The following is a 288,358-nucleotide window of genomic DNA, read 5'->3' on the forward strand; positions in this document are numbered from 1 at the left end:
TTCAGCTTACGAAACATTGCGATCATTTGTACAGCCTCGATACATGCCTTTTTTGTACCCGTTGAAATGGGGCATGTGTGGTGAACTTACTAAGAGGGAGAAACTATTGTCTAAGTTAGTCATCTTTTCCATACACTTGTACAGTGTTAAAAAAAAAATGGATCTCCAAGCGTAGATAAATATGGCACAATAATTAACAGAAGTCCAGATTGTGACATAAAATATTTTATACTTTGAGGTCGAAGCTAGTAGAAAGTCCAGTCCCGTGTGATGTTAAATCAGGCACATCAAGCTCTAGGTTTCTTCGACACAGTTAATCGATACAACTTATCCAATCGCAACATCTGTAAAATAAAATCAACTGAATTATTTTCCTTTATCTGTACAAGGCAGAAAAATATCCCTCTGACAGCGTAAAAAAAGTCCTTATACACAAGTTCCTAGTTTTTTACTGAAGTCCGTTGACTACATTAATCACTTTCCATGTTTCTGTTTCCTATCTTTATTCTTTTTGAACTTCTTCTGTTGCTTGGATCCGTCTTTTTCAAATTTTTCAAATTTTCTCTTTTTGTCGCTGAAAAGAGCAAGAGGTGTGCCATTAAAGAGGAGTATAATAAACAAGTGAAACAACCTTCCACAAACTGCTTTTTCAGGCAAATAGTAAATACCACGCAATACAAAAGATATAGTCCATTTTCTTTTCTTGTTATCAACAGCATCATTCTGAGAGATTATGAGCCATAGATTAAGGGCAACAAAGACCACACACCTGCAACTAGAAACGCTCAATGGTAATGTCCACCGATTCAAGACAAAGACCATGGCACCTATAAACATACTAAAACATTTGACACCTTCGCTGAGACACTATTTTTTGGTGAAATTTATTTCTGTAAAACAGTGGTCTATTTAGCAGATGAATTTGGTACTAAATAGAGGAACCTGTTAGGGATATACCCATGGATATGGACATGTATGATATACACAATTTAAATAAAACACAAGAGTCATTTCTTTAAGCTTTACTAGTAGGCAGTGAACTCGTTTCAAGTGTAGTAACGTTATAGACCTCTGAAGGATGAATGTCTGAGTGGGCCTTACTTGGATCTGAATCTGCAAACTACAAGTAGATATCTGAAAAAGGCACTGAGGCTCTGTGCTACAGTATGACATTCAAGCTTGAGAGCCCAAACCGGTTTTTTTTGTTTTGGTCTTTTTCGCGCACATGGCTGTTGCAAGGCATACTGTGACTTACCAAAAACAGAGGAACTGAAGGCCGCCCATTGTTTACCACTGGCTGCTTTCCTTATCACTAGTATTTATCTGCTTCTCATTTATGTCTTAGCCTGTCAATCATGCGTTTGTGCCTCCCATGGAGCATTGCGTCTTTACAATCTCAATGATCGGCTAGCATCATTGCTTGCTTTTCAAGTACTACATTTTTCCTATTGTGTGAAGCACTCCATTAGAGTGTGTCTGTTTTTGAGCCGTCTCCCTTGTATACATCTCTCACCCTGTTGCGCTCTGTTGCCCGAATGCTTCTCCCTGCTCTCCTCCATCTTGCACTCATCCATGCACTTCTGCCCACTGCTTCCTCCACCCATGCCCACTGTGTTGCTTTACCCCAAGCCCCTTGTTGCTTTCAAGTCCCCGCAAGCACACCATCTTCTGTTGCTTTGTGGTCTATTCACTCTCATAACAGATGCTGGGTAGCATGGCTAAAAAATGTTGACGACGTCAATAAGTCACAAAGGCAAGGCTTATTGGTTTTGCCAATGGTTGTTCTTTTTTTTACCTTTTTACGCTGATAATAGATGTATTCTGACCGGCTTTCTTCAGCACATCATTCCACTCCTCATCCTCGCCTCGGATCATATACCTAAAAACAGAAAGATAAATACTGAGTGGGAGAGCAGGGAGTTTGCCTCTACACTCCAAGAGAGCAACTTGCGGCACTCGCACTCGAGCAATCGCCACCTTCAAACAGCAACGTTCCTTATAGACGAGACGGCCAATGCCAGTGCCACAGCTGAACAAGCAAAGCTGGCACTGCTGGTGGCTGTGCGGGGCGAGGGAAGCATGCAGCTTGTGCTGCCAAAACCAACCTGGTTGCATGGGAGGGAAGGTAAAACTATACACCCTGTGATGTATGTGTGACAAGTGCCTACCTTCCACGTGCAGGGGGTGGTGGCGGTCAGTGGTTTGGGGCTAGCACACCGCTACTACATGCACTGTACCTATGGTGTGTGTGAGGAGGTCTACACTGTTCTTGCAGATGGTAACGTAGTACTTTATGTGGGGGAAGTCTGATCTCCAGATGTACACACTGCATGGGGTGTAAATGTGTAGTGTTTATACTGCTTATGTGTGAAGGATGCTTGCACTGTCACTAACCAATGTATTGGTAGTGAGTCGGCTGTAAATAACTTATAGCTGCTTTGTGTATACGGAAAGTGTGCCCTGCTACTACACATGGCTCAGTGAAAGGTCATATTGCCATCGCTTACACTATACACGTTGTCTTTGTGTTATGGAGGCGTGCAGCCAACCCATACATGTTGTGACGTGGGTGATGTATTTGCGCATACACAACAATGTTACTAACTGACTTCCACTGCTGTTCCCTGTTTCACCTCCTCATTTTGTGAGGGAAGCTGCATTGTTGCTGCTCATGCTCCACTTGCTGTGTGTGTAACAGTTACACAAAAACTACACACTACTGGTGTGTAAGTGCATCCAAGTGTTATATTAATCACTGGTAAAAAAAAAAGTAGCTTTCAATATGTACTGTAATCCTGCACAATCAAGATATAAAGTGAAAAACAATGTGCTGATAACCGGGAAAATATAACAAACCTACCTAAAATTAACACTATCCATTCTCAAGGGGGTACTAAGGTTATAGGTATTCAAACTATGCTCCTAATAGAATGATATTTGATGTAATTCCCACACATTTAGAACTCTGAAAAGCTGTTTCTTTCCTTCGATACCTTCTTCCTAAACTTTAAAAAAAGATTTGACCTAAAAAGCAACTCTTTGTATTGTTTCTTTATTCTTTGGCAGTTAATAAATGTGCTCCTTATCATAACATTTTCTATCCAAGATACGATTAACCCGTTACTTGCAAATCACTGAATAAAAGAAAGAAAAAAATACACAAAGAGTATTAGTTTCATCAAAGGGTAATCACTGAACTCTGCTCCGGCTGCTGAGCAATGCCAGAGTGGTTTCTTCGCATAAACAAAGTAAGCCTCAAATACGAACCTTTGTTACTTAAGTGGATGGTTACATGCGAGTATTAACAGGTACATCGGATCATTATGCGGCCTACCTGAATCTCTAAATTTCGCCTCTACTACTAACCTAGATATTTCTTTCAATGTCAGTTTTTTTTTTTTTTTTTTTGCACGACCTGCCTGTACCTCTACCTTTCGCTTATAATACCAACTTAGATATCTCTTGCGAAAGAGTCTGTTTCAATATTTAGCAGAATGGACCAACACCAACATATGTATTTTTTCAATATAATGAGGGCCAATTACTGCTGCAGTCATTGTGAGAATACCTAATTGTACCCTGAAGAGCTAATGAAAAATAAATAATTGTGTGTCTTATTCTTTTTTTTACCAAGAGAGAACAACACCTTGTTGCCTTTCTGAACTGAGCGGAATCCCAAATCACAGATTAAAGAAATGCGGTCCCAATGTCTTACAGCGGACAATAACAAATACATGTAGGTTGTCACTGGGTCTATGTCTGCATAGGCACTTATGTAACACTAGTGCAAAACTGTAAAAATTACGACCGAATCAGGGGTCGAGGTTCACAAGACAACCCTAGAGAAACCATGGATCAACTTACTTTCTGCAATGTTGCTTAGTACAGAGGTCTTATGAGAACTCCTTCCCATTGATACACTATATTCATACTTTTTTTTCACTAGTGCCACATGATGCTGCACAACTAAGGGCATCTTAGGGCTTCACTGGATATAAAGTATCAGATAAGGGAAATAAGGTATTCATAGAAGAAGCCACATGCTCTGGTGTAATATGACAGATTTTCACGCAGCCACGGACGCTTAGGACGCAGAGGGAAGGAAATGAACATACATATCAAAGGGAAAAAAACAACACACTTCCTTAAGGGCAGAGGTGAGCGGGCGGTAAGAAATCTGACAATGTGGCCCAAGTCTATTACTCTGAGACAAAGCAGTAGTGCTTGGTGAACTGTACTGATTGTCAAGTCGGTGCACTACAAATGACTTTATAAGTGCTGGGGTCTATCCCTTTCAGCTATTGGCCTTCTTTGCCCCGCCTCTCTCAGTCATTGGCTTGAGACTTTGTGTAACAGTCTTGGCTCACACTTGTGGAGTATTCATCAATGGTATTGACTGAGTGTATCCTTTCCCCTCCTCTCGAGTGTTAGCACTGAAGTATAACAGGGACTACTTTACAACTATCTCCCTCTCTCTGCTCTTGCTAGCTCCCTCCTACGTGTTTCACTCTAATCTGCAAACATTGCATGTGTTCACCCATTACAGCCAGACCTATAGGCTCAGCCAATGCTCAGTACTGGTTAGCAGTGTATCAGTTAACCTACACCTACAGCGCTCGTGAACAATTCCAAAGAACTGATGAGCAAAGATCATCCCTACCTCTCACCATGTAAGAACTCGCCTGCAAACAGGCAGCTTAACCAGTGACTACTTGCTCTCATTTATGCAAAACACCTAGTATTGTAGGATAATGATTGCCTCTCGACTAGTTGTAATGTGATTTGTGTAGGACACTTTTCTTGAGGTGTTTCAAATATCGAAGGCACAATATACAACTATTTTCTGTGTCATTCTTACCCAGGCACATTGGTATGAACCAGAAAGAGCTACCTCTCCGTAGAAAAGTGTATTGCAGAAGTTAATCTGATATTGTACTGGAAGAGGCCGGCCTTTATATTTGTAAGAAAAGAGTTGGCACCAGTAGATTGTACATTCATACATGCTGGAGTGTGAGGGCAGCAACCAGCACCCTATTTTGTCACCTGTGGCACTTAAAAAACTTTACACTTTTGTTTCTTAAGATAATATTTGTAAAAGAGCATCGTAGCTTTGTTGTATCTGATCTCTTCTCTAACAAATTTTCAGGAAATATGCCGGGCTTGGCTGCCCATATTTTGCTCCACCAGATTCTTGCTCTTTTCTTTACACTATAAGAGGCAGAAATGCATATACTTGCAAGGTTTACTGGGATTTACCAGTCTTAGGCGATCCTTATCTATGTCTCTTATATTTTTTGTTCCATACTTTCTTCTGTCTGTGGCCTGGGCACTACTAGTGTATTTCGTAGCCTTTGAATCTTTTTTAATAAAGTGTTCAATTCAACAACTGGAGCCACCATGCTGGTTATCTTTTCTTGGAAGGATGAAATTCTGCCCGTTAGGTGCAAACCACATCTGCCACCTGTTTATTTTCATAACATTCTATTAAAGTTAGAACTGGTTGATTATTTCAACAGCACATCAGTGTTTCTACATATCAGATAAACATTAAGTGACAAAACAAATTTAAAAAGTCGGTAGTAGAAGGAGCAGTCATATACCTACTGCATTTAAATTGCATGATCAGAAATATCATACAGCGAGTCGGTCGTATTCCACACTTTTCCATACGTTTTTCAATAAAGGGAGTAACCCTCAATGGATACCATGTTGCTTTAAAACATATCTCAATAGTTTTTTTGGTAAGACCAATGTTAACGTATCTAATCTAAAAATTCACAATTAACAATTCAAAAGGGGTCAAGTGCTTAAATGTGATCTTACTGAGTGAGGTCCATGCCCTTCAGTTTTGCAGTTTCTTGGTTGTGTTTATCCTGGAATTCCCTGGCAGCTTCCTCCTGGATAAGGGAGAGAATAATAAAAAGAAATCAGGACAACAAGGAAAGGATCCTTGACAGGGGATGGTATGAAGAGGAGATGGATAGACAGGACTAAGGATAGAAAGCACAATTTTACTTCTCTGTAACCATCAGTTTTCAGCTAATATTCAGCTCACATGTTTTGCACTCTATTTGTCTTGTGTTAAGTCGAGCATATTGCACATTGCTTTTTTCACCAGTCTTTTGTTTTGGCTTCAGGAAAGACTACCGATTGCTGTACTAATACTGAAATGCAGTCAACTTACCGCACATAAGACAAGTTTATATCAATACAAGAGCTGTATAAGAGAAAATAAGGTAAAAGCGATGGACACCGAGATAGGTTTGACTGCTGCAGTGAAACAGCCTGAAGGTGCAGAGAAGGTAGTATAGGGGGGTTGTATGATGGGGACGAAAGGGCACGATTGGACATTGTGTACTAATGGGTTGAATCTAACCAGAAGGACAAGTGGATCACCCAGCGAGTTCTTTTGTAGGGGCCTCGTAGCAAACAGTGGTCACTGAGGAGCATTCTGTGTGAAAATGTAATTTTCCATGGGAGTCATAGAGCCAGCAACACGCGTGCATTTCAATTGGGTAACAAAGTTTATTGCTGGTACGTCATTTTTCAGACACAGGAAAGTTGAGCAGGGAGGCCTTTTCAAGGAGTCTACAGGGTTTAAACTCAGACACAAAATGACACAGTAGATATGTAAATGGAAAACCAAGAGGTTCTAGTCTATTATGGAGCAGTGAAACAACTCTCAACATTTTTTTAGCTTTTACATCTCGTTATGCACTACAGAGGTGCTAGACAATAGAATACACTATAGCAAGTTTCAATGGGATCGCTCTTTTGGGGACAACCGGACAACTCAGTGTGTTTGATACCTTGTGGCTGAGTTTTCATAAAATGCTTACAATTCATTCAGCCACAAACAAGAGCCACACTGTAATAAAAATGACTAGTGAATGTTAAGGTGCCAAAACTTACATTTTCATTCCAGGGCACTACAAGGAAAGTGCTAGCCTTTGCTCAGTTATAGCACAGTTCAATTGGGAGCAGATAAAGGTCTCTCAGTTTTTTAAAGGAGGCCGATGCAACAATGGGTCGGCACCCAGAGTTACACCCCCTGCGGCTGCACAGTTTTAGGTAACCATGTCTCAAAAAGGGCCAGCTAGTCACTGCCAATGATTTTCAATGGAGGGGGCACCCGCAGAGCTGGAAGAACTCATCAGCTTCACTAGTGCCAACCTACAACTAGACTTTAAGGTTAGAGCCCAACTACCAGTTAAAACTCTGGAACCCTACCAGTCAGATTAGTTAGAGTTCAAACACTGCAACACTACTAGTCCGATAGAAACAGTGGGACCCTACTAGTCAGATACATACGAGTACCACTTCTGCAACATTTCCAGTGAGACAGATAATTACAACTCTTCTGTACCTGCAAAAATAGCAGCAGCCAAAAGGATATAAGGCAAACTGCAGGGCTGAAAGGTAAAATTACCTGAATGCCTTTGGCCTGATATGACAGATACAGATACTATGACAGTATGGGTCGGTTAGGGACAATGACGATAAACACAAATGCAGGCCAGCATAAGTGTCTCCAACCAGACATTAGCCCAAGGAGCATCTGTGACTCTAGCCAGTTGTGCTACAAGAATCTCTAAGTGACTTTGCAATTCTCTCTTTGACATCCATGGGATCTGTGGTCTACTGAGCCTAATGCAGGTTTTCTGCCTCCAGGGGTCCTATCTCCATCCTGAGCTGCCCAGCTCCTTCTCGCCTGCTCTCTCTCAGCAGAAATTATTCTCTAGGTTTAAAGGCTTATTCCCTCATCATTAAAAGGAGACAGTTAAAGTGAAAAGATAGTCCATATCAAATGTCTGCACTATACTCGAGAGCAGTTTTGTATTAGTTGGGACAGGAACATGCATTGCTGACTGGAGGCAGCCAGTATTTTTTCCACCTTGGAAATACCAGAGGGAAGACTAGCAAGCATGGGTGTGCTCCCTTTAAAATAAAAATCTTCCTCCAATTAGGAGGAGCTGTAACTTTTCCATTTGGCCTGATTTCTATGGGTGCTAGGACAGACAAGTCCAAAATGGGTTGAGGATTAGAACAAGTCACGGGCAATATGTTTATCTGGTCTGTATTCCTTCTCAGCAATGTTGTGATCCCCTTGCAGCTGGAGGTAGTTGTTTCAGAACAATAAGCATTGCACAGCAATCGAGTGTTGCACTTGCGACGAGTCTAGATCTGGTAAAGGGATACTTTTTCCAAGTCATTAATGGCTCTGTATCTGAGAAGTGTCCTAAGTAGCTCAAACTATTTCTCAGCATAACACATACAACTAATGGTGTATAAAGTGTTGTGGCATCTCACATGTGGCAAATAGGGGTCATCAGACAAGGAAGGACAAGTATGATACAGCCCACCCATGACATGGCGGTTAATTGCATTTAGGCTATACTGGTATTCACTTTGCTGTTTGTGGGGAACCAAACACGGTCATGGTCTTGAGCAGCAGAGACAATGGTATCTACCAACATTACCTTCCATCATTATCACCAAAGACACCTGGCTCTTTAGGGCACAAGTTTATTATTTTTTTTTAAAATCTTTTAATTGAAATATAAACATATAAACAAGCAAGGCAAAGAGATATGTTACACGAAGTACCAATTCAAGTGGGGAAGGAAAGACAATACAACAAATTCAGCAATCAGTATATGGAAGGGGAGGGGGGGGGGGGGGGGAAAGACAGGGCCAAATCAATATACATACAAGAAAATAATCAGAATGCAGGGTCAGGGGGGAGGTGGGACATCAGTGTTTTCTATTATGGGTGGTGCGCAGATCTCGCCACGATAACTATTCCAAGGTCCCCACACTCTGCAAGGACACAAGTTTTAAAGTACAAGGCATTATATTGCCTAGAATTAAAGTTACGGGGTATAGTGCCGCAAGACGATATCAATGGCAGAAGGAGTAGTATATAAATGCATCTAATATAACAAATAAAGATCTTGAATCAAGCAATGCTGGATTCTACACTGGCAGTATTGTATACTGATGGAGAGAAAGTGCAAGGATGCGCTATATCCAATCTCCTCTACATTTCCAAACAATAATTGTCAGTTATTAGCAGCTATACAAGTCCTCAACAACAAGACAAAACTGAACTCTAACTCACTCAAAAACTATTCAAATAAATATAGGCTTCCAAAGATTTATAAAACTTTTTTTAAACAAACAATGATGTAGCTTACAAAAGTATGTGACAAGTGGGGTGACATTCAATCGAATTTGACCAGGTCTGTGAGAAATGTTAATTGTGCTGGAGTAGTTTCCTCTCCTGGATCCCACTTTTATATTCAGAACACCTAGCCCGGGTATTGAGGAATACCCGGGATAGGGGGTACTTCTGCACAATTTCATCTCCAACGTGGTACACGGCAGGCTTCTCCTTTAATCTTCACTGTGGTCTATAGCCCCTTGCGGTCTGTCTCAGAGGAGACCCACTCAGGGCACGGAGATGGATCCCTAACTGGGTAGATATAGTTTCACTCTATGCGAATAGCATATTGTTCAATATAGCCAGTCCTGTTCCCAACTTACATAGGATTATGCATATATTCACAATATTTCTCCGCTACTCCGGATATTCTATCAATTATGATAAGTCACTGATTTACATCCTACATGGGAAGGCTCCTACTTTACCCAAAGACTGTGGAGTTAGGAAGACTGTGGAGTTAGGGTGGTTACAGAGGTATAGCGCTACTTCTGGATTTTTGTCACCTGGGATCCGCCAGCCTTTCGCACTCACAATATGGAGACCCTGCTTGCTCGGCTGCGGGCGGATAGCCAATCCTAGAGGACCTTGCCCCTATCCCTCCTAGGAATAACAGCCCTTTTTAGGTCGAGGACCTAAAGGCTGCGCTTGCGCAGTCTGGGGTCGGAGATTTAATGTCTCTTAGTGTGCTGTTTAACCCGCCTCCCTGCCCCGTCTCTCCTCCATTGGCTGGCTTCCTAAACTGAGGCCAGCCATTGGAGGAGAGATGGGGGCGTAAGTTTTGCTGTTCTTTCGCCAGTGACGTCATTCGTCACTCAAAACAACAAATACACGCCCCCGAATCCGAAAATGGTCAGAAGCTTGCGGCCGCCATTTTGGTTCCCTGTTGAGGAGTCCGCATCTCTGCTTTCCTTCCCTCCCCAGTCAGTCCGGGCTCCGGTGCAGTTCAGGGTCATATTTCCGCGCCCCTGTCTCACGTCGGTCCCCCGCGATCGCCCTTCCAAGTTCCCTTCTGCCTTTACCTCTGCGGCTCGAGTGTGCCCTCCCTCCCGAGAGCATGCACGCGAGAAGCACTAGCACTGCTGCGCCGCCATTTCAGCGTGGGTGAGGAACAATTACAAGGTGAGTACTTGTCATGGTTGGCTCTGCTGTTTGAGTGGGGATCTCGGGGGCTGCTGAAGATGAACAGCGCTGCTGCATGCACTTTGCTATCCGTGTATCTCCGAAGACACACGTGTGGTAGGAACGTGACCCCGAATCCTGACTGGCCGATGTTAGGGAGACTATGGGGCGAGCAGCCGATGGAGCAAAGTGCAGCTGCACGCACCTTGTGTGCCCCGGGGTGTACAATCACCTCGTGGTTTGGATCGCAGTGGGATTGGGCAGTGGCAGAAGGCAATGAGTACAGCGGCACCACTGTGCTCTGAGGCGCGGAGATATCACTGTCTTCCCGTGTCCTACTCCAGACACGAGTATGTCTCAGTGGCAGCGGTGTCGGCAGCAGCCATTTTTGTGCAGACTCCCTGTTAATGATAGCAAAAGTCCTTCCTGTAAGTGCTTGTAGTAAATGTTATCCTACAGCAACTCACTGAAGGCTCAAAGTACTTCTATCAATCAGTGCACCTGCCCTGCTCACCGACACTTATTTTATCAACCCCAGACAATGAGAGGCTGAGCGGGAACCTGTCATCAGCAGGACCACAACTAGCTATGCCTCCGTACCCTATATTGTATGATGTGATAGATATGGGTTGAAACACTATAATATGATCTGATCTGAAAAAAGCTTCCTGCCAATGAAGAAAGCGTTGGATTACAAAATAGCGCTTTCTTATGACACCCACATAAAAGTCTGATCCCACCTGTGCTCCCCTTCATTTTAAAATGGCTTTCTTTTTCACAGTGTTAGGTATCAACCATTGGCTTACAAAATGCGTCATTTAGTGGAAATATATATTTACACATTTTATACATGTATGCGCAGGGTTGGAAGGCTGTGCCTGTGCGTTGCAATACTTTGCACACACCACAAGTCACGTAACCTTTTCAAAGGTGCTTGTTTTCCTTACCTCGAGGTGTAGGGGCTGAAAGGATGAGTGGGTTCTGTCAGGGCTCAAAGTGCAGACAGACCAGGCCCACCGGGGACTTGCTGCTTACACAAAACCCTCTTCAGCAAGCGCATTTACCCACTCAGCAGTCTTGCCGCCTACAACCACTTTATGGTTTCACTTTTAAGCAGACGGGATGCTCCGGTGGTTGGCCTCGGATGTGCGTTGCAGAGTCAGCCGGCTCACGACTAACCTGAGCCAAAAGCAACCCTGCTGTCATTAGCATGATATCAGTGTCATGATTCGTCGTGCTTGCTGCCCCCTGTTCCGTTGTGCTTGCTGCTGCCCCCTGTTCCGTTGTGCTTGATGCCCCCTGTTCCGTTGTGCCTTGATGCCTCCTGTTCCGTTGTGCCTTGATGCCCCCTGTTCCGTTGTGCCTTGATGCCCCCTGTTCCGTTGTGCCTTGATGCCCCCTTTTCCGTTGTGCTTGCTGCCCCCTGTTCCGTCGTGCTTGCTGCCCCCTGTTCCGTCGTGCTTGCTGCCCCCTGTTCCGTCGTGCATGCTGCCCCCTGTTCCGTCGTGCATGCTGCCCCCTGTTCGGTCGTGCTTGATGCCCCCTGTTTGGTCGTGCTTGCTGCCCTGCCCCCTGGCTGTGCTTGCTGCCCTGCCCCCTGGCTGTGCTTGCTGCCCTGCCCCCTGGCTGTGCTTGCTGCCCTGCCCCCTGGCTGTGCTTGCTGCCCTGGCCCCTGGCTGTGCTTGCTGCCCTGGCCCCTGGCTGTGCTTGCTGCCCTGGCCCCTGGCTGTGCTTGCTGCCCTGGCCCCTGGCTGTGCTTGCTGCCCTGGCCCCTGGCTGTGCTTGCTGCCCTGCCCCCTGGCTGTGCTTGCTCCCCTGCCCCCTGGCTGTGCTTGCTCCCCTGCATCCTGGCTGTGCTTGCTTCCCTGCCCCCTGCCTGTGCTTGCTTCCCTGCCCCTTGCCTGTGCTTGCTTCCCTGCCCCCTGCCTGTGCTTGCTTCCCTGCCCCCTGCCTGTGCTTGCTTCCCTGCCCCCTGCCTGTGCTTGCTTCCATGCCCCCTGCCTGTGCTTGCTTCCATGCCCCCTGCCTGTGCTTGCTTCCCTGCCCCCTGCCTGTGCTTGCTTCCCTGCCCCCTGCCTGTGCTTGCTTCCCTGCCCCCTGCCTGTGCTTGCTTCCCTGCCCCCTGCCTGTGCTTGCTTCCCTGCCCCCTGGCTGTGCTTGCTTCCCTGCCCCCTGGCTGTGCTTGCTTCCCTGCCCCCTGGCTGTGCTTGCTTCCCTGCCCCCTGGCTGTGCTTGCTTCCCTGCCCCCCTGTTCCGTCGTGTTTGCTGCCCCCTGTTCCGTCGTGCTTGATGCCCCCTGTACCGTCGTGCTTGCTGCCCCCTGTTCCATCGTGCATGCTGCCCCCTGTTCCGTCGTGCATGCTGCCCCCTGTTCCGTCGTGCTTGATGCCCCCTGTTTGATCGTGCTTGCTGCCCTGCCCCCTGGCTGTGCTTGCTCCCCTGCCCCCTGGCTGTGCTTGCTCCCCTGCCCCCTGGCTGTGCTTGCTTCCCTGCCCCCTGGCTGTGCTTGCTTCCCTGCCCCCCGCCTGTGCTTGCTTCCCTGCCCCCTGGCTGTGCTTGCTTCCCTGCCCCCCGCCTGTGCTTGCTTCCCTGCCCCCCGGCTGTGCTTGCTTCCCTGCCCCCCGGCTGTGCTTGCTTCCCTGCCCCCGGCTGTGCTTGCGTCCCTGCCCCCTGGCTGTGCTTGCTCTCCTGTGTGTGTATGTGGCTCTGGGTGTGTGTGTGTGTGGCTCTGGGTGTGTGTGTGTGTGTGGCTCTGGGTGTGTGTGTGTGTGTGGCTCTGGGTGTGTGTGGCTCTGGGTGTGTGTGTGTGGCTCTGGGTGTATGTGGCTCTGGGTGTGTGTGTGTATTAAAGGTAGAGCTATTGGCATTGCTCATGACTTTTTATTTTTATTTTTTAAATCATAAATAAATGGGATTGTCATTTACATTGCCAATAGCTTAATTGTTAAATAAATGGCATTGTCATTTACAATGCCAATAGCTTAATCGCTCGCAAATGCAGGACCTATTGGCAATGTAAATGACAATGCCATTTATTTATGATTTAAAAAAAAATAAAAAATTCAAGAGCAATGCCAATAGCTCTACCTTTAATAATGCTGAGACCATTGCATTGTAAATGCTTGTTATAATGATGGCTTTGTCCAATTTCTCTACTTACTGTCAATTACGCTCTATCCGATCCGCCACTCCTACAGTCCAGGCCGTGGACGCAGAGAACCGGACATTGCTATGGGATGTTTCATAGTTGTTATTACTCATGCACAACGATGGTTAAAATGGGTAGGGTGAATTGTAGACTATGCTCTAAAAACTGTGGTCAGAAAGAGTTATTTTTTTTTACTTTCTCTGAGACTGTCCATCTCTGCAAAGCTATTGGTAAGCAGTGGTTACATGTCTTTACTCAGTTTGTGGTAGTGCTATGACGCCATCGGCTAAGTGGTATCTTCTTAAAATCTGGCCTGAAACAGATCTTACCCAAATGATCCGCAATAGGCTGAAATTGTGCTTGATGGTTGCAAAACAAAATATTGTGAGACTGTGGAGTGCCAAGCAGTCACCCCTTTTGTGAGACCGGAAATAGGACATGGAGTGGTGTATGCAAGCGGAGCAGGTGATCTATGAGGGCAGGGGGCGCCCACAAATGGACTAATATTAGGGTACAGTGGAATGCTTATCGTAGGAATCTATGTGCTCCTATAGTGGGCTCTGGCCGTGGGGTTTTGAACCAGGTGGCTCTGGGTACTGTGTTAACCTTGTGATGTAGGCGGAGTGGACTGCTAGACCACTTTAATGCTTTTGTAAACAATCTTTTGAATCTCTGTGGTTTAACAATATGGTTGTTATTTCTCAGTCACCAAAGTGCTATTTGCTGAATACTTAATAAAAAGAACTTTAAAAAAAATTATGCTGGAGTAATTGGCACAATTTTGATAAATGTGTGAAAAAACGTAGGTGAAACGACTGAGATTAAACCATTATGCCATTGTGCAATTTCGGGGGGAAACGAAAATTTTACTGCTTTGGTAATTTTTTTTTATGCGAGTAGCATTTCATGTCAATTTCTCAATCAAGCTGACAAGTAATTTTTTAGTATAAAACTACAAATCCGAGCTCAAGCAGCAGTGATTTAAATGCGAGTAACCAGAAATAAACTAAACATTAAATTTTCACTGGTAATTTTCTTGTTTGGGTAATTTAAGTACAAGATGCATTTCTCATAATTACGTGTAATTTAGCGCAATTATGCTACAGCAAACCACACGGGTTTCACATATACCTCTAGAATTGACCTGCAAAACCCACAAACTAACTGAACAGTTTACTGGGAAAATATAATCTTCAATACATCTCGTGTGCAAATGAAAACATTTTCACAATCGATAGGGCAAACATTTTTTTTTTTAAAAAGCACGTCTCACCAGATCCTCATTTAAGGATCGCAAGGTTGGCTCCATGACAATCTCCTTAGTTGCCACCATCTGCGCCTCCACTGATTTTTCTAGGATTCGGTTAAACAGCTATGTACAAATGAGATAACAAGTTCATTATTAGGTTTAAACATATCCAGAAAGACATGGCAACAATGGGATAGCAACCCCGAATATCAAATTTTTTAATCTACTGATGATGGCTTAGAATAAGAAATAAACTGAGCAAGATTCAATTAGACCATGTTGTTGCTTGAACAAGTTTTTTTAATATCCCCTCTTTGAGGTTGCCTGGTCAGTGGAGAGAGATCTTTTTGACTCTTTCAGCAAAACATATAGGAGATACATATATACACTTTTTTTTTCTTTTCATTCCTTGCTTCGGCAAGCTGCCAAATCGCCGGTAGTGCTCATATTGTAGCGCTCCGCCACAACTGAGAAATGATCAAAAAAACTCCTGTTTCTTGTATAAGATAAAGAAACCACAGCACTTCAGTGAAGTTTATTCCATTTTCTTTATTATTATTTCGGAAGAAACATCTACGCGTTGTGATGCCCCTGCACATTGGTCACGATGTAGATCTACAGTGCTGTGGTTTCTTTATCGTATATGAAAATATATATATATTCTACAACTATTCACAAAAGTTGCATATACTAGTAACACCTGTGAAGAGATTGCATTAAGTGCACGAGAGAGACCTACATTAATACCGACTTCACCATTAGTTTATTTCCCAAGTAAAATTCTGTATATTGTCTTCCAAATGTTTGTGGACCAGATGACGAATTACAACCAATTTTGTATGTATGGGCAGAAGAATACTTTGACCTCACCCTACCACATACATCCCTCTATGGCGTCAGACTAATTTCCACAACTTTACAGTAAGTAGGGTGTGTGTGAGTGTATATATATATTTTTTTCCAACAGTTTTTATAGTATTTCACAACTTTAAACATTTCCTTCAGCTCTGCTATCCTCTAAATGAGAACTCCACAAGTCTTACAGTGCAGATGCCCATACGATATACAGCAAATTAACCACAAAACCATGTACACAGTAGTGATCCTCAGCCAGTGGGTGGCGGGTTTTCAGGCCCTTGGGCCCTCCAGGAGAGCAGAACATACATTCTCTCATACAGTAGCTGGACCAGCAGTATTTGGAAGGACCCCCACAGAGAGGGGTGGGGATACGTATGGATACTCCCACTTGTCCGTTGATGCCAAAATAACAAATCTGAGTGTTTATTGCTCTTACAGCCCTATACATTTTCTTAGGCAACCACTGGCATATTTTTTTTAACAGTGTTGAAAAAATGACTTTATTTTCATAAAATTGAAAACGCACTCCTAGAAACGAGGTTCTGTGGGCATGCCAACGTTAATGTTACTCATTACAGCGTTTATTTCTATTTCTAATGCCAAAATTCCCAATGGGAGCAAAAATGGAGGAATCCAGTTTTGGGCTGCAGTAATAATTTTACTGACTCTTGACAAATATGCACACAAATGTTTATGATGCAACAATAGTGACTTTTTGGGATAAAGTTTTGAGTACTTTTACAGATTTTTGTGATCTCAGTTACTAATCGCTCCTTATTGGGAATTTAAATTGAAAGCCAACTTTTCAGGCCCCTCCTTTCAGTATAACTAAGTCATCACCACCTGTCCAATATGTAATTAACATTTCGAAATTGGAGGTAAGCACAGCAATTTTTTTCTCGAAATGTCTTGTGAAATCCAACAAAAACACTTTTTGAGCTCAAAGTGGGATCTAACCATAACTACAGTGGTTTCACCACCTTAGTAATAAATAACAATAAAGAGTCTGCCAGGCAGATGTAATTCCATAGCAGATAGCTGTATACCTGAAAAGCTTCTCTTGCTTTCTTTCATGTAGCTACTTTTACTATTATAAGGTTAGAGTGCCGTCAAAATTGGTCCCATTTGGGTACCATTTTTCTCTAAAGTAATTGATTTATTCACATTAAATAATGAAAAATAAAATAAGCATTGAAATAGACCTTTAATGCGGAGCAATTTTCATAGGTGGCGGAGATGAGCATTCCCCAAAAGGCTTTATACCGGTTGTACATCAACATGACTATGTGAGAGTCTATTGAGGCCTTTTAATGTTTTGCTCTTCGTTTAAACCATGAAAGTATGCTTATTCTTGGTACAACAGGATAGGAGGGTTAATGATTTCCTATAAACAGAGTATCCCATGACTTCAACGTTACACAGCTATCATTCTGGAAAGACTACTCATCCATTTCTATGGCTCATAAAAAATAAACCGCTATTCTTAAAGAGCGCGAAAATCATTATGGCAAATAGCGAACACTTGCATCCCGAATCTGAAAAAATGTGCCCAAATGAAACTAAATCCACATAGCATTCTCTGGAAGGCATTATCAAATAGAATATCAGTAACTGTGAGGCCTGAGATGAAACAACCCACAGTTCAATATTTCGGAGCGGTACTGTACCTGGACAAATTTACGTATAATCCTGTTGAACAGCCCCATTAACTGGCTAACCGGAAGCTCGATCTCCTTTTCAAGTTGGTCCATAGTTTTATGCTGCAGTCCAACACCTACAAGAAGAGCCTGGCAAAAAAAAGAAAATGACATTTCTAATGGCATCTAAGCATGTGAAGTTCTAAATACCAACCAACAGCAAATCAAGTATACAAGATACCCCAGCAGCTTTTGAATGCATACTTGCGGCTAAAAAGGTCCCTTTTTAGTTATTTCCTATTGTGCAGAAGTAACTAAGAAGAAGCAGAGCAGGCCATGCTGAATACTTAACAATATCATCATAAGCAAGACATACAGTATGGTCTGGTTGGGAACAGCTTACAGCAAGGAAAAAGGGACTGGATAGGGTGACATCTAACTGACTGTCTTGGAGTATTTTTTATATGACAATGCACATTCTTAGAAAATTAGCCACAGCTGGATAGTATGCTCATTTGACCCCAGTCACCAGGTACACAGGTCTCTTAGAGACTCTATCACACCCTCAGAGGAATGGTACTCCCAAAAAAGAATGACCCCTGACATGATCACATACAGACTGTGCTGGTGATAAGTTCATGTCGCCGAGCTGCTGCAGAAAAAACATCTTTGACAGCACAGGAATGAGGTCCATTATCAGATGATAATCCACCATGTTTCTGGAGTACATCTCTAGACGCTTCAGGTCGTACGGAATGAAGACAGCCTCTAGTTCTGATCGACTAATAACTGAGAAGGGGAAAGGTAAGTGTCTCAATTTAAGTTATACATCTTTTGGCATTCGGATTCCCAAGCAATGACATACACAACTGTACTCAAGTGTTCATGTATAGGGCTCTAGAAAAATACACTGTGAATTTTTTCCACTTGAGTTTCACAAACGTTGAGGAAATATTCGAGATATACTTATAAACAACAGATAGAATACCTCACAAGTATACAACAGTGCAGGTACACTTTCAAGGTGGGAACCACCTTACTAACAGCTACACTCCATTACTTTCAAACTCCATATCTTAGGATGTACCCATCCCAAACAGCTCAGATACTCCACTTTTCAATAAGCTCACAGCAACTGTGCAAACCTGTGTAAACTTGTGCAAACTTCACTGTGCTGCACTGAGAAGTGCAGAGGCAGGTGGGTGTGATGGCTACATGGAAGTAGTCATGCATACAACAGTTCATTCCACAACATAATTAGACTGCCCAACAAAACATGATACAACAGTGAGCACACAGCACAGATTTCATAGAGCTGGGTAACACAATGCTCACAGCAGTATCAAATAAAACAATAAACAATCGGAATTCCAACAGAACACATTAGTCAGAATAAAAAGTGCCCAACTAAGGTCAGGGGCATTATGCATATCTAGACCTGATCAGACACTCTCCAATAAACAATATATTTCTTTGACACCAACCAAACACTGTATAGCTTGACTAATATAAGGAGACACGGTGGACACTATGAAGACACTGCAGACTCAGTTACTGCATACATTTACCGCTAGCCGGACATTGCCTATACCAATCACTCTCACACACACACACTCATTTCTAGAAATCTTTGCATAAACACACCAAAAAACAAAAACTATTGCAATACACTCACAAATACCTACATGAAATAATAAATATATTTAGACTTTAGTTGAAAGTACCCAGTCTACACAATGCTGCAAGGCCATACTAGTGGCGATACAGAACTAATAAAACTATACAAATCTTTAACACAACTATCACCATTGAGGCACAAAATCCACAATTTTTTCCTTTCCCCAGAGATAAACTCACAAGCCTCTTCACATGGAGATGAACGGAATCATTAGATAATTTAAATGTTTAACCTTTTATTGTCAGTTCATTTGTACCACATACGGCTAAAGGAGGTCATAAAAATGTACAAATAACATCTTTATTCAACATCTCGGTAATAAACTTTAAGAAGAGTCTACTGCTAATTCCAAGAATAAGCGGTAGATATGGGCACTCACCGGAAGAAGACGATTTCTTGACATTCTTGTTCTGCAGAATGTTCAGCGCTAGGGCAGGAGAGAAACTACTGAACTGATACGAAAGCAGAGACAGGAACCGCCTCCTGAAGTCTACAAGTAAAACACAGACATGAGATATTTGAGGGTACTTATGAATCACTCAATGAATGAGGCAACCCCAGATTTCTCATGCAGCTATTTAATACAATTCTCTTTTCATTTTGTTCAGATCATGCCCCTGCAATATGTTAACAGTCTCAGAGCAAAGAAGCATTCTTTTCTTCCTTAACAGAAGACAACTTTGTTTGGCAAGTAATTCTCTTAACAAATGTACCACAGAGAAAAGACAACACAGAGGAAAGTTGTATACCCATATGAATAAACAATAGCATTCAGAATTCTGTGCTGGTAAATACTGCAAACCTTTAAAAGTCAAAAGACCGCAATTTGATATATGATTTCTTTTGCAAGATGAAACTCCAACATGGAATTTAGGAAATGCACAGTGCTAATTCTTAACCTGCGGAATCATAAAAGGAATACATATTGTGCACGGCCTTTCAGAGGAGGATGTCCTAGTGGTAGTGGATGAAAAGCCAAGGTGTCTGACAATCACTTTAAAGAGGACAGCAGAATTTCTACTTGCATTTAATGTGGGTCACCGTTCAAAGAACAATTACAGCTAAGTCTCCACGTAAACAGAAACAATGGGTCAGCGTTGCAGGTTGAGCAGGTCAACAACAGTGTTCTCCTCTGAACATGGGTAAATCTTGCCCTTTATTTCAGAATATTGTGTACCAATAGAATTAACGAAAACCACCGAATTACACTTATTACACTAACAACAAGCTTTTTTTAAATAAAAAGTTAAGACAAAGAATAATTTGTGCAAAGTTGGGAAAAAAGTGAAACATTTTGCACTTCATTAATCAAAATTAAATTTCTACGCATGTGTCAGAAACAGGAACAGACATTACAAGTTGATAAAGTATTTTGCAACGGACAGAAGATTCAATTATATGAGGCAGTTGGGACTAGATCTGTGATTTTGCGTTCCACATTCACCAACTCTGCCACTAGCTCACATCCCAATACTTCGCATTTCTTCAAATGCATTGGTAATGTCTTAACTGGTCTGAGGCTTCATAACGGTCAGCCAATTGGAAGTGTGTGGTAAGAATTAATCTGCAGGGGGAGGCAACCTGTGCTTGCCACGTAAACTGGAGCCTAATTTGAAAATAAAGATTTTTGGAAGGCTAATGTTTTTTTTTACTATGTCCCATGAACTTATTAATATTTACTTGCTAGCAAACTCTACATTGCGACATTTTGAGCACACAGAACCACATACCACTCAATGATATTTGACAATCTCTCATGCTGCACAACGGTTATTAGCAGAGTAAGCTAGAACAATAAAATATTAAAATATCATACTGGAATTAAACAAGTGCTCATTTCGGAAGAGCCTTCAAATTCCAAGGGTTGAGCAAAGAATTGCAGAGCCAACCAATGCTAACACTCCGTGTCCAAACATATACATACATGCCTGCACTGATTACCTTTCCAGAAAGCGGTGAGCCAAGGTTCCCGTTCGGTATCCTCGTCCTCGCTCAGCGTCTTCAGCATTATGCACGAGTGCTCACCAGTAAGGTCATTCTGTCGGACACAAGTTACATTTAGACTCTTCATAAGTGTCGAGGACACCTTACATTGATCAAATATATTTGCCAAGTGTACATCATTTGTATTGCAAAAGCATTAGCTCTGGGTAAAAGCAGTCGCTGACCGCTGCCCATGCTCTGGTTGGTTATTTATTGGTCTCAATGGCTGCTGATAATGGAGTTCAACATGCTCCTTTTGGAAATGACCTGGGGGGTTGGCTGAAATGCACGTGTGAAGAACAATTGACTTACGTTCGGTAACGCCTTATCTGCTAGAGATATGATTTAGCAGCAGATTCCTTGCCTTTGAATTTTCCAAGTGTCAGACTAGATCCGGAAGATTGGTCACCGAGCAATACCCCTGTACACCAGTAAATGGCGATGGTCAGATCCATGTGGTGTCGTCCTTGCCGAAAGTGACATCTGTATCACCTATATAGGCGCCATCTCGGTGTACTGAGTTCAGTGACTATCACAACTTTCCACCCCATCCCAGTAGTGATGCATCTGCCACAACTGTGTGGTCCGGTTGGGGGAAGGGAGATTCACCAAATGCTGCCCCCACTGATACTGTAGACCCCACTGCAGAGCCTGCATTTGCCATCTGGCATGTGTCACTAGCAGGATGCAGGAGCCCATGAGACCCAGCAGCCTCAGTCATTATCACCAAAATCCAGGATAGAGGCTGAAACATCGGTATCATAGCCTGAATATCCTAGATTCGCTGTTCGGGAGGATAGGCCTGAAACTGCATTATGTCCAGAATAGCTCCAATGAAAGGGTCCATCTGAGAGGGAGTTGGGTGTGAATTCGGCACATTGATAGTGAACCCCAGCAAATGCAGGAGGTGCTCCGTAGTCTGGAGGTGTGAGATGACAGCCTGGCGCAAGTTCTCCTTAAATAGCCAGTGCTATCCCTACACCTTGTGAGATATGAAATGCTTTGAATGTGGTATAGCGCTTAGAGCTACAACACACATCGGGTGTTTGTTTGGTGTGTCCTTATGCTTGGAGTAGTTTGGCTTTTTGTAAACAGACCAATTAGACCAATTAGATATTATGTGTGGGGTATGCTTTGGCTGGTTTCTAATGAGTCTTCTTGACATCTGTTCTGTAAAATACACAATATGGACTCTTTTTTTCAACAAAATAAAGACATAGTAAGTTTTCTTGAAATGTGTGCTGTAAAATGCAAGTTTAAAACACGTTTTGAAATGTTGTTATCACAAGGTGAGACCCCCTCTACCACATTTTAATTCAGGATCACTCTCTGCACGCACTCGTGCAATGTACGCTTGTCCAAACTTTCTTTCCATCCCATTTAAAACGCATCAGCCACCCCTGATTTAAAATACTTTGCAGCACATTTAGTAAAAAAATCAGGAATCCTCCTATTAGATTATTTTAGTAATACAGTATGAAAATGTAAAAAACTAATAGCACTATTAGTAATATTCTAAAATAATTTGTCCATGGCTCTAAACATATTTTACAGTGGACATAATGGACTTACTGGAGTCTGTCTGAGATAAACTGGAACAAACCCTCCACGCTTCCAAAACCTGAAAGAATAAATCAAACACGTTTACGAATTATATTTAAAATTAAGATTAGAATTAAAAATATTTTTTTACAATAGCCTTCCCATAAACCTAAACAAAGTGTTTAAACCAAAGTTAAGTTGGAAATGAAAGACATTGCTAGGAAAAGTATATATTTAAATGTATGTGCTGGCTAGTGAATAGTGTATTTTCTTATGGGGATGTGTGGCTGAGAAAAGGTCTAAAGAGGTGTGAAAGACAAGTCTAAGGTATACTGTCTAGAATGCAGATGGGGACAAAGTTCGAGCCTTTCTTGTGTGGCGTGCTTCTCCGATAGGTGACAGTGATAGAGGACAGAACATAGCCAATGACCATTCACCTGTCCTTGGAGATCTCAGTTATCTCCATAGGAGAGATGAATGGTCAGTAGGCCAGTAGCAGCCTTTGCTATAGGAATAGGTAGTCCGATCCCAAGTATTAACACTTTGGCATTTATCTTTCCCTAAATTAAAGGAACCTTTAATCAAGGGGAAGAAAGTGGATGAACCACATGCTTCCTAGGCATAAGTAATATAGGGAGTGTTAGATTTAAAGTTTGGCTGCCAGTTCTCACAGCTCTGCCTCACCCAGCTTATAATTAAAATTTTATATTTAGTGATTGTTAACAAAGTTTGCAGTTTCTGTAAATAACAGGTGTAACTGTTACTCTATGAAAATGTACTCCAATGTAAAAAAAAGAAAAAACGTACTTCAGAAGTTGTGATGTCAAACCGTATGACACTCCAAGGTAGTCCAGGCTCTCCGCTTGCCTTTCACTTAGTTTGAGAAGTAATGGAGGCAAGTCCTTTCGCGGTGTCACAGCCTCTTCTATCAAACTAACAGCCTGGGGGAAAAAATAGATCAGAATATTGAAGGCCCCTTTCACATAGGATTCAGAGGTTCAAAATACCCTCAACATATAAAGATTCCCTCTCGGCAAACAAAATGTCTATGAGAAAGAGCCACTCCACACCCCCCCCCCCCCAAACAAAAGATTCCAAACAAAAGATTCCATTATTTTTTCTTTAAATTGTTGCTTTTTACAAAAAGAACAAAAAAAGTATAACACCTTGTAGGAAGCTGGCTCTGTATATGATATCTCCACTAGGTTGTGATACCGTGCATAGAGTACAAGGGTTCCCTAAAAGTACACCGGACTCAATGCAAAACCCAACGCTCTCTATCTGTGGTAGGGTGGGCAAGCAGCCTTAGGCCTAACACAGAGAGGGGTGTAAGACACTTATTGCACACACATGATCAATAAAGGACATACCACTCAAGAAGGAAATGCAGAGCAATTTTATAAAATTATACTTTGTACTTTTTTTTAAGACCCAGGGCTTCGTAATAAGGTAAGTGTGTTTATAATTTAAAATACTTTGCACTTACAAAAATCAACCCTTAGAATATTGTCCAAACTGTCGAATGTTATCCTATGAGGAAAAACAATATTGCGGTTTAACAGGTAATTGACCTTAGAAATTCAGTCTTCAAAGCCGAAAGTCAGCAAGGGCCAGGGGTCAGTAAGTACCAAAATCTGCACCACCAGCAGCCCAGGGGTAGTCAGGTGCAGAGATTAAATCGGAGTTCAGCCCAAAGCTTTCCCATGAAGACAGGGGTTGGCTGGAGCCACACTGCTCGCAAGTAAGTAGATCGGTTGCAGGGGCCAAGATTTGGAGGATAGATGAAGCACAGAAGGGACCACAAAGCAGCAACAAACCTACACCACCAGTGGCATAGGAGCAGCCAGTTGCAGGTTGCAAATTTGACGTTGGGCAACCAATGCTTTCCAATGAGGATCTTCTTGACAGAAAATAGGCTGCAGGCGTGGCACCAGAGGTTGCAGGAGGAGGATCAGCAACACCAGAGGTAAGTTGGGATGTAGGGGGTCGTAGCGGTACCCTTGATTTAGCTTTCCTAGGGTGGATCCGCGGATCCGCCTGGAGTCGGTTTCTTCTGTATAGGTACGCTGTCCTCGGGAGATTTAAGTCTTTATTGAAGACAACAGTCCTCCCAGGGGTTTTGGAGGTCGTTGTTGCAAGACTGGTTGCAAGGTTGTAGAAGATGGAGATGGGCGGGTAGGGCTGGGGCTGCAACAGTGGTCTTCTTTCTGCTTAGGTCATCGCAGATCTGAGGGTCAGGTATGGTGGATCCACCTAAATACTTTACTTAGGACGCGTTTTAGGGGGAAGTAACAGGTAGGGCCAATGGGCACCTTACCTCGGGGTGACTACACCCTCCGTTATGCCACCCACATATGGGAGGTGGCATAGACACTAGGCATGATTGGAGGGGTGCCCCCATCTTCAAAAAGGTGTGACTGAAAGTTGTGCTTCACATCACTTCCCCTTCACCTTAAGGGTGGGGTTTGCGGATGTGGGCACACAGCCTATCTTTTCAAATTTTCTTCCTCTGTTTTCCCCTCCCACAGTGGGGGTGTAAATCAGGGGCTGCCACATACAATATGAGCAAATGGTGCCCAATATTGTAGGGGTACATCTGCTCATGTAGATTTGCCCTCACCTGGAGTATAGTGCCACCTGCCTCAGATCTGTGAGGCCTGCTAGAGGGGTAACTTACCTATACTGTCAGGGAGTGCTAGCTGGCAAGGCACCCAGCAGGGTGCCAACCTTTAATCTAGAATCGTGAATTCCTCTTGCCAGCCAAAGCATCAACTGTCAAGCATAGAATCCCCCTCAGGCAAACAAAAAGATAATCAACAGAACAGACAATCAAGAGTACTAAAACATATCTTAAAGGCATAACCCATTACAACAGTCGACTGTATCCAGCCCGGACTGGATATGCCGGGAGGCATTGTATTCATCCAGTATCACTACCTTGGAGTGTGTTCCCATATCTTGTGGTGCAAGGGGCACCATCTTCTGGGCCATGTCCCACAGAGCATGGTTGTAGCAAGCTAGGATGTAAATTGCATTCAGTGATTTAAGTGCCATGCTCCTTGTGAGAAAGTTTCCTTCGCTCAGGCCTCTAGGCATTTCAATTCCCTGTCCAAGGGGACTAACCGGAAGGGACTCACCGACTGTCCGGAAGAACATGATGCCTGGATGACTAAGCTTTCAGGTGAAGTGGATTACTTGGACCAGTCGGTAACGACTAGCCACCAGTCTATTGACCACAGGAGCCCATACTCCCAGGACTGGGCCCAAGATGGGATCAATGAAGGGCAGCATTGGTTCAGCCTAAGGAGTTGTCGGCAGAAGTACCTCAGTGAGTTAGTTGGTTTTTGTCTCTACTATGGGGAGTTGAAGGTCCAACACTTCTATTGCTTTCTTGAATTTTGTATAAATAAAAATCTCCTCTGGAGTATGGGGAAACAGCAGAAAAGTCCATCACTAACTCAGGCGAAGTATCAATCCACTTGTGGAAGATAGCTTTTGAAGGTCACGGCATTGATCAGTCCCATCCCCGCCTCTGTATAAAGGTCTAAGGGGTCCAAATGAGTTCCAAACTGGTCACACATCCTGTTTCTATACTCCTTCTCCTGAAGGATCTTAGCACCTACCTTTCTGCTACGTTCGGTTCCATCTGACTTGGATCGAGGCAAGCACCTCTGATGGTGTTTCAGGGACTGGCTCTAGCAGCGCATGGAGATGGTGGTAGTGCTGATGGAGGAAGTCGCAGCCATGGCATAGGCACCAGTCTGAAGTTCAGAGGTGCTTGCCTCGATCCAAGTCAGATGGAACCGAACGGGGCAGAGGCATAAACATTGCATAACAATATGGCGCGATGGCCCTCAATGGTGTACCAGATGGCTCTGATGCTCTGGAAAATATGGAATATATGACAATCAGGAATGCTATTGGCCAGAAATTCTAGAAGAGATAGTGCCGGGTTTTCTGCTCAGGGGCCCAAAAAGGAAATTGGTGGAGCCAGTGGAGACTGAGACAGTTCCAGGACCTGGTACAGGAGAGTAACTGGTGTGGGCCACTCAGTGAAAGTTTTGGTGGCTCTACAAGGATCAACTCTTGCTCAGAGGAAGAAGATCATGTGGGAGTCACAGGGCATCTGGGTGATTAACTTTATTGCTTCTTGCGTTTTTTGTGCTTCTTGCAATTTGCACTTGAAGACTGTGGAGTAGGGGACCCAGAAAGTGGTCTCGAACTTCAACAACTTCACCTATTGTCTTTGGCACAAGCCATTAAGAGCTTGGATTCATGTTCTTTGATGGCATTAGGGTACATGCTGTGACAGGATGCATAATATCATGCAAGTCATTATCTGTCATTATCTGACCCAAGGCACCAGAGAAAAATGGAGAGGGGGTCCGTAATTGAAAATTGTCCCTCACAATCCCTGCAGATAGCTTGGATGGAGACATCGTACTGCACTATAGAGAATTTTCTGTGAGGAAAATGAATATGCTACTTACCAGTATGCATCTGTTCTTGGTATGTAGGGCTGCTAACATTCATATCTATTGCATAGATCGCCGCCTAGTGTTGGGTCCGGATGATTGCACATTGTTGTCCTGGAAGAGTCTTCGAAGTATCACGAGATAGGTGGCTCCTCCCCTGGACTACAGTGCGCATGGGCATCGACTCCATCCCCAGATTGTTTTTAGCCATTGTGGCAGAGATGGAGTGAAATAGTGTAAAGGATGTCCATGCTAATGATGAATGCAAGAGAGTATCTGCAGCCGCTACGGGCACCGGGGAGGAGGGCGGGCGATATGAATGTTAGCAGCCCTACATGCCAAGAACAGATGCATACTGGTAAGTAGCATATTCAGTTCGAGGCATGTGGGCTGCTAAATTCATATCTATTGCATAGAATACACAGCAGTCCCTCCCCTAAGGGCGGTTGCCCGTGCCAGCTGCAGAAGCTTGAAAAAGTGTTTTGAGAACAGCCTGTCCCACAGCTGCTTGCTGTTTGGAATGCACATCAACACAGTAATGTTTGGTAAATGTGTGTGGTGTAGCCCATGTGGCTGCTCTACAAATGTCTTCTAAAGGAATGTTCCCTAGGAAAGCCATGGAGGCCCCCAACTTGCGTGTGGAGTGCGCCCTTGGGGGTATTGTTAAAGTGCGTTTAGCTTTTTGATAACAGATTTGAATGCACTTAACGATCCATCTGGCTATTCCTGCTTTGGAAATAGGGTTTCCTTTGTGGGCACCCTCCTCTACAGACCACCAGGTCCACGCGCAAAATTCAGTGAATACATCACGGACTTCATCACCCCACACGCGCTCCCCTCCAAAGACTACATCCTTCTGGGAGACCTCAACTTTCACCTTGAAAAGATCAACGACCGCAACACCGCCACCCTCTTAGACAACCTCGACAACCTCGGACTTAAACAACTGGTCACTTCCCCCACCCACATCGCAGGTCACACTCTCGACCCCATCTTCACCTCCAGCAACCATGTCTCCTTCAGCCACACTACGGACCTCCTCTGGACTGACCACAGCTGCGTTCACTTCACCTACAACAAGCCGAAACCCATCATCCACCTCCAACCAACTCTACAAAGAAACTGGAACAAAATCACCACAGAACAGATCTCCACATCGCTCCTTCAAACCTCCCCAGCCCTCTTTTCTAACGCCAACGAAGCCGCCTCCAACCTCACCCTTTGGTTATCCAACACCGCCGACACCTTAGCACCACTGAAAAAACGTCAACACAAACTTGGCATCAAGAAGGCCGCATGGTTCAACGACGACCTCAAGAAGTCCAAGAAACTATGCCGCTCCCTTGAAAAGGCCTGGAAAAAAGACCCATCCACCAGCAACAAGGACACCTTCAAAAGCGCCATCCGTACTCACCACCAACTGATCCGAAAAGCCAAGAAAACAGCATTCAAAGATCGACTTGACAACAACGCCCACAACAGCAAGGAACTTTTCAACATCGTCAAGGAATTTTCCAACCCCTCGGCCAACTCCAACGACATCACCCCCTCTCAAACCCTCTGCGATTCCCTAGCCTCTTTTTTCCACAACAAGATTGCTGACATCCACAACAGCTTTGACAACCAACCCGGAAGCCAACCCACCCTACCATCAGCTGACCATCTTCCCCCCGTTAACACCCTTAACGCCTGGAAGCCAATCTCCACTGAGGACACCATCCGCCTGATGAACTCCATCCACTCTGGATCCCCCACAGACCCATGCCCTCACCACATCTTCAACAAAGCAGACTCCGTCATAGCTCCGCACCTCCGAGACGTCATCAACTGCTCCTTCAACTCCGCTACCTTCCCAGAAGACTGGAAACACGCTGAACTCACCGCCCTTCTGAAAAAACCAACAGCAGACCCCACCGAACTCAAAAACTACCGCCCCATCTCGCTCCTTCCATTCCCGGCCAAAGTCATCGAGAAAGCCGTCAACAACCAACTCGCCGCCTTCCTCGAAGCCAACAAATCCCTCGACCCCTCACAATCTGGCTTCCGAGCCAAACACAGCACTGAGACCGCCCTCATCGCAGCAACAGACGACATTCGAACTCTGCTGGACAATGGAGACACAGTCGCCCTCATCCTCCTCGACCTCTCTGCAGCCTTCGACACAGTCTGCCACAGCACCCTTTTACAACGCCTCAGAAACATCGGAATCCAAGGAAAGGCACTGGAATGGATCACTTCGTTCCTCACCGGAAGAACCCAGAGAGTCCGCCTCCCACCTTTCAAGTCCGAGGCCACCGAAGTCATCTGTGGCGTACCACAAGGATCCTCACTCAGTCCCACCCTCTTCAACGTATACATGAGCCCCCTCGCGGCCATCGCCCGCCAACACAACCTCAACATCATCTCTTACGCGGATGACACTCAACTGATCCTATCTCTCACCAAGGACCCCAGCACCGCCAAAACTAACCTACACGAAGGAATGAAAGAAGTCGCCGAATGGATGAAACAAAGCCGCCTGAAACTGAACTCAGACAAAACAGAAGTCCTCATCTTAGGTAAATCCCCCTCTGCATGGGACGACTCCTGGTGGCCGGAAGCCCTCGGAAATGCACCCATCCCGACAGACCACGCACGGAACCTTGGCGTCATCCTGGATTCTTCAATCTCAATGAACAAACAAGTCAGCGCCGTATCCTCTTCCTGCTTTAACATTCTTCGCATGCTCAGAAAAACATTTCGCTGGATCCCCTCCGAAACAAGGAAAACAGTCACCCACGCTCTAGTCACGAGCCGACTGGACTACGGAAACACCCTCTACGCAGGTACCACCGCTAAACTCCAGAAAAAACTACAACGAATCCAAAACGCCTCAGCCAGGCTCATATTAGACATCCCACGCAACGAACACATCTCTGGTCACCTTAAAGACCTCCACTGGCTACCCGTCAATAAGAGGATTACTTTCCGACTGCTTACCCACGCACACAAATCACTCTACGACATCGGACCAGATTGCCTCAACTCTCGACTGTCCTTTTACACCCCCTCCCGACAACTTCGCTCTTCCAGCCAAGCCTTCGCCACTGTACCTCGCATCAACAAGACCACCATGGGAGGCAGATCCTTCTCATACCTGGCTGCCAAAACATGGAACTCACTCCCCGCTTACCTCCGCCTCACCCAGAATCACCTAGCGTTCAGAAAGCAGCTTAAAACGTGGATATTTGACAAATAATCCTCCTCCCCTTCCTAAGCGCCTTGAAACCCTCTGGGTATGTAGTGCGCTATATAAATGTTATGACTTGACTGACTTGACTTTGTGCTGCGCTGAGAAGGCAACAAAAAGTTGTTGTGTTTTCCTAAAGTGTTGCGTTCTGTCAATGTAGTACATCAACGCCCTCCTAACGTCTAATGTATGAAGCATTCTTTCCGCTACTGTTTGTGGGTTTTGGAAGAATGCGGGTAGGTCAATAGTTTGGTTGATATGAAACTGTGACACCACTTTAGGAAGGAATTTGGGGTTAGTGCGGAGCACCACCCTGTTTGAATGTATTTGGATGAATGGCTCTTGGATTGTGAGCGCTTGCAGCTCACTAACACGTCTGAGCGATGTAATAGCAATGAGAAAAGCCACTTTCCATGTTAGAAATTGAATTTCGCAGGAGTGCAGTGGCTCGAAAGGTGGACCCATCAGCCTAGTGAGGACCACATTGAGGTTCCACACTGGAGCTGGTGGTGTTTTTGGAGGAATGACTCGTTTCAGTCCCTCTAGGAAGGCTTTAATGGCAGGCACCCTGAAAACAGAGAGATGCTGCCTATTCTGGAGATAAGCCGCTATGGCGGATAAGTGTATCCGAATGGAAGCGTACGCCAGATTGCATTTGTAGAGATGTAACAAATAGCAGATGATGTTAGGAATGGATGCATCTAGCGGGTTGATATTGTGGTTTGTGCAGTAAATGACAAACCGCTTCCATTTTGCTGCATAGCAAGCTCTGATAGTGGGCTTCCTTGCCTCCCGTATGATATCCATGCATTCAGGAGGCAGGTTGAGGTAGCCAAACTCTAGGACCTCAGGAGCCAGATCGCCAGGTTGAGCTGTTGCGGATCTGGATGCTGAATGTCTCCATGGTTCTGCGTTAAGAGCCTGGGTGTGAGGCGCAACCTTTGATGCGGTACCACGGAAAGTTCTAGAAACGTGGTGTACCATGGTTGGCGTGCCCATGTTGGAGCAACCAGGATGAGAGTCATCGAGTGTTGCTTTAGCTTTCTTGCCACCAGCGGAATGAGAGGCGCTGGGGGAAAAGCGTACGCAAATTTGCCTGACCATTTCATCCATATCGCATTCCCCTGCGATTCCGGGTGAGGGAACCTGGCGGCAAAGCTTTGGCATTTTGCGTTTTCCCTTGTGGCAAACAGGTCTATCTCTGGATGACCCCACTGTTGGAAGTACGGGTGGAGTACTGATGGATGTATCTCCCACTCGTGCATTTGATGGCTGTATCTGCTGAGCAGATCCGCCATCTGATTGTCCTTGCCTGGGAGGTGTTCTGCCATGAGGAAAATGTTCCTCTGAATGGCCCACTTCCACATGCTCTGAGCCAGATGAGACAGCTGTGGCGAGTGAGTGCCTCCTTGCTTTTGGATGTAGTACATGGCTGTCATGTTGTCTGTCCGGATCAACACGACCTTGTTGCACAGATGTACTTTGAAGGACTTTAGCGCCATGAAGATTGCCATCAATTCCAGGTAGTTGATGTGCAACTTCTGTTGCTGGGCGGACCACAGTCCCTGCACAGTGTAGTGGAGCACATGGGCTCCCCACCCTTGGAGAGATGCGTCCGTCGTTAGGATAATTTGTGGCACCGGCTCTTGGAACGGTCGTCCCTTGCAAAGGTTGTGTGGATTCCACCAATGCAGAGAGTTGTTTGCCCGACCGGTCACCAACACTAGGTCTGTCAGTTGCCCTTGAGCCTGTGTCCACTGATTTGCCAAGCATTCTTGGAGCGGACGCATGTGCAACCTCGCGTGCGGGACTATGAAGATGCAGGAGGCCATCATGCCTATCAACTGCATGAACACTCTCGCTGGTAGGGAGTGTTGCGGTCTGAACCTCTGGATCAGTGATTGAATTGAATTTATCCTGACTGGGCTTGGCTGAGCTATAGCAGTCAGGGTGTTTATCGTCGCGCCCAAGTACTGCCGCACATGAGCCGGTTGAAGGTGCGACTTTGGGTAGTTTAGTGAGAACCCCAGACTGTGAAGGAGGTGAATAGTGTGGGACATGTCCGTGGCGCACTGTTGTTCCGGCTTTGCTTGAACAAGCCAGTCGTCTAGGTACGGGTAGACATGTATGTTCTGCCGTCTGAGGTGCGCCGCAACTGTCGCCAGACACTTCGTAAACACTCTGGGGGCAGTAGTCACCCCGAAGGGTTGGACTTTGAACTGATAGTGCATGTTGTGAATGGTGAACCTGAGGTACTTTCTGTGGGATGGGTGGAGTGGGATGTGGAAATAAGCATCCTTGAGGTCCAAGGTTGCTAGGAAGTCCCCTTGGTTTAGCAGTGGAAGAATTTGCTGCAGTGTTAGCATGTGAAAGTGTTCCGACAGTATATACATGTTGAGAGGGCGTAGATCCAGAATGGGTCTGAGGGATCCGTCCTTTTTTGGGATGAGGAAGTACAGGGAATAGACTCCTGTTCCTTCCTCCTCCACTGGTACGAGCTCGATTGCGCCTTTTTGCAGCATCACCACAACTTCCTGCTGCAATAAGTGCAAGTGCTCTGCTGACATAGGACGGTGTCTTGGGGGAATGTTGGGAGGAGTGGATGTTAACTCCAAACAATAACCGTACTGGATAAGTTTTCTCACCCACCTGTCTGTGGTGATGGACGACCAGACTGGCAGGAACTGCTGGAGTCTCCCCCCGACAGGTGTTGGATGGTCGGGGGGCAGTGACAGAGAGTCACTGTTTGTTTGCGGCAGAGGAACGGGAGTTGTTGTTCCCCCTGCCCCTGCCTTTTGCACTGTTACCTCGGTAACCCCCTCTACCCTGCTTGGGGTAAGAGGATTGTGCACCACTTTTCGCGAATTGTGTTTGTTGACCCAACTGTCCTCTGGTAACACCACGTGCTCCTGAGCGACGAAAAGTGCTTCCCCGGAATTGTTGAGACTGAAGCGCCCCCATGGACTTAGCAGTCTCATTGTCTTTTTTAATTTTCTCTAGGGTGGTGTCAACATCTGGACCAAACAGTCTGTCGGGATTGACGGGCTGGTTGAGTATTGTAGTTTGGATATCGGGTTTAAATCCAGATATGCGAAGCCAAGCTTGTCGCCTTAACATGACGCTAGTGTTAATCCCCCTAGCCGCTGTATCAGCCACATCAAGTGCACACTTTATTGCTGCGTTGGAGATGAGCTTTCCTTCTTGTATGAGCATCTCGGCCCCTTCCTTAAACTGATCAGGGAGGTGTTGAAGGAGCTGTTCTAGGGTGTCGTAATGCGCCCTATCATATCGTGCCAATAGCGCCTGTGTGTTTGCAATACGCCAGATATTGGCAGCCTGCGCAGCCACCCTTTTGCCGGATGCCTCAAGCACTTTCGACTCCTTGTCTGGGGGAGGAGCTTCACCCGTTGTTTGGGAGTTCGCCCTCTTGCGGGCATTGGCGACCACCAACGAATCCAGAGGCAACTGTCCCCGAATATATGCAGGGTCTCCAGGTGCTGGTCTGTACTTCTTTTCGATACGTGGTAGGTTCCTTAAAGATCTCTGGGGCATGTTTCAGGACACCTTTGAGCATAGGAGCATAGGAAGGATTTTAACTGTCCTGTCTGAGACAGAGAAAGTGTCAAACAAAAAATCCTCCTCTACCGGGTCAGCATGCATGTCCACATCATGATTTGCTGCTGCCCGTTCTAACAAAGCATTAAACGCTGCTGAATCCTCTGTTGGTGATGTACGTGCCCCAAACCCCTGTGGATCTTGTACCACTTGATGTCCACTTTGATCCCCAGTATCGCCATACGAGTCCAGTTGAACATCAGGGTCATTGTCAACTGGGAAATTATACTGGTCATCTTGGTCATCATCCTCTCCACCTGATTGGTCGGGGGAAGGTGATGGACTCCTTCTTGGTGGTGGCAAAACTGGTTCAACAAGGGCTGGAATGTCCTGTGCCGGCCTTTTCTTTTTCAGTGGAATGACATATGATTCCAGTGGATGGGAAGTGATTTTCCTTTTATAGGAGTGTCAATTTCCCCGTATGGGCATCGATATAATGCTCTGAGTGGTCTTCAGAGGCGTGACATCGATCCAAGGCTTCGTGCGTGGAAGTGTCCAACGTTACAGAGATCCTCGGCACCGATCTGGGTGCAAACGCCTTCGGTGCCACCTTAGGTGGCAGAGAGTAGAGAAGCTTGCCCGAGGTCTTCTGCGGTGTGTCCACCGATTTCGGAGCCGACGGCGTGGGAGCCGATGGCAAAGCCTTGTCCCGAATACGTTTGAGTGAGTCGGTGACCTGCTTAGTGAAGGAAGCAGAGGGCGTCGAAGGTGACGTCCGATGTTCGGTAGAGTCGGAGTCTCTTGGTGCCAACGAGTTGTCCGTTGACGAATCATCGATACTAACGGCTCGCGGGCAAGGTGCAGTCTTTGGCGCCGACGCCGTTGCTGCCGATCCGGTATCTTTGTGCCGATGCGTACTGGCCCCTGCCTTCGGGTCATGGCTTTTAGTCGATTTTGACTCGACTGTGCGCTTACTGGTAGGCGCCGCAGTGGCGGCTGAAGGCGTTTCAGCAGACTTCGAGGTCCGCGCCGGAGCAACTGTGCTAGCCACTTGATGGACATCCTTCTTAGAGGATGAGTCCTTGAGCACCTTTTGCGGCGCTGTTGATTCGACAGCCTTCTTCGACTTTTGTGGGCCGGAGGTCGACGGAGTCGAGGAAGGAGCAGGCTTCGCTATTTTCTGTTGGACGACGGCCATTTTAGATTTTGTCGATTCCGATGGTTTCGGTTTCGATTTTGACGGGACGTCGGCCATCTTTGGTGCAGTCGAATCCGAAGGTTTCGGTTTCGATACGTGTAATGGCGGCTACGCGTGAGTGTCCGTGGCCGGGCCAGAAGGCGGGGCCGAGGATAGCGGTGCTGGGTCGTGGGTAAGGCCGAGTGGCGATCCCGTGACCTGAGCCTGAGTCATGTAGACTTCGGGGCATAGCTCATCCTCCGAGCTATCTTCCGCGGCCCCATAAACTTCGTCGTCATCCCCTACCTCCTCGACGTATTCAAGGTCCAGGGCCTGTCCTTCGACTTGTTCTTCGGGCTCTGCCTCAACCTCCGTCGATGGTGGAGAAATCTGAAGATGGTGGCTACCGCTTTCTTCAGCGGGGTCGTCGAATATGTCGTCGGGTGCCGGGGCCGCTCGCTGGGCCTCGAGGCGTGCCGCGCGCCGATGCTTGAGCGTCTTCTTTGACCTGAATTTCGAACAGGCCATACAGTTTTCCTCGTTGTGGTCCGGCGAGAGGCATTTATTACAGACCGGATGCACGTCGATATGTGGATATTTGGATCCACAGACGGGGCAGAACTTGAACGGGCTCCGCTCCATGTTAAGTCCGTCGGGGTCTTGCTGCGACGAGAGGGCCTCGATGTCCGAAGAGCTACTCGACTCCGCAGAATTCCGGCTCAGAGAGTCGGAGGATGCTCGAGACCGTACGCAAACAATACCGACGCAGGTAACGAAGGCCTTTTGGCCTTAAGAACAAAGTTTTCGGTTCCGACAGAGAGACGTCGAAACCACATCCGAACCCAATGGCGGAAAAAAACAATCTGGGGATGGAGTCGATGCCCATGCGCACTGTAGTCCAGGGGAGGAGCCACCTATCTCGTGATACTTCGAAGACTCTTCCAGGACAACAATGTGCAATCATCCGGACCCAACACTAGGCGGCGATCTATGCAATAGATATGAATTTAGCAGCCCACATGCCTCGAACCTGACAACTCTACTCTGAAGAGCAAGCACTGATTCTCTGCTGAGGAACAGAAATTGTTGTGCCAGGGTGGGCACTATATGGCTTTGGTGGCGCCATCTCACGCAACTTCCGGTGTCAACACTAAGGCAGTGCCTCCTACCGACGAAGTGAGAACTTTGAAGCTTCCAGATCCAGTTGATTGCCTGGGACTATTCTACAGGTATGGAATATGTAGGTAAAACTATCCAACAGCTTCCTACAAATATCCATGTGCAGTAATGTGTGAGTACCATATCAAAAGTCCCAACTCTGCCACCAGAATATTGTTTCGCCCATGCTCAAGCGTAAACATAAAACAACATAATACTGCAGAATATGGCTCACCTCGCTGCTTATGGTTGATATCTCCTGTGACTTCTGTATAATCTTTTCTTCAAGGCAAGGAAACTTTCCCTCATAGTACATCTGTAACAAATGGAGGGCTCTGCTGCCATAACCCATCTGGAAAACACAAAGAAAGTCTCAGAAAAAGTGGAAAACATAAAATAAGAGATGCATGTAAAATGTTGGGGTACGTGCAGCATTACATATCTTGCTTACAGAGAGTAAGGTCTTTTTACCTAAAATGTACTGGATTCCAGTCCAACAAACGTTGGAAGAATATTGAAAGGAGAACAGGCAAATGAGTCAATAAGACAACAGAAGGGTAACCAAGATGCAGAAACATGGGATGAGACAAAAGACCATCAGCCTCAGGAAGGAGTTGGGGGGTAATGAGAGGTCAGGAACATAGGATTGACCCAATTCAATTCAATTCAAAATTCCTTTATTCGACTGTATGCAGTACAGTCATAAAAGTACAATAAAAGAGCATATATATACATAACAGTAGTAAAAAGACAGTTCATCAAGGGCAAGAAATCACAGAAGAGCATAAAATATCTAAAACAGATATAAGTATACTATTAATCAAAGACATATTTACAGGGGGAGAATAATTCAAATAGCGATTAACCTTCCATACTTTTTCTAAATTTCAGGGCTGTTTTTAAAAAATTACATAAAAACAAGGTACTTTCACAGTGCAGCATTTGGAGATAAAGTAATGCAGGCCTTGTTTGCACAAAATTCAATTGTTTAAAAAGGGGTTTTAAAAACATTTTTCGTGGTATCATATAATAGGAGCATACAAATAAAAAGTGTGCCAGATCTTGCGGAGACTTATTGTCGCAGCCGCAAGCTGGCAACACTTGTCCCCTGTGGGCCCCACTAGGCACAGCTAGCATCAGATGAAATAGGTCGAAGCGGAATCTGGACAACAGGAAGCGCTCATGTCTAGAGATGGGCCAGGATAGGTATGGTTCAATTTGCAGGCATGATTTTGTTAAAACATGCCTCCTCACACTGCCCTTTTTCAGCTCTAGCTCTTCCCTAGCAAGCTGTCGATTCAGCCGAAAAGTGTCCTTCACATAGGTTACGTCATGTTTGGATACCTGCTGTGGTGCTAGGAAAAGATCCAGCCGGCCCAGATCATAAAGACAGTTTCTGATATATTTTAACCAGGGTATCTTAAATTTCCCTTCCCAGTTAAGTGCTTCACGAAGGATATTTTGGGTAAATGGTATTTCATCGTTCAGCCAGCAGTTTAACCAACACAACAAGGGGTTTACAGCAATCTTGTCCCCTAGGTAAGGCACACCCAGTTCCTCGTGAGTAGAAAAATTGGCTGTGCCTTTGGGTAGACATAAAACTTGTTTTAGGAAATTGTTTTCAGTTGTTATAAGGTCGCCCACTGGGACAAAGCCCCAAAGATCACTCCCATAACAAGCCACAGCAGTGCTTTTAGCTTGGTATAATTTCATCATAGCAACCACCGGTGTATTTCCCATTTTACGCGCAAAATCAATCATTGCAGCATTGGTCCTTGCTATTTCACCTTTCTTCTTTTTTACTGCAGGACCCCATGTGAGTTTGTGGTCAAACAATACACCAAGGTATGAAAAAGTCTTAGTTGTTGGAATTTTTTCCCCATTAACAATGAATGGGTAAGACTTTTTAGAATCAGATCCTAACTTCATAACAAATGATTTAGTATTGTTGATGCACAGGCCCCGTGATTTCATAAATAGGAAGAAAGAGTCAAGTAGTATTTGAAGGCCTAGAGCGGTTCTGGAAATAAGGACGGCGTCATCTGCGTAAAGCAGAACAGGTACGCCCTTTCTCCCTATATATGGATAATCAGTTTTTGTTTTTAAAAGATGCTCCTCAAGACCATTGATATATAAATTAAAAAGAAATGGCGCTAAAATACAGCCCTGCCTAACCCCCTGGTTTATCTTGAAATCTCTGGTGACTTTCAGGTCTTTGGTATAACGAACATTTGCTCGCGTATCACTATGGAGGTCGGCTAAAAAGTTAATCAAATTCTTCTCAACCCCCATTTTTAATAGGACAACCCAGAGTCTATTTCTATCAACACAATCAAAGGCCGATGAAAGGTCCATAAAGGCCATATTTAGAGTTCCATTTCTAGCCAAGGTGTACTTGCCACTGATTAAGTATAAATTCAGGCATTGAGTTATTGTTGAGTGCCCTGGTCTAAACCCGTATTGAACGGGCGACATTACATTGTTGTTTTTGGCCCATGTGGTCAGCCTATTTAAAATTATCCCTCCCACTACTTTGGCAACTGAGTTTATCAGGGAGATTGGCCTGTAACAAGTCGCATTGCTTCTGTCACCCTTCTTAAAAACGGGTACTATAGTTGAGGCCCCCCAGGACTTTGGGGTCCCAACTACAACTCCAGCATTGACAACCGCGGTGAGGATTGGGGCCCAAAGTGAGATGTTTGATTTAAATAAATCAGGGGGAAGGCCATCTGGGCCCGGGGCCTTGTTGCTGGTCAAACTACGGATCCCCTTTTCGACTTCATTGACTGTGAATTGCAGGGGTGCTTCTTCTGGAAATTTAGTTACTTGACTCAACTGAGTGTCATCGCTCTTGAAGATTAAACTAAAATGGGAGACCCACTCAGTCTCAGGTATATTAGTTCCAAGGCAAACGGCATTGGAATCATCAAACATCGGCTTGTTAATTATGCTCCAGAACTTGGAGCTATTACCCAGAGTTGATGGGTCAAGCAAAGACTCCCAGATATTTGCTTTTATGTCCTTTTTGCGAGAAGTCAAGGTTGATTTATATTCAGATCGCAAAATTTTAATATGTGCGGAATCCCTTGGCTTTTTCTTGAGAGCCATTTTCAAATTTCGACCAGCTGCTGAACAAGCGTGGTCAAACCATCTTGGCTGATAATCAGTTGGACCTTTTATTGGAACAGATAGCAGTTGGTCGATCCTTTGAGTTACCACAGCAAAAGCAGATATGATAGATTCAGGTGGTGTGGTCTCAGAGACACAAAGATTGAGTTCTTGTTTGCAGCTGGTTTTGACGGACTTATACAGAGTATCACTGTTTACCATGGACCATTTCAACCGGCGATTTCTGCTGACCAATTTTAAAGCGCCCGTGTCCTTTTGATTTTTCCGTATTTCAAAAAGACCCTCTCCTAGTTCCACTGAGATTGGATTGTGGTCACTAAAGATGCTTTCATGTATTTTGAAATTTGAGGCTAAATTTGCCAGATCCACTGAAAGAAGTATATGGTCTATGAAAGAGCCACGCTCAGAGCCTTTATAGGTTGGTACTGCAAAAATAAAGGAGTCATCTTTCAAGGTCATTGCGACACTCAGGTTCAGGTCGTCTATTAAATTATTCACGTTGGTACCTCGCGGACAGTGCGCAAAATGAAGACCTGACCTATTTCCACATCCCAAGGAGTCCAAGGTTGTCTCGGTCGGATTTCCACAGATGTGTGCGTCAAAATCACCAGTGATTATTTTATTCCGTGGCGATTTTACCAAATTGTCTCGCAGGTAGTTGTGGAGCTTGATGATATTGCACTCTCCTAGTGATGTTACTGAGTTATAAAAGTTAATCAAGGTTAGTGCTTTTTTACCCTTCCTAATCTCCAGGATCTGAATGTTCCTGTTATCCAACTGTTTGGTTTTAATCTGAGAGATGAGGGAGAGGCTGATGAATGTTGCCAGGCCCCCTTTTGATCTGCCACTAGACGATGGAGTTGCTGGAACAAAGAAACTCTGCAACCCCTCAATGAAGACATTGTTATCTGTAAGCCACGTTTCCTGGAAACACAGTATAGTAAATTTCCTAACAAATTCCGTCCACGACTGATCGTTTACTTTTGCGGCCAGTCCTGCAATATTCCACGACAGGATTTTTATGATATTAAGTTCATCATGATCATTCGGTAGCTCTTGAGTCGAGTTAGGTAGCGGGTACAGGTTTTGGTTTGAACGACTTATTATGGCTGTTGGTTGATTTCTAGTACTATATAGCAAGTTATGGGCTATGGTAGAAAAAGAGCTGCCCACTTCCAGAGTGGGAGAAGTAGATGCAATTTGTGAGGGGAAATTCTCAAGAGAAGGTGTTACGGACTCTATTGTATTGGTAACTGGTACCACTCTTGGGAGGGCTAAGGTACTTGTTGGTTTATCAGTACTTATTGTATTAGTTTGATCCTTGCAGTTTGACAGGTCAGATAAATTACTAGGGGGCAGGACAGATGTCAGTCAATCCACCTCATCTAAGTAGTCATAGGAGTACAGGGCATCATATCTATTTGATGTTGGAATCTCAAATTGGTTTTGAAACAGGTAGGGATATACATGTTCTCGTTTATATGTATGTTGTACAGGTTCCAGTCTCTCATACATTTCTTGAGGAGGGTGGTTATATAATCTACCTTCCCATGAATGTGCATGTCTTTGCTGTTCTAAGTCTAAGGTCGTCCCCTGATTAGAAACTAGAGGGGGTGCCCATGGTTGTAGGTGGACTTGAGGCTCCAGAGACCCCTCATAACCATGATACGGTTTTATATTTTTACTTTGCCCGTTTGTATTATAGGGGTAGAAATAGCTTAAACCCATCGTGCGGATCAGGCTATTTGTCGAGGGACTCCTCCAGTTGACGATGAATTTCGCCACTGGTCTGTATTTAAAGTTGACTACTATGCAGTCTCCCTCTGTTGATTTAAATCTTGAGCCCACCCAATCTACTCTCTTCACATGAGAAATGGTCCCAATTATGTGAGAGGGAAGTGGCCTGTGTGTGGTTAGCCATTGCATGACCTTATTTTTTAGTTCCACATAGGACTCCCCCCTATTATCAGCCAGTTTGGGGACCCCAATCATGACTATTGTGTATGCATTAGATTCAGGTGGAAGATTTATATGGATAGATCTTTTTGCCGTCATCGGTTTAGGTTGATTTACCCCTGCTGTCTTAGAAGGAATATTCGCAGTTAATAAGGTAGGATTCCTCAATGACTCAGCATTTGCTATAACTGCTTCTAGAGAGTGACCCTCCGCAGCCCATTCACTGTCATCTGTTTCATCACATACCTGTATGATATGTGTGTTATTTGCGGGTGTAGCTACTACCTGCGGTGGGTTGGACACTACCTGTTTGGTTATTACTGGGTAGGTTATGCCTGGAGGTCCCTGTTGCTGAGATGATATCTGTTTAACAGTTTTGTTTGTTGTGGCACTAATATTGTTTACAATTTTAGTGTTATTATCTTTGAGGTTTGTACTTGCTGGAACAAAGGTAGAAGTTATATTGGGCATTTTTAGCAATTTAAGAATGCTAGAGGACACTTCATTTTGTGCTCTCTCGAATTTTCCTAGAGCCTTCTCTATGTTGACAATTCGTTTACTGATGGGCTGTAAGAGAGATTTAACCATAGTTTCTATTTCACTCAGAGAGGGTATTTTCATTATAGATATCGGGTCTGTTTGCCTTGTCTGATCTTTAACCGAAATACTCTCGACGTTGTTATCCTTTTCAATTCGGGATGTATCCGGGTCTTGGGTAGATGTCGGCAAAGACCCAGTTGTGGTTGATGCAGAAGATTACCTCCTGTCTAAGTTTCTGCCACATATCTTTAATTGAATGTTTCGATTTGCCTAATGGACAGTAGGTTTTTTTCGGTAAGTGTTTTATCTTTCGTTTTTTCTTATGGTACTGAATCTTACTTGTTGATTTATGAATTATCGTCGGTGTCAGTTCAGTAGCAGGTATGTGGCTCTCCACTAGTTGAACCTCTAGGTCTAAAGGCAATGTATGCAGGCAGCTTGGATTGCTATCTTGACTAGTCGACACCAGAGGGCTACTCTCCAGGGAGTACCCTGCAAGGCATTTAAGCAGGGGTTTCGATGTATTGTCCTTAATATGCGACCCTGGCAGATCTGTAAACGACTGCATTAATAATGATTCCTGAGAATTAATTGTGTCGTCCAAAATATGTATATTATCAGTGGTGTGCACAGACCGATTTGGAAAACACATATCTGGGGTCAAGGAAAGACGTCTCTCTGTGTCCTGGATAGCGTCCGCCACTACATTGATCGTTTTTTGTAGCATAAGATCTATGACAGTTATAGTGGGTAGTGGTGTGCTCACAGATTTTAATCTCGATGTGGATCTTGTTGCCATCGGAGTTTTCGGAACTTTAGTCATCCTTAAGAAGTAAACGTGTGACTATGCCCCGTGCATCAGGTACATGGGTTACCTTATTACAGGGTATCTTATCAAAAGATGTTGAGGGGGTGGCCCGTCCTGTCCCCTTCAGGCCCCTGAGGGCCACAGAGGGCCCACCCTTAGCCCGGGCTTCGCCCGGCGTCCCGCGAGCCGGTGATGGCGTCGTTTAAATGCGCCTCCTGGCGCTCAGAGATGATGATGCCGCCGACGCGGACCCCAGTAGGGCTGCTGGGATTTGTAATCCCGCCCCTCGCCTGTCTCCTCTCGGCGGCTCCCGCTCCAGTTGGAATACGAGCGGGAGAGCAGCGGGAGACTGGCGGGCGGGTCCGCAGGACGTGCTGTTACTTCGGCAGGGTTAGTGGCAATGTCAATTCACAAGTTCGTCACCCTCAGCATACACACGGGCATTGAAAGGAGATCCCCTATTGAGAAGGTAGAAGGTAGATGGTACGCATTGTCTGTTTTTGGATGACAAAGTCAAGTTTCTAAGTGGGACCCTGCATGCTACCTGCTTAAACATCAGTCTTAATCATAGGCTATAATCAATAATTGTATTCATAATTTTCCTCACACTAAAGTACATAAGAGTTAATCAGAGAAAAATCCCCAGAAATAGTCCCAATGCTAAATGGTACCAGTAAAAATGGGCAGGGAGTTTGGGGGGCAATGAGGCGGAAGGGATTACAGTCACAGTGTGTTTGATAGGATGGTCGTTAAAAGCTACATGCTCTGAGTCCAACTAGTCGTATCTTTGTAATGTAATGCTCAGCCTACTTATGTGTCTGTTAGAATGTTATGAATTAGAATGTTAATGAGCTTAGAGTCAGTTGATCTAAGGGCTGAGCGAGATACAGACTGCTCCTGGTGGGGTTCCTTACTTATATACTTAAGTTTCTTATTTATGTATATTTAAATTCCTGTGACCCTATCTTTAATATATTCACATGAAGATAATCAACAACGAATGGACAATTATTCATAACTTTACATCTGGCGACGTTTTTAAACGGACCTCCGTGTCAATTACAAGAGACTTTAAAAAGGAAAACGAAACGGAACGGAAAGAAGCTATGATTAAAATAATAAAAGACAAGGATCTTTGAAACAAAGAAAACCTTCTAAGCAGCTAAAACGATTGGCACCGAGAACCCCACTAGTGACATCCCACCGGTCGCCCTTCACATCAGATGTGCCAGTCTCTGCTCGGTTTTCCTTCTACTTATCCTGCCACCTTGTGAGTCCCTGCTTAAACAAACGTTTCATTACTTGACCGAAGTATGAAGACGAGTTCCGGTTGCAGAGCAGATTACAAAGAACCCAGATCAGAGAAAGAAATTTTGAACGAGTGACCGGAGGACAAGAGTTTGTATTCCGCTTTCTCCACGACTGATCTACACATCCATGTACTCTCAGTGACATGCTCTGTCTCGTGAAGAAGGGAGATTTACAGTTACCTCAGCTTCAGTGTATCAGGCGTTTACTATGAGCATTTTCTTAATTTTAAAACTTACATTTTACTCTTTCCTGACAACCTACAGTCCACAAGTCTTGTTTCGGACTTGAAGATGGAGTACAGTTCCTGTATGTACCGCACCGCAGGTGAGCCCATCGTGTTTGCAACGTTTATTTGAGTGCTCCCTTTTGTTTGTTTTCGCACCCGTACTGGCGCGACACATTGCAGTGACATTTTGCTTTAATTTTGGTCATTTTCAGCAACCTTTCAATGTGGCCTACCACTTGACTGTTTAACCGCCTTGCCACATTCAAATCCCGCTCGAGCTTATTACTGAGCGCACGCACTCAACGCATGCCACCTCACCTGCTTCCAGTGTCACCGTCATCCTCCTCTATGACGTGAGTCTGCTGTTTGTGTCATTGGAGAGCACGCTATTGACGGGAGCCTCCCGGTATCTCCCACGTTGACAACGACGTGCCGCCATTATGATTAACTCATCGTCTCATGTGCAGTCTACAGTCCATCTACCAAACTGAAATTTCAGTTTTCTTTACAGCGATGGGCACGCTTTGTTATTAATTTACCTATTGCCTGTCAGCATTCTCTACAGCGATAGGCATACTTTGTTTTAGTCTTTTCCAATGCAGTTAAGCATTTTCATCACAGCAATAGGCACGCTGTCACTGTTGCTCCAGACTTCCATTCCACACATTCTCGGCATGTGTTCGCAAAAAAAAAAAATTTGGAGCGCAGATCTTCCACAGATACTGAAATCATTTTCTCGAGAAACTCGTCACGTCGATCTACTGTTTATGAAAGTACAGTACTTTTATTTGTCACAACACTGCCTCCTAATGGTTATTTTCCATCATTACACTTCAATGATGAATTTATATACTTATGTGAATTAGAGATTGATAGTGCAGACGTCAAAAGTTCCATAGTGTTACCTTTACCAAGGAGTTTTATAGTATGCAGATGATATCACTTTTCTCTGCTATAATATTTCTAATATTATTTATTTACAGTTACATTAATAATACGTTTAATGATTTAACTTTTACGGCGTTTAAAAAGTTAAAATACAACGATGTTGTACCACTATTTTACTGTTAAAAAAAAAAAAAAAAAGGAAAAATGCAAAGGCATTCTCTTCTGTGATTTTAACCATACCAATGCAAATGCATTCGTCTGTGCACTGTTCTTAAAATTTATGGTTTATTAGTTGTGGTTTCTAGAAATGCAAATGCATTCTCCTTCGCACTAATGCAAATGCATTCATCTGTGCACTGTTCTTAAAACTCATAGGTTATTACTGAGGGCCCGATGTAGGTAGCCCTTTACCGATCGGAATCGGCCGAAAATACCGATTTTCGGCCGTTTCCGATCGGTAAAGGGCTATGGAGATGTAGGGGCACATTTTCGGTAATTTTACCGAATCGTTATCATTACCGAATCGGTAATATGTACCGATTCGGTAATGATAACGATTCGGTAAAATTACCGAAAATGCAATGTAGGTAGCCTATGTTCCATCAGCACATGGCTTACAGAATCGGTATTTTACCATGGAATACAAATCCATGGTAAAAAACCGATTCCTGTGTACATGCACATCTGTGCATGTACACATGTGCCATGTGACAGACAGACGTGCCCTTAGGGCATGTCTGTGTGCCACATTGCACACATGCCCGTTTTGGGGGTGCTAGAGGGTGTCAAAGTGACACCCCCTGCACCCTTGTGAATTCTTTAATTACCGATTCGGTAAATACCGATTCGGTAATGCCTAATCATTCCTATGGGCTTCAAAGCCCATAGGAATGAATGGGCATTACCGATTCGGTATTTACCGAATCGGTAATTAAAGAATTGTTAAGGATTCGGTAACGAATCCAGATGTTGGGACCTACATCCCATTTACCGATTTTGAAATACCGAATCGGTAAAATTCGGTATTTCAAAATCGGTAAATGGGATTTACCTACATCGGGGCCTGAGTCCCTTAAAAATGCAAATGCATTTAACTGTGCACTGTTCTTTAAATTGATGGTATTTATTAAGTGTGCACTGTTCTTTAAATTGATGGTATTTATTACGCGTGGTCCTTTAGAAATACAAATACATTCGTCTGTATACTGTTAACCACACCAAGCTTTTAAGCTCCACTGGTACAAGCTTTTAAACTCCTCAGGTTCTCTGAAATGCAAATGCATTCAACTGCACACTGTTCTTTAAATTAATAGTATTTATTACATGGGGTTCTTTAGAAATGCAAATGCATTCGTATGTGTACTATTAACCTCACCAAGCTTTTAAGCTCCACAGGTACAAGCTTTTAAGCTCCTCAGGTTGTTTGAAATACAAATGTATTTGACTGTACACTTTTCTTTAAGTTGATGGTATTTATTAGGTGTGGTCATTAAGAAATGCAAATGCATTTGTCTTTATACTCTTAACCACACCAAGCTTTTAAGCTCCACTGGTATAAGCTTTTAAGCTCCTCAGGTACATTTCATGTATTGCAATTTATGCACATGTTGTACTGTTTTTATGCTACTTATGTGTGATGTGTCCCCATCTATTTAATATGTTTAACATACATTCATACTGTTACACACATTTCTTTGTGTGTTATATTGTTTTTATGGTGTGTTCCCCACATCATGGTGTGTCCCCACATCTACTTATGTGGTGTGTCCTCATCTGAGTGGTGTGTCCCCACCATAATTTTTCATACTGTTTTATGGTGTCACATCTACATATGTGGTGTGTCCTCATCTATTTAATGCTTTTAACATTTTGTGTGTATATTGTTTCATAGTGTGTCCCCACTTCTACTTATGTGGTGTTTATACGGTGTCATGTTTTCTTTTCAGATTGTACTCTTGTATTATTTCATGTTAGCCCGGCCAGCTTTCATGATCTTTGTACCTGAGTCGCTTCCTGTTCGTATTGTGGGAGTACTTTGGTTGTTTGTTTTTGGAAAAAGAGAGATGAGTGATTGAGTTGTCTTTAGTGCCTTCAGTCCCTCTTAATTAATTTTCCAGTCTTCTTCATTGTTTCCTCCATTCACTATTTTATCTTTTCATCTCAGTTTCTCCTTTTATCATTATAAAAATATTCACTACCTTATCTTCTCATTGAGTTGTCTTTAGTGCCTTCAGTACCTCTTAAATAATTTTCCAGTCTTCTTCATTGTTCCCTCCATTCACTATTTTATCTTCTCATCTCAGTTTCTCCTTTTATCATTATAAAAGGAGAGATAATGTAATGTAATGCTCAGCCTACTTATGTGTCTGTTAGAATGTTATGAATTAGAATGTTAATGAGCTTAGAGTCAGTTGATCTAAGGGCTGAGCGAGATACAGACTGCTCCTGGTGGGGTTCCTTACTTATATACTTAAGTTTCTTATTTATGTATATTTAAATTCCTGTGACCCTATCTTTAATAAATTCACATGAAGATAATCAACAACGAATGGACAATTATTCATAACTTTACAATCTTGCATACACCTGAACACCCACCAAGTGAACAGTGTATGTAGTGAACAGTGTATGTAGTGGACAGTCTTTCTGTGTAGAATTCTGAGAGCACAATTTTAGTAAGACAGGGAAAGGCTGTTACCTGGTGAGACAGGTGAACAATGAAAAACGCACTCACGCAAAAATAAACAGACAAGCAAAGTTGTTAGTCCCCTTCATACAGCAGAACAATCTACAACTTTGCAACAGACAGGAGAGCTATGCCTTGCTCTGCAGATTTAGAACTGGCAATATGCATATGTGTTTATCTATCTACCTCCTCATTCTGTTTGCTATGCTACATCTGTCTGAGGAAACCCAGGAATAGAGAATTTAAAGTAGACAGACTCAAGTAAAGCACAGGGAGCCAAGGAAAAAAATATTTTGTGAAGAAGGACCGAAAACAATAGTTAGTTAGTGGTCACTTACGAATTAAAGACCTTTAAGCATGGGAATCTAAGCAGGTGACACCACTGCAACAGGCGTAATAACTGGCGTGCAGGAGCACCTCAGAGTATCAAGAGATCACTGAGGGTTTTAAAAAAAAAACACCGAAAGCTTCCTCTGAGAAAGACGCTCTCGCCCAATGTTCCAGGAAACCTAGCCGCCATGGCACAAGGATAATAAACCAAAGAACACCAGACACAGGGCAAGTAGAGGGCAGATTTGGGTCAACCACAAGTACACAAGGAACCAAGAATCCTTAGATACTTCGGATCCCAAACCCAATGGACATGGGTGATGTGGACAAGTGTATGACATGAATGCCCCACTGGGATGACCCATAACATAATTATAACACACCGAGGTAGGCTGGAAGGCTCACTTACACTATATCTGATCACTCACATTTACTTAGATGAGTGAAAGGTTGACCCCCACACCGCTACAGAGTAAACCTATAACTGAAGACCATCTGCTTATGAGAACTTAAAGCATTCAGAGGCCGTAGTAACTAGGGAATATTGTGCTAAAAAAAATAAGCAGCATAACACACCGCCTCGTAAATACATCTGTGCTTTTCCTGCCACTCCCACTCCACATTTGACTGACTATTTACCAGCCTGTGAATGAGATTGCTAAAATAAGTACTAAGCACCATTTGGTCGTGGGTTTTCATAAAACTATACCTCAAAAAAATTAATACATACCCCCTGATAGTCCGGGTGAACTGCAATGCGAACAACTCTAGCACCAGAGAGACTGCCAAAATCTGGATCTTGGAACTACACAAAGCAACAGAGCAAATTATTCACAAATAAACGGGCGATCCATATATAATTAATAAAACAAATATATACACGCACATTAATTTACCTGCTCCGATACTGTCCAGGGGATGAGGTCTCCTGAAGCTTTCATTCCCCGTGACAGACTGCTCAGGATAGAGTGACGAGAGATCTCACCCTCTAGACACACCTGTCGGTTATGGGATAATGAAGATGGAAAGCTCATGCATGACGATGGAACAACAAAAGATTGGTTAAAGCATTATACCCTTCTAGACTGCATACTAGGAGCACCCCGCTGGATGGACGCTACTGCTCTGGACCTTGCTGTGTGGCATGATCACTCAGACTGGTATGGGAATTTTGAAAGATGCTTCCTAATCAAGAGTGATGACGAAGGGACAGTGCATTAAAGAGTTTAGATAATAAATAGTGCTGTTCCAATAATGTATTGCATAGAGCCCCAAATGAACCTTAGCAAAGTGCATGCATTTTGTACCTTGGAAAGGAAATGGAATATGGCATATCCATTTATTGCAGAACCCAAGTATCATGTAAAATGCACTACTTCATTGGAGTCCCGCTTTTCCATACGGGCGGCGGGATTCTCCCTGTCCATACATACATACAAGAGACCTTCAAACTTATTTTGCGCCAATCAAAAATGGATACCACTAAATAGCATAGCGTTTTTGTTTTTTTTCCTATTAAACCGCATCTTTCTTATGGTTGAAATAATGCACCAGGAAGTGCAACTATTTCAGCGGTGTAATCAAATTAGTGATTGTTCCCCACAATGGACTTTCCATGCATAGTGTACATTTTTCAGAAGGCAGTTATTGTCTGCACTCTGTAATAAACCAAAGGCACCTACTCTATGAAAAATTAATTGTGCTGACTGTATCAATCTGCATGTATATCACATGCAAGTCACTAGTACCTGAACAACAGCAAGCACTTCAGGAAGGGAATTCTGGGTGGGTGGGACAGGTGGCAACAGGCAAAACAGGTGATGTGCAGGAGCATCTGACAGCAGCTGAAGATCATTAGGAGAATTCTATAGGGACCAAAAAAAAACACTGACGTAAACATCTTGCCCTCTGCTGTTTAAAGTTTAAATTGTGTGAGTACAGACTTTGTTTTATGAATACAACAACTCGGCACTACAGGACTGTATAAAATGTCCTGGATCATTCTAAACAATGAATAACTACAAATGTGCACTCCATTGAAGAGTTTTAGCTTGTCATCGCCTTTACAGACCAGAATCAGCCATATGCAAATAAGTCTATGTTCTATCCCAAAAGGAACAGTCCAGCCAAAACGCCAGGCCCCATGCCCTCCAAACAGCAACATATGGAATCAAAGATGTTTTGAACCTGTTGCGCCTCATCAGTGAAGTACAGCTTCTCGTGAGCCATCCCTCACATTCAAGGTTGCAATCTGATGACCAAAATTATTAGGAATCTACATTTATCTTGATAACAAGGACACCAGGAAACACATTAGGGAAACTAATCACAAAAACACTATCCAAGAGGATTATCCTTGCCAATTATTTACAATTCATTATTAGGAAAAGTAACATCAAGCCAACTGACAAGTACAAACACATTTGACAATATCTACGAGACAACTTTCTTTCATCAGGGACACTGAGCAAATCTGGGTTACTCTGCCTTGCCACTACCCACACTATGGCAGACCTGATCCGTTTATCAAGTACAACTCCATACTCCAATAGTCCAAGTGTCCAGAAACGTTACACTTTTGCACAATGTGCTATTAAAAGTATCACCTTGTGGTCCTTTATTTGTATTACTTACAATTTTGATGTAACCTTGGTCCCAGGTGGAGCACATACAGGCCTACCTTATAGTGAGAAGCCACATAGAGAGCCATGAGTCGTTGAAGAAAAGCTTCTGATGCCTTGTGGTAGCAGAACAGCGTGTCCCGATTTACATAATACCTGAAGGTGACTTGTATTAAGGGCAAACAATGCAGACAAATGGGCACAGGAAAGGTACATTCAAAGACATGTCTCTTATGGAGCACACTCTACCAGGCAGTGAGATGTGCATCTCGAAAACATCAGTCAGTATCCAAGACACAAAATAATAACATTCATTAACTAATCTATGTAAATTACACATATTTGCATGCATTGCATATTCACTTGTTATCTCTTTAGTAATTTCTTAGTCAGTTAGACAGTTAAGAGGTCCTGTCAATTACCTACATTACAATGAAAATCAGGGTAAAAAAAATAATTGGAGGTAATAACCAGCCGATCAAGCCAGGAGCACATCGGGGCAATAATCTACCAGATTTGTTTCTAAAAGAGCATGGTACTGGCTGGAGCAGTTATTATAGCAATGATCAACAAAGGCTGATCAACTAATTCAGCACTGATCATTATAATGGCATCACAATGTAAACTATGATGCAGAACAGCCATGTAGAACTTCATACATACGCATCACAGATCAAAGAGGGGACACATGCCTCTGTAAACTAGCATAAGAAAACAGACTCTAAGAATAAGATTATAGGCTGCTGATAACTGAACAATAATTTGATGTATTCAGTAACAGAAAGATAGGAGTTATAAGACATTTAGACGACAAGAATATAAGAGCCATACTCATAGTAACTCCATCTACTTTTACTTGTTAACTTTATGCTGGCTTTGACCATGTACAGCGCCCCACTGTCTTTTGTAGGTATGAGGTCAAAACATACCATATACAAAGTTAAGAAATGCTGCATCACCTTATTGAAGGAGTCAATTCTAACTACTAAGAATGCACATCAAAGTATTGTAGGTGCTAAAACATGTGTCACAGAAGCTCCACCCGAGCTACAATTGCTGGAAGGATACAAGTCACAGGTCTCCGGCAAGGGGCAGCCAGAGATGATTCTGGTAATGTTCAGGCAATCCAGGCACAACAGCTCATTCAGCCACTTCTCCACCGCGTCGCCTGGAGCATATCGGATCGACTCATGGAGGGAGACCTCGTGCAAAGTTCGAGCTGGTAAAGAATAATATTCAGATTATTTCCCACCGTACAATTTCTGATCCTTCTAAGGCATTCTTAGCTTCAACAACGGAGATGCATTATCAATGGTTCAGTCACAGTACAACCCCAGCAGGCAGCTTATCAAAAAATAAAGTTACTTGACAAATCACTCTGGAGCTGGTTACTCAATACATTGATGCCTTCACGTCAACTTTTTGTACCATCAATCGATACAGTTTAAGTTTAGCAAATTGAAGGTCCCACAACTGAATTGCTTTCCCCATTACTCACATACAGGTACCCAGTAAAAGCCCTGAAGAAAAACCTGATAAATGAGAAAACGGGTTTGGAAACTCGTCGACTGTTTCACGAACTTTTCAACCCCAAAGGGTCACGAACATAACTGTGCACACTCTATTGGTGTATGCACTTAATAAAGTTATACACATAAGAAATATGCCCTTGTGGGAGCAATCCTTGAATATGGATAAATGAACCAGAGCAGGACTGCTAGTAATCAATTACTAGGATACTAGTACAATTGTTTAATTTTGTTTTGTAGACATTGTTTTGTAATTCATCTAATGTGCAATTGTGTTGTGTAAAAAGAGTGTATATATTTGTATGTAAAGAATCATCTTTTATATGTATGGCAATGTATAAACCTCGGACAAATGTTCTAATATACATAAAGTGATGTAACTTACCATGATAAAATAACTTATCAATACCCAAGAATTAAAATTATGGGTATATAATCTGCTGTGAATAAAAGAGCAGCAGAACTCAATCGTGACCGGATGTCTTTGATTATAAATTGACGTCAAGGGAGGTGGGGCTTGGGTAATATTGAAAGTTTATTCAGTACTATCCAATAATACTGCAACAAAGAATGGGGGACATGACAGTAACTAGGAAACGTAAAGGAAGCAACACAGATGGAAGTACCTCAACTACAAGTATTAACGGACTGGGTGTTAAAAAGGAGGAGATACACATGAAGGGCAGGAGTGCAAGAGAAAGTGGAGAAGGAAAGAGGAAAGCAGAGAAAGAATCAGAAAGCATAGAAGAGGCAGCTAATGAAAGGAGGGAGTTGGGGGCCCATAAATTACCTGATGACAGTTTTGTAGTAGTTGTCGACTTGTTTTCGGCTGTCATGCTGACCTGGCTTTGAGCGCTCTGTTGTCTTAGCTGCTGTATCAGCTTTAGTGACAAGGACCGGCCTGTACCCTCGTACCTACGAACAAACAAGAGGCAGTCGGAATTGTGCATATATATCACCGCACAACAACATTTCGATATGGAATTGATTTATTCACAGATCTGTAGGATGAAGCCACACAGCCTCTCTCTGTACAGGAAATCTGGATCAGCAATACAATGTATCTCTTACTACAGTTTCCTTCACCCTATCCATGCTGATGATGGAACCGCTCCATCATCAGCTGCGGTGGCGCTGTACTGATGACGGAGCGGTTCCGTCATGGCCCGGCCGCCGCGCCTGCGCTGGACGTTCCATTGAGCGGGCGGGGCCATGACGGAACCGCTCCGTCATGAGCACAGCTCAACCGCGGCTGGTGACGGAGAGGTTCCGTCACCAGCATGCGTCCGCTGCGTGGCCCCCCCGCCCCCTTAGCGCTGCGGCGAAATAGCCGCCGCAGCGATGTGGTTAACAACATGCTGGTTGTGCAGATTGCTGGTGAGACGCCAGAAGTGCACTGTACAGGACACCCAACACCTTTTAGAATGCACTGTCCAAACATACACTCACAGGTGGAATAGTCAGTACCAGTTTAAAAGATTAGAGTGAACATACACTTTTGAAGGACATACTGCATCTCTGCTTGTATATTCACCTTGCATCTGTTAGTAAGATTAGGGAGTTTAACTCTCGCTGTTAAGGCCTATGTCTAGTGGCAGGCCAAAATTCAAGCAGGGCTGAAAGAACTTTACATCCTTTAAAAGTCTATAAATTGATTACTATTGATTAGTATATCAAGAACACTGGATAATATTGTTATTATTAAAAGTGCTATGGAGTGGCAACAGCTTTGGCAAACACGGCCATTTACAGTTAACAAAATTACCTTTTTTCTTGTCCTATATCTATAGTTTTACATTCAGTGAAAAAAATATCTATAGCAGATCGCAGGAAGTACCTACTAAACTTTTTAAAATATTATTAACTGCCAGAGCTATATAGAGCTCAATATTTATGAGTCTTTAGAAGCTTTCTAAATTTTGTGAAACAATTGCTATCATCCAGCACAAACAAACACCTTTTATGAACCTTCAAGGGAAGATCTGCTCCTAGGAATAGTACTTTAACCTGAGACCTGGGGATTGCATACAGAGGCCTGGGCAATTTATTCACCTACTGGGCTAGTACACAAGATAACTGTTCTTTGGGACAGTCTAGTTCAGAGTTGCAAGTAATAGTTTTCTGATAAACCACTTAAATCATGCTGAAATGCTGTAGAAAATATAGTGTGCCACATTAGCACAGAGATATGTTGTATCGAAAGGTGCCCCAACCTCAGCACAAAGCACCGAAATGTGGAAGCTGTTTAAGTGGAATTCCTGCACACAGTGATGGTAGAGCTCCCAATTATGGTTTATTTTAACAACTTTTCTAGTGTTCATCTTTTCCCTGGCCAACGACGCTTGAACAACAACTTGCTTTTTGTCTATTTATTTCATTTGTGTATTGCTCGCATTGCAATATAAGCAGGGTTACTGGAAATACGCAGCAGGAGAGGCCAAAATTATGGGCAGGATTGACTAAATTATGCAGCAAGAAAAGGTAAATTATGTGGTGTAATGCATAATATTCTGTGATAGTACTACTTCATTATTTTGTCATTTTTACACAGGTTAACGTTATTTTGGCAGAGACTTCAGCTCATCCGAACCAGGTTAACAAAAAAATCTCGCAAGAAGCAATAGAAAGGTGACCAACCTTTGTGAATTGACTTCCACTACATGTCAGCATTTGTCTGTGCATTCTTAGTAACCTTTGATCTGCTTGAGCTATAAACAACTTTTCGTTTAAAATCTGCAGATTGTGCAGCAGTTGATGGACAGTGTGGCAAATCCATAATTATGTGTAAAAGTCCACACCCTAAAAATCGTGTAATTCAGGTGATCGTGCTTATGACTTTTTGCCCATGTGTTTTGAAGGGAAGGCTGAATATGAGACCTATCAGTAGACTCTCAAGCTGACCATGTTAGTGGAAAATAAGAATTTCAAGCCTTTTCTACATTTCCTGATTCTCTTCTCAATGTCAAAGTCGAAGGGAGGGAATTCTAAAGGACTGCAAGTACATGGATTATGGGTGATATACCGGAGGCAAGGGTCGGGCAAATTTGGAAATTTATCATTCCAGACTAGGCACAGATGATTTCACTTCTCTAGCACATTTTGTATTATGACCAAAGAATGCCTGAAGCAGAAGAGTTAAGTCCAAGATTTGCTAAACCAAATAACCCTGCTGGTGCTTTTTGTACTTGAAAGAGTACACTCTCACCAAGTCTGTTACAGAGCAAAGTCCTTCCGACAACTAACCAAAATATTCTTGCGGACAGTCAATACAGACAAAAATAAATAAATAATTCAGTGTGTGAATAGATACAGGTTCAAGTTACTAACTTGGTCCAGTTATTATTGCGTATACAAACAGAGGACAAAGCAGGAGAGCGACAAATGAAATAACAGTATGAAGCTACACCCAGCTCCTGATCTGTTAAAAATGCTTGATGAGTCGCTGCCTCAAAAACTGGGAAAAGTAAGAGCATCCAGCTAGAGGAAATATTTCACTGTTAAATGTCACAAAAACACATAGCAGGATTAAAGAGAACAGTACACCTACATGAGCAAGAAGTATAAGGTGAATCGCATTCCCAGCCTTCCAATCAGAGGTGCTCCGGGTCTATGAGGACGTGCTGCTGCCTACAACCTTCCTTTTTCTTTCCTGCTCGGCACCACAGATAAGTACCGTTTTACTCTGCTCTTCGGGGCGGGTATGGTTTGGTAGATAAATGGTTTTATTTTCACCGAGTAGCTGTTGACTACGCATTTATGCTTTATTGGGGACATGCGCACTTTAACAGCCGAGTGCTTGAGTGCAGTGCCTCTACATTTATTTGCGTATTTTTTCTGTCCATTTTTATGCGCTTTGTCTAATTGTATATTCCTTGCCAGTAATCTTTAACTCCTCACAGGCGGGCCGCGGGAGGCTTCGCGGCTCCACTTGCGGCCCCTCAGAAGGTGCGGTGTGGCGCGGAGGTGTCGGGGCGCGCGTCCGCGTCTCATTGATCCAGGGCCCGCTAGGCGCGACGAGATCAAAGAGCGCAGATCGTTTCCTAAGCCTACATTGCCTTCCTTAGCGCTGGAAGCCTTTACGCCTGCTTAGGCAGGCCAGTATTTAAATAACAAAGTCTCTCCCAGGGCAGGACAGGGAACCAAAACCGGCCCTGGCAAAGTGCTCGGCCGGCCCCCCCTCCCCCGGGGGTTTGGAGGTGCCGCCGAGCTCTTGGCCGTGGCCGGTTTTCGGCCGATTTTGTTACAGAGCCGATTTTGCAGCTATGCTGCAAAACCGCCCTGTAATAAAACCGCCAGCCTCCCACCCGTGTGGCGCACCGGGGGATTACCCGGTGCCCGCAAGGGCCAGTCCGGCCCTGGTCTCTCCTATGCCAGCATCGCGGGTCGGTATGACGGATAGTAAGACCTGGGACAGCCTGAGTGCTGGTGTTAGCGCTAGAAGAGAGACAGCAGTTGATTCGGGTGCCTTTGACCGTCTAAAAAGGTGTTTTTGGCTAGATCTGGTGATGCCTTCCCCCCCCCCCCACCACCTCCAGTAGCCCCGGACCATTCCCCTTTGCCTGTCGAAGATGAGGATTCCTTGGAGGAATCAGCGGACGTAGCCGGCCCTTCCAGGCCTTGGCGTCCCGCAGAATCCTTAGCCACAGACACGCAAGAGAGCGAAGAACAATCTGATATGCTAGTCCTCAAAGCCCTTGTCCACCCCCATTCATCGGAATGGACCCCCTCTTCTAAAGTATCAACCTTCGTGGCGGGACGCTTACGGAAACCTCTTGAAAAGGAGGTGCAAGCTTGTCTTAAAGCGGAGTGTCCACGGCCAGCCCTCCCAGGCAAGGTAGCGTTGACCCCGGAGGTTGACCCTTCCTGCAGAAGTATATCCGCGATCCCAAAAAAGGGATCTGCCGCTCCTGGCGGGCGTGTCAGGACAAACTGCTAGATATCGCAGGCCCCATAACTAAGGTACTGGAGCTTGCAGAGGAAGCCAAAGCCCCAGGTACCCCTCACTCAGCAGACAGAATCTTTAACTGGGCTCAGCGCGCTATAGTCTTCCTGGATGATGCAAATTGTGCCCTCTCTACAGAGAGGAGATGCTAGTTCCTTATCAAAGTAGACCCGAAGTTGGGTGACCTCGCAGCTTCGGAGGCGGAGCAATATCACAGGGCGGTCTGTTCGGAGAGCCCTTTATAAAGGAGTTGACCAAGTTTGTGACCACCTTTACTACGCCTGAAAATGCACAGTCGTTAATAAAGCAAGTGTTTCACCCTAAGGTTTTCGTGGGGGCCGGCCTTGGCAGAGGGCGCTCGACCAGCCGCTTCTACACACAAAGCCCTCAATGAGGTAACAGCAGGAAACAGCAGGAAGCAGCAGGATGCAGGAAGAAAAGAATTTGTACAATCGCTACGTGGCTCCAGAGGCTGCGGTGGAAGAGGAACAGGCAGAAGCAACATGCCTAACTCAGGTGAGACTTCCTACTCTTTCCCCTTATATGGTGGGCAGAAGGTTGGCATACTTCGTAGACAACTGGTAGGCTATTACTGCAGACGCCTGGGTATTACAAACCATCCAGGGGTTTCTTATAGAATTTTACGGTTCCCCGGTTCAAGATGTCGGTCCTCGTCTACTGGTTTTTGAAGAGGATCAGGTCCCCCTCATAGACCAGGTAACCGATTTGTTGCAAAAAGGAGCAGTGCTCCTGACACACCTTCATCCCAGAGAGTTCGTGAGCAACATTTTTATAGTCGACAAAACAGATGGGGACAATGTCCGGTGATCAACCTGAAGGAGTACAACCAGTGGTTGATATACCGATATTTCAAGATGGAGAGCATCCATCTGCTCCAAGATCTCCCCCAACCAGACGATTGGTTGGTTCGCCTAGACTTAAAAGACGCATACTTGGTGGTACCCATTTTTCCCCCTCACCGTCGGTTTCTGCAGTTCATGTAGAAAGACAGAGTGTTCGAATTCCCTTCCCTTCCCTTCGGTCTGTCATCAGCCCCATGTGCCTTACCAAGGTGCTGAAGCCAGTGCTAGAAACACTACGGGCCAGAAGATTTCGCCTCATTATTTACTTGGACGATCTCCTTCTTCTAGAGCAATGTCCAATCAAACTCTCGCAACATTTGCAGGTAACAATAGACCTTCTCCAAAACTTGGGGTTTATCATCAACACCAAGAATTCGAGCCTGACCCCGTCCCAGCAGTTGACTTTTCTGGGGTTTGTGGTGAACTCGATATCGTGTACTCTGAGCTTCCAGCTCGCAAGATATCCAAGATCCGCAGAGAGCTCAGTTGAATGCCTGCACGCCAGTCCACCTTGCTTCACCAGGTGGCGAGTCTGGTGGGACTGTTGAGTTCCTTAATCTAAGCGAACATCTCGGGCCCGCTCCATTACAGAGCGTTGCAACGCCTGAAAGCTTCACATCTGCACAAAGGCCTCCAATATTCGCATCAAGTTCCATTGACCAACGAAGTTTGCATAGAGATGACATGGTGGCTCAACCATATGGAGGCCTAGAATGGGAAGGCCATTTTCAGCTCCGAACCGGACTTGGTAATAGGGAAAATCGGGATGGGGGCCTGCTGCAGGGACTCCTTTACCGGAAGAAAGTGGTCGGAGACGAAGAGCAGCTCCACATCAATTGCTTAGAATTGATGGTGGGGTCCTTTGCAATACAGTGCTGGACAAAGGACAGAGCAGCTTGCAGTGTGCTCTTGAAAATGGACAATGTATCCGCCGTCCGATATATCAATCACTTAGGGGGTACGAAGTCCAAGGCGTTGGCAGACCTAGCCAAGGATTTTTGGACCTTCTGTCTGTCCTACAACATCTCCGTGACGGCGGAATATCTCCCTGGGGAGTCCAATGTAATAACGGATTGGTGCTCCAGGTGTTGGTCAGACATGAGCCTCTGGTAGTTACATCCTCCCACCTTTCAGCGTCTCCACGAAGTCTGGGGTCCATTCTCAGTGGACCTCTTTTGCATCCTGGTTGTACCATCAACTCCCGCACTTCTTCAGCTAGATGCCAGATGCAAGATCACAGGCACAAATATGGTGACAATCACATAGAGATGCTGCAACAAGTGTGGTTTCCAGTTCTTCTGGAACTTTCTTGGGATTCTCCAATCCTTCTACCCCCGAACCTTTTCTCTTGAAAGATCCTCAGGGCAATCCCCCCCTCTAATCCTACAAGGCCGGATGCCCTGGATGGCATGGCGGATTTCGGGCATCGTTGGCGAATTTCTGGCCTGTCGGCAGTGGCTCAAACATTGCTGGAAGCAGCCTGACCAGACAGTACTAGCAAACGCTACAATTTGGCTTGGTCCGTTTGTGTGTTAGAGGCAACCACAATCCCTTGGGGTGCGAAGTGGTGACCGTTATGAATTTCTTAGCCTCGCTGGCCACGCAGGGCTTGGCATACCACTGTTAATTCTTACAGATTGGCGATTTCAGCTGGGCATCTTCTAATGGGGAAACATCTTCTCATTTGCGATCTATTGCGCGGCAGCTGCCTTTCACTTCCCCCGGAACCCAAATACTCCGCTTTGTGGGATGTTAATACGTTTTTGCGATTGTTTCAGTCCGGGTAGCCTAATAAATATCTCTCCCGTAAAGAGCATTCTGCCAAGTTGGCCATGCACCTCTCTTTGGTGTCCTGTTGTCGTGTGTCCGACGTTAGAGCACTGGACATTACTGACCGTGTATTTACTCCAGAGGTAGTTACCTTTCATGTAACACGCGGGACTAAGTCAGATTCCAGGGTAATATCTTATCCTGCTTTTGACAAAGCACCTAAATTGTGAGTTGTGAGATGCCTTAAAGAATACGAGATCATGACAGGAGAGAATCGCCCTGTGGGCGAATGCCAGCTTCTCATTTCCTTAAGGATGCCTTTCAAAGCGGTTTCCCTACCTACAATCGCTTGTAGGGTCAGATGGGTGATGCAAGAAGCGGGCATTAATGTCTTGCAGTATGGAGCACACATTACGAGGAGCGATGGCTTCTAAAGTATTTACGTTAGGCGCCAGATTAGAAGACATTCTTAACACTGCAGACTGGTCTTCAAACTCTATGTTTAAAAGGTCTTATTTTAAACCAGTTATAAATATGGCGTCCTTGGTGGTGGATAAGCTTTGAACGAGCATAATCCTCGCCTCCGGTCCAGACATAAAATGAAAAATGTCCTAATAATCATGACGGAAAGTTTCAATTCTTTTAAGGACGAGGAGGCGAGGATTATGCTGTACTTCAGGTTGTAGGCAGCAGCACATCCTCAGACCAGGAGCACCTCTGATTGGAAGGCAGGGAACGCCTTATGAACTACAAAGATACTGGGACTTGTAGTTTTTTTTTTATAAAGTTCAGGTGTTGAGTTATGGAAATAAAAGAAAGTACAGCATAATCCTCACCTCCGCGACCTTAATGGAATTGAAACTTTCCGTCATGATTATTAGAAAAATTTTCATTAAATGTGGTGGACACCTACCACAGGCATTGGACATAACCAGTTGTCAAGCTGTCGCTCTTTCTAAATAAATTTCTGCAGCTGACTTAGAAACACACTGGCTATTATTTTGGCGGAGTAACGGAGCTCTGCAAATAGGACAAAATGTGTTTCATAATGGCAAAGTCCTTGCTGGACTCTAACAAATGGGCTACGGTTGTACTGCTTTTATGATTTTTCAAACAAAATCTGTGTTCAGGTATATTCACACAAACCTTACAACAAGGAAGCTATGTTAGGTTAGCTGAGTGTAATCAGTAGAGCAAGATGGGAGTAGCAGGACAAGAAAGAAAAGCTACCAAAGCTACCTGTAACACCAGTTCCCCTTCATTATATTTAACAAATATTTTTGAATATATGTATGTAATGTAACAGAAAGTAGCCTCTTGCAGCGGTTGCGAGGCACTGGGATCTCACTATGGTCTTGTTTGCAGATGATACACAGCTGTGGTGGCCCTGGCAGATGGTTCACAACAGATGCCTCAAGGTTTAGTAGTGGCCTGGCTGCCGTTGCAGAATGGATGACAATAAATTGCCTCCAGCTGAACGCTAGCTAAACAGAGGTTCTGTTAGTGGGGGATGAACTCGAGCTTGTGAGTGAGCAATGGTGGCCGAACATTCTTGGTAGTACACCCACCCCTAAGTCAGTGGTTAAGAACCTGGTGGTATGGATGGACTCCTCCCTTAGATTTCAAGACCATACTAAAAAAGTTGCCATCACCTGGTTTGGCCTCCTACGGGGTCTTAAGCCCCTTCTGAAGTTCTTTGATCCACCCACGCGCCAGCTGTTTGTTCAGTCTGCTATTCTATCCAGACTGGACTATGCTAGTCCTCTCTTGCTGGTGGCCAACCAGGCTGAAGTTCTGCGGTTGCAGCGTGTTCAGAACATTTCCGCCAGAGCCTTGCTCGTACTTCCGCAGACCTGGGCACCTCAATTTTACAGCATGGGGACAAACCATGGTTAATTTTGCTTTGAACAAAGTAGACCACAGCAACGCAATAAAGGGTGTATAACCTTCCTGTACAGATGGACTTGCCTTAATAATGTATTTTGTTTACATAAACATTTCCAACTCATTTTAAGTGCAGCAATACAAGCATTTTCAGGTGGCAAACGACACAATATCTGGATACATCTATACAAACAATACTCTGATGAGTAAAGACCACAACTTTCGTCTTGTACAGTCCTGTAGTGCATGACCATTCATATGGTTTCAACTGAAACGCTGAAAAATTGCTTAGAGAATAAAGGTGATCCATGTCTGATCTCTTACCCATTGATTGTAGAAGCCATGAAAATCAGGTAGGGGCCAAGCAGGTTTTTCACCAAGGGGAGTGGAATCGCAGCAGCTTCATCTATCACCACAAGCTCGGCCTGGCCCAGTTTAACTGCATCAGCAGGATGTATGTACTAGGGTGAAACAGAAAGGAATTCATATTTATAAAGGGGCATGGGTCCACTTTCTGTCAATAGTCTCCAACATTCTTTGTGCCTATGTGGTCATTGTACATACACAGGAGCATACAAAGTGGATTACACATTTTTTATGTAGATTTTCCAAATGTTGAATGTACAGTAGGTATTGTGATAATTCATGGCATTTAGCAAAAGCTTAACAGATTTTACTCAATTTGTACGATACACATTGAAAAGTCAGACACAACGACAAGAAAACAGGTACAAATGTTTACTCAGTCGAATATGTGCAGGTACAGCCAACTTGCCACAGGGAGATCAATACGCACAATTTTGCACCTCACATTCGCAATAAAAAAATCTTCATTCCCTTCCAAACTGGCCATAAAAAACAGAAAGCAGGAAAAGAGGACTTAATGAGTGACAATGATAATCTAGACAAATCTTCAAACATTTTCTGAGTTTTAACTATTCTCGATGATAGCCTTAACAAACTGTTCCCCCAATCCGCTACATAGCCATTCTGAACGATGGTCTTGGTCATGCAAAATCTCCACAGCTTCACTGCAACCATAACCCTAAAAAACTACCAATTCTATAGCGGTGGCATACACTGCCCACAACGAATTCTAGAAAATCTGTTTCCAGGACGTCATCAGCCAAAGACAAAATAATTGCTTAACCAAGCCATTACTACTGAGGCGGTACAGCAATGTTTTGAAATGTTTTATATCAGCATTCCAAAGTTTTGCATTTCTTCGAACACTAAGAGGACACCAGTACCTCTTCCTTCGTCAGCAGTTAACGTCGAAACACATCACTCAAACTCAACCATCTTGCTAGTAGCATTTGCTACAAAACATCATTCTGACCATTTAGAGTAATAATGTAAAATGACCAATGAAAATCTCGATTTCCCTTTCAAATGTTCACAGGTCCATCTATGTCCATCGCCAATTTGATCCACACTCATCCAGGACTGTACTGGTTTTATGAGACTTGTCACAGATCACACATTGAACATAAGCCATAACGAAATTGTTACTTACCAGTAGGAGTAGTTTTGCAGCTTGAAGAGTATTCTGGATTCACATACTGTGTATTATTCCATCTAATGGTTGGGTCGGGACCATGTGTCTTCTTTCTCTCTTTTTTAGGTTTTGCCCTGGCCATAGCACCTGCTTCGCAGGTGCTCCGCCCAGGGCGAAATCTTATGATCCTACAATAGAGGGCTTAGTCCCGCCCCTGTCTTCCATTGGCTAGCTCCATAAATGGAGGCTAGCCATTGGAAGAGATTGGCTGTCAATCACTCTTTCCCCATCGGAACGCGATTCAGGGGCGTTTCCGTGTCTTTTTTTAAGTCCCGCCCCTTTTAGGACGTCAGTGCGGCGGTGGGCGGGGTTTATTTTTTTGGTCGTCGAGGTTTCATTTGCTCATTCCGCGGCCGACCGCCACCGGAAGAAGTCCTGGTGAGTGCTCCCCCCCTCCCGCTGTCCGTGTGCCCGCCCCCCCTCCCGCTGTCCGTGTGCCCGTTAACCCGCCCCCCCCACTCCCGCTGTCCGTGAGACCGTTCACCCGCCCCCCCCTCCCGCTGTCCGTGAGACCGTTCACCCGCCCCCCTCCCGCTGTCCGTGTGCCTGCCCGCCCCCCTCCCGCCGATACGTACAGAGCAGCCACCCTGCATACTGCCCCAGTGCTCGTACTACAGCTTCCCCGCACCCTGCCGTGTGCTCCCACCGAACGCACACGGTGCTGGAGGGTATGTCTTCAAACGCACTGCTGTCTACAGTGGAGCATGTGTTGCCGTCACAGCGCTCCCCCACAGAGCAGCCCACGTTCTTCCCCCGCCGCACACCACCAGTTTCCTCCATTCTATGCCCACCTCACACAGATCCAGAGAGGACGCCCGGCACCCCACCTCTCACACAGCACCTCCGGAGAGCAGCATGTATTGCATTCCCACTCCACACACAGCACACCCACAAACCGCCTGCACGGCACCCGAGCTCACTGAGTACTTTGTTTTCCTTCTCAGACGTGGATTTCACTCATTCCTTTAGCACACGGTTTACTGTTGGTCTGTACGGCTTCTGTGAAAGACGGACAGGAGGAGAGGGGCGCATTGAGAATTCAGAGGAAGATCCTGAACAGGCTATTATTATGCACTCAATGGTAATTTCCAAATCCGCCTCTCCGCAGCGCCAGACCCCCGCCAGGAAGTGCTGTGCTCGTGAACTTGTTGGATTTAAAGGAAATGCGTTCATATTTATTTGTTGCTGTCAGGGTTGAAGCAGATGGCTCGCTGGTTGCTTCTGTAGGGGGAGGGGGCTGGGTGATATGCACCCCCAACTCGGTTCACAGTACAGTACTTCCCACTCACTGCTTGTGGTGCCCCCGGGTTCTTCAGGGTGGAGGCACTGGTGTGCCAGGCAAAAGTGTTTTCTTACCACTTGTTGGCCGGGCACAGTTTGTCCGCTGGCAGCAGGCTGAGGATGAAGTGTGCCCGCCTGGTGATCTAAATAATGCCAAATAGACTGGCACTTTCTATAAGGCTGCTGGAGTGAATGAAGCGCTCGGGGGTACACTGACTCCCCCGATACCAATCAGATTGAGGGTGTTAAGATTGCAGCTCAGGGAGCCGGGTCCACAGGGAGCAAGTCGAGGGCTAGAGGACACCCCACCGCCCCAGTCTTAGAGCACACCGCCCAATATCTCCTTAAATAAACACCGCCTCTCCCACCTTTTCGCATTTAGTGCACATACCCCCCCTCCTTTTATTGGCCGCACGTGCTTCTGTGGATCACATTCGCGTGACCACACCCTCCTCCACAAATCATATCACCCCACACATCCTTCCAAATGCCATGTCACCCTCCATATCTCTCCACATGGGACATACCTCCCGTAGGCAACATGTCCAGCACACCTACTCCCACTGTTCCATCCTAAGCCAAATCTCCTCTCGAATCACATCCTCGCCACAATTGACATCACAACGCACCCCCAGTCCCCCGCCACATCCCTGCTCACAGGCCCCAACCGTTTAACGTGCAAAGCGTGAAAACGCTGGCGGTGACGCGCACTAGTAATATGAAGGACACTGTGACGAGACAGGTATCCAATACAAGCAAATGAGTGAAGTTAGCGCGGTGAACTTTGGACAGACAGCCAAGTGCTTTTATTAACTCTTTGTGTCCCGCAGAGCAGACACTGCTGCTACTCACAGCATGTTCTGAGCACATCATAGGCTGGCCTTAAAACACTGCGAACGCTCTAAGCAGGATCCCAATCTTTCACACCGGGTGGGGTGGGGGGTTTGGAGCGCAGGCAGCACAGGGGTTCTTGGTCTCCCACAGTAACTTGACTTGTGTTGCTAATCATTATTTTAAGCATGACTGCCACCCTTCCCTGACTCCCCCCCGCCCCCTCCATCCCCACCCACCGTACGCCACATGCCTCTGAATGATTAGTAGAGGTGGGGCGAACCCAGTCACATATTGGCAAAGAGGTCTCCAGTGAAGTGTGACCCACACAGTCCGTTCTTGGTCAGGGGGGAGAGTGGACCTTCCAATTCCGGCACGGTGTGTTCTGGCGCTGGTTGTTTGTGTATCCATCTGTCTCTTTCCCTGTACTTTTCTGTTGCCCGTGCCTGCCTGCTAGTGAGAATCTGTGTGGTGTGCCTTTTCTGTGTTTGCTTTTCTGTCTGCGTCCGTCTGCGAGTGTGTGGTTCTGTATGTGTGGGTGCATGTGGCTCTGTGTGTTGCTCTGTGTGGGTGCAAATGCAATAGGTCTCGCATTTGCAAGAGATGAAGCTATTGGCATTGTAAATGACAATGCCGTTTATTTATCTATTTTCAAAACCAACACATAAATACAAATTTTGTCATTTACATTCTAATAGCTCAAACTTTTCCAAAGGCGAAAACATTGCATTGTAAATGCTTGTTTGGGGTGCCAGCAACCATCATTTAGTAGCAAGTATATCCTCTGTAATGTTAGATGTATGTTAGATGGCCCTGTGTATGGTTGCCATCTACAAATGCTTTTTGACTATGTGTGACTTTAGTCATTAGTACGGTTTATTATATCGGCGTGTTTCTGGCTTTGCCTGCTTGACTCTTGTCATTTCTGGGGAGGCGGGTGGGGCGCATGTAAATCCAGAAAACTCTAAAAGCTGCAAAATTACTACTACCAGTAAACAACCATTTTGTTTTGAAGCATGAATCCTCTTACGAATTCACATGATATGCCTTGATTTTTTTTAGCTGTGTGAGTCTCCTGTAGGAGGTCGGCTTGTGATGTGCTCGAGTTTGCAAACAGGTGTTGTAGCAGTCTCTGTCCCACCTGTGCTTCCTGTTTACCTAGATGTCCACACAGTAATGATACTTGAACGTGTCAGTGGATGACAATATGCCACCATGCAAATGTCACTGATTGGAAGTTTGCTAGGAAAGCTAGAGTTGCCCATTTCTTCTTTGTAGAGAGTACCCTAGGCCTTGAAGGCAAATATCTTCCACACTCTGGACACTTAACAGGTCCGAATACTATGTCTGTCTGGCCCACTGGTGAGCGTTAGTAAGAGAGATATGTTTGATTATCTGAACTTATGCAGCACCATTGGGATCAGGGGAATCAGTGGAAAGGTGTATGCTAGTGCACTGAACAAGTTTATTGATGGGGCATTTCCCTTGGACAGGTGATATGGATACTTGGAGGTGAAGTCTTGGCATTTTGCGTTTTCTGGTGTTGTGAACAAGGTTATGCTTGTTGTGCCCCATTGCCAGAAAATGTCGCCCAGCTCCTCTTGTTTCAGCTCCCATTCGCGGGAGAAGTCTGCATGTCTGCTTTACCTGTTGGATTCAATGTTCTGTTTGCCTGGGAGTGATATTGCCACCATAGTTATGTTCTGTTGAATAGCCCATTTCCATATCTCCTGTGCTAGCTTAGAGAGTAGGAATTACTTTACCCACCCACCCCGGTTTGTTGAGGTAGTACAGTGCTGTTGTGTTGTCTGTCTGGATCATATCGTCTGTCCTTTCATGTGTGCTTGGAAGGTCTACAATGCCAGGAAGAACATCTTGAGTTCTAGCATGTTTATATGGGTTACTGCTTCGGAGGGCTTCAGAGGCCCCAGACTATAGAGTGTCCATATGTGCTCCCCACCCCATACAGTCACTGTGGGAGTTGCTCATTTGAAAGGCCTTCCTATAGTTACATTGTTGCATTCCACCAGTTTACTTCCTTCTTAATCTTTGCAGTGACAGACACTAGATCCTCCCAACTCCTCGTGGCTTGTCACAGTTTGTAGCAGAGCCATTCCTGTATGGATCCTATAGGGTTGCACGTGTAGTCTTGCATGCAGTATGAGTGGGATGCAAGATGCTATTATGAATCATGCCCATTACTTTCTTTACAGTCCTCACGGTCAGAGACTGACCCTTCTGGTTAGGTCTAAAGAGACAAAAATGATATACCAAATGCTCACTTTTGTGATAGTGTGGGCAAGCAGAGGATAGTGCTAGGCATTTGTTGCCACAAAAGGAGGCAATAAACGAGACACACTCAAGAATAAATTTGAGACCAATTTTGAAAAATAAGTCGCATTTTATATGTAAATTTTGATATCACGAACTTCGCGATCAATTTCTTTTAAATATGAAATTTTACACGTAACTAAATAGTTTGCTTTAATGCGTCTTTACGCAGCAATACTTCCCTACGCGAAAAAAAGGCATGTAGAAAAATAGCCCTTTTTGACATAGTCACCCCCACTATTTGCCCTGTAACTGATGACTGGAAGTGCATTGGATTCATGCTAACAAGGTCTCCAGTGCTAGAGTTCTATCCCAACACTGTACAACTGTTTCCCCAATTGGCTAAACCTTTTGCACTCTCTGTAAGTCACTAGTAATGGAACCCCTGGTACCTAGGGCCTGAGGTACTAAAGAGAGCCCATAAAGGAAGCAGCACAAATTGTGCCACTGTAAGGGACCCCTCACAAAACACATGCAAGGCTGCCATTCCAGGCTGCATGTCTTGGTACAGACAAAAAGGAAAATACGAGATGTCACATATCCCTGTGTTCCATGTCTCCTACAACTGCATGTGATACTTGTAAATCACGCCTACAGCAGGCCTGACCGCCCTATGGCAGGGTGCTTAGTACTACATGTCAGGATATCATATTTTTACAGGCAAAAAGTGTGGGTGACCATGTCAAAAAAGGTCACTTTCCTACACCTAGGACACCTCTGCTCCCATCGCTCTGGGGCAGGAGAGAAGAGTACCAAATGTGTCCCTACAACCCGGTGCATCCCAAGGCCTGAGACCCCCAGTTGGTTAAGCCCGACTTGCCTCCTAGTCAGGGCCCGCAGCCTCTATTCACAGAGACTGATTCCATAGAATAACATTGGGCACTCAACGCTGTCTTGCACCCTACACCCAGCCACCCTTGTGCCGTTGATGGTGTACGGTTGGTGCTGCCTTGGACCTTGCCCACCTCTCACTTTAACCCCTACCATGCTCATGACAAGGTCAGCTCGTCATGAGGCACACTGGAGCTGTGCTTATGACGAGCTGACCTTGTCATGAACAATGTAAAATCAGACTAGTTAGCACCCAGCGGGAATTGCCTTAGCACCAATGTGGTTAACTCCTGTAGATTGGTCCCATAAGTCGCTGTACTACATAGCCGTTTGCAGAACTTGTTCTACCTCCAATAAGATAACAATGCAGAACTCATGGTCTGTTCACTTATTGAACTGAAAATTATTAATATTTAAAAACGTACTAACCTAAACGATTTCTCTCAGATGCCTAAACATACATAAAAATACTTTCTATTTTTATAAATTAGTGTGGATCTACTTGAGTCGTGTCATTTATTGATCATTGCGTGTATTTGCATTTGTCTTGCACGCCTCTTGGTAAAGCCTAAAGCTGCTCGACCCACTACCCCTAATAGAGCATCTAGGGATTGCTAGAGCAAGCCCCGGTTCACCTATACTATGCAAAGAGTCCAAGGGTTGCCTTATATCAGATTACCAATATATCACATAAAGAGACAGCTTCCTACAAGGCATATGTTGCTTATCGTAGTTGGCGATCAGTTTCTGGGGGTCTCCTTAGGGTCGTAGAGTGCCAAGGCCCAAAGTAGCACCAGCAATGACTCGTTCCCTGCCCTAGGGCATTTGGGTGCAGAGGTGCTGGCGGGGTTGGCTGCTATGCCTACTACACCAGCAGAGAGAGGGGGGGGGGCACCTAAGAAAAGGCTGCAGAAGGGGACTTGGGGACAAGTCTAGGAGCTACCAATGGGTCACAAGGGTCCTGGAAACAAAGGAGAACAACTGGTTTGTCCGTACCTGGGCTGGGACGCTCAGGTGCAGAGTGGAAAGTTGGACTGGGCTCTGTGCATCCTAGGGCCTTGCAGTTCTCTCTCTCTCTTGTTGAGGGCTTAATATCAGGACAGCTGGGCTACTCTGGAGGTGGGTCTCTGTGGTGCCGACGTCCCTTAACGGCTACTTGGCCCCAGTTGAGTCCCGATTGAACTCTCACGGTCTTTGTTTATTTCAAGTGGCAATTGGGCCTGTGCAGCTCTGGTTGGTCCTGATGTCCTTTCACTTGGTGGGGGTTGACGGGGGGAAGATATAGCATTCAGGAGTACAGGTACCTCTTCCTGAGGGACTGCTGCATCTGGCTGGCCGGTGAGCGACAACTCAGTGAACCGGACTTTTTTCTACGATGCTTGCGGACTGCAGGGGAGTAGCTCCTCTACTCCAAGGAAGATTGCGGGGAATTTGCGAATGGCTTATATTCTCCTGAGATTCTTGGAAGCCTCTCAGTTGCAGGATGAGTAGCTGAACACAATTGTTGAGACACTGTGCAGGCAGGCTTGATCCATCGAATCAGAGTTCCTGATGTCAGGGCTGCCACCTAAATACTAAATTTAGGGACGTAGAAGGGAGTGACAAGTAGAAGCCAATGGGCCACTTCCCTTCAGGGTGTCTACACCCTTTATAAGACCACTTCCTGTGGGAAGTGGGAGTGGGCCTGATCCAGAGAGTTTAATTCGTCCAAAACTAAGATGGTGGAATTCTAAAAGTTCCACATCAGGTTGCCCACCTTAGGGGTGGAACTAGCCTGACAGGGAACACACCTCCTTACTAGCTAGTTTTCTCCCTCTCCTAGTACCAATTGGGTCCAGGGAAGGGAGGCGGGAGCAATTACCCAGTCTAGGGAGGAGTTGGGTCGCAAAACAAAGGCTTTAAAGTCTCCTGTCATGATATCCAGAATACTTACCAATCCTGCTCGGAGGAGGTGACTACACCTCTAGCCAAAGCAGGCATTGTTTCTGCCCTAGCAGAACGCAGGCTCTCTCCTGCAGGGGGTCAGAAACCTATCTGTGGTGGTAGGCTGGTCTACACCAGTCAGCCAGAGCACTAGTAGTTGGTAGGTTTTCAGGGGGCACCTCTAAGGTGCCATCTGGGTGCTTGTATTAATTAATCCTTCACTGGAATTAGTGTGGGTTTATTAATACGAAATGTTTGATACTAAACATCTTTAGTTTCAGTGAAGCCATCATGTAGTGGGTAAACTCGTTTTCACCGGTGTACCGCACATGTACTTAAACGGCTCCACTGTTCACTTGCAAATAGGGGCACTTTCCTACAGGGAGCTTGCTATGTTATTGTCTACACTCTTTTGACAATCGAGTAGTTATGTGCCGTCTTTGAGCTGAATAGGTCGAAGGAACACGTTTACCTGTTCGGGTTGCTGGGATTATTTTTCGTGGTGTATGGTGGATCCCAACTAATATAGCGAAGAGATGAATGTGTGTTTGTTCTGTTGACACTTCTGTTTCACACTTGCATTCTGTAGCCAGGCGTCCCGGTATGGGTAGTCCTGGTCTCCTCAGGTGTGCAGCCACTGCCGCCAGTTATTTGTGAACATCCTTGGAGCCAACTGGAACTGGTAGTAGACCTTGTCTATAATGAATCTGAGGTACTGCCTGTGTCTTGGTTTCATTAGTATGGGCAGCTATGCATCCTTTTGGTATATGGTTGCCATGTAGTTCTCTTGTGAAGGGCATGTTGATGACTGATACGTGAACCTTAGCTTTAAAGCTCTCAGCCAAGCGTGTATGGGTTTGCCTTTTGTGATGGCATCAGTGTTTTTCTTGGAGGAAACAGGAGCCCTCACTTTCCTACTTGAGTTGTATTCCATAGGTGACTGCCGCCCTCTAGATGAGGCAGTAATACATGGCAAGGTTATACGGTGGTGAAAGTCTTGAGGGAACCAGTTGAAGCTTTCCTCAGAGATCTGGCATTGTGTTGTTCCTGACCTTTAATTAGAGTGAAATCTTTGTCTAAGAACTCTTGATCCTCTCTATGTGGCTACGGCGTCTAGGGCGGCACGATATTCAGTTGTTGTCTCTCCCTCAGTCTGTTTCGATGGGATGAGAAATCCCTTCAAGAAGTCAAACTTCTTCTTTCTCTGGAGAGTGCCGCTATTTGGACTACAAGCGAACGTTTGTTATGTTCGGCCTTGAGCATTCGTTGCTCGGCAGCCGTCGACATTGCCTATACGAGGTTGGTGGCTTCTTGGCCTTTGGTACTTTATCCTGCATTCCTTCTCGTGAACCTGTCAGTATCAAAGTATGGGCAGAAAGATTGACCTCAATCCATATCCTTTAGTCGGACACGTGCAGCCCTTTTTACTTGAGTCGTTCTATGACAGTCGACAGTTTTGACATCGAGGTCTATGAGGACCACCCTTTTTTTTACCTTCTGGTGCCTATTCTCGGTATCCTTTAACACTTATTTGCAAACTTCAGCTACTTGACGTCGATGATGCTTGCTTTGTCATTCGACTGTCCTACCCTATGCCAGTTACACTTTTAAGACGTTCTCTTCCTACTTCTCTTTGCTGGATAGGTCAAGGTCCTATAAAGACTTGTGCTTTGTTTGGTGGGTCTGCCATGACATGGTGTGCCAAACACTGTCTCAGCCTCATCTTCAGTGTATTCGATGCAAAATTTTCACAGGCCTCGCACTTTTCAGCACTTCCATCGTTCGCGAGGCACACCACCCAGTCCACACCGCGGGGGGTATTTCTGGAAGAACTTGTGAAAGCAATCAGTGCAAATTTTAAAAGGGGTGTTTTCCATTTCCCCTCACTGCCTCACCACTGTGCATTCTCTGCCCACATGGTATTTGATCCCATTGGAGCCCGAGAAGGCTTCCCTCTGCAGTACGACCTTCTGTACACCTGAATCTTACAAGGGCAACCCTACCTGGGAGAACAATATTTGCAACAAAAAAACTGTTCTAATTGGCATCATTAAGCATCACAATGTTAATTGTGTTAGCAATGATAGCTGTAAACAATTAATGTTAGCAAAAGAAAGAAAGTTAATCAGCGCAAATATCATAGTACTCTAAATAAAATAAAAATATAGAAATGCACACGTAGACAACAAACAAGTGCATCGCGTCCAAGTGAAGGCGAACCCCTTCTAGCAGTAATGAACAAACAATTCCAGGTATTAGAAAACAGAAAGTGTTTTCTGAAGAAAGGAAAACAAAAACACAACCAACCAACCATGAGTTGGTGAGTCCTAAGATATAAAAATCCTGAGCCTGTAACTGAGTTTAGGTATGTTAGGTTTCAGCCTGTTACTCAGTTTAGGCTTGCTAGTACTTATGGTGCCAATGGCGTTTCGACCTCGTGTTAAAAGTAGGGTCTCGACAGGACAAGGAGATAGGAGGCAACCTAAAGTTGTAGTAGTGGCTACAATTGTGCAACCATTACACAATGGGAAAATGCCCGTGAGCGACACCGAATGTGGTAGCATATTCATAGTGGTTTTTTTACTCAGGGAACCCCTGTAAGTACTGGTAAGGAGCAGCAATAGCCTCCACCGTGACCACGAAATAAATATTTGTGTGGGGAAAACCAATTGCATCCACATAGCGGTACTCTTGATAGAGAGTTTGTTAGTCGAAGGCCAGCGTTGTTTAGATTCCCACCACAGTTTAAAGGTTTATATTTGATTCTATTAAATCAGGATGCTCTCTTCCTATTTAGAAATGAAGTAAAGTACTAACTCTTCCAACAGTGACAGCTACCCTATGACTGACGCTACCTACCAGAGTCATTTTACAGTGTGCACCTGAGCCTTCCTGTCCATGATGCAATCACTATATGCTAGGAAATGCACTGGTGTGGGCCTACCGGTAACCATATCAAGACTGCTCCAAAACATCATGCTTGTGCATCCAAAGTGTAATCTCCGGGTCGTCCATGAATGGCTCATTTGTTTGAACAAGCTCCTTGTGGCCAACCAGGACTATTGTGCACTATACAAAATTAGCTTTAACAAGAGAAGTAAAAATATAGAAAGAAAGTAATTAACTCTGTACCTGTATGGTCTGCCGGTGCTCCTTGAAGACATTCACTCGGACAACAGCCTTCTCAAACTCGGGATTTAAAGACTGAATAATCTCATAATCCAAATGTTCCTGCAAGGCAAAGAAACATATAAAAAGAGATTTTTAAATATTCCTAAAGTTAGAATGCAGCAATCTGAAATGTAAGATAAGTATAGGAAACCGGATTATTAAACTATGAGGGAGAGATACTGCAGTCTTGTGGTGAGGTGCATTTAGCTCCCACATTGTTTTTCTTCAATTAAAAAAAAAAAAAGTGTATTATCTTTCTACAAAAACAAAGATAAATAAATAATAGGTGCTCATCTGCAAAGGCTGTTTGTGGGTTGGATACAGTTACACAATACACAATAAAGTAATAAAGATCAGTTCACATATCAGGAGAAGGATAGGGCACAGCTATGTTAAATGGCAGCGGCTAAAGGTTTTTCTGGTTCCATAAATACCTACCAATTAGTTCAATATTCTAGTGCCGACTGAAGTGCTGGTATGGGAGGTTACCCTCTTCCCTTTAGTGCTTCTACTGGAAGTCAACGGCTTTGGTGGCGCGAGGACCGCTCAGTCCGTCTTTGGAACAGCCCCTTATGGTCGCCACGTGTGATATTGGCACTTTTTGTAAGACCCCTACTCCTCCCACCCTTTGCAACGGCGCCAAAGGGTGGACTGGTGTTCGTTACAAGAAAAATTGGTCTACGAGGCCAATGGCTGCCCCTTTAAGCATGGTCGAGTTGGAGGGAAATGGTTGGGCCAATTAGCCTATGGTCCCAACTAGAGACAGGAGTGCTGCTTTTGTTTTATGCTATTGTATTGCATCATAGGAGTTCCCAATGCCTTCAGCTAACTCTTTATACCTTTCTCCGACAAGCTACTTGCGTGTCTTATCGTTTTTTTCTGTGCAAAAATCAATAAAATGTGTATGTGAAAAAATATGCTAGTGCCTAGAAGCAAAAGCAGGTTTCTTTGAGAAAGCCTAGGGTTATCCTCAGTATCCAGACAGAAACAGTCAGATGTATCCCAGAGAAAAATGAATGTAAAACGAAAAACACCATTAAATAATAAAGGAAAATAATATAAGGAGTTAAAAGACACAAAAATTAAGAAAATCTAGTTTAGGGATCAGGAGGTAGTGAAAAATACATAAGGTTGCCTTTTTTGGTGTATTTATTTAAGCACACCAGTGTTCTAGAAGTATATCCGTAAACTACTATGGGTGGCAGTGTTATTTGTTTTTGGCAATAAAGAAGCAGCACCTTTGTTCCGATACGCCAGTGAATAGCCATATGGGCTTAATTAAGTAAACACTTTATGCCACAAATGTTCATGTTTCAAAAGAGGCAGCTGAATGCAAACATCGCGAATTTCAGAGGTTGAAACAAAAGTACTCCCTGTTGTCCGGATGCTTCAAATGTCCCCAACTTACTGAGACTGATCCTCTGACAAAACAGTTGTAACTGGGCCTCCTTTCCAATTCCAGGACCTGGTGGATTTCTCCTAGATATTTCAGATGACTCGGTTTCTTTAGACTCTTGCTTCTTTGCAGTCATGAGACATATTTCTCTACAGTACAGTAGAACGCCGCCACTGGATGAATCCAAAACTCATTTCTTCTTGTGAGGTTAAGATCCTTGAAGTACCACATATTGTAGAGTTTGCCAAAGTCGGACCATCCGCAAACCCTCCATAGGAACACTGCCAAACAAGCTGTCTTCTAGTCTTCTCTATTCGAGCAGCAAACACCGCTTGTGATTGGTGAACCCCACACAAACTCCTCACATCTTCCTCAGCAATCCTTAGTATTGTTAGCTGAATTATTCCCGAACAGCATCATGTTCTAGTTTTCAGAGGTGGATATAGATAATCTTAGTTTTGTCAGTAAGAAAAATATTTATTTATAATAGGTGGTCCTTAAATACATTAAAACAACCATACATAGTTAGAATTCACCCTTCCTGTCTTTCAGCTTCACTCTAGGGTCTCTTCCAGATGCCACAAGAACAAAGTGAAAGATACCTGGTTGAGACCTCACCAAAGATCAAGTACTAGAATATATAACTTCCTGGATTCAAACAAATCTACTGGTGGTTTCACTCTTTGGCATGTAGGTGGGCAGGCTTCAAAGTGGGCAAGTATGACTGAGAATCACCCAATTTGCACAGAGTGCGGCCTTGGTTTCACTGCTCTGGACAATCAGTGCTATAATTGGACTGCTACTAAGTTCTCACAAGGATCACAAAATTATTGACAGGACTGGTGGAATAGCAAGCTGCTAAAGTATGGGTGCCTTCCTCTTTTAGCACGCACAAACATAGTTCTATGTTATGTTATGTTAAAAAGTATTTATTGAGCGTGCTGCCACCGATTGGTTTCCTGGCGCTAAGATAGACAGAGAAAGGAACCTGGGGACGTGAGAAGAAGGGGGAATCAGTGATACGCTTGTCTAAAGAGCCATGTTTTTAAAGCTTTCCTAAATGACATGAGATCCGAGCAAGATCTGATCTCGAAGGGGAAGGAGTTCCATAGGCGAGATGCAAGAACAGCAAATCTGCAGCCACCAGAACGTTTGCGTTTGAAGGCAGGTGTCTGGAGGAGGGCTTGGTGAGCAGAACGCAGATTGAGGGAGGGGGTGTGCCTGATGATGAGATTATCTATGAATCTGGGGCTTTTGCAATGGAGAGATTTAAGGATCATGCAGCCAGTTTTGAAGGAACAACGTTGGGCCAAAGGGAGCCAATGAAGGTCCCTGAGCAGAGGGGATGCTGAATGCCATCTAGGTTGCGCTGTGATCAGTCTGGCTGCATGGTTCTGGACCATCTGGAGGCGCTTCAATAGATATAAGGGTAAGCCTATATATGTAGAGTTTGCATAATCCAGGTGGGACAGTACGGTGGTAATCACCACCTGGATCATGGCTTCAGGAGTAAAAAAACGTCGCACCTTTCGGATTTTTCTGAGCTGGACAAAACACTTGGAGACCACTTGACCCACTTGTGTTTTTAAAGAGAGGTCACTGTTCAGGGTCACTCCGAGTGTCTTTGCAGCAGGAGTAGGAGTAGGGGCTTTGCCCATATCAGATGGCCAGTAGTGAGAGCCCCAAAATTTAGCACTATCCCCTGTGAGCACCAACTCGGTTTTTCCAGGGTTTAATTTTAAGTGGTTTTGATTCATCCAGGTTCGGATGAACCGCATGGTAGACTGGAAATGAGAGATGGAGCGCGTGGAGTTTCAACAGTGAAGAGCAGTTGCAGGTCGTCCGCGTAGTTAAACACTGACACCTGCATGTCTCTTAAGGTCTGGAGTAGAGGGAGAATGTAGATGTTAAACAGGTGGGGTGACAGTGATGAGCCCTGAGGGACTCCACAGGTAATGGACCGTTTAGGGCCAACCAGGGTGCCAAGGCGGACCGACTGGGAACGATTCTCCAAAAAGGACTTCAACCAGCAGGCTGCTAGGCCCCTAATGCCAGCCTGGTTGACACGGTCGATCAGTATGTCATGGTCAACCGTGTCAAAAGAGGCCGACAAATCTAGGAGCACCAGGGCCTGAGGAGAATGTCTGTCAGCGCAGTCACGGAGAGAGTCTAGGACCGCAACTACCACTGCCTCTGTTGAGTGGGCAGGGCGAAAGCCTGGCTGATGGGGATCTAGACAGTTTGAGCCCTCCAAAAAATTGGACAGGTGTTTCGCAACATGGGCTTCCAAAACTTTAGCCAAGAAAGGTAGCAAAGAGATTGGCCGATAGTTTGCCATGCAGGAGGGATCAGGCCCGGTTTCTTCAGGAGTGGGATGACTGTTGCCTCCTTAAATGCAAGGGGTACTAAGCCGGATGTGAGAGAAGCGTTCAATAGAGTATAGGCCGGCGTCGGGACAGAGGACAGACACTCTTTGAGGATGTAAGGGGGACATTTATCAGAGGGTGCCCCAGACTTGACTCTTGCCAGTAACTCTAAGAATTGCTCAGGGGTCATAGTAGGAAACCTATTTAATGTGACCTTATTGGTGGAGGTGTAATAAACAGATGGAGCAACACCAGGGGAGCTAGGAATGCTCTCTTTGATGTCCACGATTTTATCAATAAAGTATGTGTTGAGGGCATCACAAAAGGTCATTTAAGATTAAGAAGGTGTCCTTAGGTCTGTCTGCTGAGTTTAGAATACGGGAGGAAAAATACGCAGATTTAGTGGCAAGAATGGCCTTCATGTACTCCTGGCCATGATGAAGTCAGATTTTAAGTCAGGGGAATAACAGCGGCGCCACTTACGCTCAAGTTGGTGCAAGGATAGCTTCTTAGCTTTTAGGTCTTGGGAGAACCAACGTTGAGCGTCAGCTCGCCGGGCCAGTTCAATATCTTTTTAAGGTGCGTGGATATCGCTTGCATTTTGAAGCCAGCCAGCCCGGTTGGATTCGGCAGAATTAATATCAGAATGTGGGAAAGGAACCGTATTATTTAGTGTTTTTATAAATTCTGGTTTGTCAAGTGTTTTCCATTTCCTTGCTCTGCAGCAAGTCAGAGCAGTGGGTAATTTAGTGGAAGACCAGGTGAGTTTAAACTTAAGGAGAAGATGGTCTGACCAAAGGCAAGGAATGGTAACTGGGGTTGTGGTAAGCGGGAAGTTGGACCAAATGTGGTCGAGGATATGGACTTTACAGTGGGTAGGCGAGAGAACTTGTCGGGAAAGGTTCAAGTTTGTGAGGAGCTCAGTGAGCTCACAGGATTGAGGGCCTTCCGAAGGGTCATTGAACCAGTAGTTAAAATCACCTGCCAAAAGGATCTTAGTGTGTTCCATGGCTAGGTTGGTGATTTGTTCACTAAACATAAAAGGGAAGGATGGCATAGAGTTAGGAGGTCTATACAGGAGAACACACAACATAGTAGTGTTGGTGGTTTCAAACGTTAAGGTTAATACAGGTGAGAGTGGTTGTTTTTAAAGAGTAATGGATAATTGCTGCAACCCCTCCGCCAGACCTGCTATCCGCACGATCTGCATGGTTGATGTAGTAGTTTGGGGGAAGTGCAGCTATTATATCGAGCAGGTAATCTGGAGTCAGCCAGGTCTCAGTTAATAATAGGACGTCAGGGTGCTCTGTGATCAGAAAAAGGAAGATATCCTGCTGGTGTTTAACAAGAGAGCGGGTATTTAAGTAGAAGAAGGTCAGGGAGCGAGGTTGGGGAGTAGACTTGGCCCGACTAAAACGGTCAGTGCACGGTGTAAAAGGCATTTCTCCAGGACATGTGCAGTCCACCAAAATCCCTAAGTTCCTAGCTTTATTATGAGTGTCTCTTGATATGTAGCCATGGCCATTATTATATGATAGGAGGTCAGAGCGAGAATAAGGGCAGATCCGGGCAGCATGCCTCGCCCCGGGATCCGGTTGTGCGCGGACGGGCGCAGACGGGGTCGCCTTAGGCGCGCCGCCGGCACGCCCGCTGCGCACGTCCGCTGCGCTTCCTGGGTGGAGGGACCATTTTATGGCTGTGAGGGCGGGAGGGGCCGAGCACTAGACCGCTCGCCTGCTCCTCGCCTAAGATGGCGCCTAAGTTAAATACACCCCGAGCAGCACCTAATCGGCTGCGATGGGGGACAGCAACTAATTATTTTGGCGGGTAAGTTAGCACAGGGAGCGCGATAGCCTCAATAGCCCCAAGTTATTAAAATCAACAGGTGGTGCTGAGTGCAATCGCTAGTGCAAGTGAATTAAAAATACAATAGGAAGTATCCACAAACAGACACACGCTCACATAAAAGTCCCGGCTTCCGCCTCAGGACATCGCGTTCAGCTAGTTCTAGGCTGCATAGTTTCTCTGCCACATATATATCTCAAAAGAGACATTAGCATTGTTAAACAGCATCTTGGAACAGATCTGGGAAAAAGAGTCCACCAGGTTTGCAGGACCATACATCACGATTTACAACTCTCAGTGTGGGCCTAGAAAGGTCTGTTGAGTCTCCTCTCTGACAGCAAGCATCAGACCAACAGAAATGACAAAAAGCAATAGAGGACAGAGCCAGTGTAATTGTGCAGGTTTGTTAATCTCTATCGCCTTTTGTCTGTGAAAATGTCATCAATGAGCCTGCAGTACTCACCTGATACTGCATAGCATCAAATCCTTTAAACACAAACTCAAACAAGGTGTGGAGGTTATCAGGACTCGGGGATGTGACGAAGATGTTGGAGTAACTGTGGCAAAAGGATAACAATAGTCAGTATTGTACCTTATTAAAGTTACCATTCACCTTATCAAGATTGCAGATCATTTAACCACTTATAACATTACTGTCAACAAGAAATGTCTCACTAATAATAAAGTTCCTCTTACTACTGCATATACCCAAAAACAAGGGAAAATACATAAAATTAATAACAAAGTTGTTCGCTAACAATTAGGCCACTGCAAGTATTTTTATGGTTGGTCAATAGTAGTAAGGAAATTCACCTATTGACTCAGAGCTGCTGAATTTAAACATAACTAAAATGGAGAGGAAGGTTGGTATCAGAAAGTAAAACATATTTCAGACAGTGAATAAACAACAAAAAACCCACGACATACTCTTAACATGCCATTCTATAACTGATCAATACCCCATACGTATAGCCTACCTTCCACAGTTAGACAGGAATGCATCACAAAATCTGATGAAATTGTGAGCAGTGATGAAATTATGAAAATTAGATAGAGCGAGAAATTGAGGTTTAAACAAGCAAGGGTATAACATATACTTAAGCTGTTGTCAGCTTGCATATTAATTAGGATGGCCAAGTAACGTCTGTGTTAAACTAATTATGTGGTGGCAGGTAAGCTTCAATAACAAGGGATTTTGAAATTTATATTTTAGGGTATCAAAGGGTAGGGAGTTTCTGAAAGGAAATATTACAGAGTACTACAATGCCACTGTGTACTACACGTCGGCTACTACCCTTTGCGGCAATGTAAAATTATGTGAAAAATTATAATACATTTTCACGTCCAAAAGTCAGGAATAGATTTAGACCATATAAATTTGCCTCTGGCTAAGATAAGAGAGAGACTCAAATTCTATTTTGAAATTTGGTGAATATGCTTGATATTACTTTTGAGGACTAAAGAGTAATATACGGACTCAACATTTGTATGAGGAATTATGGCCTGCTTTCAATGACTGTTTCAAGTGGAAGGAAAGCTTCATCCCTAATTCATACTAATTATATTACAGTATGTGCTTTATCAGAACTGAAGTGTGAACAGTTCTAGTTTTACCTGGTCATTTAAATTTTTTATTTTTTATTATTTTTAAGGAGTGGCTATACAGTATTTCCTCTTAAGTAAGAGTTTTTTTAAAAGCACTGATGTGTTATTTGTCATCAGCTCACGTAATGTTTTCATTTGTATTCAAATGTTCTGTGATAAATGACTTAAGAAAAATCAAATGAAAAGCAACATACCCAAAGGCCACTGCTCCAGCGATTGCCAGTCCCAAAGCAGCTGATTTACCACGGCCTCTGGCAGCAGTCAAGGCCACAGTACTTCTCAGCGTCTTTTCTGAAATAGCTTCAATGAATTTCAGCACTGCCTTGGCCTGGATTTATACAAAAACAGAGAAACAGAAGTTGGGAATAATGTGGAAGGCTTTCCCTTCAACAAGAAAAATATAGCAGCAGAGCTTTACAATCAAGCTGACCTATAAATGCTATGAAAGAAATGCATCTCTCTAGAGCGTCTAAAGAACTTATTATGCATAGATCTGTCCAGACTGGAAGTAAGTTTACCTCCCCATTCCTTTTCCTTGCTCCCAATACTTGCATTTTAGTTTGTAGGAGAGCAGCGGAACTGGAAATATTACTTTTATTCTTTCTCATTTATTTTACATAAATGATCAAAAGTTAGCACATTTTTACATAGGACTTTATGCTGATATCAGTCCACAATTAAGTGCTCCTGATTTCACAGATAAATAAAATAAGAGAGAAGGAACTAAGGCATGGTGCTCTCTATTTGACTGAAGAGGCATTTCTAAAGCTCGGGTTACCCGGGGGCAGCCCAGCGCTGAATGAATGAAGACCAACATGGTTCTTTCACACAGCCTATCTAACTGCCATTAAAAGTTAATGACGTTTAGTTGTCACTGACCTAAACCCTTTACGGAACTGGAGAGCCAGAGATTACTCAGGCCTCTTAATTATGTATGCGCCCACCAGGTCATCCATGTCTCTTTTACTCGCAGAAATGTTACACAAAAGCAGTGAGTAATAATTACTTTGAATAACAAAACATCACCACAATATATTATAGTTTCCTAATATAGTGAAGGTGATATTGAGATCACAAAAGGTCTAGCAGAATTCAATTCAAGTGGTTCAGTAAAAGTGCCCTGAGTTGGTCCTCTTTCAGCATCAGTCTTTTGAAAAATGTTTTGGATCCTTCAACCATCACCACATGCCACTGCCCAATCTTCACCCTTGAGATGGGTGACTGCCCTTCTGTAGACCTGCTTGGTCACAGGTTTCAATCCTGGCTTTGTGGACTCAATTATGCGTTTAATGGGACACTGGTAAAAGGAGTACTACTACTGACATGGATAATAATAAACACCTATCGCCGAGCGCCTACATGCAATTTTTGTGGTGTGAATGAAAAATGGATTAGATCAATGTCTGCTTGATATATGCATTGTATTTCTCTGCTCCAATTACGGATTTGTCACATGCCACTAAGATTTCTGTAATTCTGAGTTGCGTAAATTATTAACCTATTGCTATTATCAGTTAGAATTGGGCAGAGGAGGGAATGGTGGTCATTTTAATTGATTTATCACAGTCTTTCTTTTTGCATAAGCCTACACATGCAAGAATAAAATAAAAAGGTAAAAACCAGGTACGCAAAAATATTTCCATTAAAATAAACCAATAGAGAAAAAAAAGTGGCAAACATCGGGTGCCAGGATCTTTAACAGTATTCATGGGCCGAGAGATACGTTTTTGTAAATCTAGGATTTAAACAGCCACCCAGACTGCCTGTTCCATTGATCAATAACCAGTAAAATACCTTCTAAAACTGGTGAAGCACTAAAATCATAGTGTAAGTGTTGTTTAGAGCATTATTTGCACACCTAGAAGACCTACATTATACAGCTACTGAAAAATATCCTTTGTAATTATTGATTTGAAGCAACTGCCACATAATCCAGACCAGTGACTTGCAGGTTTAGAAAAATCTACCTCAAACAAAAGTAACTAAAAATCCTGAACATGTAGTGCATTGCATATTATGAAACTTTGTACACGTTAACTGGTCATGTATAAATAACCAGTTATCTTTTGAAAAGTGTTATGAACCATTTTTAATGTATATTGCTGCCTTTAGCAGAAAAGATGTGTGAAAATGTGATGTAAAGGTGTTAATATCCTGAAGTGATGGACAGAAAAATAACTCAAACTCGTTCAGGCATCATTGGGACAAAAGGACAACCCATTGAACTACATACTAAGATATATTATTCATTATTTTATCAGTTAATTAATCTTGTGTTGTACTGATTAAAATCATACTCTGGTAAGGCAGTCTAAAAAGAATAACACAAATTAACAGAATATAGATATTACAGATGTCAGAGAAGAGCTTCTTGTTTGCAGAAAACGACCACTTCAACCTGCACATTCACAAAGACAAACACTTTGGTTCACCAAGATTTCTGTGATGTATATCCTTACTAATACAACATGCATAAGGGGAGCATACACTTCTTTTACCCCCTACAATTAGGCCCAATTGTGTCAACAAAATTAATTAGAAATGTCAAAGATCAGCAGAGAGGTGGAACTAGGTTAGGTCTGAAAGTGAATTTCAGGTTAATGACACACCTCTTCCATTCTTTAAACTATTGGCTTCAAAGATAACCTGCATTAAGTCAAATATCTCATTCTTAAAATGTAATTATTTTTTACTCAACTAAAACTATTATTCCCAATTTCTCAAATACCTTCAGGAACCCTGGGTCGGCAATGCCTCTCAATGTCATATTAACAAAAATAAGCCTATTGTGTAGATACCAACCTGGTCCATGGTCTTGCAGCTGTCCACAAGCACGCCAACGGGCTGGGTGTCCTGCAGGCTCTCCTTCAGCTCTTTCAGCTCGATTACGTGGGGTTCAAGCCCATCCTCCTATAAGAAAAAGGTGTAATGAGATTAAATATTTAGGGTTTCAAATAATTCAACAATTTGATAAATTGATACAGACAAGAACTATGCAAAGAAATTACAACGTTATGCACAATATACTGTGCCAGAATGTTCTAGAATAGCAGGCTACGTTTGAGGAAGCAAAAGACATACCATTTATACTTTCCTGCCATTCAATAGAAGCACAAAGTGATTAAGAGAAGTTTCATAACCAATTTTGTCTGTATCCCTTAATGATGGTAAAAAATACAAACACCAGATTTTCTATGGAACTTAACTCATTATGCATGAGTTTGCGAATGTCATTCAATTACTTCACTTTTACTCTGGATAATAATTCTATGGCAATTATTTGAGCACATGCCATTCTTTCTGCCAACATCTCAATTCTATGACCCTGAAACAGCTTGTAAGGTTACCCTTTGGCATCAAATGAATTAGGCATATCTACCATAGACCAAGCAAGAAAAAACACAACAGTTTTTCAGGAAAACCAGAAAAAGAAATATGCTACTTACCTTGTCCCCATCTGTTCGTGTCATGCAGTGCTATAGATTCACAAGTTGTGCATACTCCTCCTAACAAGTGTTGGGCTCGGACGTGTACAATTTGTATTTGTTCGAAGAAGGCTTGTGAATAACAAGGTATAGAGAATTCTCCCTTAGGGAGTATTGCTCATGTACATAGAATCCATAGTTAGTTTATTATCCCGCTTAGCGGGACTACAGATGTAAAGTGAAGCATAAAGATGTTCATGCAGTGCTCTGACAGGCTTCAGGAACGGACTCAAGAGCTGGCTCTTCGACTCTACGCCTGCTGCACAGCAGGCGGTGATAAGCCAAACCTTACAAAACTGATTGATTGATAAGAAAGAGAAAAAGTAAATAAAAATACGGGATCTGCAACAACCAAGAACTTCCGGGGAGAGGGCGGTGCATGTGAATCTATTACATGACATGCCACAAACAGATGTGTACAGAGTAAGTAGCATATTCTGGTCGTGGCATGTGAAGCGGTAGATACACATGCTGTGCATAGACTAGACAGCAATTTCCCCTATAAGGTTGTGGCTCGCCGGAAGATGTTGGGGAACATTGGAAAAGTGTAGGCAAGATAGCTTGTCCCACCTGGGTCTGCTGTTTAACTCGAACATCCACGTAATAGTGTTTAGTAAAAGTGTTTGGTGGGAGACAAATAGCAGCTTTACAAATGTCAGCAACTGAAACCACTTTTATGTGAATAGAATGTGGCCTGGGAGTCTTGAGGAGCAGTCTTTAGGCTTTGGTATAACAGATCTGAATACACTTGAGTAGCCAGCGAGTCATTTCTTTCTTTGAATTAGGAGCCCCTCTACTTGGTTTGGAAAAAGGCACAAATAATTGTAAAATGTTCTGAAATGGCTGTGCCCTATCAATATAGTACATATTAATATTCAGTCCATGAGCACCCACTCTGTTCTGTCATTGGATGTGGAAAGAAAACCAGAAATTCTTTGGTTTGATTAAGGTAAAAAGAAGATACCACCTTGGGTAGGAATTTTGGATTAGTCCTAAGGGCTACTTCTGTCAGATTGTACCTTGAAAAAAGGTACTCCTAAAGTAAACACTTGAATCTCACATGTCTAAGGGAGGTAATTGCGACTAAAAATCACCTTCCAGGAAGGAAATTGAAAAGGACAAGAATGTAGGGGCTCAATAGGGGGCCCCATTTCTTTAGTGAGGATTACATTAAGATTCCAGGATGGGATTTGAGGGATGTAGTTTAGGGAGTGATGACTCGCTACTGCAGCCACATGCAAGTGAATAGATGTGTATACCAGTCCTGAGCGTTACAAGTTAAAAAGGTTTCAGACAATATCCTGTACTTTTGGTTTTAAAGGATTGTTGTTCTTGGGTAGGCAGTAGCGGATACATTTTTCCTACTTTGCAGGATAACAGGCCTTAGTGGTAGGCCAGCAAGCCTCCCTGATATCCTAGCACTCAGGGGGTACATGTAGGTACTAAAACTCTAGGATATCAAGACCCAAATCTTACGGTTGAGATGTGTGGGATTGGGATGTGTTAGATTTCCCTGGTGCTGCATGAGAAGGTCCACCCTGTTGGGGAGCGTCTGGTAGTGAACCACGGTTGTCTGGCCCATGTGGTAGCAACTAGAATATATGTGAGAGAATATATGTGTGCAGTTTCCTGACCACTTGTGGGAGAGGTGGAAATACGTAGGCCAATATTCCTGACCAGTTCATTCATAGTGCATTTCCCTTGGACTGTGAGAACCTGGAGGCGAAGCTTGGGCATTTCACGTCTTTCAGTAGTTACAAACAGGTCTTTGTAGGGCAACCCCCCCTACCCCAAACGTTCGTAGCACAGCAGTAATACTTGGGGGTGGAGTTCCCACTCAGGCTTGTTGCATCCTGCTTAGCAGGTTTGCAAAGTTGTTGTCCACTACTGGTAGACACTCTGCTAGTAGGTTAACCTAGTGGTGTATCGTTCACTGCCAAATGCTTTGGGCTAATGTGGACAGCTGGGATGAGTGTGTGCCCCCTGTTTTTATAAGGTTATACATGGAAGTTATGTAGTCTGTTTTGTTGAGGACTGTCTAGTGACAAATGTGGCAGAAGAATGTTCAGAGTGCCAACTGGAGCAATAACGACTCTAGGAAGTTTGTGTGATATGTTTGGTGGAGGGAGTCCACTTTGAACACTGATGTTCTGGAGTTGTGCTCCCCAATCTGCGAAGGTAGAGTCTCCAGTAATGGTTATTAGCGGACCAGGGTCTAGAAAAAGCCAGCTTGTTGCACATTTGTGCTATTCTACCACTACAGAGAGTGATGTGCTCTGGCCTTTAAAAGCACTAGATCCTCCTACAGACCCTTTGCTTGTGACCACTGCTCTACTAAGCATTCCTGAAGCAGACACGTGTGAAGTCTGGCTTGTGGTACCACAGTGACACTAGAGGCCATCATACCTAACGTATGCAAAAAAAACAATTGATGGACGGAATACTGGACTATGCAAACATTCACCCTCAGTCACAAGTATCTGAATTTAATCCATCTTTCTTTTGCTCACCACACCACCCCACCCCGTACTACGCTAGCTTGAATCTAGTGGTGTAGTGAGCACGGGACCCACGTCTAGGTATACCCTTCCCACTTAGGGTGACATATATAAAAGAAACATCCATGTTATTACCATGTTACTTACCATGTTATTACCATGTTATTACCATGTTACCATGTTACCTACCTGATCATATATGGATTGGTTTTATGTTTGTTTTTATCATCCATGTTATTACCTTGTCACTGATTATTATACTGTTCCCATTATCTCTGTTTACTCTGTTGCCCCTTCCCTGTCTTTGTGAAGCGCTCTGATATCTGTAAGGATCTTGTTCGCGCTATATAAAACTTTGAATAAATAAATAAATAAATAAACAACTGATGGACGGAATGCTGGACAATGCAAACATTCACCCCCAGGCACAAGGATCTGGGTTTAATCCATCATTCTTTTGCTCACCGCACCACCCCAGTCTGGTTTCCGGTCCAGGGAGGACAAAAGGCTGGGTCTAAACTGGGGTGGCATGGTGAGCAAAAGAACAATGGATTTAACCCAGATCTTGACTGGGGAGAATGTTAGCATTGTCAGCATTCCGTCCATCATTTCGCCCTAAGTGGGATGGGTATGCCCAGACGTGGGTCCCTTGCTCACTGTGCCACTGGATTCAAGCTAGCCTGACCGAAGAAGGGTGGCATAACCTGAAACTGGTCCCAGGATGCTTGTTTCCGGTCCAGGGAGGACCTGGCTTGGCAGTTCGGTTTGGACTGTTCCCATGAGGCACAGGGTCCAGACTGATTTGCATATGGCTGGGTTTAAACTGGGGTGGCATGGTGAGCAAAAGAACGATGGATTTAACCCAGATCTTTTGACTAGGGGAGAATGTTTGCATGGTCAGCATTTCGTCATTCATTTGTTTGCTGTAACACCATACCCAACAAGCGCATGACCCAGAGGAGTGCACGCAGACTATTTGGCTAAAAAAGAGGAAGCAGAGACTAAAAACCATTGATTCGAGTGGCACTGGGTTTAGCTTTTGCGATTACTGTGTTTGGGATTTCCCCTAGAAAGGTTTGAATTTGTAATGGCATTAGATAGGATTTGTTTGAGTTTATAGAAGAGCCCAGATTGTGGAGTAAATACAATTTTTGCTGTGTGTTAGCAAGACAATGTTGTTTGCTAAAGCTCTTTATCTACCAGTTGTCTAGGTAAGGAAAGAAGTTGTTGCAGCACCTTAGTAAGTGAGCTACAACCACTGCCAAAACGTTTATTAAAACCCTTGGTGAGGTGGTGACCTCAAAGTGGAGAACTCTGAACTGACAATGCTGGTCACTTACCACAAATCTTAGGTAATGGAAAAGTGCTGGGTGGATTTGGGATGTGAAAATAGGCGTCCCTCCAATTCAGGGAGGTCATGAATTTACCTTGCTTGACGAGCAGTACGACATCTTGGGGAGCAACCTTGTGGAAAGGCTGCGAGTTGATGTATTGTTGAGAGGCCAAAGGTCTAGGATGGGCCTGAGAGCCATCCTTTTTAAGAATCCGTAAATACAGCGAGAATACCCCCATATTTTTGGGGTTGTGGCACTTGCTCTAGAATTCCCTTTTCTAATAGGGCTTTTACTTCCTCATGCAGAAGATGCAGATGAAGGAAGAGGGAGTGTGGTCATGGGGGTATGGTTGGTGGTGTTGCAGTGAGTACAGGCAATAGTGTGTTACACAATAACTAGGACTTGCTGAGCTGCAGTGACATTGCGCCATTGTGGTAAGAGCACCTGTAGTCTTCCCCAGATAGGTGTTGTATGGTCAGGGTGCAGGACAAGGGGGTCACTGTTTGAGTAATATTTCCTCTGTGTGATCCTACTAATGTACCCCGTGGTAGTTTGGGTATCTTTTTTTGTCTTTGATAAGGAGGTGTGAGCCTCTGGGGAGGATGTCTTAGAACGTCCGCAAAACTGTGGGTGACTAAGCTTAGTCCGCAAGCTCCCTTGGCTATGGCAGTGTCTGTTTCCTTTTTAATTTTTTCCAGTATCTGTTCAACTTGAGGGCAGAATAGATGCCTTCCACCAAAAGGTTAGTTGATCAGATGCTGCTGAACATTTGGTTTGAAACTAGAGATTCTAAGCCACGCATGACTCTCAATAAGGATACTTGAATAGAATCCTCTAGCAGCACTGTATACCGCATCAAAAGCACACCTAATAGATGTATTAGAAAGTACCTGCTCTTGTAATATCATTTCTTGCGCGCTTTCTTTGTACTATTCTGGTAAGTGCTGTATAAGCTCTCCGATCTCATCCCACTGGGCACGATCATAACATGCTAAGAGCCCTACTAAACTAATAATATGCCATTGTTTTGCCGATTGTCCTGCAACTCTTTCCTGATGCATCATTTTTTTACTTTTTTTATCTGGGGATGAGGCATCCCCAGTGCCCGGAGTATTTTTTCGTTTATGTGCAGCATGGACCACCGAGTCTGGCAGGAGGTTACCAGTCAGGTATGGGAGAATCGGTAGGGAAAGGCTTGCATTTTTTTGCCCATGCTTGGGAGTATTAGTTACACCTTTCACTTGGTCTTTGAAAATGTTCCTGTGTCAGTGTGAGCATGCCTTTAAGCATTGGCAAGAATTGGGTGGCCCACGGTGTGTGTGTGAGAGGGTTTCTACCAAGACATCCTCTTCTTCCTGCACTGAATGAAGATTAACTTGAATAAAGTTAGCTGTCCTGTTAGCTGAGATGGTGTCACATGGGGGAGAATGCTTTGCCAGGTATAAGTTTGGATTGTTGGGTCCTGGAGGCACCACCTCATAATCCTCACATGGATCATCTTGTGGATCCTGGGTGTATGGAACGTCACACAAATGTGAAGGGGAAGGACGAGTCTCCCCCTTTCCCAGTTGCATTATAATAAGGGCAGGTTCTGTTCTCCTTTTGAGTTAGTCTGTTAGATTCTGATGAACACGGTTCGCAGTACACGTACTGGCCTGCTTGCGAAATTCTTAAGGCCCGCTTTTGGATGCAACTTGATTGGGATTAATGAATACGCAACACAATAATACAATGGCACAGGTGATGTACTAATCACCAGTACCTTCTTACGTATGTGGGAATTAGCTCAAAGATAGGCACTCTTAAAATTCCACGTTCTTATTTGAGACAGACATGCACGTGCCCCATTTGACATTATGCTTAAATAGTTTCTCGTGATATGACCATTTGAATTATACGTTTTCAGCATGTTTTCAGACTGTCATTTTGAGGAGCATCACCAGTGTACAAAGTTGATGGAGGGCATGTTTATACTACGACCTTGACGGCAAGCATTTCGTGTTGCTTGTGATGGTCAGAAGGGGATTTCAACTTTTTGGTTGCAGTCTTCTTAGTTTGTACAAGTAGTTTTTATGAATCCGTATTTCCACGGGATAATCCTTTGATTTATGGTAGAAGACCTGTCTCTGCTCTAAGGAGGTGGTTTCCAAATATTTGTACATTAATGGAACATTTTTTTGAGGCATTTGCTAGTTTACCTGCGGTATGGGAGCCATAAATGCAGGACGCAAAAATGCAGTGACCCACTAAAGGATTTCTTACCTCCTGAGGCGGAAGCCGGGAGAATTGTTTGCTGCTAATTTTTTTTAAATTGTATTGTGTACTCGTAATTTTAAAACTACTTACTTGCACTTTACCCCCTGGCACCACCACGCTGTAGAACCTAACGCTACCGTGGGTCATTGGTTTGGGTTGCCGCCACCCTCGGCACGCTGAGGCCACGCCCACCAACACTTAGGCCACGCCCCCTATTTTACTACTCACACCCTACTTAACATGTGCCTTTTCCGGAAGCGCAGCGGACGAGCGCAGCGGGCGCGCCGTTTGCGCGCCGAAGGTGTGCTTAAGGCAAGCTCGTCTGCGCTCGTCCGCGCCGAGGTAGCGCCATGGGCCTCCCACGCTGCTGGACTCGATCCCACATTTCAGGAGCGTCTCCCTACCGGGCAACCCTATTCTAGAGAGCAACTCATTCAATTGGGACAGCTACACGCAGACAAAGGTATTATTTCTCTAGCTCCCACGTCTTATCCCCGAGCTGATGTAATATGTGACGGCTTTCTGAACTGCGGTCTACTAAACGTTAGGTCCCTGCCTAAACATTGCACGCTTTTAGTGGAATCTCATGAACTAGACATTCTGTTCATGACAGAAACTTGGACCCGGCCAGATTGCTTGGTCGATCCTGGCTTTGCCTGCCCTGACGGGTTTAAATTTCTCCACTCTCCTAGGCTTATTGGCAAGGGGGGGGGGGGTGTGGGAGTGATCTTCAGATCCTCCTGCAACATTAAGGTCCTTAACTTAGACCCAACCCTGGGTACCGAGATGTTGGGGCTTTCTATTTCGACTCGCCCTGGGTCAACTGTCACTGGCTTAGTCTGTTATCGTCCTCCTGGTTCATTTAACCTGTTACAGCAACAAGCGTTAACTACCACCCTGACCAATATCGCCATATCCCATCAAAAGTTACTTATTATTGGGGATTTTAATCTTTGGCGTAATGGTACACTTGACTCAGCTCTTGAAAACCTTCTTCAAACCTGTGTCAGCTGTGGTCTCTCCCAACTGGTGTTTACAGCCACCCACAAAGCTGGCCACCTTTTGGATATGGTCTTTGCGGGACCAGATTCGGTGGTCATGGGAGACACCCTGCCAATGAACTGGACAGACCACTCCTTAGTCAAATTCTTCCTATACAAGAAACTGGATTCACATAAGGTACCGGCCCCAACTAGAGAAATCAAATGCAGAGATTGGAAAGCGCTATCACGACTACACTCTTCTGGCGAACTGTTACATCTCGAGCCGCTTTTTGATGTAAACAAAGGTGCGGACGAAAACTATAATTCCTTTTACACCAGTATTTCATCGGTCGTTGACTCTAGTGCTCCTCTAAAAAATCGCATCTTTAGAGGTAGAGACTCTGCTCCTTGGTTCAACAACGATCTCAAAACAGCTAAACTGAACTGTAAACAAACAGAGAGGAAATGGAGACGCGATTATAATGAATCCTCAAAAGAAATATGGAAAACTAAGATCCGTGTCTATAAAAATCTTATTAAAAAATCCAAAGCTGACTACTACTCCTCTTTGATATGTAATACTACCAATAATGCCAGGAGTATCTTTAACATTTTAAACAACGTTACCAATCCGGACGCCTGCAAGAATGTGATTGTCCCCTCCCAAGATCTGTGTGACAATCTTGCCATATTCTTTAAAGAAAAAAATCGATTTGATTCTTAAAGATTTGGACATTCCCCTTGACAGTGATTCCTCCCAGGAATCCGGTCCCGTTCCACCGGTTAACCTGGCACCTAATTCGGCTTTGGAAAGATCTTTGCTCAAGTTCTTGCCGCTCACTTTTGAAAAATTCTCTAATATAGCGAGAGGGATTGTCTCCGGCTCGCCTCTGGACCCGGTCCCCCCAAAAATCTGGAAGGAATCTGCAATCAATCCCTGGTGACTGGCACCGTCCCTGCTCACTGGAAACGGGCGTTAGTTTCCCCCCTGCTAAAAAACCCCTCTTTGGATCCTGAGTGTTCAAAAAACTACCGGCCCATTTCACTGCTGCCGTTTCCCGCCAAGATTGTCAGGGGGGGGTTAGCAATACTCTTTCCACCCACCTGGAACAACTTCTCCTACTTGACGAGGATCAATTCGGCTTTTGGCCGGCCCATGGGACCGAGACTGCTCTCATCACCGCCATGGATGAACTTCAAAGGCGTGCAGACAGAAATCAGGCTTCTTTCTTGATCCTGCTCGATATGTCTGCCGCCTTTGACACAGTTAATCATAAGATCTTGCTGAGGCGGCTGTTTGAGGCAGGGGTGAGAGACTCGGCTCTGAGCTGGTTCCACTCTTTTCAGCAGGACAGGCAGCAGGCGGTTTCAATGCCTCCTTTTCAAGGTTTCAATGCCTCCTTTTCAATCACCTTTCTCCCCGGTCCAGCATGGTGTGCCTCAGGGCTCTGCCATCAGCCCTATTCTTTTTAATGTTTACCTGAGGCCACTAATCTCGCTTATTAAGGGATTCGGCATTCGAATTGTTAACTATGCCGATGACACGCAGATGATCCTCTCCTTTGAAGGAGAGGAGTCCATCTCTGCGGAGGTCCTACATAACTGCCTAAGGACTACGGCAAGCTGGTTAAAGGCAAACTCGCTTCAGTTTAATGCCGGGAAAACTGAAGTGCTCTTTAGTGCTGGAACAAGGATCCCTCGACCGTTTCCCAACAATTTCTGGCCCCCGGAATCCGGCTCCACCGTACGGCCTGCGGACTCTGTCCGCAACCTAGGAGTCATGCTGAACCATGGGCTCAGTATGGACACCCATGTACAGAAAACATCGGCCAGCTGTTTTGCCATCCTTCGCTCACTCAGGAAGGTTCTGCCCCTCTTACCCCCTCATGCCCGTGCACAAGTGGTTAGATGTACCATCTTGAGCAGGTTGGACTACTGTAACGCCCTCCTGCTCGGGTCCCCCGAGTATCTACTGGACAGACTCCAAAGGGTCCAATCTGCGGCGGCTAAATTGGCGTTGGGGCTGCCTAGGAGATCTCATGGACCTTTCGCCCTGGCAAAATTACATTGGCTTCCTCTTAGACAGAGGATCCAATTTAAAGCCCTCTGTATAGTGTTCAGGGCTCTCCACGGATGCGGTCCAGCCCCTTTAAGGTCCAAGTTTGTCTGGTACACTCCCTCCAGACACCTTCGTTCATCGGATGCTAAACTGGTTGTCGTTCCTAGATTTAGGAAGGTCAGAGCTGGTGGCAGATCCTTTCAGGTGACTACCGCCAGACTCTGGAACACTCTCCCCATCGAGATTAGGGCCACCAATGAACTTCTGCAGTTTAGAAAAAAGTTAAAAACCTGGCTTTTCCCTGGCTAGCCTCGTTCCACTGGTTTACTCTGCTGCTTCTGTCTCTATCTGGGTTTGGATTCTATTAGCTCCAGGATGCCTGTAATGGTGACAGTCGCGCTTTACAAGTTCTTAAAATAAACTTAAAATATATGAGTGATGAGGCCCCTGTGGTGATGGTGATGATGGATGAAGAGGACGAGGAAAGTACGTAGCTGTCGAGGTAGAGGGCTTGTGCTCCTATTATGTCTCTTTGTGCTTAGGAGGCAGTGGTGGTTCTATGGTTATTTGTTTTTAAAGGTAAGTTGCCTCTTTCTAGGAAGAGTCTGCAGGACCGGAGGTGGTGGCTCGGTGATGATTATGCTTGGGTGAGGAGGAGCACACAGGCGTCGTTGCAGAAAGTCCAGTAGTTCCTGAAGCCGTTGAAGGATAGGGTGTTGCACCTCGGAGTCCGCTGTTGAGGGGTGACTAAATTGAGTCTAGTGTTTAGGCTTCGTAGTTGGTTTCTAGCCCAATAAACATTTGGGCTCCGAACCTGCTTTCCCCATTAGTAGCTGGGGACTCCAATGGATGCTTCAGCGTCGAGTTCACCCTAAAGCCAGAAGGGGTTTTTGACGTTGATGGCTGCTTCAACTCCGAAGTGCCTTTCGGCCTGCCAAAGTAGAAGAGGTTGTCAACGTCGATGTAGGTTTGCTTTTGGAGTGCCGAGTATGTTCCAGAGCAGGCCACAATGTTGACTCTGAAGCTTTGGATCTGCACCAGCCATGGCTGAAAAGCAGGGTCAGTCCAGTCGACTGGGAGATGGGGCTCAAAACCTGACCTCCACCCGGCACCCCCCACCCGGCACCCCCCCACCCACCACCTCCCCCTCCACCACCTGCAGAGAAACCAGACGCCTGGTACTACCACTGCACCTGTCGCCAACGGCCGAGTTTGAGTAGCCCAGCAAGGTCCCCCAGCACTCCAGAGTCCGAGTACACTGTGAGTGGACCCCTCCAGGACTCCCCAATGTCGCCTACAGCCTCTGCACAGGGATCCCCCTCCCCCCCCCAACCGAGTGGCCCAGTAAGGTGAAATCAGACCTCAAAAGACACCCCTGCATACAGCCGCCCTGCGCACTGGAGAAAAGAACATGAGGCGCACCTATGTCCCCGAGCCCTCCAACTTACCTGCCCAGCTGTTGGTTATCCCGGAAGTCTTCCTGGACCGAGCCTGCAGCTGAAAACCAAAACCGAAAATCCACATTGAAAACAACAGGGCACCCAACGCCAAAACAGCACTTTACACCTACCTGGCCACCCCAGCACCGCTGAGGGTGTACCTTTTTTGCTGGCTTGTTTCCCCATTTGCCCTGAGCTAAAGTCCAGGAACTTTGCTCCCACAGCCAAGTGGCCTGCTAGTCAGCAGCCACCAACCGGAGGCACCCTATCCACGTTTGGATAATATTAGGCCTCAGCACTCTGCACCCGGCTGCCCTAGTGTCACTGAGGGTGTAACAAGAGTGCATCCTTGACCTTAGGGGACCCCTGAGTCTACCCACAGAACCTCAATTCCCACTACCAAATACTTACCTCAAAACCGATAACCATATTTTCCTCCATAGGACAACATTAAATGTTTTTCTGTGAAAAGTTTTTAAGTGTGGAGTTTGAAAACCTAAAGAAATTGTTTAAAATTGTACCGATTAACATAAACGATTTTACTTACCTGTTTGCAGGAGATGTCCCAGTGTGTATCCAGGACTCCGAATCCAGGGGCACTCCCAAAATGTACCACCTTCTCAGCGAGAGTGGCTACTGCTCGCTTGACACAGGTTATATTGCCCGGAAGGAAGGAATTAATTGATCTAATAACATCCTCAATTTGGGCAATAAAGGTTCCATGCCCATTCACTCTTGATCCGAATCCAAAAAGAAGGTTAATGGTGCCTTCTAGATCAATGAGGCTGCTGCACTAAGGCGCTTGTAGTGCAATCCTGGATACTTCAAGAGCGCCTAGCTGGTAATGCAGAAAGGAATCCGTTTCCTTGGGGTAAGGTGTGGTTGAGCCAAGATCAGAAAAGCAAGATTAACCCTTCTTGCTGATACAGTTGCACATAACACAGTTCTCCTTGGTGTCCAGTGGTATACAATAGCTGTCTCAAAGCCAGCTACTCAGAAACACTTTCCCAACAACTAGCTTTACAAGAATTAACAATTGCGAATCAGATTTAGATGGAGGAGATGATGAGAGGTATTTATAGGATTTCTTTTACAGGATACTTAGCAGAAACAAAAGCTATGTGTAAGACATCCACGGTTTACTGAAAGGAAGCTAAACTATATTTCCTTAATGACCTTTCATTTATCAGGTACAGCAGGTCTTATGTTACTTTACATGGGCCTTCTTTCCCTTCACAGTTCTGCATTGTTCATTGAAAGAGTGCCGGTAATCATCAACACTGGGTTGTACAGAAAAGCACTGGTAATTCATAGCTCCATGACAATTGGTTTGAAAAGAGGCCCCAGGAGCTTAAAAAATAAAACAGCTCAAATAAAAAATGGGGAGCTAAAGCGTAATTAAAGGGATGAAGAAAGGCTCCATGGAAGACTCTGTTTTTCTGGAATCATCCCATGATATGTGGAAAATAGAACCGAATATTTGGTTGGTGCACAACATTCTGGGTTTTAGTAGGCAAGCAACCACAAAGTAGGAGGGGTGGGAGGGATTCTTAATTTACCGATCAGATTACATGCTTATATGTTCATCTTCATAATAATACGTGTAGCATATAAAAAGGCAGAGAAAAAACACAAAATAGTAATAGAGTTTTACTATTTAAAAAAAAATAGTTTAAAAACTGTCCATCAAGACCTGCTCCAACAGATGGAACATTATAATGATAATGAATAATGATGTCTCATGATCTGACATGTTTTGCAACATGGCTACGGTTGTTTACCTGTGACTTTGGAGGAACTGGTTTTATGTTAGCTACACTGCTGGAGATGGGCAAAATGTCCAGCTGGTCATCGATCACAATGCAGTTTTTACACGAGGCCAAAGAAAGAATGAACCTGCATCAATGAAGAAACAGAGTCAAAGATTTAGGTTGCAAAGATGTGATAGAACTAGCTGGTTATCTGCAACTCTTGAACAGCATATCAACAACGAAATGCCTTACCTTTCATTGAATCTGCCAACTACGTCTTGATGAGCCTCAGTTCTGTAGCGTGAATGCACATCCTAAAATAAACCATATAAAAACAACAGACAGAAGAAAAATATTCCTTAAAATTAAAAAGGAAGACTATGTACAACGTTATGTTTGCATTACATTATCTACAAAAGGATTGTTGAAACAAGTGGTTACGACAAATACTTCTTACTTTTAATAACCAGAACATAACTAAATAACAGACAAACTAAATATAAATTGTTAAGGGATTGCAGAACTCGCGTCAGGAAAATAACATGCATTTCAGACGCTGCCAGCGTGATACTGAGAAGGCACATGATTTAAACTGCAATTAATGAGTAAATCTTTGACTCAGAGGAATAACAAATTTATATTACAACTACAGCTGAGAAAAAAAAGAAGTCAACAGAACTGGGATTGATGGATATTCCATAAGACATTGTGAACATGGGAAAGGCTTTAGCAAACATGCCAACTATAAAGCAAGAACGACAGAACTGTAAGATGTGAAGGAGGAAACATTCAGATAAACAGTTGCAAAAAAATAAAAACTTCCAGGAAGTAAGTGTGCTGTTCTCCTAGTAATTGCTGAACAATTCACATCTACATCAGTAATAAGAAATCTTGAGGCACAGAAAAGGCTTTGTGAATCAGTTCCCTTGTAAAATAAGTTCAAACCCCTAGTGAAGTGCTTCTGTGCCAGATAAGACATGTATTTAAAAAAAAAATGTTAGAAATGTTTAAAGTTTTATTTACATTCAATTTTAAAGAGAAAAACAAAGTAGATGGAGACACCATTGTCACGCTGAAGGTAAAACCAAGATTAGAGCATATTGTAAAGAATCCAGAACCTAAAGAAATGGCGTTCAGAAGTGTAAACCGCTACAGTGCCATACAATGCTAGCAATGTGCAATACAGATGTTTATAAAATAACATTTTAGAGAGCAAGGATAAAATAGATAATTACAGTCAGCTGTAGGATAAAATAAACCATGAGCACATATTATAGTCTACAAAGCATTAATATAGACCTACTACAAACAGAACAGAAGAAGGGCAAATAGGCAGAAGAAGAGAATGCTTAGAAAGTAGGTGCCAAACCAAATCACTTCAAATGCAGGGAGAGAAGCAGATCTGCAGCATAGGATGTGGTAGCAGAATTGTGACAAACATGAGCCTAAGGCGGAGACAGGTTTTAATCCCCACGCAGAGTATAAAAAGCAGCAAGAATCATGTCAAGACATTCCAGCTTTCCAGGACAAACAAGCAGGAACACAAACAAACACAAGCAGTAACACAAAACAACTGCACTACCTACCATGGTCATGGTGTAGAGCTGCTTCAGTGAGCTCATAGTGCGTAGGAGTATCACAATCATGCCACCCCCTTCCACAGTTTCAATAGTCCTGGCCAAGAGGTTTGGAGTGAGTGCTTCAAAATCCTGTAAAATTAGAACAGGCTGATTAATGTATCAGCAAACTAATGTTGTTAAAATTCCCTAAATTATAGAGCAATTTGGACAGGATTGACAAACATATTGTACAGAAGGCTGGCACCAACCTCTCAAGATGATCAGATTTCAGAAAGTATGATAATCATTTGACTGATTCTTTAGAGTACAATTGACCAACAGCAGTTTTTGCACACTGGCAATGTACAACAGTATTTATGCCATGCATCTGAGCCAATTAATTGCCTTTTGGGTCATTTGCTTGAGTGTCTTATCACAGACTAGGGGTCTCCAATCTTTTCTGTAATAAGAGCTACTGATGTTCAACGAAATAAATCTTTAACTACTATTATTAATAATGTAATAGTGACCACATCAGATAAGATTATATTAGTAGCGACTGTATGCAAGCTACCAGTAGTAATCAAGTCAATGCATCAGGCAGGATTGACAGGGTAATGTAAAAAAAGGCTGCCAATTTGGGGTGCATTGCATGGGTAGGCTAAATAGCCTAGCTTCAATGCCGCTGGCGCTAGGGTGATAATGTTAGTAATAAGTCTACTCATGCCACATGCTTTATAACTCAAACATCAGCTTTAAATATATTTTGAAAATTCAACTATTTTTTTTGCCAAACATCAGTATAGGGGTTCGGGAAATGTATACATTTTATCGCATAAAATGCTTTTCAATTTTGGTACACTATATTAATTTAGCCAAGCAAAATCTTTTAAAGGAGAGCTACTTACAGGTAGCAGGATAGCTACCAGTAACACACAAGCTACTCATTGGAAAAGCATATCACAGACATACCAGGCAGTATGTGATCCTGGCAGGAGCTTTAGTAACATCAGCTATTTTACATAAAAGTGGACATGCCACTCTAAAAGCAAACCAAGCAGAACACACACTGCCCAGTCAACTTGCTACAGTGTATATTATCAACCGATGTGGTTTGTCTCTGAGCCTCAGGCACTTTAAATGTTGTAAGCCACAGAAAAAAAGAAAATTAAAGTCTGAGAATCCAAATCGAAACAAAGCAGCAATCTTCATATGAAAGAAAATCTCCAACTTATCTTCCCACACCACATCTGAAAATGTAGATCACAAGGAAGTAATCTATAATCCAATTAACATGACCAGTCATACACAAGCTGCAGTACCTCAATGTGAAAAATCATAATCAGAGGGAACATTCCTGTGAGGGCTCTGCTTCTCCTTCTGCTTCTCATTGGAGTACAAAAGAAGAGTAAGGCGTGTTCCCTCTCAAATACCACCTTGGAAAAGCACTGACTGCAGCCTGTGCCCTGAATCAAGCGCGGTGTGTTTTGAAGTTGGAAAACCAACTACAAGAGGACTGTGATTACTCACACTCACAAGCGTAGTTGTTCACCTACTTTTACAGCAAGCCTGTTATTATTATTTATTATTATTATTATTTATTTAACTTATAAGGCGCGCAGCTACCTGTAACGGGTTTCCCGGCGCCAATGGACAAATTAAAGAGGGAGAGGAGAGCAGCCGTAGATCATTGCCAAAAGAGCCAGGTCTTAAGTCATTTGCGGAAACGGGAGAGGTTAGTTTCAGTTTTTAAAGCAACAGGCAGGACATTCCATGGCTTAGGACCAAGGTGGGAAAATGATCGGCCGCCCATCTACACCAACCTAAATCTCGGGGTCACAAAATCACCTTTACCTGAAGATCTAAGGGAACGAGTAGGATGATAGGCTAGAATGAGTTCTTGTAGATATTTAGGGGCTGTGACTTGTTTACTCTTAAATACATAGCAGAGAGCCTTAAACTTGATTCGGCTGGCAATCCTAAGCCAGTGGAGATCATAAAGTGATTGAGAAATGGAGGTTCTCCGCGGAACATGACATAAAAGTCATGCAGCCGCATTCTGCACAACCTGAAGTTTTTTTAAGGTTCCTAGATCAGCTCACAAATAAAGAACATTGCCATAGTCCAGGTGAGAAACAACTAACGCCTGGACCACGGTCTTTTGAGTAGTAGCAGGGAGCATCCAGAGAATTTTGTGGAGCCATCTTAAAATGATAAAGCAGACAAAAGCCACCCTCACCACCTGCTGCCGCATAGAGAGATTCTCATCAATGAGAAATCCGAGGTTGCGCACCTGGGCAACAGGTTTGGGGATAGAACCCATTTCTTTAGGCCAATGTTGCGGGCCCCATGGGTTTCTCTCTTTGCCCAAGATGACAACCTCGTTCTTGTCTCCATTAAGTTTTAGAAAGCTACTTCGCATCCACTCAGAAACCTTAATTGCCTTAAACCCGTTATAGCCTATATTTGCATATTGTGCGTATACTTACTAACAAACTATAGTTCCTATATAATTGAAGGAAAGCTGTGGCAATGGGCAGTAATTCCCACAACTGGTTAATTAACTATTCAGTTCAACAGTTTGAGTTGAAAAAGGGTGATAGACGCTTGCTTTCACAAACTTCAGCTGCCATGCACCAAGAAAAGATTACAAAAATGTAAATGCCACTGAACAGCGAGAACACTGGAGAGCAAGGGGTGGGGCAACATAGGAACTGGGAGAGAGGATGTGATAAAATAACAAATTAAAGAAAAATAAATTCATACAATGTAAAGGATGGTAAAGAAGCTATGCTCCAGAGAGGGTTTGAAGGGACATGAAAATCGATTTAATAAGCGAGCGAGACGGACAAGAGAGCCAACCACTGTAAGTATTGGTACTGTCCACAAGAGGCTACACATGTCTGTAGTAGAGATCTAAAAAGGAGTGCTTTACCAATTAGTTGTTGTTAGACCAGGCATCTTTGGTGTGGTTTCCCCTGTCTTTTTGGCCACTACCTCCTGTATTTTTGATGCTGTGCTGGATTTCGTTTTTGCTGGTTTAGATGCTTTGGACACTCTGCCACTGCTGATCAGTGTCAGAGTGTAAGTGCTCCCTGTGTAAATGGTAATGATGATTGGATATACATGATTAGCATATTTGTATAACCAAGAAGTCCCTAGTAAAGTGCACTGAGTGTGCCAGGGCTGGTGATGACACATGCTACTAGTGGGCCTGCAGCACTGATTGTGCCACCCACATGAGTAGCCCCAAAATGGTGTCTCAGGCCTGCCACCACAGTGCTTGTGTGCAGTCTGTGAACTGCCATGTCCTCCTGGTCAGTGTCCCCACTGACCAGGCCTAACCCTTCCCTTTTTGTGCAAATTGGTCAACCCTATGGAAGGTCCAAGGTACCCCCCTGGACAGGGTGCAGTGTATGTGAAAAGTAGAGCATGTACTGGTGCAGGTGACATGCTCTGGTAGTGAATTACAGCCATTTTCGTTTTTCACTATTGTAAGGTTATCTTGCGCCATAGGCTAACATGGGGGAGGCTGGCTACAGTGGCTACCAGCAGATCTTCCCATAGGAACAAGATAGGACATAAAAGTCTGGTATCCCTGAACTCAGAATTTAATAACACATCTTTTAGGAAAGGTTGTTTTTAAATCCTGTGTTTGAGAACTGCACTTTTAGAAAGTTGCTGTTTTCTTGTCTGACCTTTCTGTGTGCCTTGGCCTGTTTGGGATTTGACTGTCTGGTTTGAGAGTGACAGGGGCTGGGAATTCCGCATGAGGCTGGCTGAGTCAGCCCTAGGCTGAATGACAGCATTTGCAACTTGAGTGGTGGGAGGAGCTGGCACCTGGGCCTGAATAGGGCTGTGCCTGCCTTTCACAATGCTGGCTCCACCTCCTGCTGGGCGGCTGACGACTCTGCCCCTCACTCGGAAAGGAGAAGCCAGGAAAACAAAGTGCTCAAAAAACACCCAGAACTGGTTCAGACCAGGCTCAGGGTCCACTTGCATAAAGAGAACAAAGACTTTTAGGGGTATAAGTACATGACCCCTGACAACAGAAAATTAGATCATCCTGGAATTAAGAAGGAACCTCTACCAAGGAGAAAGCTGAAACTGAAGAAGGAAGATTGTCCAGCTGTTGCTCTGCTGGATTGCCCTGCTGTTGCTTTGCTGCCGAGGGGAAGTACTTTGCTTTGTGCTGTGTCCCCTTGCTTGTAGGAATCTCCAAGGGCCTGAGAAGAGATGGCTCCCTGTTTTGAAGTCCAAGGAACAAAAGGACTTCACCCCCAGCTTCCCCTGAGCTATACTGAGAGAGTTCTGTCCTTCCTGGAGTGTGAGGCCCATGTGTGGTGCCTCTGGAAGTTGTACATGTGCTGGGAAGCTGGAAACTAAGCTTTAAAGACTTTGCTACATAAAAGTTGTCACATCGCTCGCTGCGGAGCGCAACCCCGACAGAGCGAGGAAATTCCCGCCGCTAGGAAGGCTGAGATCGTCGCAGCGCCTGTTGCCGCTGTCAGAGCAGTCACATTCTTTGTTAGCGGGACGCACCCGATCGGTGCGGGAAGTCTAACATCGCTGCGAGTGTCGTCGCAGAGCCTGTCGTCGCCGGGTGAGATCGCCGCCCCGCCTGCTTGCAGACCGCAACACGTCGCTGCGAGTGTCATCGCCTAAGCCATGGCATTGAGGAGCTGCGAGAGAGAAGATCACCGCTGCTCCACGTATCGTCGCCCCGGAGATCGTCGCCCCGGAGATCGTCGCAACTCCAAAGATCATCGCATCGTGCTTTTGCGAGAACAAACTTCCTATGGAACCTACGCACCGGAATCCATACAAGTAGCCTTCCTCCATATACAGATCAGATTCGTCGCAACACGCCCACTGCTGCAGCCGGGCTGTCGCAAACGCCTCCCTGGGGTCTCAGGAGCAACGCATCACTTGTTTTCCACCGCACCAGCTTCTGCTTTTGGAACTTTGTCTCCTTTAAAGGTACTGTTGGATCAGTTTAGAATAAATACCTTTATTTTTATAAACTGTTGTGGAGTCAGTTTGTGGTGTTTTCACTGTGTTACTGTGAGTGTTGGTACAAATACTTTACACATTGCCTTCTGATTGGCCTTGACTGCTCGTGCCAAGTTACCTAGAGGGTGAGCAGGGCCTTGACTGCTCGTGCCAAGCTACCTAGAGGGTGAGCAGGGATTATCTCAGTGGGTTTCCTCCTTACCCTGACTAGAAGCAAGGGTCCCTATTTGGACAGTGGTACCTACCGCTGCCAACTAGACTCCCCCAGTTCTAACAGTTGTGATGATGGAGGATTACTGAAGGCCTCTTCTAGATCTGGGATACTTCTCATCCAAGAAATTGCCTGTGGGCAACCTAGTTCACCTAAACATATACACTTATCCACATAATCATACACGTAATCATATCACCAGAACATAACACCAACACCATCAAAGGCCAAGTGCTGAAAAAATACAGAATTTTTTAAAAATAAAACATAAAAAAAGGTTAAAAAGCATTCTTCAGCAAATATATGCAAATAAAATTTAAAAACAAATACTGGGAAAACCTGCAATAAAAATTGTTTCTAATCGACTAAACAGGCAGATACATTTGAACAGATTCATTTTTCTGACATTTGATTTTTGTATAATAAATGTATTCCTGTTCTTGGGATGTCAAACTGTTTTGTCGTTCCCTCAAAAGATGAACTCTTCGTTCATCTTTTAAAGGGCCACCGCCTCCTTAGCCAGGATTCTTCCTGAGTACAGAGGCGGCGTCACCCTGTACGTGATTTCTAAGCATGTACAAGACTGCTAGAATGAGAGTACATCTTTTGAGGGAACGACAAAACAGTTTGACATCCCAAGAACAGGAATACAGAAAGGGGCGTATGATAGAGTTGGTTTATTGACCTTATAGATATATATATATGTGTGTGTGTAGATAGATAGATGGATAGATAGATAGATCGCTCCAATCACCAACTATTATCTGTCGAACAAAAGCAGCAGTTATCGGAGAAAATTCCACCACTATAATAAGGGTTTTTGATTGAGAGTGAGGTTCATCAACCCCTCCATATGTGACTGCAAGGGGATACCCGTAGTTCATTCTGTACAGATACCTTTGTATCAGAACAAATTCTGATTGTGGTTTAGGAGAAATTGTCCTTTGTCCTGAAGAAGGTAGTGTTTAAGCAGTTATACCACCGAAACGCGTTGACACCCATTGTTAATAGGCATACTGTAGACTTCGAGAGACATTTGTTATTATTTGTTACATTTATTATACAAAATGCAAATGTCCGAAAAATGAATTTGGTCTAATGTATCTGCCTGTTTAGCCGATTAGAAACTAATTTTCTTGTAGGTTCTCCCAGTATTGTATTTATTTGTTTTGGTTGTTAAAAAAACTATTCGCATATATTTACTGAACAATGCTTTTTAACCTTTTTTAATGTTTTATTAATAAATAATTCTGTATTTTTTTCAGCACTTTGCCTTTGATGGTGTTGCTGTTATGTTCTGGTGATATGATTACGTGTATGATTATGTGGATAGTATATATGTCTAGGTGAACTAGGTTGCCCAAAGGGGATTTCTTTTTGACTAAGGTCTATCTGGTGTCCTACTTCTTTGGCGATAAAGGGGGCCCCACTCATTCTGTGTGAGATGTAATTCAATATAAAATCTGCTACTGAATAAAGTTGTCCCTCAAACTCGACATAGTGCAGAACTTTGTGCATGCAGAACTTTGTGCTCAGCCCTGAGTTTGTATTGACAATAGTCAGTTCAGCCTCACTCTCTTTAGACTATATAACACCAAGTTCACATGATTAGGTTGGTATTGAATCTGGCACTTGTGTTCGCTGACTGAATCAGTCACCTGCTAGTTGAGTTGTTCACAAATTTCAAACACTTGAATCAATTAACCTTCAACTCCAATATACACGTAATGAAAAAACAAAGTAAAAACGATTCTCTAGAATGAATCCTATAGCAACCTGTTTTGCAACTACCCTAAGTCAAGCACACTTTTACTTTAGCCACACGGACAAGCACAACATATTTACCTGTAGTACACACATGCCATACGTATTTCCAAGTATTTTGTGGGTCTCATTGTAATAGCAGTAGCGGATATTTGTTGCAGCGACAAAGAGTTCAAATGGATCATCATCCTTTATATTGAAACTTCCAGTTTTAATTTTTTTTTGCAGTTTCCGCATTCTTTTCTTGCGGTGGCTGTGGAAAAATAAATTTGATAAATGGTAAACATTGTGCCCAAAAAGAATTAGCTACTTCAATAGAAATTTAATTATTACACATTGTTTTTCCACATTCTTAATATGCATTGTGCAGTGCGCACCCATAACTTGTAAACATCATAACTAATGGGTGAATACTTGTCGAGAGCACGTCACGGTCTTGGAGTGGCTTAAAAATCCGTGAGGAGCTATGCATATATCAATGTTAAGTTACCTAAATTACCTTTAATCCAAGGAGAGCGGTCATGACACTTTCAGAAGTAGCAATGTGTCAAGCTTTCTTAGCACTGCGTCTCTAGAGCAAAGGTTCTTAACCTTACACGCCCACTGAATCACTACTTGAAATCGGAGACCCTTACATAAGTAATTTGTAAGATTTCCACCTTAAAACAATACACAAAAAAGAGATATACGTGTACATCAAACAAATAAACAAATTACGAAATAGTAACTCAATTCCCAGATGAAAACAAACTTAGTCAGAAAGTTTAAGTGTTTGAAAATGTTAGTTGCATTTCTAAAAGACAAAGCAATATGCTGTTCACTGGTGTATCATTTGGTTTTCTTTTTGTTCCAATGCATGCTCTATTTTTGTGTGTGCATAAAAATCCTTCAACTGCAGCAATTTTTTGTTCTTTTACTGTACTCTACTAATCCAGCAAATCAAGACAAGAATACCAATTCATTTTTGGCACCCAATTTCAATTTCCTATAAAAAAAAATTACAGATCTGTTGCTGTTTTATGTATGTAAACTTTATTAATCTGCTATTGTTTAATTTTCTAAACAGCCGTAGACCCCTAAGTAGGGGTCTGCTGACCACAGGGTAAGGAACACTGCTCTAGATCAACACTGGCAGCTCCTAGCTCAAAGCAGTGATCTCCCATACAGCCTTGTGGCACTTGCAAGGACAGTACTTTGATAACGTCACTGACCCCACTCCTTAAGAGTGATCCCCTCTCACTTGCCCCAAATGATTATTATAACAAAAACGAAAATCATTAAATATCTGGAAATATCAGAGCATATAGTGCAAAAGATGCAAAGATTTTAGTGTTATATATGTGAGCTGCATTCTAGACTTTTTTTGTGGTCTACGATGCCCATATGTTAGAGGTACAAATGAGAGAAAATTATAAACTCAACAGGCCAAAATGATTGATCACATCCCATCTGCTGTCACATCTGATTCTCTAAGCAATCATAGCTCCCACCCTAAATTGTCTTCCTGTGCCCCATGGACTACTCTTCTTTTAATCAACTTCTTTAAATACTAAATCTGGATCCCCAAGAGACTCGTTACCTCAACAGGCTTTTGGGTGCCGGGTTCCATCCATTTTAGCAATGATAATGGATCTTTTAAATGCGTCTTTAAAGGACGGGATAATTCCACACAGATGGAAGCATGTGATGGTCCTCCCCCTCCTTAAGAAATCCAATTCTGTTCTCTCTATCTTGGCTAACTTCCAACCCCTATCACTGCTCCCCATTTTTGCGAATATTTTGGAGAAACATGTAAATGGCCAGCTGACCTTTTTTGTGAAACCCAGAAATTTCTTCACACCTCCCATTCAGGTTTTAGAGCTGGTTTCTCAATAGTAACCACTCTGCTGGGGGTGATTGAAATGCTAAGGCATCGTTTTAACGTAGGCGAAACGGCAGCACTTATTTTGTTAGAACTCAGTGCCGCTTTCGATACTATATCCCATCCCATCTTGGAGAAAGCCTAACAGCCGTTAGGCTTGGAGGGAATGGCGTTAGAATGGTTTAGCTCATTTCTAAGGGCACGGACCTTCCAAGTCTCTACAGCCATGCCCTGTTCGAATTCCTATTCTGCCGCTTATGGTGTTCCTCAGGGCTCAGTGCTGAGTTTGCTGCCACTTAATATATACATCCCCCCCACTGGCAGAGGTGGTTGAAAAAGCAGGACTGTCTGTTTTCCTGTGTTGACGACACACAGATGTTCTTCTCGCTCTCTTCTTCTCAAGGACACACACCCTCAGATCTTAACCTAGGACTGTGTAAAGTGGAGTGGTGGATGCAAAATAAACTGCTCAATTAAATAGAGAAAAGACAGAAGCTTTGATCCTGGGCAAAAGACATGACTTTTGGGGCCCTCATCATTGGCCCCTTGAATTAGGTCCTCTTCCCTGGTCATTGAACAGTGTTTGGAACTTGGGCTTCATAATTGATAAACATCTGTCAATGAAACAGCAAGCGACTAAGATTTCTTGTACCTGCTTTGCAGTTTTGTGCTGGCTAACGAAGATTTTACGTATGATTTCTCTCCCAGTCCAGAGAACTGTGGTCCTGGTTCACGTTATTTCAAGACTGGACTATGGTAATGCCCTCTACCTGGGAGCAGAAAAGTCAACCATCCAGAGACTACAATGAGTACAGAATGCAGCTGCAAGACTATTGTTCCGACTGCCTACGTTTTCTTCTGTGTTACGGTGTCTTCATGAATTACACTGGTTAACGGTGTCAAAGCGGTTAAAATTTAAAGCGCTGTGTTATACGTTTAAAATTAAATCAGGTTTGACCCCAAAATACCTACAAGATTTGATATATGATATGATATGATAGGCATTTGTATAGCGCGCTACCACTCCAAGGAGCATCTTGGTGCTTAGATTCATATGCTAAAAGATGGTAGTAGTTGTTGTACTCAGTCATCAGGTAAAGATTTTAAACAAGTGTTTTACAGACTGAGTCCGCCAGGCTATAAATCCATGTTTTAAGGGATTTCCTAAACTCCTGTTCAGAAGTGGTTGCACGAAGTTGATGGGGTAGTTTGTTCCACGCCCTAGCCCCCATTACTGCCAAGGATTTTCCTCCTTTTGTTGCTAATCTGAATTTTGGGACAATCATCAGATTGGCTGTTGCGGATCTAAGTGCTCGAGTGGGAAGGTATCGGTTAAAATTTTTATACAGGTAGCGTGGGCCATGCTTGTGGAAGGCGTTAGGACCTTAAACAAGATGCGTTTCTGAATAGGAAGCCAATGGAGCGTATCCAACGCAGCAGAGGCCGAAGATTTTCTTGGCCATCTCAGTACCAGTCTTGCTGCCGCGTGCTGGACCATCTGCAGTCTATGCAGGGCAGATTTATTTGCCCCTGCATATAGGCTATTGCAATAATCCAGTCTGGATGTGATCAGTGCCACTGCGACAGTGCGTCTGGCTGATAAGGGCAGGAGATCAAAACATTTCCTAAGGCCCTTAATGATGTTAAAGCATGAGTCAGCAACTTCCCTTGCCTGCTCTTTAGAGGGTCTCATCAAATTTTATTCCTAGATTTCGCGCTGCCACGATGGTATTAGGCGGGGCTTCTGCCTCTTTTGGCCAACACGTACGAGGGTAAAAGAGATTGTTTTGACCAAATGGCAAGATTTCCGTTTTGGCAGTATTACATTTAAGAAGATTTTGATGAAGCAGCATTGCCTGCTCTGTCCCTCGTGCTCTACTCAGCAAACTCCCTTTGTTGTTCCCAAAATCAGACAGGCCCACATGAGAGACGGTCACTAGCCTATTTGGGACTGACATTATGGACCGCCTTACCAGCTATTTTGTGAGCTGACACCTTTCTACGCCTTTCACAAGGGCCTGAAAACCTGGCTGGACTTAAATTAGTCTTATTTATAATCTTAATCGCTGGCCTACCTTACTCGGCGCCGGGAAACCCTTCGGGATAGCTGTGGACCCTATAAATTCGAAATAAATAAATATAATAAATAACTATATGCAACAAGAAGCAACGCCTGACTTATTTCTCCTCTTCTAGCTTAGTTGGTGCGATGGACTACAGTTCACAAGCCGAGTACATAGGTCAAGCTCTGGAAGGATACGCCTTACCATTTAGAGTTACAATTCAAACTAATAATTTGTGATGAGAATATATGTAAACTATCTGATCAGTGTCTGCTGCGCTTCCGCGCCATCGGCCCGTTTTCACTGGGGCTAGAGGCAAGTTTTTCGTAGCTAGACCATCTCCTCACCCAAAATGGCGGCGGAGCACGGCACACAGGAAGTGAGTATCTGCAGTCACGCCTCCCTCAACTCAAACAACCCGCTAATGGCTGGGATGGACCGGGGAGGGACTGTCGAAATCTGGCCCCCATAAATGATCTATGAACCGTAAATCTAAGACTAGACCATGGTATAGAGACGAGCTGGCCGATATACGCAAGGTCTGCAAAAGGCTGGAGCAATCATGGAGGAGGGACTTCAACCCCGTCTCAATGGATATCTATTGCAATTCTCGATACTCTCTAGCCTTAAATCTCAGCAGGCCGCTGCAGGGCCGACCATCAAGATCAACGAGCAGTGTGAGGACCGTGCCACCTTCTTTGTTAGGAAGGTGGACAACAACTATAGGTCCTTTCCGGCTGCATCTATCAACCCGCAAGTAGCACGGTGCTGTCAAAGGGATAATACCTTGGATGCCTTTCCTCCAATCCCTGCAGACCAACTCAAGTTCTGCGCTGGAAAATTCAATCAGGTTCCCCTGCAGACCCTCTTAAACCAGACCAACTTAGGAAAATGCTTCCTGCAGACATATCTTCCCTGGGGCAGGTGATAAACATGTCCCTTGCCACGGCAACAGTGCCCAGGGCATGGAAACCGGCCAAGGTGATACCCCTGCTCAAAAAACCATCTCTGGACACGGCCAAACCAGAAAACTACCGCACCTATTTCCCTACTTCCTTGGGCGGCAAAGATCACGGAGCACCGCGATTCACTCGCCCTACTTGCTGTTTGACCAGCGATTCAGTCCTGCCACTGAGTCGATCACTTCTGGATCGGTTCCTTGACCCGCCGGCATCATCCCTATTGGCTTGGTCCTCGGATCTTACGAGACCGGGATCTTCAGACCTACATAGATATTCATTGCTGACGTAAAAATGACTTTACGCCTAAGCTGAAACCCTTGACCACAACAACGAGGCACCCTCGGGGTTCCGGGCAGAACACAGGAGCTCGACTATTACTGCTGATCATTCACCTATCCGGCACTGCACTTTACCCATCTAGTCCTGAAGATGATCCTAAACTGCGCGGATCGAAACGCCGTCGACTTTTCAGCCAGATTTTAGGCGCTTCCTGCATTGCGGTTTTCTGTGAAAATGACAAACAAAATCAATTGTTGAAAGTGTTTAGAAACCTCTATGTTCGAAGTCACTGTAAATATTTTTGCACAGAACACTTTGCGCCGTCCACGCTGATCCCTCTGTCACTTGCGTCGCCGTAGTGCCACTCACCTCCCACTCGTGCACCTTGTACAAACTTGGGTTGTAAAAGAATTTCTGTATCTACAATTGCAGTGCTGATATTAACTGTAATTTTATCTGTCCAATCTTTAAAATGTTGAGTAAACTGATCCTTACGCAGTAGGGCAGCTCGCCTTTGGTACTCACTCACTGTTCATATCCAGGGCCTCAACAACTACCTAGAATTCAGGAAGGCCATTAAAACACACCCAGTTACCTACTCGCGTATCGATCACATCTTTACCTCTCTTGACCTGACCCGGGACACGCTGAAGGTTGCCATCTCGGATATCTCGCTCTCGGACCATGCACATGTGGAACTAATGCTACAGGATCCGTTAGCGCACACCCCCCGGGAGCGACGATGGACCCTCCCACCGAGCGTCCTTCGGGACCCGGAGGATGTTAACAGCATCCGGGAAGCCATAGACTCGTACTTCGCCATTCACGACAACTCGGAAACGTCGTTCCCGGTAGTGTGGGATGCCTTTAAGGCCACCATACGGGGTCACATTACCTCCCTGGCGATAGCGAGGAGACGGGCGGCCTATAAGCTGGAGACTGACCTAGCGGGTGAGATCAAACAGGCGGAGGCGCAGGACAGAGACCGGCCTTCCCTGGCATCCAGGAGAACGTTAGCTAACCTTAGGGGACAGCTTCGACTCCTGCGCACCAACAAGGCGGAACACTCTCTACTAGCATTAAAACAAAAATACTATGAGGGAGGAGATAAGGTGGGGCGCCTGCTGGCAGGAAGGCTGAGGGCGAGAGCAGCCAGAGCTCCTATTGCTAATATACAACGTCAGGACGGCTCTAGAGCCGTCACGGAAAGAGCCAAACAGGACGCCTTTGTGGCCTACTATACCTCCCTGTACGCGGGGGAAGCTACATCAGTGGAAGCACGAGCGGCCGTCCTCGCTGACTATGAGGGCAGTCCGTTACCGCCGGCATGTGCGACAGAGCTGGAAGAGCCCATACTGGAAGATGAGGTCTCTGCAGCTATTAAAGATCTCCCCACGGGGAAAACTCCTGGGCCAGATGGCTTGCCACTGACCTTTTACCGAATCTTTCAGACTCAACTTCGTCCCTACCTACTGAGGCTGTACCACTCTTTTTCGGACGCATCTGGCCCGTCCCCTGATATGGGAATGGCGGAGATTGCATGGATACCGAAACCAGGGAAGAATCCTGCGCTATGTGCCTCCTACCGCCCTATCGCCCTCCTGAACACCGACCTAAAGATCTATACCAAGATACTGGCTAAACGACTCGACCCATACATGCCAGGGTTGGTGAACCCGGACCAGGTGGGGTTCATCCGGGACCGGCAGGGGGCTGACAATGTACTCAGACTGGCGCATCTAGTAGGCAAGGTGAGGCATTGGGACATCCCGGCTTGTCTTCTCTCGCTTGACGCAGAGAAGGCCTTTGATCGGGTAGACTGGGCCTTCCTGAAAGAGGTACTCCAGAAGCTCGGTCTAGGTCCCAAAATGATAGCGAGTATCATGGCCCCCATACCTAGGGCCACAAGCCAGAATCAGAGTAAATGGCCAACTAACGCCGCCGCTAACGATACACAGAGGTACGAGACAGGGGTGCCCACTCTCGCCGCTCTTTTTCACCCTAGCAGTGGAACCACTTGCAGCAATGATAAGGCGCGATCCTAGAATACATGGCATAGCCCATGGGGGGAGAGACAATAAGGTGGCCCTATTCGCTGATGACCTGATCCTCACCCTCACGCGCCCTCGTGAATCCTTACCAGCGGTCCACGAGGTGCTCCGTCTATATGAACAGGCGTCGGGTCTTAAAATAAATCACACTGAATCTTGGGCGCTCAACCTCACTATACCTGCGGAGGAAATCCCAACCCTGAAGAAGGCTGTGCCCTACCAATGGGCAGAGAGTCACATCAAGTACTTGGGCCTTACCCTGACATCCCACTTAGACTCCTGGTCCTCGGTAAACTGGACGGAGTGCCGCAAAGCAGTGCTAGAGGACCTTCGGAAGTGGAAGCCTCTGATGATCTCATGGCTGGGGCGCCTTAACGCGGCTAAAATGTCGATCCTCCCTAGAATTCTATACGTATTCCAATGTCTGCCCACCCCTATTCCGCTCCACTGCATTTGAAGCCTTCAGCGCGAAATCACGTCCTTCATCTGGGGCGGGAAGCGCCCCCGGTTCTCGCAGAAGGTTCTTATGGAGCCACGGGATAGAGAAGGCCTGGCATGCCCAATTTGGTGCACTACTACTGGGCAGCGCACCTCCGCTTCGTGGTGGAGTGGGGCGCACGCGAAAGCGACAAACATTGGTTTATATGGATCGGACGGTCACAGGACGTACCATATGGGACCTACCCTGGCTCCTGCGGACGGCACGCTCCAGAAGTGCGTACATGGCAGTCCCCACAAAAACGGTCTTGGATATCTGGGATAGTGTAGCTGTGTCTAGGGGCTTCCCATCCCCCCACTCCCCGATAGCGGGGAACCCACAGTTCCCCCCGGCTTACCGGTCTCGGGCGTTCGAAAACTGGACGCAAGGGGACTGCAGAGTTATTGGAAACCTTTTCCTCGGGGGCTCGCCCAAAACTTGGAAGGACTGCAGGGAGGAATTTAGGGTACCGCTGACGGCTGGCTTACAGCACGCTCAGCTACGCCACTGGACTACGGGTGACGACATGTACCAAGCGGCCACTCGGGCCTACACGCCCTTTGAGAAGTTAGCGTGTTCCCTTTGGGGGCTGAAGAGGCTAATCTCGCAAATATACTACATACTGCAGCACCCTGCATCGACGCCTGCACACCCCTACCAGAGGCAATGGCAATTAGCGGCAGCCACAGACATTGACCTCTCCCAATGGAACAGACTATGGCGAGATATACCCAAGATATACCGCAGTGTCCCGCAGAGGGAAAACACCTATAAACTGCTCACTCAATGGTACTACACCCCACTGCGCCTTAGCAAGATGTTCCCCAATGCCTCGCCGATGTGCTGGAGATGTGGCTCTGCGACTGGTGACTTTGTGCATATATGGTGGACGTGTCCGACCCTGGCTGTTTTCTGGAAGGAGGTGCTTAGCCACATCAAAGGGGTACTGGGTTTTCCCCTGCCTGAGGCCGTGAGCACGGTTCTACTCTGCATTCGACCTACCACACTCAAGGCACTCACCCGCAGCGACTGGATCCTTGCGCTCCAAATGCTGGGTACAGCTAAAGAACTCATCGCCCTATACTGGAAGCGAACTGAGGCGCCGCCCATAGCTTCCTGGTTTGTGCGCCTTTGGCAGGTCCTAGCAATGGAACTACTCACGGCACGGTTGCAGGCGCGTGACACATGCTTCAAAGCGGTTTGGGAGCCCTTAGTGCGGCACCTCTGCTCCACAGAATATGCGCGCCATATGCCCCCTAGACTCCGCGCTCTACACCTCTTTGAGGACGCAATCGTCCCTGCGGACCCTGCCAGGCTAGACCCTTGAATGCCATACACACTACAGATGCTGCTGCTATCACACGCGCCCCCCTATGCCCTACACCCTGGCATGCCGCGCGTACCCACCACCCTCTCTCCCTTTCTTTGCCTACTTTCAGGCTCCCTTGTCTCACCTACTTCCTTTTTTCCTACTTGCCACTCTGGCCTTCGTCTCTCTGAGACAGTTGTGCCCTGTTGGGCTGTTTGAGACAGTTGGGCTAGTTGCCCGCCATATACCCTCATTGCAAAGCGGATATACGCTCGCTTGCGACAAGCCCCCGCGAAACTCATCCCTAAGCCACGCGGCCGGCCCTCCCTGGAGGGTTGTAGGCAAGGCGCTGTGTTAAAGATCCTCTACAGCCCAAGCTGGCGCAGAACCACAAGAGCTATCACATACGAGGCCGGACTCGACACGAGGTTGTAGGCTTAACGCTGTGTTTAAAATAAAAATAGATTTGAACTAAAACACACCCAGTTTCCTGCAGTGTAGCCCTGGCATCTGCTCCATCCAGACTAGTCAGTTGCTCTGCTGTGAACGCCGGGAAGCCCCTTTCCTGAGGCAGCTGTTGCGCTTTACAAGTTGTGGTAACATTAACATAATTTCTTGCACCAGTTTTGCCATTAAGAAAGAGGATCACGGGGGCGTGGTCAGCAGCCGAAGGGAATGGCCGCACACTAGAGTGGCTCCTAAGCCCTAGTCCAATATACGTTACTAATACGATAACATATGTCGCCCCAGAACCCACGAAACGTATTACCACAGCCCCGGGATAAATGGTAACTAAATCCGCCCACAATCTATTCGGATCGTGCTGTGGAGCTGTGCTGAAGGCCCGCGAGAAGCAAGATGGAGACGACATTACAGAGTAGTATTACGGAGGAACAGCAATTTGGCTGAAGCATGGGTCTGCCAGACTGAGCGGTACAGAGGCCCACGCCGGCTGACGACACCCATTGATTGACGAGTCATTGAAACTGCACCTGGGAGCTCGAGGCATAGGGGCAGTCCAAAGAGGTGGTGTAGCTGGATCCGTGAGCAGTGGATAAACGCTTCTGCACCCGGCCTGGGATTCATTGCCGAGGGAAATAGCCGGGATAAGCAGCGGAAGAGGGGAACGGCGTACGTGCCCAGTGTCGCTGGAGGAACGCAGCGAGGCCTGATGTGTGATAGACAGAGGAGGTGGGAGTGCTCCACTCCTCGGATCACATGGACTACATGCCCCAAGACGATAGTCAACTTCGGAGGACCCGGAGGGGGGCCACATTCAACTCATCATTGACTAAACGTGCGGTGGGGTAAATCAGCTCCCACATGCGCAGTGTCGCCCAGTGGTAGCGGAGTCACCGTGTTGTGGGGCAGAATACAAAGAGGGCCAACAACACCCCACGGGTTGCGATCTCCAACGGCCTGACCTGCACCTCAGTGGGAGGTAGATAGTAGAGTAGGGCTGGCCCCGGAGCCTGGATTCTAGGGACAGAGGAGGCAGTGGCTTGTCGCGGCCGGAACCCATCGAAGGGCAACAGTTGAGGCACCAATGTCAGCGCGATTTACACATAAGTGACTGAGTAGACGGGGAAAATAGCCCACGACTATAACGGCACACCAAGCCAAAGGTGCCCCCGCAGGTGAAAGCGCTGGGCCCCAGAAGCGGTGACCATTCGTCAGACCCCGGATACACAATCCTGGAGACAGGCATAGGTACTGGCTCACCGCGAACGGGGGTGGGGGGTGGGTGGGTGGGTGTTACTCTCCACCACCCTGGCGACTCTGTCGGGGTGTTGCTCGCCCCATGGTTGCCTAAGAAGAAATAAAGAGCAATAGAGTAGCACGAATCCCCGACAGCCTCGTCGTTTTGGGCAAAGAGTTGTCGGCGCTATAACCCACCAAATAGTGGCCAAGGCTGGTATTATATAACCCGACAGGCCGCTGTAGACAGGCAGCCCCAAAGCAGGCGACGAAGTACTGCGCTATATCACCCAAGTATAAACACCACCGAAATAACACAGATTCACTCGCAATTGCAGGCGGCAGGTGTGGCAAGTCGACACTACAAACAAAGCTGGACAAATATGCCTGGACCAAAAATGTAGAGGAACAAGATACACAAAGTAAGCGGACAGGAGTAGCCACAACCCCGCACTAGCCAGGCTGAGTTGACACGCCAAGACATTATGGCCGCCTTCAACAGCGTGTGATCCTACTTGACTTCAGACTCAACACAGTAAATATTGAAATCTCTCATGTGCGAGCAGACCTCAGAAAAATGGACACTAGAGTCAAAGAGGTCGAGGACGTCACCAAAACGATCTCCACCGACACCTAACTCAAGCAACAAGTGCAACAGCTAACTAAAAAAGATACATTTGAGGAGCAACTGGACGGCTATGAAGGTCATGTGCACTGCAATAACGTGCGCATCCTGGGGGTGCCAGAGGTGCAGAGGACCCAGCAACTGACTTTTTAGTCGAGGAGCTAGTCACTAAACACCTAAACCCAAAGGGCCTCTCGCAATATTTTTTAATTGAGCAAGCTCACCGTGTTCCTGGAGGGTGGCTAAACCAGGGGCCCCCTCCTTGACCAATAGTCGCTAGAGTTTTTAATTTCCGAGACCGGGATGCGATGCGCTGCGATCCACCAGTCAAACTTGAAAATAGTGTGGTCTCCTTTTTTCCCCAGACTTCACGATAAAAGTCCCAAAAAAAGACGCAGCTTCCTGGAAGTTAAAAAGTACTCGGGGACCGATACATTACGTATGCCATGATATTCCCTGCGAAACTGCACATTGAAGCAAACGGTAAAAACTGGTTCTTCTCAACGCCAGTAAAGGCATGGGACTGGCTGGAGGGGTGGACACAAGTGTGAAACTCCCGTAAAGAAAGAATCGAACCGGACCATCCCATGAAGCAGCAGACGTCACGGGTCGCGAAGCCGCTGATACGGGACCCGGGTGCTAGACAAAGATGTTCACCTGGCGTTCGTGGAGGTCTACTGTGGAAGATACATTACCTGACTCTTACTCATGCTCCCTCATAAACTAACAGCACGGAGTGAGTAAATATATGCCACTGTATAAAGAATGTGTCTTGCACTTTGGGGCTGTGGTCCGAATCGCACCACTAATAGCCCTGAATTGTTTGGGGAAGGGCAGGGGAGGGCTATGCTGAACCACGGGCACCATTCATTGTTAAAAGGGGGTGGGGCAACAGGCACTCTGTCTTGTTGGGGAAGTGGATAGTACGAAGTCCACTGACAGGGCTGCAGGGAGGGCGGGGGTTAGTTAAGGGTGGTAAGTTAAGGGTGGGGAGGGTTTGTTTTATTCACAACAGGTCATTACACAATCCTTCCAGGATTCACTAAAATCTTGCAGGGACTGCACAGTACACGTGCCTACATCACTACCAAGGGTCAGACAATGGACATACCAAACAACTGCATATGGGATCGCCGGCAGAGCCTTCCTCTGCAGCAGGACGCCGTAAATCATTTTTCACGTCTTACACACACCATACACAAGGACTTTAAAACATTTTGAAACATCTTTAAAAATCATCACATGGAATGTAAATGAACTTGGCGGCCAACTGAAAAGGGGATTGTGCTACAATATCTTAATAGACAGGCCCCTGTGATAGTCTTACTACAAGAGACATACTTGGAGGGCGATAATTGTAAAGCATTGAATAGAATGGGATATAAGCTAGCAGTGCACGCCGGATTCACTTCTGGCTCAAGAGGCACGGGCATCCTAATTCGTAAGAATCAGGCAATAAATATACAACGAACATGGGCTGACCCCCTGGTACATTTTGCGGTTCTAGAGGCCAGCTGGGAGGGACGAGCGGTCAACGTCATGTCGGTCTATGCCCCACTTCCGCTCTGCAGATAAGTCCAAGCGGACTAGGGGAAGATCAATATTGAATTGCCAGTCGGAACATTAATCCTAGGGGGAGATCTTAATATGACACTAGATGACAGTATGCATCGACTGCCGGCACAATAATTAATTAGAGCCACTTCACCCCACCAGAATTTCTCAACGCCATGGGTATGACGGATATATGGCTACATTTTAATCCATGCACGCCTCGATTCACATATTTCTTGTACGCTCACAATAGCCTCTCATGAATGGACTATCTTTTAATGCACTCTGCAAACATAGGCCATTTTAGGGAACCACGTAGTCTCCCGCATGGCATATCGGACTATTATCCAGTCTGGGCTATAGTCACTCTTAATCACTATCACCACAGAACTACAATAACACTGAACCTCAGGGTTCTTAAAATCCTGGACATAAAAGAGAACCTAATACAACAATCGTAAAACTATTTTTAGGAAAACGCGGGCTCAATAGACTCCGCGCAAATATTATGGGATGCCACTAAAAAAGTATTGAAGGCCTTGGCATTAGCACTAAAGATCGGACATGTCAGGAACCAGGAGATAAATTAGAACATCTTGAGATGGTGCTTCATAATAGCGAAGCATGGTATACACAGGCCCCAAACGCAGTAAATAAACATAAATTAAATATTAACCAACTTGAATATAAGGCCTTGGCACAAGAAATGGCCATGGCAAAACACATGGCCACCCAACACAAAATATATGAGCTGGAGGATAGGGTAGGCAGACTACTTGCCTGGCTTGAAAAAAAGGAGCAAGACGAGCGCGGGGTCCCCCGGTAATGCATAAATTACACCCACTTTCTCTCAGACCCGCAAGAGATTGTAGATGCTTTTGCCGGCCGTTATGAGCAGAACTACACCTCGAAAGTCACCGCTATAGCAGAAGACTTGTGTCAATCACTGACAGGTATATCTCTGCTAACCTGTCCCCCAGCGATAGACTCACTGGAAGGAGACATCACCAATGAGGAAAGTTGCTCAGCAATTAGTAACATACAATGAGGGAAGGCTATGGAACCCAACTGTCTCACACTATACAATTGGTATGATAACATGGTCTACAACAGTAACTGAGTACATAAATATAGGTGCTTTGTTGGATTAATTCTTTTAAAAATAAAGAATTACATTTTGTTGCAGAGGATGGACACTCATGTAATCGTTTCTCCTGACACTGTCCATGACCAATTAGTAAATTAAATTAGTAGCAACTCAGGCTGCACCATACATACGAGAAATTTAGCTTGAGAGTAACGGAGGACCGGAGAATGGCCTTGAATGTAGACATACACGAGTAGGGCAGGCCTGCTTATCGGTGCAGGTCCTACCGATTGATCTCTTCAATAAATGCGGATGCTAAAATCCTAGCAAAAATACTAGCCTCCCGAACGGCCCCTATCATCCCCTTGTTAGTGCACGCCGACCAATCTGGCTTTATGCCTGGCCGAAACACGTCTTTAAACACCCGCCGACTCCAGAACGTATTTTGGCAGAAACATATAATTGCAGAGGATGCCGTAATACTTTTCTTAGACGCCAAAATGGCGTCGGATACAATTGAATGGCCATATCTTTTCGAGGTGCTGCTGCAATTGGGTGTCGGCCTGAAATTCATTGGATGGGTTAAACTTCTATACACAGACCTAAGAGGCCAAAGCAAGGTAAATAACCGCACATCAAGAATATTCCCACTGAGGAAGGGTACTAGACAGGGGTGCACCCTGAAGCTATTGATTTTCTTGGTGATGCTTGAACCTCTGGCGACATGGATCAGGGGAGACCAACTGCTTAGAGGACTGAAATGGGCAGAGGAACAGTATATCCCTCTATGCTGATGATATCTTGCTTTATCTCGCATCACCCGCAAAATCGATACAAAGAAGTCTCAACAACTTTACAAACTTTGGCAAATATTCTGGATACGCTAATAAATGATCCAAATCAGTGGTCTATATAATCCATGGGTTGTACCCAAAACTCCTCCAGGGTTGTGAGGTTAAGGTCATAACCCGGGCCCAAATCTCTTCTATATTAAAAATGTTAAGGCTCCCCTGAACAGATTGCGAAATGACATGAATAAAAACCCTAGACATTGCCCCTTTCTCTACTGGGCCGAGCAGCCCTCTACAAAATACTGGCTCTCCCCCGCTTTTTAGGTCTCGCCTGGAAATCGCATCCGAAGGATGCGTCCAGGCTGGAGACTTATAGCGAGCTGACACGGGGGAATGACGGACAAAAAACTGTCACGCGCTTCTCCCCGGCTGGATTCAGCTGCTTGCACGCGCACCAACATTCACGCATGCGCACATCACAGGCATACGCATACACAGCACTCACGCATGCGCACATACACAGGCACACCCCCCGTCGCCGCCGCCGCACCTACACGCATACACAGAGACCCCTCCACACACACCAGCCCCTCTCCTCCCGGCTCCACTCACCGGTGTCTGGCGGGCGCTCCCCGGGTCTCCAGGCTCCTTCCCTTCCTCCGCAGCTGCAGGCTCTCCCCACATCACGGGGGCCCGCTGCTAGACAGAAGGCTTCTCTGTGGCCGGGCGGTGGTAGCGCTCGGCGGGGCTCTCTCTCCACATGGGAGCCCCGCCTCCTCAGTGCGCCCGCTTCGCCCCGCGGGTCTTCACCCGGTCCCCCATCTCGGGACCAGGACTTAAAGGGAAACAGTATCCAGGGCTCCTTCCTGGTCACGGGAGCCCCGGGGCCGCAATGCTCACGCCACTTCCTGCTGCCGGCTCCTCTTCCTGCACGTCAGGTCCGGGCCAGCAGCCAATCAGAGCGCGGCCCGGGAATGACGTCACAGAGGTGTATCGCAGTACCGCCCCCGGCCTGCCTGACTTCTCAATTACTTTATTCAGGTTATTTTTTTATTTTAACTAACTTTGGCCAAAGCTCTTGTCAGTGTAGGCGCCCACGCCTGCTGACTTTCACCTTCTGAATAGTTAAGGTTCCGCCCGACCACTGGCGAAGCTAGGGGGGGGGCGGGTGGGGCGGTCCGCCCCAGGCGGCAGAATTTTGGGGGCGGTGGCATTTACAAGGTGCTCGGGGGCGCGGCGGCCTTTATAATTTAGTTCAGGACACGCAAATTCTATAATAAAATGAATTATAAAGGCCGCCGTCAGTGCCGCGCGGCCCCCGTGTGAAGAGCAAGTGCTGCGTGCGGCGATTACAATTAAAGGCTGGCGCCGCGAGGTGGCGTCACATCCTGCTGCCAACCGCGGGGAGTTTGTTTTGGAAGGAAGCAGCATGGGACTGTTTATCGCCGGAGCCAGCGCTGTAATTATGGCGCTGAGCGCTTCTGCTTGTCCGGCTGGGGCCGTCAAAAATTGCTCCATGGAATTGTTATTATAGGCTGAGTGTGCCTCTAACTCTGATACAGTGAGCCGGCTCCGTGTACCGTCAGGGTTCAGCAACTCATCTGCTGAGTGCGGACTCAGAACCCTGCAGCTGGGATCCTCATGGAGGAGTCCGGCCTCTGCTAGCTCTCTTCTCTGTGAAAGAACTACGGGAGAATCAGCCGAGTCATCCCTGCCTATAGGAAGTGCAAGGTACGGGGCAGGAGAGACGCAGGGAGAAGAGAGCGCAGCCATGGAGGGCACAGCAGCTGACCCTTGAAGTACGTCCTGCCAGATCAAGACTGCGGTAAGAGATCAGTGTGTGTGTCCTTGTCTGTGGGCCACTGACTTCTAAAGTTACTGCAACTGTTCTCTAGTGGCAGGCCGCAGGCACCGGGGACGGCACCTCTGCCAGTCCGACATATCAGCGACACAACGACGAGCACCCATGCAAGTCTATAAAATATAAAAACCCTAGACCTGCCGCTCCTGTAAAGAGCTCCCCTACCTTTATAATGTGGATACAACTTTAGCTTTTCATGAAAATGCATTGTTTTGCATGAATGGATGTCAGCAGGAAACTGATATTTTTACCCACGTCAGATAAATGTTGCATATTAAATGCATAGCATCTGTAAGTTTCTTTTGGTTTCATCTTGTCCTCCGTTAATTATGGCAGCAAATGAGTGCGTCTTGCCTTCTAGGAAAAACTAGGCCGGTTAAGTGAGTGATGTTTAGTTGGCATGATGGGGCTCTGCAAGAGTGACCGCTCGCCCAGCACCGTGTGAACCCCCGCCCCAAACCCCCCTTCACATGAACCATCTGAACGGCTGTATACAACCCCTATTCCATAAAAGTGACTTTATGTTGCTGTAAAAAAAATGCGTCAGAGCTCTCGTCAGGAGACAACAGCATCTTGCACTACACGTTCCCCAGCCATACTGCCAATGAGTAGCAACGCAACTACTGACCATCACACTCAAAGTGTGACAATTCTGGGGCTGAATTCTTTGTGTGTCCAAGAGTTGTCATGCACCAATGAAAATGACAAAATCACTCTTGTGAATAATGGAGTTCTGACTGGAGCAAGAATAACGTTTTGTTTAGTGAGTTTTCACGAAAGAACATGAACCACGCATATTATCAAAACTGTATTTAATGTGGATTAGCTGTCAATTACTGCTTTTTACTAAGTTAGTGCCAATTCATTTCTGGTGCTTTGAGCAGTTTTAGGATTTAGAGTTTTTCGTTGCTCAAATGGTTGCGATAGTTGATATTTATGTTTCCCTTCTCTTCATTTCTTGATTTTGCTCGCGAGAAAATGTCACTCATAGTCATTGAATGTCACTCATAATTACGATGAAATTATGAAAATGACACACATAAGCAATCTGAAACCTTGGCAGCCCAACAATTGATTTACGCCGATGAGGCGAGCAATCTTCGGTACTTTTCCCAGTAGACGTATCGACCACCATGGGTCAGAGTTTGCCGCTTTATCTCGGTGCTTAACAGAATCTGTTCTTCCACTCCCTGGTGAAGAAAGAATGAAGACCTGAACACCTGGCTCTCAGTACTGGTCGTGTCTCACCCCAGACGGAGCGTGGCTTCCACCAGCCTGCGTGGTAGTTACAAGCGTGGGTGTTTTACTGCATTCGGCGACACGTGAGTTTGTGATTCATAATAAAAAATATACAAGGCAAACTTAAAAGTTTACTCAGAATGAGTACATCCAATGAATAAACACAAACGTAAAAGCGCAGACGGTACCAGGGCAAACTTTTAGCCTAATGTGCACGTAAATACAAATGTTGCATTACAAATGCTATAGGTGTCACATTTGCGAAAGTTATAACTATTGGCATTGTAAATGACAAAGCTATTAATTTAGCTATTTTCAAAACCAACACATAAATGAACATTTGGTGAATTACCATTAAAATATTTGACTTTTTTACTAAGATATTATTGTACTCTTTTATGCAAACAAAATTTAGATACTGCATAAATAACTTTAATAAAACATATTTTATATGTAGCTTTTTATGTAAAAAAAAACTATAGCACAAAGCAAAAAACAATTGCCATTTACAATGCTAATAGCTCAAATTTAAATAATGCGAGACCTATTGCATTGCAAATGCTTGTTATATATCCTCCAGAACAGCCCCTTTAAAGTCCCCAAGTCCTACTACCAAAACATAGACAGTGAAATCAGGACATTTCTATGGGATGGGAAGACACCCTGTATAGCTATGCATAAATTAACCAGAAGCTGGTACGACGGGGGGGAATTCCATTCCCCGATATGCGCCTCTACTACTGGGCATCACAACTAGAGGTTGTCAACCACTAGGGGTACCAACACCAGACAGAACCCGCTAACCAACTTGACAGACACCAGATGGGGAGGAAGGGGTATAACGGGGCTCTGTACTCACAAGCAAAGCAAAGCTGTTATTTCGGCCCCACTGCCCTAACCATTGAAGTCTGGTGCCAGGCCAAATAAAAACGTGGCTGGCAAGATATGCCGGCTCTTGCCACGTCATTACGGTTCACCCAGAGCCTCGGGATGCTAGGCAATCACCCGGGATTTGACAGATGTGACACCATCGGTATCTCTAGTATAGGTGACCTATGGGAAAAGGGGAACATTTTAAAATTCCCTGAACTTCAAAAAGAATACAAACTGGACCAGAGGGAGGTGTTTTAATACCTACAAATCCGTCATGTTCTGACTGCTGTAATTCCCACACCATGGGAGATACAGTAGACGTCACCTTTGGAAGATAAGAGTGCGATCACGACCCCTTGGGAAAAATGCCATATCGTTCACTTATAGGAAGCTGATTAACAATTTACCTAACCCACTCCAAGGTCTCAGAGAAAAATGTCAGGCTGAATTTGGGCCCCTTGATGACGAGGAATGGCAAACTGCAATAATGTGGGGTAGATAAAGCAAACACCTTTACGGTTTACTATGCACAACTGTACTCACCCACACGGATGTCTACGGCTGAATCCTTGAAATTGTTGTTGGATATTAATCTCCCCACCCTTTATCATTCAAACAAAACGCTACTAGACCAAGAAATTACAGAAGATGAAATAGTGGAGGCAATTCAAGACTTGTCTTCTGGTAAGGCGCCGCGGCCAGGGCGACCGACTCCGGAATCTGGGGATCACGGTTCGATCCCCGGCACCGGCGGCAGATTAGCCCAGCACCATGTGACTCTGGGCAATAGCTTGCTTAATCTTCCCGACGGACCCCAGCACCTAGAGACCCTTACGGGTGATTGTGCGCTTTACAAATGTGGATTTAAGGGTGTGGGTTCTAATGGACTTCCTATCAAGCTTTATAAGATCACAGGATCCATGATTGCCCCTAATCTCCTTAAAATGTATATTGATAGCTGTGAAAAGGGTTGTTTGTCCAGAGACTGGCCAGTATCATTGGCATTCCCAAGAAGGGCAAACTTCCAGAAGCCTGTGCCTCCTAAATGCACAGGCCTTATCAATGCAGAGGTAAAGATCCTAGCGAAGCTGTTGGCCTCTCAACTGGTATGAGTGGCCATATAATAGATCCATTCGGATCACTCCAGCTTCATGCCATGGCGCAGTACTGCCCTAAATTTGAGGAGCCTTCATGGTGTTGAGTCAGCAGCAAAGATTTGCGAAAACGCCATTGTGCTCTCGCTTGATGCACGCATGGCCTTCAATACTGATGAGTGGCCAGTCATGTTAGAGGTCCTCTGGCGGTTCGGTTTTTGACTGCATTTTCTATCCTGGGTGCATCTCCTTTATGCCGATCCTCTGGCTCAGGTGACCATCAATAGTGGTACGTCCTCGTTATTCCAGCTACTGTGGGGCACAAGCCAGGGATGCTCACTCTCAGCCCCTGATTTTAGCACTGGTCTTGTAGCCCCTTGCGGAGTGAATACGTTGTGACTCCCTAATTGGAGGGCTCAGGTGGACAGAGCAGTGGGAGGAGAGGAACTCATCTATGCGGATGACAACTTGCTTTATGTTGGTGATCCTACCCACAACCTTGACAGAATAATCCATGTGTTTACTCTATTCCATCAATACTCAGGATATACTATCAAGTCCCTGATTTACCTCCTCCACGGGGGTGCCCGTCAGGTCTGCCACCCGTATCACTGTGGAGGGGTTCCATTATTTGGGAATATATATCACTACAGAACCAAGTGTATTCCACACTAATAATCTATAGACCCCAGGAGTAGGTCTTTGGAGGGATGTTGAGCACTGGAGGTGTCTACTCTTATCGCTTTTGGGAAGGGCCGCCTAATTCAAAATTATGGAATTGCCCTGTTTCCTATAAGCACTCCATAATACGCCGTACCCGAATCTAGCTTCCAATTTTCAAGCTATCGACCAAGAATTTCTCACATTCTTCTGGGATTGGAACCCACATGTATAGCTACCAAGAAACGAACGAGGGGCTGGTACAATGGATGCATAGCTCTGCCGGATATATGGATTTATTACCAAACGGCACAGCTCACAACCATCAACAATTGGGTTCATCCTTCTGACTCGAAGCCGGCCTACCGTTTGGATCGGTATGCCATGGAACCGGAAGGCTATGTATTGCCATATGTTTAACACTGTGTGGAGGGACTGTCCCACATCGTTCCCCGCCCCCACAGCAGTTACTCTAGCATTTTGGAATGACACACTACAATCCTTGGGCTTGCGGGGTAGGATTACTCAGGCCATTCCCATATGGGACACTGTGAAACTGGGTACTCAACCAGGATTCCATAAGTGGAATCTAATTGGAATCGTAAGGGTGGGTGAACTGTGGATGTGGGACGGGGCTGTCCCATTCGCAGTTTGCAGGCAGATTATAAGCTTTCACCAACTAAGGCTTATCGATACCCTAAAAACTGTCATGCCCTATGTAAGGCACTGCCAAATGGAGCAGAACTCCCGTAATCATCTCCACTGAGGATAGATTACTAACTGACTATATGTCCAAGAAAGCAGTTTTCCTCACATATTGCAAGCTCCTTAACCACTCACCTGACACTGTTGAGCCAAAAGGAACATAGGGAGCATGACCTTGGTGGATGACGAGTGGCCAGAGGCCCCGTCATCCCCACTGGAAGTAGCCATATGCTCAAGATACTGTCTACTGCAATTGAAATTTCTACATAGCTGTTATTATGCATGGACTACCCTTATGAAGCTGGGCAGAACGACTAGATTTTTTTAAAAGAAATTATGTCACTGCTTCAGCTATGAAGTCTAATTATAATTCAGGCTCACAGTTTTCTATTTTATTGATTTTTACAGATAAATACAGAGAGAAAACAATGTGTTTCTTATCTGTATTTATTTTTAAAGGTGGAAAAATACTGACAATTGTGCTTTCTTCTAAAATGCGGGCAAATAGGTACGTTTTAGCAAAAATGATATGGAGATGCCGAGATATAGAGCGATACTGGGGTTTAGTGGCGACTTTTTTAAATAATTTTTGTGGCAGCAATGTTGAACATCCCCCAAAATGGTGTTTGTTAAACATATGGCAATACATATACCTCACCCACATGGACCAGACCTGGATGACCCTCAGGTTATTGGTGGCTAAATGTAATAATGCTCATGCTGTGAAAGCTGAAAAGACGCCGGAACGGTTTGATTGGTAGCTGGATATAGACTGGTGAGTGTTAGCGAAAGGCTGGGAAATGAGAGTAGAGGCTGTCCAGCTAAGTTTACTCAAATCTGGGCGAAATTAGCGACCACCGAAGGGGGGTGGCGGGGGGGGCGACAAGGGCCTGGGGGGGCTAATGTGTGTTCCTCCTGGACTTATGGGAGCAGATGTAAACGGCCAGATACAAGCAGACGCTACTAATTGTTTGCGATTTGGGCGGATGTAAGTGGGGTCATGAACCTACTGGGAGGAGTGATATTGATTAATTGTGTCTTAATGCTGCACACTTTGATGTTGCAATGTTCTGTTTTTTTATTATTTTTACTCACAATAATAAGATTTTTTTTAAAGAAATTATGTCACTGCTTCAGCTATGAAGTCTAATTATAATTCAGGCTCACAGTTTTCTATTTTATTGATTTTTACAGATAAATACAGAGAGAAAACAATGTGTTTCTTATCTGTATTTATTTTTAAAGGTGGAAAAATACTGACAATTGTGCTTATTGTGAGGGACTTTCCATGCTGTCCTTTGTGAATTCCAGTCAAACAGCTGAGCAGGTAGGTAGCATTGGGAGGTAAAAAGCAGGATGAGATAAGTGCATGTTTATTAATTAAATAGTTGTGGAAATATACTATTTTACAACTCAATTGTTCCTCAAAACACAGAATAAATATGGATATATATACACCAATAAGACAGCTAAAAAGTAAATATGGATAAATACAGATGGAAATGTTGAAAAAAAAATACCATAAAACTGGCAGCCCTAAATCTAATGCAAGTATTTAACCAATCTTGCTTTATAGTTGTTGCATACCTCGAAACTAACATTATGAAATCACCCTAATAATTGAAGTTCTTTGACATATGTAAATGCAGGGAAATAGAAAACAAGTTATACCTGCTGAAGCCCAACTCTTTCTTGTAACACCATAAAACAGTGGGTCTGGCCTTTACTGATGCTTTAGATAACATGTGATGGAGGATGACGACCTGTCAAAGTTGAAAAGTGAAGCAAAAAGTAGACAAAGCAAATATATCATGAATTCATTTAAGGTGAGTGCCAAGGCATAAGGCAATGTGCATAATCATGACGACTTAGCAGCCCCACTTTCTAATCTTGATTTATCATTGGTGATGTTAATGTACCTGCACCTATACAATTCTCTGAATGGTCTTTAAGTGCTAGAAAAACTGAGTTTTAAATAAGTACATGCAAACTTCTTCCTTAACTGCCTATGTATTTCCTATTTTGTCTCCAACGCCATCAGTGCATGTGCAAGTAGAGAGACCCACTTCATGCACTGATATAAGGAGGGGTAATCTAGATATTATCCCATCTATACAGACAGCGAGAATTTGGGAAGTTTACTGGACTCCTATGCCCCAAACGCCTAAAACGTAGCTGTCAGTCCCCAACTGGACTGCCTATTAGCTTCTATAAATCAAAGTTTATTACTCTAGGGGCACAACGCGACAGTAAAACCAATAGTTTTCTCTAGCCACATCGATTACAACTGCCTATACAAGACTTTGTATGACCTACATTGTCCTTCAGGCTGTACATAACTATTTGACAAGACTCACAAAATCTTTGAGATATCACTTTGTTTGAAATATGGTTTTCAGCACATTGTTACCACTAAAATCATCACATTTTACAAAATGGTCTAAACATTGCCCACAAAGCACTGTACACAAAATGGATGTTGATCTGACTGTCATGCTATTCCTCTCAGACACCCAAGAAGCCAGAGCCATGCTACTAGTCTGCCGTAGAAACAGAAATGCGTGTCTGGTGGTAAACCCTTAAAAGCAGGCAGTGCAGCAGTAACTAATGGGTCTGGAGCAATGGCAGACTGTCAGCATAACCAATCACATTGTACAGATTCCCATTCAGATGAAATATATGTAAATATACCGTAGGTAGCTGCTGTGAAAACTGGCATGATTTGAGTAGCTCTGGAGCAACCTTGGTTGGCTCCTCATTAAAATATATGTCCTGTCCTCAGATGACAGATCTCACCTCCTACATTCACTGAGGCAGTAAATACTTGTTGGCCCTTTGGAAATTACTTATAAAACCCACCTTTTTATTCAAACATATGGTTCCACCACCATGAAAGCAATGTGTTAGACGACCGCTAATATTCCACCTATCTTGCCCTACACTGTCTCGTCTGATGCAACGTCTGTGGCTACTAATCCTCCACTATGACCATGCACAAGAAACTATCCGATGTTACTCAACTAGGTCATTGCAATGTGGTAAGAAAGTAAGATAGTAAGAAGTAATTTAGTTAGGTTTTCCTCCAGTAGGGCAACAGTTTAATAGTGATTTTTTAATATTTAAAAAACCTTGCTGTAGCAATTGCCAATCTTGTTCATAAAAATGAAGGCAAAATATTCCTTTCGACAGCACATAGAAGGATCAGCACAATTTTTTATTAACTTCTACTAATCGTTACTGACAAAAATGTGGTACTAATAAAACTATTAAGAACTCAACTAGGCTAGATTTAACTTTAACTGGACTTTGGGGCATCAAATGCATCATATGTACATAGCTTCTTGTATTATAACAGTGCCCATTGTTTAACACAACCATCTTTGGGTGCACCATAAATATTCCTATGCTTCATCAGGTTTGACACAATATCTTACTCTCACAAATCCCCATATCAATAATGAGTAATCGCAAACTCCAACAAATTTAAACCATCGAAAATATCGGAGCCTCGTATCATAACCCAGCTTTTCCGGCCCTTTAATCCGGCTAGCATTTGTTTTTCTCAGACATTTTTCAAAATTTTAAATAGGCTTTCAAATTAAGTGCCGGCACCTGATCTTTCCCACGGTCCCCCACGATGACAAACATTGTCCTCTGTCGCTCAGCCACTCCATTCTCGATCAGCACCCGGATCCGATTGTCGATCTTCTTGCGTTGCATGGTGGTTCAACAGAATATATCTGAATTAAAAAAAATCTAAGTATTGTTATTAAAGAAAGAATTTACGGCATCAGATGTAGCTCATCTTAACATTATCCATACCAGTATTAAAATTCATTATTGTAACTTGAGAGCATATAGCATTATAGAGGGCTAGCTTTCAACAGCTGGGACATTTTCTGCTGAGGGGGCCCAAGTGACATCAAGTAAATAACGAGAGTAAAGCCTGAATATTCTGTCACTTGGAAACGCCCACATGATAACATCTTAGTTATTAAAAACTATCTATCTACAGTTTATGTTAGGTATGTGTACCCCGTATCATCGAAAGATATACAGGGAAGTTGTGCACAAAATTACCTCACTTTATTCAGACACCTTCCCCTAACTTTATATGAAAATAGCATATTCCTCTGGTCATGCCACCCACTTCCATTGCCCTCATTAGTGCCCTCCCCTCTTCATGGGCTCGTACTACCATACCACACAAGCCACTGCAGCATTCCTCATCTTCCTCCTCCTCACCCAAGGCTACCTGCTCTGCTTCTTATAAGAGCAAAGCACCTCAACTGCACTAGCAGGCTTAATGAGAGCTGTGCCTGTGCAGCTTTACATTCCCTGTTCGTGTGGCAAAGGCAATCGGCATAAGTAGAAAGTCATCAAATAATAGAAAACTCCCATTCGGAATACGGATTCCACGAAACAGAGGTTTCTATCGAAGAACCTACTTCCTTCCATCAATACATCTTTTTAAAGCAGAATTATCTAGAAATTCTTACTAACAGAACAAAATAGTTGTGTAACGGAAGATAAACTAATAAAGGAGAGTACGCAGTGGAAGACAGTATAACACGTCGAGTATGATGAGGAGCTTTAAAATAGGTAGCTAGACACACTGGTGATAAAAATATTTTGAACGATAAGACTAAAGACAAATATTGAGAAATTCAACACTATAAGAAAATATACAGTAAATATACTATCGAATTTCAAGTTAATAAAAAAAAAATCTTACATGCCCAAAGAGAAGACAAAATGCACTGATGCCACATACAGAATGAACAAAGAAGTTTAGAAACAGCAGAAACTCTACATGAGTACATGATGTAAAGAACATAAACTGGAAAAGCCGATATTATACTTCTCTTTTACACATACACACACAAACGTACACACACGCACACAAAAAGCTGACTTTACAACCAGTAGCCATTAAACACCTTGGTAAAGTTCTCAAATGCCACCACCTAAAAGAACATTGTATTTTCCCATCTTATCAAACCCTTCTCCACATATTACATTTATCTTATCCCCAACATAATACATCACTAGACACTGGAACCTACCTTTGCTGTGCTATTAAAAAAAAAAAATTATCGGTACCACTTGTGTAGAAACTCAACATGGATCCAATGAATTGGTCAACTCTCACCCAGTCGGTCAAGTATTTTCTTCATGAGATAATACCTGAAAGAGCAATCTGGCTCAAATTGACCACATAATTCCCACAAAGGCTACCCATCTAAAAACATTCAATTGTAGTCCTATCGTGTAATGATAATGGATACCAACACTTACTAATCCTCCTAATAGACTATCCCTGCCTTCAGATCCCACAGCTCAACCACATGTTCGGGAATTATGTACCTCATACCAGTCACAGGAACATACAGGGAATCAAAGATATTCCTCACCTGTATGCACAACATTCATTTGCTGAATCCCACAAGGTCCATTCAATCTCCTACTATCTTTAATCTATTCATGGAGATTTGCTATGAATACCGCAACACACAGCTTTACCTGGAGACTTAATGAGCTGTAGATATCTAACACTCAATATACCTCGTCTAGATCCAATTTAGACTTGGGTGACCACAATCTATCTTGCGGCCAATTCCACTAACACTGAATCAGTCCTAATAACAGAGGCACACAGACCATCAGTCTGTGAGCCTGTGTAGCTCTCTGACCTATGCTTTTTTAACTGAAGCACTGTACATTCTCTATGTTTTATTATTGACTCAAAGTTGTCACTCATACCAAAGAAGCACATACCAACATCTCAACTACATCTGCTTAAATGAAATTCAAACTCTTACTCCCACTGCTCAACTTCAAGCTAAATAGAAACAGCAATGCCCTCTCAGCAGACCTCCAAAACACCAACCACTCGTCTAAGGTTAGTATTCCATTACTTTATTCTCGAAGTACCAAAAGTGTTAAAAGATTTCATCCCATTACTGTCATGCTGAGCAACCTACATGGGCCCTGCCTTACCAAGAAACATTTCATTCAAAACATATTGATTAAGTTACAAGGTAGTCACTGCCAATAAACTATTTAGAATAAAAAACACTTACTTCCCAAACTCCACACTATTATCCACTACTTTGCTACAACCTGAGTAGTGGCTCTTTTTTGTAAATGATCTAAGAGTCATCAACTGACCCTTCATCAATAAAATTATATTAAATTAAGACACTTAAAACTGGATTCAAAGTCTTTTATTTTGCCATTTTGCCTGTAAAGTGCCTCAACAACATGCCGTTTCTCTGAAAAAACAATTATCTCTCACTGGAACCATAGCTGCGCTATAAATATGAATACCCACATAAAGTAAAAAATATTTCCTTTACACCTATACCAAGTAACATACATATCTCCAATATCTACATCAGTCAACAGTAATAAGACTAACATCTATATTAGAAGCTTCCAAAACTGTAAAAGCCTACAACAATTATGTCATTAATAACTAAAGAAGAAACAATGAGGACCACAATACCTGTACCTGGTTACGTTATGGTCAATATCTCCACTGAAAAACCCCACTAATTAATGTTTTATCAATATTGGAAATATTGAAACCAGGAAGAATTAGAAATTACATATGTAAATATAATAAACATTTACAAAAAATATCACAGATGACAAGCATGTACACCAGTTTGCACCAAATAACATAATCTACACCAAGTACAACAGTGGTTTTAGCAGCCTGACAACTATGTAGTTTTGTGTTAGTTCACAAGAAAGGTGTGGACATGCAGCTGCCAACAAACTACGAATCACCAAACTGCAGTATTCCGGACAAAAGGGAAAAACTAGATATTAGTCTGGCCCTAGTACAATGCCATCCACAGCATAGTAAGGTTGTACCTGGGTGAAGAGATACTGCACATTAAGTTATTGCCGAAAAAACCTGTGCATTAGGCTAGTGAGGCAGAAGGATGCAGTGATAAAGTGCCTCTTTTTGCAAGTTTTGCCCACACTTTTTGTCTGGTTTTGAGGTGGTTTCAATTGTAGTGCACAGAGTCCATGCCAACCAGGTCCCCTGTGCCAGAGCTTCTTCCCCAAAACATATCCACAATTAGTCCTTCGGACCTTTATAAGTGCCTAGTGAAATGGTGCCCTGGGTAATTAGGGCCTGGGAGCTGAAGAGGATGCCCTGTGCCCCCCTCACTGAGACCATGCCACTGCCCTTGCTGCTTGCATGGAACTCTGAGGAAGTAAACAACAAAGTTGACATGGCACCCTGCCTGGGTGCCATTCCAGCCAGCACTGCCTGTAGGTATAGGCGAGTCATCCGTCTAACAGACCTCACAGTACTAAGGCAGAGTGCACTATACCACAGGTGAGGGCAAATCTGCCCCTACAATATTAGGGTCCATGCCTTAAAAGTGTAAGTGCCAGTGAAGCTATAAAAAGTATATGGGCTGAAAAATTGACACCGTGACTTCCACAGCACCATGATGGCTACACTGAACAAGGGAGTGTTTGGTACCAAACTGCTCTCAATAAATCGACACTGATGTCCGTGTGAGATTTGTTGTTATAAATACTCAAAGAGGGAACCTCAGAGGTGCTCCACCCTGAAAACCTACCAACCCTGGTGTGGTGTCTGACCGGCTGTAGTCAGCCAGCACCATCAGATATATTTATGGACCCCTGGGTAGAGCTCTCTGGGACGAGAGAAACAATACACATTCTGAGCAGAGGGGTCATACCTCCTTCCCCAGGATGGGCCAGTGTTAGAAGGGAAAGCTTTAAACCCTCAGCCTTTGCTGCTAGAAACAGATGGCAGCCCCCGGTTTCACCCCCACTGTGGGATAGAAAAGTTAGAAAGGCTGAGGTGTGCCCACCTTTTCCAACTCCACCCCTATGGGGGAGGAGGCGAAGTTGAGCACATTTTTCAGTCACCTTCATCTTGAAGTTGAGGGGACCCCTCCGATCAGGGCTAGGTCTTTGACGCCCCCCCCTCCTCCCACAGGTAGGCTCATTGGCTAGACCAGGAAACTAGATCTGCAATGACCCAAGAAGACATCCCTGCAGAGAAGACTGAAGACTGATTGCCATGGCCCAATATTAGCTATTTCTGTTACAGATAAGCATAGTAAGACCCTTCCCTTGCAACAATACCACATACAGGAAACAGGCCCAGCTAGAGTGCCCTAGGAACAATGCTGTATTACACATGAGCTCTAGACTCCCAGCTTACCACAAGTGCAAGACACCTTTCAGGGCCTAGTGTAAGGGGACTAATCATGTTGGCCGATTTCTACCTGATTAGGCTGCTCTCCCCCACCGGGGCTCCCAGGGACCTTTCACCGAGGCCGGGCTTGGCTCCGCCCCTCCCGTACACTGGACGACCGGCCGGGCTTGGCTCCGCCGGTCTAGCTACAGACTACATCCCCCAGCATCCTTAGGGGCGTGACGACGACGACGTGAGCAGGAGCGCGCCTGGAGGCGCATAAAGACTGGACAGGGGCCGAGTCCCCTGGTGTCCTGCTGGCCGATTTCTACCTGATTGGGCTGCTCTCCCCCACCGGGGCTCCCAGGGACCTTTCACCGAGGCCGGGCTTGGCTCCGCCCCTCCCGTACACTGGACGACCGGCCGGGCTTGGCTCCGCCGGTCTAGCTACAAACTACATCCCCCAGCATCCTTAGGGGCGTGACGACGACTACGTGAGCAGGAGCGCGCCTGGAGGCGCATAAAGACTGGAAAGGTCCCTCGCCCCGCGAGGACGCGAGCGGGACGCGCCGGGCGAAGACCGGGCAAAGGCCGGGCCCTCTGTGGCCCGAGAGGGACGGGACGGGCCACCCCCCCTGGGTCCTACTGAACACGGTACAGTGAAACTTTGACCCACATCTCTGCATATACTGCAGAGACACCAGGATTTCCATAGACTTTTTATTTCGCGGGACTCTGTCTGCTGCACCGTTGCCATGTTTTTAAGGGGGCTTCCAAACTATGTACTCTCCCAGGTGACTCTAGTAGGGGGAGGTTAGACTGTTATATAAACAGGGCTTTATCACCCGTGATTCATGATTTGGAAGATCTAGAAACCCGTTTGCCCCCACATACGGGGACTGCAAACATCCCGAGGCGCAGCTAGTCGATATAGCATCAAGTCTGTCCTGGTTGGAGGATTTGAACGCCCTATGTCACATTCGATATGTACCAGTTGCACCAGTTGAAACCATACCAGTCACACCCCAAGTCCTATCCAGCCCAACACTTCCCGCACTTTCGCTGCCGGACTCTCTATTGATCGCAAATGATAACATTCTGGCTGCCCCACTCCTTTCCCCGTTAGTGAAAGTAACACTAAACAACTAGGGAACCCTAAAACCCCTATGGTCACAAGAAAGCGCCCCGGGGACAACAGTATGGGGAGGGAAGCTAATCTGCTTAAGCCTTGCATAAGTTCCATATCGTCCGTCAGCGCCCCACCCACAGCTTTCCAGGCCCGCGATAATCTTGAATCCTTTGTACCCCCCTACCAGGCCGCTCTTCTGGACCAGATTGAACGCTTGGTTACTTCTCTAATATCCCCTTTGACTGCAAAAATCAACTCCTTAGTGGATAGGTTACGGGATATAGAGACCTCATTCAGGGCATCGACTCAACTTGACAAGAGCCTGGCAGGATTGAGCCAACCACAGCCCTTACCCGCTACCGTGGTTTCTAAGTTAGCTCCTCAAAGAAGTAGCAACCCCCTTAACAGACCCACGGTCCCACAGAACCTCCCATGCATCTCCTCGTCATCCGATACCGAGCCCATTACCACCAAGAGTATCTTTACTGATGTAGGGGTGCCAAATGTCTTTCCTCCTTATGAGGAGAAAACTATTAATCTAGATTATACCAAACACATACATCTGCCCCCAATTGCCGCCCCCTTCGTCTGTGTCCTCACTGGTGTCTCACCAATCACAAAGGGAAAAACCGAGAGACCAGATGATTTAAAACACAAGGTCATCTATTGGCTGTCTAGGAATAGACCCTTGCCAGCGAACATTGATGGTGCCATTCGAAGTGTTAGAAGGGTGGGATGGCTCGGCCCCCTTCCAAAAGATCTCCCAGGTGACCTGGTGTTAGTTAGATTCTGGAGCGATCGGGTGGTGCCTTATCTACAAACTTGGTCTTCACAATCAGGGGATGGCCCGATCTCTGTCTGGGGGCTCCATGATTTCTACCCTAGGTCCCGCTACCCTCGGCCCTTAAAAATAAGACCAGAGAGAAAACACTATTTTACTAATTACCGGCCGGACCGGAGTGTGTATCTACAGAATGGCTTCATCAACCCCATCCCAAATTACTTTTCATGTATTGCTTTTTTGGTAGTGGTATATTGTATTGAAAAGGTTCCTAATGAGGTGTATATAATGAGTGTTATTTTTATGATTTTTATGGGTATTGTAAATATTGTTTTATAGGATGAATTCGTCAGTTAGTATGCTAAATTTAATAACATTTTAACCATTGTACATGCTTAGTTATGTGTAGTTCTTTATTTACAATTGTGTGATGTTTAATGATTAAATGTTTTTGTGCTTTTATGACATAACTGTCGAATAAAGCTTATTTGATGATGACTAATCATGAGGAATACTCCCTGTTTATTATAACCTTAGCTGGGATTGCTTACACTAAGTGATATTAAATCACGCCAAGAGCACCAGTTCAAGGCATCTGATCAAGAAACAATAATTGCCAAGGTAAAGAGTCCTGCAGTCATCTATTCTTCCCAGGGAATCCAACACCATAAACTTCCTTGTTCTGCCCAATGTTTTCCAAATATCTGTGTTGCTGTGAGTGTGACATCAGTGCATTCTAAGTTTTAATTTGAGGCATGTGATTTTAGTCTGATTAACATGAAATTCAACTGCATATTTAAATTACATTTTCTTCCTTATAGAGTTGCATTTTTTAATATTTCTTTTTAGTGCGATTCTTAAAAATATTATTGTGTTTATAGCAAGTTCTTACTAAACTCGGATCACACTTGATGTAGGTTTCACATTTCTTCTAACAAACACCTCTCTCTATGATCTGACAAAAGAAAAAATAAGACTGAAATGTTTTTAAAGAGGCTATAACATAGGCACAGTAACAAGAAACAGAGGCACGCATAGTGCAAACAGATAGATCTGGGTTTGTCAGAGGAAATAACTCCTCATAAAAGTTTGGCAATGGGCATTACATATTACAGACAAAGCCAAAAAAGGTATGAAGTTTATCAATATACATAATGTATACAGTCATAAGTAAGGTTCAACAGTGATGTCATGAGATCTTGAGGGTCAGACTCAAGTTGAGCGGTGTTACTAATAAGGCACTCGCTTGGTTCACATCATTCTTAAACAAGCATTTACAATGCAATGGTTTTGCCTTTGTTAAAGTTAGAGCTATTGGCATTGCTCTTGACATTTTTTTTATTTATGTTTTTTTAACATAAATAAATGGCATTGTCATTTACAATAGCAGGGCAGGGCACAGGGAAGGGGGGCGAGGAGAGACGAAGGAGAGCTGCGGGCTCAGGGAAGGGGGGGCGAGGAGAGACGAAGGAGAGCTGCGGGCTCTTGTTGTAATGCTTGCATGGATGAGTTGATGGATGCATGCATGGGTGCATGCATGGATGGGTGTATGGATAGATGCATGGACTGGTGGATGGGTGGATGGATAGATGCATATATACAGCCAATCCCTCAATTTATGCAATCCACCAACCCATCCAACCAACAACCCATCCATGCATCCACCCATACATCATGCATACATCCATCCACCCACTGTGTCCCACTCCGACCCCTCTAAATATAACTCATTTTTTCTGTATATAGAGATGACTGTATTCACTAGTATATGCAGTAGACCTTTCTACTCTAACATTCCTATGTGACTCTTGCAGTACATCTATTCATATCCCTTCCATATGTATATAGAACTATAACGAGAATCAACAGTCTCTTCTTTGTGTGACTACATCTAGTACATTTCAATTGTTTTCCTGTTTGTATCTTTTACTTAACGCATGTAAATCAAAGTCCTTAGGTTTGGCAACTGGTTCTTATGTAAACCGCTCTGACACCTTCGGGTAAAGTTTGCGCTACATAAAATCACATTGAATAAAACTTTACCCCACAAATGCAACCATTTATTTATTTATTTACAAATTTGTACCGCGCTAGGAATCGACTCCCGAAGGAGTATCTCCGCGCCTTTTAGCACCTTCAGCGAACAAAAGAGACACTAGCTGTGTATTGTCCTAACCTCGGAGTGGAATTTTATTTCTGAAAGAGAAAGGTTTTCAATTTTTTCCTAAAAGGAAGGCGTTCCCTGCACTGTCTGATAGATAAGGGAAGGCCATTCCACAATGTTGGACCTGCCACAGATAAAGCTCTAGACCCCTGTCTTGCCTTCCTAGCCATAGGTACGCATAACAGAGCCTGTTCGCTAGACCTGAGAGATCGTGTGGGAACATACGGGATGAATTTGTTGGCCAAATAGGCCGGGCCTTTCCCAGTGAGACATTTGTGCCTAGGCTTACATTTTACGGCCTCGAAGCACACAGAGAAGGGACAGTTTACTAAGTCGAGGCTTTGTAGGGTGCATGGCAGGGGACAGTTTTAGGCGCCAAGGGAGGGTAGGGAGCAGAGTCAGAGTACTTCACGGAGGTAGGGGGCAGTTTTGTATTGTTCAGGGCAGGGGGCTGCGGTACTTTTTGGAGCATGGCCTTATTTTAAAGGGCTCAGTTCAGGTGGAGGAACGGCACAAAACACGAGGCAGACAGAGGGCAGAAGGACACAAAAACGAGGGGAAACAATTATAACTGAGGGCAGATTGGCCCAAAAAAAACAGGCAGAGGGAAGAAGGACACAAAAACGAGGGGGGGGATGATTGTAAAGGAGGCCAGAATGGCACAAATCACGAGGCAGACAGGGCAGAAGGACTCAGCAAGAGTTCTAAACACACAAAGCTATTGAGGCTTTCATCAAGTTACAGGAACCCCCATCCATACACCACTGCCAAGCACAGAAAAGCAGCTAATAGAAGGTAGAACTGGTGGCAGAAGGCTAGATGTCATTCTTGCTGATAAGTACTCGAGCACGAGCTCTGCTGTGTGCAGGGTGAACCCCCGAAGTTACTGGGGGCAACAGCACCTCTAAGGGAGCCCCTCTGAAGTCCTCCATTAAACGGGTAGAGCTGCTTTGATGCATCGGGATACTGCTCCCCAAACTGCCAGCCTTGACTACCTTGTTATTCTAATAATTCGACATTTAAATGTTATCATTTAAATGATGTCAATTCCTCGCCATTGAGGTTAAAGGTTGTGTGACATCACTCCTTGTCTTGTAAAATGTTAATTCATTCTAACTTCTAAGAACTTTCTAAAATGAAGAACAAAGGGGTGCCTGACAGAGAATATGAAGAGGGGGGGCTGAAACGCAGCAGGTCTGTACTGAGAAAGAGAAGGGAGGGGATGCAGACAGGAAAGAGGACGGGAAACCAATAGAGGAGGAGCGGGAGTCGCTGATTCAAGGCTGGGTTTAGAGGACTCCAGGGCACGAACCTACTAGATGCCATAAACCATGGGCCAGGGCGGGTTTTGGGGCTATGGGAGGGGGCCCTTTTGAGGAGGTGTCAGAGCTGGGAGTCCTTCATAGGTAATGCAGCAGAAGCTCCGGCGAATGCATGATACGCACATAAACCAATGTATTCTTCTGAACACACTCTTCAATAGAAAAGAATTCTGGGAGGAGCCGCAGTGGGTGCTATGAAGCCGACCTAACGCACACTGATGTACATGATTTATTGTTTGGGTTGAGTCCGATAGCAGCACGACATGTTGATACACTTGGATCTACGGGAGTTCGTATGCAGATTCAGTAGACGGACTATATGTAAAATATGAATCTAATGCAGGCTGAAAATGATTTGAGCTCATATTTTTGAGGAATGAGAAGGAACCATAATGGACTGTAGGGATAAAAATTAGTCAAAACAAATTGATATGACAAAGCATTCGATTTGTATTTAAAAAACACACACAAACAAATTAGGCCTCATTATGGGTGCAAACGTGCAGTGGCATTAAGACACAGTAAAGCATTCAGTGACTAGGTGGTGGGGGAGGTCTCAGCGCATCTGGTCCTGGGTCGAAAGGTGCAAACAGTAAGTGGGGTAAGTAGCCTTACCCAGCACCGTGTGAAATGCACGAGGGATGGAGGTCACAGGGGTAGTGGAGGGGACAGCAGCGCTGTTCACCCCGGTGGGGCTGAGACTGAAACCAAACGCCACCATTTTAGGACTTTGTGCACTGAATGTTGAACGGATCGGAGGCTGTGTCCGGCTGGTTACACATAGCTCTGCCGCGAGCACTTAAGACAACGCAAGTCTTGGGTGGGAATTCACAGGCTGGGCTGCTGCGTCCCAAGGTCATTTGGCGCCTAAAGCATTGGAGCCCACCTCTCAGAGCTACTTTCACAGTCTCTGCCCTGGATGGGCATGCCCTCGGATGCCGACTGTTCTCTGTCTGAGTCTTTCTACTTTAGCTACGCGACCGCTCTGTCTCCTGGGGCAGTGCTGCCCCCTTCCCCCCAGCACTGGTAAATTGCACTAATGACAGCCCTACTGACTACATTCAGCCATTCACGCTGCAGCTTCTGCCCATGCTCAGCACTGGGCGCCTAAACCACTGGGTGCTAAAGTAAAGCACCTCTCTTTGACCATCTGTCCCCCTATTCACAACAGGGCAGCGCTGCATTTCTTAAAAGGCGAATGCTGTGTTCACCTATGTAACCCCTGGAAAGTACCCCCCATCTCCCACCCCCAGGGAGGCTTTAAGTAGCCGCAGGAATGCCAGGGTCACGGAAGGTACACATGAGGCCATGTTTGCAGTAATTGCTTCCACTACCCCTGCACACAGCACATGGACCAGCTTTGCCTTTCACAAAGCCTGGTGGGAAGATGCCTGTGTACAGGTGTACCGAGTCAGCAGAATTCGACCTTAAGACGCGGCTGAGACTCAGCAGCTCACCTTCGCAGTACCTAGGAAAAGAGAGAAATAGTGAGAAATGGAGAGAAATGGAGAGAGAGGGGAGCCGAGAATAAAAAGAGAGGAAGGGGAGAAGGACGGAGAGCGAAAGGGGAGAGAGAAAAAGAGAGGGAATGAGAATAATAAACAGAGAGAGACGAGGATAGAGGAGAGAGAATGCGGGGGACAAAGAGTGGGAGGGAGAATGAGAAAAAAAGCGAGATAGCACGGGATTGGGAGGGGGTTTGGGGTAGAGTCAGGAGTTCAAAATGCTTGGCGCCTTTTCTAGAGGTGAGGGGGCAGGACTCATTCCAAGCAGATGACGCCAGGAGCTGGCTTCACACCAACTCTAAAGGCACACTCAAGATGAAGCCACTGACAAATGTCTGGTGATGCCGAGCGAACAAAAGCAACAGAAAGCCAACATCTGGGCACTGGAGCTACTCACCAGACTGGCAATGCCTGCTACAACCCCACAACAGTGCTGGCACGTTCCCTCTGCCATCAGCTCTTGGATAAAACAGCATTGATAGACAAAAAACATGAAGCAAGCGCCACCCCTTCATCTGGGGAAGACACGACCTGGTCTGTTTCTGTATGTGTACGATTTTAAGATGTAGTTTACCATCATTCTGTGCATCCGTCAGACGGCAATGGCGCCCCGTTCGCACAATACGACACAAAACAGCAAGAATTGTACACAAAGCAACACACGCACAGCAGGGTATGTGAGAGGAAAGGTGCCGTGTTATGTACAGTGGGATACCGCAGCGAGTACAATGCTGCAGTCAGCTGTTCCTCACAAAAGCAGCCGCCATAATCTGTTTGGGTTTCAAGGACCCCGTTCTGCATGTAAATGGGATAATAATCTGGGGTGAATCCAGGGATTGTGCGCAGTGAGAAAGCGTGCTTCACTGGCCTTGGTGCCCGCCATGAGTGATTGATCGGATTCACAGCACAGAACACGACACGAAGGGAGCCATCACGGGCCAGTCCCTGGCAGGGGAGAACCGCAGATGAGAGAGGAGAAGCGCCTAAGATCTGAAACTGCGTCTGCAGGGGAGCGTGTAAAACAAGCATCTCAATATATTGCCAAACAAGGCACTCACCGGGTCGCTTAATTTTTCATCTGGATTTAAATGCATCGAAAGCTATATGTTGGCAGCGAACAAAACCTTAGTACAAAATATTTACGAAAGTTAGTTTACCACCTTTACTCCTCAAACACACAAATCAGGTGCTTAACACAAACATAGCACATTGAACTCCATGGGGTTCTGCCTAATACAGTAATAACTACAAATGATGTCCAGATATTTAGGGTTCACGAAATGCAAATTAGAAAAATAAGGTGAACACCTTTGGCCAAGTATTTGCCTGTCAAATGGTTACCCTGTTACCCGCTTGTTTCACTTCACTTCCTTCCACTTCCCTACCCCCACATTAATACGTCCTCCCCTAAATTCCCCTCACTTTCCTTCACTACCACACCCTTTGCTTACATCCCTGTTTCTGCATCACCCCGTTTTCTTCTTCTCTGCCTTGTATCCCTTCCCTCCATGAAGCAAGATCCACTATACCTACGCCTTCCTTCCTGCCCCTCCTACGCCATTTGACAGCCCTTCTAGCGCTGTCTCTTACCTCTCAAGCTCGCCCACCACATCGGCCGCCGCCTTTTCAAATGACCCTCCTCCTGCGTTTTCTCACCTGTGTTGTTGCTCAGCCCTATTGAATTCCTCGGCGAATTCTCTCGAAGCTCAGTAACGCCCCTCTCCGGTTTCCCGCCTGGTCATTGGTGAATTTCACACCAAAGAAACAAAAAGAGGACACACGGCGCGAACCCTTGAAGACGGTAACAAAATAGAACGGGCATCTTGGAAGGGCGCGCGGTAAAATAATTGTTGACATTATCAGTAAGAGGAAAATACGTTCTTCCCTAGACTGACAACAATTTTGTATCGCTATCACAGTTCTCTTTTAACGTTAAAAAAAATAATAATATTTCAAAAAGAAAAAAACGCACGTTATTCAGCTAAACGATGATTTGTTTTCTTGTTTAAAAATTGTATGCTCGGTTCGTTGCTTCAATTTTAAATTGTACACAAGGATGAAAAAAGTATCCTCGCTATATGGAACGCCGTAAAATGTAATCCTTATTATTCAGGACGAGGCTGCGACGTAAACAATGTAAACGAGCAGGAAGGCGGGTGCCGGCTCAATGCCGGACCAGATTCGGGGGCGTTCCCTGACGTCACCAAAAGGGAAAAATTCTCGGGAACGCCCCCGAATCTGGTCTGGGATTGACAGACAGAGCCCTCTACCAATGGCTAGCCTCCATTTATGGAGCTAGCCAATGGGAAGAGGGGGCAGATACCCGACCCCACATAGAGATATCATTAGATTTTGCTAGCGCATGCGTACTTCGTACGCATTGCCAGCAAAACCTAAAAACAGGCGGAACATTGTGACCCTTGGCGGCCACAAATCCTCAGAAAAGCAGCTATCAGCAGGTGTACCGCAGGGCTCATCTTTGAGCCTGACATTGTTTAATTTATATATGACCATTACTTACTCTAATTGATTCCTTTGAAGTAGAAGCTATTACATATGCAGACGACACCCAGATCATTCTTACATTAAATAAAAATTCCACTACCACTGAAGAGAAATTCGACCACTGCCTAACGGCAGTTAAAACTGGATGGAACTTAATCATCTAAAGTATAACAGTCAGAAAACGGAAATCATGCTGTTCGGGAAGGTTTAGCCCTTCACACCCAGTCAGTGGTGGCCGGCCAACACAGTCCCACCACCAAACACGGCAGTTACAGCACGTAACCTAGGAATTAAGGGGCCTATTACGATTGCGGTTTTTCCGCATCCTCCGGGCCGGCGGAAGCCACCGCCGGCCCAGAGGATACGGAAAAACCGCAGCGGACCCACCAAAGACCCACCGCCACATTAGGATGGCTGGTGGGTCCTGGTTTCCGTCCGCAGCGGTTGGCTTACGACCGCGGCGGAAAAGCTCTAATATGGTGGCGGTGTCTCTCAGACACCGTCCACCATATTAGGAAGGGCTTTAAAAGATGCTTTTCCGCGGCGGGTTTTCCGCCGTGGAAAAGCATGTGTAACTTCACTGCGGGGGCCCGTTGCGGGCCCCCTAGGTGAAGGGGGGGTACCTATGGTACCCCCCTGCATTTGTATGCAGAAATCGGCAGGCACCGCACGGTGCCTGCCGCTTTCTGCATACAAATGCAATCTATGCATTTTTACCATTGCGGCGGATGCAGCTTGAAGCCGCACCCGCCGCAATGGTAAAAATAGAGGATGTGACCGCCAGGGTGGCGGTCACATCCTAATTGCACAGGAGGGAACTCCGCAGGCAATGCGGAGGTTCCCTCCTGCTCTATGGTGGCGGACGGACTCAGGTCCGTCCGCCATCATAATCGGCCCCTTAGTTTGATCCAACCTTATCCTTTCACAACCAAGCACTTGCAGTGGCTGGTATGTGCTTTCACACTATACAAATACTGAGAGTTTTTAGATCTTCTCCCACTGAATGCAAGGAAAACAGTAGCCGTTGCATTGATCTTGTCTCGTTTGGACTACTGCAACAGCCTCTATGTAGGGACAAACAAAGCTGTTCTGAAAAACAGTACGCTATAGCTAGATTGCTACTTCATCTTCCGAGAGGATCTTCATCAGAGGCAGCACTCAAACGGTTGCATTGGTTGCCGATACACAAAAGGATCCTATTTAAAGTCCTAGTAATTATGTTTAAAGCCCTAAAGGCTACAGGGCCGGCCTATCTAAGGCGAAGAATACATCCCTATATTACGCTACGTCTGCTGCGGTCAACTTCAGGCAATCTCTTAGCAGCCCCAAGCTATTGCCTGAAAACAAAAGGGGGTGAATCCATTGCGGTACTAGGAACCAAGGCCTGGAATACGCTGCCACTTAAGTTGAGATTGAAACATTGAGCACCTCTTTTCAGGAAGCTTCTAAATACATGGAGGTTTTCCATAATGGACAAATTGGTACTCTCCCACATATGAGCTTCCTTCCTTGCTATGCCCACATGGTGCTCTCAGACCACACACCTTACATGCCAGCGCCAAGATACACCGTGGAGTGAACGCCGCACTTTATTAATACCTACATTTATTCCTTCATGTCACAGATTTAGTGATAGAGTCACAATAAAAAAATAAACACTGGCAATAAAGAACGAGGGACTTTCGATTTCTTAACTGTGGACAGTATAATAATAATAAGAATATCAAGGGAGGTACAGCTGCAAATCTACAAACTAGTTAAAAACTAAATATTAATCAAAGACCAACTTGTGATACTAACTTTTTCCTTTACTATCTACAGTGCCCATGTTGACTATCTTAGCACAAGAGCACCATTAAAACATATACTCTACAATCGGATTTCACAAAATATTTTGAGAATAATTCTCATAGTTTTAAACAGTTTTCAAGTCATGGAAGTAACTCCAGAATTCACAGGTGGTGGTGCTAGATCCAAGATCTCACAGCAGAGAAATGTATTGGATAAAACGTCGTTGTACACTATGGAAAGATAAGTAGGAACTGTGTTGTTTTCAGTAAACAAGAGACAGAGTACATACAAAATAAAACGAGCTGCGATGATTTCTTTAAATGCTTAGAAGCAAGGGTATAATCAATAAACATATCTGTTCAACAGCAGTAATCTAAAGCAGGGTGCCATTTAAATACAGTTACAGGAAAGGATAGTTACAACTAGGCAGCAATTACTTACAAACAGAACAAAATAGTTGTGTAACGGAAGATATACTAATAAAGGAGAGTAAGCACAGGAAGACACTGAAACACGTAGAGTGTGATGAGGAGCTTTAAAAAAATGTTGTTAAACACACTGACTAAAGGCAACTATTGTGGAATTCTACACTATAAGAAGATATACATCAAATATATCATCGATTTTCAAGTTAATAAAAAAAATCTTACATGCCCAAAGAGAAGACAGAATGCACTGATGCCACAAACAGAATGAACAAGAAGTTAAGAAACAGCATTAACACTACATGAGTACATGATGTAAAGAACACAACAACCGGTTGTACAACCACACTGTACAAATGGTATGATAACACGGACTACAACAGTAACAGGGAGTACATAAATATAGGTGCTTGTTGGACTGATTCTTTTAAAATAAAGAATGTAATTTTGATGCTCGAATATGGACACTCATTTAATCGTTTCTCCTGACACTGTCCATATACAATGGATTCATTGGAACGGAATTTAAGATTGAACAACCGCTTTCGCCAATGCTTAAGATGTTGCTAACAGGAATAATTCATGTTTCATGATTTAAATGTTTCCGGATTTCTTCTCTATATGAACATAACCCTTTGTTACATGTTTTGAATGTGAATTGCAATTTAGAACTTGTAAGTTCTTTGTACTACATGACTTATTTGTATTTCAGCTGCGATTTGCCAAAAACAAACCATGAGAAAAAACTCCAGATAGCTTGAATTCATGCGGGATAAAATGAAATGATGTTTCAAAAGGTGGTGGAATAAAATAGTTTCCTCATGGAATATAGAAAATTGAAAGAAAAATAAATAAAGTACTAAAGGAAAACATGTTTAATAAGAACATTCTGTGTTGAATCTTTTAAGAAATAAGTGTTCTACATAGTGATGGCCTGTAAAATGATTTGCTAGTAATAATTCGCTTATATTGAATAATGGACTTGATAACAACTTGAATAAGAGTTTTGTGAAGATCGCGTAGCAGCAGAGGAATCTTTCTGAGAAAGATAAGATGATGAAATAAACAAGTGGCAGCAACTTTAGTGATATGACCTGAAAACGAAAGTGCATTATCAAAAAGGACACAGAGGGTATGTGCAAAGGCAGGAAGGGGGTGTCTAACTCAGAAGACCAGTTGCCTAAACACCATGAACTTCACAACATTCCTAGGAGTGGTTCAATTTTGTGAACTGTAATGACAAGTCGACTTGGGATTTACTGCATATATTCTTTATATGTAGTACTTAAAGTACCTAATATCAGTGTTATCAGTTGCATTGCCATCTGAATCAACTACCCGTTAAAGGACAGAAAAATTAACCTAAGCAGGAGTGCCTGCTTAACGGAAAAAATATTTCTTGCCCAGGTGTTAGATAATGGCGATTCCTATTTGTGACTGTTTGTGCCTGAAACGTGTCAAGGACAAAAACACTCATCCTGCACACCCCTGACCTCCAAATGAATACTTAAATTTCCCCCTGCACACATCAAGTGCATGTTTTGATCAATAGAAACATACAGGTACCACTCACACATAAAATGGATGGAGAACATACTTCACCTCCTTTACTAAGGCACTCTTCTAGCACATCATGCCACAAACATAACAGCACACACCTATTTGATGGATTGTTCAGACACCAGCTCAAACCTGCCCCCTCAGGCATTCTTAAAACACTTATCTTCAAAGGTAGCCACTAGAAAAGAAGAATGAGCAAGTGCAGTAAGTAGTATGGGCTAGAGTGACATACTCTTATTCGCTAAATTTAAGACGGACATTTTCTGCAAGTGTATCCCACACAAAAAAAGAGTGTTGCAGGTGGTATTACATGTCATCTACGTATTTCAGTGGCATTCCCTTTTCCAACAAATAGACCACCCAGTACTTCAACATTGGCACACTGGCACACATTTGCATGGCACCCTGTTAAACAAATCTACACATGGGTACACAAGTAAGAGACTGCAGGACAAATAAGCTGTAAAGAAGCTAGAAACCTTTGCATCAATCTATGTGGTCTCAAGGTAGGAGGCTCTGGTTCAGGTGTCTCCAACGAGTGGCTCGTGAGCTACCAGCAGCTCTCTAGCTACCGGTGAGTAGCTCACTCGTGTGCATCTAAGACTACCAACAGTAAAGCCTTTGCTTGGTGATATCATTATTTGTACGCAAAAATGAAAAAGCATTTATTTGAGCAAAATGCATGTGTTTCCATAACTCATAAGCTGATGATTGAATAAAATTGGTCCAATTTCCGAAATAAATGTAAAGCTTTGATTTGAGTTGGACACATTTATTACTCATATCATTACCTTGGTGCCGGGGAATAGCAGCTATGGCTGTTAGGCATTACCCATGTATATGCACTCCAAATTAATCGTGCTTTTTTACTTTACTGCTGGCAACCCTACCTAATGCAGTGATGTGATACTCTACTTTTGAAATAAATATATAAACTGCTTACAGTCTTGAATGGACTATCACAACACTAACAGTAGCTCGGGATAATTTTCATTGAACAGCACTAGCTCTTATTACATAAAAGGTTGCAGACCTATTTTAACAAATTAACTGTTATACAGCCTCCAGTCCGGATATAGTTAATGGACTAAAAAGTATGGGGCAGATTTACAATAACTGGCGCATCCCTGCATATCAGCAGGGATACGCCAGTTATTGTAAGTCACGGCACGCCACCATGGATGCGCCACATTTACAATATGGGGAAAAATGGACAGTTGCGTGACACATCTGCCTCCGTAAAGGCGGAACTTTGCTGGAGTTGCATCGCAAGCACGACGCAGCTCCAGCAAGGCTTGGGGTGCCCTAACCTGAAAATGCTGCGTCAATCCTTACGCCTGCTTCAAGCTGGCGCAGGGTTTAGATGCAGCATGGCCTTAAAAGTGACTGAGTAAAATCTTGTAGATTTCACTCAGCCACTTTTAGGAGGCGTATCTGTGTCGGAACGCCCCCCCCCTGCGCCGGAACACCTACATGTGGTGCAGGACTTAACAACATGACGCATCTCTCAGATGCGTCACGTTGTAAATACTCCACAGCATGGGGCAGGCTTTGCGCAGCCGCTGCGTCACAAACAAAACATGTCGCAACTGCTATGTAAAAGAGGCGCAAGGGGCTTGTAAATCTGCCCCTAACTGTTGAGACTCAAATAGGAGCAGCTCTACTCCAGGGTAATAGAGGAAACATGTAAGGCCTTCTACAATATATTGGCATGTCAATTGCAAACACTTACCCATTTTCTCATTTAGTGTTTCTAATGCCTAACAGAAGAGGCAGAATAGTTCACGAGGTGCCTTGAACTGTCATGCTGCAAAATACTTATTCACACCATCCCAGAGCCGTAGTTTAGTCACAAAAAGTTAACATTTTCTGGCTTCCTGCATCCAGAAACAAGACTGCCGCTTTTCCACCGGTGAACTACTCCATCTAGCCAGTGGTTCAGATGGATTCAATTGTTTGATGGTTGTCACATAGATGGGCGTTATATCTAAGGTTTCTACCTCACATCTTCCCTGTTTCTGTCTAAACATCTAAGAAGAAGAATCGCATCATCTTAACATATCCAAGTCTTCTGGAACTCTTTATTAGGATACAACAATGGGCCGCTATGGTGCAACAACTACTACATTATTTCTTAGGCTCATTTTCAGAATCCCCTGGAAACCCCGTGGCCTTTTATCCGGCACTTTCTGAACATGCTTTTGTAAAATACACGACTATCCATTTTCGTTGACAAGGGGCTGTAAATTACACCACTTACCATTTTTATGCACACGATTTGCCCCTAGGAGGACTCTCTCCCACCCCCGTGTCCCCCTCCACCCTCAAGTCACTGCTCCCCGCGCACCCCTTACCATTCATCACCCCTGTAACTTAAGCTCAATCGCTGTGCTAGCTCTGAACCCAGGCCGGCAAATGCGATTAAATATCAACATGTGGACATTTTTCCGAAAAGTCGGCAATCCAGGGCTCCCCTCACTTGTTACCGGCGCCTGATCAGCCCTCACCTGTCACCTGCAGACCCGTGGTGTCCGGTGCTTGTGCAGCAGGAGGTTGTGGATACTGTGCAGACTGTGCCTGCACTGGACTCACATGGGGAGCTGGGCGCCGCCATAGACATCAAAAGCGGACTGCTGTCTCTACAAGCAGCGAGTGCAGCTACCAATCAGTAATAACTACCCGCCATCTTGGAATGGCTGCGAATACAGGAACTTTATAAATAGAGGAGCATAACATCAGCCACGTTACAAGTTTCATTGAAGTGGCATAAGGGAACAATTGAAGTGTATGTGTTACAAAACGTTTTACCGATAAATGGAAAGTATAAAAATATAGTCGTCATTATGAATTACAGGCTTTTATGTTTCAGTAATAGTGATTTTCGAAGCATGTACATGTACTTCTTTCAATTCAAAGTGCAAAAATATGTTATTAAAAATTACAGACTTGTATGATTCAGTAATAGTGATTTGCGAATCACTTATTTCATTCCATTTGCTTAAGAATTGTAAGATAATAGGTGCTTCTTAATATTTTGAATCTTCTTCAGTAAATAACCTAGAGGCTGGGCCTTATTACTACTGCCACGTTGAAGAGCCAGAAAACCCATCCATTTAAGCAGAGAGGATAATAGCAACAGATAATCGAAAAATGTATAGCATTTGTAAACATTATTTCTCAATTATGTTAATGAGAGGAAAAGCCCTGTGAAGTTAACCAGGTACATGTGGGTTATGGTGCCTCAGGCCAGGTATTTAATTTTGTTTTATTTCTGGGACTTGTAGTCGTGTTTATCCCACTTTACAACTGGACTACAAATCCCAGATTTCATAGAAAAAAACCTGTCCTTGGCCACCACATCACTCATGAAACTGAGAAACTTGGCAGCTCTGCATGGAGGCAAGGATTGAGCATATGCTTTCTTGATTTAATTGAATAGAAGCCATGTCACATCTAGTCTAAGCAAATATGCATTAATGTAACTTTAAAGTATAACAATATTCAACCAGATGGGCTAAACCTCACCTTTGTGCCCTTAATAGAATTGAAAATTCTTGTGTAAAAATAGTATAAAATATTTTATTCTATGGCAGAACCAGAGGCTTTGCATTGTGCTCAATACCAATTCCATTCCAACAGAAAACATATTACTTGCTGGTTTATAAAATAATTGTTTGAAAATAAAATTTCCTGTATTTCTTATTCCTTCCCGCCCTTCTGTTATCTGTGTTGCTTATTTCCTCCCATCCTCCTGTCGTCTGCGTTGTCCCCCTTCTACCGTTGGAAAATTAAGATCTAATTGGCAGCCTTTGTCCCTTTGCCTGTTCCCTCCCATAGTTAATTTGCCCCTTACCTGTTGACATCCCTTCCGTTATCTGTGTTGTCACCAATCACCTGCCACATGGAAAAATTTGCTTAATGTTAGATCTGTAAGCAAGCATAAGTGGGAGATTAAATGCCTGCTTCAAACGACTAGCTCGGATTTAACCTTCCTCACAGAAACATGAGCTACCCCCACCTCTGAACCTGACTGGGTGGTGGCATTGCCTCCAGGCTATACCATTGCCTCTGTCCCCAGAGTGGACAATATAGGTGGAGGAATAGCAATAATCTATAGAACAGAATACAAATTGAAATTTGAGTCAATACCCCTTGCAGGTGCTGAAGCCATGTCATTTAATATCAAAATTAATAATAAGATACATTTTTACTGGTTTGCTTCTCTATAGACAACCAGGTCCCAAACTTCCATTCTTACAAGGTCTTTTTCATTTTATGGAGTCCTCTACAGACACGCCCTCCTTTACTGTACTCAGGGATTTCAATTTTCACCTTGATCTCCTCACGGATTCTATGACCCTGTCATTATTAGAAAGATTTTAAGCCCTTGGTTTACTTCAGCGAGTGGTTAGCACCACTCAAAATGCATTACACACACTGGATGGAATTTTTACTTACTATCCCGCAATCCAGATCAATAAGATTCTGCCACTGACTTGGACAGACCGTAGGGCAATCATATTTATTCTCCTTGGGTAAACCACTCCTCTTTCTCCTGCACAACGTCCACCTACAATGTTTGCACGTTCTTGGCGTAAATTTAATCTTGAGACCCTCACTGAGAGGCTAACTAATACTGTTCCCATGCTTAATTCTAATTCTAATTTGGATGCAGTTAATTACAACAATTGGATTAGAGATGCAATAGTCCAACCAACTCCTTTAAGATCTGTTTCCCAATGCAGACACAAACCTACTGCCCCTTGGTATATTGCCGAGCTAAAAGACTTGAAATCAAAATGCAGGCGCATTGAACGTGAATGGAGGCTGCATTATACCATAGAAGGCAAGCTTAGCTATAATAAGTCTCTTACAGAGTACAAAGTAGCTATTTGTAGAGCCAAAACTGAGTTTTATACTTGAATGATAGATAAGGCAAAGAATTCTACCAGAGAACCCTTTAAGACCGTTTCCTCCCTATCGAAGCTCCAACCAGGAGACTTGTTCTACCCCAACCAATATTTATGTGACCAAATGGCCGGGTTCTTTCAGTCAAAAGTGCAAACAATTTACAACGAACTGGAGGGATCGGATTCTGGCCCCATACTCCACCTGCTCAGGATGGTGAGGAGGGGTCAATACATTCTAACCATCCATCTAGTTTCTCCCAAGTTACACAGGACTCAGTAAATGATCTCCCTCTGTCCAATCAAGTCTGGCTCACCAGAAGAACCCTGTCCACAGAATATAATTCATGAGGTCTCTAGACTAACAAGCTCTCTCCTGACCCCCCTCTTAGACACCATTATGTGATCTGGGGATTTTCCTACAATTTGGAAGAAAACTTGTATTAGGCCCATTTTAAAGAAGCCCTCCATTGACCCTAGGGATGTTAGGAGCTATAGACCTATCCGTGGCTTCCTTTGGTGGCCAAGGTTTTGGAGACAACCATTAACCAGGAACTAAATGACTTTCTCATCTCCAATAACACTCTGGATACCTCACTACATGGTTTCCGTGCAGACCACTCTACAGAGACCGCACTGGTTATGGCCACGGAAGAATTACATATGCAAATTGACAGTGGTGGAAGGGCGGTCCTGATCCTACTTGACCTGTCGGCCACATTTAACACGGTGAATCATCTAATTATTACGCAATAGCTGAAGGCAAGTGGGATCAGGGACAAGGCGCTGGCTCTTCTCTCATCATTCCTGACAAACAGAGAACATAAGGTTTGTTGGGACAACCTACAATCGGATATATTTCATCTCCCTTGTGGAGTCCATAAGGGTCAGCGCTTTCACACACCCTTTTCAATATTTTTGTGTCGCCGCTGGCAAAACTAGTCAAAGCTTTGGCTTTTCCCTTGTGTCATATGCCGACGACACTCAAATCATAGTCTCAATATCTTTAGATTAGCTCAGATTAATCAAGTTACTACTGCCTGTTATTTTATATTAAAGATCCTATGTAAGATCCTACCATTTCTTTCAATGGAGCTGAGGAAAACTGGGGTGGCTGCTCTTGTATCGTCTCACATTGATCATTGTAATGCCCTCTATTTAGGGGTTGACAAATGGCAGCTTACTAAGATGCAACCCATTCAGAATACTGCTGCTCGGACATTACTCAACATACCTAAATTCAATCATATTTCCGGGGCCATTAGGAGCCTTCAACGGCTCCCTGTAAAGCAGTGTATTGAATTCAAGGCTCTTTGCCTCATCCACAAAACTGTGCATGGTGACGGTCATTTGGCGTACCGCTACTTATTTCAATTGTATTGAAAAATAATTTATCAGGACATGCTAGTCTGCTTTTCCCTACAAATGTTGACTTTTATAAATGCCTAATTTTTTAACTGTATTGATCACATCTTGGTCCCCCACACAACTAGGGATAAGTACAGCATAGGTATACAGAAAGCTGAGCCTTACAGAACTTCTGTACCGTCAGCAAGGTTACACAGTTGTCTTGATCGCATCAGACAATCGTTGCACACCAACTATTTGAAAAGAAATACACAGATGAACGAAATCATGGAGTTTGGCAATAGCCCTCCAATGAGGAACACAGCCTGGTGGTTAACGGGGGCAGTAGAGTGTCCGTCACCTGTGGACAAGATGAGAAATCTGGGTGTGGTCTGGGACACATAGCTTAATTTCTCTGTATTGTCCAGGGCGTTTACTACGGTCGGCCAATCAGGCCTTGGCTAGAATCCCGAAATGGAGGAAGGCCAGATGGGGTGGAGAAGCCTTTTATACTTGGCTCCTAAACTCTGGAATAGGCTGCCTTTGGACATCATCATCAGCTATTTCCAAATTCCATGGCCTATTAAAAACCTGGCTTTTCCAAGTATAGCAGTGGGTCTTGTACCTGTGAACTTACCCTTCTTTCTATGTTTCTCCAGTGCCAAGACGCCTCGGCAATCGAGCGCTATATAAAACCCCTACTTACTTACCCTCTAGTGGGAAGAGGGCATGAGCCACTCTCTAATTGGCTGGGTCTCTTCATCTTCAAGATGAAGGGGACTGAGATCTGTGCTTCACCTCGTCTCCCCCACCTTAGGGATGGGGTTGGCAAATATGGACGCACCTCTCTTCCTAACTTGGTTTTCCTGCCGATTCTCCCACCCAAAGTGCGGGTCAGTACTGGTGGGAGTAAGATGCTCAGGGCCGCAAAAACCAGGGACACCTAATCTCTACTTATGGGTCCAGGAACCTGTCTGGTGGTGGCAAATGGCGGGCAGCCATTCAGGAACCATACCAGGGCTGTTCGTTTTTCAGGGGGCATTTCTAAGATGCCCTCAAGTGCATTTTACATTAAATCCCACACTATCATCAGTGTGGGTTTAATGTACTCCTTCCTCGCCTCCCTCCTAAGAATTCTTGCAACATTATTTATGTGTACTGTACCTTACTATGCTCTTGTAACTGATGTAACTTTTAATGCAACACTCCTACTGTAAAGCGCTCTGATACCCTCTTGGGTCAAGTACATTCTATATAAAACTTTACAAATAAAAAAAAACATAATGTGCTGAGATGTTTTCTACTAAACTTCCCAGGAATTATGGAGTTGTGGGTTTGTGATGACCAAGTCCCAGATCATATACTCTTTACATCTTTACTGCACTTACCACATCAAAGAATGGACTTAGACACTTTAGAGGTACAGTTCTCATGCAACTGTACCCTCAACTGGGGGCTAGTGCACCCTGCTAGAGGGGTGACTTACCTTGGCCTTAGGCAGTGGGTTGCAGGCATTGCTCACACAGATGTGTGCCAAGACGTCTGATTCACTTTTCTTCGCTCCAAAACCAGCAGCCTGCAATGGCAGTGTGTGGGTGTTAAGGTGTAGGGTCTCTTAGGGTGGCACAATAGGTGCTACACAAGAGTGAGGCCCTTACTCCACCCTGTAAGCATCTGTTTGTGGCATACAGTGCTGTAGATACACATGCTATGCATACTCCTGCAATATAGTGTTGTGTCTGGATGTGTGCAAGTTGTTTTTCTTCAAAGAAGTCTTTCAAAGTCACAAGATAATTTGACTCTTACTCTTGTTGCTAATGTACATGGGCATCACCTATATTTTTAGATTGTTTTCATGCACAACGGGTAGGGATGTAGATGGAGTGAAGCGATGTACAGAGAGAGATGTCCTTGCCAAAGAGAAAGAGAAAATACTAGGAAAGAGTGTAAACCGCAACAGCTACAGACATCCAGAAAGGAAGGTGACCATCATTGGCTCGTTGGCGGGCCAGCATATCCACAAACTTTGTGTAGGTGTGTGGTGAGGACCATGTAGCTGCTTTGCAGATGTCATCTACGGGAATATTTCCCAGGAAAGACATAGAGATTTCCTATTTACGTGTAGAGTGGGCTCTCAACCACATAGGGAAGAACCTTTGTAGCCATGCTTCAACAGGTGTTGTGTGATCGGGGGAAGAAGAGGTAAGTAAGGGACTAGTGGAGTCACCTTTGCCTCTACCGTTAGGGTTATTGCCCTGGGAGGACGCCCTATAATAGCCTTTAGGGGAGGGTTGCTGTGATTGTGGGTGCTGAAAAGTCATGGAGAGGTGGTCATCGAGCCTCCATGATAGGGTGTGCGATGAAAGGTCTCTAGAACTTTCTTTATCTTTTCCGGCATTTGGTCAAACTGATGCTAGAACAGGAGTTGGCCGTCGAAAGGCATGGTGTGCAGGTGTTGCTGGACGTACGCTTGAAGCTGGAGATACGGAATCAAGCGTGTCTACGAAGGAGAATATTTGAGTTGACGCACCTGGCTGTGGTGTCAGCAACTTCAAGGGCACACCGTATGGTTGTGTGTGAGATACGTTTTCCCTCCTATATTATATGTATGTTTAGAAGTCTATCACCACGTTTGCAACTGGGAGGCCTTGGAGCGAGGTCTGGAGGAAGAGATTCTTTTCAGTCATGCTGACAGATGCCCGGGCTAAGGAGCGTTTATCAACAGTGAAGAGAGACTATTGTTTGCAAGAACGCGCCCCAGATTCCTGTGGGAGACATAGTGTGGACTCTGAGGCTTCGTCCGAGGTTTGCTCTTCCCCCTCCTAAGGGGCTACCGCTGACTGTTCTAACCGCTCGCCGCACCCGCTCCGCGGGTGCCGCTTCGCGCGGTCAGCGAGGGGCAAGCCGGCACTGAAGGAATAGCGAGGAGGTTACGGGAGGCGGAGCAGTCAGTGATTGGAACTATACTGACCAGAAGGCTCAGCGCAGCGCCACGAGTTGCCGCCGTGCCCACTGGACACCACGCCCCCCGCCCGGCCAGGTCCAGAAAAGCCGGTACTCCTCAGCATTCAAGCGGGACACCGTACCTGTGGGAAACATAGTGTGGACTCTGAGGCTTCGTCCGAGGTTTGCTCTTCCCCCTCCTAAGGGGCTACCGCTGACTGTTCTAACCGCTCGCCACACCCGCTCCGCGGGTGCCGCTACGCGCGGTCAGCGAGGGGCAAGCCGGCACTGAAGGAACAGCGAGGAGGTTACGGGAGGCGGAGCAGTCAGTGATTGGAACTATACTGACCAGAAGGCTCAGCACAGCGCCACAAGTTGCCGTCGCGCCCACTGGACACCACGCCCCCCGCCCGGCCAGGTCCAGAAAAGCCGGTACTCCTCAGCATTCAAGCGGGACACCGTACCTGTGGGAAACATAGTGTGGACTCTGAGGCTTCGTCCGAGGTTTGCTCTTCCCCCTCCTAAGGGGCTACAGCTGACTGTTCTAACCGCTCGCCACACCCGCTCCGCGGGTGCCGCTACGCGCAGTCAGCGAGGGGCAAGCCGGCACTGAAGGAACAGCGAGGAGGTTACGGGAGGCGGAGAAGTCAGTGATTGGAACTATACTGACCAGAAGGCTCAGCACAGCGCCACGAGTTGCCGCCGCGCCCACTGGACACCACGCCCCCCGCCCGGCCAGGTCCAGAAAAGCCGGTACTCCTCAGCATTCAAGCGGGACACCGTACCTATGGGAGACATAGTGTGGACTCTGAGGCTTCGTCCGAGGTTTGCTCTTCCCCCTCCTAAGGGGCTACCGCTGACTGTTCTAACCGCTCGCCCTTCGCGCGGTCAGCGAGGGGCAAGCCGGCACTGCAGGAACAGCGAGGAGGTTACGGGAGGCGGAGCAGTCAGTGATTGGAACTATACTGACCAGAAGGCTCAGCACAGCGCCACGAGTTGCCGCCGTGCCCACTGGACACCACGCCCCCCGCCCGGCCAGGTCCAGAAAAGCCGGTACTCCTCAGCATTCAAGCGGGACACCGTACCTGTGGGAGACATAGTGTGGACTCTGAGGCTTCGTCCGAGGTTTGCTCTTCCCCCTCCTAAGGGGCTACCGCTGACTGTTCTAACCGCTCGCCGCACCCACTCCGCGGGTACCACTTCGCGCGGTCAGCGAGGGGCAAGCCGGCACTGAAGGAACAGCGAGGAGGTTACGGGAGGCGGAGCAGTCAGTGATTGGAACTATACTGACCAGAAGGCTCAGCACAGCGCCACGAGTTGCCACCGCGCCCACTGGACACCACGCCCCCCGCCCGCAACGCCCTTCATGACAGCCGCGTAGCGGGACGCGAGCGGGACGCCGAGCGAAGCCCGAGCAAAGGGCGGGTAGTCTGTGGCAGTCAGGGGCTGACAGTGGCTGGGCTGGCCCAGGTCCCTAACTTCATCCACACTGGTCCTGAAAGGTACTGTGACATTGCCAGAGGGCAAAACCCCAACCATGTCTACTCGCTCTGGGAAATTGCTCAGAGCTGGGTGCGAAGGGGCTGGGGGGAATTCAACGATAGGAACTATGGATAGGTTTATAACTAGAGTAGTGGCAGTCATAGAGAAGGAGATTGCGATGACGGAACGTCGCCTCTCCGGGGATCTCCTACCAGCTAGACGATCCTCTCTTGGTTCTGCGGCCAAAGCCTTGTCACCTCTCCGAACTATGGCTCCACCCCCACTCTCTTTAGGAGTGCCTAATCAACCCAGGTTGTCTGAAATAGGTGAGGGTATAGACAGGTTAGAGAACCTAGTAGTACAGTTAACACCAGGTGTTGCCAGTGACGAGACTGTGGGAGGGTGCGTTGTACCTTTTCCTTCCCCTGCTATTAGTCAAAATTCCCCGTTGTCAAACCCTGCTCCTCCTGTGGGTCTTTCATTGCCTTGTGTGTTCCAGGGTGCTTCGAAACAAATCAAAAGGAAAAGGGTTGTGAGTACACACTAAGGTAGACATCCCATATTTTACAAGCGCTCCAGGAAGCAAGGGCTGAGGGCCACGGGTGCAAAATTAGGTAATGGCCCGAGCACTGAGTATCTGGATGGGTCGGGAGAGCTTCCGTCCCAGGAAATGGGACGTGATATTAACGACAAGCCACCCCCTATCCAGGTCCGAGTTTCTCTGGACCAAATTATTGATGTGCTTAATCACACTCTGATTCCGCTTATAGACCAAATTAAGAGGGTGGAGGCTAGAGTAAATAGTCTCGAGCAGTCGACTATTGACAACTTCTTTTCACTCAAAACTTTGATTAAACATCAGACTAGGAGTAGTGAGGTCTCCACATGTGGCAGTTTGGGAAAAGGAACAGCACTTGTTGCTGCTCCGGTGCAAGATCCAGTCCCGCCAAAGGCGGTCTCCCCAACGGCACCAAGTGTGGCTCCAATTCTTACTATCACTGCCCCATCTATGTCCAAAGCAGGCCCCGCTCTACATTCCATCCTAACTCAAGGGAACACCATTATGGTTTCTAAAGTGCATAAGAAACCAAAGCAACCAAAGGCCCCAGTGGGTGGGTGTAATTTTAAACTTAAGCAATCACCCCTAGACAGTGCCAAGACCAAGGGAGACGGGGCAGCTTTGCCAGATAATTCTGCTAAAAGCCACTCGGCAGTACCTCTTCTAGCTGCACCCGCCTTGAAGAAAGCGTCTCGTATTCCCTATGCTGATCTCCCCCCAGACTGTCATCCTTATGTCGTTGTGCTGGTTAAGGTCCCACCCTTGATAGATAACCAACTAGAGACCTACCAGGCCCTAAAAAATAAAAGCCTTCACTGGTTAAAAACAAATAAACCACTCCCTGCTGGCGTAGACGGATTAGTCCTTGGCGTCCGCAGGGTGGGTTGGATTGGAAAGGGCAGGTAGCAGTTGGAGGGAGACTGCGTTATTATCAACTTCCAGGACAGCAGAGTAGCTAGATCGATCTGTACCCAAGATCAAGCGGTGGGTGGCCCCGGAATTAGCGCAGTGGATCTGACCTACTTTTACCCGCGGGCTGCTAACCACGCTATCTTTAGGCCTATTATGGGGGAAACTAGCAAGGGTGCTATCGGTGGAACACGTAGTATGTTTGAGCCCCTCTTCTATCCCCAGACCGGGTGGTCAGGCCAAAATTGTGGCCCAAGGACCTACTGACTTGAGGTAACGGCAGGACTGGATAGGGGGGAATTGGGAGAGTTTTTACACGGCACTGCAGCGTCACCTATTTCTCCCTCCCCTAATAAAATCCAAACTATACCATTGGTTACCTTGGACCCTTTGGGGGACCTGGTTTCTATCGGCCGTAGGGGATCACTGCCATGCTTGGATAGAGTGGCTCCACGTCAAGAGATAGTTTCCCCATGCGCTCCAGCTGTGACGGACCAAGTCTTGAAGGTCTTCAGCTGGATCGTTGCTGGAATAGCCAGAAAACTGGCATTGCCCGACTGGATTGCATTAGTGGAAGAGTATTCCATATGCATTTTCCAGGAGACATGGAGTAGGGAGCCAGTACACAGGGTGGGGTACTCTGCTTATGCCATCCCAGCTGTCTGCCCAGATTCGGGTAGGGGACGACCTTTGGGGGGACTCCTTATCTGGGTAGCTTCATCCCTAAATTGTAGGGTAGTGGAAACCAAGACTAATAGCCCTGATTTGCTTAATATTATACTGAAGGATGCCAGGGGTTGTGTCATTTTGAATATATTTAATGTCTATGCCCGAGGCACGAAGGGGGGGAGGCAGTCTCCCACAATCGCACTGTTGGAGGACTTGTTAGGGGCAACTCCATACAAAGGCCACACCCTGGTTGCAGGTGATGTTAACTGTACGTTCGAGCCCTTGGGCTCGGATGTCACCCAGGACCAGGATGAGGAGGATGGCAGGAGGGGGATACCAGTTCTAGAGCTGCCCCCGATCAAAAAGTGGTCAGAGGTGGCACTGCAGCTAAATGCCCTTAGTATAGAGCATGGCCTGAGGGCTCTTAATGGAAGGACTAGCTCGGATAAGGGGGGTGCCCATACATACAATAGGCCCAATCACACATCAAGAATTGATTACATCTTGCTTGATGTGTGTCTATGGAGCTCAGTGAGGGATATGGTAATAGTACCCTCAGTCGAAAGTGACCACAACTTGCTGTCCCTCCCTCTAGCTCCCTGGTGGTCTGTTTGGAGTGGGGGCCCTGTACCTAGTCCCACGGTTGACTTGGGTGAGCCGGAGGTATCCCTTTGTGGTAGGCGACTGAAGTGGTCAAAACTTCTCTTGTCTGCCGGAAAACTGGAGGCTGTGTCCCAACTTCTGGCCTTAGCCCATCATAACTTAGGCACAGTCAGTGGAGGCCTGGGGGAGGTTTGTGAAGTATTTTGCAACCTAACTGGTGCCCTGACACATCTGTTCACTGTGCGTCAGAGGCATATTGGGGCGGGAGAAAGGGCCAAGAAAAGTGAGGGCTGGTATACTCACAATTGTAGGAGGGCGAAAAAAAAATTAGTTGAGGCAGTAAAAGCAAAATCCCAAGTCAGGACAAGGGAGGCTAGGAAGGTCTACTCCAAGTCTATCCAGATAGCAAAGAAGGAATGGGAGGAGACATTTTGGGCGGATTTACTGGCTGCCAGCAAAGGCAAAGACGCCAGGGTGTTTTGGAAATTGATAGGTTCCTGTAATAGACCCGATGATACCCTGAGGACCTGTACTATTCCACCTCAGAGCTGGTTCCATCATTTCGGGGCCTTATACTCAGCGATAGAAGGGCCCCTAAATGAGCCAGTTGTATTCCCCTCTTTGTTGGAGGTCAGCACCCTTGACCTGTTTACACCGCGGGAGGTTGAGAATGCCATCAAGACTGTGGTCCCATTGAAAGCTGCTGGCCCGGATGGGCTTCCAGGGGATTTACTGCGTGCCTACTCATCTGACTGGGGTCTTATGATTTCGGCCCTCTTGAATGCCATCTTGGAGGGCGGCCCGATCCCAGAGCCGTGGAGAGGGGCAGTGGTGGTCCCCATTTACAAAAAGGGTAGTAGAGACATCCCAGGGAATTATAGGCCAATAAGCCTGATTGACTCTACACAAAAAGTAGCCGGAAAAGTCATTCTGGGGAGAATCCTTCAGTGGGTGGATGAGAACCATGCTCTATTGGACTTCCAAGCAGGTTTCCGCTCAGGAACAGGCACAATTGAGCAGGTCTTTAGGTTAACACTCCTGTACTGGAAGGTGGTGGAACTGGGCAAGGGCAGTCTCTATTTGGCCTTCATCGACTTGAAGGCTGCCTTTGACCTAGTTCCCAGGGAGGAACTCTGGAGGGTTCTCCACGGACTGGGTTTGCCCCCGTACATTTTGTCTCTCCTCACCAAACTTCACACGAACAACTTTGCCCAGGTTCGTTGGGGGAGAAACGGCGAAACAACAGATAGGATCCCGGTCTGTAGGGGTGTCAGACAGGGTTGCGTCTTAGCGCCCACACTCTTTTCTCTATATGTAAATGGTGTGGTGGAGCATCTGCTACAGGAACCTGCGGACGCACCCAGCCTGGGGGGTGTGCGGATCCCAACATTGTTGTTCGCGGACGACACTCTGCTTATCTCAAAGACCCCCCAGGGGCTCCAGAAGTTGTTGACCCGTTTTCAGGACTTTTGCGTATCCAGAGGGCTGGTGATAAACGTAGAAAAAACGAAATATTTGATACTACACCCGCCAAGGAAACTAGGTCGTCCTCCCACTTTGTACTCGGTCCCTCTGGAGAAAGTGTCCGAATTTGATTATTTGGGTCTACGTTTGAATGACAAAATGAGTTGGTCTTCCCATATCGACAAGATGGTTCTCTGCCACAAAAGGGTAGGGGGTGCCTTACTTAAGGAATATCATGCATCCTCCGAATCCTCAGTGGCGCCTGCAATTGAGATCTACAAGGCAAGGGGGGTCACTTCTGCCCTGTATGGCGCGGAGCTATGGGGTCATTGCAATTTGGATTCTCTATCCAAGGCCGAAAATAAACTGCTGAAGGACCTCCTAGCTTTCCCTTCGAGCACCCCCACAGTCCCGGTGCTATTGGACTTGGGCTGCAGAAGTATAAAAGACCATGCCCGTCTTCGCCCATTGCTCTTATGGTCCCGCATATGGAGGGTCCCGGAATTAAAATCCTATGCCGATGGCTTATCAGAAGTAATGAGCATGGGGGGCTGGAACAAGATCAAGTGGCTGAGGGACACAAAAATCCTTTTGGTGGAATTGGGTCTAGGAGATTGCTGGAACACAAAATCTGCTCCTCCTAAGGCAGTCCTTAAAAAACTATACTGGGACTGGGTCTCTTGCCAACTAATTGGGAATCCACATCACTGCAATTTGACTACAGCGTTCCTCAGAATAAAGGATGTGGTACTATACGAACCCTACATGGACTTAATTACTATGCCAATGGATAAGGTCCTTTATTTCAAGTTTAGAGTTGGCACTCTCCCGTTAGGAGTAACTGTATCTAAGTGGAAGTCCCATGCTCATTTATCCCCCTTTTGCGCATGCTGCCCAGCCAGGCCCGAGACGGTGGCACATGTACTTTTTGAGTGCCCAGACTATATCCACCCAAGGAGATACTGGTTGAAACCCCTCTTCAAACTTCTGGGAACACGTATCCATTCGGTGGCTCTCCGCATTTTACTGACTGATACCTCCCCTCTTATAGTCTGTGGTGTCTCCAACTTTTTAAAACTTTTTGGGTTGATTCGTTGCAATAGATTGTCTATTTGGGTTTAATCCTTTTTTAGCTAATTTATTCCAGGGGGACCCTTATAATTTTATCTTTTTAAAATGTGTGACATACCTGTAGTTTTTTGTAATGTTGTTTTTATAATGTATGTTATGCTTGTAAGATGTCTTTGCATATCGAATAAAGATCTCAACCAACCAACCAACAAAACCTTAAAGTACGTGAATTGTGTCGCCTTGTTTACCACTACTTGAGGAGCAAAACACTTTATACCACCACGTTACTCACTTCACACATTTTTAACAGAAATCGTGAAGGCAGTTTTAAGGCCTTTCTAGTAATGCATGCAGCCTATTTTAAAGGGAAACGAAGCACGAGGTACTTTTAAAGGGGGATTCTAATTAGCTCTAGTGCTAGGGACTTTTTCTATATTAGATGCATCAAATTTGACATAAAAACGAGAGATAGCCTTAATTAGCTTTCCCAAGCTAAACACGTTACAGAAGTTGTGACGTCGCTTTCAGAGGCCTTTCTTAAATCGCCTTTTTTTTTTTTTTTTAGTTCAAGTGTTTTTATTAAAATATAAAGTGTACAAATCAAACGTTATATATACAGTACATAATGAAACGCGGCGCCTTGTCTTCAGAGAAGAGAAAAGGAGAGAGGAAAGAAGAAAGGGGGTGGGGGTCTATGCCTCGCCCCTTTGCCGCGTGTCCGGGGGTTGCGTCAGGTGTGCGTCGAGTAGTTCCCACATCTCCTCCTTTGGGTTGTGTTCCTTTTAGAACTTACCGATTATATTGTCTGCTCCTCTGAGAAAGGTAACCCAGTTCATCCAGGTCTTAAAGTTTGCTATGGCAGTGTTTTTCCAGTTTGTCAGGATTATTTTTAGGGCAGCTGTAAGCAGTATGTCCAATAGGTCTCTTTCTGCTTTACTGTTTAGGTCTGCTGTCATGTATTCTGAAAGACCGGGGGGGGGGCCATAACCTAACGAACTTCTTAAATCACTTGATCCCACATTTGCACAGTAAGATGACATTGATTTACAGGCCTTTTCTGAGAAGTAAGATTTTAAAAATACCCCGCCACTAAGGATAGATGGCTTCCTATGTAGAATAGATGCCAAATTACTTAATGTTAGAAGGGTGACTTTCACGCAGTACTAGTTTTATTTCTGACATAACACTGCGCACAGAGATATCTTTAATTTTACTTTCCCTTTTATATGTATAGGCCTAGAGAATCTACTGTGCTTGGCTGAACTGGCACCACATGGATGCCACCATTATGACATGGAGGCACACGAAATGTATGCTCCTAATGACTAACATAAGGAATTAATCTTATTTATATATTTAACTGGAATAAAAAATGGTAAACTGATTTTACTGCGTTCTTTATTGGCCAATACTGATTCCTTCGAAATTAGAAACTGACGGCTTGTTTACTACAGGCTCATAAAATTTTATCTGTGCTCTATAACAATTAAACTCTGCAAACTCTGTTCGCCTGTTTGTCTCTCCCTTGTATTACTCTGTCTGTATCATCCACTCTGCACAAATTGCCTATGAAGGTCTCTCTCCTATTGTCCTCTTTGCATATGTATGTGAAACGCTCTGATATCTGTTAAGGATCTTGTGCGCGCTATACAAACCTCTGAAAATAAATAAATAAATATAAGAGGTGAGGTCTTTAGTCACATCCTGTAATTACCCCCTGCGCTAAGATTTGCACCAGTTGTTAAATTCCAGAAGGTCAGAATTTAACAGAGAATAAGGCCCAGTATGTATTGTGACATGCAGAGTTTGATATGGAAAACACTGAAGGCCACATGCTATTCTCTACAAAGTCAGAATACGTGCAGTTTTATTGTGTTGGATTGAATTAGCGGCAAACAATGTCAACGTTCCTTCTGGAGCACTCATGATCATGCCATTGGACACTCAAACACTTCTATAAACATACTTTTGTTGTCACGTAATTGCTTTTAGGTTGACTTACCCTCCATTCAAAATTTTTCCTGTTAACCTCCAAGATGTTTTGCTCTTGATGCTGGCACTACCGAACTCCATGGTTGTAAAATTGCAACTTTTTGTTGTATTTCTTCCTGCACCTGCATTTTATTTACTTAATGTAATTTATGTAAAGGGTTCTGTCACCCTTGTATCTTATCTGTATTATAGAAATCGGCTAAATAAATAAACCAGACACTACCTTTAAAATCTTAAAGTTGTTATACACCAAATGTTGTTAAGCTGGAGCACAGAAAGATTCTGAGGCTTTTGGACAAACAGTGTCAGAATTCAGAGAATTACAGGTGCCTCAATTTGTTTCTGTCTCAACATTGTGGAAAAGTAAATTTTGCCATGTTCTGTGTCCCTACGTGTCATCCATCATAAGTTATCTGTGCATGATTAATATGCATATGTATTCCCTATGTTCGATTAAAGACGCAATTACAGTTGTGTCCACCTCTAGTATGTCAGTTTCCAGTTCTCGTGAATACTACGAATATCAGGCCTATGTAAAGTTACGTTGCCACGTTTCTCAGTGTGCACGTTATTCCATTGTAAAGTCCTCGTTTCTAGGCCTCAGAAGGGCCTGGATACCAGATTCAGCTCCTGTCTCCTGTCTCCTGAAGCCTCGCTGAGGAGCGATACAGCCCCCACCTGTATCCTCGACCCTTCACTTACTTCCTGCCTCGCAGTGCCCGGCTCAGCCTGGCTCTGCCTCTGAGTCTGCCAAGAGTATGTTATGATTCCAGTTATCAGTTCAGTCCTCCTTCTCTGCATTCCTAAAGCTACTGATTGGCATCAATAGTTTCCGTCATTGTCTAGCCTTTACGTCTCCATGTAAGAGAAATACTGCATTTAATGGTCATTTAATATTCTTCATCACGCACTACATATAGAATAATGCATGCTCCAGTCTTAGAGTCCGTTAGCCTCTCCCCTCCTGACTCTTAGTTCATATCAACATGTTCCCTAAACATCAGATACTAGATACTGCTTAGGTACATGTCGTCCTGACTCTCCAGACTTCAGTCTCTGCTCCTAGCACAGAGTTCGAAGCCCCCAGCTTCTCCTAGTAATACGTCATTGCCAGTTTGCGCGCACCATCAGGTTAGAGGTCCCGGCTCCTCAGGTAGCCCCCTCCATGGTTTCCGCCCCATTCATGACATATTCTGTTACGTTTGCATCACATGTCTATGTATACGCCTCTGTTACACCCACTTCCACCCTTATCTTTCGCGACTGCTATTGACCACACCCACTGCTCCGCCTATCGTATGTATTGTAATGCAACTGTTTTAGTATATATGATCGTGTATTGTTATTAAATGCTAGCGCGCTCATCCCAGATCCAGCCCCAGCAGCTGCTGGGCCCTGCCATCCTATTCCTATGCAGGTTGTCCTGTTCCTGTCCTTATGCTGTATTAAACCTGCAAAACTCCTACTACCTCGAATCTTGACTCTTATTTATTGAGCTATCTGTTATTCATTTATTCATTCAAAAATAGATCCGGTATTATTTATTTATATACCACATAATGGCGCCCGAATAGGGACTTGCCCTTTCCCCACGCGTCGGTGAAGCCACGCCGACCCCCTAACCCTCTGCAGCCGTGACGGAACCATACCGTGCACGTGCAGATATTTCTGCTTCAAGTATCCCTCAGGCCCACGGAGGAGACGGAGGAGGCGGTCCAGCATCCAGACGAGACGGTGGAGGAACGCGACGAGTCCCGACCAGAGCCCAAGCCGAGAGTCCAAGGTCCGAGGTATCCGGAGGCCCACCCGTAACAGAAGTCCGAAGTTCGTCCGTCCGGCGTCGAAGCAGTCCAGTCCAGTCCGAGGCCTTCCGTTCTTGCTGCCCGGTGAGTACCGTTACTGGGGTAGTATCTAGACAGGGTCAATTTAATTGACTCTGGTCCGTGGGTTGGTGGTACACAGTCCCACAAACGAAGTGTCCACTTCGGTGGATGCGGGTCCTGACGTGTCTCTGTATGAGACCGGTAAGTTTCGTACTGTTTCAGCAGTGCATCTAGTTTCTGTTCCAGTCAGTTCTGTTCCCGAGAAAATTCATGTATTCTGTGTTCCGTATTCCAGGTAGTATTCTGTCCGAACTGTTATTTTAAATGTTCTTCATGTATTTTAATGTCGTGGTATGAATGGGGAATAAGTATCGTGTTCATTGTGTATTGTATTGTGTCTAGATTACAGTCCAGTCATGCCCTTGTTTTCTAAGTTACGTCAGTTAAAAACTAGAAAGGGTCTGCTGGAAGCAGCAGTTCCAGTTCCGCCTAGGGACAGTCCAGGTCATTTTATGTATCAGAAGCATGGCATAAGTGCCATATTATATCTAGATTTATGGGTAGAGTATACCAAACAGTTAGAAGAAAAGTATAGATGGCCCGTATCGGGTACATGGGATGCCGAGTGCATCATGCGAGTAGAAGAAGCATTATGGAAAAAGAAAGCCAGACAGTCACAGAAAGATGCCATCGAGTTATGGCGCAAAGAAGCTCATAAAAGAACCGAAAAAGAAATCAGAAAGTCAGAATTAAGTAGAGAATCCTTGGAACGAGCCCAAGAAAGGGAATTAATCGAGATTGGTGAACGAGTTAAAACCGAACAGTCAGACAGACAGAGGCATGCTCTTATTAAGGGTATGTATCCTCTTCTTGCCGAGGGCCTGCCAAAAGCGACCCCAGAGGCATCCAGTAATTTCCCGCCACCATTAGTTCCGACCAAGCTACGTCACAAACCGACCGCAGCTGATATTTTTATTTCGTCCTATTTGGACGACACAGTCCCAGAATATGCAAATCCTGTTCGCGCTCCGCCAGTCCCTGTAAATCAGGCACTTCCCGCTCCTCCAGACACCGGAGTACCTGTTACGGTACCCCCGGTCCAGCCCGCCATACAAGTCCAGCCTGCATTTCCATTTCCCACTCTGCCAGGACGAAGAGGATCAGTCGATGATTCTAGTTTAGGGGCCGCAGGAGGAGGTCCTCCTCAGACCCCGCCGCCACATAAGCGTTTAACGTCAGCCGAATTACATGCACAAGCGTCACAGCGTACGCCCAGGTATCAGTCTGTTGCAGAAATAAGAAAAGCCCTTAACGAATGTGGCTATGATCCAGTCCCAGGCGAGGATAGTATGGTTTTATATTCATTACGCGTAAGAAAGGTGACCGAGTATCTAGTCACCCTACCAGATATGAAAGAAGATCTAGACAGAATATATCGTTTCATCCGTACAGGGAATGATCCAGAAAGTATTGGTGATGTCATGTGCCAAAGAAAAGCTGAAGTCCAGCTCATGATACTAAAGTTTTTGATTAATTGTTTAATAAGAGAACAAGATTACCCGTCCAAAGATCAAGCCGAAATGAGAACCCTGACAAAGTGGAGTGATAATATAGCCGAGGGTAAGCACAGGACCATCAGTGCTATGGAAAGTATGTACAAGAAAATCCGTAAAGAAATAATAAGGCTACACGAACAACGTAAAGCAGCACAAGTAAGCGAGAAAGAAAGTAACTCTGATACGGAAGAGGTAGAGGACGAGAATCCCGACAGAATAGCGTATGTAGGAAAATCTAGATTTCCAGATCGCCATTTACACAAGTCAACTTTCCATCATCCAGCACCAGAAAAAGGTTCTCTAGAACAAGTATTCCAAGCTACCGATCACATTCTGAAATCACGAATCGGTTATAGCGAGTTAAGTACCATGCATGAACAAGAACTAGTCCGATCAGCAGTCCGATGGACTACTGATTCTACCACTTTTCCAGACGAAATAGTGGCACAAATGTTTCTGAAAATGCCCCCAGCCGAGCAACGACTGGCGGGTATGTATATGATTCAGCACCTCATTACATTGTATGAGGGTCAGCACTCTGATCCAGGCCCGTTACATGATATCCTGAACGAGTTACTCCAGTATAGATGGAAAGGTTTAGGTACCGATTTAATTAGTGTCATTCTAGAACAGCGTCACAAATATAGAACGTTTTTGAACCCGCATTTTGTTCATGCCTCACCCCCAGAAAGTAAACCATTTTACATGGACAGACAGAATCCGTTACGAGAAGTCCACCCAGTTAGAGGAACGGGTGGCGAACTAGAACGAGTGTTTGTTTACACTCCGATTACAAAGATGGAACTCCTAGAGATGAAAAAATTAATCCCCTGTCATGATAAAGATCCAGCAGGGTTCCATCGAGAATTAAAAGACATGCTCCGTATGGGAGAATACACGTATCCAGATATAATTAAAATGTTAAAGGTTCTGTTGCCCGCAGGGGTGTATGAAAAGCTCAAGGAAAAAGAATGGGAGGTGGGAGAGAAAAAGATCGATTGGGCAGTTCTAGAAGCTGAAGATAAGGCACGAGTACCAGGTACCGGTCTTGGAGCAAAATGTAAAGAATTACCTGAATTATTGATTCAAGTTTTACCCAGATTGTTGACAACTAGAAAAGAAGACTGGGATGCAATCTCAGCCTGTAAACAGAAACAAGACGAAGACATTAGTGATTTTTATTCTAGATTTGAGAAATGTTTTAGCATCAACAGTGGCCTCAAGACAAGCAGTGAGTCATACCCTCATCTTTTTGTTACTAAATTAGTCGAGAATTCAAGTCCACAAATTAAAAATCGAGTTTTGAAAGTCGAAAGTACCTGGCAAGCTAATACCCCGTCCCAGATGTTACAGATGCTCCAATACCACCAGAATAGAATCAGGGAAGAACAAGAACACGAGAGAAAGCGTATGAAAGACACGAAAATGAAAGTACTAGTTGCACAATCCGTTCCTCAAGACAGTCAGAAGAGGGGTCCGAATCAAGCCAGTCATCCTGCAGCTCCCGTTAAAGGGAACTGCAATTATTGTAAACAACCAGGTCATTTTATAAACGAGTGTGCAGTTCTGAAACACAACATAGCTACCGGTAAGACTAAAGAAAGACCACGTCCGCCTAGACAAGAACAAGTTTCACAGATTCCTCAGCCACAGAATGCACCACAGACAGTTACAGCACCGCAGCCCATCGCTGCAACACAGCACGTTACACAGCAGATGTACCAGTATGCACAGTCCGAGTATCCAGAGTATCAGCCATATTCATGAAACAGCCTAGAGAGGGAGGTAGGCTTGCCTCTCATCGAGATACCTGTAGATCAAGAAGGTCCCTATGTTCACAGTCAAGTATTAGGGAAAGACAGAAAGTTTTTGATTGATACAGGGGCAAGTAGGACCACAATTAGCCACGCCGAAGTTCCAGGGGCTCCGCTCTCAGGCTCAAGAAATGTTTCCCTTGGATTTTCAGGAAAACCTATCGTAAACGAGATATCAAAGCCAGTTACTCTAGAAGTAGGTCCATTGTCCCGCACTACTGATCTGTTACTTACTAAGTCATGTCCAGAAAATCTATTAGGTATTAAAACACTGAAAGAATTAGGTGCAGTTATATGCTGTTCCCCAGAGGGAATACGATTGTTCCTACGTGACTTCAAGGGTCACTATGTATTACGAGATTTTGATCCCAGATTGTCCAATGTTCCGCAGCATCTATGGGCGCAAGGTCCGACTGATGTCGGCTTTATGCAAATCACACCCCATCGTGTGACTCTCAAGCCAGGTGTAGTCCTGCCACGAATCAGACAGTACAGATTGCCACCAGAGGCTGTAGCAGCCTTATCCAAAATTATTGACGAGTTCATGGCTCAAGGAGTGGTTGTAGAAACTGACTCCAATGTATGCAATTCTCCGATCATTCCAGTCATGAAACGTACTGATCCAAATGCACCCCCAGTATATCGATTAGTGATTGACCTACGAGAGCTTAATAAATGTATTATTCCTCAGTACCCAGTTGTCCCAGACATCTCTTCCCTATTGACAGCCATCGATTCCGAAGCCACGTTCTTTACTGTAATTGACCTCAAGAACGCGTTTTTCAGTGTTCCCATTCATCCAGACAGCCAGTTTCTTTTCGGATTTTGTTTAAATGGAAGGAGCTATATGTTCACACGAGCTCCTCAAGGTTTCACAGAAAGTCCTAGTATTTACAGTCAAGCATTTAAGAGACAACTAGACAACATTCACATGCCAACTGACACTGCCCTGCTCCAATATGTCGATGATCTACTGATCACAGCCCGTTCTGAACGTGCTTGCGAGCGAGCATCCCTTACAGTCTTGTATTTCCTAGCCGAGATGGGACACAAGGTGTCCCCTTCGAAGCTTCAATTCTGTGTCCAGCAAGTGGTCTACTTAGGACACTTACTGTCCAAGTGGGGTAGGCAGTTGACACCTGACCGTATTCAATTAATAGCGAGTCTTCCTCAGCCCAAGACCCAGAAGGAGGTATGTGCTTTTATCGGCCTCACTTCTTATTGCAGACAATGGATTCCTCAGTATGCATTTCTAGCCAAGCCACTGATACAGTTAACGACACAGGAGGCAGCCGTATCGACTGTCCTCCCTTGGACATCTGAACATACACTCAGTTTCAATGAGTTAAAGAAAGCCCTATGTCAAGCTCCAGTTCTAGCTACACCGAACTACAGTAAGCCTTTTACACTTTTCGTCACAGAACGTGAAGGTACAGCATTATCTGTTCTCACACAAGATCAAGCAGGACAGTACAAGCCTTGTGCTTATTTTTCGAGCACATTAGATCCTGTAGCCCAGGCTCTGCCTGCGTGCCTCAAGTCAGTTGCAGCCACAGCACTAGCTATCAGACAAAGTGATTCCATAGTATTAGGACACTCCCTGACAGTACAGGTTCCACACTCCGTGAAAGTTCTTTTAAACCGAACACAAACTCAGCACTTGACAATTGCACGTTTGACAGGTTATGAATTGACACTGTTTCAGCCACACATAGAAATCAGACGCTGCAACATCCTGAACCCTGCTACACTGTTACCATCAGTTACTTCGAATTCTGCCACACACGACTGTGTGGAAATAGTTAACATTACGACAAAGCCAAGACAAGATCTGACAGATATTCCGTTACCAGATCCCGACCTGACACTTTATGTGGATGGTTCATGTATGAGAACAAGTACAGGAGAACTAGTCGCCGCATATGCAGTGACTACTGATACTGAAGTTATTGAGACACACCGTATTGACACCCTGTCCGCTCAAGCAGCAGAGCTAGTTGCTCTGACTCAAGCCTGCATACACGCCAAGAACCTGAAAGTTAATGTTTACACAGATTCGCGCTACGCATTTGGAGTTGTACACGACTTCGGAGTGCTCTGGCAAGAGAGAGGTTTCATGACTTCTCATGGAACCAAGATTCAGCATGGTCTCCTTATTCAAGCTCTGTTAGATGCCATACATTTACCGACATCCATTGCTATCATGAAATGCAAAGCACACACGAAAGTTACTGACATTATTTCCCAGGGTAATGATCTAGCAGATCGCACCGCCAAGCTTACAGCACAGACTCCAGATATTCCAGCTAACATGACACACACTCCAGATCCAACTACATGTATGACAGTTAAAGACCCTACTCAAGATGTCATAGATATCCAGTTACATGCTACTCCCGAAGAAATCAAGAAATGGTCCGAACAAGGAGGGGTACAGACGGATCAGGGATGGGTGACGAAGGGAAAAGCCACTTGGTTTCTCCCCGACTCTATGGTTCAAGTCATTATTAATACCGCACATAGTCCAGCACATTTAGGAGAAAAAGCTATGATAGACAGTATCCAGAACATTTGGTTCAACAAGCATTTACGAGCTGCCGCCAAGCAGAAAGTCCGTACCTGTATGATATGTTGCCAGTTTAATCCAGGTAAAAGTGTCCCGGTGGAACGAGGGGGATTCCAACCTCCTGACCACCCTTTTGAAGTCCTCCAGATGGATTATATTCAGATGGAGCGATGTCGAGGTTTCAAGTATGTCCTTGTAGTTGTATGCGCTTTGTCCAGGTGGACAGAAGCATATCCAGTTCCAGATTACACAGCCGCGACCACTGCCAAGCAGTTGGTTCGTGAGTTCTTCCCCCGTTATGGACTCCCTAGGGTCGTATATTCTGATAACGGCCAGCCATTCTCCTCAGAGTTAATGAAACATGTTTCCCTTTTGTTAGGGTACCAGTGGAAGTTCCATTGTGTACGCCATCCTGAAGCAGCCGGTCTCGTAGAGAGACATAACCAGACATTGAAAATCCGTATCGCAAAAGTTTGTCAAGAGAAAGGTGTAGACTGGCTAGTAGCTCTGCCAGTTGCTCTGTTCTACATGCGCATGGTCGCACATTCCAGATCAGGTCTGTCCCCGTATGAGGTCGTATTCGGCCGCCCCCCTAACATGTGGGGTACACCCAGACCCCGAAGTATTACCGATGTTTCAAGTAATATGTTGACAGATTACCTAGCTTCCTTGATGTCTGCCCTCAATTCTTGTCGTTCACAGGTTGCCGCCGCATTTCCAGACAATACCGAGGTGGCACCGCATGAAATCGTTCCAGGATCCATGGTCCTGGTGCGAAATTTTGACCGCTCAAGTCCGCTAGAGCCTCGCTGGAAGGAGCCCCGACAGGTCCTCCTCGCCACCCGTACAGCCGTGAAGTTGGAGGGACGCAAAGGCTGGGTGCACCTTTCACATATAAAGAAGTTTTATGGACTGAAACCAGTCTCAAAGAACATTGCCCAGGATTCAAAGGATTACCAAAGTACTATTCTCAAGGACTGTCCCGCAAAGAACAATGATACTGCACCCTCCCCGTTAGAGAAAACACCGCAACAGGAGTATAAGTTGAAACTCCGGTCTAGTAAAATAAGTCAGCCAGTTTGATTGTCTAAGTCCTCCCCTAGGTGAAACGGTTAGACTGTTTCTGACATGTATAAAATAGACCCCCATAGTGAGAGAGTTAGTCAAAACTCAATCCGATGTATCGTTTTTCTATGTTTCATATTATTTCTCAGCATTATGATTTCCTGCACCAGTTATGCATTTTATCTGTATTTTTCAGTTTCTCATGTAAATAAGTCTGCTAATGCTACAGTAGAACACACGTTTAGTGATCTGCCTCCTCATGAACTCTCTTACCGCCTCGCTATGCGAAATAATTCTTTCATCCGCATGTTACATTATTCACACCAGACCAGCAATGCCACAGATTGTTGGGTGTGTGGTCGACTCCCCCCTTTCCAGACACCGAAGGGAGTTCTGCCACTCTTTCCTTATCCATTTTCACATAATGGTTCGTGTGGAGCATGGTCCACGTTAACGTCATCCTCAACAGATATGTCTTTTCTTAACAGTACATGTTTTCCAGACAAGCAAGGTCTTCCCCACAGAACAGGGTTAGATCTAGAAAATGAAGTGTACAATTTAGGTAATTATTCTTCGAATTTCATGGTCCTGAATGTTCAGTCTGATACTACTCCAGACTTACCTGCTATTTCAGTACTACCAGTCAAAGGCGAATTATGTGTTAGAAATAATGGTTCCGTACATGTAGGACATAGTGATTGTACTACTATTGTCAAGTATAGTGACAGTGGGAAATCTATTTTCAAAGCTTCACGTCATTCTTATTTTATTTGTGGTCAGACCGCATATGTTCGTCTGCCCCTCGATTGGGAGGGAACCTGTTACATTGCCTTCCTACTGCCACCAGTTTTCCTAGCCCCATCTGATTATCATAGAAATACACATCTAGTACACATTAGACATAGAAGGGAGTCCCCCATTGTCGATTATACTGAAACTGCCCTAGAACAGTATACAGATTTCAATAGAGGTTTCTTCTTCTTTATAGGACCTATCCAGAATAGTAAGCTAATCCGTAGGTTAACCAGAACCCTTGAAGTAGTAGTCAATGAGACTGCCTCTGCTCTAGGTAACTTAACCGAAGAGCAATCTGCTATGAGATTTGTCGTTTTACAGAATCGTCTCGTCCTTGACGTCATACTGGCCGATAGGGGCGGGGCCTGTAGAGTCATCGGATCTAGTTGCTGCATTTTCATTCCAAATAACGCGCCGTCTGTTTATTCAGCTATAACCAGACTCCATAAAATTGCCCATCTGTTACACCAAGATCCAGGCACCTGGACATGGTCCGGTTGGTTCTGGAATATAATTTCCGCCTGGGGATGGAAAGTCTTGTCTTTTCTAGGTATTGCAGTAGCGATCATATTCAGCTGCTGCCTCTGTATACAATGTGGCCCTGCGATTTGCGGCATTTGTGCTACATCATGTATTCCTAGTCCCAAGCCTCGTTCTAGATCCCGTTCCAGGATAATTCGAGACGAGCAAATGATACTGTATGAAATGATAGATGGTATCATGAATATTGATGTTTCCTGATGGAAACGTAGTGACAAGGAGGGAATGTGGAAAAGTAAATTTTGCCATGTTCTGTGTCCCTACGTGTCATCCATCATAAGTTATCTGTGCATGATTAATATGCATATGTATTCCCTATGTTCGATTAAAGACGCAATTACAGTTGTGTCCACCTCTAGTATGTCAGTTTCCAGTTCTCGTGAATACTACGAATATCAGGCCTATGTAAAGTTACGTTGCACGTTATTCCATTGTAAAGTCCTCGTTTCTAGGCCTCAGAAGGGCCTGGATACCAGATTCAGCTCCTGTCTCCTGTCTCCTGAAGCCTCGCTGAGGAGCGATACAGCCCCCACCTGTATCCTCGACCCTTCACTTACTTCCTGCCTCGCAGTGCCCGGCTCAGCCTGGCTCTGCCTCTGAGTCTGCCAAGAGTATGTTATGATTCCAGTTATCAGTTCAGTCCTCCTTCTCTGCATTCCTAAAGCTACTGAATCGCATCAATAGTTTCCGTCATTGTCTAGCCTTTACGTCTCCATGTAAGAGAAATACTGCATTTAATGGTCATTTAATATTCTTCATCACGCACTACATATAGAATAATGCATGCTCCAGTCTTAGAGTCCGTTAGCCTCTCCCCTCCTGACTCTTAGTTCATATCAACATGTTCCCTAAACATCAGATACTAGATACTGCTTAGGTACATGTCGCCCTGACTCTCCAGACTTCAGTCTCTGCTCCTAGCACAGAGTTCGAAGCCCCCAGCTTCTCCTAGTAATACGTCATTGCCAGTTTGCGCGCACCATCAGGTTAGAGGTCCCGGCTCCTCAGGTAGCCCCCTCCATGGTTTCCGCCCCATTCATGACATATTCTGTTACGTTTGCATCACATGTCTATGTATACGCCTCTGTTACACCCACTTCCACCCTTATCTTTCGCGACTGCTATTGACCACACCCACTGCTCCGCCTATCGTATGTATTGTAATGCAACTGTTTTAGTATATATGATCGTGTATTGTTATTAAATGCTAGCGCGCTCATCCCAGATCCAGCCCCAGCAGCTGCTGGGCCCTGCCATCCTATTCCTATGCAGGTTGTCCTGTTCCTGTCCTTATGCTGTATTAAACCTGCAAAACTCCTACTACCTCGAATCTTGACTCTTATTTATTGAGCTATCTGTTATTCATTTATTCATTCAAAAATAGATCCGGTATTATTTATTTATATACCACAACATGCAGAATGGACTGATGGATACAACGGATATTTCAAGGGAGATACTATAATGTCAAGTAATTTTGTCAACAGCAACAATTAGATATGAGAATATTCAGTAGTCTTAAAATCAAAGGACGGGACTGAAATATAGCTCTCCTTTTATCATGTGTTCATTTAGTTCTGAACCATGTGTTGTTTTGTGTTTGTATCCACTTTTGTATTGCCTGCATCAATTTTCAGATGAATGCCCAAGAGAGACACAGCCAACTTCCATTGGCTATGTTGGGAGCATGTTGTCTTCTCTTCTTATTCACGGTGCACTGAAGAATATTTGCAGTAGTCTTAATGCCCAGAACAATTTGTTTGGTTTCTTTTTGTACCCCAGTCCTATCTAATAGAAGATGGTTTAATGAACTTACAAACAGGAAAGACAAGTACCACGGATATCTTACCTGAATGTGCAGGTTACATTTAGGCTCTGCACAGAGACTCCTAATCAAATGTTGATTGACTTTTCCTAATTATGCAGACTTGGGCCAACTCGGTTCATTCATTTTCTCTGGCTTCTGATTCCCACACGCCGTCATATGGAGCCACTCTGATGCAGGGCCATTTTTTGGCTAAAGCAAGACTCAACACAGTTCAGTTGCATTATTGATACACTTCTAAAGGTATGTCTCCCTCTTTTAATTTAAAGATGATCTCTTGTTCATAGTGTATCATCTATGTTTGTCAATCTTGAAACCGGAATCGTCTCTTAGGTAGGTACCCACCTATAATAGTGAAGTGGAAAACAATTCAATATCACGGAAAAAGCATAGTTCTGTAGGGCTTGTGTTTATTTTCTGTTACATGTAGCTTTCAGTTTCCATTTTAGTACATGAAGCCGTAGTCAGAACTTTTTGTCTCTTACATTGCGACTGCCTACCTTGCACAAACACATAGTTTGTATACCTGTGGGGGGATGTACAGGGGCATACAGTATTTATTGTAAAGATCTTTTTTATTGATCAGGTGTAATGCGGAACTAAAGCTTGTTAGGAGTGTGGCTGGGCAAAATAATTCTCAGCCTACTACAATGCTTCATAAATTATCAGTGTATCTTTGTCCCGGGGCAGTGGGCCTTGTGCAGGGCAGGGGAATTGATACATACTTAGTTCTCTTGTCAGTGTTACCCTTCTTTAAGTAGAGTGACCACAACCAATAGGCCAGTTTGGCCTGTGGTGAGTTTGAAATTGCTATCTTAAATATTTATCTGACAGTATTGCAAGTGGGGATAGAAGTCCACTTTATTCCAGAGACCCTCAGAAGGCAATGGGACCTCATCCACCAACAGCAGTGCACCAAGAGGTGCGTTTGCAGAGTGATGGAGAAAGGAGGCATGGCCTCAGACCACCTCTCAGCAATCACACTGTGTGGGGCATACTGGAGGTAACAGGTGGCCTTGCTGGCCCCTTAGGACCCTCACCAGCGAAGAGGCCTTCATCCCCCAAACAGCAGCGTGCCAGAAGGTGCATTTCCAGAGTGGTGGAGAAAGGCGGCTGGGCCTTCAGCAAGTTGCCACTTTTTCTCCCCTAAATTTTTTAGCAAGGGTGGGCCTCCTGGCCCCCCTTTTTTGGGCTGTTTTGGGATCAGGGGACCTTCATTTTTTTTTTAATTAAAAGTAGCGGGCCATGTTGCTCCCATTCCCTGGCCGATTTTGGCCCTAGTGACCCAATCCCCCATGGCTAGCCTTTTGTATTCTTCAAAAGGAGTGGGGCCATCAGCCCCCCTCCTGGGCCATTCTCATCCCTGGGGACCCCATCTCCTGGGGCTGTGCCACTTCGTTGGAGACCGCAGAGGGGCCTTAAGACCTGCGTGGACCCTGCCGGCTCCCGCCTCCGGCGGGGGCTGGCATTGCTTTTACATGCAAGGAACAGCTGACATGCAGCTCCCTGTGTGTAAAAGCAAAGTGTTCTCCATTTTGTACAAGCGAGAGCAAAATGCTCTCACTTGCTCAAAGTGAAGCACACTGTTTGCTATGGCATGGCGGGAGCAGTGCTCCCGCCATGCCATAGAACTGCAATGATCCAGAGGTGGGCACCCTGGCACATTGCTTGAGCCGGCCCTGAGGGGCGAAGGTCACCACGAACATCAATGGCTCGGAGGGGGGGGGAGGGGGGGCCCAAGGCCTGAGAGTCCGCAACGGACACCCTTCATTGGTATCATTTTGTGTCCTTTGGAGGTGGCAGTCCCAGGGGATGTGGGGGAGGCTACATTATTTTAATATAATATTTGTGCCCTGGGAGGGTGGCGGTCCCCAGGACATTGGGGAGCCACAAGGCTCCCCCACATATAGTTATATGACTGCTCTGGAGAGGGCGGACCTATGTGCCCCGCCTATAATTTAACAATGTCCCTCGGACCTTGCTCACCAGGGGGCCAAAATGAAGTCCGAGACTCCACGCTTTATGTTTTTTAAACATTTTTGGCAGGAGTCACGAATTTAATACAACTCTCACTGACATTTTTTTTAAAGAAAGTTTTTTTTGGGCCGGTGGGGTCTCTGTGGGACCTCCGTCCCCCCATGAGTCCTAGGGGGTCAGGTTGTTTCTATCCTGCCCTCTTTTCTTTATAAATAAAAAAAAAAACTTGTGACTTAGTTCATCTGAGTCACAAGATGGCTGCCAAAACGTCCTGGTTTGAAGTGTTGTTAGCCAATCAGATCTCGGGAACGAGATCTGGAGGGGTCATGGATCCACCGCGGCGTCAGTTCTATATCTGAGAAATCTTTAAATTTCACAGCAACTTCTGAATGATTTACACCATTTAACAAGAATTGGACGTTCTGGACCAAGAGCTACCTTTCTGCCAAATGTGGTGTAATTCCGTTCAGCAGTTCGGGCTGTAGCTGCGTCTAAAGTTTCCTAAAGAAATTAACATGGAGAAAAAGTGTTTTGTGACACCCCCTTTTTCTTGGCTTCGCTTGACGGATCACCCCGAAATATTCGGCACAGCAGCTGAATTGACTCACCAATAATTTAGAAAATTTTGTGAGAATTCGTCAAACGACGCCAAAGTTATTGACAAATGAAAAAACGCTCTTCCTATGGAAACTACATCCTAAATATAGATACATACTGGTGACCGCCAGTGGGTAATAGATATATATATATATATATCTATATATATATATATCTATATATATATATAATACAAGCTCCTCATCGGATTTCACAGCGTTTTAGCAGCAACACACACCGGCAAACGAGGGAGACGGACCACAGGAATCAGCAAAGGTGATTTATTGTTGCAACCACACAGAGAACAGTTACGCGTTTCAGGCTAACTCGCCCTTGTTCACTATATATATATTATGCTCAAGGTTTTTAGGTGTGGAATTAGTAAATCTATACTTACCTATTTTCAGTTGCCTTTTCGCTATTTTGGGCCTCGATATTTTGGTAGTATAATGTTTTTGTAGTCAGTATTCCAACATACAACCTACCAGGAATCCTCCTCCTTCTCTGTGCAAACTGGAGCAGTCTTTATCGTGGGTAAAGATAGAGCATTTGCCAGTGGCTTGTGAGTAAACCATGATATGACACAACAGGGAACTTTGAGGTAAATGCAATTCTTCTTTCAAGGCAGCCCTAAGTCTGACCTATCTCAGAGGCATGTGATAGCGCAGACAACTCCAATGGGACAGGGTTGTGCTAGTGGGTCTGTTTCAGGGTAGAAGAAAGAGGAGGCTAGGAAAACTCATAAATGTTGTATCTACCCAAGAAATACCATGCAGTTGTCTGTGCGTAATTGAAACAAACATAATTTGCACTGAGCTCTGCTGTCTCTTGGGTGGAATAGTTTATTAACTTGGCTCAGCTAGCTTCAAGTCTACACCCCCCCCCTTTTGTTAAATGGTTCTTCTAATCAACTCTCTCAAATACTAAAATCCTTCTCTCACACGCTCATGCATCTAGTATTCTACTTTGACCAAAACTGGCTGATGTCCATGTACATTTTACTCCATGATACTTTTGCAGAAACTCTTCCAAATTGACAGTGTGCTATAACATGCCACATGTAAATGAACACACACATGCATATTAAGGCAAAGTAGACTTTCTTCTGTCTTCTGGATAGTGGTTCTCATGGCCGCAGGATCTGTGTGTTTCCACAAGAGATGTGACATGATGTATGTATGTGTGTATTTATATGTTATTTATATAGGGTTAATCTAGCCAAAAGGCACTGGAGCACTGTACATGGTCAAAACAAGCATAACCTCAATGGGTACATAGAGCTGGAGCAGGTTTGAAGGTCGTTAATGTATAGTGATGCGTACATTGATGCTGTACAAGAACCAGTCTGATGGCTGTGCAGAAATTTACCGTAGATGGTGCGTTTGGCTGCTGTATAAGTGGGGTTGCTGGTAGTCATAGCTTTGTCAATGATACAGCTGGTTTTGAAGATGGTGCAGGACTAGCAAAGGGAGCCAATGGAGTTCCAACTGAATGAGGGTAATGTGATAATATTTTCTCACGCTCCAGGATGAAACGTGTTGCAGCATATAGGATTCCCATAAAGGGTGTCTGCATAGCATCTGGCAGGTAATGGTATCAACGCTGAGTAAGTAGTGGCTCCCATTAAGAGTGCTGTCATACAGACAGCCAGCTGCCTCTCATAGAGATCTTCATAATGAGCAGCATAAACTATCTCCATTTTCAACATTATATTAGTTTACATATGCAGTAATCTATATCATGCCCTTTTGTTTTGTGCTCATCTGGAAGCTTTTGGAGGAGCTGGGCACGGGCATAATGGGACAGCAAACCCATCAAACTGCAGATGCGCCAATTAGCTGACAGCGAAGCAACTTTTTTGCCTACGGCATCAATTCATTTACTCTCCTTATCCTGTGAAGGAGGGGTGTCACCAGTGCCCTGAGAGCTCACCAGCTTGCAAGAGGTGTACACCACCACGAGCCAGGGAGTAGGCTTCCTCGAATGTAGATCGGGTCAGTAGGGGGCACTTTGTACTTTTTATCCATCAGGGGAGTGATAACCCTGGCTCTGACTGGGTCCTGAAAGATGTCAGGAGCTGGGCGTAGCATGCTCTTGAGCATAGGCAAATATTGCTTGGAGCGGTGGGTGGTGGAGAGGGTATCAAAAAGGAAAACCTCATCTATGAGATTGACATGCATAGCGACCTTATGGTACAAGGCTGTCCTGGCTACCTGCTCATTGTAAGATGTGGAGTCATCAAGAAGGAATGGGCTGGCTGGGTACAAGTCAGGATCAGTGTCACCTAGAGGGTTTACATCTTATGAGTCCCAGGCATCACCGTGCGGGTTGTATCTTGAGAATTCCCCCATAATCACATGTTCCCCTGTATCTGAGTGCAGTGATCCCTGAGGTAGATATGAGAGGGGGAAAGCAAACACAAGGAGATGTTGGACGGAGCGCTGAAACTTTTCAGACACTCACCCCCAGTCACAGATCTGGGTTGAATCCATCATTGTTCTCCAGCTCAATTCGCCACCCCAGTTCAGACCCAGCCATATTGAAATCAATCTTGACCCTGCGCCTCATGATAACAGGCCAGACCAAACTGCCAAACCAGTTCTTCCCTGGACCGGAAACAAGCATCCTGGGACCGGTTTCGAGGTAACACCCCTCATCAGCCAGGCTAGCTTGAATCCAGTGGCAAAGATAGCAAGGGTCCCACGTCTGGGCATACCCAGCCAACTTAGGGTGACCAAAGCAAAGACAAGGAGATGATGGACGGAGTGCTGAAACTTTGCAGACATTCACCCCCAGTAACAGATCTGGGTTGAATCCATCATCGTTCCTTAGCTCACTTCGACACTCCAGTTTAGACCCAGCCATATGCAAATCAGTCTTGAACCTGTGCCTCCTAGGATCAGTTTGCAGTTAGACAGATTATCTACTAGAAAGAGCATTACTGAAAATAAGAAACTCTTTCCTCTGATAGATACTTCTGATGGAGCAAGAATTTGCGTATAAGCAACTTGCTTGATGAATCCTCTCCTTTAATAATAATAAAGTATTACTAATTGTTTGTCATACTAATTTACATAAATTTCGTGCACAAAGTAGAAGTAGGGGTAGCTTGCCTATGTGTTTTACTAACAAGTAACCCAAGTGCAACTCAAAATGGCTGATAAACGTGGGGAAATATACTGCGCATGCATCAATGGCTTGATGTCATAACGCTTGAAGGGAAAGCTTTGCTGCTGCGCACTAATGTCCAAAATGGCCGCTTCAGAACTCACATCTGCTTTGCTCAAAACTAAACTGCGTTTATATTAAGTGCTAATGCATAAAGAATTATTTTGAGTAAATGGGATAAGAGTAGACATAAGTGGTATACAGTGAAACCGTTTTATTTGAGTCTAACATCTTATCTTTTTGACTTCTCTATTTCGTAGTTCGTAATTGGGCCTAAACTGAGAGACGAGGCTCAAACTCACGTGGGTAACGTGCGCAGACTCAGTAAACAACAGTCCCGGCGTCATGATCTCAAGCTTTGGAACATGGTCAAGGTTGATCTTTTCTCATAAAGAGAGCTGACTGAACATCCTGAAGACTCAATGAACAAATGTACAAATGAAATACAATGTTTATTTTCAATGAAGAAATGGGTGGGAATAAAGCTTGGGAAAACAAATTAAATGGGCGGGAATATAAGACAATACTCTTTAGAAAAGTAATACATTTAGTATGGTGTGATGATCATCTCCCTAGGCATGTCCAATCAGAAAACACAATTTACACCAGTTTGAAACATTTAGGGGTGGAACATGCCACCAGTAGGTATAATTGGGAAAGTTAGCAAAATAGAATATGCTTAATCGCTGTCAGAACGCTGAGAGATAGACATGCTGTCCGATTGCTGATTGACTACCCCAAGCACACTTAGTAAATTTTAAATAAAATTTAGGAACGAGAGTACGGAAGAGGATCGAGGAGGTGAGGGACTAGGAACGAGGTGCTGTAGAATTGTCGAGGAGAGAACTAGTATCTGAGAGGGGTTTGATTCTGGCGTTGAATCCAGAAGAGGTACCGTCCTGTCTAAACCGGTCCTGAACCGATACCTGGTAATTCGTGGGGTCCAAACTCTTGGCCAGAGGGGTCTGCTCTCATACCATCCTAGGTAAATATAAATGTATTGTGTCAATGTGCCTTATCTGTCCTCTCTTCTTGATGTACTCGTCATTAAAGTTTATTAGATTAAGTAAAGCAATTGAAATTCTACCTTTCCAGAATGATGGAGTTAACACTGTAATTTGTATTTGATTCACTAAAATATTTTCCCATAACATTTTAAAACTAGAACTGAGTCTGTGGTTATTCATTGAATAAATAAATAAATGTTTTAAAGCCATTAATTACCACCTCTAATTCAATTAAATATGATCCATGAGTAAGGAAGGGATTAGTAATTAAATAGGTTAAAATATCTTTAGGCTAACGAACATATAGAAAAGCCCTAAATTGATTTCCAGCGGAGTTATCATCAATAGGATACCGTAAGTGAGTGTGGTTAATGGGCTCGAGTGTGTGTGACTTAGTGATAATTGTCCGCATGTCAGTGTCCCGCTGGATGATTTTGATGGTAGCAGAGGATGGTTTTTATTGATTAGTTTGGTGATTATTGGTTATAGATTTAAATATTAACAATTTTGTTTGTGTACTGTTTAATGCTGTCTGGAAAGTCCCAGGAAATGTATAGCGGGTGATGAATGTAAATCACACTGCAGTGAGGTTACATGTTGATTTTTAGAAATTAGTTAAGAAACAGTGAGAGTAATTGATAGTGAAGAGTTCACTGTTGAAATGTTCGTGTTATATCACCTAGAAAGGGTAACACTGGTTGAGTAGCAGGTACTTCTGAGCTTGTGTGAAGAGTAAACAGAAGAGATTTGCTCGTAGTGTTTGTAGAGTACGGAGAAGGTTTTACTTGCAGTAAAAGAAACTAGATATTAGATTTGTAAAATCAACAGAGTAGCGAATGTATCTATGTTGTCATATAATATAAAACACTTTGTAAAAGGTGAAAGAAAGTAAGTTTCGTATTACCTTGTGAAGGAAGGATCAGTTACCGGAGTGGCGCTGACATCACAAAGTACCGGCCTGGGATTGGACAGCAGGTGTGAGTGAGATAACAGAGAATTGTAAAGGAGGGGTTGGTTGCTGCGCTGACCTCATCAGGTGCCGCGATGGGATGGATCAAGAAAGCAGGCGTGTGAGTTACGAAGGATTTTGTAAAGGAGGGGTCTGTAGTGAGGAGTGAATACTGACGTGTGGCTAAAAGCTGCGCTTGCAATGGTCAGAGAGGTTTGTTAACTTAAATCTGATTGGACTAAAAGAATAAAAGCGCTAACATGATTGGAAGAAGAGGTATAAACAAGGGTACAAATAAATTAGAAGAAAAAGTAAATGTATGTGGAGACTTGATCCAGCTTTAATAGGGAATCGTCCGGATAGAAGAGATTTAGGTTTTGCAAGACAAAAATTTATTAGGAAAAGTTCTTATAATATGTACAGTGAAATAGGAAAAATGTCCTTTACGCAGAAAATAAAGGATTATTTCAAAAAAGATAAACCTATTAAAACTAGAGCAGGAATTCTTATCCCACCACCCCAGACACCAGCTTCATTCATGATGATGGAAAAAGTATATCATACTTGTGCATGGTTAGAAAATTGGATTGAATACACAAAAGGTAATGGAATATTGGCTTTTACAGAACATGGTAAATTCGATGGCAGAATACTTTATAATTTGAGAAATAGAATGAATGAACTAGAACCGAGACCTAGATTAACCCAGTATGTAGCACTAGAGGAATGGGAGATGGAGGCATTTGACCGAGACAGAACTAGGAGTACTAGGAGTTTTGTATCCCAAAACATTACATGTGAAACAAGAAGATCAGATGAAACAGTGGAGACAAGTAATGGTTGCACAAGGATTGTATCCTGAATTAATGTCAGATGAACAATTGGGAACCAAGTGTGCAAGGAAAACTACACATATGACAGGTTGTGGTGAATCTGAGGATGAGTTTATGGAAGATATTTTAACAAAGAAAGCTACGCCATGAGAGTGGTAGGATCTGCCTTTGAATGGATTAAATCTTTTCTTGAAAACAGGAGTTTTCAAATGCATTGTCCTCCATTCAAATCCTCCCCCAGGAAGCTGAGACATGGGGTTCCACAGGGCTCCAGTTTGAGCCCTACCTTGTTCAATCTCTATATGAAACCCCTGGCCCACATTATGCAATCTTTCGGAGTGGATATTGTCACGTATGCTGACGATACCCAACTCATGATTAAACTCACGCACAATCAGGAAGATGCCACCAATTTCTCCAACTGCCTTCTGTCAGTAGCAGGTTGGATGAATAACAACTGCCTACGCCTTAATGGCGACAAGACAGAGCTTTTAGTCATCGGTAAATCCTTTTGTGACTGGTCACCTGAGTGGTGGCCAACTGAACTGGGCGCAATTCCTTCTCCATCGGAATCAGTCAGGAACCTCGGAGTTATGCTTGATGCTGATCTCTCTTTTAAACACCAGGTCAGCAAAGTCACGGGTAGATGCTACAGCATACTCAAAACTCTTCGCAAAATCCTCGACCTTCTTCCCATCAACGCTAGGAGAAGCCTCATCCACGCATTAGTCACACCTCATCTTGACTACGGTAATGCCCTGCTTTTAGGTTTAAGTAAGAAAGGCTTACACCAACTTCAGTGTGTACAAAACGCTGCGGCACGCCTGGTTCTCAATCTGTCCCGCAGAGCATCTGGGAAGTTGGCTCTGTCAAGACTTCACTGGCTCCCCATAAGGGAGCGTATTAAGTTCAAAGCGCTTTGCCCACCACATTGCCCAAGGAAAGGGCCCAAGATACCTGCAAAAGCTCCTTACCGTCCATCGCCCCATCCGAAACCTGAGATCGGCCGGAGCAATGCTGTTTACACTCCCTCGCATTCGCAAGGCTAGGTTGGGAGGCCGTTCCTTTAGGTTTTTGGCAAGTAAACACTGGAACGAACTGCCCATAGATCTTCGTATGGAGCCCTCAGAAACAAGATTCCGTTCAAAACTGAAAACCCATCTTTTCCCTGCCAATTACAATTAGTGTTTCTAGCTTAATTTTCCCCCTCCCTCCGGTCTTCTGCCTTCTAGGGTCTTACAGCAATTTATAGCGCGGGGACACACTGTTTTAGTGTAACCAGGCGCTCTAGAAATGGCTATATTATTATTATTATTATTTCATATCAGGAAAGACCCAATGGAGGTATACCAAGTGCACCAGCTTTAGAGATTCCTTTGGTTCCGCAAGTATTGCACGATTCATTAAATGATGAATATTACAGGAAAAGGAAAGGGAAGCTATTAAAAAGAAAACAAAAAATTAATACAGAAAAAACCGAATTGAGTGTAAATACAGAGGCATTAACTATACCAGTGACTATAGGTCCATTTGTCCCATTATAATGGGATAAAATAGCTTGTCCTGATCCACCAGTTATGACCACTTTTGTAAAAGAGCCAAGAAAAGAAAATATAATAATTGAAGAACAAGTAAGTGAATGTGAGTCAGTAATATCATTAATGAACTTACAAATTAGGGAACAAGTAAATAAAACCCCAAAGAGAGTTACCTCAAATTGTTCACGAGAAATACAAATTGAGACTTACACAGGAATTAGAAGCGCTACCCTAGTATCACCAGAAGAATTAGAAAGATGGGCACAGGGGGTGGATAAAACAGTATCATCACCACAGATTCTGGATATTTATAGATTAAAAATAGAATTAAAAGAAATGATAGCTGAAAATGTGGGAATAGACGATTCCTCACCTTTTGAAAACATACCAAAGCTGTACCTCCCAGGGGGTGGGTCTGTCCAATGTCTCAAATCAAATATCCCAGCAATGCTCATCTCGACAGACCAAGCTGTCCAGACAGTAGTGCTTTGTGAATGTATGAGTGCTGCCCATGTAGCAGCCTGACAAATGTCCAGGACCTGCAATCGAGTGCTGACGCAGTAATATCAGCCTTTACACTGGTGGAATGAGACGCAAACCTTCCAGGGGGTGCTTCTTCTCTAATGGGTATCAGATATTACAGTAAAGCATGATCGATGGGGAGATGGTCCTCTTTTGCACTGTCTTGACCTTCTGCACTTCAGCGAATCCCACAAATAGCTGATCACCCACATAATATTCCCTGGTATGACTGATGTAAAAGCTAGGAGCCCTTTTAAGATTCAGCAGATGTCTCCTTTGAGGGGTTCAGAGGAGCAAAGAATGTCCGTAGGGTGATATTTTGCCGGACGTTAAAAAGAGTCACCACTTCCAGAAAGAAAGAAACCATGGATTCTCAGGATCAGCTTGCCTGGGAAGAAAGTAGTGTGAGGCGGGTTGATGGAGAGGACTTGCTGCTCACTAACCTGCCCCACCGTTGTTAAGACTGTGAAAAACACTGTCTTGAGGATAAGTAGCATAAGTAGCCACAGTGGACAGCTGTGCAGTGCTTCGAAAGAAGTACACATTAGGAAGATGAGGACCAAGTTAAGTACCCACTTGGGAACGATAAAGGGAGAAAGTGGAAACAAATGTAGCAATAACTCAAAAAAAGCATCACAATGTGTGATTTCAACAAAGAAGCTGATATGGCAGCTGGAAAAAGACTACAGAACAGATAGGTATCCCTTAATTGTCCCCAAAGCAAGTTCTTGCTGGGCTAGAAACAACACAGAGAGCTACACTTCAGATAGCTTGGTTTGAGGTAGGTAAGCACTAAACCACAAATTTGTCCCAACGGCTGGAGAACACAGTTTTTCTCAAGGTAAGATTAGATTAAGATTAAGTCTCCATGTTTTCCGTTTTTACAGATTTTTACAGATAAATACAGACAGAAAACATTTATTTTCTTGTCTGTATTTAGTTGTAAATGTGGTTAAAATTGAAAATTGGGTTGATTTGGTAGTAATTCTAAACACTTTCTGCCATGACTGCAAAGCCATAGCTGTGTGAATTGCTAGGTGAAGGGGTTAAAATAGAAAGGAATTTTAGTATAGAGGCTTTAACACCAGTAGATCTACACAAGGTTGATACTGAAATGTGCATATTTTCATATGAGTGCATTGATGCATCTTCTGTGGGTGTTCATATCACTGAAATCTGGCAGGCATTCAAGCATGAGTGCATATATATTGGTTAAATAAACGTAGAAATATACTAATTTCAGCTTCATTTTTCCACAAAATCCAAACTAAATATAAATAAATACAGATAAAATTAGAAAAAAAAAATATGGATAAATACAGACAAAAATGACAAAAAAATAAATACCATAAAACCAGGAGCCCTAATTAAGATTATGGGAGATTTGTAGAGTGCATAGCTGCCCAAGGGGTTCCAGCACTAGGAGACGGATACCAGACAAAGAATAGAAGGGGATTGCCAATACTGATGAAAGAGTCAGGTTTTAATCACTTTCCGGAGGTTGCTTCTGTTTCCATAAGTCTAGATACAAGCGAGAGAGAATTCCACAGATTAGGAGCCAGATGAGCGAAGGATCTGCCTCCCCATCTAGCTCTCCTATGCATATGAGGCTTCTGTTTGGGACATAGAGGGTCAAAAGGTCTTTGATTTTACTTGGGCCCTTATTGTGTAAGGCTCTGTGTGTCAGACAGAGTACCTTGAACTTGAATCCGGCCTCAATCGGGAGCCAATGAAGGGCCTTTAGATGCTTTCCAGCAGTCTTACTGCGGCATACTGGACCACTATGAGTCTTCTGAAGACATATTTTGGTGCCCATAGGAAGAGTGAATATCTATAGTCCAAGCGTGATGTGACCAAGGAATGGACTACTGTCTTTCAAAGCTGTGCGGGGATAGGTTCAAATTTTGCAGAGCATTTCTTAGTAGTTCAAAACATGTACCTGCAAATTTCTTGGCTTGGATCTCCAGTGTTAGTTCCTTATCGAGCCAAAATTCAGGGTTTTTGATAGTCGCATTTGGCGGTTAGGCCAGCTGATCAAAGGCCTGTGAACTGCATTGTTTCTGAGGACCGGCATCTCCGTCTTATCCCCGTTCAGCTACAGACGGGTTGCTAAGCTGTCAGAGTTCCCATTAGATCTGGGATCAACGGAGACCAACATCTGTGTGTCATCTACATAGGAAATCATTGAGACATCAAACTCTTGAGCTATCCGTTCTAGAGGTCCCATATAGACATTAAACAATGTTGGACTAAGCGAGGAGCCCTGCGCACTCTGCAAGTCAGTAGCATCATCTTAGAAAAAAGGTTAGCTTCCATAACTTGTAAAGTTTTGCCCTCCAGAAAAGGTGACAGCCACTGTAGAGCTTTGTCTTGGATGCCAATTTCCAGCAGTCTATTTCACAAAGTTTGGTGGTCGACGGATTTGAATGCTGTGCTAAAGTCAAGTAGTAGCATAGCGCTGACCTTCCTTGGTCCAGCGTCGTTTTTAGTTCTTCTACCACTGCCAAGAATGCTGAATCCGTGCTGTGCGCGGAAACGCATCTGGGTGGGATGGAGGCATTGGTTAGTTGCCAAATACTCTGTCAGCACTCCATTTACATGTTTGTCTAAGAGTTTACCAACAAATGGCAGGAGTGAGATGGGACGATAGGTCCCTAGTTGGGCTGGGTCTAAGGACGTTTTCTTTAACAGTGGTAATGATCCAGCGGAAGGTCAGGGATGCACACTTCACAATCAAAAGAGAAATTTCAATGGGGCCCATATACACATTTAATTTCCCTGGCTGTTATTTCCGCTGTAGGAATCAAGTTTTTTTTTAATAATATCACTTTGATTCTGATTAGTTGACCTACTGTAAACTCAATATCATTGAGTACCTTTAATGTCCAACTTATCTTCACAGATCAACACTCTTCCTTTGGTCAATGGACCATTATTTGAGTAGTTCATGATGATATGAACAATAAACTAACTAATAGTTACCCAAAAGTGATAACGGAAAACCAACTCTCTGGCCAAAAGGCCTTGTGGTGGTCCCCTGATAAAGAATCAGGTGACAAAGGCTATAGGACAGGATCAGGACAGGGCAATACTTACTAAACTACTCTACAGACCTGACGCACCAGAGCGCATCCCTCTCTCACACTCTCCCCCTCCTCAAATTCTTCCAGAAACTTCTATCTAATCAGGATGTCATTCAGGGATGAATCTTCCCAGTCTGCTCTCAAAAGTTCTCTCTCTCTTCTAATCTTTAAGTCATTCTAGTCATAGTCTTTATTTCTGCATGTCCCACCCTCAAATATGTGATTTTCACTGTTCACCACCCATTTCTACTCTATCCCATGTTATTATCGCTTTCTTTAAGCAAAAGCATTAGCAGCAACAGCGCTCTTTAAATTCAGGCAAGCATACGTCGGGCATAAGGTGCCTCAAGACCTAATGTTAGTAATTATTGCGCATGCGTGAGAGTATTCCCTCTCAGACCGGGTAAGTCACCTTACTGTTTACGCAATCTTAGTTCGCACATGCGCAAAAGGGGTTTCCAGTTTAAAGCGTGTTTTAGTTGAGTTGCACTTTATTCTTCGTTATTTAAGCATGCATAAAGCTCTCTGCCTTTTCTCTACTATTTCTACTGATTAGTACTAGTGAATGAGGGATTGCTCCGAGCAAGTTTTGTTTTCTTGAATTCTTGCTCCATCAGTATGATTATTGCATGTTTCCATGCACTTGGTACTTTACCCGACTCTAGTGAGAGGTTCATGATTTTAGCTAGTGTCGGGAGTAGAATCTTTGTAACCTTTTTTAGAACATAAGGTGGGGCAGATTCTAAAGGCGAGCCTGATTTCACCTTATGCATTAGTAATCTTACATCCTCTGTGTAATCTGGCGTGACGCTAGTGAGAGTAGACATAGACAGGATTTGTGCCTGAATTCTTTCCTGGCTCAAGGATATCTCCCTCCCAGTCATGAAGGAGCTATAAATATCCATAACTTTATTGTGGAAGTAGGTGGCTAGATGGTTGCATCTTTCCTACGTAACCTCAGCGGTGTGGTTGTCGTGTGTTAGAGAGGTTAGAGATTTGACCACTGAGAAGAATTCCCTCTAGGAATTTTGAGCCTGTTTAATCTTTAGTTCATAGAATTTTGCCTGTGCCGCTTTCATACTATTGTGGTGCAGTCTAATCGTTGCCTTATACTTGGCTTTTAGTTGTAAGTCATAAGTATTCCTCCATACCCTTTTGATTTTTTTGCAGTTTTTCTTTCAAGATACTATTTGAGTGTTAAACCATGGAGCCTTTTTAGGCGTGGATTTTGGTTTAGTAGTCATTTTTGGGGCCATTTTATCCAGTAAAAGTAATCCAACTTTCCCAGTTGGAGTTTGCTACTTCAGCCTTATCCTGTGTCTTCGTGGCTAGTAAAGTTAGGAGATCCCCCCATGTGCCTGTGTTCAGCTTAGACCAGTGTCTTGTCTTCGTAGCTACCGGAGGTAGATACTTTTCCTTTCCGACTTTCCTGTTGTGTAGTGCAAACGGGATGAAAAAGTGGTCTGACCATGATACTGGTGTTGGAGAGGCGACTGAGATATTTGGGAAGTTTGAAATTAATGAATAAAGTATATGACCCTTGATATGTGCGGCAGGTGTAATAAGCTGATATAGTTGTAGTCCATCAAGATCTAGCAACAACCTCTTGACACTAGGAAGATTCTGGTCCTCAAAATGAAGGATTAAGTCTCCTAAAATGGTTATGTGGGCTTTTTTCACCAAAAAGCTGTCTCAAGTATCGGTCAGGCTGTCTAAGAACTCCCCATAAGGGCAAGGCGGCCTGTATATTAGTAGTCGAAAAAGTTTGTTGGTGAAAATTCAATGGTAAATTGGCAGTTTTCACAGCTGAGAATGGAGAGGGGGTTAACGACACATTTAGATTTGTTTTTTATCAGGACGGCAAGTCCACCCCCCACCTGCCCTATGCGGTCCAATTTATAGATTTGAAATCCTGGAAGGGAGGGCCATTAATATATCTGGGGTGGAGCTGTCGTTAAGCTAACTTTCGGCAATAAACAAGGCGTCGAGTTTTACCTCCTCTTTTAACAAGCAGATTTCGATTTTGTGTTTAGGGAGGGATCAGCTGTTAATTAGGCCTAGCTTCCAGGCCTTCAACTCCGTGAGTGGGAAGTGAGCGTTCATTTTACACTCGACAGGAGCTATTTTCTCATAATTACAGTGCCTGCATACCTGATCTCTCGCTAGCCCACTATTGTATTTCCGGCCCTCCTCCCACCAAGGTATATGAGGAGGCCTCAGACTGCGTAGCTGGTTACTGGAATATATAGCCAGAGGCAACTGAATTAGGGCAGGGTTCCCCCTGGACAGGTTCGGGAGCAGACGGGCTTGCCTCTGACGCGCCAGCTGCGCGTGTCCGCTACGCATCCGCTGCTCAGCCTTCATGTTAGGCATCTGAAGTCTAGAAACTAGACTACTGTTCTCTGACGCCGAGTGCACTCTGTGGTAGAGAGGGGCAACTACCTCTCTACGGAGGCTGCCTGCCTGCTGGAACAAGGACGTTTGGTTGCCAAGATCTACAACTTAAGAAAGGCGGTCGATAAAAGTAATTTGTTGCTGCTGAAGTCATTTAGCATGGAGTCATTTAGCATGGAGGTAAAGATTGTGCATTGGTGCAGGACCCTACTCAGCTGCTGCAACAGATGATCCTTCTGAGGTGGCAGCCTAATTGGAGGATAAATACTGGAATTCTGGATACCACACTCTCCGTGCCCAATCTGGTGCCATTAGGAGGTCTTAGGATCGGTCATTCCTGAACTTCTGGAGAACTCCGGGGCAATAGAGATATCAGTGGAAAGGCATACAGTAGCTTTTAGCCCAATGAGCATTGCACACTTATCTAGAGCTGCAGTAATCCGGTGTTGAAGGACAAGAACACGCTCATGGTTGTTCGCTCAAAGTTTGGCCACTGTTGTGGTATGTCCCATGGGTGACAAGTAGTGCTCTATAAATCTTCTATCATTGATTCATGATCCTCTCTGCATGCCAGGCGACATCCATTCAGGCCTAGGAGATGCTGTGTGGCAATTGGAGAACTAGTGAATTTCCCATGGTTGCTATATTTCCACAAAGTAGGAAAACTGATTCTCCAATTGTATGGCCACTCCCCTACGCTTACAGACTGCAACATGGCCTTTTTATCGAAGTTCAGCGGCAGCTAATTTGTATATACTATTTTGTACACCACCTCCTACCAGAGAGAAATTCAATTTTTGACGCAAGGACTAGTAAATTTAGAGGGATGACGGAAGTGGATACCATGAAGTGTTGCTGTAACTGGACTTGCATAAAATCGCGGTTTAGTGGCAATCCATTAATGTTAACATTTGTTGAATTAGAAACATTTAACCCCGGAGAACCCATGAACTGGGGATTAAGGAGTGGTAGAAGAAAGGGGGATTCACGAGGGGTGGACTCGTGAAAAGAGGAGTCCGACAGTCAACCAATACTTTCCCTTTTTGTACAGTGCGCAAAGAAATTGTCAATAAGGAATAATGTGACAGTAAATCTGTTCTAGCTTACTTAGTTTATAAAGTATTGACATTTAAAATATATTACCAGGTTAAGATACCTGCTGCACAGTGCTTGAAATGCAAATATAGAACTGCAGGTACTCCTTGTCCCAGATTATCTGTTTGCTGCTGTGATACTTTGTCCATACTTTCCCATTAATAGTATTGGAGCAGTGCACAGGAGTGGTAGAACTCTCCCTTCTAAGTTAAAGTAGTGCAGGTACTGAGTACCTTATAGTCCCTGCTCATTTAGAGAGCTACTGATGCAGAGATCTCGGTGTCCCCAGCAATTTTAATGGGATTAAAATAGCATAAGATAACTCTTGTGGTAAATGCAGTTCCAGGAGAGGTCTGTGTTTTGTTCAGTCACAGTTTTGACTCAAAGTAGCTGTAGGAAGGTAGGATCCTTCTGCATGGTTACCCCTACTTTTTGCCTGGTTTCAGTGTGTTTTTGACAAGTCTGACTGGGATCCTGCTCATCAGGACCACAGTCACTGTGAATCCTCCCTAAATTTGAAATGGTAAGTACTTCTCTACCGCCGTAATTCGCTACTCGTGTACCCCTGTAAGTCCTTACTATATGGTACTTAGGTACTCAGGAGCATAGGTATAGCAGGGGTCTCCCATGGGCTGCAGCATGTATTGTGCCACCCATGACAGACTACTCGTACTATGAGTAGAGGCCTGCCATTGCAGCCTGTATTAGGTGGCGCTTGCACCTCTAACAACAGATATAGTTTTCTGATAGCTGAGGTCACTGCACTTAAAACCTATAAGACACCTCTATGGCATGGTTTTCAATCCTGAAGGCAGGGTGGTTGGTTATAAGTGTGAGAGTGCTACTGCATGAGTATCCTGATAACAAACACATGTGCAGACATTGTTATTGCCACAGCGCAATTCTTAAGTTGGTCCTGGGCACTGAGGAGGAAACAATTGGAGATCGAGGAGGAATTAAATTCAGCACCTGAGTGACCCTTTGCAATTTGGTCTTGCTCCAGAGACTAAATGTAGAAAAATATTATATTTGACTAATTTAATTTATTTTAACTATTACTGATTAGTTAGGATTTCGGTATTGTGGGTTTAATTTTGTATTAAATGTATGTTTTTAGGGTCTCACCATTTTTTTATTAACACTTATGTATGAACTGTGTCTTTCATGATTGTAAACTATAGAATAAAGACTAACTGAACTGAAACTGAGTAGGACACCCCAACAAACCACAGAGTTGAATCTCCAGGCTTTGAAAGTGGGGTCAACCATTTGAAAACATATAGCAGTCATCAGTCATAATGAGATGTCTAACTATATAGTGCCAGCACCGTACCGGTTCATGTTTGATATCAAACATGTTTGAATCACACCCCAACACCATTTACAGTGTTGGAAATATGATCCCATGTACTGGGGGGTTCCTTTGGGGTACGCCCCTGTACTAACTGTAACAGCCTTTCAGGGTCTGACAGCAAGTTAGTGCTTCTGCCAACCACAGACACGATTCTGCCGTTCTGCTGCTGATCGTAGCTTGAGCAGGGGAAGGTAGAACTATAGGTTTCCTGTCACAGGGAGGTGTGACCTCCTCCCAGACCGGATTTAGTGTATTGGTCTGGTGTGGGGGCGCTTGCCAGTGTCACTAGGCTGCTATGTCGGGCACCTTTGGTGCTATCCTAACGTACTCCAGTTTGAACCAGTTCAGGGAGTCCTTGGATCTCGCTCTGGCACAAACCTGGACAAAGGGCCTGTCTCTCTCTTGGTTCACAGATTATGTGTGATCCACACTGCAACATTGTATGCACATGTATGATAGAAACAGAGGATTCATGGTGTCTATTGTATATATTGTATGTATTAATGCACTAACTTTAGTAATGCGTCGTCTGCTCTTTCTTGGTATTAAGTGGTACTGTAATCTGTATATATGTATATGTATATATATATATATATATATATATATATATATATATATTGTAGAATACATAACAGCAACGGAATCTTTCTCAGTCTGAGTGTTTTTGCATATGCAATCTAAGTGTGATCTGATCACTGGCCTGCTGAAATAATACACTTATTGCTGGTTACCCCAGGCTACTGCAGGGAAGTGACCTATACAATAGAATAATAATAATAATCCACATTTGTATAGCGCACAATCACCCGTTAGGGTCTCTAGGCGCTGGGGGCCGTCGGGAAGATTAAGCAAGCTATTGTCCAGAGTCGCATGGTGCTGGGCTAACCTGCCGACAGAGCCGGGATCGAACCGTGATCCCCGGATTCCAACGTCAGTCGCCCTGGCCGCGGCGCCACACCTCTCCCTAGAAAGAGACACACGTGGACTCGATTTACATAGCTATTTACTGTCCCTAGTTTCTGTGGGCATATAGGGTTGTCCTTATGCGATAATACATACTGAACACAAAGCAGAAAACGGGCAGGTGCTGCTGAACTGTGTCCCGGCGTTAGGAAATTACACTAGGACAATTCAGCACTTTTCACTGGGTAAAAAATAGCTGCAACCGAGATCCCCCTCATTTGCTGCACTACCTGTACCCTTTAAAATCTTTGACATCAGCTGCGCCCCCTACTAGTCTATAACCAAACTGCGCCCTGGCTGGTACTGGATCCCATGCACCCACATGGAAACGGGTACAGAGAGCCCTTACACCCCAAACTGCAACATTTACTTCCATTGCATAGGGTGCTATTGTGAGGGTATTTGGGTGACTATTGGATAATTGTTAATGGAAACCCAACAGCTCGGGTTTCAGTGCACTCTCCCATTTGCAACTAGAGATTATATGAATAGAACATATACCGTAGGGACTCCTACCCTACCCTGAGTAAGTAGGTCTGATACCTCTGTCCCAAAAACTGAGACAGTGCTTACAATCACTGCAGTATCCCAGACCAGACGTGAACCTCGCCCGCTAGGATAACTGGGGCCACAAATCTAAAATCTTGTGGGTTAACGCTATAAATATGCTTGGAGATAGTATCTCGGCCATTGAAGGCCTTAATATCTTTTAGCTTTGACTGTATAATTGAATTTCAACAGTTCGTTCTAGTAGCTTACTAATAGTGTTTGTTTGAAGATATGGGACTGACTGCAGTCATATAAACCCAGTACACTCTAACTTGCATTTATTATACCTCTCCTATGTCTGACTGTATATAGAAGCTTAGTTTGTAGATACTACCACTCCTGAGTAAGCCTTAACTACTTGAAGCCAATACCTTAGGGTACCCCAGGGCACATAGGGAGTAACTTAGACATCCTGCGGAAGTTGTCCTGAGTCGACTGCGGTAAATACCCCTGCGAATCCACAGATACTTCCTTCCCACCCACTACTCCACGGTGGACATCAAAAAGAAGGATCCACCATGTTTATACTCAACAGAGGAAGTACAGTACTGGGGGCCATGTCTGCATGTCAGTCTTCTGCGTAGGGAAGGAGCACAGGCTTCAGATCTCTCTCAAGGCTCCAAAGATCCCACTCATGTAAGGTCAAAGGGTTACATCACAAGTCAATGCTCCATCCAAGTACACCTTCTGCAATCAACAACAAACCATAAATGCTGCAAGATATCGTTTTTATAAACAGGATTTTATTTGGCTTTTATACCCTTTGATCCATCATTCACCTCCTCTACATGGGACTGTGTGATGCAAAGACATTAGGCATCACTGTTCAGGAACAAATAAAAACAATTGCACGCATTCAGATCCTAGTAAAAATATGGCAGGTGCGGAAAAGCAGTGCCTGGGAACAGAAAGGTGCCAGTTTCAAGAACTACGGGGTAGCTTGGGCTATGAGTTACTAGTGACAGAATGTACAAGGAAGGGCACATATTGGTTTTCCTGCCCTTATAGAAGTTACTGGAAAGAGTTAAAAGTGCTTCAAAAACAGCTGGATGACCTTCACATTATACTTGCCACGTGATGCGTCCATCGCCAAGAGATTGCTACCAATCAGAGCAGTGTTTCTGCTTCCCTAACAAAGTATATATTAACAGCAACCAGCAATTACATTTATGGGCCTTTACTACAAAAGCGTGTGCCTGGACTGGGGATGGAAAAAAGAAATAAAATACATTGGGAAAGGCAAGGTCATTGGGTCTACGAAATGGCGCGCAACCTGTTACTGCAAGGGGCAAATGCGACATCTGGGGTTGTCTAGTTGACTAGGGTCGCATTCTAACTAAGCAACCATATTTCACAAGCCCTTTAAATGCTAATGACAAGGGTAACTCGTCATGGAGTGCCCATTCATTTCAATGGAAATTACATGGCAACGATCAAATAGGCCTTAGCATCCAAGTGGTTAAACATGTGATGGCTAATTACCAGCACCCACAGAGAGTATGCTGCACACTTTTTGCATTGAAAGTCTAGTGCATGTTCAGTGCTTCCTTTCACATAAATTGTTGAGGCTACCGATTACTACGTGGTGATCAGAATGAACACCACCCAGCTCAAGCTCAAAATGAATGGAGAGGATTTTAACATACAGAATAAAATAACATATCCGTCCATTTCAGTAAGCAGTTCACAAAAGTAGTCTTAATCAGGGCAATGAGAACAGTCTTCATAATAAACTGTCTGATGGGGAGAACAAAGGGTCCTTCTGGTAAATTTGCTGAGCTAGACATTGGCCAAAGTTTTCTTCTCATCTACTGCCATGAGATCCTTTAGTTCACTTGCTGAGCACTCATCAGATGCATCCCTCGGTTGGGTCTTGGGGGACCACCACGCCCTGCAAAATAAAACATATGTCTTAAATGTATTTCTTTTTATTGAATAATAATCCTTCAACTGTGTTTGGGGGACATATTTTTGTGTACAATTTTTAATGCTTCTCACATGTTCTAAACGAACCAGGCAGCATATTTAGGATACTTCTGACACAATTTAAGTTCAAGGCATGGTTCAAAACATTTTCATAAATATCTTTCATATTTATAAATTAATTACTATTTTTTCTACAAATACGCCAAATGTATTATTGCTATTTTTAAATATGTATAAGTAAAAATAATATCTAGTGTAACAAGCAGGTTCCACTCAACTGACATTGGAGGATGTGGTATTGCAAACAAGAGAGAGTAGACATGTTTCAGCTTCTGTTTGTGCACATGGGTAGTCTTCCTCAGATACTTCGGCGTAACAGTCTGTGTTTTGGCACAATTAAGGAAACAGTGGAATCACTTTTACTGAGATTGTGTTACTCCGGAAGAAAAGTTAGCTCCTCACATAGCTACAGTGATAACGGAAACACTAGCGTTGTAGGAAGATTACAGATGTACAGCACGGAAACATTAGGGCAAGAACAGGGGCACCAAGATACAGTGGAACCTTCACTATGGAACATCTGTATTGATGTAGCAACAAAGGTCCCACACTCAGGTAAAGGCTACTGATTGAGTTGCGCTTATGGAAGTACATTTTTTTCCATTCCACAATTTCTGCACAAACCGCATTGGAATGGATGGATGAATGATGCGCATTACATTTGTAGGAGAGAATGGAAATTGAGCAGTTTGCTTTAAAAATGTTCCAGAGAAAATATTTGCAATGATTAAGTCATTCATCACCGATTCAGCCCAGAAGAGCAAGCGCACACCTTTGTAATGTGGACAGCCACCATGGTGCAATCACAGAGCAGGAATAGCTGTAAATCCTGTAATAAGGTAGATGGACATCCAAGTAAGTTGGGCAGGGAAAAAATAGAACATCATGTGAGTGTTAATGGCTATTAGTTGGAGGAAGGGGCTATCCTATGGAAGGAACTCTGAGCAAGGTCATAAAAACTGCATATGGACAAGAAGAAAACCTGAGGCCAGTCAGACGAATACCTTAGCATAGGATGGATGAAATATACTATTGTCTCTAAGGAGTTGAGTAGGATTTCTCCCTTGCATCCTGCTACGAACATGGATTCGCAGCACAGTAGTCTAAGACTGGAGTCAGTTTAGTGCCTCTGAGACATAAACATGGGTCTTACTATATTGATTCTGGTCTTGTTTTGTTCTTTATGAAGCAGACACTTTTTTGTAGATATTATTCCTATTTTTCATATGAAAACCTGAAAATAATACAATAATGCTGTTGTAAGATATTCAGGACTCCTAGATGTCTGCAAACCAAACATTTGTTGCACGTGTCCACATGAGAGTTGGTAAATGAGTTGTCTGTCAATGAAAAGAAGACAACCCTGAAGCTACAGCCCATGACAGGCTCGTTGGCAAACTTTGAGGGAGTAAACAGAAAGGCGCTCAGCCAGTTCTGAGAGAACAGACGCACAGAGTACCAGCACAATATTTATCTATTTTACTTCTGAAGATATTTATACAGAATATGAAAATTGGGCGTTTTGTCCTAAATTGACTCTCAAAACATGTCTACAAGTTCATCTACTCCATACCTGAAACAGTAACTGGTACGGAATGCTCCTGCCCTAGTCAACCACCCTAGATATATAAACAGAGGCTTAGAGATGTAGATTCTCCACTATGACTTTATTTGTAAAGGTTTATGAAGCCGCTATCACTCATAAACAGTCTCCTATCTCCTATTGTGGAAAATGACAATGTATATGTATATAAGCGGCGTTCATTTGTGTTCACCCTCACCCCTGTCGAAGACAAAGTGAAAGTCACTGCACTGTGGCCCCGCCATCTTGTCCCCTTTCAGGCCCCATCACCAACCTAGATAGTAGCCATTTTGTGTGGCATGACCTCTCTGCCCACTGCCAATAGCCTGCGTCTCTCTCCCTCTCCCCAGCCCCGCGAGTATTCCCCCCCCGCGCCCTGACAGCCCCCGGTCTCTCCTATGCAGGCCATAAACGCACCTCTAAACACGACCCTGCCTCCGTGCAGAACCCCTGCCCCCTCGCCTCTCTCACCCCACCCATAGAACAGACCCTTTCGGCAACCTCTTCCTCCCTGCCCGATTGTCCGGCCTGATCCCAGGCCATCACCTAGCCCAATAGATGTAGTTTATTGCCTCCTACAGTAGGACCTCACCCCACATCAAAGAAGCGGTGATTAACAAAGGCCTTCACACCCCTAGATCTGACCGACACCCCTGCATTCCTCCCAGGAACACCCTTCCTCTCTTCTGATGACCCCCCCCCCCCCCCCCGGCTACACCTGGTCTCTCGACTCAGTCCCAAGTCATAAAACTAGGTCTCGTGGATGTACCCCCCCCCCGGCCCCGCATAGCAAACGTGATCTTATCGCCTGCCCAGCCTTAGATCAGACTACCCCCTCCTGCCCTCGTGTCCTGTTGGAATGTCCGGCTACAGATTGCAATCGCACGTTACATTTGGGAGGGGAAAACAACATCAGAGCGGCCGGTATTGGAATAGGCCTGGAGCTGGGATCCCAAACATGCCCTTTTTGTACTTCAAAGTGTCTTTATTGCCATAAGGAATGTTTGTGCATTATAAACCTGTGTATAAAAGACGGAGCTGTAGAGAAACTTGAGAGAGCACCTCGAGAAGATACCCTGTTGTCTGATTTGACGTGTTCTGTTCCGTCGGAAATAAACTCCTGTTTCCCGCTTTCCAGTCTCCAGCGCCTGCCTCTTTATTTGGTTAAAACGTGAGTTGGGTTAGAAGCGGCTAACGCCGGGCAAACCTAGGAAAGGGGTAAAGACGACCAGATCTGCCTGAACCCTTTTTCATCAATTGGCGTCCCAAGCGTTGGGCCCATCAGCGACACGTGGATCCAGTGAGAGAGGTCCCAACGACAGAGTGAACGACTGCAACGATCGGGAAGAGCTCCTGCCCGATAGACCCTTGTCTGGCAGCCGATCATCCGAACTTCACTGGTTCCGAACAGACCTCTCTCGAGTGATCTACGGTCCTGACTGGGAACCATCAGGAGTGCCACAGCAATTACGGAGAATAGAGGACAATCGGGCGCTGGAAACGGAAGACGAGAAACTGTCCATACGGTCCGGGTAAGGTCGTGTAAACACGACAAATTGCGAATTGATTGTTTGATCGTCCTTGGAAAATACTAGTATTACGCATTTTGATTGTTTTATCCTGAGAGATTCTCTGCCTACAAACGGAGAAGGAAAGGAGTATTCTCCCTTTGCAGATAGTGAAGGGTGGGTAGCGCAGGCTTTTGCCCCCGTTGTAACCCGTCGCGCCTACTTCCCTCTCCATTTGATTGATTGTTATCCAAGCATTTACTGTTTTGGAATTGGTTCTTTTTGGATCATTCTCTATTTGCAAACAAGCACAGAATCGCCATACTCTGTTTAGTCTTTGCAGATAGTGAAGGATAGGTAACGCAGGCTTTTGCCCCCGTTGTAATCCGTCGTGCCTATTTTTATCCCCCACTGATTGATTGTTTGACCGAACATTGATTGTTCGGAATTGGTTCTCGGAAAGGATCTTCGCTGCCTACAAACAGAGAGGAACAGGAATCTCTCTCTTTGCAGATAGTGAAGGGTAGGTAGCGCAGGCTTTTGCCCCCGTTGTAACCCGTCGCGCCTATTTTATTCCTCATTTGATTGATTGATTGTTTGTCCGAACTTGACTGTTTGGAATTGGTTCTCTCTTTGGGTATTCCCTATTTGCGAATACTGTAGAATAGAAATATTCTACCTAGTCTCCGCAAAGTAGCGAAGGATAGGTAGTGCTGACTTTTGTCGCCGTTGTAACCCGTCATGCCTATCTTCCCCCCATTGCTCAGTAGTTGGTTCAACCCGGACCGTTTATTAGAGGTAGACCACCTGGCTCCACTGGAGGACATCCCTAATAAAAAGGACATATATAAAGAAAATGCGGATTAGCCGCTGTATTGTGCTAGCAAATAAAAGAACATAAAACTCGTTAAGAAAAACAAAAGGAATCGAGTAAAATCAGTAGGCCACTGATGAGATCTCTTTTCGACCTCACTGAAATGGAAACATTAGGAACAACCCCACAGGAAATATGGAACTAGTGAGAAGAGCCGAACTCAACGCCATGACTGCAAGACAGCTCGGCTCCACCGATCACCCCGCCCAATTAACGACAAACCCTAGGCAAATATTAGAAATATACAACACGATAGCGAAGTAACAGGTTAAAACGTTTTTATTTGAACAAAAAATATATTAAACAACTAGTTACATGACAAACGGCCGCAGCAACCAATCCACAATGCATTTCGCCGTCTGCTTGACGCCTTTCCTGTCCCTCCTTCCCCAAAGTGGCAGTGTTGGGCTACGTTGGGCTGCTTTCTAGTAGGGTTTTTGGGCGTCAGGAAAGTCTACAAAAGCAGTCGACGACGGCCTGGGGTGGAGAACCATTACGCGAATAGTCCGGAGGCGACACCACGCACCAAGGCCTGTCCCCAGGATGAACCAAGGGACCCGTTCCTGGGGCCGTGGCAGGGAGCGGCCGGCCGCCATCGGCCGGAGAAGGCATGGGCCCGACCCGAGAGGTACTGGTCTTCCCATTCCCTTCCTCTTTCGGCGCCTTGCAGGCCACAAGGGGGGGATGTCTTGCATATGCCTCTGACCCCCCCCTCTTCTTCATCGCCTGGTCCGGCCATAACAAATGTCAGCGAGACGCCGTGGGGTGCGCTGGGAGGGAGAGGCGGCGCGGACGAGCCTCTCCCGCCTCCCCAGGTGGAAGCCCCTCAGCTGCACCCCCAACACTCCATGCGCCCAGCACAGGGTTCGTCCACTCTTGCGGTGCAGGGACGCTCCACGTGCCCGGAAAAAGGATTCGTCCACTCTGGCAGTATAGAGACGCTTCATGCACCCGGCAGGGTCTCGTCCACTGTGGCGGTACTGCGACACCTCACCCGTCAGGCTGGAGTCCGTCTGCCCATTTGACTCAGTGACTGCCGGTGGCTGCAGAACTTCTAAAAAGGGCGGTCGACTCGGCAGGAATGACCCTGGCGTGCAAGGATGGCCTGGTCGCTGGCCAGCTAGAAAACGAGTCCCCCGTCCAGAGGCGTTCTCCTCAGCTTTGAAGATTCTATGAGAACTGCGGGAGCCCTCGACCTCCGCGGGCCCCCGACCGCCCCCCGATGGGAAAGAACTTCCATGATTGCCCACAGAACGACCAAGATGTAGCCACGAGACGTTGGCGCCCTCACGCTGACGCCAGCCTCAGTTGGAATGACCAAAAATCCTGCAGACTACTGATTTGATCAGTTCCGGTGGAACATCAGTATGACCCGGTAGGAAAGATTGTTGCCCCTCCCTTTTCTCTGATTGATGGTCCATATCACCGGTCCCTTCTGCTGCCTTAGCGGAATTTCTGGACTGCCGAAAGAGGTTCTGGTCCGACCACGAGCTGATGGAGACATTTTGACTATACTTGGACCCACCTGACCCCACCCAAAATGGCGCCAGTACAAACGAAAACTCGCAATGCCCCGTTGTGTTCCGGATGCTCAGACTTGATATCATGAGATATGTATGTAGTTTTTTTAAGCACATGGCAGGAGGGGATGAGTATTGCTTGAACGTTCGGACAATGAATTGACATTAAGTTATGACGCAGTATGTGATTACAGTATTATCGAAAGTTCGAATTTTCCTAACCCCGACGGTACTCGCCCAAAATGAATTTTCTGATATGATTTTATTGTACTTATCGTACCTTGATGAAATAAAACGACCACCGACTCAGTTCTGCTACGTGGCTGGCCCACGTGGTTGTAGGCCTGCATTTGTGCATCGTAAATTTTTAATAAAGATTTCGTGAAAACAGAATATAGTTGTAGCTCTTGATTTGTTAAGTTCGAATACATAGCCATTGTTTCCGATCTACGTAGCATACAGGCGAAATAAAGCAAGTTGGTTACTAAAAAGTAAAAAGAAAAAGGTAAAGTACCCAGAAATAGTGAAATTATGAACGGTCCAAGCTTGATGCGTGTGTTTTTTTATTTTTGTGCAACATAAGGCAATCGAAAAAGGTCCCGGTGTTCTGTTTTACTCTATATGCCACGTATTTCACAGCTCATCAATGATTATGCCTCTCGCACTATCAGTCCCTCTGGGCTTAAAATGCCGAGATTGAAGGGACTGCACCCCGAGGAGATAGGTCGAGTACGTGGTGAGTAAAAGCCTCTTTGAGTTTATACGCGCGGATGTACTTTAAACGCTGCCCCACCCCCTTCTTTTTCCACTTCTAAACTGCAGGTCACAACGGAACATCAATCAAAATATGGAGAAGACCTAAGCAACGCGCCATGGTTCCGCGGGGACAAATGATACAGTATCCACGGGGACTGCCCCTGAGGACACGACGACTTTGGGTGATATGAATGCATGCGTGTATGACCAGATGTGTGTAACTCGACTGGATATACGACTCACGCGTTGACTTGATAAGAGAGATGCCTTTGTACGATAACGGAAACTTGACGAGTTACGGCAGTATGAAGCAGCCCAGAATGACGTGCACCTACGAGTAGGCCCATAGGACAACTAAATTGGGAAAGGTTCAGGGCTATTCCAAGGTGAGGTATACCCATGTACCCTCCTCCTGGAAGATTAAGAATATTTTAGGTATGAAACTAGAAGACGCCCATTGTTCCCCCGACTGACACCCCCCGTTGCCTCAGCCTGAATACCCATCCACTAATAACGATTCAAAAATCCCACCGTAAGTACTAGCCCGATCAGGTTAGCTCCCGAACAATTGACGAATGTGTAAAAATATGTAACAGAGGTCAACAGCAGAAGACAGCTAAACAAATTAAATAGGATACTAAGGATGCGCAGCATGCAGGAGGAAATATCTTTGGCCAAGTACTATACTATGTGTTGTCTTGAGTTCTGTATATAATACATGTACCCCCCGCTTGAATTCGTGTGTACGTAATATATGATTTACGTTGTCCCTTAGTCTGTGTCTCTATATAACACGACCCCTACTGTTTTGTGTTGTGTGCGCATAAAAAAATGGCCTATTATTGTACACGTTTCTCTTTTTCCCTCTCTTCATGTGGTACGTGTACCGAATAGTTCATTTAGATTGCGGACGACTCTCCCTCCGAGGGTCCCCCTTGTTACCCCTCCCTTTGCACGGTAACGTTGTGCCCCACCGGCACGAGGCTAATTGGTTTTCGAACACAAAGGTGTTCGACAAATTGACAGAAGCTAAACCAATTATAATTTGCCATATTACTGCCTCTCCTTTCCGTAAAATTATGAAACTTGAATTGGCAATGAAGGAAAGGACAGGTTAGACGACTGAGGTCTCCTAATTTGCCCGTCTTACAGGAGGACTATAAGTCAGTGGCTTTCTGTTCTCAGCTCGTTAGAAACAACGCCCAGATTGCCCCGCCCCTCTGCGCCCAAGCATGGATGTCCAAACGTCTCGATTGACCCCAGCTCCACACCCGGAGGTATAACTGATGACCCTGGTTAACTATTGCTCCCCGAGAAAAGAATGTTTAGCCTCTATCCCTCTCCCATGACCTTCACTATGGGCTTGTGCCAGAAAACCGAGTCTCTACCGTAGAATCCGATTTCGAGGTTGATGAAATAATAAGAGTCTGTTTTCTCTCCAATATACGTCGTGAATGAACGCCAACAGGCTTAGAACAAACTCAGTAAAAATGCCTGCATACCCACTTCATAATGATAACTTCTGACTGTGACCGATGAAAGTTTCCCCAACTACTTCAGGTTGAGGGTGGTATTGAAATGTATAAATGTATCTCCTGCCAGTTCTCTAAAGCTTGTTTTGTACCCATCCAAAGATACACAATCACCGAAGGAGAGGGGCCGGACGTGACGCACAGCCTGGCCGCAGATCGCGAAGCACATGTGACCTCGACCAAAGGTGGAGCTGCAGAACAGCGAGACGCGGGACGAGGCACCACTCTTAAACGTGGTAAATGAAAGGATGGAGAGCTGCTTTGAAGCCCTCTGCTCGCCGACCCACACGTGCCAGAAGTCCCCGCCCCTTTTAGCCCGATCGATGGGCCTGCCTGCTCGTTATCCTTTGCTCCCTTGGTCTGTCTTAAAGATCTGATCTCACTCCGCCCTCTCCTCCCTCGATTATCCGACGAAATTCCTTTTTCCTTTCCATGTGGATTTTGACTCCGAGAAAGAAATGCAGGTGCCCAGCATGAGGCACCCTTGAAAGACACTAGTTAGGAAACAGGACTGTGGCCTAAACGGCAAAGGACAGATCACACCCTGCAACGCGTAACGAAGGACCCGAGCTGTACCTATAGCTCCACCGCCGGTGCTCAACAGCGCCAACGAAGGAAAACGAACTATCAGTGCTTACCACGTGATGGCTTGCTACGGAACTTTCTACACCCCTTGACTAAATTGTTCGCATTGGACTAAACCCCCCTCGACTATATTTTTGCCTGGAAAATGTTTCATCGGTCACTTTCTAAATACGACAAATGTAAATTTATATGTATTCCACCTTGTATGTTGCATCCACTGCACACGGTTATATGCAAATCCACCAGTATTGACAAATGCTATTTCCATTGACAACACACGACTATACGTACACCCTGTCAGCTATGATAATCACACAAATGACTTAGCTTATGTAAAAAGCGGCGACTGTGGAAAATGACAAAGTATATGTATATAAGCGGCGTTCATTTGTGTTCACCGTCACCCCTGTCGAAGACAAAGTGAAAGTCACTGCACTGTGGCCCCGCCATCTTGTCCCCTTTTAGGCCCCATCACCAACCTAGATAGTAGCCATTTTGTGTGGCATGACCTCTCTGCCCACTGCCAATAGCCTGCGTCTCTCTCCCTCTCCCCAGCCCCGCGAGTATTCCCCCCCCCGCGCCCTGACAGCCCCCGGTCTCTCCTATGCAGGCCATAAACGCACCTCTAAACACGACCCTGCCTCCGTGCAGAACCCCTGCCCCCTCGCCTCTCTCACCCCACCCATAGAACAGACCCTTTCGGCAACCTCTTCCTCCCTGCCCGATTGTCCGGCCTGATCCCAGGCCATCACCTAGCCCAACAGATGTAGTTTATTGCCTCCTACAGTAGGACCTCACCCCACATCAAAGAAGCGGTGATTAACAAAGGCCTTCACACCCCTAGATCTGACCGACACCCCTGCATTCCTCCCAGGAACACCCTTCCTCTCTTCTGATGACCCCCCCCCCCCCGGCTACACCTGGTCTCTCGACTCAGTCCCAAGTCATAAAACTAGGTCTCGTGGATGTACCCCCCCGGCCCCGCATAGCAAACGTGATCTTATCGCCTGCCCAGCCTTAGATCAGACTACCCCCTCCTGCCCTCGTGTCCTGTTGGAATGTCCGGCTACAGATTGCAATCGCACGTTACATTTGGGAGGGGAAACCAACATCAGAGCGGCCGGTATGGGAATAGGCCTGGAGCTGGGATCCCAAACATGCCCTTTTTGTACTTCAAAGTGTCTTTATTGCCATAAGGAATGTTTGTGCATTATAAACCTGTGTACAAAAGACGGAGCTGTAGAGAAACTTGAGAGAGCACCTCGAGAAGATACCCTGTTGTCTGATTTGACGTGTTCTGTTCCGTCGGAAATAAACTCCTGTTTCCCGCTTTCCAGTCTCCAGCGCCTGCCTCTTTATTTGGTTAAAACGTGAGTTGGGTTAGAAGCGGCTAACGCCGGGCAAACCTAGGAAAGGGGTAAAGACGACCAGATCTGCCTGAACCCTTTTTCATCACTATCACTACTGAACTGAGCCGGCTTTAAGTTGTAGAATTGCTTAGTATACTGTATTATCATCATCCAGTCTGCATAGACTACACGTTTTGAAAACAGTGACTATGATAAAGTAGGACAATTTAAAATCCGGTGTGGGAAAAGCTGGATTTAGGGCTCTAACAATATGGGAGTTGGGTTACAGTTGAGAGTCAAGGATAATACCTGAATTCCAGATGGCTATTACAGGTTTTTGGACATTAGCATAGCGCGTAAGACCACAATACATTATCCTGTATACTACGTTTATTGTTTAGGGCAGATAAGAAGAAAATTGTGACTTTAGAGGTTCAGCTTTAAAAAGTTCTGCCAACCATCTTTGTGTGTCATCCATGGCACGGGATAAGTTAGAAGTTGATCAATCTAGTAGTTGGTGCAATAACCAAAAATAAATGGAGTGTTGATTCCATACAAATTGGCTTTTACACGACACCTCTCTAGCTGAAGTGCTATTGGTAAAGATTAAACTATCATGGGGACATTATGCAACAGTGGGGCACGCTTCATCATAGAGGTTTGAGTAACGAACAATTGGATCCCAATCGAATCACTTGCGATCTTCCTGCCAGATATGAGGAAAGCCATGACAGGACTGTTCCCATAGTAGCTAAAGGAAGAAGCAAGTGGTCAATGGTGTCAAAAGCAGCGGAGAGATCCAGTAATATGAGTACTCCTCATTCACCATCGTCCAAAAGGCATCCATTGAGAACTGTGTTGCAAGCAAGGCAGAGAGCCATCTTCGTACAATCTGGTGCCCAGACAACCTATAGGTATGATTATGGTTCATTGACATTTGTTAATTGTTAGCATGGTTCGTAGTATAATGAGAAAAAACAGATTAAGGATCTTGAATTGTAAATTTATTAAATAACAGAGTGGAATATGAGTCAAGTGATACAGGAAATAGTTGAGGCTCTCAATCGATTACATGCAGGGTGATTAAAGATAACGCTATCGCAACCAGGTACTGATTAGTAACGGAAGAAAAAACACTTGTATTATTCCGTTTTGTCTAACTTGCATAAGAAGTTTTGTGCGCTAAAAATGTTTCAGACCACTTGCTAATACATGAGTGAAGAGGGTACATGTGGTTCTATAGTTACATTAACATAATACTTCTGCAGTCAGTTTACAATGCAGTCGTTTTTGTGCCAACTAATGCTGCCGGACAGTCTTACTACAGTGAAAAGAGAAGACTGTATTACCACAAATAATGTCTACGTAACCCCAGTCGGTTCCTGGTACCGCTTAGGAACCTTGCAGTAAGTAGTAGCATAAGGTATTTGTACTCAGCACTGAGGTCTCTTCCTCAGTGCTATTGGATAGTAAAAAAAAAAAGGATTGATTTAATATATTCTCTTTACGTTTCTTTACTTATACACAACTTTAACTCCTTCTGCACCTGATTTCCCATCAGCTCTACCGCCTCTGGTGTTTCCAGACATCTTCTAGTTTGTCTTCTACCCCAAGGCCGGTCCCTTGCCTTCGGCCTCCCAGTTCTAGGCAGAGAATTCTGAAACTTTCAATGTCCTCAGTGTCTCCCAGGGGTGGGTCTTGTCCCTGCTCCACAGCAACCTCTACCATTCACATGTCTACCTCTGGCTTTTTGCCTCTCCACAGCCTTTGACTTCTAACTGTCACCCCATGGTTTCTCTCAGTGATAGACCTCTACTAGGGTCAGACTGGGGCAGAAAATAGACCCAGGCACCAAAATAAAAGTGCCCCCCATTAGCCAATCGGATAGCAAACAAAAGTGTCCCAAATAGGGGATTTTCGAACTGTAAAGACGTGTTTTATGTGTGTTTTTGTGCTTGCTTTAGGCAATGTTTGTGGTAATATCAGGAAAATCAAAAGTAAAAAAAAACAAAAAACAATACTATCCCACATGCTGACCTACCAGACCAGCCATTCAGACACAGCCGGATTGCCCCATGGACCAGTCCGACCCGGACCTCTTCCTTGGACCGCAGATCATGGTCAGTGCAGTAAGCCAGAGTCGGACCCCTGGTCCACTTCTCCCTATATTGTCCCCATACAAAAAGTTCCCATAGATAAACTCAGGGGCATAATATAACATGTATATGGCACCCTGACAACCTGTGCGGTTGGTTATGGTTGTAGAACTAAGGTAGCCGAGGTTGTACCCGGCATGAGAACTGACAGTGCTTTCAAATTCCACTGGGTTCTTTTCAATAGGTCTCATACGGGTCCTTTCCAAAGCGTCCCCAGCCAGGTCACTCATATATTTACTGAATTACTCATTCACTCACCCTTGGTGACAGGATGTTGTAATATTGGGCAAAAACAGAACAAGTCAAATGCCTCCGACTGATCACCATGTTAGCTCAGTACAGGAAAGCTTCAGGCTTTAAGATCAACCCATGTCTGGATTATGGGAGATATGGAGACTCCTTTCTGACAATCTAATCTCTGTATTCGCAAACTCACAAATCCTGGTCTTGAATGACTGACTCCATGGTGGTTATGATAAAGCATTCAAGGTCAAATTCTCCCTAGTTAGTTGAAACAATATCCTGGGCTACATATATGGTGACCATATCCCAAACTCTCTCCCAGAGGTAACCACAGTGACCATTCTGTATTGGTGTTCTGTAGTATGCTGGGTGGAATGGGATAAAATACCCACTCTTGAGATGCCATTATAGCATGGCACATGGCTTCTGCACAGTGTTGTATGGTCTGCTTTCAGGGGCTGGGACCTTTTTGGGATTTCTACGTGAGGAGACGTCTGGCAAGGAAGCGAGTAAAATAGTTTCAACAAGGGGTGGTGATGGACAGAGTTTCTGAATTAAGCAGAATACTCTCACCCAGTCAAGAGATCAGGGCTAGATCCAACACCGTTTTTTAGCTCACTGCACCATCCCAGTTCAGAACCTGGCTATATGCAAATAAGTCTGTTCCTGTCCCAGTGCATGATGGGAACAGGGCAAACCAAACTACCAAGCCTATTCTTACACTGGGAAGGAAACAAGCTTCCGGGGACCGGTTTCTGCCATTTCAGGCGTCGTCGGCCCGGCTTGCTTGAATCCTGATGGTGCAATGAGCAAGGGACTCACATCTGAGTATACCCTTCCACGCTTAGGGTGGACAAAATATTTAACAACAAGGGGTGGTGATGGACAGAGTTTCTGAATTTAGCAGAATACTCTCACCCAGTCAAGAGATCAGGGCTAGATCCAACACCGTTTTTTAGCTCACTGCACCATCCCAGTTCAGAACCAGGCTATATGCAAATTAGTCTGTTCCTGTCCCAGTGCATGATGGGAACAGGGCAAACCAAACTACCAAGCCAATTCTTACACTGGGAAGGAAACAAGCTTCCGGGGACCGGTTTCTGCCATTTCAGGCGTCGTCGGCCCGGCTTGCTTGAATCCTGATGGTGCAATGAGCAAGGGACTCACATCTGAGTATACCCTTCCACGCTTAGGGTGGACAAAATATTTAACAACAAGGGGTGGTGATGGACAGAGTTTCTGAATTAAGCAGAATACTCTCACCCAGTCAAGAGATCAGGGCTAGATCCAACACCGTTTTTTAGCTCACTGCACCATCCCAGTTCAGAACCTGGCTATATGCAAATTAGTCTGTTCCTGTCCCAGTGCATGATGGGAACAGGGCAAACCAAACTACCAAGCCAATTCTTACGCTGGGAAGGAAACAAGCTTCCGGGGACCGGTTTCTGCCATTTCAGGCGTCGTCGGCCCGCTTGCTTGAATCCTGATGGTGCAATGAGCAAGGGACTCACATCTGAGTATACCCTTCCACGCTTAGGGTGGACAAAATATTTAACAACAAGGGGTGGTGATGGACAGAGTTTCTGAATTAAGCAGAATACTCTCACCCAGTCAAGAGATCAGGGCTAGATCCAACACCGTTCATCACCACCCCCTTTTCTGAATCGTTTTTGGCCACTATAGGTGTGGCAGGGTATACTCAGACATGAGTCCCTTGCTCACTGCTCCATCAGGATTCAAGCAAGCCGGGCCGACGACGGCTGAAATGCCAGAAACCGGTCCCCGGAAGCTTGTCTCCTTTCTGGTGAAGAATTGGCTTGGTAGTTTGGTCTGCCCTGTTCCCATGATACACTGGACCAGGGACAGACTAATTTGCATATAGCCAGGTTCTGAGCTGGGATGGGGCAGTGAGCTAAATAACGGTGATGGATCAAGCCCTGATCTTTGGACTGGGTAAGAGTGGTCTGCTTAATTCAGACACTCTGTTCATCACCACCCCCTTTTCTGAATCGTTTTTGGCCACTATAGGTGTGGCAGGGTATACTCAGACATGAGTCCCTTGCTCACTGCTCCATCAGGATTCAAGCAAGCCGGGCCGACGACGGCTGAAATGCCAGAAACCGGTCCCCGGAAGCTTGTCTCCTTTCTGGTGAAGAATTGGCTTGGTAGTTTGGTCTGCCCTGTTCCCATGATGCACTGGGCCAGGGACAGACTAATTTGCATATAGCCAGGTTCTGAGCTGGGATGGGGCAGTGAGCTAAATAACGGTGATGGATCAAGCCCTGATCTTTGGACTGGGTAAGAGTGGTCTGCTTAATTCAGACACTCTGTTCATCACCACCCCCTTTTCTGAATCGTAAAATAGTTTCAAGGCATCCAAACCAAATCTGACCTGCAATAGACCCAATTCTATAAATTGGTAGCACCTGCACACAGTGGCATCTCATCAGGCTTCCTTATTTGACCCTTCAGAATATAGCCTGTTAGAAGCCAAGATCATTTTTGGCTCACTGCAAGTTGAGTCTCATGCATATATTAACGAGCAGGAATTGTTCGCGACGCACAAAGAAAATTGAGACGCCAAGGTGGGCCCCTGGAGGAATGTGATTGTAGAGACACGAAAATAGGTCTACACGAACGTGTGATTTCGTCTTGGCAGCGGCTCATGCTGCTAAATTATCTACACGTTTCATTACTCCTAAGAAATTATGGCATGCTGGCAAGATCTCTTCACCATCACATTTTCATTGTTGAAAGAATCTGACAGTGATTTCTTCCATATGGGTTTCAAACTGCCCCCATCAAAGCAGAGGGAGAGAATAGTTGGCCTAATGGCTAGGGCGGTCGACCTCGAATTGGGGGCCGGGTTCGATTCTCGGAAATGATTAAGAACATCCTGTGAGTCTGGGCAAATCATTTAATCTCCCTGAGCCTAACAAAAAAAGAGGAATGCGTCCTCATGTAACACAAATGGTGCTATGTAAAGTGCTCTGATACCTATACCTACGGGTAAAGTTTGAGCTATATAAAACTCCGGAAAAAATAATAATACTATATTGGTGTTAGATACTTACCACTCTCTCTAGATTAATATACAGACCTGTAGTACACACTCTTTGCATTGCCCTCTTGTGTATCCTAGAAGATGTATAAGTGATGGCTAGTCAGATAAGACTCAGCTACTGATTGATCCTACAATTGTGGCACGTACTCCGCCCATGCAGTAAAGAATAACCGCATAAAGTCTAATGGTGAATTAAATTAGCATCAGGGTCTGAAACCGGTTCCATCACCTGTTCAGGACGCCCATAAACTGGGTACCTTATCTAATACCTTCAGTTACACGTTATCTGGGAAAGACAGGAGCTAGCCACAGATTCCGTACCTTTGAATTATTCCCAGGCGCCAGAGTAGATCTGGAAATTATTTTTGCAGAAGTACCTATGCACATCAGTAGAGGGCGTTGAGCAGCTCTGTAGCGGTTGTCCAACGGAAGTGACATTGACAGAGTACATATAAGCCCTCCCCTGACGTGATGACGTCCGTTTCAGTCGTGACTATTTTTCGTGCTAAATACACGGAGCCACTTTTAGAAACTGGTTATGGAAACAGTGTGCCCAAAAAGAATCATCTTTTTGTCAAAAGATTTCTTTTTTTATTTTCAGACCTAATGAGAGGCATGAGAGTGCTCAGGAAGTGATCTGGGAGACAAAAGGATAAACTAATTCACAGAGCAAGGAGGATGAATGGTCAGTAAGGAATCTGCAGCTAGGTTCTGTCTCTACCAGATAAGGCGTTACTCAAGGTTAGTAACGTGTTCATCTGACAGAGACAGCTACCCGAGCATTCCTCACCTCTAAATTTGAGACCCAAGTTGGAGCAGGGTCTGCAAACTGATCCCACTAAAGAACGCTGAATAGGACTAGCCAGTCTGTTATAGGAGACAAAGTGACGGGGTTGTCTAGGAATGTAGGTGAGGAAAAAAATACATTCCACCAGAAGGATTGTGGGAAACCCATAGGAAACTGAAATCTGTAATCATGGAAAAGCATGGGGAAATGACACCCATGACAGTGGAATAAAGAAGTGCTAGAAAAGGACACGTCATATAATCATAATACTACATAGCCCCCGAGGGGGCTATGTCGTATGACCATGAATGGATGGGGCTGGAGGCCAGGGACAACAGCCAATCCCACTGAGCCAGATCTCCTTGCCGTAGAAACAAGCATGTGAGCCAAACCTGCCCATAGATATGCAGAAGCAAGGAGTGTGGGGGGAGGTCTCAGAACACATCCACAATGTAGAAAACACTAATCCATGCTACGAAAAAAGCACAGTAAAACAATAACAACAAGTATTGGCATAGACCACGCATGGTTAGAGAAAACACTTTGAGAAAGAAGTAAGCCCTCTAAGACTATCTAACGTGGAAACCACACAGGAGTAAGGGTAAGCAATTGCATAATCAATGACCAAGTGAAGGTCCCACTAGGACACAAGGAAAGGCGCAGCGACGTTAGCATACACGTATGCCCTCCTAAGAAAGTCAGGATAGAATGACTTGCAATATAGACACATATACAAATAGACGCAGAACAAAAAGCCTTTATTATACCACGACTATGGAGGAGAAAAGACCCCATATCTTCCAAAAGAAAAAAAGGAAGAGAAAAAAATCAACAATCGAAATGAATCTCCATTTTCCAAGGGGCGACCTGTACCTATTAAAAAAATCCTCTCACATTTTATGAGTGAAGATCTTGGCTTCACCCAAGATTGTTATTGTCCTTACTCATTAGTTAAAGCTTACCGAACCCTCAAGGGTTGTAACCTTATCACAACCTGTGAGGATTGATAGAAACTCTCAGGAAAAGAAACGAAAGGATCACTAAACCTCTTTACAAACCAAAACTATGAGAGATGGTGATCAAGAAACACATGTTCAAGAAGAAGCGTAAGTTGAATACCAGCCATGAACCATGAATGAGTGTAGAAGGAGATAGCTGAAGAACAGCCAGTACAGTACCTAAATGTTTTGGTTGGTATCTGAAGTGTCATAGAAAGCAGTTCCCATAAGCGAAAATAAAATAACAGCTGCACACACAGTAAAAGCAGATTAAAGACGGCAAAGGCAGTGGTACAGGAAAGAAAGGGTCAGAAGAGTAATCCACCCATAGCCAAGATACAGACCAGGTACTTCCACAAGGAACCCTGAGCGAAAGAAGTGGCAGGAGCTCTTCTTGCCAATGCATAGCAGTAGCTAGCACCAAAAAGAAGCGCTAACACCCCGAAAAAGAACCTACAAGGGAACACTGAAAAGGAATTGAGGACAATGTGCCGCCGGCCAAAGACTATACCCCTTCCCCTATGACTGCTAGGAAAGAAAGGAAACCGGATAGAGTGAAGTGAAATGTACCCAACAAAACAGGGGGCCCTTGCACTATCTTACCAAAAACACATACTTTGAAGTCCCCTATAAGGGGTACTAAAGTGCCAGAAACATATATAGGAATGCCTATAAGGCATACAGATGATGGTCCCTGTAGGACAGGGGACATGGCATCCATATAATGCAAGATAAAGTCTCTATAGAAAATCAGACCTTGGGTAGAAAATACCATCTTCAGAAAAAAAGTACAACCTTGCATCAACAGGCATTGAAACCCAATAGGGCCACAAAATAATATGCGTCCCAAATAACGGGTACCATTGCCTGTAATTGACAGTTTAGGATGTAATAAAAAACAATTTGTGCAGAGGAAAGGAGCACCACCCGTCTGTCCCAAAAAGCTGTAAGACGGAATCAGCGTGAGCACCGAGCAGATGTACACCATCGAAAGACATGTTCACCAAGGTGTATTGAACAACCTCTGAAAAAACAGAGTTGCGTAGCCAGGCACAATGACGGAATGCCACTGAAAGAGCCATGGCTCGCCCGACCGAATCTGTGGTATCCATGCCACATCGAGACAGCAATTTAGCTGGTTGTTGGCCATCATGGAGTAACTGGGTAAGATTGTTCCAGATCTCATCCGGAAGAGAGAGGAGCAGGTGCGAGCCCGAATCCCACAACACGTAAGAATACCGGCTCAGAAGACAAGCTGGATTAAGTGACCGCAAGGTTAAATTGGTAGCAGAAAACATTTGCGGACCAAAAGTATCAAGAATCCTAGATTCCCTGTCCAGAGGGAGGTTAGGAAGGGCGCTGATGTCAGGAGAGGATGTAGCAGCCTTGTAAGAAAGTGCTATCTTTCTTTCATTGGTATGCTCCCAATTTTTGCTGAATTGCTGATGTGCTTTGACTGAGTATGCCGTGGGCTCCTGCCAATCAGGTGCCCAGGGTCGGTGTTGCTTCCCTAAAACTGCATTAAAGCTGAAACCCAATTGGCACCACTGGCCACATGTCAGACCCTGGTAAATGGTGGCATTGGGACCAGAGAAGACCCTTAAGGGCTGCAGCACTTATTGTGCCACCCTTAGGGACCCTGCACCCTGACACCCACACACTCCCTTTGCAGACTGAGTGGCCTGGTGCAGAACTACACAAAGAGTCCACATGGCACACATCCCTGTGTGCCATGCCCACACATCCACTGCCCTGGCATACATCAGTCACCCCTGTAGCTGGGTGCCCTATGCCAGTGGTGTGGGCGCAGGTGCATGAGCCCTGTGCCCCTACAGTACCCAGGGCCATTCCTGGGCACTGTAAGTGCAGTGATGCCATTAAGAGTATATGGTGCTGGGAGGTGGTCATTACGTACTTCACACTACCATAATGGCTACACTAAAGACTGACAAGTTTGATATCAAACTTCTCAGCACATTATACCCACACTGATGACAGTGTGGGATTTAATGTAAAATGTACTGCAGAGGGCATCTTAGAGATGCCCCCTGATACCTAACCTACAATCCAAGTCTTCCTGAGAGGCTGCCCCACAGCAGACTGATTGCTGGACCTCTGGGTGGAGAGCACCCGCTTTCCTGGGCCTGCAACAATGCACTTCCTGGGCGAGGTGCTTGGCCTCCATCCCCAGGATAGACAGGGGGTAGCTACAAAGGCATACCGCCTTTGTGAGCTTCTCCAGCCCACCTGCTGTACTCAGCAACTGGCCCCAACCAGTTCTGACCCCTACTCTGGCGGGAAAACCTACGTGAGGAAAGGGAGTGTGCCAGCCTGTGCCAATTCCACCCGCAGGTGGTAGAGGCAAGGTGAAGCACAACTCCGGGCCCTGGCCATCTTGAGGATGGGGAACCCTGCCCAACTAGAGATAGGCTCCTGCCCCCTCCCACTGGAGAGGAGCAGGATAGGGCGTGTACTCACCCCAGGACAGGGACCTATTGTTCTCTGCCCTTCCCCTACCTGTAACGCCCCTAATACGCCCCTAATTGTAGTATTTAGGGGCACCCTGTACCTTCCTTCCTCAGATCCCGATTTCGAAACAAGAAAGAAGACCAAGAAGAAGGAGACCTGCCGTGCAGCTGCTAACAAGAGGATGACACCAACTGACTTGGCCCCAGCCCTACAGGCCTGTCGATCCTTGAACCTGCTCCTGCTAAATCCAGGCGTCTCCTGCGGCCAGCAACTTTATGAACCCCTGCCTGCCTTGACCCTCTTAGGGACTGGGACTCCCACGAGCAGTGGCTCTGCTCAAACAGCAACACCCCTGGTGCCAGCCAGGACCCGAATCCAGCCCACTCTGCACCCGCCGAGCCCGGCCTGTGCCCGAATGGATAAAGTCCCTGCGGATGCCCCCCCCCCCCCGGCGATTCTGACCTGGAATGCAGTGCCCAAGGACCCTCCTCGATGACCCAGATGATGCCTGCAGACTCAGATCCAGGGACCCCTCCAACCGTAACCAGCAGAGGGTAAGATTTCCCGACGTCCAAAGACACCCCTGCACCTGGCGCCCCCGGCATTCTATGCCCAACTCCGGGTGCCTACCTACCCTACAAGATCCCAACTTACCCCTCGAAATGTTGGTCGCTCCAGAAGATCCTCCTTCCCTGAGCCTACAACCTATGTTCCCCTTTTAAGATCTCCATTGTATAACCTTAAGCGCCCGAAGGCTCAAAAGCACCCTGCAACCAGCCGCCCGAGTGCCCCTGGCAGTGCAACCTTTGTCCTATCCTACTTCCCCATTTGCCCTGAGAAAGTGACCAGGAGCCAGCTCCCACAGCCGCATGGCCTACTAGCCAGCAGCCACCAACCGAAGGCCCCCTGTCTCTCATTGGATAACATTGGGCCTAACTACCTATGCACCCGGCTGCCCGTGTGACGCTGAAGGTGTACCAACTGTACCTACCTGACCCTGGGAGACCCCTGAGTCTATGCCCAGTACCTTAAATCTGCCAGTCGAGTTCTTACCTAAAAGCCGATAACTCACTTTTCTTCCATAGGCTAACATTGACTGGTTTCCCTTGGAAATTCTTCTGTGTGTGTAGTTTTGGAACTTTAAAATATTCACCTAAAATCAGCCGAACAACGAATTTACTCACCTGTTAGCAGGAGAGACCTCATTGCTGCACCTTTTAGCCCAGCACCAACCCTAAAAAATAATTCTAACCGTACTTACCAGTAACCTGAATTTTCGTCCATAGGAAACCATTGACAGTTTTTCTGTGAAATTTCTTCCAAGTGTCGATTTTTGCAAACTACAAATATTCTTTAAAAATCGTACCGACTACCAAAACATAATTACTTACCTGTTTTAGATAGCGGGCCCAGTGCTGAACCTAGGAGTACAGTACTGGATTACAAAAGTAACGTGAGCCTACTTTACCTGCAAATTGAATTTCCTTCCGTAGGATCACATTGGTAATGTAAACTGAAAAAGTTTCTGAGTGTCAACTTTTAAAATACAATAATATTCCTTAAAATTCACTACTGTAACCAAACCACTTTTACTGAACTGTTTGCAGCTCATGTCCCGGGACTGAATCTAGGATCAAGTCCTGTGGTTAGAAATGTAATCTACAAAGTAACTCATCCTGAGAAAGTATATTTTGATACTTTGTTGGTTCTAAAATAAAACAACTATATCTTTTGATACAAAACAATAGGCCTAGAGTACAGTTCTTGAGTGTCTGAGACAATTTGCTGACTGTGTACAACAAATGCTTTACATAACCCCCTGATACTGCCTTACTGCTCGGCCAAGCTACCACTTTAGAGAGTAAGGTAATATATAACTTTAGCCACTGCCAAACCTCTGGGGACTCTATACATACTGTACCCTACTTTGGTCCAGCATATGTAGAGCCACTTTCCTACAAGCCTGTACCGCAAAGCTGCATGGAGTAAGCTGCCGAAGTAGGCAGGCCAGGTCCCCGTGGGCAGGATGATGTAGCGGGCTTAGCCCAAGATCCCAACAAAATGTCATATAGAGCTTCACTGTAGGAGAGCACAGGCTCAACCCCCGTTTGGCCCTCCTGAGGCACACCAATTAATGGATCGATGGCCACCTCCATAGCAGGGGGCTGCAGCTACAGAACAACAGTTGGCCTCCTAAGAAGCTCAGCAAAGGCAGAGCTTACCTCTGAATCAAGGCCAGGTGAAGAAAAAAGGCCAGAGGATGGTGAGGAGTCAAGGCTACAAGCCTCACCCAGCTTAGTTAGCTAACTGACCTCCAGAGGAGGCTGGACAGTATCAGTCATGGGGTAAATAAACCCTATTTCTTCTTCTCCATCAAAAACTTGTACTCCTGGAGGAAAAACTATAGGGTGCTCCTCAGAAGAAGGACGAAAGATGTTCGAGATGTACTGCACCACTGGTACTGCCCCCGACACCGTCCGGCTTTGATGTGGTGGTGCCGTCCTGACTTGGAGAGAGGAAGTAGCGCCAATTGACGCCAGTGACAACGGAGAGGCTGATCGGACACTGGCGTCGCAGATGGGAAGCCTGAAGAGTTGTGCAATGATCCAACATGGATACTACTACGGATCCAGAGAGCCTAACTGAAGTCAAGGGAGCCCCCGTAGGCATGGATTCAGTCAAGGCGCCACTCACCTCTTTGGGACTGCAAAGTGCACCAGAGGGAGGTGGAGACCCAAAGATGGCATGATGGGAGGAATAATATTCCTGCATCTGGTACGGAGTTGCTCAGACTTCAGGGAATACTGGGAGATGCGAGGTAGACTCTCGGCTCAACTCCTCAACCGGAGGACGGGGAGGGGCATTAGAGACTGCGCGAATGCAGCGCAGTAGGGGAATGCTGCAACTTTGACCGCTTACGTCGCAACTTGCCTGTCGATGTACGCTCACTGGTAGAACTTCAGGAGCGGGCTAACGAGCGTTCTCTAGAATGAGAATAAGACCGCAAATGATGTGGAACTTGCGACAACCGTACCACCAAGAACTTCATGCGACGTTCCACAGAAGTCACACTCCTCAGCATCATGGTGCTCGCCAAGGCACCACATACAAATATTATGAGGGTCTGTGGCCGACATCTGACGTTCACAACACCCAAAGGGTTTGAACCTCGAGGACATTAGAAAAAGACACACTGTTCTGCTGATAAAAACTACGAAATAGGCCAAAAAACGGCCTGAGGAACTGTATTCCGGATCAGTGTCCGAGGTGCAGAAAAAAAGAAAACTGATGTCAGAGGAGGGCTTATATGGACTCTGATGACGTCACTTCCTGTGGACGTCTCCGCTATGGAGTCCATCGATGCCCTCTATTGACGCGCAGAGGTACTGAAGAAAAAAAAAAACAGGATCCAGTCTGGCGCCTGGGGATAATTCATAGGTGAGGAATCTGAGGCTAGATGTATCTATCAGAGCTATCTATTTTTTTCCCATGTTCAAGCAGGGGTCAAATCAGCTTATCACTTTCAAAAAAGAGGTGACTCGCTCTCAGCTCTCGAGCCGAGTGGTCGCTCCCCTGCTATTGGTATCGTTGTGCTCTCATTGCCTGCATTCTGCCTCGCCTGCCGCTTTTCATTTTGCTAATTTTAAAGGCGCCGCTTTTGCTCTGTTTAGATAGCACTACATTGTACCTGTGTAACTTTGTCAGTGGTAGCGCGTTAGCCCCCAGCGCTCCGCTGCCATTTTGTTTGTTGTTGTGCTGCTCTATGTAAACGCGCCCCGCCTCCCAGCTGAGCCGACCTCCCACAGACTACTTCCAGCGCTCCAACCCCACTTAGCGCTGTGACTCGCTCTCAGCTCTCGAGCCGAGTGGTCGCTCCCCTGCTATTGGTATCGTTGTGCTCTCATTGCCTGCATTCTGCCTCGCCTGCCGCTTTTCATTTTGCTAATTTTAAAAGCGCCGCTTTTGCTCTGTTTAGATAGCACTACATTGTACCTGTGTAACTTTGTCAGTGGTAGCGCGTTAGCCCCCAGCGCTCCGCTGCCATTTTGTTTGTTGTTGTGCTGCTCTTTGTAAACGCGCCCCGCCTCCCAGCTGAGCCGACCTCGCCCCTCCCCCCCCCATCCATATATGACAGGAGTTCCCGCGCGCAGCGTCTACGCGCAGCGACCGCGCCCAATCCGCGCCGAAGGTGCGCCAAAGGTAAGCCCGTCTACGCCCGTCCGCGCCTGGACCGCGCCCAGTGCCAGACCCCCTGTCCCTCGCGCTGCCCAGCCCTCCCGCATTACCTACGATGCCGCCACCCTCCTAGCCCTTGACCCCGGTCGCGCCCCCAACTGCGTCCAAGCCGCTCCTGGACACACCCATGGACCTTTCTCTTGCTACTCCTGCAAATTCATCGGCACCGTCAACATCTCCGCTACGACCACACCACAGATCCCCGACCCCAATCACCTACAATGCATCCTTCTCAACACCCGATCAGTCCACAGACACGCCATTGACCTATGGAATCTACTAGACACCATTTCTCCGGACATCGCCTTCCTTACAGAAACATGGATGAATGCTTCCTCCGCACCAGACATCACCATTGCCATCCCTGAAGACTATAAGATCACCCGCAAAGACCGCACCAGCCACACAGGAGGAGGAATCGCTATCGTCCATAAAAAATCTATCCGCATCTCAACCAGCTCCGACGCCAACCTCGCCAACTCCGAACACCTTCACTTCCAGATCCACATCGACCCCAAAACCACACTCAGAGGCACTCTCCTCTACAGACCACCAGGACCCCGCGCAAAATTCAGTGAAGACATCACGGACTTCATCACTCCACACGCGCTCCCCTCCAAAGACTACATCCTTCTGGGAGACCTCAACTTTCACCTTGAAAAGAACAACGACCGCAACACCACCACCCTCTTGGACAACCTCGCCAACCTCGGACTTAAACAACTAGTCACTTCCCCCACCCACATCGCAGGTCACACACTCGACCCCATCTTCACATCCAGCAATCATGTCTCCTTCAGCCACACTACGGATCTCCTCTGGACTGACCACAGCTGCGTTCACTTCACCTACAACAAGCCGAAATCCATCAACCACTCCCAACCTACCCTGCAAAGAAACTGGAACAAAATCACCACGGACCAAATCTCCGCATCGCTCCTTCGAAACTCCCCAGCCCTCTCTTCTAACGCCAACGAAGCCGCCGCCAACCTCACCCTATGGTTATCCAACACCGCTGACACCTTAGCTCCACTGAAAAAACGTCAAAGCAAACCTGGCAGCAAGAAAGCCTCATGGTTCAGCGATGATCTCAAGAAGTCCAAGAAACTCTGCCGCTCCCTTGAAAAGGCCTGGAAAAAAGACCCAACCACCAGCACCAAGGACGCCTTCAAAAACTCCACCCGCACTCACCATCAACTGACCCGAAAAGCCAAGAAAACAGCATTCAAGGATCGACTTGACAACAACGCCCACAACAGCAAGGAACTTTTCAACATCGTCAAGGAATTTTCCAATCCCTCGGCCAACTCCAACGACATCACCCCCCCTCAAACCCTCTGCGACTCCCTAGCCTCTTTCTTCCACAACAAGATTGCAGACATCCACAACAGCTTTGACAACCAACCCGGAAACCAACCCACCCTACCATCTGCTGACCATCTTCCCCCCGTAAACACCCTTAACACCTGGAACCCAATCTCCACTGAGGACACCATCTGCCTGATGAATTCCATCCACTCAGGATCCCCCACAGACCCATGCCCTCACCACATCTTCAACAAAGCAGACTCCGTCATAGCACCGCACCTCCGAGACGTCATCAACTGCTCCTTCAACTCCGCCACCTTCCCAGAAGACTGGAAACACGCTGAACTCACCGCCCTTCTGAAAAAACCAACAGCGGACCCCACCGAACTCAAAAATTACCGCCCCATCTCGCTTCTTCCATTCCCGGCCAAAGTCATCGAGAAAGCCGTCAACAACCAGCTCGCCGCCTTCCTCGAAGCCAACAAATCCCTCGACCCCTCACAATCTGGCTTCCGAGCAAAACACAGCACTGAGACCGCCCTCATCGCAGCAACAGACGACATTCGAACTCTACTGGACAATGGAGACACAGTCGCCCTCATCCTCCTCGACCTCTCTGCAGCATTCGACACAGTTTGTCACAGCACCCTGTTACAACGCCTCAATAACATCGGAATCCAAGGAAAAGCACTTGAATAGATCACCTCGTTCCTCACCGGAAGAACCCAGAGAGTCCGCCCTCCTCCATTCAAGTCCGAGGCCTCTGAAGTCATCTGCGGCGTACCTCAAGGATCATCACTCAGTCCCACCCTCTTCAACGTATACATGAGCCCCCTCGCGGCCATCGCACGCCAACACAACCTCAACATCATCTCTTACGCGGACGACACTCAACTGATCCTTTCTCTCACCAATGACCCCAGCACCGCCAAAACTAACCTACACGAAGGAATGAAAGAAGTTGCTGAATGGATGAAACTCAGCCGTCTGAAACTGAACTCAGATAAAACAGAAGTCCTCATCCTAGGTACCTCCCCCTCCGCATGGGACGACTCTTGGTGGCCGGAAGCCCTCGGAAAAGCACCCATTCCGACAGACCACGCACGGAACCTTGGCGTCATCCTGGATTCTTCACTCTCAATGAACAGACAAGTCAGCGCCGTATCCTCTTCCTGCTTCAACATTCTTCGCATGCTCAGAAAAACATTTCGCTGGATCCCCTCCGAAACAAGGAAAACAGTCACCCACGCTCTGGTCACGAGCCGACTGGACTACGGAAACACCCTCTACGCGGGCACTACCGCAAAACTCCAGAAGAAACTCCAACGAATCCAAAACGCCTCAGCCAGGCTCATATTAGACATCCCACGCAACGAACACATCTCTGGTCACCTTAAAGACCTCCACTGGCTACCCGTCAATAAGAGGATCACTTTCCGACTGCTTACCCACGCACACAAATCACTCTACGACATCGGACCAGATTGCCTCAACTCACGATTGTCCTTCTACACCCCCTCCCGCCAACTACGTTCTTCCAACCAAGCCCTCGCCACTGTACCTCGCATCAACAAGACCACCATGGGAGGCAGATCCTTTTCATACCTGGCTGCTAAAACATGGAACTCACTCCCCGTTTACCTTCGCCTCACCCAGAACCACCTAGCGTTCAGAAAGCAGCTTAAAACGTGGATATTTGACAAGTAATCCTCCTCCCCTTCCTAAGCGCCTTGAAACCCTCTGGGTATGTAGTGCGCTATACAAATGTTATGACTTGACTTGACATTATAAAAAACATTCTTCACCTTCTGCTGATCAGTTTAAATTCTTAAAGACATTTGTATGACCTGGAATCAACAACTCAATCGATGTGTACCTCTGGGCTCTACCATAATGGTAGTCCATAGGCATGAATTACCTTGCAGTAATTTGGAGTTGTCCTCTAGGTAAAAACAGAAATCCTACAACGGAATCAACATCAGCTGAGATCATATACCATAAAACCATCTGAAAATAAAGTCTTTTGGACAATCAGTGACAAAACCAGAACAGTGCCTAATCTAGGGGAACTGACAAGACACTGCTGTCGAGGGAAATGTATTTAATTAGGCACCCTCAAGGCTTTTTTTCAAATCCAAGATGTTGTCTTGACCACCAACTCAAGGGGACACATGCATCAGCCAACGCTCCACCCGGCAAAGCCACGACAATGGAGTCTACTGTAGTTATAAGAGGAGCGACGTGCTCAGAGATGGTTTGAATATTGTAACAGTATGTTACATTATGTGCATTTACGTAGCACTTACGACACGTGGTGAGGCAGTGAGTATCATGCTACTTTTAAAACCAAGATAAGCAGTTAGTAGATTTTGTTGATCTCTTGTGCATTTGGTGTGCTAGGTTTGTGCTCTTGATTGCAAGTGTGTTTATTAGAGTCTGAGATAGGGATAGAAGGATAGAAATAGATTTGAAAAGCGGAGTTTATAGTAGGCACGGAATAATAAGAATGGATTTGAAAAGGGGAAGTGGTTCATTTTGTAAGTAATAGTCGTGTGTGCTTGTTAGTTGGGTAGTATGGCTAAAAAAGGAGTGAAAATTTGATTGGAAGTTCATAGTCAAAGGTTTGGGATGAGAGAGAGGAGGTATTGGAGGGACAGAAGTTTTTTTGTTACAGCAGAATGTAAATAATTTATACATACATAAAGTCTCACAATTGATAAAGTTGTCTTTTCTTGATTAAACCCTCTTTATAAATATGTACATTGGAGCAGCAATATTTACACGGTCTGCTGTCCACATCTATTTGTACATTTGTTATAGTTACACGATTGATAAAGTAATGTTTGCTTGTTTAAACCCTCTATATAAATATGTACATTGGAGTAGCAATATTTACACCTGTCTGCTGTACATATCTCTGTTTATGATTTCAAATAACTGTAATTAACTTATACATACATAATTATATACATATAATTTATTGCAGTTATTAGTGGCAGGCAGAACCTTCTATATATATCCACCTATATGTACATAAAAGCAGCAATGCTGACTGAGTTACAAATATGTGGTGTAATACATAGTTTTTGCCACATATAAATGTATCTGCTTATAAACAGGAGGCATAGCTCATTGTACAATGACCCTTACTTATATAACGGTACAAAAGGGAGTGGTGATGGACGGAGCATCTGAACCAATCAAACACTTACACCTGTCAAAAGATCTGGGTTGGATCCATCACCGTTCTTTAGCCCAATCTGCCACCCCAGTTCAGACATGGCCATATGCAAATCAGTCTGACCCTGTGCCTCATGGGAACAGTCGAGCCCGAACTGCCAAGCCATGCCTTCCCTGGACCGGAAACAAGCTTCCGAGGACTGGTTTCTGGCATTACAGCCGTCTTCAGCCCGGCTTGCTTGAATCCAGTGGCAAAGTGAGCAAGGGACTCACGTCTGAGCATACCCTGCCACACTTATGGTGGCCAAAGCGGTACAAAAGGGGGTGGTGATGGACGGAGCATCTGAACCAATCAAACACTCACACCCAGTCAAAAGATCTGGGTTGCATCCATCACCGTTCTTTAGCCCACTCTGCCACCCCAGTTAAGACATGGCCATATGCAAATCAGTCTGACCCTGTCCCTCATGGGAACAGTCCAGCCCGAACTGCCAAGCCATGCCTTCCCTCAAACGCTCCGTCCATCATCCCCTTTTGTATCGCTTTGTTCGCCCTAAGTGTGGCAAGGTATGCTCAGACGTGAGTCCCTTGCTCACTTGGCCACTGGATTCAAGATAGCCTGGCTGATGAGGATTATGAATCCGAAACCGGTCCCAGGATGCATGTTTCCGGTCCAGGGAAGACATGGCTTGGTAGTTCGAGCTGGACTGTTCCCATGAGGCACAGGGTCAGACTGATTTGCATATGGCCATGTCTGAACTGGGGTGGCTGAGTGAGCTAAAGAATGGTGATGGATTAAACCCAGATCAGTTGACTGGGGGTGAGTGTTTGATTTGCTCAAATGCTCCGTCCATCATCCCCTTTTGTACCCCTTACTTATATAACAGCAGCTCTGTGAGAAGTATAGTAAGTCATGCCCGTGTATAATGCTGTGGCGTATTCTTGAGTTGTGAGTATAGTCGCCATGCTGCTCAAGGTATTGTAATGCTGATGTCTTATGGTTATGAAATGATGCTAAATGTTGTGGGAATCAGGTGTTGGAAAGCTGTCGAGCTGAGAATAGCTAACCTCGGACTACAACTCAACACTTATTAATGAAGTAGCAGTCTTCAAACTAGATTCTTTCCCCACCAAATGTCTTCCTTCAGTTTTTGTCAATTTCACCCTCATTTTCAAGGGTCATTTAATGAACTTGGAAATATTACAGAAGAAAGGTTTAATCCTGACAGACTTGCTTGGCACCCTGCTGCAGGCATCCTCTGTTCCAATTCCCTCTGACCAGTCAGTAGCTATTGAATTCAATTTTGTCGAGTTAGGTTATGTGTACTTGTAAAACGCAGATCTCACTTGGGAGGGTGTCCTAGCGCTGAAGAGAACTTGGGGTTGTTTGCCTCCTTTTCAGGTCTTCAGTGAAGAGACACGTTTTCAGTTTCTTCCTGCTCTTTAGCACAAAGCTGCTGACCCTAGTGTGAAAAGGGGAGTATGTTACAGTCTTTAGGAGCCAGGTATAAGAACGCTTTACCGGCAGCTCTGGCTCTTTGGATGCAGGTGACAGTGGAGAGCGAGTGGTATGCTGAGAGGAGGTATCTGATGGGGGTGTGGAAACAAATCCGGTTGTTCAGGTAAGTGGGGCCTAAATTGTATAGGGCTTTGCATGTCCATTTGTGTATGGGGAACCAATGTAGGTTTCTTAGCTGGGGGGAGATGTCAGAAAGTAGAGGGAGGATGTATGTGTGTATAGCTGCTGAATTGTTTATGGTCGGGAGCACGTGGTGAGTTAGGCAAGTATTCCTGCGTAGAGTACATTTCTGCAGTCTAGCTTGCTGGTGATGAGTGCTTGGGTGATTGTTCGGGTTTATATCAGTGAGCAACCCAATATACCCTTGAGGGCTTGGGTGAAAATATATGGAAGGGTAAAGAGTGCCTTCAAGGGAATTTGTTTTCACAAATAGCTTTTTGAAATGATTTAAAGAAGCTTATAAGGACAATTCAATGATCCTCTAATGGACTGAATCCAAACTAGTACTTTTCCATGGGTGATTGTTCAGCAGGTGTGCAAAGGAAACCTGAGGATCTTGAGGTAACTTCTGGTAGATTGTTCTGGACCACAATCCCCAGGTTCCTGGCTTGGCTGGTAGGGGTTAGGGTGGGACCAAGTTCTGATGGCCACCAGGCAGAGGACAATGGAGTTGTGTCTTTACTGAAGAGCACTACTTAAGTCTTATCAGAGTTGAGTTTGGGGCAGTTCGACTTCATCCACATAGTGACTTCTGACATACAGTCAATGAAAAATGCTTGGGTGTTGGTATTGTCCTTGGATAGGAAGATTAGTTCTGTCTCGTCGGCAAATGATGTGATGTTGATACCTTTGCACAATCTTACCGAAACGTGCCATGTGGACGTTGAAGAGCTGAGGGACCCAGTAGACCAGCTCGGGGGCTTCGGAAGTATAAGTAGGTAAGATGACATTCTATGGGCGTTCTGTTAACTGAATAACTGAAAACTGTTGCATGAATTCCCAACTTGATACTTCAGTACCATTTTCAACTATGTAGAGAATCACAAAATAACTATGTTCCTACTGTTTTGCATAGCAGATTGGTGTTGGTTTGCTGCTGTACCTCACCTGAAGTCTAAGGTAAGTCTACTCTTCTCCTACACATTTCGATTGCCTTCTCAAAATCAAAAATACATTTGCCACCTTTAGTATAGGGTACCTGTACTGTAATTACAGCACAGAAGAACAAGTTACTAACCTACAGTATTGCTCTTTCTGGTAGAGACTAGCTGCAGATCCCTAACCATTTGAATATACCCCAGGTGTCAGAATAGATTTGTAAGCTTTTCAGCAGTACCGCTGCGTGTCAGAAGATGGTGCCTTGTGGCTCCTCACTGACGCCATTCCACACCAGAAATGACGTGCAGTCCTATATAGGTTCTACTCGTGGACGCTGTCAGTTACTTTTGAGACTGTCTGTGCCCCAGACGTGGATCCCCAAAAGCAAATTGGTAGATAATATACAGATTCCTAGACTTGGTATCTTATTAATGGATAGTTTAATGACAGAACAGGGAAGATCAATGAGAAATCTGCGGCTAGTCCCTCTAGCAGAGAGTTACCAAAGGCCAGTAACTTGTACTGCCAATAGAAACATCTAGCCGCAGATTCGTCACCTTTTGAGACGACACCAAAGCATTACCTATTCGGAAGCGACTCTGTGAATGGACTCATACTAGAAAGTCCAGCACGATTTGAGCTCAAAATGCCCTTGTTGGCGAACCTGACTGTCCAGGCAATAGTGCTTCATTAACGCCCACAAAGCCGCCTGGCAAATGTCTAGGAGAGGGACTGAGTGTGACAATGCAGGGGTAGCAGCTGGGGTCCAGGTGGAATAGGCCACGCAGTCCATCCAGAGGCTGTTTTTAATGCACAGCACGATCCAGTGGGAGATGGTTGTACGCCCTTTTTTGTTACAGAAAACTACATAAAGAGCTGAATGTACACACAGTATTACCAGTGTAGAAACTTTTTGGGGTCCCAGCGTTGGAGTTTCTTCTCATAAGAAGGGCGAGTCTGAGCATAAAACGCTAGCAGGATGATGGTTTGCTCGACGTGGAACAGCGTTACATCTTTCGGCAGGAAGGATGCCAGAGTTTGCAGTACCAGTTTGTCTCGGAAGAAGGAAGTGTATGGTGGATGGACACAAAAAGCCTGAAGTTCACTCAAATAACGTACCGAGAGTGTTGAGAAACAGTCTGGACGCTAAGGAGATGTAGAGGACCGTGGGTAGCAGCTAGACAAGAGTGCACATCAGATACGTCAAGACCAGATTGATCTCATTAGGGCATAAAGGGAGGAAACGTTGAACCACTTTCAAAAATTGCATCACAACTAGTGACTTAAACAATGAGGGCTGATCTGGCAACTGTAAGAAGGCTGAAAGATTACCCATAACTATGCAACTGCCACAGAAAGAAAAGAACTGACGTCAGTGCACTGGGATGGTGCTATGTAAGTGACGCATATGTCACTACGGTGCAAATGCTGCCAACGTCACATGGAGCCAACCAATGTATCGTACCAGCACACAGGAGTATTTCTCAAAGAAGAATCATCTGGATCCAGTCTGACGCCTGGCAAATTCAAGGGTAACATATCTGCGGCTAAATGTCTCTATCAGATATTCAAGGTCATAAGTGAGCACGTTCGACCTGTCTGTGAGCACCTGTACTAGCCTCCCCTTGATGGACAGAAAGTCTTTCACGGCCAAGTGGATGGCTCTCACCTCCAGAATATTGTTGTGGAGCTGGGACTCGGCTGGAGACCAAAAGCCTCTGATCTCTACCTCTCTCAGTTGGCCGCCCCAACCCAGAATCTACTCATCTGTAACCACTGTCAGCTCTGGATGGAGAACAGAGAAGGGTCAGCCACTGACACAATCGCGGTACAGCAACCACCACTGCATATCATTCACAGTCTCCTCTAAAATGAGAATGTGATCGGAGAAAAGGTCACCTTGATGTTGGGCCTACTAGGACTTCAGATCCCACTGCTGAGTTTGTATATGCCACCTGGCGTGCTCGGCCAGCATGATGCAGGATGCCATCAGTGCCAGCAGCCTCAGAGATCACCACTCTCAAATCCAGGGCAGAGGCTGCACGATTGGAACCAGAGCCTTAATTTCCTGAGGAAGAGGAGCGTCTGAGGAGGATTGAAGTGACACTTTGGCACATAGACTGTGAATTCCAACAATGACGGGGGTCCCTGCAGCCTGGAGGTGGCTGACTACTGACTGCGGCGATCACACCTACAACAATCAGTTGTTGAGCTAGGGAAATACTGGGACCCTTATCCTCTAAACGTGAGCTGCCACCATCACATTCATGATACCCTAAAGGTACTGGTGAGATCAAATGAGAACACAGCATACTGAAAATGGTCCTACCCCACCCCGTGCCGCAGGTAGCACCAATGGGCCGGCAGGAAGTGAATATGGAAATGCAGGTCCAATACTACCATCCTCACTCCAGGGTCGGGGCAATCAAAAACTATGCCAGAGTGAACATCTTGAATTTCTGCTTCAAGTGGAAGCAGTTGAGAGGGCGCAGGTCTAGAAAAGGAAGAATACCTTCATTTTTCCTTGGCACCAGAAAGTACACCCTACTTCTGGCACCAGCGCCTCTAAATAGCACCTTTTGTCAAAAGGGCTTACACTACCTGCTGCAAAATGGAAAGATGCTCCTCTGTCTGACGCTGAGGGGGCACTGGAAGGTGCGGCAGCGAAGAGAGAAAGTGCAAGGCAACACTTGTAGACCATCTATATGTTCCACATGTCTGATGTGATTGCTTGGTAGCCTAGTAGGAATCAGAGGATCTTGCCTCTCACCAGGTGGCTGTGTCCCTGCGAAGGCACGCTAAAGTGGTCTGGCAGTTAGGGCAGACGGTAGGCTGGGCAGGAAGCTGACCTTGACTAGAAGGGTGGTAGGGAAAGGCCTAGAGTGTTAGAAGTAGTCCTGCGGTCTTTAAAGTGTTCAAAAGCAGAATCAGCTTTTTTCCACCAAATAGGTGAATCCCATCAAAGGGTGTATGAAATTAGGTTTTTGTTGCATTCTCCCACTACCCCCTCCCCAACACACACACTTTGTGTTGCAACTTTGAAGAGTACTGAGTCCTTGCTAACCAGTTTCCCAGAACCAGTATTCTTTCCCTACAAGCTGTACAATTGTTCCCCCTGTAGTGTAGTTCCTATATTCCCAATAGGCTCTGCGGATTGGAATAGTGTATCCTGTAGTTTAGACGTAGGACTGAAGTTAACTAGGTCTCAACCGAATATACTAAACTTAATTGTGTGTGTGCCAGCTAGCTCCGAGGTCACTAGAAACTTTCGCGAATAAACAAGAAGGAATTAGTTTCTGACAACTGCTCAAAACATGACAACTTTGATTCCCAAGAATAAGAAATATATCTCTAGAGTCGCGGAAACAATAGATAGTTATTTCACTCAGACAATTGTGAATGCTTCGTTTCACCAGAGGTGCAGAGAAATAGAGAGATGGGTGTTTTCAATAAAAAGGTATTTATTGAACAGTCTTCTTTCTCAAGCATAAGAAATGAACTGCTGCAATCGTAATACTTGCTGAAAAGTACAGAGCATATAATACGAAGAGTATTATAAAATAGTACTGTAAAAGCATGATTTAGTTTCTAAGCCATAAGATACCTAAAATACATACAGTGATAAATAATGACTAAAAGTACTCAACTGGTGCTACTAAAATACGCCTACCCCGGTGTACCTAACCTAGGTCTAGTACAAGGGAAGTAGTAAGTGAGGTGTAGCTTAGTTTCAGTATTATTTGCCAAGAATCTATTCCAAGAATTCTCTTAGGGTCTAATCATCTTCGTACCTTGGTTTTAGAATGTAGGAGGTCTTGTATCTCTCTCAGGACTCGATTTTCCAGCAACCCGCAAGGGTAGCCTGGAAACACTGGAGCTGTTTTTCTCGGCAGGAGAAAGTACAGCTTCTCTCAGTGCGTCAGCTGGAGGGTCGGCTTCCTACGGCACTTGCTGCAGCAGGGCACATCGGTCCCTGACTGCTGACGGCGGGTTTTCCCAAGAAATCGTTGTAATTTTCAGAAGTAGCCAAGACGGCTTGGCTACTTCCACTAGTTCCGGAAGTAGGACTACTTGAGCAATGTCTTACTATGGTTATGATTTCTATGCCTATATAAGGATACGATATTTTATACCTATATAAGGGCATGAATCGGGAAAATTACACTAGGGTCCTAAAACGCTATACAACACCCACTCCACGTATTATGTCTAATATTACTAAATCTATAAGCAGAAGAAACATAACTAAAGCATGTGTTCATAATCCCACCCAAAATACATGAAATGCATGAAACATGGTTTATACACATACATGAGTATGTTTTGTACGCATTTTACAAGCAATCACTGACATTAAAAATGTTATCTAAATGAAACATGAAGTGACAGTCGTGAAATAGCTCTAAATTTGCAGAAGAAAAAGGTCGAGATCATTCCATAGCATAATATATAAACAGTTAAAGTTTTCATGAGATAATGCCAAATATTTGTCTATAGGTAGTATCAAATGAATCTCTTGTTCTCTAAGAATAGCTCTACTTTAAGCAGATTACTTTGTGCCAAGTGAAAAAAGGATCTATTCTGGCATGAAGAGAAAAAAGTTTTCAAATGTAGATTGTAGAAACAGAGTTTCCCGTTAGAGTGTTTGTTTTGAAAAACCGAAGGCCGAATTTCAGAGTTCATGCAACGCTGTGTGTACTTTCAAAAGTTATTCTCGGTGTGGGGAGGAAACTTCAAATCATCGAAGCTGGCAAAGAAACAGTCTACCATAGTTGGTGAAAGTGGAACTACTTCATCAAGTAGATCAAATGTGCATAGATGTGAAGCATCTCCGTCAGTCGCATTAGCAATGTTCGATGTAGATGGTACCTGTGTGCCTGTTCCACGTACCTCACCAAGAGCTGGATTCGCTGGTGAGATCTCAATGAATGCAGTCATCAGGATTGGCAGCCGTTGGGGGCAACACGATGCATGAGTTGTAACCGGACCTACAAGGCGTCAACATCCGTTGGCAGTGCTGATGGAAGTTTAAGACAGATGTCTAACACGCGTGCTTCTCCGCAAAGCAGGCATCGTAGAACAGGTAAAATGCAATCATGCCAGATTGGTCTGAATGAAAGGAACCAAGTGGTATTCAGATCTCTTAAACGAGAGAAGCCAAGAATCTGTGTAATTCTGTCACGATACCGCATGGCTAGGAGTGCTTGTTCCATGGTAGTCTGGGTATCGTTGGTGACTGCATTTGCCATATCGGAGCAGGAGATATAAAAAATAGAATTCTTGCTACGAGTTCCAAAATGAGAGGCAGACCGATGAACACAGAGTGCACGAAATTTGGAAAAATGCTGAGGACTGCTTCGAACTGAAGGACTGGACTATTTAAGGCCCAGCGGTGCCAGGGAACAACACCTAAAACCTTCGTGGGATACCTGTTCTGGCGCACTAAAGACAGAGACACGGGAGACTTCCTTCGGCGTCAAAGGTCAGCGTTTATTACTGCAGGGATGCAAAAGTCATGAGAAGTACAACAGAGTGTAGGTTCCAAGAGTCTGCTTCAAATTGCATTTGTGGGTCGCTCTCTTTTATACAAGATCTTGTCATTGCACAATATGTAAGCAAAAGGTTACAGCTCAGTTCCCACAGTAAAATTCAAAAGGATCGCTTTCATGTATTCAGAACCCCGGAACATAATTACATTAACATCACCAGTTCCAACTGTAAAAGCACATCTTCCCACCATTAGGTACATTCCACTTGAGTTGTAAATAAGCAAGAGAAAGAGGCAAGAACAGCAGCAGGGAAGTCAGACAACAGGGAGGAGAGAGTGTGAGGATAATATTGGATGCGTAATCGTAGCTTAAAAGGGCTTGATCCCAGCACGTGCGAGGCTGAAACAATAGACCGGCACGGCAGAATCACCTTCGAGCGGAGGCAACTGCTTTAGCAGTGTCCTCCCCCTACTCATAAAAGACGCATGAAAAGGCATATGCTTCTTCCGTGAAGCTTGGGAACAAAAGGTCACGATGCGGACAGTTGCCTGTTCGCTGACTACGTGAGGGCAAGAAACAAAATGGATGCCGTATCTAAAATGGAACCCGAGGGTTCAGTGGAAAAACCTGTAAATGAGACAAACTCTTCTGAGTAGCATGGCGATACCGCGTACACTTACTAAACTCGTCATTTACGGTTCATAGATACCACACTCGTCCATATTCGGCGATGCCCAAAACGTCGTAACGATTTTCACGGAACCTCAGAATGGTGTTAACAGTCCCGAAAAGATAGTCTTAAATACATGCGCGATGCCACTGGTATCATACATGTTAAGAATTGACCTAACATTTCTGCGAAATGTACTGGGCAGTTTGTTGATAATAAGGCATGTATCTCTGCAGAAGTACTTGCAACTTGCAGATCATAAGTTTCTCCAGACGAGGTCAGTGGCACAGTTTTTTGTAAAAGAATGGCTTTCATTCTGCTTAAAGTATCAATTCGTATAGAAGAGATATTCAGTGAAGGCCATAACGCCGTCTCCCTGTCTGTAGTACTCTTTGGATACAATACTTGCATACAACAAGTGACCCTGGCTGATACTAACCAGATAGGCTCTACCTGGCAACATGCCACAACAGCTGTGATCGTTGAGCATTACGTAGCTCCCATTGGAAAGCTGCCTAAAAACTGGTTCTATCACGGCCGCTGGAGTACCGTGCATGTGGCAAGAAAGGTTATTTAAAGAACCTACGCAGGCTCCATGTAAATTAATACCTTCACATAAATGTGTACCGCTTAGTGAGTTTTTACAGTTCTCTGTACTAAAAAATACCTCCTTTCCCCCACTCCAACATTTGTGTGTATATGGTAAGTTCCAGGTTAACTTAATGTATCCTTTACCCAACCTTTCATACAGGCCTGGTATGTGTTGTAGACAATACTGAAATTGGAAAATCATCACTGGTATTGAGATGGTGCCATGTATTATTCATTCAATGACAGGTTTCTCAGAAACTGTCAATGGTAATCTTTCCAGTTTTTCAATGCTCAGCACCGTATAGTCTGCTCCTCTTTGTGCCAAAGAGATTTGTTTATCTGTAAGGTTAAGGACAGTAAACAATGACGTGGTATTGATTAGACGCCATGACACATAGCCTGAACGGAGATTTTGCAACGACCAGCTTAGTAGCATTATAGAACGCAATTGAGACTGGCCATGTTATAACATTAGCAAATCCTGTTCTATTATGTCAATGGCAGATGATACAATGCTGTCCAAAGAATAAATTCTAGAGGACAGAGTCGTTAACCCATTTTCCACTACAGAGAGTGCTTTCTCTAAATTAATACAATCAATTTCTTGTATTTTTTCTGCAGTTTCCATTTGCGTTATTTTCCAAGCTTCGTTGTACGCAGCGTATATACTGGCGTATATGAAACGTTTTTGTCGTTGTTTGCGAGGCCAGAGTAAGAAGTCTCGCAAGTCAACGCCTTCTTTAAGTAAAGTCAAGTGTTGTTTAATTTCTGGGAGTGTGGATATCTGTAGCCAATCAAGGCATAGTTTTCCTACACTGTATGTGGTGACTATCCCTGGTTGTTGTCTCTGGGCGTACCTTGGGTCTGGGCTATTCATTTTGAACCCTTCTGTTTTGTTCATGAATCTATCTTGACAGTTATTCGTGTCATTTGGCCAGATTAACCATTGTTTCAAATCAGAATTGGCTCTGTTTTGTTTTAAAATCTGTTTTATGTCTACCTCCTCATCTGCAGTGCCATTACTGTCAGGTGTGCCCTTAGGTATGGACGTTTTGTTTAAATCTTTTATCTTAGCTAAGCCAAGACATGATGTTTGTTGAACGGTGTTGTTCAAAAATATGATTTGTTCTGGTATAATGCAGGCTGTGAACAACGCTTCTAAACCCTGCACCTGCCATTCTTTTGTGCCCCAGACAGTTTGTCTCAATGTTGTCTTTCCAAAAGTTAAAACCTAATGTAGACAGCTGAGCATAAAAGTTTGCAGAATAAATTTGTTTAGTATTGGTCAAAATCGTTTTCATTCCTGTCTTATTCACATTTTTGAAATAAAACGTTTCTGGGTTTGTCACATTAAAACCTGTAAAGTATGGTAAATTTCTTATAAAATGTTTTAGAGCTACCTTTTGGTGGCAATGGACAATGTTCCCATTGATTATAAGTAAAAACATTTCTAGGATTTACAGATATGTGCAAATAATGGTGACCAAAATGATTATAACAATACAGTTCTTCATAAATTGTTGAACCTTCTAAGTGTTCATCTTTTTGAAATTGTGCTGACATTTCCAAGTCTGACATCATATTATTAACAGTTTCAAAGTCCCAATCATCTGAAAAGGTGCTTGATGAAACAAAATCACTTAAAGAGACCTTGAACTGGTGTAGAATTTTCAACAGTTCCACTGGGCCCAAAATGTCATAGTCAGTTGAGTCCCATGCTATACGACCAGGTATAGGAACGGCTGTGATGTTTACTGATGACAGGTCTCTACGCTCCCGATGAGATGATTTGTAAGGCTGCAGGAGTAAGTTGATGTTCTTACTTGCTGTGTCCATTGTACTGTATTTTCCATCTATTTTTTGTCCCAAACTCAAAACAAGAATGAGCCATAGTAGTAGAAAAAGTACACCTAATCCTAACCAAAATTCAACCCATGGTGAAACCAGATATGTTTTCTCAAGTTGATGAGAGTTCTGGTATTTTTATTTTGAAAGTTTTATTAACTGGCGCGTTTTCAGGTACACTGGGATCCTCAGAAAAGTTATCGAAGTTGATAAAATAGCCAGAGTCAGTTCTGTCAATTGTTTGTATCGCATCCGAATTCTTTAAAATCACTGGAGTTGCTTCCTTCTTTGACATGTTTGTATAGTCAGATGCTACATCATTGTAGACAGGAGTTTCTTGACGAACTGATATTTGGGTATCAAGAGGGACGAGTTCCATAGCTTTGTTGCTTAGTCCTTCGAGGCAGAGGGATTTAAAGCCTGTAGTTCTTTTCTTGCTGTAGGTTTATCAAAGGTGATAAGTCTTTCAGTTTGAACCTCTTAAATAGTAGCCAAATTTGGTTGTCTGCTACTACTTGGGAGTCCACTGGGCCTACTACTTATTATCGGCCACATGTTGTGGTTTTACCAGGTCAATTGATACTGGTCTGTTCTCCCTTTTACCAACAAGCGGCGGTAGTAACACTGATATTGTTTCAAGTATTGCTAAGACAGGTACTGCTATTCTATAAGAAGGCCCAAATTCCTTTTTTACCGCGATCTTTCCCCTGACTAGATCCCCAATCTTTGGAATCCAGACAGGTCTTGCTGGGACAGGTGGCTTTTCTTCAGTGGTATTGTGTTACTCAAACTTCTTATTTCATTTAAGTCCTGTAAAACAGCAAAACAGTCTTTGATATCATAGGGTTTCTGTTCCACCACTGAAGTGTGACAATCAAGGTCCTGGATAAGCATTCTAGTACCAAATAATAATTCATATGGAGTGATTCCCCCCCACAGAATTTCTTGGCAGATTATTAAGACTTCTTTGGACACTATTTAGATGTTTGACCCACCCGTCACCTGAACCTAATACCCTAGCTGTTATAGATTGCTTTATGTCACAGTTTTTTCTTTCCACTACCGCATTTCCCTCAGGATGGAAGGGACTCGAAAACCGCAATGCAACGCCCAAGAGGGCCATGGCCTCCTTGTAAGCTCGAGAGCTAAACGCAGGACCCTGGTCAGAATGTAGTGTGCCGATTGCGTATGTGCCGATAAAGACTCGCAAATCTTTTATAACAGTTTTGGCATCAGCCTAGCGCTGGGGCCACATCCAAATGAATCTTGTCTTAATATTTGTGGGACTGCGTACGTCTATGGCGACGTCTGCGTGTAGAAAGCCTGATGCTGTCTAACAATGGTGTCTGGACTGGGCTGGCGATAATGTAGTCAGGTACCTGGTGGTTTTTGAAGCTATGATCTTAGTAACAGGTGTCACAGTTAATTCCGAATTTGTAAACTTCGACGCTCATTCCCGGCCACCAGTACATCTCTTCTAATTCTATTAGAGATTCTAAGATCCCTCGATGTCTAAGACCCTCTCCCATATGTGCTTCGTGAACCAAAGCACCTCTCTGGTTCCTGTTTGGGATTACTCTGTCCCCCACTCCAGGGATTCAAGCAAAAGGGAACGGAGTTTGTATCAATTATGTATGTATTACCGAGTGGATAGTTTAGAGGTAACGCTGCATAGCTACGATCCATTGAGGCTTTGACTGCTAGCATTGTTTCACCATCTATTTTTGTTTTTGAACAAGTGATTGCAGCTACAAAAGCCGTTTGCACAGCTGCCTTTGCGGCTTTATCAGCCAATGAATTCCCTTCAACATGAACGCCATCACGCTGATGACTCAGTGTATGAATCACTTGAGTCTTTTGTAGTTATTTTTGCAAAAGAACTTCTTGTTCCCAAAGTTTTTTATGCTTTATTGTGCCACCTTTTGTATTTTTGAAACCATTTTGAACCCAGGTCTGCAGATATTCATTAATAATTCCTGACGCAGTTATACGAATCGCACACTATGAGTGTGGGGAATTCACGATCGGTATTTTCAAACACCATCTTGAAAGCCTGTAGTTCAGCTCGCTGAGCTGTACAGTCTCCGAGTGATTGAGTTTTAGCGACCATAGGTCTGAATTTACCTTCGTGCCAGCGACCTTTAACAATCGCGCATGCAGCACTATAGGCTTCTTTACCCCCAATTGCGGGTTGTGCTGATCCGTCAGTATATATTATACAGCTGACTTTTTTAAATCGCGGTACTTTTAATAGGCACACCGAAGTAGAGCGGAGTGCTCTGGTTGGGATGCACCAGTCAAACATGGCTTGCAGAGAGCTGGGCCCAAGTCCCTGCAAGGCTTTGAAAACGAGGCAGAGGGATTTAAAGGCCGCACGCTGTTTCAACGGGAGCCAGTGGAGTTCGGCCATCGCCGCTGTGGCCGATGATCTCCTAGGTCAGCCAAGGGCCAATTTGGCAGCGGCAGATTGAACTCTTTGGAGTCTGTCTAACAGCATAGCTGGAGGCTCGAGTAGCAACGCATTAGAATAGTCTAGGCGACTTAAAATAGTACACCTGACTATTAAGGCCCGGGCCTGTAAGGGAAGTAGTGGCAGGATCTTGCGGAGGGAGCGAATGAGGGCCGAACAGGTGGACACTGTTTTCGCAACCTGGGCTTCCAATGTAGTTTTATATTTTTTGCGCACCATGTTATTCATCTGTGCTGCACTATGTGCGTTTTGTACTGCAAAAGTTTTGCAACAAGAATTTAGATGTCTGTAATCCAAAACTAGACGATATGAATTGTCTGGTTTGGAGACAGGGAACAAAGGATTGTTCATTGATGAGGTGCATGTTTCAATCACCCCTTGGTATTCAAGTTGATTTAAAATCTCCCCGGCCTGTTTTTTAGCTTCCTGTTCTACAGGATATTGCCTTTGCATTGTTGGTTGAGTTTTCAACTGGATTTTATGGTGAGGGGAATCCTCATCATATCCTACATGATTTTTGTATAGTGCTGGGGCCTGGGCCACAGCCCATTTCCTAGCATATGTGTATTTTTTATGAATTGGAGTGTGATTTGAGAAGGCTGGCATAATTATATCTTCGCCATGTGGGCACTCCCTGACAAATTCAGATGGCCAGTCTTGTTCAGCTAGTAGGATGTCATAACCCTTAGAAAGCTTCTCCCAAGAGAGTGCTCTAATTGTTTTTGGTTTGTCCCCCTCCATCCGGAGTGTTACTTCATATAACATATGGGGTACACTAACCCTGGTATCTGCAGTTTCAACTTGGATGCTTTCATTCAAGTCCACGGTCTCCAGATGATCCTTCAGGATCTTGCGAGCTATGGTTACCTCTGCTGCGCTGTCTAGCATTGTTTGGGCCCACTCCCCGTTCTTGAGTTGTGTCCTCAAGATCCTCGGCATGTCTGATCTTTAGACTTGCTACCTTCTTTTTTGGAAATTGGGTATTCTTATTTTTTGGAACGTGCAGTTCGTCTTTGGACTTAACTCGTTCTTTTTGTTCTGAACGTCCTCTTCTTTCGGATTTCTGTGAGGCCGTCTGAAAGGTACGAGAGGAACGTGTATCATTATCTTGATATCTATCAGGTTTTCTCAAATTATCCCTATTTCTAAGGTTGTACCTTTTTTCGGAGGGTTCCTGCTGAGGAGACCTTCCTCTAGACTGGGAACCCAAACAAACTACCTTCACAAGCTCAGATTTCCTTAACACTTATGGCATACTATCAGACGATGTGTCGGATTGCAGAAGAGCAGGGCATTAGTTATGATCTATTGAATTTCCTTATATTTCGATTTCCACTTCTGAGTCAGTGCGCATAACACATTTAAAAAAAAAACAAATTGTTCCTTAAAATCACGTGATATTATGGATAATCGTAAATGCTGAAGAGGGAACACACGGGAACATAGAACTAGACTCGTATGTTACAACCTTAACATTTAGTTTGACACTATACTAGCCATTAGTGCAGTTAAACAGGGTAAAGCTCCGGGCCCAGATAGAATACCTGGCGATCTCTGGAAACATGAGAACCTCTTGTGGGCTCCGTATATTAATCTGCTCAGTAATGACATTTTAAGGGGGCCCCAATTTCGGAAAATTGGCGGACGCCGAAATTGTAACCATCTTTAAGAAGGGAGATAGACTTAACCCATCCCATTACAGACCAATCAGTCTGATAGATGAGCTCCAAAAGATTTTTGCACGCCAACTTTTAAGCAAGTTAAATGCCTGGATCGAGGATAATTCCATTTGAACAAAATATCAGGCAGGGTTTAGAGTTCGTATTAGTACGGTAGACCAAGTTTTTAGATTTTTATGTCTAATTTGGAAACATATTAATATAAGGAACTCACGCCTATATGTAGCTTTTGTGGACCTCAGGGCCGCCTTTGATTTGGTCGCGAGGGGGGAAACTATGGAAATCACTAAGGGACATGGGAGTCCCCGCGGACAACAACTAATCAGGCTGCATGAGGGGAATTATGCAAGGGTGAGGTGGGGACCTAACGGAGAGTTAAAAGGAAAAAATAGATATAAAGAGAGGTGTAAGGCAAGGCTACGTTATGGCGCCAAGCCTTTTCTCTCTTTATGTAAATGACATCCCAGACACCCTCTTGGGCTGCGAGCATGACTCTCCCAAGTTGTGTGATCAAGCCGTTCCGGCACTACTATTTGCGGATGACACGATTTTAATCTCCCAGACCCCTAAAGGACTACAGAATTTGTTGAACAAATTTCATTCGTACTGTTTGGACAAAAGACTTGAATTTAACTCTTCCAAAACCAAGGTTATGTCAATCAGTCCACACAAGGGTTTTAACAAAGTTTTTAGTGTAAATAACGAGAACATCGAACAGGTCCAAAACTTTAAATACTTTTTTTTTTTAACTTTATTTTTGAAGTTTTCCAAAGGAACAACTAAAATGGTGCATTCATATTCACACATTACAGTAAATAGTTAGCAATACGCACATGTAGCTGGAGCAACAGTGAATTATAAATTGCATGTCAATAAACATCATCGAGTCAGTAAAATATGCCTCCGTTAGCGGAGCATTGTCTGAGGTACCATATAGAGGCCCAATGTAAATAAACAGTACTTTGGATCACACATTGTTGCAGGCCAGCCAGAGCAGTGCCATGCCCACTCGCTCATACAAGAGGGGACACTAGGGGGGAGCAATCAGTTGGAGTGAACCACGCCCCGTAGGCTAGTCAGTATGTTCTGTAGTGTATCATCAGTTAGCTAGGGGTCAGGGCAGAAATTCCCCCCTGGCTCCCGTGTGTTAAATTCAGTGCGGGTGTTCAGAGGGTCTGTCAAAATGGGCCTCCGACTTGCGAGGCAGGTGGTGTGTCTGCATTATGGGGGCCATCATTCTCCAATAGATAACACTGCAATGGGGTACACAGCAATCTGTTCCTGACAATATGCGAGATCGTGTATTCAGTTCTAAAATTTAGGGGCCCTGCCTCTGCTCCATCTGCAGGCCACCCTCCTTTTGGCCACCAAAAAGGCTAGCGCAATAAACTTACGGTGTGCCGCCGGTACCTTCTCCACACACCCCAACAAAGCGAGTAATGGAGAGGGCGCCATGTCTGAATGTATCATTTTGGACACCGCCACAAATACCTGCTGCCAGTATTTCTGCACTCCCTCACATTCCCATGCCAAATGTAGAAAGTCTGCCCCAGGGGCGTTGCATCTGTCGCAAGTGTCGGTGTCTCGCAAGTTAAATCTGTACATACGGGCAGGGGTATAATAAAGTCTATGTACGAATTTGTAATGTAGGATTCTGAATCTGCTGCTCGATGACACTCATTCAGGTTGTTGTAGGCAGAATTCCCATTGTTTGTCCGTAATTACAATGCCTAATTCCCGATCACAGTGTGCCTTGGCCGAAAGTGGTGGCGTGTCTCTTAGTGTATGTACAGTTCTGTAGATCGTGGAAACTAGCTTCTTAGGTGTTTCTGTTTGCAGTATATGCTGTAGTGGCTCAAAGGCTGGAGGCTCACACGGAAAGTCAGGCGTAACTGCCTTCAATCCCTGTTGCAGTCTTATATATAGGAAAGTGTCAAGAGGAGATGGGGGACCGTCGGACCCCAGGCTATCTAGTGTGCGAAAATTACCTGCGATATACAGGTCAACCCATGTTTCAATCTGCAAGCTCTTAATCAATTTACGAAAAAGTGTCTACTGTAACAAGGGCATGTCTGGGTGATAGGCAAGCGGTAGCAAAGGTGAGTACAGCATGGGGGCATGCAACATAGCCCCTAATCGAGCCCATGCATTCACAGTGCTCATTACGGTAGACCGCATTCGATCTTTACTTTGCAAGGTAGTATATAGTGCCCCTTCTATTGGGATGGGATGGGCAAGCCAGTGCTCCGCCCCAATTTGGGGCATGTACCGGGGTTGGTGTATCCAAAAGTAAGCATAGTGCGCCTGTGCAGAATAATAATATAATTCAAAATTGGGAATGCCGAATCCTCCCCGGCTGTATGGTCTAACGAGGACATCCCATCGCAGTCGAGCCGTTTTGCCACCCCATACCAAACAAATGAGCTCCAAATGGAGGCGTTGGAAAAAATATCTTCCAGGGTAGTACGGGAGATTTAGGAACAGGTAAAGCAACTGTGGCAGTACAACCATTTTTTGAGAGATGCTCTGCCCGCCATAGACAGCGGGAGGGTGATCCATCTTGTAATGTTGTCAGTTATACGGGACATAGTCGTGCCACAGTTAATCCGCAGTAATTCCTTCCTATTTCTAGCCACCTGGATCCCCAGGTATCTGTAGTCCTCCTCGCACCAAGCAATAGGGTAGTCTAAATTGAATTTTACCGTGGCCGGCGTGAGGGGAAACTAGCATGATTTCCCCCAATTTATTTGGATTCCGGAGAGTTCGCCAAAGCAAATAAATTCCCTAAGGATAGGGTTCAAATTATGCCTAGGGTCACGGACGTATAGGGTGATATCGTCTGCGTACAGCGATATCAAAATCTGTCGCTGGTTACATTGTAATGCCTGTCATTATGACGTTACCGCAGTCTCGCCGCTAACGGCTCAGTAGCAATGGCAAACACTAGGGGGGACAGTGGGCAACCCTGTCTTGTGCCTCTCATGATGGGGAATTCCTGTGACAGTCTGCCATTAATAGTCACTTTGGCTACAGTCTTCTCATATAACAGTTTGATCCAAGCTATAAATATATTTGGGAAGCCCATGCACTCCAATACTTGGAAAACGTAATCCCATTCCAGGGAATCAAAGGCCTTGGTGGCGTCCCAAAAAATGGCCGCCATAGGTAAGTCTTCATGAACATTATTCATAATTGTAAAAAAGGTTCGTAGGTTATGCGACGTCGCCCTGCCAGGGACAAAGAACGATTGATTGGGCAAAATCAAATTTGGTAAAATCAGGCTAATGCGTGTAGCTATGAGTTTAGCAAGTATCTTCACATTGCAGTTTAAAAGCGACAGCGGCCTATAGGAATCACAGCTAGCCGCCAGCTTCCCGGGTTTAAGCAATGATGTAATAAGAGCTATACGCATGGAAGGTGGGAAATGTCCGACTTCCAATGCATTCTCGTAAACCTCCCGAAGCACTGGTGCCATAAAATCAATATACGTTTTATAGAACTCCATCGGAATCCCATCTAGGCCAGTAGCCTTGCCGGATTGCATATGCATGATAGCCTCACGCACTTCATCTATTTCATATGGGGGGCTGAGAAAGGTTCTCTGAGCGTCGCTTAGCCATCCCAAGGTTATGTCCTGCAAGTAGTCATGTAACTGCAGTTTCGTCGTTTTGGTGGTTGTGTATAATGTGGTATAGTGTGCGACAAAAGTATTAAGTATCTGCGTTGTGTCCTTGTATACTAGCCCATCTGGCCCATCAATCTCCAGTATGGTAGTTGGCTGTCGTGTCAACCTTATTGTCGCAGCAAGCGCCTTCCCTGGCCATCCACCCTCGCCATATCTCCGAGCCGTCCAATGTCGGCCTCTAAACTTGGACTCTCTCATGGCCTCATCTGTGTATGCCGTAAGTTTTTCCCCTTATTTGCGCCATTGTCACTCCTTCTGGGCAGTCAGCGAGCGACCTTTCAAGCGTTTTGAGCTCAGTTTCTAATGTAGTCAGTGTGGACAATATACTTTTAAGTACCCCCGATCCTTTTGCTATGCAGATCTCTCTCAGGGTCACCTTAAAGGCGTCCCAAATTGTCTCTACATCTTTAACAGAGTCTTTGTTACGTTTTAAGAAGTCTAATACCTCTACTCGCAACTCCTCCTGAAATACAGCGTCAAGGAGCATCGTAGGCTGTAAGCGCCAGGGAGGCCTCGATGGACCCAGGTCCTCACCTCTCAGCGTTATTTTTACAGGTGAATGATCTGAGTAAGTCCTGGCTAGGTGCTGCGCTCGAATCATAGCAGGGCAGAGCAGGGGGAAAGGTAGATGTAATCTAGTCTAGCGCAAGACCTAGCCTGCGCTGGGAAGTGGGTGCCTTCTCGCGCAGTAGCGTTAAGGTGTCTCCACGCGTCAATCAGGGTATATTCTGTGATCAGGGTATGTAGTGCAGCCCTAGCTTTAGTGTAGTGATGGGGGGCCGGGTGCGACCGGTCGACGGCCGGGTCGTGCGTTACGTTAAAATCACCGCCCCATATTATACGATCCGGACCGGTGTCCACAACAGTAGCCCACAGCTCATTAAAATAGTTAGGGTCATCAGTATTGGGTCCATAACTACATATCATGGTAATAGCCATGTGTCCCAGCCTTCCCCATAGGATACAATACCGTCCTGGAGTGTCTTGTTTGGTGCCCATCAAATTAAATGGTGTGCCTTTTTTAATAAGGCTTGCGGTACCTCTAGCATAGGACGAATAAGAGGAGAAGGCTGTATGAGACGCCTATCTACTAGCAAAAGTGTGGTTGGTGTTGGGTTTGAAATGAGTTTCCTGCAGAAAGGCAACGTGCACACCATGTCTGTCTAAGTATGAGACCACCTGTCGCCGCTTCCGCGGGTCTCCCAACCCCCGAACATTCCATGTAATAATGTTCAATCAGTGCCTGCCATGAGTCACAAATGTCAAAGTAATAAGGGAGCCTGCTCGCCTGGCCTGCCAATGATAAGTGCCTGGTCGTGGCACGACCTACAGTATAATCTAGTAGTGGTATATAAGTGTTGTTGTGTCCCAGTGTCCATGTACTGCAATTAGTACAGAAATAAGCAGTACTCAAGTGTGTATGTTCCGAATGCACCATAAAAACAACTAGCACCCCCACCCCCTCCCAGTTTGATCCACAGTCCCTTCCCAATCAGCTTAGCAGATAACCATGTGTCGTAATCCGCTTGCAGCACATTGCTCTCGATTCCACCCCCCTCCCACTGAAGCATCCCCAACTTGCCACCATACTTTGCCCACCCACCTCCCTTATTTCCAGATAATGGAACGACCATATTACAAAACAATACCAAAAGTATTTCCCCTAGTAGTACAGAAACAATATCGGGGAACATCTGTAGGGGGGACAATCTAGAGAGCGACACCAACACTGCCCCTCCCCAAGCCCAAGGTCCTGTGCGTGCGGCAGGCTCTTACGAGGGAGGGCAGTGGGGCCTGGAATACGTTACCACTGGATGAACAGCTTGCAGACAGTCTTAACAAGCAACATGTAGTCCCAGCCCCAGCATAACACCAATGTCCCTGATGTAGCCCAGTGCATTTACATAGGCCGGCAATGGACCAGTCCCAGAGATCAATCTTCTTCATCGTCGGCGAGAGCCGCATCTCGTCGTGCCTCGTCGCGTCCATTACCTCCCCGTTGCGATCTCTTGAGTGAGTGTAGATAATCCTCGGCGTGCTGTGGGTCTGTAAAAAATCTTTGCTTTCCCTGGTGCGTCACACGGAGTCTAGCTGGATACAATAACGCATAGTCAACCTGTGCTGCGCGCAACTTTTTCTTAACGTCAATGAATTTTCGTCTTTCCTCCTGCACCATTGGAGTGAAATCCGGAAAAGATTGAAAAGGACACTCCATTGTACACCAGGTTTTGTTTGGTGCGTGCTGCGCGCAGTGCCACGTCGCGGTCACGATAATTTAATAGCCTTGCGATGATGGGCCTGGGAGGTGCGCCTGGCCTGGGCCGGGGTCCAAGAGATCGGAGTGCGCGTTCCACTATCAGATGCGTGGAGAAAGCCTCAGCACCAATAGATGTCAGAAGCAACTTTTCAATGTAGTCCTCCATACGTCCGGTGTCGGTGGATTCCGGCACACCCGTGACGCGGATGTTATTGCGCCTACTGCGGGCTTCCAAATCCTCGTTCTTTGAAGCAATAACACGCAGCAAATTTTCCATTCGCGCCAATTGGGTTGTATGGCTCGCAGTGGTGTCTTCGTTCTCAGAGACACGCCGCTCGGCTTTCGTAAGCTGCTCCTCATGTTTATCTACTTTGTGCACAATTGCATCTAGCCTTGAGGACATAAGGTCTACCTTATCAACGACTGTGGCGAATCCCGGTCTCATTTCCTGCAGGATTTGCTTCATATCTAGGTCCGCGGACAGTTCGTCGGGGCCCAGTCTGTTAGTTCCCTCTGCTTCTGCCTCTCCTGTGCTCGCCTTAGGTCCTTTTTTCCCCGTAGAGTCAAAGTTGAGTTTAGGCTGTCTGGTTTCCCCATGGTATCGCCACCACATGATATCTACGGGTAATGGTACACAGCCCGTCTGCAGTCTTCAACAAGAGAGTATAGGCAATGCACTAAATTTCTACAAGTGCATCCGGGATCAGGTCCCCTTCACAGGGCCCCAGAGCAGCAGTTCTAGTCGTGCTCTCTTATTGGCATAAATGCCCACGTCGCCAGCACGTGGTCGCGCTGGTATGTCCGTCTCCACAGATGGTGGCCTTGTAAATAGCGCCGCAGGTGCGCTTAGTTGCGCAATGTACTGTTTCTCTCAGGGCTCAGGAATGACCAGTCTCTAATATAGAAGGCCCCTGTCTCGATAGGCAAAGTGCAATTAGACTGGGTAGCTGGCGCCAGAAGTATGTGGTTGCAGTGCCAGCCGATGGATCCACACTCGACTTTATTTTCCAGTCTGCCTCTGTCCCAGCGCTGGACTCATTGCGCTCCACAGCACTGCACGGCAGCGAGCAATGTAGAAGCGGCACAGTCTGTAACCGCCAGCAGCTTTCTCCTCATTTAGTTCACAGCAGCGCTCCAGTGACTGTTTCAGTGGTAGCGCTGGGTACCGTTAGTCAGCCGGCTCACCTCCCCCAGTGCAGGCCGATCAAACGCTGGTACGGGAGTAGCCAATGCCGCCTTTGCATGTATTGTATGTGATGCGGTGAATATGTGTAGCGGCAAAGGCCGCCTTACCGCGTTCCTCTCGCAGGCTCCTCCTCAGCCACAGCAGTCACAGACAGCGCGGCCCGCACTCGCGTGGTAATCCCCGGTCTCGCCCGCCCCAGCCAGCCACCCCTCGCGAGCCGTGGAGAACCAGGGTCAGTCCCGGCAGCAGGTTCTGATGCACGTAGCTCCTGAGTTCAGGACAGCACACACCTCAAATTTATAACGGAGCTAGGCAATCCCGTACTGCACACCTGTGTGCATTTAGCTGCGTGTTCCTTCAGTATGAGAGGATAATTAAACGAATTTTAGATCCCAGGCAGCAGGAGCCTCGTGCGCCCCCAGGTCGAAAACTTTAAATACTTGGGTATTAGCCTCGATTCTAAAATGAATTGGAAATCGCAAATAGAAAAATCGAGGTTAACTTTAATACAAAACCAAGCCCCTATAATAAGGAAGCATAAAAACAGTTATTTTAAGGCAGTATCACCAGCAATTGAGCTATTCAAGTATAAAGCTCAATCGGTTACCTTGTATGGGGCAGAATTGTAGGGCCATGTAGTTAGATACTCTTTTTCAGTACAGGAAAACAGCTTTTTCAGACAACTTTTAGCTGTTCCAGGTTGTACTCATTTAATTCCTTTATTTTGGGACTAAAACATACGTCGTTCTGACGACTATGCTTCCCTACGTCCGCTACTCTATTGGGTTCGTCTGTGGTCCACTGACGAGTTAGTGGACTATAGAGCAGCACTAAAAGAAATTATACAGATAAAGAATATTACTAGAGTGACCTGGTTAATGCACATCGAAAAATGGTTTTTAAAATTGGGCCTATATAGTTTTTGGACAGATCCTGATTCCCTTACTCATCGCTCAAAAAAGTTATTGAAGGCACGGTATTGGGAATTTATCCACAGTTACCCCCTTCAAAACTCAAAAATTGGGAAATTGACAAATTCTTTGATGTTAAAACCGATTGTAAATTCGAATATTTTATGGACGAAATCTTGCCTTCAATGGCAAAGTCATTGTATTTAAAGTATCGCTATGGCATCCTACAACTAAAAACTAGTACTTCAAAGTGGGCGTATAACACAGGCCCTATGAGAGAATCCAAAACTGATTTGTGTGAATTATGTCACATGGGCGTTAAGGAGGACGAGGCCCATGTTTTATTCATATGTCCTGTATACTTGCAAGCAAGGAGAAAGTGGATTAAGCCCATTTGCCTTCTTTTAGGTTTTCAGAAAATCAAAGAAGGGGAAAGAGTATTCAAGGGGAATACTGCACAGGCTATAGTATTTAGTCTGAGTCGTTTCCTGCTTGCCGTGGTAATAGTTAGGAAAAGATATGGTCTAAAAATGTAACAGTACTCTTAAGACTTGTACCGACTAACAGTATCTTAAATTAAATGGATGGGTACTATATTTATTTTTACATATTAAAGTCCTAATTGTTCCTTGTATAATGGTTCCAGACTTTTTATGATCTAAACACTTGTTAGTTCTACTTTTATAATACTTGCCCCTGGTATTTCCCAAAAATCTTTCTTAAAAATATTTATTGTATTTTATTTTTTAACTATGTATTACCTCGACTGATGGATTTATAGAAATTTCTCCTGAGGCTGAAGCCGGGAGTAGGCTACACATTTTAATATTTGAGTGTCACTTTCATTACCTGCTTTTAATTCTCCTGCACTCCTCTTCTGAACCCTGCTCTGCGCTCACACGCTCGGGACACAAACCGCACAGTTGATCTAAGCGCTGCTTGCAGGTCAAACCGCTAATCCCAGGGACGCCTTTCCCGCCGCGGACACAGGCCATGCCCCTTTTTCGAGAGGCCACGTCCCCCGCCGGAATATCTCCCTCACTATAAAAAAATGTGCATCTTCCGGTCGCGCCGTTTGCGCGCCAAAGGCGCGCCTAAGGCAAGCCCGTCTGCGCCAGTCATCTCCAGGACATCGCCTCTCGCCTGCCCCCATGCCCAAATTACACAGTTTGCTTTTCGCTACGACAGGGAACATCTCCTCGCTCTAAATACAACTTTGAGATGCGATAAACTAGAAGGCTGCCTCGGACAGACTTGCCTGCAATGTAAGTCGTGTAACTTTGCCACACCCAAACCCTCTTTATCTGAGCACAGAACCATTGTGCCAAAAAAGACCGCCATTACGGTCCTCCAACTGAATGTCAGGTCCCTCGTTAAACACCATTCTGAAGTCAACACTCTCTTAACTGATGAGAACCCTGACATTCTGTTTCTTTGTGAAACCTGGCTCCATGACGACCTGACCAGCATTCAGAACCTCACGCTGCCTGGGGGCTTCTCTATGAAATCTATCAATAGAGACACTAGGGGAGGTGGTATAGCGGTAATATTCCGAACGGCATACACCCGCTCTTTCACGAAGGAAGATATTAAGGGGTGCGAAAGTGCTCGCTTCAAGATCACTACGAGCCCTCAGTTTGCCCTCTCTGGGCTTTACATCTATCGTCCCCCGGGTCCCACCTCTAAGTTCATTGAAGACCTTTTAGATGTGGCCCACGCCCTCGTAGTGTCCTCAGCTAACTTCACTATACTAGGAGACCTTAACCTCCATTTTGACTCTACCATTGACCCTACCATCAAAAGTCTTTTGGCGGATCTTACAGCCCTACAGTTAAATTCTCTTATCCATACCTCCACACATTCCACTGGCCACCTATTAGACCCCGTCTTTACCAATATCCCTGAGGTCGTGGCCGACCCACCCAAGCCCATGGGGTGGACCGACCACTTCCTCATCAGATTTACGATGAAAACCAGAGAATCGCCCGCTAAAGAAATACCCACCTCCTGTCTCAAGAGGCCATGGCATAAACTACTAGCTGGTGACCTTATCACCAACTTAGGAGAATCTTACCCCACAGTTACTAAAGACATCAATACGTCCTACGATACCTTCAAGGACTGGATTACTAAAGGGCTCGATACCCTAATACCAGCCAAATGGACCAAAGGACGCAGCTCCCCCTCCAACCCATGGTATAATGAAACTCTTAAAGCCATGTGCAAAGAGTGTAAAATAGCTGAGCGCAGTTGGAGAAAGGAATACAAAGACAGTGATAAAGCTCTTTACCTGTCTAAGTTAAGACTCTACCATAAAGCCATACGAACTGCGCGTGCGTCCTTTTATGCTAAAGAAATTAATTCTAGCACCAACCCTACCAAAACTATATTTAAATTGGTGCAAAAACTTCAAAATAGTGGCAATCCAGTTTCCAGCATCACTTCTACCCAACAGTGTGAGGACCTCGCCTCCTTCATAGAAAAAGTGAGGAAAATTTATAATACCTTTCCACAGGACTCCTCCGACCTCTGTAACCCCCCTTATCCCCCTGCCGAGTACTCTAGGCTGTCATTTATACCCGAAATCTCCCACGACGACCTAGCCAAACTTTGCAGAAAGGTTAAGTCCGGCTCCCCTACAGATCCCATGAGACCAGCCCAATTTCTTGAATCCTTGGATTTCTTCCTCCCCTCATTGGCCGCACTACTTAATCTCTCCTTCTCCTCGGCTGTGTTCCCTACGTGCTGGAAACAAGCATGGGTCTCCCCTATTATCAAAAAACCTACTTTAGACCCCACAAAGCTGGAAATCTTTAGACCTATTTCACTGCTTCCATGGATGTCTAAACTAGCTGAAGCCCATGTCCAAAACAATATCCTGGACCCTTCCCAGAATGGCTTTAGGCCTGGAAACAGTACAGAATCTGCCCTTCTGACTACCACCGAGCACCTCCGGAGTATACTAGACGACGGTCAGAGTGCTGCGCTGATTCTACTTGATCTCAGCGCAGCCTTCGATACGGTCTCCCACTACATCCTTCTAAAACGTCTCGAGGCTATAGGAATCGGTGATCTTGCCCTTGAGTGGTTCCGTCCTTTCCTGCAGGACAGGTCCTTCCAGGTCTCAGCCCCTCCTTTTATCTCCAAGTCCCACTCCATCGGCCAAGGAGTTCCCCAGGGCTCTGCGCTTAGTCCATTGCTTTTTAACCTGTATGTACAGCCTCTCTCAGCAGTAGCAAAGGAATGGGGCCTCACGCTGGTGTCGTACGCTGACGACACCCAGCTGGTCATCACTCTCACTGAGGGCACATCAATCTCAGCTGCGAGATTTAGGGATGGCCTAGCCGCAGTTGCCCGATGGATGACGCACAACTGCCTTCAATTGAATGTCGGGAAAACAGAGGTGCTGCTTCTCGGTAAAAACCCCTGCCACTGGAGTGATCACTGGTGGCCTTCCTTGTTCGGCCCCATCCCCTCACCAAAAACTCTGGTAAAAAACTTGGGCGTCTGGCTGGACTCCGCACTAAACTTCCAGACCCACACGAAGAAAGTGGCAGCTACTTGTGTGGGCCTGCTGAGGAGCCTCAACCCGATACTCTGTTTTTTCGACTCTAAAACACGCCAGCTAATTGTTCAATCCACTATCCTTTCTCGGTTGGACTATGCCAGTGTTTTATTTCTAGGCGCAAATAAAGCAGAGATAACACGGCTGCAACGAGTTCAAAACTCAGCGGCAAGGGCCGTGGTGGGCCTGCCCCGCAGATGCTCCGTTAGAACTACCATTCAAAGACTTCATTGGCTGCCAATCGAATCTCGGATTCAATTTAAGGCACTTACCACTGCTTTTAAAATTCTTAAATCTGAATGTCCTGAACTCCTTCGCCCACTCTTGGTACCCTACACTCCTCAGCGTAATTTGCGCTCTTCAGGTCAACACCTTGTATCGGTTCCTCGAACTAAGCTCTGCCGAATGGGTGGCCGCTCCTTCGAAGTTTTGGGGGCCAAACTTTGGAACTCTCTGCCACTGCACATTCGCTCCCTGAATAACTTGCTTGCCTTCCGTAAGGCAATTAAAACTCATCTGTTCCCTATGTCCTAGGCCTCTCGCTGCTCCTTCCCTTCCCCCTCAGCTGTTATTTCATGGTTTAGCGCTGGGACGCCCCGTTGCTGGGGCAGCTGTTTGCGCTCTAACAAAATTTTAACATAACATAACATTCTGTTATAACAATTTCTAATCTCCCAATAAATTTGGTCCCTCTTTCCAGCCAATTCCTATTGCACAAATGTTTTAAGTATGCAGGTATGCTCTAAATATACTCTCATTCGGTATACCAGTATATGATGATGTTTTAAATATTGTATTGTATTCTTTTATGGTTACTTAACCGAAATAAAGATTTTGATGATGATGATGATCTTAAATGCCTAAACTCAGATTCCTGGGTAAATTTCAAACATGTACAACTTTTATTAGTACCCATTTTGTAGGCCTAATGTGACAGTATAGCTCTTTGAGTCGTAAGGGTCTCGATTCTTGGGTGGAGAAACAGCAGGCTGTTTATTTAAAAAAAATGATAACAGTAGGTTATGCAGACATCTGCACGGTCTTGAATGGAAGGCAGAGACTAAGAGCTCCAAACAGGAGTGTCCTCTTATCGACGAGGAGTTCTTTGTTATGGCCAAAGTAGGTGAAGAACCAGTGATTTGGAACAGAGAGCCAACTCCTCCCCCACTTCTCCTATTCACAGAGATTAATTTGGACTCTCCATACTGTAATCTCCATGTGTAACTACACCAGTTTCAGGCCCAAAGACTTTGAATTATAAGCAAGCATCATAATTAACTGAATTCTAGCAGTAAAGAATATCAGTTTCTTCCCGTATTCATTACTCTTGCTAATTCCATTCCTTCGCGACAGAAGTGTGGTTCTGCAGATAGGATGTAATTAGTTCTTTTTGACTCATCAGCTTTCACTTGACAGCCAAACAAAGGTGCTGCCTACCCTTAGGTCATCAGATCCAAAAACACACAAAATGATACATTGGACCAATCAAAACAATTCCCTGATAGGTACCCATTAAAATCCCATATAGTCTTGCAGTAGGGTGGAAATGGAGAGCAGGCAAACAAAGAGGTCACACCGCTCATGATATTTTCGATTTACAAATATGTTTCTTGTCAGGACATTAAAACAGAGCTCACGCAGAGGCAATATTTTATCTTGAAAGAAAAGATTGCCGTATCAATTTAACATGAGGGAGTATGTTTTTTTATCAACTGCGGGCGGATGAGTCAATAATGAAAAAAAGCTGATAAGAAGCGGAAGAGGGAGAGGGCAGTGAAAGAACACATTAGTAATATTTCTCGCCGAAAGACGGCGCAGCAACAGCAAATTAGCTGTAGATTTAAGCCCCAGCACACAAACCAAGTGCGCAGTGAGAGCATGTGATGCAGAGAGGAGACGCCAGGCGTGTGCACATCGCCTGTCCATGCGGGCACATGGTTTGTCTTCCTTCGCGCACCAAACCGACAACTAGTCTCGCCAAGTGCGAAGCAGCGCAAGCGCTGCATGCGCTAGGTGAGACCTAAAAATACAAGATAGGGTAGCTTTCCCAAGCAATGCAGACAGCAGCAGTAATAATAACATAGAGTCTGAAACACTTTGCAGCAACCAATAGCAGGTCTATCAATCTAAATGAAAGAGGCATAATTTATTTGAAAGCTTGGGCAATCAGAGGCTAAGCCAATTAGATTAATTTTCAAGGTGACTCTTGAGTCCTCTCCGAAACTGCCAATGCACGAGGACATAGACTTTTCTATAGATTGTTGTTTTTCCATTGAAGTGAGCAAGGAAAATGCTACTTACCAGTATGTATCTGTTCTTGGCATGTAGAGCTGCAGATTCTTACTCTGTGCAGTAGATAGCCACCTGGTGTTGGGCTCGGATGATTGCATGTTGTTGTCGTCTTGGAAGAAGTCTTTGTAGTCACGAGATAGGTGACTCCTCCCTTGGACGATAGTGCGCATGGGCATTGGCTCCATCCTTAGATTGTTTTTCGACACGATGGGAAATGATGGAGTTTGTAGAAAGAAGAAAGGATGTCCATGCGTGTATATCTAATTAAGATAGAACTGGAACAGATACAGGCACCGGGGAGGTGGGAGGGCGTGTAAGAATCTGCAGCTTTACATGCCAAGAACAGATGTATACTGGTAAGTAGCATTTTCCGTTCGAGGCCTATGAGCTGCATATCTTACACTGTATATCAATTGTACAGCAGTGTCTCCCCTAGCAGTGGTCACCTGTATCTTTTGCAGTAGTTTTAAAGAGGGTTTTGAGGACAGCTTGGCCTACTGCAGCTTGCTGCTTAGCTTGCACATAAACACAATAGCGTTTAGTGAAGGTGTGTGTTGTAGACCATGTTGCTGCCTTGCAGATGTCTTCTAGGGGAATGCTCCCTAAGAAAGCCATGGAGGCTCCTAGTTTGCGTGTGGAGTGCGCTCTAGGAGGAACTGTTAATGTGCGTTTTGCCTTGTGATAGCATATTTGTATACAGTTAACAATCCACCTTGCAATTCCTGATTTTGAAATGGGGTTGCCTTTGTGTGGTGGACAGAAAGCTACAAACAGTTGCTCTGTTTTACGAAAAGATTTGGTCCTATCAATGTAATGGAGAAGAGCTCTTTTTACTTCTAGTGTGTGTAGAGCTCTTTCTGCTACATAGTCTGGGTTTTGAAAAAACACTGGTAAGCTCTACTGATTGATTTAGATGAAAAGGAGTAATTACTTTAGGAAGGAATTTTGGATTAGTTCGTAGAACCACGTTGTTACGGTGTAATTGTAAAAATGGTTCTTGTACAGTGAAAGCTTGAATCTCACTAACTCTAAAAGAGGTAATAGCAATAAGGAAAGCTGTTTTCCATGTGAGAAATTGCAGTTCACACTTATGTAAAGGTTCAAAAGGGGGCCCCATGAGCCTTGTAAGCACAATGTTTAGGTTCCACACTGGAGTTGGTGGTAACCTAGGAGGAATAATTCTTTTTAATCCTTCCATAAAAGCTTTGATTGCAGGTACTCTAAATAATGACATATGTGGTCTGTTTTGTAGATATGCTGCAAGGGCTGCAAGATGTAAACGTATAGATGAATATGCCAGATTACATCTTGGTAAATGGAGAAGGTAACAGATGACATTTTGGTTGGAAGCATCCACAGGAACAATTTGATTGTTAGTGCAGTAAATGGCAAATCTCTTCCATTTTGCAGCATAGCAAGCTCTAGTAGTAGGTCTTCTGGCTTCTTTAATGATATTCATATAGTCTGGTGGTAGGTTAGGGTAACCAAACTCTAAGACTTCAGGAGCCAGATCGCCAGAATCAGTTGACTTGGATCTGGATGCCAGATGTCACCATGGTTCTGCGTTAGCATTGATGGTGTCAGAGACAGTCACAGACAGAGAGAGTTCTAGCAGTGTGGTGAACCACGGTTGGCGTGCCCATGTGGGAGCTACCAGGAACAGTTTGAGAGACTGTTGTCTGAGCTTGCGTACTACTAGTGGTATTAGTTGGGTTGGTGGAAAAGCGTACGCAAATCTGCCTGACCAGTTCATCCATATCGTATTGCCCATGGACAACGGGTGTGGAAACCTGGCGGCGAAGGTTGGGCATTTTGCATTTTCGTTTGTGGCAAACAGGTCTATGTCTGGATGACCCCACTTGTAAAAGAATGGTTGAAGAACTTGCAGATGTAGTTCCCATTCGTGAATCTGTTGTGTCTGTCGACTTAACAGATCGGCTATCTGATTGTGAACTACTGGAAGGTATTCTGCTAGCAGATATAGGTTTTGTGGAATGGCCCATCTCCAAATGTTTTGTGCGAGCTGGGACAGTTGCAGGGAGTGTGTGCCTCCTTGTTTCTGTATCTAGTACATGGCTGTCATGTTGTCCGTCCGGTTTAAGACAGCTTTGTATTGTAGGTGTACTTGGAAGGACTTTAGTGCCAGGAAAATCGCTAGCAACTCTAGGTGGTTGCCGTAAAGCACCCTCTGTTGAGCAGTCCATCTTCCCATCTAGCGTGGTGGAGCAGATGTACTCCGCATCCTGTCAGGGATGCGTCTGTTGTCAGTGTTATTTGTGGAACAGGCTCTAGGAACGGCCACCCTCTGGACAAGTTTTTGGTGTTGCACTACTGCGGAGAGCGTTGTGTGTGGCTGTCCACCAACACCAGGTCTGTTAGTTGTCCTTGTGCCTCATTCTACTGATGTGCTAGTCATTCCTGCAATGGACGCATTTGCAGTCTAGCATATTGTACAATAAAAATGCAAGATGCCATCATGCCTATTAGTTGCATGAACACTCTGGCTGGGAGAGAGTGTTGGTTTTGAAACCTTGTAATTAAGGCTTGAATGCTCTGTATCCTGCCTGGACTGGGATAATCTAGAGCTGTATTGGTGTTTATGGTAGCACCTAGGTATTGATGTACATGAGAGGGCTGTAGATGTGACTTGGTCCAGTTTGTTGTAAACCCCAAGTTGTGCAGTGTCTGAATTGTGCGAGATGGGTGTTGAACACACTGGTTGAATTACTTGGCGTTTATGAGCCAATCATCTAAGTATGGGAAGAGATGGATCTGTTCTCTTCTGAGATGTGCTGCTACTACTGCTAAGCACTTTGTGAACACTCTGGGTGCTGTTACCCCGAATGGAAGGACTTTGAATTGATAGTGTTGTCCTTCTAGCACAAACCTGAGATACTTCCTGTGAGAAGGATGTATGGGAATGTGAAAGTAGGCGTTTGAGGTCTAATGTAATGAAGAAATCGCCTTGTTGCAATAATGGGAGCACTTGTTGTAAAGTGATCATGTGAAAATGATCTGGGTGTATATAGAGATTGAGAGGCCTCAGATCTAGAATTGGTCTTAGTGTCCCTTCCTTTTTGGGTATTAGGAAGTAGAGTGAGTAGACCCCTGTTCCTTGATGTTGCAATGGAACTAGCTCTATTGCATCTTTTTGTAGCAATGAGAGAACCTCTTGTTGGAGCAGCGTTAGATGTTCTGTGGACATTGGACGCTGTCTGGGTGGCATATTTGGAGGGGTAGCTGTAAGCTCTAGGCAGTAACCATATTGGATAATCTGTCTAACCCACTTGTCTGTTGTGATGGAATTCCAGACAGGTAGGAACTGTATTAATCTCCCCCTACAGGAGTGGTAAGCTGTTGGGGAGCTGAAGGAAGTCACTGTTTAGTGGTGGAAAAGGATCGATTGTTGTTACCTCCTCTATAGTATCCTTTATTAGAGGATGCTTGTGAATAAGTTTTAAAGGAAGCTGAATGGTCTGCTCCAGCTGGTTTGAAGCCTCCTCTGTAAAAGGAGCGACAAAAGGTTCCTCTTGCTTGGGTGGACTGCAAAGCTCCTATAGACTGGGCTGTATCAGTGTCTTTTTTCATTTTTTCCATAGCTGTGCCTACTTCTGGACCAAACAACTGTTGGTTGAATGGTTTATTTAAGATACCTCTTGCTTAAATCCTGAAATACGTAGCCACGCGTGACGTCTAATAAAGACACTGGTGTTTATTGCCCTAGATGCATTGTCTGCTACATCTAGTGCGCATTTAATGGAGGCAATAGATATAAGCTTACCCTCTTGTATGAGGTCATCTGCTTGTGCCTTACATTGATCAGGTAGATGTTGTAAGAGCTCCTCTAGCTGATCATAGTGAGCCCTTTTATATCTTGCTAGGAGAGCCTGCATTACTAGCTTGGGCAGCTATTCTTTTCCCTGAAGCATCTATGATTTTGGACACTATCAGGAGGTGGTGCTTCTCCTGATGTTTGTGAGTTTGCCCTTTTCGTAGCATTTGAAACTACTAGGGAGTCTAAGGGTACCTGTCCCTTAATGTAAGCAGGATCCACAGGAGCTGCTCTGTACTACTTTTCTATCCTTGGGTTTATGATTCTAGCCCGTACAGGATCTTTAAACACTTCTGGGGCATGTTTAATAACTCCTTTAATCATTGGCAGTATTTGCACAGATTTTTGGGAATGTTCAAAAGTGTCTAATAAAAAATCCTCTTCTGCCTCCTCTGAATGCATGGTGACATTGTGATAAATGGCAGCCCTATGAATTAAGTGTCCAAACCCAATATTGTCTTCTGGGGGAGAAGGTTTAGATGGATATATATGTGGGTCAGGAATATCTGGTATATCCTGTGGGTTTGGATACTCCCAGTCTGGTGATCCTGTTGGGTAGGGAAAAGGGCCATCTGGGTCTTTCCCTCCCCCCATGCTATACTGATCATCATCAGCATACTGAGGAGGTATATGTTGCGGAGAATGAAGAGGAGAATTTTGAGGTGAAATGTTTAAAGGGAGAGCAGGAGAGGGAGATACAGGAGAAGAAGGGTGCATAGGAGATGTGGCAGAGTACTACTTGACAGGCACTGTAGGTGTAGGTGCTGTATCTGACTTCCTCTTCCTGTGTGGTGTGGTGTGGTGGAAACATGTCCTGTTTCTGGGTCTATGTATATCCTTTTTTGCAGAGGATCAGGTCTGAAAAGCTCTTCTTCAGAAAATGCTTTTGGCGCCGATTTTTTCGGCTCTGGGCCTGATTTTTGTTTGTGTTTAGCCATAGGAGTTGTTGTATAGTCCTGTGGCGTACTTTTCGTCACCGAAGGCATCTTCTTCAGAGTCGAGGCCTGGTTCGAGGGCTTGGAGGCATCGGAAGCAGGTTTTGTGTGTTTCGTCACCGAAGATTTTGGGGTGGAAGCAGGTTTCATTGGTTTCAGTGCCCTATTGTCTTTAGGAGTCGACAGTTTCTGGGTCTTTTTCGTCACCAGGACTTCTTTCCGTCTCAATGCCGAGGGAGCTGGTCGTATCGGCACGTGCTGAGCTACCGGAAGGCTTTAATATTTTCTTTGGTGCCGGGCTTGATGGCGGGGCTTTCGTAGCAATGTCTCGGTCTCGACTGGGTCCCGAAGGTGGAGTTTTGACCTTAGCCTTTGGTTTAGGTGGTTGGGCTGGGGTAGGGGCAATCGTACTTACGCGTTGACCTGATGGTATGAAGTCATCGAAGTAGTCTGCCTCAGATACGATCTGGATCCTCGGAATCTTCCTTGGGGACACATGGACCTTCGAAGATATCCACCGGTTCCGGAGCTAATCTATCCATGTCGCGTCGACGGGCCCTCCGATCTCGAATGGTCTTCTTGGATCGAAATGATGCACAAGCTGTGCAGCTCGACTCATCATGTTCAGGTGATAAACACAGGTTACACACCTTGTGATGCTCGCTGTGTGGAAATTTTGCTCCACACCCGGGGCATTTTTTTGAATGGTTTCCTTTCCATGAGGTGTAGGCCTCACCGCGTGGGTAGGCCAGACGGCCTGCGTCGACGACCGGAATCGAAGTGATGGGGTTGAATCTATGTATATTGAAGTTTCTTTTCATAAAGTTTTGCGCGTCGAAGTCTTCGAAAAGTCGATTTTCGAACCGGAGCGGGAAAGTTGCATCCGAAAAAAACAATCCAAGGATGGAGCCGATGCCCATGCACACTATCGTCCAAGGGAGGAGTCACCTATCTCGTGACTACAAAGACTTCTTCCAAGACGACGACAACATGCAATCATCCGAGCCCAACACGAGGTGGGGTTCTAATGCAGTGTAAGATCTGCAGCGCATATGCCTCGAACAAGTATGTTCAGTGTTGCAATGCAGGACCTTCTAAGTGTATTGTGAATCTGATTTGCCAGATAAGTACCAGCTCAGAGATCATTTCATGAACCTGCATTTGACTGTGGTTGCGGTAGGCTTTGTTTGTTACTGTGCGGTTCCCAAGAAAGGTTACATTTGTTGGGTGACATTTTTTGGCATTCATCACAAAGCCAAAATATGGAAGAATGGCACTGCTTTTGATTGTGAGGCATTGCTGTCGGATGCTGCTCTATACTAGCCAGTCACAGTATGGAGAGACCTGAATTGCGGCAAAGGTGAACTGCAATCACTTTGTGAACACATGTAGAGCTGTGGCCCAAAAGGATGCATTTCAAATTGATAATGGTTTACACTTAGCACAAACCTTTATTTTATTTATTCATTCAGAGTTTTATATAGCGCGAACAAGATCCTTACAGATATCAGAGCGCTTCACAAAGACAGGGTAGTGGCAGTAGGAGTGAACAGAGACAATGGGAGCAATATAGTAGTCACTAACATGGTGGGGTACTAATAACATACATGAAAACATATCAAAATACAGTCAGGTAAACAGATAATATCGGACGGCACAAGTCATTTATCCCACTACAGGGGTGTTCATGTGTACCTTGGGTGTGTGGATGGCTTATATCAAAGACTTAGTGTAGCGAGAACACTGAGTGGGAGCATCTGAAGAGTGTAACGTGTAACATATATTGGTAGTGACAGCATCATGTTAGGAGCATAGTGCCGGAGGACAAGGTGAGCGGTGATACAAGCAATGCAGTCTCTCTGATCCAGCACCAATCATGTTCAGGATATCTTGGCCAGAAGGATGTTTTTCACCTCTTTCTTGAAGAGTGCAGTGGAGGAGATCAGCCTAGTTTCAGGCGGGAGTGCGTTCCAGATCCTGGGTGCCATTCCAGAGAAGGAGCGCTTGTATGTTTTCTCTTTCCGGAACCTACGAGGTTTCAGGAGTAGCTTTTTTGTGCTTCTATTGGACCTCGAACCTCCTGAGATAGACAACTTTAGAGCGAGGTAGTTGGGTGAATTGTGGTGCACGGCCGCGTGTGTCATAACTGCAATTTTTAGCTGTATTCTGGCTTCAAAAGGCAGCCATTTTAGAGACTTTAAGTCTGGGGAGATATGCGAATGTTTTCTTGAGCCAGTAATGAGTCTCGCGGCAGCATTCAGGGAGGCTCTTAAGGGTGCTGTTGTGGATAGCGGGAGTCCGCTGAGGGCCACAATTCCGTAGTCTATTCGAGGGATGACTAGAGCTTGTACAGCAGTTTGGAAGTCTTCGGCAGGGAGGAAAGGTTTGATTTTCCTCAATGTGTTGATTTAGAAATTAGCTGCTTTTGTGGCTTTGCTAACGTGCTGCTGCATGTTGAGCTTGGCGTCGAGAGTGATGCCTAGGGATTTCGCCGAGTCCACGATGGTAGGTTGGACATTGAGTGCTGTTAGATTATTGAGCCATGTTTGGGTGGTGGATGTTTTCGTCGGTGGCGAGATGAGTAGGAACTCTGTTTTCAGAGCATTTAGTTTGAGGTGATTATCTGCCAGCCACGATTGAGTGTTAATAAGCGTGGAGTTCAGATGTTTGATATCTTCAGGAGATTGTAGCTTTAGGTAGAGTTGTGTGTCGTCGGCGTACATATGGAATTGGACATTGGAAGCTTGGAGCAAGGTGGCGAGCGGTTCCATGACGAGGTTGAACAGTGTGGGGGAGAGGGAGGATCCTTGTGGGACACCTAGATCTGCAGGCACAGGAGTGGATAGCACATTGTCGATCTTGAACTTCTGTGACCGATTGTGAAGGAAGGACGAAAACCACTTGAGAACAGTTCCCGAAAGACCCATTCTAGTGCTTAGCAGCTCCAGCAGGTTCTCATGTTTGACCGTGTCAAATGCAGACGAGAGGTCAAGAAGGATGAGGAGGCAGGACTCATTGCGATCAAGAATTTGGAGGGCGTCATCAATTATGTGTGTCATAGCTGTTTCCGTGCTATGTTTCGCTCGGAAGCCTGATTGATGAGGGTTGAGGAGGTCAAATTGGTCAATGTGTTTAGTGAGTTGTAGTTGGACACATTTTTCCAGCAGTTTGGCCAGGGTGGGGATATTGGTGATGGGCTGGTAGTTGTTTAGGTCAGACGGATCAGCTGTAGGTTTCTTGAGTATAGGCGTGACTTGCCCCACCTTGAGGGAGTCCGGAATGAGGCCTTGTTGCAGGGAGCTGTTGATGATTTTGGTCCAGAGAGGGAGGAGCAAGGGGATGAAGTCTTTTACCGCATTAGCAGGTAGAGGGTCTGTGAGGTGATTAGAGGGCTTCAAAGTGCAGAGCAGTTTGCGGATTGCTTCTTCCGAGTAGGTATCGAAGTACAGCCAAGATGCCTTGTTTTTAGGTTGAGTGTAAGACATTCTGGTGTTGTTGGGGAATCGACTTACATCCAAGATGAGGTCATTTCTTATGCTGTCAGTCTTTAGCTTAAAGAAAGCAGAGAAGGCTTCACAGTGTGGGGTGTCGCTTGTTGTGCTGTTTGATTGTAGGGGTTGAGTCTTTGTTTGGGTCTTGATTAGTTCGAACAGCTTTCTTGGCCTGTTTTTTGCTTGGTCCAACTGACGGCTAAAAAAGTCCGCCTTTGTGCGCTTTATTTTCCTGAAGTAGGCGTTTCTTTTGTTCTTAAGCCTTTTGAGGTGCAGTGCTGAAGGGTCCGATCTCCAGGTGCGCTCTGCCATTCGCATAGTACGCCTGTCTTCATTGAGTCTATCATCATACCAGGGGTTAGAAGTTTTGGTGGAGACTCTCTTCAGTTGAAGTGGGGCGACTTCATTGACTACTGTGTTCATAGAGTCAAGGTAGTGGTCCATCAGTGTTTGAACATCAGAGGCACCTGAAGGGGGAAGGAGGAGATTGCCGATGTGGGGAGGCAGGGTAGAGGGGTTAAGGTTCTTCATGTCCCTTTTCCATGTTTTGGATTTGATTGGTTGAGCTGGGATAGGCTTCACTTTTTGATTGATAAAGAAGGTGATAATGTGGTGGTCAGACCAGTCGCAGGGTTGAATCGCCTCCAGTTGTGTTGAGTTCTCTTTGGCAATGATGAGATCGAGTATCGAGCCTTTGTCATGTGTTGGTCTATCGCATATTTGGGTGAGGTCAAGCGCATTAAGGAAAGTTTTGAGACTATTCACCACTGTGTCTTTCTGATCGTTCCAGTGAAGATTGAAGTCACCCAGGTAGACTTGGGTTGTCTGCCGCCCGGCATTGGAGGTGATCATGTCCATGAGTTGTTGGGTGAATATGAGGTTGTCACCAGGCGGGTGATAGATGAGATTTAAAGCACAAGCATGTTTGCCCTCGCTGGTGATGTCGAGGCAGAGGAGTTCACTGGAGGGGAAGGCGGGAGGGGTGATTTTAGTAACGGAGAGGTTGCTCCTAAACATGCATGCAATTCCCCCGCCCGTCTTGCCAGGGGACCTGTCCAGCCTGATGATGTGATAATTGGGGGGGACTAGTATGTCCAAAATCGGGGTAGAGGCTTCAGTAAGCCACGTTTCCGTTAAAATGGCTAGGTCCAGATCCCTAGCTAAGACGATATCAGCGATGTCGGATGAGTGTCTCTGGGCCGATCTGCAATTGAGTAGGATGCATTTGAGTTTGGGAGAGAGAAGGGTGGTCGAGCTTTCTAGTGTGAGGGGGACTTTTCTGAGGTTGTTAGGGACGGAACCTCTATTATTGAGTGTTGGGAGCCTCAGAGGGTTTGTAAGAATTGTGGGTATGGGGATGTGTACGTTGGATATGTGTTTTTCCAGACCAGGGCCATAAGAGCGTAGTAGAGAGCATAATTCACGGTCCGACAATGGGTTGAGGGCACGCCGGGGGCGGTGGGCGTTAGTGCGAGCAGGGATAGTCGGCCAGCGAGGGTGTCGTTGGAGGCGAGGGTATGTAGGGAGGGTGCGTCGTTTGTAGGGTAGGGGGATGGTGGGAGGTAGACTGAGCTGTGAGGAGAGAAGCTCTTTGATTGCGTGGACATCTTTTTTGATTTGTAGAATATCCTCTTTGACTTGCTGGAGGGTGGATAAAGTCTGGTCAGGGGGTGAATTGGGGATGGGGTTAGTGATGAGAGCCATTGGAGAATCGTTGAGTAGTGAGTTGGAGAGCAGGCAGGGTATCGAGGGGGTGGATATGCTAGCGTTGTTGGAGGGTTCTGCAGTGCTAAAGAGTGGGATGGCATTCAAAGTGGGGGCCTTTTTGTGGGCGAGGGGTGTGGGTGAAGTAGGAGAAATGGGCGGTAGGCGGGAGGCATAGGTAGTGACGTCAGTGGGAGACGGTGTCGGTGGGTAAAAGAGTGAGTGAAGGCTGAAGACAGTGGGGGAGACAGGAGTGTAGTGGGGGCTGAGAATAGGAGGTGGGAGAGAGGGGGATGCTAAGGTAAAGGAGGCGGCATGTTCTGTATCTTTTGTTGGGAGGGTGAGAGTGTCTTTGGTGGGAGTGGGGAGGGAGCTGGGGAGGGAGAGGTGTCCGCCGTGGGGGGGATGGGAGTGGGGGGTGGATAAACTCCAAATGGTGGTGTGTTCAGATGGTGGCGTGTGGGTGAGAGTTATTGTGTCAGGTGTAAGAGGCTCGTGGGTGGGAGTGGAGAGGGAGCTGGGGAGGGGGCTGGGGAGGGAGAGGGGTCTGCCGTGGGGGGGAAGGGAGGAGGGGGTGGATAAGCCCCGGGCGTTGGTGTGTTCAGATGGTGGCGTGTTGAGAGTGGGAGTTGTTAAGTTAAGTGGGAGAGGTATGGAGGGGGTGTAAGAGGGGGTACGAGGGGTCCTGTTAGAGGGGCGGCTAGTATATGAGGTGGAGACGTTTGTGACTGTTCTTGGGGAGTGTGGGGCGTTAACCGCAGGTGGGTCGTTTACTGGGGTGCTAGGGGTATAGGTGTTGTAGGTGGGGGCTGCGACGTCAGGGGTGGTAGTGCTGGTGGAGTTCTGGGTGGGGGTCCGCAGCTTGGAGAGGTGTTCTTTGCACTTGGGGAACAGGTTGTCTAGCAGTTCCAGGTTCTTATCCGTGGATTGAATTAGGACAATCCCGTTATTGTAGATAGTGATGGTAGTCCTGCCAGGGAAGAGGCGGGAAGGTGTGGTAGAGAGAGTTAGGCCATGAGTTGTTTTCCTGGTGGTGGAGACGGTGAGTAGGGATAGGAACACTTTTCTCCATTGGGCTCTGCGTGAGGTGTGGAAGATGATATCAGTATTCAGGGCTCCATTGCCCGGAGAGAAGTAGGTGTCGGCAAAGGGTGTTTCAGGGTGCGATCTCAAGAAGTTATGTTTAAAACGTTTAGTGGCTTTTTTGGTGAGTGTGGGAGGGTAGATAATTCTAAAAGTGTGCGTGCCGTTGGGCTCCATTATAGAAAGGCTGTGATGTTGGGTATAGGAGAAAGGACAACAATAAAACTGTCAGCCGCTAGTTACAGTGCAAAGGAGAGACACTTGAGGGTGACCAATGTGTAAGAGGTAGAAGTCAGTGCAGTCCAAGAACAACAGTGCGTAGGTGCAGCTTACATAATGTATCTTGTATGCGAGGTAGCAGTCAGCTTACACCATGTACATAATATGAGAGGTAGAACCGGTTAGGTGGAATCAGATTTACACATCAGAATGTCCGAGGAAATAGTGGTGTAGTTGAGGTGTAGAAGGTGGCTGGGTGCAGCTTACATGACTAGACGAAGTGAATGAGGTAGTAATAGTAATCAGTGCAACATCGTGAGGTATCTTACATCGAAGAACCAACACATAAATGAGGTAGCGAACAGTGAGTGATAGGGATAAGGGAGATATAGGTGCAGCTTACCGCATATACAGTATGAGAATAGCGCTAGATTATTAATGAGCTACTGAGTCCGATATATGTGCAAACAATTTACAGCAATAGCAAATACGACAGTAGAATATGAGGTAGCAATCAGTGCACTGTCAGCGAGTAAAAGTGAAGATGGGTGTATGTTGCCCAAGATATAGGGTACCAGTGGTAGTATAATACTGCACTAAAAGGCGGATCCTTAAGCACATCAGGAGCTCTAGGTTACATAAAATGTAAAATACAATAGTAATAAATGCCGTAGTAAAAGACAGACACTTATTAATACAAAATAAAAGCCGCAGTAAAAGACAGATACTTAGGAACACATAGATTTAGCATTAATAGGGATAAGGAAGTAGGTGTACTTGAGAAAGAGGGTCACCACTAAGCCTAACAGAGCAGCAAAAAGATACATTGTTATCATCTTAAAGTATGAAGTGTAGTAAAGTGCCCCTTTTAGGTCTCGCCTGAGTCAATATGCTTGCGCATTGCTCTGGCGAGATTATAGTAAGCGGAAAAGAAAAGTTTACCGTAACGGCTGCGGATCGCATGCAGTTCATGTGATCTATGCGTATGCACGCCATCGCCAGCCACATAAAACACCACCATTTGTCTGTGCCTCGGCATCAGACTTCAAAGGGTGCAGCTCCCACACCCCCTCCGCGTGCACATCGTGCACCACCATTTGTCTGTGCCTCAGCATCAGACTTCAAAGGCTGCCGCTTTCCCGCCCCCGCCACGCCGAGAGCTTGTTTCTGGACGAAAGTGAAAGCCTACTGTGCTTGTTTACAGTAGCCTTGCTCCTCAAATGCTGTTGCTGTGTTGCCATCTCTCTAGGGACACTCAGCTTGAAAACACTACTTGCTAGCTGCAATGCTACATCCGCTATGCTTTGCCTCTAGACACGTTGATCCCTCGCAGACTGTGCTGACTCTGCCCCTCCTGATTCTGAAACTAACCAACGCCATGCCACCATTTACTTTGGACCCTCACCCTCACACCTCCTCACACTCACACACCCTCACCACCATCACCCCCGTCACCCTCACCCTTACACACCCTCACTCACCTACTCACACCCCTCACCCTCACAACCCTCTCACCACATCACTCAGGAACACCACCACATCACTCAGGAACACCACCACATCACTCGGGGAACACCACCACATCACTCGGGGAACACCACCACATCACTCGGGGAACACCACCACATCACTCGGGGAACACCACCACATCACTCGGGGAACACCACCACATCACTCGGGGAACACCACCACATCACTCGGGGAACGCCACCACATCACTCGGGGAACGCCACCACATCACTCGGGGAACGCCACCACATCACTCGGGAAACGCCACCACATCACTCGGGGACACCACCACATCACTCGGGGACACCACCACATCACTCGGGGACACCACCACATCACTCGGGGACACGACCACATCACTCTAGGACACCACCACATCACTCTGGGATACCATCATATCACTCAGCCCAACCACATCCACACTCAGCACCACAACAGCACTGTCCTTGCTTGCTACCAACAAGCATTGCCATAGCCAATAGGACTCGCATTAGGAGAGAGTAAGCTATTGGCTTTGTGAATAACAATGCTATTAATTTATATATTTTCAAAGCCAACACATTAAAAAAAATTGTCATTTACAATACCAATAGCTCACACTTTCCTAATGCGAGATCTATTGCATTACAAATGCTTGTTGACATGGTCACCCCCACTTAATGGCTAGCATTTGATGTGATTTTGACTGGAAGTGCACTGGGTTTCTGATTACCAGGTCTCCAGTCCCAGAGCTCTTTTCCAAAACTATACAATTGTTTCCTCAACTGGCAATATACCTTTAGTACTCCCTGTAAGGACTTAGTAAATGGTATCCCGAATACCTAGAGCAAGCAGGCTAAAGAGGATTATAAAGGTCAGCAGCACAAAATGGCTACATGAAAGGACTCCTCACTAAACACATACAGAGTGCCAATGCAGGCTGTGTGTCTTGGTGCAAAGAACAGTGCAGACCAGATGCCGCCAAGCATCACTGCACTTGAGCCCCCCAGCCCGAGTCATAGTGGGCCAGTGGTGACAACGTGGTCACGAAGCCCTCAAGAGACAGAGTTCACCTTGGCCTCACCCCCATGAACTCTAACGTCACTTGTAGCCTCTGTGCTCAGGCACCAGCAAACACAAGTGCTCCTGGATGAAGAAACCAGATGCCTCAATGGCCCTCTGCACCCAGTCCAAAGAGTCACCTGTTGGTCCTTGGCACTATTGAAAAGGAAAATGCTACTAAGCAGTATGCATCTGTTCTTGGCATGTAGAGCTGCAGAGTTGTACACTTTTGCAATAGATCGCCACCTGGTGTTGGGCTCAGATGACTGCAGGTTGTTGTCTTCTTGGAAGAAGTCTTTGTAGTCACAAGATAGGGGACTCCTCCCTTGGACAATACTGCGCATGGTCATCGACTCCATCCTCAGATTGTTTTTCGCCATGATGGGAAATGATGGAGTTAGTAGAAGTAAAGAGAAAGGATGTCCATGCATGTGCATCTAAGTAAGATGAGTTCTGGAACGGATACAAGTCCTGGGGAGGCGGGAGGGCGTGTACGACTGAAGCTCTACATGCCAAGAACAGTTGCATACTGGTAAGTAGCATTTTCCGTTCGAGGCATATGAGCTGCAGATCGTACACTTTTGCATCGATTGTGCAGCAGTGTCTCCCCTAGCGGTGGTTGCTTGTATCCATTGCAGTATTTTGAAAAAGTGTCCAAGGACAGCTTGGCCTACTGCAGCTTGCTGCTTGGCCTGCACATCAACACAATAGTGTTTAGTGAAGGTGTGTATCGTAGACCATGTTGCTGCCTTGCTTATGTTCTCTAGTGGTATATTTCCTAAGAAAGCCATAGAGGTTCCTAGTTTACGAGTGGAGTGTGCTCTAGGAGGAACCGTTCGTGTACGTTTAGCTTTCTGATAGCATATCTGTATACACTTCACAATCCACCTGGCAATTCCCCCCTTAGAGATGGGGTTGCATTTGTAGGGGTGAGAGAAAGATACGAGTAATTGTTTTGTATTTCTGAAGGACTTAGTCCTATCTGTGTAGTATAACAGGGCTCTTCTAACATCTAAGGTGTGTAAAGCCCTTTCTGCAACAGAGTCTGGGTTTTGGAAAAACACAGGTAGCTCTACTGATTGGTTAAGATGAAAAGGAGTGATAACCTTTGGCAGGAATTTTGGATTCTGCCGAAGAACCATTTTGTTCGGATGTATTTGGAAAAAATGGTTCTTGTATTGTGAATGCTTGTATTTCACTAACTCTTCTGAGAGAGGTGATGGCAACAAGGAAGGCAGTTTTCCATGGTAGGAATTGCAATTCACACTTGTGTCAAGGCTCGAAAGGGGGTCCCATAAGTCTTGTAAGGACATCGTTCAGGTTCCATACCGGAGCAGGTGGTAACCTAGGTGGGATTATTCTTTTTAATCCTTCCATAAATGCTTTGATTGCAGGTACTCTGAAGAGAGATAGATGAAGTCTATTCTGTAAATAGGCTGCAATTGCTGCCAGATGCAGGCGTATGGAGGAATAAGCTAGATTGGACCTTTGTAGGTGTAGAAGGTAACAAATGATATTTTGGATGGAAGCATCAGGTGGATCAATGTGATTATTGTTACAATATATTGCAAATCTTTTCCACTTAGCGGCATAACATGCTCCGGTTGTGGGTTTTCTAGCTTCTTTAATTATGTTCACGCAGTCTGGTGGCAGGTTTAAGTAACCAAACTCTAAGACTACAGGAGCCAGATCGCCAAATTCAGTTGGCTTGGATCTGGGTGTCTTATTTCTCCATGGTTCTGTGTTGACAGGGAGGGCGTGAGTCGTAATGTTTGGTGTAGAGCCAGTGAGAGATCTAGTAGTGTGGTGAACCACAGCTGACGTGCCCATGTGGGAGCTACTAGTATTAGTTTGTGAGACTGTTGTCTGAGTTTGCGCACTAGTAGTAGAATGAGTGGGAGAGGCGGAAAAGCGTACGCAAATCTGCCTGACCAGTTCATCCATATCGCATTCCCCTCCGACCGTGGGTGTGGAAACCTGGCGGCGAAGGTTGGGCATTTTGCATTTTCGTGGGTGGCAAACAGATCTATCTGTGGATGCCCCCACATTTGGAAGAATGGTTGAAGAACTTGTGGATGTATTTCCCATTCGTGAATCTGTTGCGACTGTCAACTTAACAGATCTGCTATCTGATTGTGAATTCCTGGAAGGTGTTCTACAGTCAGGTGTATGTTTTGAGGAATGGCCCCTCTCCAAATGTTCTGCGCGAACTGGGACAGTTGTAGAGAGTGTCCCCCCCCTTTTTTGTATGTAGTACATGGCTGTGATATTGTCCGTCCGGATTAAGACAGCTTTGTTTTGTACTTGCAATTGAAACGTCTTGAGTGCTAGGAAAATTGCTAGCAGCTCTAGATAGTTGATATGGAAACATTTTTGTTGGTTGTTCCATTGGCCTTTTGTCGTATAGTGTAAGAGATGGGCTCCCCATCCCGTAAGGGATGCGTCTTTTGTGAGCACCACCTATGGAACAGGCTCTAGGAACGGCCGTTTTTGGTGTTCCGCCTTTGCAGAGAGCGATATGTACGGCTGTCTACCAACAACAGGTCTGTGAGCTGACCTTCAGCCTGATTCCACTGTTGTGCTAGACATTCTTGTAGTGGGCGCATTTGCAGTCTTGCATGTGGAACTATGAAGATGCAAGACGCCATCATGCCTATTAGTCTCATGAACACTCTGGCTTGGAGAGACTGCTGGTGTTGAAAAACTGAGACTAAGGTCTGAATGCTCTGTATCCTGGCTGGACTGGGATACGCTAGAGCTGTAGATGTGTCTATGGTAGCTCCTAGATACTGATGAACGTGCGAAGGCTCTAGGTGCGACTTGGTGTAGTTTATGGTAAACCCTAAGTCGTGCAGTGTTGAACAAGTTACTTACCTTCGGTAACGATATATCTGTAAGAAACAGTAGTTAGTATTAGATTCCTTACCTTAGAATATCCCCAGGCGTCAGTCTGGATCCGGAAACTTTTGCGTAGCAGTACCCCTGCGCGTCGGTAGGCGTCGTCTGCAGGCGTCCCCTGCAGCTCCGCGTCGTCGGCGTCGTGCGCCGTGATGACGTCGCTGGAGTATATAGACGCCACCTCCGCGCGCTGACGTCAGTTCTTTGCACACAGCTTTTCCGCGCCAGAACACGCAGAGCCATGTGAGAACTAACACTGGTGCCATTTGAAACTAGGGCCCTGAAAGGGATGACCTTAACCCTAGGTATCAGTTCGCAGAACGGGGAGGACGGGTGGGGCGGTAAGGAATCTAATACTAACTACTGTTTCTTACAGATATATCGTTACCGAAGGTAAGTAACTTGTTCATCTGAAAGAAACAGGTTAGTATTAGATTCCTTACCTTAGAATAGATACCCCAGCAATACCATTGCGAACCAATACAAACCTACACCAGAAAGTCCTGGAGGACCGAACGGCCAAAGAAGCCATCCCTCCAGACTTGACTGTCCAGGCAGTAGTGCCTCGCAAAGGTGTGCAGCGAGGCCCACGTAGCCGCCTGGCAAATGTCCTGCAAAGGGACTCCCCGGCCCATGGCAGTAGTAGCCGCCATGGCCCGAGTGGAATGGGCCCTCAGCCCAACAGGAGGCTCCTTCCGAGCCAAAGAGTAGCATGCTTTGATGCACAGGACGACCCACCGAGAGATGGTTCGTTTCTGTACCGCCCTTCCCTTCTTCTCACCCACGTAGCCAACAAACAGTTGGTCATCCACCCGGATCTGGCGTGTGCGATCCATGTAAAATGAAAGCGCACGTTTTGGGTCCAGACGATGGAGCCGCTCTTCATCCTTTGAAGGATGCGGAGGCGGGAAGAAGGAGGGTAAGGTGATGGACTGCCCGATGTGAAAAGCAGAAACTACTTTGGGCAGGAAAGAAGGCCTAGTCCTAAGAACCACCTTGTCAGGATGGACGGACAAGAAAGGAGGTTTAACAGAAAGAGCCTGGAGCTCACTCACTCTCCTGGCAGAGGTGATGGCAACCAGGAAGGCCGTCTTTAAAGTGAGAAGACGGAGAGGACAGGAATGAAGCGGCTCAAAGGGAGCGCACATCAAGAATGTCAGAACCAGGTTCAAGTCCCACTGAGGCATCACGAACGGAACAGGAGGATACATGTGCGTGATGCCTTTCAAGAATCTCAGTACAATAGGGGACTTGAATAAAGATGGCTGATCAGGTAGCCTTAAGAAGGCGGAAAGGGCAGAAAGGTAGCCCTTGATAGTGCCCAGAGCAGAGCCCTGCTGGGCAAGAGAAAGAAGGAAGAGGAGAACCTCGGAAAGAGGGGCAGAAGGGGGATCCACAGCCTTTGCTGTGCACCATGCCAAAAATCTTTTCCACCGGCAGGCGTATACCGACTTTGTGGAGGGACGCCTGGCTGCCAGAATCACATCACAGACTTCAGGAGGCAAGTCGAATGGCCTCAACTGTCGCCGCTCAATCTCCACGCATGGAGGTGGAGGCTGGACAGGTTCGGGTGGAGGACCGTCCCCTGCTGCTGCGACAGAAGGTCCTCCTGAAGGGGCAGGCGGATCGAGGGACCGACTGACATGCTGAGTAGCTCGGGATACCAGTATCTTCGAGCCCAGTCCGGAGCCACAAGGATAACTTGGGCCCGGTCGCGCCTGATCTTCTTCAGCACTCTGGGCAGAAGTGGTATAGGCAGAAAGGCGTACAACAGACCGCAGCTCCACTCGCGCCGAAAGGCGTTGCCGAGCGAGTGCCGTCTTGGAAACTCCAACGCGCAGGACTGATGACATTGCGCGTTCTCTTCTGTGGCGAATAGATCTAACCAAGGCTCTCCCCATTGCTGAAAGAGGCCGTTCGCCACGTCCGAGTTCAGACGCCATTCGTGATCCACCGAGCACCGACGGCTGAGTTCGTCCGCCCTGGCGTTCAGAGAACCTGCCAGGTGTTGAACCGTCAGAGTCACGCCCTGACGTTCCAGCCATTGCCAGAGGCGCAGAGCCTCCTGGCAAAGGGTCCACGACCCCACACCGCCCTGTTTGTTGCAGTACCACATGGCGGTGGTGTTGTCCGTGAACACCTGCACTACACTCCCGTTGACAAAGGGGAGGAATGCCTTCAGTGCTAGGCGAATCGCCCGCAGCTCCAACATGTTGATATGGAGCCAGGACTCCGCCGGAGACCAGATGCCTCTGATCTCCGCCTCTCCCAAGTGGCCACCCCAGCCCTGGAGGGACGCGTCCGTCACAACCACGTGCTCCGGTTGGGGAAGGGAGAGGGATCTGCCTCTGACCCAATCGCGGTCCGTAAGCCACCACTGCAACTGTCTCGCAGTGCCCTCCGAGATCAGGACATGGTCGGACAGGTTGCCCTGATGCTGGGCCCACTGAAACTTCAGGTCCCACTGCAGAGCCCGCATCCGCCACCTGGCGTGATGCACCAGAAGGATGCAGGAGGCCATCAGCCCCAGAAGCCGCAGCGTCAACCTGACCGAAATCCGGGACAACGGCTGAAAGATGGGAATCAGAGCCTGAATATCCCGGACCCGCCGTTCCGGAGGATAAACCCGAAACTGCGCCGAGTCGAGAACCGCTCCGATGAAAAGGAGCTTTTGAGAGGGACACAGGTGTGATTTCGGCACATTGATGGAAAACCCCAGCTCGTGCAGGAGGTCTGCCGTCATCTGAAGGTGGTGGACGACTGTTTGGGGCGAGCCCGCCTTCAACAACCAGTCGTCGAGGTAGGGGAAGACTGAAACCCCTAACCGGCGCAGATGAGCTGCGAGCACCGCCATCACTTTCGTGAACACCCGTGGGGCGCTGGTAAGGCCGAATGGGAGCACGATAAACTGAAAGTGCTCGTGGCCTACCGTGAACCGCAGGTAACGCCGGTGGGCCGGCAGGACGGGGATGTGAAAATACGCATCCTGCAAGTCCAACGCTACCATCCAGTCTTGTGGGTCTAGAGCAGCCAAGACCTGAGCCAAAGTCAACATCTTGAACTTCTCCTTCCGGAGGAAGCCGTTGACGTTCCGTAGGTCCAAGATAGGACAAAGGCCCCCTTTGTCCTTCTTGGGCACCAGAAAGTAGTGGGAGTAGCAACCACACCCTACTTCTGTCCCAGGAACGCGCTCGATGGCCCCCTTGGCCAAGAGGGCCGTAACTTCCTCCTGCAGAAGTGTCAAGTGGTCCCCCGACACACGGTGGTTCTGCGGTGGCATGGCTGGAGGAGTGGACTCGAAGGGGAGGGAGTAGCCCCTTCGGACGAGCTGCAGCACCCACCTGTCCGATGTAATCGTGCGCCAGTGGGAGTGGTGATGACGAACCCTGCCACCCACTGGCGTCACATGGGCCCGAAAGCTCGGACTAGGAAGATTTGGAGGCTGCAGCGGGGGGAGGTGTGGACTGACCTCGCCGCTGCCCTCTACCGCCACCACGGCGGAATCCACGGCCGCCACCGCGCTGGGGAGCGTTCTGCGGCGCGTGGCTGGCAGCACGCGTGGGACCGCCCCTTCCTTGGCCACGAAAGGGTCGAAACGAACCCTGCTGCTGGCGCTGGGTCGAAAGACCCAAGGACTTGGCCGTGACCCTGGAGTCCTTGAAGCGCTCAAGCGCGTTGTCCGCCTTGTCACCGAACAGGCGACTGCCATCGAAAGGCATGTCCATGAGGGCAGTCTGGACATCCGGCGAGAAGTTGGCGGATCTCAGCCAAGCATGGCGACGAATCGCCACCGTCGTGGACATAGCCCGTCCCAGCGAGTCGGTCGTGTCAAGACCACACCTAATCGAATACCTCGCCGCGTCCCGGCCTTCAACCAAGGCCTGGTTGAGCTTGTCCCGCACCTCCTGCGGGCACTGCGGCAGACACTCCGCGACCGTGTCCCACAGAGAGTGGGTGTAGCGGCCCAAGAGGCATGCGGTATTACAAGACCGCAGTCCAGCACTCAAAGACGAAAAGACCTTCTTGCCAAATTGGTCATATCGCTTCGATTCCCGATCGGGCGGAGCCGACGGGAATGCGGACTGGGAAGTGGAGGCCTGGATCACCAGACTCTCCGGGGAGGGATGGGTGGAAAGGAAGGCAGGGTCGTCGGAACACGGACGGTGACGCCTGGCAACGTTCCGGTCAACCGGTGCACCGGAAGCGGGCCTGGACCAGGTGCCCAAAAGGACATCCGTCAGGGCCTCATTAAATGGCAGCAGAGGCTCCTGTGGGCACGACTGCGGTTTAAATACTTCGGTGAGGATGTTAGGTTTCACCTTAGCGACGGGGAGCTCAACGCGCAAAGCCTTGGCAGCCCTCATCAGGACCACCGAATAGGCAGCCCCCGCCTCCGACGCCACAGGGGAAGGCGAGACAAACCCAGGGTTGGGCGACTCGTCTAGACCACTGGCCTCACCTAAGTCACCTACCCAGTCCACGTCATACTGGCAGGCTCGTGACAAAGGGTCCTCAGACCCCTCCCAACCCTCTCCATATTCGTCCTCATCGCCATAGGACGAGTCGACGATATAAACCGGCTCCTCGGAGCCAATGGGCCCCAACGGCGCCGGACTCGGCGTCGGACGACGCCGGTCCGACTCCGCGTCAGGAGTCAGAGAGGTATCGGGGGTGGCGCCGCGCGGCGCCGGGGACCCGACGCCGGCCGGAACCGACGGCGGAGCCACGGCGCCGCGCGGAGGCGGCACCACGGGTTGCCCCAATTGAATCGGCGCCGGGGAGGCCGGAGGACCAGCCGGCGACGACCCTGAAGGGCCCAGCGGCGCCAGGGCCGGAGCCGCCGGCGGCGCCAGGGCCGGAGCACTCGGCGGCGTCGGGGCAGGTGCACCCGAACCGCTCGGGCTCCCAGACGGGACCGACGGGCCCGCAGGCGCCGTAGGCCCCGCCGGAGGAGACATCGCCCTCATAGCCATGAGGAACTCCTCAATCTCCTCGCGCGACGCGCCTTCCCCAGGGACCGACAGGTATGGGGCAGACGGCGTCGGCGACCCACGCGGGGCCGCGGGGGTGGGGCCACCCGAACCCCCGGCCGCATCACGCGGGCGTCGGGGGGAGTCGGGGGTACGATGATGACGCCCCGACCTCTTGTGACGCTTACCTGATGAACCGGAGGAATGGTGGCGACTCCCGGAGCGCTCATGGCGGCTCCGCGATCGCTCCCTCGACCGCTCCCTCGACCTCCGACCGGACCGGGACCGCTCTCGACGCGGGGCCGACACTCGGAGTTCGAGCAGCTTGCGGGACCGCTCCCGTCTAGCTTTACCTGTCAAGGCCCGGCAGTCGACGCAAGACTCGACGTCGTGGTCCGCGCCCAGACACCGGAGGCAGAGTCGATGGTGGTCGGTGACCGACATCATTCGGTCGCACCCGTCGCAACTCTTAAACCCGGGCATCCTACCGGCACCTTGAAGAAAGAGTTAAAGTTAACAAAACTAGGTCAAAAGACCGGAGTACTGCTCTTCGGATCTGCGCTAACTGGCGTGGAAAAAAGAAGAACTGACGTCAGCGCGCGGAGGCGGCGTCTATATACTCCAGCGACGTCATCACGGCGCCGACGACGCGGAGCCGCAGGGGACGCCTGCAGACGACGCCTACCGACGCGCAGGGGTACTGCTACGCAAAAGTTTCCGGATCCAGACTGACGCCTGGGGATATTCTAAGGTAAGGAATCTAATACTAACCTGTTTCTTTCAGATTGAATTGTTTGCTTTGTGTTTTGGACACATTGAGTGAATGATTTTGCTTTTATGAGTCAGTCGTCGAGATAAGGGAAGTTATGTATCGGTTGTCTTCTGAGATGTGCCGCTACTACTGCTAAGCACTTTGAACACTCGAGGTGCTGTTGTGACCCCGAATGGAAGTACTTTGAACTGATAGTGCTGTCCTTGTATGACAAACCTTAAAAACTTCCTGTGAGCAGGATATATAGGAATGTGAAAGTAGGCGTCCTTTACGTCTAGTGTTGAAAGAAAATCGCCTTGTTGTAGTAGCGGGAGTACTTGTTGCAGAGTGATCATGTGAAAATGATCTGATTGTATGTAATGGTTGAGGGGCCTGAGGTCGAGAATTGGTCGCAGTGTCCCGTCCTTCTTGGGGATTTGGAAGTACAGGGAGTGAACTCCTGTTCCCTGTTCCTCCTAAGGAACTACTTGAATAGCATCCTTTTGTAGAAGTGCTAGAACTTCCTGTTGAAGCAGTCATATGGTCTGTAGACATTGGACGCTGCCAGGGTGGTATGTTTGGGGGGTTGCTGTGAGTTCTAGGCAGTAGCCATGTTGGATAATCTGTCTCACCCACCTGTTTGTTGTGATGGAATTCCAGACAGGTAGGAACTGTGATAATCTGCCCCCAACAGGAGTGGAATGCTGTAGGGGAGGCAGAGGGAAGTCACTGTTTGGGAGTGGAAGAGGAGCGGTTGTTGTCGTTACCTCTACCTCTTCCCTTATTATTATTGCCTCTGTATCCTCCTACCTCTTCCCTTATTATTATTGTCTCTGTATCCTCCTCTAAAGTAGCCTTTGTTAGAGGAGGTCTGTGTGTGCGTCTTGAAAGATGATGTTGTATCTGCACCGGTTTGCTGAGAGCCTCCTCTATAAAGGAGCGGCGAAAAGAACTTCTAGTCTGAGTGGACTGTAATGCACTCATAGACTTAGCTGTGTCTGTTTTCATTTTTTCTAGTGTATTATCTACTTCCGGCCCAAACAATTGGTTCTGATTGAAGGGCTGGTTCAAGATGGTAGTCTGTACCTCCGTTTTAAACCCTGAAATACGTAACCACTGCTCTGGATGCTGTGTCAGCTACATCTAGTGCACATTTAATTGAGGCATTAGATATTAATTTGCCTTCTTGTATGAGCTCTGTTGCCTGATCTTTGTATTGATCTGGGAGGTGCTCCATGAGTTTTTCTAATTGGTCATGAGTAGTATTTGTGTAGACCTTTGTGACTGCTCAAATGTATCGAGTAAAAAATCCTCATCAATGGCATCAGAGTGCATTGAAACCTGTGGTAAAGGGCAGCTCTATTTAAGAGATTATTAAACCCAATACTGTCTTCTGGAGGGGAAGGTTTTGTAGGGTAAGACTGAGGATCAGGAATGACGGGCACATTGTGTTGTGGAAACCATATATATCTTCATCTCTAGGGTATTCTGGATTGACATCTTCATCTACAGGGTATGCATGTGGCTCTGGTATGTCATTTCCCCCACCGAGATCATACTCCTCATCAGTGTGGTGTGATGATGCCGGAGATTTAACAGGAGACACTGTAGGTTCAATGTAAGGAGGGATAGGAGAGGAAGAAGGTGAAGGAGAGGAAGGGTGCATTGTAGAAGTTGCACAATCCTTTTTGGCAGGGACCACAGGTAGAAGTGTGTCTGCTGGTCTCTACTTGTAAGAAATAGCTTCAACATGTCCAGTTTTTGGATTGATATGGACTTTCCTTTGCTTAGGATCTGGTCTAAACAGTTCTTCTTCTACAACCTTCTTTGGCGTCGATTTTTTCGGTGCCGATAGGGGTTATTTTGTGGTTTTTGCTGTAGGATGTGTTACCGAGTCCCGCGGCAAATTTTTCGGTGCCGAAGATGGTTTCGGCTTGGTAGGCTTGTTAGAGGGCTTAGGTGTCTCTGAATCAGGCCTTGGAATCTTTGGTACCGAGGTTGGAGATTTTGGAGTGGAGACAGGTCTCGTTGGCCTCGAGGCGTCGGACTCTGGCTTTCCATCTTTATTTTTGGAACCGGAAGGTTTTGGAGCTGGAGCTTTCTGCAGATCCGGTACAGTCTTTGTCTTTGGGCACCGAATGGCGTTTTAGCTTCGATGTCGAAGAATCCTTCGGTGTCGAAGGATGAGTGTGCTTGGAATGGTAGAGGTGGGATTGGCACATGTGGTTTTGTCGGTGCCGAGGCACCGGAAGGCGATCTATTGTAAAAGTGTACGATCTGCAGCTCATATGCCACAAACAAATCCTTTTGGAGTCATCTGCGGTCCAAGAATGATTAAAGACAGACCAATTGTCCTATGTGAAACAACCAAGTTTAAATTATCATAATGAAGATGTCAGAAGATACAACAAGCAGATGTGTATCAGCCCAAAGAGAGTAATCCTCAGAACACTAAGGCAAAGCATAAATGCCTAGCACGGGCTTCATCCACAGTCAGAAGATCCCTGTGGGACTATTGGTCTGCCATATGTGCCAACTGAGCTGGTCCGCCCTGTAGTTCATGGTGTGGCGCCGGGGCTAGGGCGACTGACTCCGGAATCTGGGGATCACGGTCCGATCCCCGGCACCGGCAGCAGATTAGCCCAGCACCATGTGACTCTGGGCAATAGCTTGCTTAATCTTCCCGATGGCTCCCAGCGCCTAGAGACCCTCACGGGTGAGTGTGCGCTTTATAAATGTGGATTATTATTATGGAACCCAAAGGAGGTACAAGATCAGGCATATGCCCTGATGCTCCAGCCAATTCCAGAGGCGAAGAATCCATTCCATGTGGATTGTTGCATTACCACTGAGACTGCCCAGACACCTTTCAATAGCCACTTATCAAGGCAGGGGAAAACTGGTAAGCCCAAACTCCGAAGAGGGGTGGTGACCACCACCACCAATTTTGTGAACATCCGAGGGGCACATGCCGAAGGGGAGCAGGGCAAACTGAAAATGCTCCTGGCCTACCTTGAACTGCAGATGAGGTCTGTGGGACAGAACAGTTATTTGAAAATACACACCCTGCAGCTGCAGGGCCACCATCCAGTCACCTGGGCCCAGGGCAGATAGAAAACGGGACAGCATGAACATTTTGAATTTGCCCTACCGCAGGAAGGCATTAAATAGGCAAATATCCAAGATAGGCTAGAGCCCCCTCTACCCTTTTTGGGAACAAGGAAATAGCTAGATTAACAGATTATCCCTATTCCTGAGCTGGTACCCTCTCCATGGCGTGTCCCTATTCTTGAGCTGGTACCCTCTCCATGGCTTGCACCTCCTGCAGTAGAATGAACAGGTGCCCCCCTGAAAGCCACTCTAGTGTTGGAGGGAGGTGCCGTGGGGCAGAAAAAATGTTTGGGAACAACCATGCTGAACAAGAGGACTCTTCTGTTAAATGTGATGGATCGCCAAAATAGGAGAAAGTATTGAAGTCTGACTCCCGCAGGGTGGTTATGCATCACTAAAGCCAAGCTGAAGTGGCTTGGAGGCGACTGCTGCAGGGGAGGACGACTGATGCCCAGGATACCCTGTGTGCAGTCTGCCACAGCCAAGTCTTCAGCCATGAAAGGACTGGGATGACTGCAGAGGAGGCGGAAGAGAATGGCGCTGCTGGAAGACCAACTCCCTGTAGTGGTGTTGGAATTTCCCTGGACTGGTGAGGAAACACACTGGGAGAGGCCGAAAGACCTTTTGAGCTTGCAGTGACCCTACTTTCCTTGAAGCATTCTAAGCGGTGCTTAATTTGAACCAGTGGGTGGAACCAAAACTTTTGGGGGCTGGCACTTTTCTGCATCTGAAATAAAGTGAGCAGAGAAAAGAGGGACGGAGAGAAAGATGGAAAAACAGCTATTAAGAGAGAAAGTAGGATTTTGCAAGAGTGAATTAAAGGGGCAGAGTGTGTCTGGTAGTGGATTAAAGAGGCATAGATGGAGTGAAGGTAAAGCAGCCTTGTTCTGGTCGTGGCCTTCAGTGCAGAGCTGTGGGGACCAGCAGTCATTTTACAAATGATCCACTGGTTTGAAGATTGAATCAGCCTTTTCACCGAATAAACGTGAGCTATTAAACAGCATATCTAGAAGGGAGGCCATACGTTTCTAGTGAAACCTGTAAATACATCCACACAGTGGCTGAATACCACACTTGTGCCAACCGCCCATCCCAGACTATCAGTAGCACAAATTACGTATTTGGTACGGAACAATGGTGTTTATATCTGGCTCTGGGACTTCTGGGGGCAGATCAAATCCTATACAGAGCAGCATGGCGCCGCCTAGTGGTACACGAGCGCACAGCTATCAAAAGTTTCTGAATGTAGTCTGGCTCCTGGCGAATATTCAAAAGTAAAGAATCTGCAAATCGAAGTATCAATTACAAATGCTTTCTTTATAACATACATAGTAAGTCTTTCTTGAAACCAATCATTTATACTGTATAATACAAAGCACGTCCATGTGAACTACAAAAATAACAAAGTTATTGGTAAAGTGCACGTTCATCCGTAGGTATCTTGGCGCTGAGTAACAGTTGTTTATTGTTACCCAACTCAATGGTACTCATTTTATCGACCTCAGATGGATGAAAGGCTCAGTGGACCAGCAGGTATTTGAACCTGGGACCATGAGGTCGAACACAGTCCCCTGCAGTGGAAGCATTAGTTCATTGAGCCACCAGACCCGCAAAAATCACTCAACTCTAGTTGGTAAATATAAACCCTGGGTATCATGGAAAATGAATTCGAAAATGCAGAGACCCTAAGTGTAGTCTAATTGGAACATGCATTTCACTTCAAAAGCAACAAACATTTCATTGATATGCTACAAACTTTAGCTAAGGGCCACAGACAAAAGATCAGATACTTTGATAGAGTAAAAGACTAGTAAATTGAATGAGAATTGTTTTTATAGTATATCCTGCACTCATGTGGGGCTACTATTCTTTTGCCATCTTTGACACCAAGTAGGTTTTTTACGAAGCTCTCTAGAAGCCTTAAAATGTTTCAGAATCATGGAGATTAAGGAGGTTAACTGAGGGTTAGTACTTAGAGAAAGAGCAACAGAAAGCAAGAAATGATAGGTACATAAAGTCTGTGGAAAGGTGACAGACAAGGTCACATTTCAGGCGCAAAAACCACGTCTGTGACATGCATTACATGAAGTAACCTAAGCCAGCGTTTCACAAGAATTCTCATAGAATGAGAAAATACAACTACTGCCATTATTCTTTACAAACATGTCAAAATGCCTGAAAAACTCCCTTAGATGTGGAGAAACCCCAACTAGCTCTTGACTGATCCATTGGTATGTAGAGGTTATCAACCACATCACCATGGCTCAGCTCCTGTAATTCAAGAGTGAATGCACTCAACAAGTGGTCTTCTACAACTGGTTCATTGCTGGACTCCCAACACTACTTTCACCTCCCACCAGAGATCATTTCATGTAATTTTGTCTCTAGGCTGCTAGATCTTGGCCAAAGCACAAGTCTCCACTCATACTCTTGGGGCGACTGCTATTTGGGCAATGCTAGTGGCACACTAAGCAGTGCTCTGGTGGGATAAGACCAGTATACAGACTATTCATTGAAGATTCGGATCAATAATACATATGTGGGTAAAATCAGCCTCTGCTGTGAGCTTGATATCATGTGAGCCAGGGTACTGCAAGGTAGTACATTGGCGCGCTTCCTTATTAAAACCACTTCCATGCTAATGACAAGGCCAGCTCGTCATGCAGTACACTGGAGCTGTGCTTATGACGAGCTGACCTTGTCATGAACAATGTGACTTCAAGATGTTCAGCACCTAGCGGGAATTGCCTTAGCATCGAAGGCGTTAATATACTGATCCTCCCCGTTTTAAGGGCTGCTGTTGTCACCTCGCACAGCCGCCCTACAGTAGTCAGCTAGGGAATTGCAAAGGAGGAGGATTTGGCCATTCCACTCAGGCACAAAATAAGGGTTGCCCTAGTTACCATTCTTTGGGGGGGATGCGTTGGCTGCAAAAGAGCCCATTGCAAGCCCCCTCCGAACGATCCAGGGCCATTCCAAAGCCAGTGTTAAAGGAGCACCTATGGACCATCTAATTCGAAGGGAAGCAGTTCAACGCAGCAAGCAACCCTGCTCAGTGGTTATGGTACTGGATAAGAAGCACAGGTCCGGACCCCTTAAAAAGCGGAGAGGATTAGAATCTACTGATTAAGACTCTTCTGAAGATCTGTTTACGGAGAAATAATGCTGCTGCAATTCGCCCATCAGTCCAAAGATGAAGATAGCTAGCTATTCCGACCTTACCATCTATGAGAAGGTGATGTAGCACCTGTTTGTTCCAGGTGAAATAAGTCACCACTAGTGATTTCAACAACTGTCATCTCCATTTTAGGATTGAGTTGAATCACCTCTGGTATGACGTTCATCGGGAAAGCGACATGCTGGCAAGACTGCTTCAACAAACTCTTGGCAGCTGCAGTGACCGCAATTCAGTTAAACAATGTAAAGACATGATGTTCATTTCTCACGAAGTCCACAGTAAGAGAGTACATCTGCATGGCCAGAACTTCTTTGAGGGTCAGGATTTAAGATGAACATGGACAAATTGGCCTTGCCTGGACAGGGCAGTGATCCTTTAGCCTCCTGCATGAATTCTTTATTTCCTGGACAAAGATCCTAGAGTTTTAGATGGTTTCCAATCTAAGCAACGTAGTGGTAGACATCCTTTAGTGGTCGGATCACAAAAGGATGGAATGTCAAAAAACATTTTGAAGTGCATGGGGTTGGATTTATCAATCAGATGATTGCATTTCTGGCTGAAAACATGATAGGAGAAAATCTCTATGGGTGATAAGTGTTCCTGGGAGGAAACCGCCATACTACGTATGGGGTACCTTGCAATCAAATGTGTTAGCCACAGATAAGGTTTGGAGACATTCTCCTTTACATGGTAAATGTTTCAACAGAGCTACATAACTCCAGGTGAAGAATTTGAACAGAAATTGGGAAGGAATTCTGGCATCATTAACTGGATCAACTAAATTCAGTCCCGGCAGAATAGCTCTCGTTCTTGCCCACTGTAGTGGTAGATTAAAGTTCCATGTATTACTGTGATGAGCAATTGGCCAGAGGCGAGTTTTACCGTGATTAAAGTGCAGACGTGGTCCTTAGATCAGCAAACTGATCTATGACAAATGAATTACTTTTGGATTTTTTCAGTATGAAGCCAGATACACGAGCTAAGGACACCATGAAGATGACTGTTCCTGGCCCCTGGCCTGCATTGCTGTGAAATGGACATCACCAGTGTGTTTTCAAGCAGCTCTGGTACTTTCCTCTGACTTGTTTATCCTACTTCCTCGGGTTCCACATATTATGCGCTGTTCAATGGGAGAACTTCAGCCTTTGGATAAGGAAGAGTCACAGACTGTTGACCTGGAGAGGTCTCTGTCTAGATGGGTGGTCACAGGATTTGAAATAAATGTCCTTCTTCCTAAAGTATTCATAGATGTGAATAACTATAATGAGATATAGGCCTACTTGGCCAACTTGCAACCGCTATTATCTTCAGATTGAAAGTTAGAGTACCTAGGTCAGAGGATGCTAGCACGTAGGCAATTTCAGATGTGCATGGTATGGTGCACCTATAGCAGATAAAGCCATGATTGATACATTCAGAAGATCTTAAAGGAAAATATTGTATTGGTGATATTGACAAGGACCTTGGGTTATTGGAGGAGTGACCCAATAATGGTGGCCTCATCAGAAAAGCCTGATCTGGAACGAAGGGATAGCGCTTTGCCTAGTTTCTTGTAATTGGGTCTCAATTATGAGGGCTTAATGTTCTAACTGCCAGATCATTCACTCAAGGAGGCGTGATATATTCCAGGTCTCCAAAAGGAGGAAGCATCTTACTTTTATCCATCTGTAGTGTTCAGAACACACAAAACCTTCAGCTCAGTGTGTGAGGGAGTACAAGGACTCTACAATACAACTGAGATAGGATTGTATGGTTCTGATTTTCATTCTTTTGAGAACTTTTGCTCCTGTTTCAATCTCAGCCTTGGTAGGTGGGCCAGACTGCAGGTACAAGGAACATCTGCACTTTTTCTTTTGGGGCTCATCTACGGAGTGATGGCATTCAAAGCTTTCCTACAGTGTAACTAGAAGAGGCATTTTCTGTGCAATATCATTAGTGGTAATCTTATGTATTTTGGAGTTAGATATTGGTTGGTTACGGCAGTTTTTCAAACTGATGTTATTGCAGGTCATAGCCTTTTATCACTGCAGCCCTCAAATTGGCTGCCTGTATTTCAGGTACGGATATGAAGTAAAGGAATTCTCTTATCTGATTTTCTGCTAGAGAATCTAGCCTTCTCCTAAGAAGAATGAGGGCGGTGAGGCACATGAGATGCTCTACAATGAAGGACTGTACCGTTGGTTATTCTGGTGACACCGTTTTGGTTAACAATTGTATTCTTGCTGCTGCGAGTCATTTAAAGGATAACCTCAAACTCGCTGAATTTAACCCATGTGTTCTTTTAAGTAAGCTTTTGTTTTTAAATAAAGAAGTCCGATGAAAAACAAGTTTATCTGACTGATACTTGAGGATGCAACGCGATGTTCTGGAGATTGTGGGCCATTACCAACTAAACTAGCCTTCTCACTTCAAATAACTGACTAATATCCACCACTCAAACTACTTTCAAATTTCAAACTAATTCACCACTAATTCTTTATGGGTTTCCGGCCTAAGAGATAAAGGTTACACAGTCACATTTGAGAAAAAATAAATGCAGCATATTACAAGCTATTGCTTTATTTTGACACAAATGTTACACTTATAAGGGCAAACTAAACCTGGAGACACAAAGTAAACTTGGAGGAAGAAACGTAAAATCATATTTAAAATTCAGGAGAGGGAATAACGATAGTGGTCTTTAAAATGATTTATGTTAGAAATGTCCAATGACT

At 45.4% G+C, this 288,358-nt stretch overlaps 2 protein-coding genes and 1 non-coding gene across 12 annotated transcripts in view; all 3 read right to left on the reverse strand.

The window, feature by feature from the left end:
- Positions 1-209: 209 nt before the first annotated feature.
- Positions 210-150,209, reverse strand: NAT10 (N-acetyltransferase 10). Of its 2 annotated transcripts, XM_078684253.1 has the most exons (29): positions 150,081-150,209; positions 129,810-129,937; positions 127,869-127,960; positions 105,089-105,260; positions 98,047-98,169; positions 96,713-96,774; positions 96,491-96,605; positions 83,458-83,565; positions 80,850-80,983; positions 79,514-79,607; positions 73,405-73,503; positions 61,842-61,978; positions 52,849-52,973; positions 51,598-51,748; positions 50,589-50,685; positions 49,657-49,773; positions 48,805-48,906; positions 48,639-48,713; positions 36,270-36,386; positions 23,248-23,381; positions 22,471-22,519; positions 20,857-20,953; positions 19,295-19,405; positions 17,854-18,026; positions 17,268-17,387; positions 14,767-14,865; positions 5,824-5,897; positions 1,796-1,879; positions 210-574 (listed from the first exon to the last, which is right to left on the reverse strand). In XM_078684253.1, exons 2-29 carry the CDS (start codon positions 129,915-129,917, stop codon positions 475-477), a joined length of 3,069 nt encoding a protein of 1,022 aa, XP_078540379.1. In that variant the 5' UTR covers positions 129,918-129,937; positions 150,081-150,209; the 3' UTR covers positions 210-474. The 2 variants fall into 2 exon arrangements, with proteins under 2 accessions (XP_078540379.1, XP_078540380.1); XM_078684254.1 differs by lacking the exon at positions 127,869-127,960.
- Positions 150,210-198,255: 48,046 nt separating this feature from the next.
- The window catches only part of CAPRIN1 (cell cycle associated protein 1), a 568,063-nt gene continuing 477,960 nt past the window's right edge, over positions 198,256-288,358 (reverse strand). For 6 of the 9 annotated variants that reach the window (XM_078684260.1, XM_078684258.1, XM_078684264.1 and 3 more), the window contains one exon: positions 198,256-199,423. In XM_078684260.1, coding sequence (XP_078540386.1) covers positions 199,359-199,423 — 65 coding nt within the window. In that variant the 3' untranslated portion in view covers positions 198,256-199,358. The remainder of the gene's footprint in view (positions 199,424-288,358) is intronic. The other 3 variants (XR_013609671.1, XR_013609672.1, XR_013609670.1) reach the window with 1 other exon arrangement.
- On the reverse strand, positions 216,287-216,434 carry LOC144826763 (U12 minor spliceosomal RNA). Its single transcript, XR_013609933.1, has one exon. It is a non-coding gene; the product is annotated as a U12 minor spliceosomal RNA (small nuclear RNA).

This window comes from Lissotriton helveticus, chromosome 3_2 (genome assembly GCF_964261635.1).
Source record: "Lissotriton helveticus chromosome 3_2, aLisHel1.1, whole genome shotgun sequence".
NCBI lineage: Eukaryota > Metazoa > Chordata > Amphibia > Caudata > Salamandridae > Lissotriton > Lissotriton helveticus.

Coding starts and splice junctions, on each gene's coding strand:
- NAT10 (XM_078684253.1), bottom strand. CDS start 129,917: ATGCAACGCAAGAAGATCGACAATCGGATCCGGGTGCTGATCGAGAAT. Junction 73,504..79,513: donor TTGATGCTATGCAGTATCAG/GTGAGTACTGCA, acceptor TTTGCCTTGCAG/GAACATTTGGATTATGAGAT. Junction 23,382..36,269: donor TATCAACCATAAGCAGCGAG/GTGAGCCATATT, acceptor TTTTTCCCCCAG/GCTGTTAGTTTGATAGAAGA.